The sequence below is a fragment of the Parasteatoda tepidariorum genome, chromosome 4 (genome assembly GCF_982258835.1).
Source record: "Parasteatoda tepidariorum strain Cologne lab strain chromosome 4, Ptep-v5.0, whole genome shotgun sequence".
In the NCBI taxonomy this organism is placed as follows: domain Eukaryota; kingdom Metazoa; phylum Arthropoda; class Arachnida; order Araneae; family Theridiidae; genus Parasteatoda; species Parasteatoda tepidariorum.
In genome coordinates this window covers 26,032,041-26,320,398 of record NC_141758.1, presented here as the reverse complement: position 1 = coordinate 26,320,398, position 288,358 = coordinate 26,032,041, and the positions used below count along the sequence as shown (strand labels likewise).

General features: G+C 30.7%; 11 protein-coding genes across 27 annotated transcripts; 4 read left to right on the top strand and 7 right to left on the bottom strand.

Annotated features, from left to right (window-relative positions):
- The first annotated feature begins 5,567 nt into the window (after nucleotides 1-5,567).
- Nucleotides 5,568-31,868, top strand: Herp (Homocysteine-induced endoplasmic reticulum protein). Of its 4 annotated transcripts, none has more exons than XM_071182075.2 (9): nucleotides 5,568-5,641; nucleotides 20,280-20,426; nucleotides 22,040-22,117; nucleotides 22,195-22,275; nucleotides 23,615-23,712; nucleotides 26,984-27,097; nucleotides 27,583-27,831; nucleotides 29,606-29,723; nucleotides 31,200-31,868. In XM_071182075.2, the coding sequence occupies exons 2-9, from the start codon at nucleotides 20,301-20,303 to the stop codon at nucleotides 31,356-31,358; spliced, it is 1,023 nt and encodes a 340-aa protein (XP_071038176.1). In that variant the 5' UTR covers nucleotides 5,568-5,641; nucleotides 20,280-20,300; the 3' UTR covers nucleotides 31,359-31,868. The 4 variants fall into 4 exon arrangements, with proteins under 4 accessions (XP_071038176.1, XP_042911802.1, XP_015911026.1 ...); XM_043055868.3 differs by lacking the exon at nucleotides 5,568-5,641 and adding an exon at nucleotides 15,542-15,911; XM_016055540.5 differs by lacking the exon at nucleotides 5,568-5,641 and adding an exon at nucleotides 19,299-19,549.
- Nucleotides 31,869-35,240: 3,372 nt separating this feature from the next.
- LOC107442063 (heterogeneous nuclear ribonucleoproteins A2/B1) lies at nucleotides 35,241-48,378 on the bottom strand. Its single transcript, XM_087160829.1, has 4 exons — nucleotides 48,147-48,378; nucleotides 45,857-46,075; nucleotides 40,254-40,542; nucleotides 35,241-35,559 (listed from the first exon to the last, which is right to left on the bottom strand). Exons 1-4 carry the CDS (start codon nucleotides 48,153-48,155, stop codon nucleotides 35,354-35,356), a joined length of 723 nt encoding a protein of 240 aa, XP_087016955.1. The 5' UTR covers nucleotides 48,156-48,378; the 3' UTR covers nucleotides 35,241-35,353.
- A 3,036-nt stretch (nucleotides 48,379-51,414) lies between these two features.
- On the top strand, nucleotides 51,415-52,197 carry LOC147810818 (uncharacterized). The gene has a single exon (XM_087162096.1). The coding sequence runs from the start codon at nucleotides 51,415-51,417 to the stop codon at nucleotides 52,195-52,197; it is 783 nt and encodes a 260-aa protein (XP_087018222.1).
- A 6,168-nt stretch (nucleotides 52,198-58,365) lies between these two features.
- Nucleotides 58,366-86,345, top strand: l(2)k09913 (transmembrane protein 53-like lethal (2) k09913). 2 transcript variants are annotated; one of them, XM_016061566.4, is made up of 3 exons: nucleotides 58,366-58,542; nucleotides 58,848-58,974; nucleotides 67,079-68,180. In XM_016061566.4, the coding sequence occupies exons 2-3, from the start codon at nucleotides 58,894-58,896 to the stop codon at nucleotides 67,901-67,903; spliced, it is 906 nt and encodes a 301-aa protein (XP_015917052.1). In that variant the 5' UTR covers nucleotides 58,366-58,542; nucleotides 58,848-58,893; the 3' UTR covers nucleotides 67,904-68,180. The 2 variants fall into 2 exon arrangements, with proteins under 2 accessions (XP_015917052.1, XP_015917053.2); XM_016061567.4 differs by lacking the exon at nucleotides 67,079-68,180 and adding an exon at nucleotides 83,771-86,345 and having other exon boundaries at nucleotides 58,368-58,542.
- A 14,068-nt stretch (nucleotides 86,346-100,413) lies between these two features.
- Nucleotides 100,414-129,182, bottom strand: LOC107446799 (astacin-like metalloprotease toxin 1). The gene is made up of 10 exons (XM_087160828.1): nucleotides 129,058-129,182; nucleotides 122,933-122,965; nucleotides 122,806-122,852; nucleotides 119,555-119,630; nucleotides 117,940-118,057; nucleotides 111,425-111,600; nucleotides 110,389-110,616; nucleotides 107,512-107,649; nucleotides 105,927-106,177; nucleotides 100,414-100,722 (listed from the first exon to the last, which is right to left on the bottom strand). The coding sequence occupies exons 1-10, from the start codon at nucleotides 129,104-129,106 to the stop codon at nucleotides 100,636-100,638; spliced, it is 1,203 nt and encodes a 400-aa protein (XP_087016954.1). The 5' UTR covers nucleotides 129,107-129,182; the 3' UTR covers nucleotides 100,414-100,635.
- A 6,615-nt stretch (nucleotides 129,183-135,797) lies between these two features.
- Nucleotides 135,798-156,210, bottom strand: LOC122268285 (astacin-like metalloprotease toxin 1). Its single transcript, XM_087160827.1, has 10 exons — nucleotides 156,074-156,210; nucleotides 153,454-153,483; nucleotides 153,311-153,357; nucleotides 149,856-149,931; nucleotides 146,091-146,208; nucleotides 144,403-144,578; nucleotides 139,953-140,180; nucleotides 138,323-138,460; nucleotides 136,992-137,242; nucleotides 135,798-135,932 (listed from the first exon to the last, which is right to left on the bottom strand). The coding sequence occupies exons 1-10, from the start codon at nucleotides 156,117-156,119 to the stop codon at nucleotides 135,846-135,848; spliced, it is 1,197 nt and encodes a 398-aa protein (XP_087016953.1). The 5' UTR covers nucleotides 156,120-156,210; the 3' UTR covers nucleotides 135,798-135,845.
- A 4,628-nt stretch (nucleotides 156,211-160,838) lies between these two features.
- On the bottom strand, nucleotides 160,839-170,086 carry LOC107452976 (uncharacterized). The gene is made up of 4 exons (XM_043053693.3): nucleotides 169,934-170,086; nucleotides 165,939-166,055; nucleotides 162,866-163,119; nucleotides 160,839-161,001 (listed from the first exon to the last, which is right to left on the bottom strand). Exons 1-4 carry the CDS (start codon nucleotides 169,983-169,985, stop codon nucleotides 160,903-160,905), a joined length of 522 nt encoding a protein of 173 aa, XP_042909627.1. The 5' UTR covers nucleotides 169,986-170,086; the 3' UTR covers nucleotides 160,839-160,902.
- Nucleotides 170,087-174,500: 4,414 nt separating this feature from the next.
- Nucleotides 174,501-182,644, bottom strand: LOC107452975 (uncharacterized). The gene is made up of 4 exons (XM_016069615.4): nucleotides 182,485-182,644; nucleotides 178,860-178,973; nucleotides 176,611-176,867; nucleotides 174,501-174,700 (listed from the first exon to the last, which is right to left on the bottom strand). Exons 1-4 carry the CDS (start codon nucleotides 182,534-182,536, stop codon nucleotides 174,611-174,613), a joined length of 513 nt encoding a protein of 170 aa, XP_015925101.3. The 5' UTR covers nucleotides 182,537-182,644; the 3' UTR covers nucleotides 174,501-174,610.
- Nucleotides 182,645-189,863: 7,219 nt separating this feature from the next.
- Nucleotides 189,864-219,406, top strand: LOC107452987 (uncharacterized). Of its 2 annotated transcripts, none has more exons than XM_043053699.3 (10): nucleotides 189,864-190,196; nucleotides 193,863-193,954; nucleotides 200,399-200,495; nucleotides 202,106-202,233; nucleotides 202,406-202,621; nucleotides 203,206-203,396; nucleotides 204,591-204,681; nucleotides 213,070-213,128; nucleotides 213,225-213,312; nucleotides 216,326-219,406. In XM_043053699.3, the coding sequence occupies exons 1-10, from the start codon at nucleotides 190,074-190,076 to the stop codon at nucleotides 218,049-218,051; spliced, it is 2,811 nt and encodes a 936-aa protein (XP_042909633.2). In that variant the 5' UTR covers nucleotides 189,864-190,073; the 3' UTR covers nucleotides 218,052-219,406. The 2 variants fall into 2 exon arrangements, with proteins under 2 accessions (XP_042909633.2, XP_042909632.2); XM_043053698.3 differs by having other exon boundaries at nucleotides 189,935-190,196; nucleotides 204,591-204,735.
- Nucleotides 219,407-220,834: 1,428 nt separating this feature from the next.
- On the bottom strand, nucleotides 220,835-248,315 carry LOC107452983 (uncharacterized). Of its 6 annotated transcripts, none has more exons than XR_011636959.2 (8): nucleotides 248,138-248,271; nucleotides 244,634-244,706; nucleotides 238,178-243,232; nucleotides 236,818-237,030; nucleotides 235,205-235,333; nucleotides 233,670-233,896; nucleotides 226,328-226,406; nucleotides 222,085-222,926 (listed from the first exon to the last, which is right to left on the bottom strand). XR_011636959.2 is itself a non-coding variant. In XM_087160822.1 (7 exons), exons 2-7 carry the CDS (start codon nucleotides 244,652-244,654, stop codon nucleotides 220,960-220,962), a joined length of 5,607 nt encoding a protein of 1,868 aa, XP_087016948.1. In that variant the 5' UTR covers nucleotides 244,655-244,706; nucleotides 248,138-248,271; the 3' UTR covers nucleotides 220,835-220,959. The 6 variants fall into 6 exon arrangements, 4 of the variants coding, with proteins under 4 accessions (XP_087016948.1, XP_071038173.2, XP_071038174.2 ...); XR_011636960.2 differs by having other exon boundaries at nucleotides 236,952-237,030; XM_087160822.1 differs by lacking the exons at nucleotides 222,085-222,926; nucleotides 235,205-235,333 and adding an exon at nucleotides 220,835-220,971.
- A 3,426-nt stretch (nucleotides 248,316-251,741) lies between these two features.
- LOC107452970 (non-structural maintenance of chromosomes element 3 homolog) lies at nucleotides 251,742-286,109 on the bottom strand. 7 transcript variants are annotated; one of them, XM_087160823.1, is made up of 15 exons: nucleotides 285,902-286,109; nucleotides 284,631-284,726; nucleotides 280,893-280,964; nucleotides 278,017-278,130; nucleotides 277,093-277,179; nucleotides 273,933-274,025; nucleotides 271,638-271,697; nucleotides 270,238-270,294; nucleotides 268,012-268,075; nucleotides 266,578-266,660; nucleotides 263,903-264,003; nucleotides 263,583-263,665; nucleotides 262,609-262,651; nucleotides 254,473-254,653; nucleotides 251,742-252,998 (listed from the first exon to the last, which is right to left on the bottom strand). In XM_087160823.1, exons 2-15 carry the CDS (start codon nucleotides 284,706-284,708, stop codon nucleotides 252,921-252,923), a joined length of 1,194 nt encoding a protein of 397 aa, XP_087016949.1. In that variant the 5' UTR covers nucleotides 284,709-284,726; nucleotides 285,902-286,109; the 3' UTR covers nucleotides 251,742-252,920. The 7 variants fall into 7 exon arrangements, with proteins under 7 accessions (XP_087016949.1, XP_042909629.2, XP_042909628.2 ...); XM_043053695.3 differs by having other exon boundaries at nucleotides 284,631-284,714; XM_043053694.3 differs by having other exon boundaries at nucleotides 284,631-284,714; nucleotides 285,858-286,092.
- Nucleotides 286,110-288,358: the final 2,249 nt, after the last annotated feature.

Sequence of the window (288,358 nt, the reverse complement as noted above, 5' to 3'; positions counted from 1 at the left end):
TAAGGATGCAAAAGATACCATTATAAAAAAACGTGGTAGAAAATTTACACTTAAATGTATGTCGCAAATTTATTAGTTCTGTCGGACGACGGACTGACGTTACAAATTTAAAAATGCACGCACATGCTCTTTTACGCCAGACATGATGTGTCTCTTTAAGCTTGAACACTACCAGTGAGTCAAAGCTGTTTTTCGAAGCTTTGTCGCTAAGGGTAATAAAAAAGCCATAGTTTAAGTGCCCTTTACTTAAAGCAATGCGATAATTTTAAACTATGTATACAATTTTGCTGTGAAGTACTATCTGGGCAGACAAATAACTTAAATATTTTAAAAGTTATTAAACTTTTTTGAAAATCGCACCATTGGTCACATTTTTCCACTTTGAAGAAAATTATAAAAATCACAGCCTTATTCTTGGCTTTTGCAAATTTTTATGACCCCAAGTAATGCAGCATTGGAGTAAGTTTCTAAATATTTAAAAATTAGAATGCAATCACTCTTCATTTGCAATCACTCTTGGCGTTTTGTGCCATTTTTAAAATAAGCAATGACAATGCTAGCTTTAAATTTGACTTAACAGTTGCAAACTCTAATCATTTATGAAAATAACACATTATTCGCTAAAAAAAAGCATAATTTCATGTTACGGCGAAGCCCTTGAAAAACTGCCTTAAAGGGAAAATAACTACCACTTTCTCTTATAAAAAAATCTCTTAAATAATTCTAAAAGCACAAGTGCTCTTATGAGTAGCTTACAACGTTCTTCTATATTCAATTTTTTCCCGCTCAGATAGATGAGTTAGGGAGGAATGTTTTGTAATTTGCGCTAAATGGCACTTTTAAAATTCCGCGATTTTGTTTGCTAGATGGTTTGGATAGTCTGCTTTTTATCAGCAAAAGATGAAAAACAGATTACAACTTTTATTTATCACCTTTTGCTCCATGATTTTATTTGCAAAAAATATGCACGTTATTTTCAGGAAAATGAAATGGTAGTCTATAAAATTTTTAAAGACGCCTATTTTTTTCCGGATAGTTAGGAAATTTTTTTTTCTAATTATATATATTTTGTTATATTCAATCAAATAAAAAAAATATTTATAAATAATAGCTTGTACTTGAGTATATAAATCAGACGACAGTTTTATCTAAAGAGATAGTTTTAAAAAAATAAATTAGGAAAGTACAATTTTAGTTATTAGACGCATGACACTTTTTTTTTTTTTTTTAACACGTTGAATGTCATAGGGGTTTGACCGGCACTGAGTTTGTTCGTAGCGCCACGGGGGTCACCGGTGAAGCCAAGATTATTAGAAACACATAATTCGAGTAAATTTTTAATATTTTTTATATTATTATCGTTACTAAAATGGTTTGAAGAAATTCATGCAATATAGAACACACAAAAATAGTTTTATTTATAAACACAGAGATGCCAACTTGCTTCGGACAGCGAATAAATATTTTCAAGCGGTAGTTTATTAATTGTGATTCTTGGTTCAATAAATTCACAGTAGTTTATTTTTATCCACCACTATTTCTAAACAATTCGTAGGCTTATATAATTCACCGCATATTATTTCATAAAAAAAAAACCATAATGATGCACAATACAAACTGTTTTTATACAATGCTTATTATTTTCATGATGTATGGGTTAGGGGACGCTGCGCGGCCCAGGCACCCAATTTGTTTTAAATAAAGAAAAAAAGATTTCATAAAAGAACCTAATAGTAATAACTAGCGAGTTCTGCTTAATATTTGCAAATTTAGTTTGTAGTTATTTACCATTTGGCCAGACGGGAAAACTATGTAAAATTAACGTAGAATTCAACGTGTTAATTACTTTTCGTAACCTCTTCCTGCCCTTCAAAATTGTCACAGAAGAAATTAAGCGAAAATTACTTTGCTTGTCTACTTAATTTCGATGAACCCACAAAAGATGTTTTAATGCGAAACGGTCAATGCACCTTGAGTGCTACCTTGATTTTTGTTTCTTTTGGGGAAAGGTCGCCTTTCTACCTTTCTTACTTCCGCTTACCTTAAACTGAAAGAGAAAGTCTTTTCTATTTCTTCACTCTCTCTCTTCTAATTGTGCTTCAAAAACAGCCTTGAGACATATCCAGAAATTCAACAGCAGAAATAAGTAAATATAAAGAGCTACAGCTCAAATTTACAAGCGTATTTTGGTAAATTTGTTTAAAAATAATTCAGATTAATGATGATCAACTTTAAATCCGTGGTGGCTCAAGGGAAAGAGCGCTCGCCTCCCAATGAGGTGAACCGGGTTCGAATCTCAGAGATGGCTGGAATTCCACACCCGGCTTGCAGAGACCACAGTGATGAAGCAAAATATCTTAAGTGGTAAAACGGATCTTTGGTTAGAATCTCCTTGCCGTCAGGCTAACCGTTGGAGGCTTCCGTGGTTTTCCTCTCCATGTAACAAAAATGTCTCAGCAAATGAAAGGCAAATTTCTCTCAATACTTGATCCAGACGCTCCCTTGTCTTCTGGATTGGTATCAAAATTACAAGGCTCCGGAGTTGAACATTAGTAGTCGTAAACCCAAAGTTGTGTCGGTTCCTTAACGATGGTTATAAAATAAAATAAAGTCTTCTTTACTGGTTTAGAATATTTATATTATATTTTTTCTATCAGACATATTTTATTCTATAGCCGGCATTGGACAGCCTCACTCTATTCTTAGTATACGCGTAATATTGAAATTCATAGTCTTCTAATTTTGAACCGAACCCAGAAGAAAAGGGAACTCCTGAATAAAGCACTTAGACAAACTAGCCATAGTAAAGGATTTTTTAAAGAAACTAATTTTCATTTGCATGGAGAATTTTAAGGGATTAGAAAAACACGAAAACTTTCCTACGTTAGGCCGACGGCAAGGAGATTCTGACCTATGATCCGTGTACCACCAAGGATATTTTATGTCAGCGTTGTGGTCAGTACTAGCCACGAGCAGAATTCGCATCAAACAGCCACCGTTGGGATACGAACCTGGATCACTTCATTCAGAGGTGAACGCTCAATTCCTCGAGTCATCAGACATAAGAAAAAAAATTATTTTTGTAAAATTGTTATGAACTGATGGTACATCACTCAGGAGTCGACCATTTCATCTGATCGGGGTCCGAATTATACAGCTTATTAAAAAACTATATGAAACTAATTTAAAGTGAGCTTATTTGCACATTAGCCAACGTTTATAGGAAAACGTGCTTTAGAAGGAGGTAGCAAATCGCAAATAAATAATTTAAATTGGTGAAATCTCTGAAAATTCATTTTGTTACAGTATAAAATCGTCTTTTACAACCACATGATATTAATAAATCAGATATATAAATTAAATATTGAGAAACTGCACTTTCATAGATACCAATTTTACACTCCTCAAGGAAGATCTTTCTAATTGGTAGTAAAACGAACTTTTAATTAGCTATTGATAGCAGAAATGTTTTAAATGCAGCTAATATCTTAAACTAAACTCAGCGGCGCGACAGCCCACAGAGGGCCAAGGCCTACTGTGCCCATCTCAGTTTTCATGACCATGGTCTCTGGGGTGCAGGAGCAGATGTTCCGGTCCGGTGGTCAGCCGAACGCGGAACCCCCAGTGTTTAGTTCCCAAGCACGCTTGGTACTCATTTATCGACCCACTGAAGGCATGAAAGGCTGAGTCAACCTTGCCCGGCCCGAGGATCGAACCCAGGACCAGTGGCACTTGAGCGAAGGGCGCTGCCACTCAGCCACCGGGCGTCGGCTAATATCTTATTATTAGTTAAATAACTACCGGTACTTTTAAATGCATAGGTGCCACTTTGTACGGACGATGATAAAAAAAATTTCTGTTGGAGCAACACGTATATTCTGACGAGTAAATCACTTTCATTTTTAATTTAAATTAAATTTTCTCATTTTTCTAAATTATATCTGTCCGGAGAAGAAAAATATTTTCCAATGTTAGTCTTTTATTGTATGATTCTTGGTTTAGTAAATTCGATTTATAGGATTTTCACTAACCACTACTTGAAATTAATTGAATGACTTATCTGATAAGCCAATTTGATGCAGATAAGCCTTGTGGAGCCCTTTATAAAGTTGGCAAAATTAACATAAAATCGGCACAAAATTTAGTTCAGTACCCTATCGTTTAGTAAAGTATTTTGTCGAATCCGAGGCAATTGGTATGTCTGTCCTAGACTATTAACTTTCCAGTAGATTCGTTGCAAATCGATGCTTGGTGATTGTGCGAGATCATGTCAAGAAGAGTGGTCAAACAAAGTTAAATTTTCTTATTTTAGCAACCATTTTAATTTAAGAAACAATATGTTATTGTCATGAGAAAACATATTTTCCGCAAAAATACTCGGATGTTAGTATGCATCTTGCTATCAATTCAATTGATCTGTTTCGCTACCAATTGATCAGCCATGCATAGCTGCCAACTTATACGTCTGTTGACAAATAATTTTCTTGGTGGTAGAAACACTAGGGTTTTGGCGTATTAAATCTTAAAGTTTCAAAAAAATTTTTTAACTTCCACGACGTATTAATAATTTAAAAAAATATGTATATAAAATCTATTTGTTGGCTAATTATGCTTATAGATGTCCTAATAGTTTAGTTTTTAGAAAATTCCTCCAAATTTAATTATTGTTTTGCTACAATTATTGTTTTATTAAATTTAACTATTGTTTTGCTTAGTAAAATCTTTTTCAACTACCGTAGAAGTTGGCAGATATTACTCCCACTTTAAAATTGTAGAAAACTAGAGCTGTGAAAAACTAAAGCTAAAGTACTATTAAAAACTTCACTTCTATGAGTTTTCTTGTAGTTAGTGAAGATGATTTTTAAAAAAAAATCAAAATGAATCTAAACGTTTGAATGAAAACTTTAACCCCTTGACATATCATTAAACAAACTCCAAACTGTGCTGAATTATTAATTTCTTGGTATAGAAATGATCTTTGATTGCACTGTAAACAACAACTCGCAACGGAATGTTGAATTGAAGACGTCTGCGACACGTCAATCATTGTTTTGACATTAGAAACAAATAACGTCTCCCAGACGTCTTCGTATATCAAGGGGTTGCGTTAGAGGATACAATTACAAGGTTCCCGCGAGCATGGTAAATTTTAAAAAGTGATAGCAAAAATTAAACAAATGTCAATAATTTAATTTCTGCGTAACCACCACTAAAAATTGTTTTTCAAAGAAAGTATATATGCAGGAAAATTCTAAACCACTTCAAGATAAAGGGATATGTTAAAGTAAAAAATATCTTTTAGCATTAACCTTAATTTACTACCACTACTAAAATTTTTCAAAGACCGCGGAAACCCTGAATTGTTATTTTCTGAAGCTTCCATATATTAAAAAAGGATAAGGTCATTTTATTTCATTGTCTCTCTCTTACACTTATTTTGCTTCGTTTTATTTAGCTTCCTTTTACGTCATCCTGACGCGAAATAATTTCCTTATGTGACAAATCACGAAGATTCTTAACAACAATAAAATGCGTTTCTGTTTCGTAACCATTGAAAAAAAAAAAGAGTTTTTAAAACAAATTCCGAAAACGAACTAGAATTCTTGTTTGCTCACTCTTAATTCAACCGGAAAAATAAGAGGTAATTTTAAGCTTTTTTTTCTATTTATTATATTTTATTGAAATAAAATAAAAGTAAAAAGTACTTTAGACTTGTTATTCAAAAAGGAGAAAATAATTTAATTTATGTTACACCCAAAACGTAACATTTAGGGTTCATTTTAGGTGGTGATTGAAGTTAATTGCGAAAGTGACTCGTCCAACGTATTTCGTTTCAGAAGAGTAGACAATAAAGAAATTATTTTTTTTCCTTTTTTTGAATCACGTCAAAAACGTTGTTTTTACAAACGTTTTTTTTATTTTATTATTTTCTTTCTCTTTTTTATTATAATATATCTATATGAAATTTCTTTTATTACGTATCTTTATTACCTTTTTTACTCTTAATCTGTATGAATTGCAATTTTAAAATAAAATGACTATTAACAAAAGAGCAGGGGAGGTAACTTTGTATCCTTTATATTATACACTGTCAACTTTTATACACTTTGTGTAAAAAATTTTTTTAGAGTGGTAGCAAAATACAAGCTTTCTATGCATTCTTTCATTTATAAATTGAATTTAAAACGATTTTGACCACTACCAGGTACATTCAAATTGATCACTGATTCATACAAATATACGACAATCTAATGCTTGTGTGTTCAATCTTTAACAAATTACAGAGTATATTTTTGTCTATAATTGGATACCAGCAAATGACGTAATCGTAGATTGTAAATCATGGCAGGATTCAGGAGCCAATCATGTCCGAGACAAGCGTGACGTCGCTTACAAGTATCCAATTAAATCTGATTTACATCACATGGTTAGGCATAATCACTTCACTTCTTTTCAAATTGCAAGAACATACTTATAGTTTAATTTCCATTGTATGGTCACCGGGAAAAATTATCCTCGGAAAGATTAAAAGTTGTCAGGCATGTAAAAGCATCTTTACGTACTACACCAGCACGAGCACGTCGAGGAGAAACTTAATTGTTTGCTATTTCGTTCGGTCTTTATAAATTCTCAAATAGATTGATCCGTATTCAGCTATGACTATTTGAATTCGTAACTATAGTTTGAAATAATGGTCTTTTTACAGTTATTTTTATTTTATTTTCGAACTGAGTGAGATATTTCGTGGCGCCACGCCTTATTAGATCACCAATTTAAGTATAGTCAGACATCTGCGTTCAACATAAGAAATTTACAACTTACTTAACTTTTATAAGAATTAAAAGACATTTATTCGGGAATCATTCTTTCTTTCTTTCAACTTAAGTGAAACCCATGCAAAAGGTTTAGTTTGAGCATTTTTTCTCTTTTTGAATATTTAACACGTAATTAAAACTTTTATATGTTCAGATATGTTAAAGCTCACAACTATGATCAAATAAACTCAATGTCTGAGAAAGGAAACGATATTCTTGATACGATATTTTTTTCTTGAGAAAAATAGCTCATAAATACAGATAGATGCAATGACGTGATACTCTCATACAAAATAGTTAATCAGAATAGCAAGAGGCAGAGCAGCTTTACTACATAAATCCCTATTATTTACACTTTGACATTTATAACAGCGGGGCATTGACTTAATCAGCTGATGTAGATATCCTTCCCCCATTCTTTTTCTCAATTGAAATATCGTACATCATGATGGTCAACTTCAGTACCAATTACGCACAGTAAAATGTTCATAAAATAACTTCGCTTTCTAGATTTAAATGCGTTAGTATAAATATTTAATTAACTTAAAATTCAATTCTTTTGTAAGCTAACATTTACAGCACTGCCATTTTTAAACTGATTCAAGAAACACGAAAAAGCATCAAAATAGAGGTTAATAATTATGGTTTATAAGGTGCTTATTATGGTTTATAAGATGGTTATTATGACTTATAAGATGGTTATAAGCTTCTTATCCTATTATATGGTATTTATTATTTGCCAATAGATAGTGAAATACCCAAATTTTTGTGCCACATAAGAGAAACATATATGGAGATATTTATAATGTACGATAACAACGAATTAAAATTATATGAACTTAATTAAAATATGAACTAACATTTTTTCCCTATATAAATATGAGTACAAAAATGGAACGCAATGCCTAAATTATTTACCCCACCACCACCACATTCATCGAAGACAATTTGACGGTAATTAAGGCTAAAAGCAAAACCGGACGTGGCACAAACACAATTTGAGTTCTGAAAGCTATATTCTTCTAAGGACCGTCTGTAATGCTACAGTATTCTGATTGCAAACTTATATTATATTGCATCTAAGACAAGATCAGAGATGCCAACTGCTCCGGATACGCCAAAATAATTAAAAACGGTAAATAACTACAAAATAAATCTTGCAATTATTTCACTATTTTTGCTTGCTTTTAAATGGTATAGCGTGACATAAATCTTACTTACTTACTTTATTTACAAAAATTGGGCACCTGGGCCACTTAGCGGCCCCTATCCCATACATCTAGAAATTTACAGAAAATTTATAGTAATAACATTTTGAATTTAGCAGTCGATGTGGTAGCTAATAGAAAAACAAGCACTTTGCTTGAGTAAATATAACATTTGAATATCTGATTCATCGAATCTAAGTTGATATATATAAATATAAACATAATTTGACGTATATATACATAAGTTGACATAAATAAATAATAACATAAGTTGATACATATTTCACTAATTAAATTTCTATATTTTAACTAGCACATATTTAATTGTGACATACATTGAAGTTCATTCGAATACATTGTGGTAACCATAAAAAAAATTAAGCCGTTTGCTTGTGAAATAATAAAACAATGAAATTTAATATGACAAATTGACTTAACACTAGAAATATTGATTGTAGACTTAAATTAAAAATAAAGATAAAACATGATTTGATATGTACAGTAATTGATTTTTGAAAAATGAAAGGCATAATTGATGAATATAGATAAATCATACCTTGATACATGATGAAATAACATATTTGGAGAAAATGCAGTGAATATATTTTATCAGAGAAGTATTGCTCATTAAATACAATAGAATTTTCAAAAGAATTTAACATGCAAAGTTGATATATATGTATGCATAAATTGGTTATATTATCAGAAAATAATTCTTAATGTAATTTAATTTAACTTAAGTAAAAGTCTGATGTGAAAAGTTCAGTGAATTTAACTTGAGAGTCTTGAAAATAAAAGTAGAACTCACTGGGATTGAGATGTTTCCCCGATGATCCCCCGCAGAAGACGGAGCACTTCTTCATTTTTGAGCAATTCCTGTAATTCTTTGATTAATGACACTAATCGATGAGCAAGTTTAGGCGTCGAATATGATGTTGTTCGAGGGCTCCTTCTGCTGGGACGGGTCTCGCACCCAGTATAGTTGGCTGTGTGGCTTTTGTAACAATTACAGCATTTTGGAGGTGTAGTTCTGTCTTTGTTGCATTCATGTGACCTGTGGTTTTCAGCACATTTTACACACCTTGCAGGTGCATTGCAGTGGCTTTGTGTATGTCCATAATTTTGGCAGTTGTAACATTGTATAGGTCCTCGACCTCCTCGAAATCGTTCGATTTTGATCGGGATCTGCTGTATGTTGTTGACTTCGAATATTCTTTGGTGATTCGCCGTTGATGTTAGGATTATGAGAAAAAGTGGAAGGAGCCGACAGGCCTCTCCCATTCTTTTCTTAAACTGCACAATTTTAAAGGTTTCAATACTGTTTTTCTGTAATTCTGTATTGATGGCATCTGTATCAAAGTCCACAGGCAGGCCCCGGACCAAAACCTTAATATATCTGGCTTGCAGTGTTATTTCAGGTTTGCTGGGCGGATCCCGTACTTTGTCGGTATCCTCCTTAGGTTTTGTTGTCGGCAAGATAGTGACGTCATCTGTTGAATTATGTTGGCTAGAAGAAGGACAGCTGTTTGCAGATATGAGTGTAGAATTATCTTCAATTGTTTTGATTGCATTTTGCTTTTTCTTCTTCTTTTTTCTTTTCTTTGCAGGTGGTTCTGTGCTATTGTTAATATTGATGTCCGTGTCTGTTTCTGTATTCGGTGTTGTATTCAGGTTTTCATCTTTATTTTCCATGGTTATGTCTTCAGTGCTTGAATTAATTTCAGTCATTATTGATTCGAGTTGAATGGAGTTTTTATTCATCTCCTTGTTTTCTTCCGCTTGAAAGTTTTTCCTCTTCCACCTGACGTGATAAGCTGCATTTGTCAGTTTTAGGAAGTAGGAGTATTCATAGTCTCCAGAGTAACTTGATCTTATTTGAATGAGCAGTTTGCTAAGTAATTTATCTAAACCAATCAGCTCCTCTGTATCAAACTGAGTGTAGAACTCTACGAGATCGTCAATATGTTCGTGTTCAACTGGTGGAAAGTATTTTTTTTGATATCCCACAGGTAGCAATGATTTCTTCTAATGACGTGGATTCTTTGCAATGCGACGGTGAATTACGAATGGAGAGTGAGACCTTTCCACCACGAGCTGTTTTATGATACGGCATGACTTGAAAAAATGACATAAATCTTAAAAATCGGTGAATTTTATAAGCCTACGAATTATTTAGAAATAGTGGTGGATAAAAATCTACTAAATTAAATTTTTTAAACCAAGAATCACAATTGATAAACTACCACTTTAAAATATATATTTTCTGTCCGGAGCAAGTTGGCATCTCTGCAAGATTATTGCACCAATATTATAATGAAGTAAAAAGTGCTTTTACGAAGAAAGTGTTAGTAAGCAAATATTGAAACCAGACGGATCTTTAGACCTGTTACCTAAAATTCCAGCTTTGTCACTTAGATTTATCCTTGATTCCGGAGCTTGAACTTTAAAATCTCTTAGAATTATCCTTGATTCTTGAACTTGAGCTTTAAAATCTCTTAGATTCATCCTTGATTCTTGAACTTGAGCCTTAAAATCTCTTAGATTTATCCTTGATTCTTGAACTTGAGCCTTAAAATCTCTTAGATTTATCCTTGAACTTGAGCTTTAATATCACTTAGATTTATCCTTGAATTTAATATAACATTTCTGATTTGTTTATATTATCAATACATCGGGGAAAACAGAGCTATCTTGCTTCTGCTAAATAAATCTTAACAATGAAATCCTTGTGCTACCACTTTTTTCTTTTTTGAAGAACGGAGCCATATTCTTCACCGATTCACCTTTGCGCCCTTAAAACAATCACAACGACTTCTAACCATAACGAAACTTATCAAACGAATCATAACGAAACTCTTCAATATCATCAGGACATCACAAGTCCATGATATATAACACCAGAGCCGTTTTTATGTTTACAGGGGCCCTGGGCCTGTCATTATTTGGGGGCCCTTTGTGAGTAAATTTAGAGAAAAAAAATTTATTTTGAGCAATTTTTAAAAAATTATTTTATTTTAAAAGTAAAACACATATAAAGTAATTATAAAAGCTTATATACATTATTTTTTATCGAAAATTTAACGTAACTATACTTTTCGCGCTTTTTGAGAGGAAAAGTCTTCTATCACATCATCAAAATCAATTTCCTGTGAGACATCATATTAAATGCTCATTATCATATTAAATGCTCTATCACATCATCAAAATCAATTTCCTGTAAGACATCATATTAAATGCTCATTATTGACAAATGACTCAATCTTTCTTGAGTCATAGCATTTCTTAACTCATTTTTTATTAATTTAAGTCTGGAGAATGAACATTTGCTACTACAATTAGTTATCATAAGAGACAAAAACATTCGAAATGGAAGGATGTTTGGAAATATATCTTTGAGATTGTTTTTCACTGCTTTATGCATGCCATTTATGCCTAATTGTCCTAGCCCAAATAATGCTTGAAACGCTTGAATGTTTTTTTAATTATAAATTTTACATACATGTATATGTTATTTGCAACTTTAAATAATTTTTTACCCATTTTTTCTACATTTTTTTTCTACGTGACATTTTGCTTTGCTGCTCAAAATATATAAAACTAAGAAACATGAAATTATGAAGGTGTGTAGAAAATATGCAAGGAATCAAAAAGAATACAAGAAAATACAATTTGATCATTATTTTTATACTTGTCGTTGAAAAACTGACTCAATTTTGAGTTTAGGACTACCAATGTTTAACTACGTAGCCTTGTAATTTCAAAACCAATCTAGAAGACAAGGGAACTCCTGGAATAGTACCCAGAGGTATTGAATTGTTATGAGAACTTGGTGGAGTTTGTGACCCCGACAGATTTAACATGCATCAGTCACCATTTTATAGGGATATAATTCCAAGGATATAATTCCGCCGACGGAATTCGAATTCCCATTCTCACGAACACAAGTCCATAGCCCTACTAGCCAAGCTATCACGGCCAAATTATTAGTTTATTTTATAACAGTCATTGAGCAGCCGATCCAATTTATAGTTTACGACTTCTAGTGTTCAACATCGTAGCCTTGTAATTTGAACAAAATCCAAGAGACAAGAGAAGTCCAGGATTAAGTATTGGAAGAAATTTTTGCCTTCGTAGAGGACGTTTTGATGGAACTAACCAGCATTTGAGTTGCATGGAGAGGTAAACCACGAAAGCCTCTCACGGTTAGTGTGACAGCAAGGGGACTCTAACCCGTCTACCAATGATTATAGTTCCCATCAGCAGTATGGAAAGTGTAAGCCGGATGCAGAATTCGTATTGACCCGCCACCACTGGGATTCTAGCTCAGTGCACCTCATTCGAATGCTCTATCCCTTGAGTCTATCTTCATTGAGTAATAACTCTGCGGGAGGTACCAATTTTATTGATTTGCCTAAATTTAGTCGTCCTCAAAATGTAAATGGCAATTCAATCGTAATTTTTGTAGAAAAAAAAGTGGAAATAAACCGTTTTTCCTCTTAATCTGCTATGATTAATGAGAAGCAAACACGAGGGTTAGTGGGCAAAATGAACAGGGGGCGGAGGCTTCTAGTTTTTTAAATAATTGTTAAATTATTAGTTTTAACATGCTTACTTTAAAAAAAATAAGAAAACATTTTTCAGTATTCAGAAATAATAATTTAAAACTGTCAACTAGAACCCACGATCTCACAGTTTTGTGTCAGATTTCATAATCATTAGCCCCAAATATACACATCTGCATTGCGGATATTTTTTTTATTTTTTTTAAAAATTTAATAATTAAGTCATTTGGATACGTGACATTCTTGATTTTGTTGAAAATTTCCAGATATGTTCTTTATTTTATATTAACAGCCGACTCAATTATATAGGTTCACGACTTCTTTTAGACACGTGTTTTTTTTTTTTTTTTTTTTTTTTTTAAATTTTACGAAAAAGTATTGTGAAAAATAGAATGAAAGTATGAATTTTGAGAAAAAAATTGAGTGTACAAAAGGGTGTTTCTGTAGATATCTGATATTTCCGAAGTTAGGAAAAAAGAGCCCAAAGCAATATAAAGAATCTAAAAACATTTTTCCACAGTGTAAAGTGAGAAGGCTATATTTGACAACTCAGTGGGTGGTAGCTACAAAATTGGGTATACTTTTATCAGTGGAAAAAACGTTTTATTGCTCTTTTGGTTAGCAAAGTGGAGAGTAGCAATTATTTTATATTTGTTTTATATCCATTAGATTTTGAAAAGCGTCCGACAATGTAAAAAAGGTATTATAGGTATATATTATAGGTATCATAAAGGTATTAAGGTAGAGGGCCTCAGCTCAGAATCAAACTTTAAAATTGGAGGAAAAAAGTGGAATCTGGGGATCCTTTTAAGTTATAAATAATAAATGAGTTAGAGTTTTAAAAAAAAAATAATTTAAAAAAACAATGCAATGAGATTTTAGATTTTTCGGGGGGCCCATCAGAACTCGGGGTCCTGGGTCCAGGTCCATTGGAGCCCATCCTTAAAAACGGCTTTGTATAGCACAATATATATAATCTTATATAATTGATATATTCCGATTGATAAAATATTCAGCTTAACGAAATGCAAGGGTAAGAATGAAAGATTAGAGTTACCGGTCTTTAACATTTTGTAAAAGAGACAATTCGTTTTTCCCTAGCATCATTTTAAAGCGACGTTTTTTTTTTTTTTTTTTTTTTAGTAAAGAAGAAAAAAAGTGGAAGCAGAAATGTTTAATTGTTAATATCTTAGATAGAAGGTAGTTTTATCTACCACAGTATAATAATAATATAAATATATACACTTGGGTTTGAAATCAGAACCGTAAGATGATCTAATAAGAACATTTGGTTGAACCGGGTCACAAATAGAGCGAGATTGGGAGCTATGATAAAAGTCATATGCTCCAATTCGGCGTGAGGAGGAATATTTATGTATGTGAGAATTTACAAGGGTATATTTTAATTATTTATGAGTAGTGATGATCAAATTCATTCAAAAATAACTATGTAAAATAAGATACTTTCAAAATTAAAATAAAATCTCTCGCGAAAATCATGAGATATGGTGGTTAGAGAATTGGATGCGAAAACTTATATACTAAATGCGAAAAAGAAGAGAAATGCAGTCGTCATAGAATGAGAAATGAAAAGTTAACACAGCTTCTTAACATTAATTAGACGAGCAACATGCCAACAGCTGCAGCTGGGAAACAGCTGTGCAATGTCATCTAACATTCTTTGTTATATTCTCCATGCATGTTGCTTATGTGATGCAAAAAACTCTATAACTACCCCCATTTGATTATTTTTTTAAAAGGAAAAAAAAGTACATTTGACTACTTTCAGTGGATAGAAAACACTCCATCTTTTGTAGTTAACTACAACTAGAGCAATTTTTTTTTTTTTTTTGAGTTTAGTAATTACTTAACTATTTAAAGGAGGCAAATTTATCCAGAGGATTCAGTTTGCACTCATGTTCAAAATTAACGGAAAGTTAATTCTGAAAATTAATTCTTAGTTAAAATTAATAAAAGAAAACGTTCGTAAAAAGGGTTTAGAATAATAAATGATTCCATTTATTTCTTAGAAATTTTCTCTTTCAACCTTTAATTTCTCCTGCCTCCGTTAACAGAAAATATTTATTTCAAGAAGGGCAAAAAATTTGAGATTTCGTAAGGCGTTCGTAAAGCAACAGGGTAAAGTACAATGTTGTTATTCTCACTGCGTTCCGCTGATGAACTTGCGTTAAAATTTGCACCAATCAGATTCGAAAGATTTGTTACGTTTGAACCTTGTGACGACTAAACTAACGTTAAAATAGTTGCAAGGAATCGCTACAAACTACAAATGGGGGACAAAATAATACAAACTTTCATCCATGAATTCTATGTAAACAATCTTTCCTTTAGCAGCAAATGTTTTGGAAGATTTTACATGGCAAAACTCTTGACACGCTTAGAAATGATATCTTATGCAAAATTCGAATCGACCAAAAAGAGGAGACGAAGTTAACTTTTTTCTAGCTTAAATGTCAGAAATGGAAGGGGAAAAAATGAAATAAAACAAAAATGGATAAAAACCTTTAAATTTCTACGCTTGTTTCGGTCCATGTAAATTTTGCATGGGAGTAAAGGGCACAATTTATAAAAGCATCGTGCATGATCTTCAATATTTTGCTTACAGTTTAAGCATGTCCACCAAATCTCCCAAAACATTTGCTTCTAAATGATATATTGTTTACTTAGAATAGAATTGTTCACCTTATTATTATTTTTTTTTCTTTAAGTGATAACAAAAATAAGATAAAAAATTGTATAGAATATTCTGGGAATCGAGCTCCCTCATTAAAATAATCCCATTTTATTCATTTATTTTAAATGAAAGTGGAATATTTAAATCGTTGTCTAACCAAAAGGAGGAACATCATTTGGGAACCACTGTATTAATGATAAGACACTGGGATCCGCTTCATCTGTTAAAGCTTTGTAATCTCATATTTGTTGGCTGTTATCAGTTGCTGAGTCTTCAACTATATGTGTGGGACCACTTACAAGCGGTGCTCATCCCCCCTCCCAAGGCTGACGAGGACATCCCTCAAATTTGAAAAATCTCTTTCTCTTACTTTCGCAAACAACAACAATGCATATGAAATTTTTATTTGAACAACAATTTTTTAACTACACCTGATTACTTGCATCTGATCTATCACAATTATATTCACAGTTAAAAATATTTTGAAAAACATTATTTCCAGAAGACAAAGATTGCAATGTAAAACTCACATGTGACAGTGTTGCTCTCTTTAAAAATTGTATTAATTCAACTACCAATTCGATACTGGCCATTGAGCTGAAATTTAATGCAATTAAACGATCACTCAAATGTAAGTAGGTTCTTTTTTTAAAAAATTAATTTGTATAGAAGGACTAATTTGAAGGAAGCACAAAGGAATTTTTAAAATTTTATGTATTTTTTTTAGTTATATATCTCATATATAATGTATCAATTAGCAAAGACTCCCTTAGGATATTAATTTCATGACAAGTTAACAATGTTTACAAAAATAATGGAATATTTCATTATAATATGCCATTAGTTTTTTTTTTTTTGAAAAAATAAGTTGTTTAAAAAGCATTATTTTTAAATGTTTATCATATTACATTACAATTATTGTAATTATGTAATTATTGTCTTAGAAAATTTTTGAAGTTCATATAAGAATATAAAATAGAAGTATTAAAAATATAAAATGTTCCTTTACGCTAACTTCAAATTGATTCATGTATATTAATTAATTTTAGAATAGTATTTAATTAATTCAAGTTCAATTTCACGTTGCATAGTTTTTTCTTTTGCTTTTTCTAATGCCTTATTTTTCGGGCTGTTTTGCCAGCGTTTTTTTTTCCTTTTTTTTTTTCTTTTACCTGTGAGAAAATCAATCCTCAAACACGCTTTGGAGGATTGATTTTCGGAGAATGCTTTTTACAAATTTAATTTTGCTTAATGTCTATTCCACCGAAGAATTTGTAGTAATTAATATTGTTAACAGTTGATAAAAAAAATTGATAAGCAAGAAAATTGGTAGATAAAGTGAAATGATTACAAAAAATCTATCCAAAATCTTTCTGTTTTGCTTCTAACTTTCCAGAATCTTTATCTATTTTTTCTTCCTTATTAAGATTCTTTACGTCATTAATATTAACATCATATTCCAATTTATTGTAAACTGTAATAATTACAATAAATAATTGTTCCAAATTATTTATTTATTCTGCCAAAATTGAAGAGTTTAACCAGAAAACGCAACAATCGTCTTTGTAAGGAGAATTGTAAACAATGCAGTCACAAAAAATAAAGCTTTATTGTGTAAAAATCTAGATATTTCTAAGAATTCCGACATCTTTTTCGGATATATTTTAGTTTATAACCGTCGTTGAACAGCCGACCCAATTTTTGGTTTACTAATACTACTAATGTTCAACTCCATACTCTTGTAATATTGAACCCACTTCAGAACACAAGAGAATTCCTCGATTGAGTATTGAACGAAATTTGCCTTCGTGGAGAACGTCTTGATGGAACTAGTCCACATTTGCGTTACATGGAGAGGAAAATCATGAAAACCCCCAAGGTTAGCCAGATAGCAAAGCGACTCCAACACATGATACGTCTAGTACTGAGGACATTTTCAGTTATGCAACCTTTCTTCGGACAGCACATAAATATTTTCAAGTGGTAGTTTATTAATATGCGAATCTTGGTTTAATAAATTCAATTTATTAGGTTTTCATCCACCACTATTTCTAAATAATTCAAAGTTTTATATAATTCGCCACATTTTTAGCAGTTAAGTCAAATATGTTATTTTATCATGTATCAAGGTATGATTTGTCTATATTCATCAATTATGTCTTTCATTTTTCAAAAATCAATTATTGTACATATCAAATCATGTTTTATCTTTATTTTTAATGTAAGTCTAGAATCAACATTTCGAATGTTATGTAAAAGTGCCAATTTGTCATATTGAAAATTTCATTGTTTTATTATTTCACAAGCAAACTGCTTGATTTTTTTTATGGCTACCACAATGTAAATATGTTCCTTTCAAATTATGTTTATATTTATATGTGTCAATTTAGATTTGATATTCAAATGTTATATCTACCATATTTATCTATGTCAGCCTATGTATATATATTTCAAATTATGTTTTTATTTATATGTGTAAATTTAGTTTCGATATTCAAATGTTTATTTACCCATGCAAAGTGCTTGTAATTTTGTATTAGCTACCACATCGACTGCTAAATTCAAAATGTTATTACTTTAAACTTATGTAAATTTCTAGATGTATGGGATAGGGGCCGCTGCGCGGCCCAGGTGCCCAATTTTTTATAAATAAAGTAAGTAAAGCAGTTAAGTCATGCGACATCGTTTAAATAGTAAACAAAATTAGTCAAATATTTGCAATTTTTAGTTTACCGTTTTTCAAACTATTATGGCGCGTCCGAAGTAGTTGGCATCTCTGCATTTTACGTCAGCACTGTAGTCGGTGCGTAGTTCGCAACGATCAGGTATTACTGAGATTCGAACCCGGTTCACCTCATTGGAAAGCGAACGGTCTATACCCTGAGCCTCCACAGATCTTTTCGGATACATTTTATTTTACAACCGTCGGCATTTTAAGGGAACTTGAAGGACTTTGTGACCCTGGCAGATTTAACATGGACTAATCGCTATTTGATACACGGGAATTCTTGCGCCGGCTGGATTTGAACACCCGTTATCACGAACATGAGTCCAACGCCCTACCAACCAGGCTATTCTGGCCCATTTCAGATACTTAATAAAATTTATCAAAACAATAGGCCCATCAAAAAAGATTTTAAAAAAATAAAATAATAAAAGTAATGTTTTGGTTTGCCCAGTCTACTGGTTATAAATGGCCAATAGGCTTCTCTTATGTAAATTTTGAGTTGAAGATTTAATGAAATTATGAACTTGGTTATAAAGAATAAACTCAACTAAAATAAAGGTATCCCCCACCAAATAATATTTTGAAATCTAACCAACAACAAAATTGTATAAATATTTCAAAAAAAAAAAAAAAAAAAAAAACTAACTAACTCCAAAAAAAAAAAAAAAAAAAAGCTGGAGTGACTTTAATCTTATCATAATATTGTTGTTAGCATTTTCCAAAGTGCAAAAAAAAAATAATAATAAATTGTGGATAAATATAATTAGAATTAAATCAAAACTTAATTTAAAGAGCCGGTAAAAAAAATTTAATTTCAATAACACAGATTTCCTAAACCCTTTTTAAATTTTTATCTAGCACACATAAATATTAAATTTTGCATGTTCCAATTCCTACAACTTTACACAGTGCCCTGATTTTTATGAAAATTTATTCATTGAGTGTCCGTACTAAAGAAATGAAATAATTTATTTTTTCAACGCGTTCATTTTCGAAACTCCTTTTTCTCGCTCCACTATCGTCACGCTTATTGTATTCACTCAAGAAAGAGCTGTAGTACAATTCATTTACATCCGTTTGTGACATTTCGAAATACAGTGGATATAAACAGCTGTTCCCTCTCAACGCATTCAAATAACATGAAAAAAATATAAAACATAATTTTAAAAAGATAAACATAACGATCTCACAAATCACAAAACCGAAACAAAAATGAACAAATAATAAACCGACATGTCATGTGATCGTACGAGTATTAGATTAATCGGACCAATGAGGGTACGCCAAATAGAATTTCTGATGAAACTGTCTAGAAAAAACTATCAAACGATTTCAGCGCCGCACAGTTTATTTTGCTCACGGTTCTTGTTTACTGTACCCGGATCGCGAGCTGTGTGAGATAAAGTGAAAGTACGACAAATATTCTAAAAATAACAAATTGAAATTGGTGTTTTATTTTTCAGTGCGATCTATCAAAATTTATTATAGTTGTTGAATTTATTATAGTTGTTTTATAGATTCACCTTTAATCAGCTCAAGAGGTAAGTATGAAATGTTATCATTTTGTTGGACCATGTCATAAGTGTGGTTACAGAGTTCAGGGTCAAAATACGAAAAATGGGTGTATATGTATTATACGCATTTTACATATTTATGTTATACTTATAAAATTTAAAATTACTAGCTTTTTAAAGTGTTAAAATCGAAAAGTTTAATTGCATCATTTCTATCTAACTTGGTGAATTTAAAATTTTTTAATGCAAACCATTCAAAAAGTGGATATTTTTTTTCCCTTTTAAGTGTCACAGATTTTGTACTCATAAATTAATTCCTTTAATAGTTGTATTTTATTCATGTCATTAAAAGTATTTTAATATAAATCTATTGCATATTTCCATTGCTATAATAGATAGTTTCGGTTTTGATGTGTCTTTTTAATTTTTTTTTCCTTTCATTTTCTTACTCTCAAATGGATGTTTCACGATCAAAAATATCTATTAGTGACGAATTTCTTTGTGCAGAACATTCATGATTTTCATTATAATTTGTTTATCATAACTTAATGGTATTTATTACAGGTAGTACTTATATAAATAAAGTTAAAATGTTAAATTGTATAATCGCTTAAAGCTGTTTATTTGTTGATAGGTTTAAAATTTACCTAAATAAATATGTCTGTGTAGTTAATATATGTAAGTTAATACAAGTAAGTTCATGATTGTAGGTAAAAATATTCAATTGTATTTAAAAATGTTATTTATATATTAACAGGTTAAAAATTCACCCAAAAAAATGTCTGTGCAGTTGATAATAAAGTCAGCAGCTCAGAATGTTGATGATTTTAAATTGCAATGTGAAATGACATGGACTATTGCACAAGTTAAAGATCAGATATCTACTACACATCCTACAAAACCAGTAAGTACTATATTATCAATATATTAGGATTTTGTATGTTTTTAGAACATTATTTTGAAAGATAAACAGGAATTCAAGTAAAGACTTATTGTGTTGAAATTTTAAGTCTTATTTCCTTTGGTGTGAAAAGACAAAAGCGTATACTTTGTTTTAAAATTATACTTATTATTCAAAAGGAGTTTTGTGTAATCAGGGGTCTGTCTAGGCCGAATTTAATACCGTTTAGCGGTACCTTCACAAATTCAACTTAAGAAAAAACAGTGGTTTCACAAAATACTTTTTCTTATAATTTTATTTTTGTATTCCTTAAGAAGCGATAAATCCATATTTTTGGGTTGATTTTTTAATATAGTTTTTAAATTTTCACAAATTATGTCTAAATTTTCACAAAATAGGTACCTCACAGAAAAACCTAGACAGACCCCTGGTAATGTAATGATTGCTAATTTCTGTAATTTATTGATTTAAAATGGAAGTTTTCAATTTAGAATAATAAAAACTAAATGGAATATAAATTAAGAGTTAGTTTCAATGTTAAGTTTAAAGAGAAATTAAATTGTATTTTTGTGCTTTATTCTCATTTATGCTTTTTTAAGATTGTATTTATTGTAAAGTGGCATGTATATTCCTGGTTTAGTAATAAAATATTAGGTTTATAATTTATTAAAGAGCGGTGACCATCTTTTTTTAAAGCTTAAAACTTTTTGCATATTGTTAAGGTTAGGTACAGTTTTATAAATAGTAGATATTTGTATTTACAACATTCTTTTACTTATACTTTTACATTTATTGTAACTCATGGACCCAAATGTTTTAAATAATTAAAATTTTCCATCAAATTAAAATTTATGTTTATACTTTATTGTCAAGGCAAAACAATTGTTTTTCGAGTTTTTTTTAAAAAAAAAAATGAGTGGTATTTTTCTGTTTTAAATATCGGAACTCTAAAAACTGGTGGACAGAACTATTTCATAAGTTTATTGACAATAACGAAAGTACACAAATAGAATAGCAATTATTCCTATGGTTACGGACAGAGATTCTTTTAAATTGACTAATCATGCATTATGATTTTAATTAAAGTATAGTCACAGGAATTTTGTCCTTACTTCTCAATATTAGTCTATAGATAATAAAATTATTAAACAAGAAAATTTTTTGAATATGTAATATTCACAAATTATAGGAAGCTCATTATTTATCTCATATATAGTATTTTCAGTGATACAAAAAAATTTCATTTTTGGATTGTCATTAGTTTTTATGATAAAAAAAGAATATTCCAAGATTAAAAAAAAGTTCAAAGACACCATACCTTTATAATTATTCAAGAGACATTTTGTCTTCTTTCTTAAAATTATATTACTTTGTCACTTAAATTTTATAATATGAATATTTTAGCTATTAAAAGTATTTTTATTCTCTGTCTTAAATATAAGTTTTTACATTAAACATTTTAAGTTTTATCTGATCAAGTAACATTTACATTGCAATTGTTTATAAAATTTTAATGTTAGTATTCATGTATTCATTTCCTTCATAATTTTTTTTCTTTCAGAAAATGTTATTTATTACATTTCTTTATTTTGACAAAAATAAAAATTATTTTTAAGGCTTCAAGTCATCAAAAGTTAATTTATGGAGGAAAACTATTGCCTGATCATCTTCCTTTAAAATCTATATTAAATCCGGTTAGTATTTTTATTTATTATTCTATAAAGGAGAATTCGCTCTTTATTTTGAACTACATTTACCTTTTTATTTTTAGACTCAAGATATACATATTCTTCACCTTGTTTGTCCTTGCCCAGTGAAATTAGAACCGCAAAAGTCAAGTACAAGCAATGAGGTATGCATAACTCATTTTTATTTATTTGTCATTATTTTAATACATGTTGGTTACTTTCAAAATTAACATTTAGTTGTTGAAAATGATTGAATTATGTTTATGTACCTTACATGTTCATCTTTTTCCCCCCATTCACATATCAAAGAATGTGCGAATGTGCACATTTTACAAAATATTGATTATGCATGTGCAGAAAAAAAAATCGAAACAAGAATCAAATTTGTTTATATCTTTAGTTTTTCCTTTTTAATTGACTTAGACATTTTTAGTGAAAATAGTTAGAAAATATTTTAGTTATTGAAGCTAATGCATTATATATATAATTGGATTACATTATATATGATTGGATACAAGTTAGGCATTTTTAATATTGATTATCTAATAATTTATATTTACTATACTCAAAATTCACTGGGCTGCAAAAAAATCAGCTTTCGATGAAAAAGGTCTTGTAAAATATCTAGCCAAAAATTTTTTGCTGCCGGAACATTTTGATTTTTAAGATAATGATTTGTCTTTCACATTATACTCAAGATACTTGAGTAGTGCTAAAAATATCAAATTGCATTGGAATATCACATACTTTTTAATGGTTGGTTAAGCCTAATTTTAAAGTACAGCTAAGTACTTATATTACTATAAAAAAGAAAGAAGCATATACTTTAAAAATACTTCATTTTTAGATTGTCTTTTTTTTCTTTTTTTTTTTAAATCTTATCAAATATTTTAAATCTTCTAAAAGTATATACCATTTAAATTTAGTGTTAGAATATTATTATTATTCTCTAGATTAATAAAAATGTACTATTTTATTTGACATATTTATTTTTTCCATGTTGAACCAATTGAATTTTGTTTACGTGCGCAAATTTATTTTTTACACATATTTGTGTTATTTTCGTTGATAAATGCAACTTTTTTATACATCAAAATTTTTAAACTCATAATATTTTTATTGTCAGTGATCATAATTAATGAAAAAAAAATGTAAACATTTGCGGTTTTCACAGATTTCAAATTCCTATTTGATTTTCTGATGCCCGGGAATAATGATCAGTTTATTCAAGAAGTTTTTGAGGAGGAAAAATGATGCACTTTATGTAACGGAAAATTCTGAGAAAGTTTTTTATTTTTTTATTCATCTTCCAAATTACTTCAGTATCTGAAATATCACTATAACTATAATTGCATTTTTTACTGCCCTCAATTTCAGACATATTTTATAACACATTTTATAACACAGGATAATGCTAATAATGCTGTTGTTATTTTTACTATTTTGCTTTTATAATACTTCTATTCTGATGTCATTTTTACATGAATTTTTTATTTTTTACAGAAAACTGCCTCACCTCCTTTAACAGTTCCTCCTTTAAATCAAAGTGATTTATATCCCCAAGTTAATCAGCAGTTACCAACTCCACCAGTTTTCACTGGGTCAGTTGCTTATTTAATTATAAAGCTATGTTTATTTTCAACAATGTAGATTTGACTATTCTAACATTGAAGAATTTTTTTTTTTTGTATTCAATAAATTTTTTTAATTTAAGGATTTATTTATTTTATTTTGGTTTAGCATATAATTTCAAACTGTATAGTTAATTTTAATGATTCATTATTCGGTTTAAAAGGAATAGTTATTTTCTACATTCATTGTATTCAATAAATTTTTTTTATTTAAGGATTTATTTATTTTATTTTGGTTTAGCATATAATTACAAACTGTATAGTTAATTTTAATGATTCATTATTCGGTTTAAAAAGAATAGTTATTTTCTACATGGGGCATAGTGTTTTTAAAACGTGCTTATTTCCGATTATCCTTTTTTAAAAGCTCTTAAAAGTGCTTTTTCCCCTATATCATGTTGTTTTTCGCTGCGTATTATGCAAAAATGTGGTTTTCACAATGTTCTACTCAGAGTTTTCACAATTCATTCAACCACTATCCATTTCGGCGTACTGTCGTTCCATAAGGTATGATAGCGCCAATCATGTTACATATTTGATTAAATATTTGGGAGTCCGCGTGTGCTTCTACTGAGCTGGGTTTGGTGAGATTCTTGCACTGCTGCATTTTGCAATATGTTCTCAATTTTAGGCTTCCATTTTCCACCTTCTGAAATCAAACCGAAAAATCTATCCATCTTTTTATGGTGGTTAATATAATCAGGAAAAAGAGTTCTTTGTCTGAAGCTAGTTGTTTCATCATGATCATGTAAAGTTTTTGAAAATTATTTTACATTTTGTTGATGTATATAGTGTAGGGGTACACAACCTTTTTGAGTGAAGAGGGACACTTATACAGCAGGTAGATTAACAAAGGGCTGCACGCATATTTAGTCATGTTAGTTGCAAATATGATAATTTTTATGTAAACAATTGTGTTCTAAGCACTAACTATTTTTATCAGTAAACTTAATAACATATTGGCGGAAACTAAAACCAAACGAACTAAAAAAACCTGATACTCATTTTTAAAAAACTTTTTTCCATTTTTAACACTAATTTATCAAATAATTATATATATATACATAAATGTTGAGGGAGGGGGTATAAATTCTAACCCAAAAAAGCTAACAGAATGAAAGTGCAAAAAATATACACATTTTATTGAGTAATATAAATTTGAATTAAATATATTAATTAAAGAAAATTTATATTTTTTAAACTAAAACCAAATTAAGAGATATGTTTTTATTGCGTTCAGAACTTCCTGTGGGCCGCACATCGACAGTCGGCGGGCCACAGGTTGTGCATTCCTAATATAGTAATTAAAAATATTTTTTGAGTGGTTAAAAAATATTTTAAAAGTGCTTATTTTTTATTGAGAGATTTGGCTAGGCATCCTGTTCAAGTTTGCAGTGTACAAAAACTGGTCATGTGTGAAAAGATGCTTACGAAATTTCTGGTACATACTACAAATGCTTAATGCCTGGTCGCTTCGCACATATTCCAATGATTGATCAGTTTGTTTTTCCCAACAGATAACTGGATAGGGCACTCTAATCTGGATGATTTTTCTCCTTCCCACCATGACCCCAAATTCATCACTTAGGTTCTATTTAATGAATGTCGAAGTTTCTTCACCAATGCATCACTGTTACTGTGATGGACATAAATAGAAACATGATATTTATAATTAAATGCCTGGGCAAAACTTTGAACTGGATTACTGTTAAGATGGGTGGTGCAAAAATTGAACATTTGTAGTATGTACCTGAAACTTGATAAGTGTTTTGCTTTTCTATGTATGATCCATCTTGTTATATACTTTTGTATATAATCAGCCATTTGAGACTGGATGAATCACTTAAACCTGTACAACCTACAGATTACCCTGTATTTGTATTCACAAATTCAAAACCATATTGTGTATACAGTTAATATTGTTCACAAATGTTTATCATTCTGTTACTTTTATCATTGTCTAAACGTTTTCCTAATCTTGGTCTAAATCTGTCCTGGTTTAAATTATCTTCAATTAAATTTCCTTGACGAGTTTTTTGTTGTCAAGAATATAAATGGCAGCATGTATAATGTGCAGGATTTTTCTTGTGATCATTGCATTGCTATAATGTACAATGTAAAACATGAAACACTTAAGATATTTTATGAATTTCTTAAATTTAAAAGCATTTAAAGAAAAATGTATGTAGTTTAGTTTTTATATGAAATTTCCTGTAAATCTTACTTTTTAATATATGTAGTAGTTTTTTAGAATATAAAGAAACTTGAGTTTTCCTATTTTTTAACTAATAACTACAAAAACAGGTTTATTAAACTTATAATTTTGATTGAATATTTCAAAATGCATTTAGAATATGGTATTTGAGTTTATCTTTATTTTAATAATTTGACATCAATATTTATAAAGTGCTACCGTTTCTAATTTGATTGGTGACTGAAAGTCTTAATTCAAACATACACCAGAATATCGACTTTACATCAGCAATAAGGTGGTTTGTTCTCAGTTTTTCAGAATATTATGAGCATAAATATTTAATAGGATTCATTAAAGTAAATAAATGTTAATTTGCAAAGTTTAATTGTCAATTAGAAATCTTTATAATTGTTAGCATAAATTTAATTAAAAATTAATATTAATTAAATTAGAAATGTACAAATTACAAATTGAAATCTATTCCCTTCATTGATTTCTCAATGCCAATGGGAAAAAAAACAACTTTTTTCTGAATTCTCAACTAAGCGCTTTTTATTTCTGTTGGAATTAAATACATTTTTCTTCAGATACACTTCCCTTTTCCACATTCTAAAATGAATCCCAAGTCTCTTTTCCTCAAAAGAGTGGTGAAAAATAATTAGTAATTAGAGTAAATTGAAAAAATACCTTGTATTGTAATTAGACACTTGAAAATTGACAATTTCTCAAGAAAAGAAAATTAAATATTGCTTAGTGTAATTTTTTTCTCTCCATTTCTAGGGCTATCTTTTTTTTAATGAATTTCAAAAATACGCATTCTGTTAAAATTTGCTGATTATAAGCTACTTATTCCTCTCACCAGTGATTATACAAACCATCGGGCACTGTACAAGTGTCTTTTTTTTATATATATGTTTACTAATTTTCAAGTTGTGGTATGTATTTCATATAGTGTAAAGCACATCAGTTATTATTTTTATCTAATTGTTGGAACATTTCTTTTTGTAGTTTAAAACACAATTTTCTAATAATTACATATATTTATAGTGTGCAAGGAGGAACTACCAACTTCTTAGCTCTCAATACACCTGGAGATGTTGTACATCAATATTTTGCAATGCAGCAAATGTACACTCAATTCATGGCTCAGTATTTATCACAGTAAGTTAAATTTTATTTTTACCACCATCTATTTACTTTATGCATACATTAATTAAGCAGGATTTCTGAATTTCCGTTTGGCTATTAGTCATAATGTGTTTAACTCACTTAAAAATTTGGGGCAATATTGTGTAAAGTTAAGCTGTTTTGAAAGTGACTTTTTCTTACATCAAAATGTTCCATAATATTGTTACCAGATTGGAACTTAGTTTACAGATTTTACTGGAAACTGAGACATTAAAACTATGTAAATATTTTCAAGATAATTGTAGTATATGTTTTCTTATGTATAAGACTTTACGGAAAAATGTGAAAATATGGCTTATTATATTGCCCCAAATCCTTGATTTTTTATTTTCATGTACCTTTTCATTAGCCGAGCTCATATAAATTCTACTATTTTATTTTGTTTACTTGTATATTTATTTTCATACTAGGGTTGGCTTTTTTTTAAATTAATATTTAGTATTTTTTTTTTATTATAGATATAATGGAGTTACTCCTAATGGTCAAATACCTATGACCCCACCACCAGTACAAGAGCCTGCACCAGCAGTTCCTCCTCAGAATGTGAATCGAAATGCTGAGCCAAGAGCTGCTGGAGAAAATGGATGGGACTGGATTGATCTGATTTACGTTATGAGTCGAGCAACCATGTTTTTCGCCATACTTATTTACTACTCCTCACCACCTCGTATAATTGCTGTTTTTGTCTTGATGGTGTTGTTAGTCTTGTAAGTATTCTGTTTTTTAATTCGCTTTTCAACTGTGTATCTATCAACAGATATTATCTACAAACAATTAATTCATTTTCGAAGGAATATGTTCTATATTTCATCCTGCCAAAGGCATTCTAGAGTTAAGAACATTTTTTCAAACAAACCTGTAAAAAATAAATTTCTTGGTTATATCATTTTTTATAATAGTTTGGTTTCTTATTTAAACAGCTATAGGAAATACAAAAAGAAATTTCTTAAAATTTATTTTCAAGGAATTTGTTAATTATTTTTTGAGAGCTTGTCGAGTTACAATAGGCCCAAACTAAATTATTATTTTAAAAATTGTTGTGCTATTTTTTGTGTTTTTGTTATTAAATAGTGTCTCCTCTTTTTACATGCTTTCCAATCATCAAAAGTATAAAAATAAGCAGTTTATTTGAACGTCATTAATGTGTGACAAAATATCTAACATTGCATTTATGAAATATCGAGTGAAACATTAATAGTAGGAAAGATTCTTGTGTCTGGGAACTTCTTGTAGAACATTAAATTTACTAGCAATTTTCAATTTTCAGGTAGAGGGGGCAAAATTAAAACAATTATTCTAAATTTCAAACTCCTTCTTAGATGAATTATAAATGAAAAGTCTCTTAAGTGTGAAGTAGTTAGAGAGACTTTTAGAGATTTCCAATTAATGATGAGGCTTAGACCCGCCATATGCCAGGCAACAATAACCATACTAAAGAACTTAGATTGGATAATATTGAGAAATATCTTACTGGATTGCCTAATAACAAATTCGAAAATATGACATTTTCCTATATATTGAGCGAAAAATCTTTTATACTAATACATTTTGACAGTGATTGTAGGTTCATGTTATATCAAAAACATTCAGTGCTTAATGTCTGTTCATTTTTATCACCCATCTTTGTACTTTTCGAAAATTATTCCACTTTTTTTTTTTAACACTATCACTATTTAAGCAGACTTGTTTGAAAAAAAGTTTAGTTTTTTTAGTTACAGTAAAAAAATTATATTTTTTTCTTAAAAGTAAAATTCTTAAATGTTTTATATCAATGATTTTTGGCGAGTACATTGTTAATTTAGTTGTTTTGCTTTGCCTGAAGTATATAAAATAGGATTACTGTTATTTCATTGCACTAGTACGGTGCAGATTTTAATTAAACAAATTCTGAAATACTGACAAATTTATTAAAAAATTGGTAAAATAATATTTAATTGGAAGAAAAGTTTAAAATTTTACGCAATGAGGTTGAAAAGGTGAGTCCCTAAGTAAGTGCCTCCTCTGCCATTGAAATTATCAGTCACTGTGTATTCAAGGAAAAAGAGAATAGATGTTTGTTATTTATTTGTTATTTTTAGGTTTTCAAAATAACACTTCAGGTTTTACAGTCCCTTCTTCATAACCAAATTCTGATCTTGTTATTTATTATGATTTTAATTTTTTTTTCTGTTACTTCTTGGGTATTTGTCAAATTTTAATATCAGTAATTTTATTTATTATTTGAGTTATTGGTACTATAGTTTAAACTCTGGATTTGACAGTTTTTGTGATTAATAGTTTAAAATTACTCTTCTTATCTTTGCTCTTTACGGTAACATCTCCACACACTTTTCTGTTTTTGAGCATTGTGATATTTTGAAAAATAATTATTTAATTTGTACACCAATAAATCCTGAAAAAATTTCTTACATAAAATTTGTATTGTTAAATTAGAGTTATAAGCCAGAGCATTAAACGCTGAATTTTCTATTCATTTATTAGGTTTGCCAAAGTAAATCGAGAAAGGCAACGTGACGAGGCTCAACAAGCTAATGAACGACAAAGACCCGAACTTAATACTACTCCAGAAGAGAATTCTGAAGCTAATGAAAATGCTGAAGTAAGTACTGTATGACAAAACTCTGTGAAACTAATTTTTTTCAATAACATACCTTATTTTCTAATTTATTGGGGGGAAAAATAAAGTTTTAATTTAAAAACCAGTGTTTAGCAAATCAATTAAATTCTACATGTTTTTTCCCAGTTTCCTAATGGACATTCAGCATGAAGTCTTAAGTAGGATAATTTTCTTTTTTTTTTTTTTGCCTATTTAACTAAAAATTAGTTATTTTTACTGCTGCCAATTTCGTAAGTTTTCTTTTTGTGTAATTTTATTTTAATGTAATTTTTTATTTTAATCCTGTGTGTTATTTTCTTTTACTTTTTTTTTAATGTCTGTAATTATGAAAAAATTGTTGGAAGGAAATAAGAAGTTATTTTTAAATATTTCTTCAGAATTATCAAATACAGTTATGCTACATCTTCTGTATAAATAGTCTTTTCTCCTCCAAAAGCTAGTTTCAGAAATGTTAAGGTCAATTTTTTTTAGAAGTTCAGAATTATGCGATATAATTTTCTCGGTCTTTCAATCTTATTTCATGTACTCAAACTTAATTTCATTCAAATATATATCTATAACTCGTGAACTTGTATTCTCAGTCTTTTGTTTTCAAAAATTATATTTCTAAGTATGTTTATTGATGTTCAATAGTGTATGATTCATACTTTTGAAGCTTAATCAAATACCATTTGCTTGTAATGTGTATTCATTAATGCTAGGGGTGATTATATTTTGGGTGTATCCCGGAATTCTGGGTTTTTCGTATTTTCCTTCCAGGTCTAAAGTTAGAAGCAGGGCATATGTTGTTTTTTAGAATATCACAGAATTCTGCATTTCTCAAGACCATTGCTTCTCGAACTTTTGCTAATCAAAAACTTAAAATCCAAAGAAATTTCCACGGCATTTCTCACTCTAAAATTTAAATTTTGAAACTTTTTCTAATTCTCTCTCACCAGATGCTTACATGCACATGATTCTTCTGCCAATAGGCTGAAATCTGCCAATTGATTCTTTTGGTTTGACGGAATTTTAGCCATTTTGAATATTTGAAACTGTGCCGTAATATGCTAATATCGCGATTCCTATTCAGGCAGCTTGATTATCAAACAATGATTTAATGATTTTCATATTTACCCAATTTAAGTTATACATTGCGATTTGTATTCACATGGTTTTAAAATAGTATGTCGCTATTCGTATTAACGCGATTTTTAATAATCCAACACTGCGATTTTTGAAAGAATTAAAAATTTTCTTAAATTAGTTACTATAAAGGTGTGATATTCATCTTTGGTAGGTAATTTAATTATAAATCTTATTTTAAAAGAATTATGTTAAATACGAAACATGTGTGGAATATAAATTGATATTGATTTTTTGTGCACAAAATTTTCTGTGATTTTTACTTCGTATCACAAGCACCCCTGACATGCTTTAATGTTTCTGCATATCAAGTGTTCTTACTCATTATTTTAGGCTTCTGAGGATGCACCTGCAGAAAACCAACCTGCAACTCCATCTGCACGAACCCCCATGCAAACTGCATTATCAGTTCCTTACACAATATTCTTTGTCATCTACTCATTTTTCACTTCACTGATTCCGGCGGATCCTGTGCCTGTGAACGTGAATTAATTTTAAATGACTTGTATAGTTGCTGTGTACATAATTGTAACATTGTTATCAGTTTCATTCACATCTATGAAAATGTTGTTTTTAAGTGCAAAGTAGCACAGTTTTAAGTTTTGGATTGTATAGAGAGATCTACTCTTTAAATTGTGCTGTCATCTAGTCCATTGCTCGCTGTTGCTTTTTCATTGTCATATTTAGATGCAAGCTGTGTATATCTAGGCTCTAGTGAGATATCTTATTTTATTTATTCAATTCTGATCTCTGAATGTTATATATATATTTTTTGTTATTTTATTCCTCCCCCCTGTTATATTACGTTGTATAAAAGTGCAAATTTATATACAATTTAAAATGACACGTGGCATAGAATGTCGAAAACTTATTTCTTTTGAGTTAATCGTTTGGGTGAACCTATACTTGATATTAAAAATCTGTAGTCCCATTGATTGTATATTACTCTGCACTTTGTAAATAAAATTTTAAAAATAAATTGTAATATTACTTGTTTTTAAATTAGTTGCAGCATTTTTATCTCAACACCAGTAAATAATTGTAATATACTTCTAATGCGACACACAAATTCCAATATTTAACTTTTTGTCGATTTCATTGTAAACACCAGTGACTATTTTAATTCCTTTTGTAGCTCTATTACCACAAAACTACTTTTTTTTATTAAAAAACATTTTTTGCCGCTAGTAAAATGAACCAAAATAAAAAGCTTTAACATGCTAAGCACAATATGCAAAAGGATAAAGGAGATATTTTGAATATTTTTTAAAAAAAATGAAAATTCTAAATTTTTTACTGCTGCCTATTTTGCTTCTATTTATAAATAGCATTAAAACTTTTTATTTTTATTTAATAAAGTATTTAAATTTTTTTTGTTGCTCTTATTCCATTTAAGTTTTTTTTTACTTATTAGAATTTCTATTTATCAAAGATGAAACGAGGATCAGTCAATGCTGTCACATAAGTCTAATAAATTACAGGATGTCGTCCAGGTTTACTAAATGAAAATTCAAATTTCTTAAATTGTCGTCAGCATAATGGTATTGTATATATATTAAATATGATATACAAAGTATTGGTGTAAATATTTTTATAAACATGTGATAGTTATTTTTTAATTATGCAGTTTTTGTTTTGATTATTATTCCACATCAAAGGTTTAATATTTCAAACGATGTTCATTTATTATAAAGTAATCCTATTGATATTATTAGATTTAGAATGGACATATTTAAAACTTTGTTAGTTTATCAGTCGTTTATTAATTATACTTCAAATATGTTCATACAGAATTTGGTTAAAATTATTTTAAAATGTGGTTTTATTAATAAAAAATCAATATACCAATAACAGGAAAATGTAAGATTTCATAAACAATAAAAACTCCGAGGTACAGTGCCTAATCCATGGGGCACTCTATTTTATTTATTTTCTTTCATTATAAGATTAATGTAAAACTGTGTCCAGCCAACTTATATAACTACACTAATGAGTGGATAGCTATTATTGGAAATAAACGGTTTAGACAGCTGTTGAAATATGTCTTGGGTGAAAAACAAAAAGTTTTTTTAGTAATGAAAATAATCCGTAAAAGTTAATAGCTAAAGTTTACAATGTTTAATGGCATAATGTTTGTCATGTTATGGCATAAACTGTCAATGTAATTTTTTACATCTAATAGTCTTTTTTTTTTTTAAACGGATCAGTAATCAAAACAGCATCCACTATACTGTTTTAAACTAATCAAAATCGAATCATTCTGTTAGTTTCCGAATTCTTATTTTCAAAGTATAGAATAATTTTGTCTAAGTTAGTTTAGTATTTTAATGTTAAGAGTGGACACTTATGGTATTTTTATGTGTTAACAACCGTTATCTCTGAAATTAGCTTTAAGTAAGTAATTAATGGGAAGCTGGAGGCTAAGTTCCTTGAAAAATAATAATTCTATTAAGGGAAATATTTTTTCCTTGTTTTAGAACGTTAAGTACTGTCAGCATTCTTGAGCCTATTTAGTAATTAAGAGGCAATGCACCAGTCTTAATGTAAAGTTTCTTGAAAAAGTTCTAATAATGAAAAATATTTTTCCTGTTTTAGTTTCCTATTAAAAATTCTTTAGTTTCAGCATTGTTAGATAATTTGAATAGATTGGTGGTATTGTTTTAACCAAACGAAGTTATTTACATTAACGTGATACAGGGATGCCAACTCGCCACAGATTACAGATAAATATTTTCTAGTAGTAGCTACATTTCTGGTCCAGGATTGCCTGGTTAGTGAATGGTGCACGTTAAATCTGTTGGATCACAAAGTCCTTCATGTTCTATAACGAATCATGCATCTTGGGGTACTGAATTGGATATTGATCGTTCTCTGGTTCAGTTCAAAATTACCATCTGTGGATGAATGAATTGGTACGCTCTGTAAACGGGCCGTGACGTGTGTGTGACTGAAGTAATCTTGGCTATAGATCACGCCACTGAAAAAAAAAAGAAACGCACTCTCTGCCTTAAATTCGATTGGTTTCACCTAGCAGGCTTGCTGGTATAGGCAAGTGACATTAGAAATAACTTTTCTGCTATAATGTAAATTCTTGATTTAGTAAATTCAATTTAAAGAGTTTTTACCAAACATTACTTCTAAATAATTCAGATGCCACTTTTTACGTTATTTCGAGTTGAGCATTTTAAAATTGGCAAATTTAACCTAAAATCCGTAAGTTTTTTAAATACACTGGTGTGCAAAACTTAAGCAACAAGTGGTTTTTCGGCCACAGCTCCCCTTCAAAGTATAAGATAGCCATGAAATTGCAGTATAATATGCACGTAATTCAGTAGTAAGATTATTTGTATGCAAATTTTAGAAATAAAATGTCGTACGTAAGCCTTGTGGGTTCGGCGCACAGGTCACAGCTATGATAAAAGGATAAAGAGCACCGTAATTAAAGACATTCGCTGCAAGTGATTTGTTTTGTGAAACATGTCTTCAAGAAATCATTTAGATTTAGACGACTTTACTCGAGGAAGCTTGAGGAGGGGCGTAGTGTGACCAGTGTCGCCGAAGAGTTCGGGATCAACAAAAGTGTTTTTCTCGTGCTTGGAATACCTTTAAAACTACTGGTACAGGTGTTCGGAAGGTTGGTGGTGGCCGTCCAAGGAAAACAACACCAAGAGATGACCGTTACATTGTCCTCCAGGCGAAGAGAAACTGTTTTTAGTTAGCGAGCTCCATATCTCAGCAACTGTGCACAGCCACAGGACGACAAGTATCAAGATTTACAGTGGCCAGACGCCTCCACAAAGGTGGCTTATTTGCTAGACGTCCTGAACGCTGCATACCTTTAAAAGTTAGCCATCGGCGGCACCGTTTAGAGTGGTGCAGAGAACACGAAACCTGGACGCCTCATCAATAGAGTCGCGTCCTCTTCACAGATGAGAGTCGTTTTAGTGCTAGAAGCGATTCTCAACGTGAGTTGATCTGGAGAGAGGTTGGAGCTCGATTTCATCCCAATAACATCGCGGAAAGAGATCGTTACGGTGGTCCTGGAGTTGTCGTCTGGGGTAGAATTATGTTGAACGGGCGGAGTGAGCTTCAGATCTTCGACCGAGGTTCTGGAACTGGAGACCGCTACTGCACTGAGGTAATCCTACCCCATGTGCGTCTGTTCCGAGGGGCCATTGGACCAGACTTCATTTGCGAATTAATTAAAATTAGCTATTATTTTGCTCAACTTAGGACTTGTACTCTCATTTCGTATTTAGTGCTAGGCTAAAAAATTTCTACTTAGCATTCAGTTGCAAAAAACCACAGGGATGGATTTCAGTGTCTGCAATACATTAGTCTTCGTACTGCAATTCGTCAAAAATAAGGTAAATATAAAAATTTATTTATTTATTTATTATAGCACCAAACCGCTTCATTTTAAATAAATATAACAGTTGAATACAGAATTTATATTCTTTAGAATCTTTCATCCATAGCTGAGCATTTCAAAACATTCTCTGACGTCTCCTTGTGTCTAAATGAAAAGGACATTCCAAACTATCCAAAGATGCTCGGGCAAATGCATTTAAAGCCGAGCCAAATGATCTCTGCTCAAAAGGTACACTTCTTCGTCGCATTACAGGCGGCATAGGTTTTATTTGGATGCCTTCATTCTGATGCCGCAGGAGTTCCATCTCTAGTCTGGATTTTGCTACAGGGGGAAAAACGCTGTATTTCAAAAGAAAGTTTAAACTGCATTTAGAGAAAATCTGCGAAGCTCTTTCACCAAGAAAAAAAAATCAGCCACAGTGCCTTACATGGGTGCCACTCTTCAGTCCCAGAGACTGAAATCAGTCTTGAGAAAAATCAATAGACTAATAAATTCTATCAATTAAATAAATTTTTATTTTTTTTCATTAGAAATTTTTAAATTTTTTTTTGTCGAAATAAAAAAATATTGTATCTTAATGAAAACATATGATATGGTATTGATGTCAGGACTTAAATTTATCTTCTTTTTGTCAGCTTCACTAAATCTCATTCTTTAAAGTCTTGACAAATGGGATTGACTGAAATTTATCTACTTGTATAATTAAATTTTGTACTATTAATGAATCTAAGTCTGCTCTAGTTTGCTTCCTCCACCATAACCTATCGTCATGCTGGTCAAAGTTAAATCAAGATTATTTTTTTAAAAAAGAAAGAAATTATAGTGCTAGAGCAAAAAATAAGTAATGGTGAAGTGAAAATGTTTGGTTTCAGGTTGTTCAGTAATAGTTGTTAAAATATATACAAGGTTGGCTGTTATTTTCGTTTTGTTTGTTAAAAAAAACATAAAATAAAAAATTAGAAAATATAATCAAATGATTGATTTAATATGTAGGCTAATATCAAGGAAAGCTAAATTTTGGTGTCAGTGTGCTATAAATTTCTAAAAGTTTGGTAAACAACGCTAGACAGTATTATTTGGTCAAAAAATGAGTTCAGTCTTGAAATTTTTTTAGAGTGGCACCCTTGGTGCCTTACACTTGAAGCAAAACTATAATTTTCAACTGCATATGCTATCTTGCTGTTAAGAATTATCTGGGCTTTAAAACGGACCAGTAATTAAAATATTTTAAAAGTTATTAAAACTTTTTTATAAGTCGTTTTGACGGCACTTTTACACCCTAGTGAAAACTATTGGCAATTGAAAAGGGCTACAGGTAGCGTGCTTTCACCTTTAGCGAGTGGAGAGTCATAGAAGAAGGAAGTACGTTAGTTTCTGTCGTGATTTTCAAATAGATTGAAATCTTTCAAGTTAGGAAACTATATGAAACTGAAAGCTACATTAAGAATAGTTCTAAAAGGAAGTGTCATGGAAATTTATAAAATATTTTTAACAATTTATTACAAGAAATATTAAGTTGTTGCTGTTAATTTACGTCGCACTAGAGCTGCACAATGGGCTATTGGCGACGGTCTGGGAAACATCCCGGAGGATGATCCGAAGACATGCCATCGCAATTTTGATCCTCTGCGGAGGGGATGGCACCCCCGCTTCGGTAGCCCGACGACCAGCGCGCGAAGTCGAGCACTTTACGGTAGCACAGTTTAACGAGGACCAATACTGCACACCCTCGGTCCCTACGCAGACTGATCCAAGTGGTCACCCACCCGCACACTGACCGCAGCCAGTGATGCTTGACTTCGGTGATCTGCTGGGAACCGTGTCTTAACGATCAGTCCACTGCGAGACAAAAAATATTAAGAGAAGGAAAAATATCGTAGTACATTCCTATGCAACTGAAAAGAGGAGGAGAGGGAAGGGGGAAGTGCCAAAGGCATGGAACCGGTCTTCTCCCTAGGTGGCGTATTCGAGCGCTGCGATCGCCTATCAAAATTAATGCTGTATTCCCATTTTTCGTACATTTTTATAAACCCAGATAATACAGAACTGGAATAAGTTTCTGAATATTAAAAAATTTGATCACAAACCCTTTTTATTTTCTTAAAACTGTGACTTTTCTCCATATTCACATTACGTGCCATTTTCAGAATAAACTTGGTGGGCGCTGGCTACTGATAGGCTAACCTTGACCTAACACTCATGAGTAACTGTTGCGAACTCATATCAGTTATGAAAATAGCATATTATTTTCAGCAAAGTTTTATTTCATGCGACTACAGACCCTTCGAAAAATGGTCATAATGTGTAGCATTAATTCGTTATTGAACAAATACCATGATATTGACCATTGCATTTCCAACAATTCAGTCAAAGTCATTTAGTCCAGAATTTTTGTCCAGATGTGTGGCAGTCATGGTTTGTTCAGAGTCACGAAAACACAATCGAGTGTATCAAATTGAAACGAAATAAATCGATGTAAAGGCAATGGTGACCCTTCGTACCATGAAGGCACAGTGCTCAAAATAAATAAATAAACGGACCACCCGGAATAACTTTTGATCTAATGATCGGATTTTCACTTTTTAGGACTCAATCATAATAGTTCCTGAGGTTAACCTCAAATATGCTATTTATTTCGTGCGGACATTATTTTAAGTTATGGAACCTGACACAAAAACGTACTTTCTTTAAATAAACATTCTTTTTTTTATGATGGATTCGGATTTCCGACCCCCAAAATATAAGGGGTAGCTGCAGTTTGGACCCCTTGATGTTAACTTTACTTTTTGCGTATTACGCCATATCTCGAGAAATTTTAAAGCGAAATGAAAATTTCTGCACTCAATTATAAAATTCTTTCATACAAAAATAATTCCTTTCAAAAAACAACTTTTAATGAATATTTATTATGTGTTCTTTGGGCTGCTTTTGAATAAAGCAAAACTAAACTGAATCCAGCACAATTAAAAGCATAAAAATGGACAATTAGTTTCGTCCATCTGTAGTTAAACTATGGTTTGGCAATTTTTATGTCTTTCTTTGTGCTTTATTCACGTTCAGCTTTATTCATAAAATGATAATTAACTTGTATAGGCATCCTGACAAGCTACTTGTAGTTTAACTTCTTGTTCTTCGCCTGGAAGATGTCAGAAGTGTTACTCTTTACCGTTACCCGGTTGGCAATTGTGAACCTAAGTCACGGAGTCGAGCAACATTACCCACGCCACACTGCTACTGATGCCCGTTTATGAGCGACATTCACACAACAGAGGACAACACACAGAGAGAAACATCCAAGCACCAAGCGGGATTCGAAGCAGAAACAGTTAACTTCGCAGTCAGAGTACGCTAACCTTTCGGCCTTTTGATCGACTGTAAAATTACTTGAAATTTTATATCGTGAATTAAATTATAATGTGATCGTAATCAAAAATTAAAGTTTAACTCTTTATTACGATAATATACACTGGTTATCATAAATTAAGGAAAAATCACAAAAATAGCGATAACTCTTTCAAAAGTAAGCCAAACCGTGCAAAATTTGCATATGTTGTCCACTAAGAGTAGCTGAGTAAAATTGCAATATGCAAATTAGTGGCGCTGCACTCGGCTTACGTCATCTGCCTGGAGCATAAAAGTCCAAGTTTGAGAGAAAGCACACAAATTTTACTGTGATTGCGACATTGAAAATCTGAGATAGCCAATTCGTAATAATGACCTCTAGGCATCATTTGCCTGAAGAACTACGATGGAGAGCCATCGGGAGACTAGAGGCAGGGCAGAGTCAATCAGAAGTGGCCAGATGGCTAAATGTGAGTCCATCTGTGGTTCATAGACTTTGGAGGCAATTTCAAACCACAGATTCGGCATCTAGGAGGTTCAGTCAAGGACGGCCAACTGTTACGACCAGTGCCGATGACCGATATTTGACATTAAGTGCACGCAGGAATAGAACCGCTACTCCGACACATCTTAGATCCTCTCTTGCTGCAGCCACCGGAAGGTTGGTGTCAACGTCAACTGTGCGCAGAAGGCTCCACGAAGGTGGTCTGTATGCGAGACGACCAGCCATTTGCGTGCCGCTCACATCACGCCATAGGAGAGACCGTTTGCAGTGGGCCCGACAACATGTCCACTGGACGTCAGATCAATGGAGGCCTGTTCTCTTTACGGATGAGTCCAGGTTTAGTCTAGAAAGTGACAGTAGACGTTATTTGATATGGAGAGAACCTGGGACCCGTTATCATCCATCAAACATCCGTGAAAGAGATGCATACGGAAGAGGCAGTGTCTGTGTTTGGGGAGGCATATCCTTAGGAGGGCGCACATACCTCCATGTCTTTCCAAGGGGAACCGTGAATGCTCAGGTTTATCGAGACAACATCCTTGATGCTTATGTGCGCCCATATGCCGGGGCAATTGGTGATTGCTTCCTGTTACAGGACGATAATGCAAGACCACACAGAGCTCGCATTGTTGATGATTATCTTCAACAGGAAACAATTACTCGCATGGAGTGGCCAGCTCGATCCCCGGACTTGAATCCTATCGAGCACGTTTGGGATGCTCTAGGGAGGCGTGTATCTGCCATCAATCCGCCCCCTCAGACCCTTGCCACGCTTGCAACTGCTTTACAAGAGCAATGGCTCTCACTTCCTATTGAACTGATAGACCGCATAATTGAAAGCATCACACATCGCTGTTTGTGCTGTATTGCTTCTAGAGGCAATCATATTCCATATTAAAGGTACTTTTTCTATTGCAAACCGATACTTCCAATTTGTTTATTTTATACATGTGCTAATTTCTATACTACTATTAATGTCTGATAATTTCTTTTTATGTTGTTTAATACCTTACTATGTGTTGTATATTGTGGGTAAGTTTCATAAAATTCCATGTGTAATTTCTTGAGTTATCGCGATTTTTGTGAATTTTCCTTAATTTATGATAACCAGTGTATATTTGAGAAGTACCCTACAATATTTAAATCTATTCATAATGTAATGAATTACCTTTTCTGACAGTAATATCTTGTCCAAGTATCGCATGATTTCCTTGCAAGATTACTTTGTCCACGGGATCATAGTCGTCGAATTCAACAAATCCGAATCCCCTCATCGTATTTGTGTTTCTATCGACCATAATATCTACTCTACAAACTCTTCCAAAGCTTGAAAAATAATCTCTCAAGTCGGTTTCTTGAATTTCAGATTTTAGTCCACCGACAAAGATTTTACTAACTGTTAAAAGTCCGTCAAAAGCTTGAAATAGTTCTCTTGGCACCGCTCTTTTTGTAGTTACCTGTTGTAGGAGAAGAGAAAGAAAAGAAAATGATTTTTAAGAAAGCGGGAGTAAAGATGTCAAAAAAAAGTTTAATCATTAACACAATTAAGTTTTGAAATAAGTAACTGTTCTTTAAATAAGTGCCAACTGATATTAAGTCAGAAAGATCCCTGGTCCGAATCCCAGATAAGGCATTGATGTTTCTTTCCTTCACTTCTCTGTACTCTTCTTACTGTGGGAGCAATGATGGCCCATCTAATAGGGTGCCCCTGAGAGAGTGGTAATCAAATCTGCCCTTCTGATACCCCAATGATGAAAGTCAAATTCCGAGTAGGTATTAGAAAAAGAAAAACTTCTTAAAATAAGTACTCTTTGAGGCGCACTAGTGTCATATAATCACTGTGGTGAGCGAAATTTTTGATGTAAAAAAAATTAAATTTGAAAAAGCCGATTGATTAATTTGCGCAAAATAAGTATTTATCAAAAAGACTTTTCATCGAAAATTATAAAATTTAATTTCTCGGAAACTATTCAATTTTCCAAACAAAGGAACTTCGTTAAATAAGACATAAAACTCATAATACCTTACAACTGTGAACGTGATAGATTATTTAAAGAATTTAAACAAAATATTTGCAAAGATGCATTTGTACATGTATTTGAGTATTAAAACCGTCATGACCAGGGCTAAAAAGAGAAGAGAGAAGGGCTGGTGCATTCCTCTCTTACAGCTGAAGCTACGATTTCCCTCCTCATAACGTCACGCCGCACACAGATCTCGGAGATCGCAAGCAAAGATATTATGAAAACTTTGCATTATTCTCTCTGTAAAAATAAGTTGGACTTTTTCTCGATATTAGCTTTCAAACTTTACACAATTAATACATTATTTCCGCTCAGAAACATAGTTCAAAAACTTTTCTTGGTCATAATGACTAATACATATTACCAGCATTAATTGTCCTTGGTGCTTCAATAAAAATATGTTTTTTTTTTAATGTTTATTTTTAACGAATTAATTCTATTTCTTCATTAATTTTGCTTTTCAGAAAAAAACTTATTTTATTATTTTAATTACCGTTGATTTAAAATTATTCAGTTTTATAATAACATGGGGTAGACTATATTTGAGGATGCCCCTTGATTCTCGCCAAGTTGTGATCACGGTTGATCGCCAAGCTGGGCGATGTTAAAACCCAATCGTGATTCTGATTGGTTTAGATTTTAGCGTTATTTTTAAATGTTCAATATATGTAATTTCAGAGGTCCGTTAGTTGTACGTTGGATACCGGCTGGTAAGGTTACCTTTGAATCTGGTCAATAAGATCGAAGGTATGTGGGCAGTCATAAAAAGGGATTTAAGAAAAAAATGTCACCGCTAGTTCGGTATTACAGACGCCATTTTCGATTCGAATTTCGCCATATTTATGTGGCGATGGAGGTACACAGATTCTATTCATGATAAATTTAGACAGTATCTAACTGTTATTAGGTAATTCTATGCACCTAAATTTGAGAATATTCAAGCTTAATGAGGGAGTTGTTTTTTTTTCCTTTTCTTTCTGCGCCTACTCCATTAATTTTTGCTTCGATCCAAAATCTTTTTAATTGGGCTTATAAATTTTGCTTATATTAGGTTCATTGCAAGTTTTGGCCGATGTTTTGTTGAAATTTTCCAATGTTTTATTGAAATATCACTATGTTTTGGCAGCCATTCCTGTTACCTCGGTGTTCCGCGCAAACAGGAATAGCACCAAACATAAGTCGCCAATTTCGCCAAGGGGTACCCTCAAGTTTACTTTTCCCATAACATGTTTTAAAAGCATAACTATTAGCAAAATGAGCACGTGGTTTCAAGTAAACTTAGGGAGAATAATTTGGTCACGTTGCCCGCTTATGCTGCAACGATCAAGTTAATCATTTAGATAACCTGGCATAATAACTAAAAAAATAATTAGGAATTTCGGAACGAGGAATAAACAACTTTTTTGATCAGAGCTATAAGCTAAAAAACATCACTGATGCTATCTTTAAACTATTTGACTAAACTGAATCGTTTAATATTTACTTTAAAACAATGCCTTCTGCTGAATTAATAAAATAATTATTTTATTAATTAATTTCAATAATTAATTTTATAATTATATTATTATTTTATTAATTATTTATCTTATTAATTAATTATTATTTTATTAATTGATAAAATAATAATTTATTTTTTAACTGTCTCTGTATAAAAAATGTAATTCAATGAATCGAAAATCGGTTTTTGTAATTTTTTTATGATTGTTCTCATTTAGCATAACATTGAACGTCGCATTCTTACAGCTTACGGTTTACCCGCAACCCGGTTTACAGATTACGGATCAGTTACAGATGTTAGAAGTTATGTATTTATTAGGATTTAACATTATTTATAAAGATTTTAAGTATACTTAAGACGGCCTTTTTAGACTAAAACTAGTTCAATTTTGATGTTATTTGCTTTTTTTTAATAAGTAATAATAGATAGCATAATGAGATTTAAGACTTCACGCTGCATAAGGAAAAAAATGAGACCATTCACAATGTTTAATCATAAAAACGAACACGGGATATAATAGACAAAGCGTGATTTTTCTTTTCCTGATGTAGTAAAATTAACTGTTAATTGACTTTATGGCCAAAACATAAGTATTTAACTCAATTTTTTTAATGATCAATAATAACCGCCATTCACACCCTTCAAAGGAATTAACATTCCCTTCTACAATCGGGAAAAAGCAAAACATATTACTTAATAGAACTGGAAATTGAACTTATTCTTGACTAAGAAAAAAAAATAAGTCTGACGTTTAAATAAAAAAACTGAAAAGGTTTAAAAGCTCAGCCTATCGTGTACTGCCCACTGAGAAACCTACATACTCTATGACTTATCGCATGCCCTTAAATAGGGCGGGGCGAGATACAAATAAACAATACTCTATGACTTAAGCTATATTGGCATGATATCGTCCCCAGCGTCTCTCTATTCAAGGTTGCTATGGCATGTCATAGCAACATTTAATAAAAGCAATAGTCACCACTGGTACCATAGGACATCTTCTCGTACCCTGATGAACATTAAATTGGATCCATCAGGAACCCAGACTGGTTTGGAAAGATTTGTTGTTGTATTTCATTTGCGTCGCACTAGAACTGCACAATGGGCTATTGGCGACGGTCTGGGAAGCATCCCTGAGGGTGACCCACAAACATGCCATCACAATTTTGATCCTTTGCAGAGGGGATGGCATCCCCGTTTCGGTAGCCCGACGCCCTGAACCCGAAGTCGAACACTTTACGGTAGAACAGTTTAACGAGACCCGATACCGCACACTTTCGGTCCCTACGCAGACTGATCCAAGTGGTCACCCACCCGCACACTGACCGCAGCCAGTGATGCTTGACTTCGGTGATCTCCTGGGAACCGTGTCTTAACGATCAGTCCACTGCGGGACTAAATTAATAGAGAGATGATGCTAGGAGCGAGCAATCTACTTAAATTGAAAAACTAAGCAAGTCCGGTTATCAATGTGGATTTGAGATTGATAGCACAGAAATATTGACATGTTTACAGCGGCAATCAAGCCCATTATCCTTTTACATTTGAAAATTTTGGCAGACTGACAATATATATCAAAAATATAAATATCTCTATATTGCAAAATAGTAAAAGGAGCTGTGGTGGCTCAGGAGATAGAGCATTCACCTCCCAATCAGGTGAGCTGGGTTCGAATTCCAGGGATGGCTGGTCAATACGAATTCCACACCCGGCGTGGACACGATCACAGTGCAGACGTAAAATATCCTCAGTGGTAGATGTATCATGGGTTAGAAGCCCCTTGCCGTCAGACTTATCGTGGGGGATTTTCGTGATTTTTCTCTTCACGTAAAGCAAATGGGAATTTGTTTTATTAAAAAGTTCTCCACGAACACAAATTTTTCCCATTACTTGATCGAGGCTTGTCTTCTGGATCGGGTTCAAAATCACAAGTCTATGGAGTTGAACATTAGTAGTTTTAAGCCCAAAAAATTAGGTCGGCTGCTCAACGACGGTTAAAAAAAACAGTAAGGGCCGTATTATTTTGAAAACAAACTTTTTTGTGTTTTGATGATCAATGCGAAACAATTACGGGGATTGGTAAGCGGATTGAGCAGGAGACGGGCACTCGTGGCATAATTTAAATAAAAAAAAACAACACTATATTGGAAATAATTATTCAAGATACATAAAAATACTACTTGTAATAATAACTTGTAATGTAACTTGCATAAATATGAGAGCATTACAAAATTAAGCATTTTTATTAATTTTAAATCGTTTACAATAGGCAATTTGCTGGTTCGATTTTTAAATACGTCTAATTTCAGTTGTACTGAAATTTGAAATCATGTAGTCATAAATCAGGTCAATTTAAAAGAATCAATTAATATTGCACTAGTGACGGGAGTTTTTAACTTTTAATTTTTGCACGTTTTGCTGCATGCCGGCCGAGCGGTTAGCCCGCCTGACTGCGAAGCCAATGACTGCGGGTTCGAATCCCGCTTTGGGCATGGAAGTTTCTCTCTCTTGTGTTGTCCTCTGTTGTGTGTGATGTATGAATATGGCCCACCCTAGTTGTTGTTAATTTATGTCGCGCTAGAGCTGCACAATGGGCTATTGGCGACGGTCTGGGAAACATCCCGGAGGATGATCCGAAGACATACCATCACAATTTTGATCCTCTACAGAAGGGATGGCACCCCCGCTTCTATAGCCCGACGACTTGCACGCGAAGTCGAGCACCTCGTTAAACGGTAGAACAGTTTAACGAGGACCAATACCGTACACCCTCGGTCCCTACGCAGACTGATCCAAGTGGTCACCCACCCGCACACTGACAGCAGCCAGTGATGCTTGACTTCGGTGATCTGCTGGGAACCGTATCTTAACGAGGTCAGATTTGCAAGTGGCCGTTTTAAGTACCTTACTTTTGAGAGAGGGAGAAAGATCTTCCCTTCTTGCGAAAAATGCTGGGTTCGACCAGCTTCGCCGGAACCATAGATATAAAGACCCCTATATTAGTCCCTGGCCGGAACATATTCCAGTTTGCCTTGGACTTTCTAAGGTGGATCTTACCCCTTTTTTTTCTAAGATCCCCTTTTTGTTGAGGATTTTCTTGCGGTCAGCGACCTACTGGAGCTTATCGGACTTATGTCAGATTAAGAGGATAAGCAACAAAAGCAACAGCAAATCATTTAATAAGTTGGCTCAGAATCAAATCCCTGCCACTTCGTAAATTAATAACTGTAGGAAAAAAAAACTACTTGCCTCACAACTATTTATGATGTGCGGACGACTATTTTGTACTGCATCTACAGAAGTTGCTTCTTTGAAAGTGATGAATGCAAAACCCCTAGATGTTCCCGTGTCCCTGTTTCGATGAATTGTACAACCACTGATGACGCCATATTTTTCGAAATACTCTCTTAGATCATTCTCTGCTACTTCGGGATCAATGCCACCAATAAAAAGTTTCCGATATCTTACCTGGAATTTATAAAAAAAAAAATAATAATAATAACACCAAACTTTATTATAGAACTTTTGCAATGAAAAGAATGACGACTTAGGAATATTTCTCATTTGTTGATTTCTCTGTCACATGGGCTTTTCGGTCCATGTGATTGCTAACTTTTCAGATTCTCTGGTCTAATAATGAATAAATCTCAGTTTTATAATAATATTTCGTGTATTATTATTAAATGTCATGAAATCAATTATAAAAATAATAAAAAATTCCTATTTAAAATTTTTATTTTTTTAATTCGAAATTTGAAAACAACTTACGCAATGGATGGCTGACTGAATATGTAAACAATAACAAGGTTCCTAAAACCGGAAGAAATTTAGCAAACTTTCGGTGTATCCTTCCGCTTATGTTGTGCTTACGAGGCGCTGCGTGAACAGGCTTAATATTCAAGGAAGTTTTATTATAGTGATTTGTGTTCAAATGTACTCGTAATTTTACCATTCATAAGAGTTTTCTGTAATTAATGAATTCTAACAGGTCTTGAGTCCAAAAGAAACTCAACAAAATTAATATTACAGCAAAAATAAAGTATAAGGTTTGCCATGTTTTTTAAATTTAAAACGTAAATATCTATTCTCTTGTGGTTGCAGCAGACAAACCTCAATTTCGTCATTGAACATTTCGTGTGCTACTATGTAAGTTTTAATACCAACGTCTTTAAAGTTTTATATCTTAACAATTAAATATTTGTTTCACATTAATTGTTTAATACATGGGTGCACATTAAAGGTATTGTAGCCCGAATTTTTTAATATGCAATTAAATATTTTTAAAAATATACTTCTTATTTTAATTTGTAATTCAATACTTTTGTTTTGTACAACTTGGTAAAAATCTGACAGTAATATTTAATTTTTCTTCAAACATAAAAGAGTCCTACGTAAAATTTTGATAAAATTGCGGCCCGCCATTTGATTTGCGCTTTTAATTGTGGCCTCCGGCCTCATGTGAGTTGGAAACCTCTGATCTAGACGTAGCAATAGCTGTATTCCTAGACAATTGTCTAGGCTTATTTCTACGCTTATATGCCCTTTGTCCTTTTCTTGCTTTATTACAAGAAAAATTACGTAACCAGATGAGCTGATTGCATCACATACAAAAGTTTTCAAAAAGTCAAAGTACTTTTTGGATATTGTATAGTTCCATATATGAATGACGAAACAGCAACATGCATTATTTTCCTACCAAAAATCTAAATATGTCTCCGATAAGCGAAACACTTTAAGCTGCTTCAAGCGTTCGCCTTCCAATGAGGCGAACCGGGTTCAAATCCCTGTCGATACGAATTCCGCATCCGGTTTGCACTTACCACACTGCTGACGTGAAGTATCGTCAGTGGTAGACGGATCATGGGTTAGAGTCCCCTTGCCGTTAGGCTAACCGTGGGAGATTATCGTGGTCTTCCTCTTCATGTAAGGCAAATGTGCGTTAGCTCCATCAAAAAGTCCTCCACGCATAAAAAAAAAGTCTCCCAATACTCGATCCAGGAGTTCCCTTGTCTTCTGGATTGGCTTCAAAATTACAAGGCTACGGAGTTGAACATTAGTAATCGTAAACGCATAAAATTGGGTCTGCTGTTCAATGACGGTTATATATGTATAAAAAAAGGTACCAGTAAATCTACTGCTTGTTGCGTGTTCCTTCGGTAATAGTTAATGAATAATAATAATAAGTATATAACTTCATACATCATGATATCTTTTTCTGTATTTGTTTTCAGTTAAAAAAAAAGTCTTTTCAATAAAAAAGAAACACATATAAGTTATAAACTATGCATAAGAAATAAGAATGGATGTAAGAAAAAAATCAAAATTTAGCAACTGGTAATTTTCAGTAATATCTAAAATTACGTACCCGTTTCGGCATGCGTAATGATAGGTAACAAAGTATTTAATGATAGAAGCTGAGAAAGTAATAAAATTCTACTTATTTAAAATTAGGAAATTTAAAACTCTATTTAGTACCAACAATATGTATTACTTTTAAAAGAATATTAAGATTGAACAACCAACTAGAAAGTTACTTTACCTGAATCATAATTGTTTACGAAATCGTTTTATAAAGAATATGATGATAATCTCACTAAACTGAAATATTAATACAGCACTTATTCTTTAGCCAGCATGCACCAAACATATATGAGATAAAATTTGAATAAAACCTGTCAAATAATGTTTAAATGGTTTTTCAATTAATAATCTTAAAATCTTTAAAGGCAATATTAACGGTACTTTTAAAACTTCTCGAGAAAGCGAACACTGTTTGTTTTTTTCGATCTTCAAGAAAAAGAAAATCATGCTCATGTTAACTTTCAAATATTTTTCGCGTAAGCCTAAATTTTTTAAATAATAAAATTTTCGTTTGCCATTTTACTAGCTTTATCTGAGCATTTTTTCTGTTTTTCCACAACGCATTAATAGCTAGGAAATTACAATGGTTTACATAACGTGGGCAAGACAACATATGTGCTGGTTCCTTTCTTATAAGACTTAAAGCTCATTACAATTCATATTTTTTTTCAAAACTTCATATTTATTCTTGTACAATTATTTAATAACTGTACTTTATGAGCTTATAGAAGAAATAAGTATTACGGAATGAGTATTTAAGGAATGAAGAAAAACACTGATTATCGTAGCATTTTGATATTTGTATTCAATTAAAACCTTTCCAATTAAAATTTTATTAGTTAAAATCAGAAGCAAATTTGAACTAATAAAAAAAGAGCAGTTCTAATCTTTGCGTGAAAAATTTCATTACGCTTATCTAATCTGACGCGGCGAGAAATGTTTAAAATAAACTTGAAATCTCGCCAAATTTTACTATAGGGAAAAGCTGCATTTTTCTTTAAAATGTCACTAAAATTAGAACCAAATAAATAATGCGATATTTTAAAAATTATACGCCAATGATGCGGTTATTTTTTAAAAAATGTGCATTTAATTTTAAAATAGATAACTTCCAAAAAGTATGATCACATTAAGTTAGTTCTATTCACTAATTCTCTTAAATTTAGTCGTGCTCGACTTCGCGCGCAGGTCGTCGGGCTACCAAAGCGGGGGTACCATCCCCTCCGCAGAGGATCAAAATTGTGATGGCATGTCTTCGGATCATCCTCCGGGATGTTTCCCAGACCGTCGCCAATAGCCCATTGTGCAGCTCTAGTGCGACGTAAATTAACAACAACAATAACAACAACTTAAATTTAGTCTAGATAATTGACCAAACCCCGGTGGCTGAGCGGTAGCGCTTCGCGCTGTTGTGCCGTAGGTCCCTGGTTCGATCCTCGGGCCGGGCAAGGTTGACTCGGCCTTTCATCCCTTCTGTGGGTCGATAAATGAGTACCAAGCATGCTTGAGAACTAAACATTGAGGGTTCCGCGTTCGGCTGACCACCTGACTGGAACATCTGCTCCTGCACCCCAGAGTCCAAGGTCAAGAAAACTGAGATGGGCACAGTAGGGCTTGGCCCTCTAGGGCTGTCGTGCCACCGAGTTTAGTTTAGTATTATTTGGTTAATTATAAATGACCAAATAATAATTTTAAAAAAAAATAAGATTAGGTATTTGTTCATTAAATGAAACAGTTAATTAATAAATATCATCATATAAGCGCATTTCACTGATTCAACTCAAACTGTCAATAGTTCTTTTTTTGTTTTTATTATTAACCAAAGAGGAATACATGATTTTTAAAAAATGTAAATGCTAATTGCGACTCATTTATGCTTTAAAAGCGTATTTTGATTTCAAGAAGCTTGTGATTGAGACGATTTCTATTCTTCATTGGCTGAGTAGTTCGGAACCTGAAAAATTTTAGAAATCATCTTAAACGTTCGATTTCCTTAAAGATGTTTCTTGAAAAATTCTAACTCTAGGGCATCATCATTTTTGCTATCGAAATGAGCTACAGATAGGGTAGAGCGGATCTCTGTCTCTATGGTAACACTTCTCACAGTGACTCAAGAATCTTAAGAGTGGGAGGAAAGCCTCTTTCCACAAATCTGAGTCTCACAAAATGGCAATCAAGAATTTGAACTTGCAATTTTAATTTCATGATTCTAATTGTCTTAAAATTAAAATAATTTTAATAAAATAAATTGTTTACCTGTAAATTATTTATCTCGCATTTAAGGGCATATTTTTAAATTCTGCTTCACGGTTTTTTTTTCTTCTTTCATTCTGTTCGCTTGAAAAGAAGAACTTTCCCCATCCGTCAGCATTAGGGACGCATATTTTCTGTGCGAAGGGATGAGTAAGGGATTATTTGGTAGCAGTTTCCACCTAGAAAATGATAAAGCTCGCTTAAAATAGGTTTCTTTTTTGGAATTCAGGCACATAGAAATTATCTATTTTTTAAAAATGTATATATAATGATACAAATATTGAATGAAAAAGTATAATCTTAGAAGGGTCTGTGTCCTTTTATTTATAAAATGCGAGGGGGCAAGAGCCCCTTTGGTTTCGTGGCCTCTGAATTCGTCTATTTTTAATATTAGTGTGTGTATAGTTTGGAGAAGTAAGGTTAGCTTCGTTTCAAACAGATAAAAAAAATTTAAGTTAGGAAATTATATAGCAATTAAAACTGCATTAAATATAAATCTCAAAAAAATAATCTGAGAATTTTGAGCTGAGAAGGAGAGGGAAAGAGGGGAGGGTCAAAACAAAAAACGGCTCTTCTCCCCAGATGGTAGATTTGAGAGTTGAGATCGCGAATTTATTTCTACACATGAATTGTTTCATAATTTTTTTCTTCTTTCTTTCTTTTTTTTCTTTTTTTTGCTCATGGAGATTGGAGGAAGTTACTAGTAGCATGGGAATGTTTATTATTTTACAATACCAACAAAAAACTTAAAATTGGAAAGTTTAAATGTTGACATCTCCAAGAGAACTGCGGCGACTGAACTTAACTTAATCGTAACCGCAACAATTACGATCAGTAACTGTCTCTGTCATTCCGCGCGAAGAAAAAGCCTAACCGCCATTGTAGACGTACTGCTCTAACTTTCATGTTTTCCCTTGTGTTCGTTATAATTAAATATTAAAATAATTACTAATTAAAATGTAAACTACGTCTATTCATCTCCTGGACACAACCAGCCACCACAGTGGTGACAGCCGGACGTTCATATATTAAGGAGATTATGTTTCAAATGGAATAACTAATTTCGCTTTGGATATCGGAAGTTTCACAAAAACGGTACTGTGGCTTTTCAATTTTTGTTTCTTAATTTCTGTCGGAATGCATACTGTATATTAATTTAATTTCATTACATATATATATTATTACATTTCAATATGCAAACAAATAACGCTGAAAATACTCACGTGGATAAGATTGCACTTAAATTACCCCCCTTTTGGCGTACAAATATTAAACTTTGGTTTTTACAAGTTGAAAGTGCATTTACTTTATCTAACATAACCAAAGATGAAACTAAATACGCAAGTCTTATTGCACATATCGATGCAGAAACGCTATCTCATGTATCAGACTTGTTATTTTCACCCCCTGCTACTAATAAATATGATGCTTTAAAAGAACGTCTCATCACCGAATTTTCGGATTCTGAAAATAAACGCATTCGAAAACTACTTTCAGAACTTCAATTAGGTGACCAAAAACCCTCTCTTCTCCTACGACAAATGCGAGAAGTTGCTACCGATTCAGTAACTGAGGATTTTCTTAAAACAATATGGCTACAACGTTTGCCCCCCAATGTGCAATCTATTTTATCAATTTTAACTGATCAAACGTTGGTCAAATTGGCTTTACTAGCTGATAAAATACTTGAAACTTCCCCCACCCAGCAAATAAATTCCATTAAACAAAATGAAACTGAAACCGATCTAAAAAGTAATTCATTTGTTGCTCTTCAAAATCAAATATCAGAGCTCAGCTTACAAGTAGCGAAAATGTCTGTGCAGCAATACCGGCGCCGATCAGATTCTCGTGGCCGTACAAACTCAAGGACAAGAAATAAATCAGAGGAACGTTCTCTTTGTTTTTATCATTTTCGTTTTGGAAAAGATGCTTTAAAATGTAAACAACCTTGTTCTTTTAATTCGGGAAACGAATAAGTGCCACGCCATCTATTTTGCCTGCAGATTCCGTGGCTAATAAATTAGGCAACAGATTATTCATTTACGATAAAAATACAAACTTAAATTTTCTTATTGATTCGGGAAGCGCATGTTGCGTTCTGCCTATTTCTAACAGTAAAAATAAATATACGCCAAGCAGCATAATGCTATATGCCGCGAATAATTCACCCATTAGAACTTACGGAACAAAACATTTAAAATTATCATTTAACCTCCGTCGTTCATTTGGCTGGGATTTCATTCTCGCGGACGTCACCTCGCCAATAATTGGCGCTGATTTTTTAACGCATTATGCATTACTTGTTGATCTGAAGAATAAACGTCTCATTGATTCAAACACTTCTTTAAAGTCGAGCGGCTATTTTGCTAATTCTTCTCAGTGCTCAGTTAAAACTATATCTAATAATATGCCTTTTCAAAATTTATTACAAGAATTCTCGGATATTACTAACCCCTCTCAAGAAAGAAAATCTATTAAACATTCTACCGTTCATCACATTGAAACAACAGGTTCGCCTGTACATTGTAAGCCACGTCGCTTACATCCGCAAGTTTTCGAAGCAGTTAAGCGCGAATTTTCAACAATGTGTGAAAAAGGTATATGTCGTCCTTCAAAAAGTCCCTGGTCTTCTCCGTTACACGTTGTTATTAAAAATTCGAATATAAGACCAGTAGGAGATTATCGACTCCTAAATTCAAAAACCGTCCCGGATAGATATGGCATTCCATATTTACATGATTTCGCACATGCTCTCTATGGAAAATCAATATTTTCTAAATTAGATATCGTCAGAGCATACTATCATATCCCAGTTAATGAGGCTGATATTCCTAAAACCGCGATAGCCACCCCTTTCGGCTTATTCGAGTTTCCTTTTCTAAATTTCGGACTCTGTAATGCTGCCCAGACATTTCAACGTTTTATGGATGAAATATTTCGAGATCTACCTTTCTGCTATTGGTACTTAGATGATATTTTAGTCTTTAGCAATTCAGAACAAGAGCATATTCAACATCTTACTGAAGTTTTTAAAAGACTCCGAAATTACGGTCTGACATTAAATGTATCAAAATGCATACTTGGGGTACCTGAAATTTCTTTTCTAGGGCATTCAGTAAACGATAAAGGTATCACTCCTCTTACTGAACGCATCGAAGTAATCGACCGGTTTCTAAAGCCAAATACGATCAAAGAGCTTAAGCGATTTTTAGGCTTATTAAATTTTTATCGTAGGCATCTACCTAACGCGGCAGCAATTCAAAAACCTTTACATGATCTGTTAAAAGGTAGCCCAGCTCGAAACAAAATCATCGATTGGAACTCAACCACTACCGAAGCTTTCGATAACTGTAAGGCGTTACTTCGAAATTCAATGCTTCTTGCCCACCCTTCCCCAGATGCTAACCTCGTCTTGCACGTCGATGCTTCAGATTTCGCCGTTGGTGGGGCATTACACCAACTGATAGGTAGCGAATTGCAACCTCTCGGATTTTTCTCCAAAAAACTTACTCCTAGGGAAACGCGTTACAGCGCTTATGATCGGGAATTGCTCGCGGTATATTTGTCGATTAAACATTTTAGACATATGCTCGAAGCACGTTTATTCACAATATACACTGATCATAAACCTTTAACGTATGCCTTCCGACAGAAATGGGACAAATATTCGCCACGTCAACACCGTCACCTTGATTTCATCAGTCAGTTCAGCACCGACATACGTTATATTAAGGGCGCAGATAACATATCTGCTGATATGTTATCTCGAGTTGAAACAATTCGTACACCTACTGCAGTGGACTATGACGAAATAGCCGATTCGCAACGTGATGATCCTGAACTGAAATTAATTTTGAGTACAAACTCGTCACTTGAATTACAAGAAGTTGTAATTCCTGGCTCCTCCAAGACACTTTTTTGTGACACAAAATCTCAAATCACTCGTCCATATATTCCACAATCGCATCGTCGTACAATTTTCAATACTTTTCACAAATTGTCACACCCTGGAACTCGAGCTACATCAAAACTGATCCGTTCCAAATTTGTGTGGCCTTCCATCAACAAAGACTGTGTGAAGTGGACTCGAGAATGTCTTGCCTGTCAGCGATCTAAAATCAACAAACATACTCGAAGTCGGGTTGAATCAATACCCATACCTTCAAAAAGATTTGATCATGTACACTTGGATCTCATCGGACCGCTTCCGCAATCTAGAGGATTCCAATATTGCCTCACGTGCATAGACCGTTATACACGTTGGCCAGAAGTTATCCCAGTCACTGACATGTCAGCAACAACTATAGCATCAGCGTTTTTCACAGGCTGGATTGCCCGTTTTGGCATACCAGCCTTCATAACGACTGATAGAGGAACAAATTTTGAATCATCATTGTTCTACAGCCTGACGAAATTGCTTGGAATTGAGCGTTGCCGAACAACAAGTTTTCACCCGCAAAGCAATGGCCTGATAGAAAATTTTCATCGGCCACTCAAAGCCGCTTTGAAGTGCCATGCAACAACAGATTGGACAGATATTCTACCAGTGGTTCTCCTCGGTTTGCGATCCACAGTTAAGGAAAGCATCCAAGCAACCCCAGCTGAACTAGTTTATGGTGAGACATTACGCTTACCAGGTGATTTCTTGATTCCCACTACAAACGATGATCCTCCACAAGAATTTGTCTGTAAATTAAGACGTCTATTTCAAGACTTAAGACCTCGACCGACGTCACACCATGAAAATCGTCGAATTTTCATACATCCCGAACTTAGAAATTGTTCACACGTATTCGTACGTAGGGACTCTGTTCGAAAACCTCTACAACCTCCGTATGACGGACCATTTAGAGTCATACGAAAAAGTGAAAAACATTTCACCATCATGATACGTGAAAAAGAACAGACAATTTCTATTGACCGTCTCCAACCAGCATTTGGACTATTTCAATCCGAACCAAACACGATCCAAACTTTTCCCTCAAAAGAACCGAGTCTACCAAAAGATTCTCCGGACAAACCTGCACAACGGACTAGATCAGGCCGCAGAGTTACCTTCCCCGATCGTTACGTATCAGTACCCTGATACTGGCGGGGGAGTGTGCGGCGACTGAACTTAACTTAATCGTAACCGCAACAATTACGATCAGTAACTGTCTCTGTCATTCCGCGCGAAGAAAAAGCCTAACCGCCATTGTAGACGTACTGCTCTAACTTTCATGTTTTCCCTTGTGTTCGTTATAATTAAATATTAAAATAATTACTAATTAAAATGTAAACTACGTCTATTCATCTCCTGGACACAACCAACCACCACAGAACTTTAAAAAAAGTACAGCAGTTTTCAAAAGATGTTCCCAAAATAAACTACCGTCTTCTTTTTCATAACACGCGTTTCCCTGCAATAATAATTCTCCATGACTGATCGTAAGACACTATTCGCGATCGCAACGCTCGAGTACGCCCTCTATCGGGAGCCTGTAAATATCAGACATTAATTTATCACGTTTTCATTTAGTTCCATCAAAATCATCGGCCATGACGGACGCCATTTTTTTAGCAGCAAATAAAAATCAAAATTTCCCTAAGGAACAGCTGAAGAACTTGGAAAAACTAACCAGAACATGCCAAACATTGAAGCAGAACACGCCAAGCATTTGAAGAACAATTTCTCAATTATTTTTACCTTTCTATTACCAACAACATAACTTACAATTTCATGATCACTTGCTGTTACAGATGTGTATATTACGGTAAAATAATATTTTCTGTCTTCAATTCATTACAAATTAAAATGAAGTCAACATTGCTTTCGTCATTCCAATAAAGAAATGTGAATTCAGAACGTCAAGAACTGCAATAGTTATAAAATTCTTCAATGTCGTTAGAGAACAGTATATATTTCTGTATCTATATAATTCGGAAAACAACAATAAAGAATCAACCAAATTATTTGAAATAGTGTCATTTGTGCTGATGATTAATAATTTTTTATCGTTTTCTTGGTAAGTATTTCTTCGTTTTGAAAGAATAGATAATTTCAACTAGAATTCAGCTGTTCTGTTTCTAAGCTACGTATTCAAATTCATACCGAGATCTTACAATTATAAAATTTTGATGTGTGGTATGTTATCTAAAAGTAATAAAGGGATAATCTCTGTACATATTATTTGAAAATAAAACTTTCAAGCGAAGAACATTTCATTTGGAACTCTACGGATTTATTAAGAAGGTAAGTGTTATGATTTTTATAATAAAAAATTAGCTTGTAAAACTTTTTGTTCTTATTTGATGATAGTTCTCTACAGAATGGTTTCTTACGTCTGATTAAGAACTATAAGAATAATAAGAAAAGAAACTACATGAAAATTTTTATTTCAATGTAAAGAATTCTTAAAATCATTTTTTATCCTAAGAATTCTTTATTTTCCGTTATATAGTTTATAATTTTTTGATAAAAATTGTTGTCAAAATACTTTTTTTGAAAGCATAAATGGTATAACATTATGTGTTTATGTATACTTCTTGCATATTCTAATGTTTCAAGTAATAGGATTCAGAAAAGTATGAATAAAAATTCGGTATTTATGTATTAACGCCACAGCAGCTACAGATTTGGCTGTTTTTAAGTGCCGCCAATCTACACCTAAAATTTTTGTGACAAATCATAAAACGAAACACTTTATTCAAAATCAAAGTAGTTTATCGGATTTCGGTGGACAATGGGCAAAATATTTCGCTCCAGAAAAAATAAAATTGCATCTTGTTCTATTTTTGGCAAATCCCAAAGACGCATTTTCGTAGCACTAAAAAATGGTAACAAAAATCGGAGAACAAATCATTTTGGAATTCTTCTGATTTATAAAGCAGGTAAGTGTTAATTTTTATGAAATAAAAAATTTTACTTTTAAGTAGTTTTTTTCTTGATGATAGTTTTCTATAGAATGGTTTTCTACGTCCGATTATGAATCAGAAAAGAAAAAACAAGAAAGTTGTTTATTTTAATATAAGGAATTTTTAGAATTTTTTTTTTTGTTTTATATCGTAAGCATTCTTTACTTTACGTTTTTCAGTTTCTAAATAATGATTTTTATTAAAACTTAAAATTTTTTGATAAAATTACTTGTCAAAAAACTTTATTTACAAAATTAAATTACATAAAATTATGAAGCTTATGTATACTTTTTGCTTATTTTAATGTTTGAAGTAATATGATTCTTAAAACTATGGAATGTAAAGTTTAAATAGGCCTTTCAGGTTATATCATTAAATTTATTTCTCAGGTATTAGGTTTAAGATACATATTTTTTTCTGTTTATTTACAAATATTTTTCAGATGTGTTTTGGATGTTTCTTCTTTAAAAAAAAAAGAGATACCATCTTGTTTTCGGTTGTATAAGAAAGGATATCAAACATTTTTCTTTTTTAAATTTAATAAGCCACATTAAAGAACGAACGTTGCAATGCTACACGCTACATTAAAGACGTCTCCAGAGTAACTGAATGACGGTTCATATAGAAATCGCAGGTATGCGTCTCATACAACAACGCCCCTTATAGTTCGTTGCGATCGCGATCATTGAAGTCAAGCATAACTGGCAGTGGTCAGGGCTCTGCTCTGATCAGACTGCGAACTGTGAAGGAACAAGGATGTGCTGTTTCGGTCCTTGTTAAACTGTTCTACAGTAAAGCCTTCAACTTCACGTGCTGATGGTTGAGCTTATAAATTGAGAAGAGCCTTTCCCTGCATCAAATTATTCTCAGGAATGTTCCACAGGTCGTCACCAGCAATCATTGTGCAACTCTAGTGCGACGCACAAACTACTACCGACGCATTATTGGTAGTGATAGTGGGAATACAGGAAACTGTTTAAAGGTGAACTACAATCCTCCTCTTTAAAATAAGTTTAAGTGCTAAACACTAGTACATATCTAGTCCATCTTTCTGGCTTAATTTTTTTCTGTGAGAACCAAAACTCGTAGTTACGCATTGGGAACTTGTCACGTTGTCAATTGGATACAGTGAGAACAGCCTCTTAGGTAGAACACGAGTTTACAGCGCTACCTGAGAAAAACGTTTTGAAATAAATTTATATAATATCTTCAATAAAGCATTGAGTTTCTTAACGCTCTATCTCTTTGCACCATACATAAAAATTGATAAAAAGCGAATCCATTTTTGTTTATCTACCGGTTGTCGATGCTTCAACATCAGTGTTGTTGAATGAGGCATTGACACCATAATATAGCACTAGATAATTTCATTAATGTATTAATTAACTAGTCATAAAAGAAAACTTAAGATTTATATGCTTCATTAAGTGAGTATAAATACGTTACTAATTAAGTTACACGAATAAAATTTGTCAGCGATTCCATTGTGCACAAATAGCATTTATTAAAAATAACTATTGTTCAATGATTTTTTATCATCTTGATAATTTCAATGTCTTAGAGCATGATTATTTTTTACTGCTTGTTGAGAAATTAAAACTGCATGCATTAAAATATATATATGGGTGTGTTATATTTATTTTTTATTATTTTTATTTGGATGATTTCTGTACTGTATTTTGTTAATTATTATTTAGTTTTCAATCCCTTTTAAAAATATTTTTGATTGCAGAGTGGTTTTATTTGCATATTGATTTCCCACCTACAATCAGAGAGACATGTCGCATTTTCTTAGACAATTCCACATTATTTCGTCTTTAAAGACAAATTCTGAACGAGAACTTCTGCCCTTTTATAAGGTAACAATTTATTATTTTTCACTTTGTAGAGTTTGAAATATTTGTAAACATTTTTTTTAAAATTGTTACGAATTGTTTTACATTTCATTAAAAAGGTAAAGTTTTTATTTCAGAGATACTGAAGAAAATTAAATTTCATTATGCACTTGCGGCGTAACTACCACTACAAATATTAAATACCAATTCACTAGTATATAAGACATGTTAACTTGATTCGATGTTGAGGTACCTTTTGATAGATGAAGGTTGACATAGTCGACAATTAAGCGCTCTTCAAATGATTACAATGGGCCATATTGTTGATTTAATTTATTCTTGTTATGCCACAATTTTTCCCAATTACCTCCGGGCTGTTGCCAAAATAGTACTATGTTTTTAAATAAATGCCAAGGAGGGGCTTCACTGGGCCTCTCGGCCAGATACTCTCTGTCCACCTCCGGCTGTGCGGGAGACTGTCAAGTTGAAAATTGTTCCCACATACCCATAGTTTTTTTTTTTTGGGGGGGGGGTGGTCGGGGACCTAATTAACCTTATTCTTGTTCATGTGGTTTGAATTGATCTACTTTTGTCATATTTTTTTCATCCATTCTCTGTTGATTACTAATTTAATTTATTATCATTAATGCAATATTAATTTAAATCAATTATCTGAATTCTGTTTTAAATCTCTCACAATTGACCGTTAATTCAATTTATGTGAAGTTAAAACACTATTGGAATTTTTTTTATCGGTTCAACAATTGTCAATATTCTATTTTTTTTATTATTATTGCCGGATGATCTTAGATCTGCTAACCACTATATAGTTTAAAATAAAAATCATAAAGACACTTGTATTTTATTTCTTACGTATTTATGTTTTATTGTTTGTATTTAATTTGGTTGCATGAGAGAAAAATGTGTAATTTAATTTCTTTTATTGCAATATGTGTTTTAATTTGATTTGTTAATGTGTGGTGTCAACATATTTTGTTTATTTTAATAGCGATTTAGTAAAACTGCACTTTTAAGTTGCATATGTTTCATGATACCAATGGTGACAATATAGTTGTATTCAATGATTTTTAATAAGGTCTGATTATGATAAAAAGTGGCAAAGTAGTCATATTCAGTTTTTTGTCCCCCTTATCAGAAAATCCATTTTATGCCAAATTTTTTTTTAGCTTAGTTTTGAATTGAAATGAATATTGACTCAAATTAAATTTTTAAAATTTTTATTGTTTTTTTTAATTATTTATTTTTACAGTATTATTTTTTAAACTTGACAGTATCTTATTATTGTTATATTTTGTCTATAATGTAATTAAAAAACATGTAACTCTTTAAAATGTCCTTATTAAGGGCCTTATTAAACAACACTTAAACTTAATAGTATGCCTGATCATAATTGGACTCTGATATTTTGCTAATTTTTATTGTATATGTAGTAAATACGCTGTATATTTTCACATATTAAATTATAAAATGTACTTTTAAGAAACTAGCTATGTGTGACTGTATGTAATGAAATTTGTACTAAAATAATATCAGAAACTTGAAAAGAACTTAGGTTGATTTAAAGACCATTCATAAAAATTAAAATTTAAAGAAAAGAGACTGACTCAAAAAATTTGAATCAGTACTTAAATGAATATTAATTAAAGCTATCTTCGAATATGCTCTGTGACTCAGAGCATATTTCCCCCCATAAATACACAGAGAATTATTTTTCAAGCCAAGATAAACTTTTAGGATACAAAAAATATGATGAAAATAAATATTAATTAGTGCTTAAGGTCATTTTATGGCCAATCATCATTCTGAAATTTATCTCCCACATTTAAAAAAAAAAATGAATGTTCATGCTCCTTAATTACAGCACATCCTTGAATTTTTTTCCACTGTATTTTTATGCTAATTTTTGTTGGCAACAAAATGACTTATTTTTATGTTGCCATTTCTTTGTAATAAACAATTTCAACACATGATCACTGATTTCAGTTTGTGTATTTTAATTTATTATGTTGTAAAATGTAAATATTTATTTTTCAATATAATTTTATATACATCATATAAATTTATATATATTTTGAAAGAATTTACATATTTAAAAAAAAAAAAAATTGTTAAAGCATTTAAACTTTTAATGCATGCTTTAATTAAATAAAATACAGAAATAAAAAATATAAAAAATTCTATTTTGGTCTACACAGGGGTGTGTGTGATAGTCCTGGGTAAATTCTATGAAAATATGTTCCTGAAGGGGTTCTGTAATCACTGAAAGGGGTAACTTTAATCACTGGTAGAGCCAAAAAAAAACAAAAAAACAAATTTATTCAAAAGAAAGTTATTGCAACATCTATAAAAATTAAAGTCCATGCCTTTAAATTCATTTAAATGTTGTTAAATTTTATTCTATTGTAAAAAAATATGTATAATATTTTTCTAAAAAATATTAAATTTTGTTAAATATAAGGATTATTTTAATTTTTACAACCTAAAATTTCACTGTTAAATTTTTTTGAAAATCTTATTTTTTAATTTTTTATTATGAAATATTTTAAGTTAGCCAAATATTTATTTTTTAAATATTTTAATTTCACAATAAGATAATAAATATATAAATTTGGTGTTAGTTATCAACTGCATGCCTTCCTGGGCAAGAAGTTTAAGAGGCCGTTAGTTGCCCTCTCCAAAATGCCCTGGGTATCCTGTATTTATCACTATTGCTTTGAGTTAATTAGATGAGTAAAATTTGTAATTCCTTATTTTTTTGAAATTTAAAGATAATAGTCTACTGAACCTGATTTAGGTAGCAACTATTAAACATAGAGTTGTTGCCAAATCAGATGGGAACTCGGTATTTTAGACTATTAGAAGATATTAAGTTATCAAAACTGTTACATTAGAATTAAATTTAAAAAAAATATGTGGAACTAATTTAATCAAATTGATTGTAAAAGAGAATTTTTTTTTTGTTCTTCTCTGTTTTGTACATGTGTCAGCTCAGAGAAGTTTAATTTCTATGTTTTTGGTGAGGTACCAACTTCTTTGCATATGTTTTGTTAATTCATGGTTTTTGTTTCAATTCTTGTGTGATGCTCTTTATTTTATGAATGATCTTAAAATTGAAAATATTTTTTTGAAAGTTTCTTTGAGTTAAAGTTTTGTTGTACTACTGCATCTGTAGTGAGTCACCAACAAAAAAAGATAAAAAAAAACTACAAATGATTGCCTTACGAACATAAATGGCAAAAATATGTTAAAAAATCTGAAAATTTATGGTACAATAGTTAAGTATTTTTCCTTGGTAAGAATATGAAACTAAAAACAGGGCGATGGCCTGCCAACGTTTCAGAAACTGTCGTAATTTGTTATAAATTCTTTTTTCTTTTCTTTTCTTTTTTTCATTGGCAATTACATAATTTTTTTTTGTTCAGTAAGTTTTAAAATAGTTACTAAAGATTTTTATTGTGATGAATGGATTAGTGAAAAAGGATACAGAATAGTGAAATCGTTAATTGTAGTTTCCCCAGTTCCTATTTTGGTGTACATTGGCATTTTTTAATTTTTCAAAACTCTGTAGAATATTTTGAATTTTAATAGAGAGCGCAAACATTTTATGTATGAATTGCTAAAAATTTGAAGATTTAAGAAAAAAAATACAGTATTACATGTAAAATTCATGATGGGCATAATGCTGAAAACCCTGTGGCAGATTTTTTTCGGGCTTTCTGTGACATACCTCTATAATACTAATATCTTTCTGCAAAGTACTTTTAAAAATAACAAATATACATGTTACTAATTTAAAGTAACAAAAGCGTCAACTACAAAGAAAAAAAAACCTTTTTAATTGAATATGTAATATTTTTTTTTCTTATGTTATGTCGATATTCCCTCATTTTGTTGGAGGAAAAGACACTAATTATTCTTTTTTCATCTTTTGTAAATCATTATCACATTCAAAAGAATTGGAAAATCTTTATCAATAACTACCGAAAAAAAAAAAAAAGATTGACTGCAAAATCGTGCAAATTGTACTCTTCAAAAAGGGGGTTGCTAAATGCATGTTTTCATTTTGTGATTCAGTTGTAATAAATAATACAGTATTAAAAATATTTGATTTTAAGCTATGTGGAAATCAATAGTAAAAAAATAGAACGAAAAATTCTGCCGAAAAGAAAACCAAAACTTTTTACTTCATTACTCTTTATTTTTCATTATTCTCAAATGAGAACAGAGAAATCAGAAGCATTTTTTCCCCCCACTCCGATTAGCGAGAAAAGCATCTCTTTAATATAATTCTGAAGAAAAGAAAAAATCTTTTGAAAATTTCTGCAGAAAATGAAACTAAAGTTTTTTACTTCCCAAAGAAAAAATCTTTCTGCAAGAAATCTGTGTCATTCTGCTACAATGTCGCCGTGTCACCAGGATTCTGCCACAGGGTCTAAAAATAATCTAGAAATGTATTAAATAATAATTATTTGATCTAAAAGTTATTAAGCTACTAATTAGAAATGTATTAAAATTTGTTAAACTTTTTGTTTAATAAAAAATGGCTGTGTTAACTTTTTGTTTTAATGAAAAAGGCTGTAAGTTTTAGATAAATAGTTAATTTTCTTTTTGGGGTTAAAATCTATTCAAAAAGTACTTACATTAGGTATCTGTTACCACAGTTAATTAAACATCACCAGCATTTATATTAGCTTGGTAGTTTTATATGGCCTCCCAAAATGGAGTAGCATTGATAATTAATATAAAATTGATTGCTAATATATATTAATATATATATTATAATTAATATATATATATATCACTGGTTCAAAATTAAAACGACACTTTTGCAAACATAATACGTTGCAGAAGTGTCGTTTTAGTTTTGAACCAACTATATATATATATATATATATATATATATATATATATATATATATATATATATATATATATTAAAAATGATAATTACTATAAAAAAAAGGATTAAAACTAGGTATTTTATCATAATCATGAACAATATATCCCCATAGTAGAAAATGAGTTACAATCTAAAATTTGTGTTAAACTTTACATTGGACTTGGTTCATATTTTATATTAATTTTTACTAACCATCTTCTTTTGGGATCTGAATTTATTATTAAATTGTTAGGTTACTTAATTTTGTTGTACGTTCATCCTAGTAGTAGAAACCTCTGTATTGATCTGCAATACTGTGATTTATCCTGAGATCCTAAGATTTATCCTGAGAGCGCATGATTAGATATAATTACTAATTTTTGTCAGCTAGGCAAATATGAACTTGAAACACCCGCTGCCATGTCACATTAATTCTGCTACTTGGCTTTTATATAACTTTCCTAATGTATAATATTTATTTAGAAAGCTTTCATGTTCCATAGTTACGACTTTATAGCAGGAGTTTTACTAAAAAAATTAATAGGATATGAGTGATGAAAACATAGGAAAAACAAAAACTCCATTGAATCAGTCCAACTAAATTACAGATTTAGGGATATTTTGATTATTTTATGTTAATTTATTTATCTAAATAAGATTTATTTAATTTACAAAGCTTTTAACTTCAAATAAAATAATAAAAACTCTTGTTAAAAGAACTTAAGAGTTTGTTAGATTGTTAAGTTTTGTGAAAAAAATCGATAATATAGTAATAAAAAAAATCTGCCACTATTATAATAGTATGTAGAGGAAATTTTCATAGAGTTTTTGAAATTTATTTTAACCGGGACAATTAGTTCTATTGAATTTTCAGTTATGATTGCTTAAATGATACTTATAAATAGGGTTCACACCAACAATGGAAATTTAGTGGTAAAAAAAATTGCAATGTAATGGAAAAATTGCAATTACTATGGATTATAACCACCTTGGTTTTCATTTAGTGTTTCAAAAAATTGATATAGTAGGCAAACTTAAGAGAAAAAAAGTCAAACTTTCCTTTTATGTTAAGGTTGATTCATGTTATGGTACAGGTGAAAAGTTATTAATTACCATGTAACCCCTATTTGCCACTCTAAAACTAGTTAGGTTTATTATCCCATAATAATTGAAGATTAGAATTTATTAAAATTAAGTGAAAAGAAACAGTTAAAATAATATTACTAAGTAGATTCAACTTAAAAATTAAAATGCTGAGACCAAATTAATGAGTAAATGATGAAAACAGAGAAAGTTAAAAACTATTAAAATATTAAAAATTATTTAAAAATTCTAATTAAAATAAGTTTTAAAAGAGCAAAAAATTATGTTTTATTGATGAACAATTACATGAAGAAATACCAGATTTTATGGTGCCACATGAGAAAAATATGTATATAGGTTATAATTGTTATCCTCACATTTATCAATAAGCAACATAATAAAAGCTTAAAAAATAAAAGTTGAAAAAGCATAAAGCATGATAAAAGCTTCCAGTTTAAAAATCGTAAAACTAAAACCTAACCTACGCGTAAAATAAAATTAGTAAGAATTTGTTTTTTAAATGCATGGATTTCAATTCCAAAAAAACAAAAAACAAAAAAAAAAAAAACTATTTTTTGTTACTATTTTGTAAAGCTTCCAATCATATTTTAATGTGACAATATTGTTGCCCACCCATGCGTATGATTTTAGTAACATTTGTGGAACATTTGGCAACAATTGTTGCTATGCTGGTGTGAACCCTACTTTTAAACTTTTGAGTAACTCTAGATAGTGTAGATAGACGGGCAATTGGCTTATTCAGATCTTTTTGGGTTTCTACAGTATCTATGACATTTTATTTGTGGCATCTCTACACCATAGTGTCTATAATATATATTTTTAATAACATTAAAGTAGGGGTGCACAACCTTTTTGAGTGAAGGGCCACCTGCACAACAGATTGACCAACGAAGGGCCGCATGCCAAAGTATTTAAACAGACATATTGGCAGCAATTGTAGGTAGTAATTGTTGCATAAACATCATTGTTCTAGGCGCTAAATTCTTTGCCTGGAATTAATATCTTTGCATAAAATTCAGTACTTTATACTTTGCATAAATTGTTTAAAGTTAGAAACTTTAAAACTGATTACTAATGATAAAAAAACAGAATCAATTTATCAGAAAAATTTAGATAAATTGAAATAATTAGAAAAACTATGGAAAAATTCATGTCTTTTTTATCATATTACATAGTACAAAAGTCCGTTTAAACATAAATTTTAACATTAAATTTTTTTTTCCATAGAATTAAATTTAAGAAAAAAATATTCTAGTTATTAGAATAAATGTAAGTTGAATACTTTGATTTAAAGAAAGTTCATAGGGTTAAAAATTATTAAAATTAAAACAAAATTCTTTCAGTGGAAAATAAGATTTAGCATTTAGTAGGCAATATACTTAAACTTTAAAAACATTTATTTTAAATTAATTATAAGAGGCAGGAGCTGAGGGAGGGAAGAAAAAGAAAGAAAACATTAATTTTAAAGGAACAATTTTCCTTAATAATAAAAAACTATTAAGATACTTGTTTACAACTTTTTATGACGAATAATTTTTTAACATGACATTTACTATTTACAATTAATACAGATATATATTAATAATTAATAAAATTACATTACTTCACGATACTTATCTTGATTACATTTTCTTACAGTTAAAATTTAATAATATGCAAATCATTTCCCAGCATATAATCATAAATGATATAAAATGGTCCAAGTAGGTAAAAAACTCATTGGATTTACGATGACGCCGACACATACGAAGAGGGTCAAAAGTGATTACTGAAATTCGTATATCGTAATAATGATGTATTAAAAATATGTGGATTTTCAAAACTATGCTTAAATCAGTAGCCTTAGTCATCGAAAAACTGCATTGTTTGAGATTGGTGTGTCAAAAACTTAAATTCGTAAATTTCAGATTTCCGAATTTTTGTATTTATTTCTCAAAGTTTTTAAAATTTTTTCTATTTTGTTTAAATTGCGGCCGCGGGCCGCAGGTTGTGCACTCCTACATTAAAGTGTGTATTATGTATAAGCTACATATTTTACTGTAAAATTGTGAGCTGCCTGTAGAAATTGAATGCTTGAAGATAGTATGCTAGACATAAAGTTAGTAAATATGGTTCAATTTTTAGGTTATAGCCCCTGTACTTGCCAGATATCCTCCCATTAGAAAAATGCAGACTCAAAGTATAAGTAATCACATGAAGCTAAAAACGACCGATTCGAAAGATGGTGAGAAGAAGAGAAAGCTGGCTGTGATTTTGTCCTGGATGCTTGCCAAAGAGAGTCACGTTGACAAGTTTCGAGCCATCTATCTCTCTAGAGGCTTTGATGTTTTAACTGTCGATATGGTCCCCAAAGATTTACTGTTCCCAACTTCGGGCTCACAAGTTGTTGCGACCAACTTGCTGGATTACATGGTGAAAAACGAGCACTATGATAAAATCCTTATCCATGCATTTTCAGTGGGTGGTTATTTGATGGGGGAAATGTTCGTGAAGATGCGTGATAATGCTGATAAATACATGGGCATTACCAATAGAATACATGGAGTTGTTCTAGATAGCGCTGTTGATTTTGAGGGTATCCCTACTGGTTTTCCCAGAGCTGTCTCCAGCAATCCCATCACTATTAAAATGCTTGAGTGGTACACTAATGCCCATTTGGCCTTAATGTACCAAATTGCAACAAAGCATTACCTTAAGTCATCAAAAAACTTCCATAACACCCCTCTGCGGTGTCCTACTTTGTGCTTTGTTTCTGAGGCTGATAAAGTGGGAACACCAAACTCTAATAAAATGGTGCTCGAAAATTGGGAAATCCGGGGTGTAGATTGTAAGTTGAAGTCATTTAAAGATTCTAAACATGTTAGTCATCTTTATAAGTATGAGAATGAGTATATGAAAGAGATCGATGATTTCTTGAAAAAGGTAGATTTGATTCCTAGTAAATTGTGAGAGGATTCTGTATTGGTATGATATCTCAATTGTCTTATTGCTTGACTGTGATATCTTTGAGATTTATATTGATTGGTATTTACTAGGTCAGCTTTATTCTAAACTTTATAAATATTGCTTCTAAATTATTGCCATTATGTTCATCTCTATTCTTTGTTTTTCATTTTGTGCATTAAATGTGTAATTTGGCTGTTTTCTTGTTGTGATATATTGGTTTAATCATGGCAGTGGAGGACAATGGGTATATGTCTCTTTCAATAATAGAAATCTCTTTCAATCTCTTTCAAAAAAAGAAAAAACATTAATCTTCTGACGTTTAGCAAATTTAAGAGTGATGCTTAGCAAATTTTGTTGTGAGTGAAATTTAAAAAACTTGTGTGATCGTGTATTTTAATTTCATGCTAGCACCTGTGAGGCCTATTGGTTGAACGTTTATCTTTTGCTAACTAGAAACAATTATTTAATTTAATATTTTAAAGTGAATATTTTTTAGTCAATAGTGTATTTTTCTTCAAGGAAAAAAATTCTTATTGTTGTATTGGACAAATTAAAATTTAATGCAATTTTTTTATTATTATTCTTTTTTTATTAACCTTTTGAAGGTAAAACCAATTATTACTAAGTTATTATTACTATACTACAATTATTACTAATTATTAAGTATTATTAATACAAATTTTATTAGAGCTTTAATTGGTAAATTTAAAAAAAAAAAATCCAATTTGAAAAATTCAATCCCATACAAAAATCTGATTTAAAAGGAAAACAAATGATATTTTTGTTATTTTCTTTAAAAAATGTAATTTTTAAAATTTTTTTTTTATAAAAAGCCAACCCTGGTTTTTATATTGAATTTAATAAGTGCAGTTTTTCATTCTGTTTTGTTCAAAAATGAAAATTAAAAATGGACATTTGTGAATCTTTTTTTGAAAAATTGTTATTTTGTACTAAAATAATAAATTATTTTGTAATAAAACAAAATTATATATAAAAAAACAAACTATTTACAGTAATGGTTTATAAGTTTATGAAAAATTTGAATGCTAATTTTAATGTATTTTTGAAATGTGGATCTGGAGTTTTCTGATACTTTTTTGGTGGAAAACAGCTTAAAGATTTTGTTTTAAAAATGGATAGGAATAGACTTTTATGTATTGGTTATATATCCTTATGAAGGGAAGATTGAAAATTTATTAACACCTGAACGAATACCAATGATAAATGTTTTTGTTTTAGTATTTATGATTTCCTCTCAAATTGTTTGTAGAAATCACCATATACATATCCCCATAAGCAGAATATTTTCAAATGTTCTGCAACAGGACTCATTAATTTATACAAATGTTCTGCAAGCATTTCACTGCGAAAAAAAGTCAACTTTAAGTTAAAATACTATATTTTCACTTATTAAAATACAGGATCATACACAGATACACTACATTATTTTTTAAACCAAGGCAAACATTCTAGATTTGTTACTTTTTCAATCACTTTTGAAGTACAAATTTTACGACGATGATGAATTATTAATAAAATACCTATGATATGAAGGTCCGAACATTAAAATAAGGGCTGCCTAAAAAATCTTTCGAAGGGACAAGTGCCCAAATGGTGCACCATTTGCAAACACAAACATTCGCTGGCTGTTGGGAATGGGAAATATAAAAGTCAATATAAAACTGAAATGGGAATGGAAAATATAAAAGTCATAAACTTTATGAAATTGGAAATCTCGGAATTTAAATCTTTTACGGCTTGATTTAGAAGCTTTCTTGATAAAATAGGTGATCGATTTCTCCTGCTGTCTGCTAAACACTGATACACCCATTTTATAAAAATGTTATAGCCAAAAGCTTGTTCTTTAATTTCCTCCTCAGAATGGCAAAGGTATGGGAGAGGGAGAATACTGATAAATGTTCCTCTTTTAAAGCAACATCACTCCAGGGAAACAGCACGTGGTCAAAGCTAAAGAGAATTCTATTCAAGATACAAATTGTTCTGCAGGATTTCGTTTGTTCTGCGACGTACATCACAGTTTTAGGCACTTTCTGCTTCTGGGTACATATCATTACACAACTCTTTTTAAATCTATGATTACTTCATAATGGAGAAATTTAATAGTTTTGTTTATATTTTAACTAGAAAATAAACTTTTTCTGATTTTATTTAATCTGAGTTTTAAAAAAATTATAAAAAGGCTTAAAATATGATTTTCTAGTAAATTCATATAGGTTTTTATGCATGCAAACATTTCAATCCTATTATCACTGCCACTGTATTAAAACATAGTAATAAGCTGTTTATTTTATAATTTTTCAGAACCTTCTTGTTTTCTGTTGTTAAAACAACAACATTTATTACTTTTGCTTATTTATTTAGTATAAATTTCACATTCATGTCTTTAAAATTTTTATTATCTGTCTATTTTTAAAAGACTAATTATTCTAGTGCATAATAAATATATTAATATTTGTTCAACATCATGCTTTATTTTAAATTAGAATGAGATTAGAAAAATGTATTTTGTGTTATAATTAATAAAGAAATGAAATGTTATGTTGTGATATCTTTATAAATTTCTATAAATTGTTAATAATAGATTGCACACATTTTATACTCTGTGTATATTATTTTAACTGATATCTGTTTTGTATTATTTTAGAATTATTTAGTTTCCAGCAGAGCTATGAAAAAATGTATTCTAAAAATATGTATATTGCCTTTCGATTGATTGGCTCTGTCTATATAGTAAAGTCATTAAATTATCACATTTTTATCTGTCTGCTTACAAAGTAATAACTTTTGAATTCTTCTTCTTATTGACTTTAGTGATGTCAGTTTCTTATTTTTGTCGGAAATAAAACTTAAGAAAAGTTTTATTTTTCTCCTTTCTATTTTTGTAAAAACTTTCGTTTAAGCTTTTTTTCTCTCATCATTTTTTGCACGTTCTTTCAGGAAGTATACAGTTAGTCTGTAACAATTTTCAATATACAAGGCTGTAATTTACCTGTAAAAAGGAGGGGAAAAAACGGCAATAAAATCTTTTATATATAGCTTGTTTTCTGAATGTGTAAAGAATTCAAGTTTACCGCTACTTATTTGCATTTATAATATACATACACAACTCATTTTAAACAGTAAAAATTAAATAGTTGATAGTAGTTTATAATTAACAATGGAAGTTTTGTCATTTTGGCTTTTATATTTTTTAAATCACGCCATTAAATGATTTTACATGTAAATATATATTTTATATGTCATAATAAATAAAATAGTTTTCCTGTTATCTTCTGCCTTTCAGGTAAGTAACAGGCCAGAATTAGGACTGGACGATGTAAGAAATTTTATAACTAGATATATCGTTTGTTAGACATCGCGATGTGATATACGTTAGTTTGTTTCTTTTGAATCAAAACCATAGAATGAGAAATAAATCTGTAACAAAAGAAAATATTTAAGTATAAAAAATGCGTTTATAACTTTTTTAATCTTTTTACTTAAAAAATAAAGATGGATTGACTTAAAACCGAATTCTAAAAATTAAAGCAAGCGTAAGCTTTGTTTTAAATTTTTAAAAAATGAAAATTACTAAAAATTTGATGGTTTAAAGATAATAATTTTTGAGTACAAGCTTGAGACATCATTACTAAAATCAGTGTTGCTTTGTTGGTTGGAATAAAGTTTACCAAAACTTAATAACAGATCAGATTGTGACCTCCTGATCTTTTATTTATCTGTTTAAATTATTTATATTTAGTGATGAAAAAAAAATTCTTTTGATTCTATTTTATTAAAATATTTATGCATTATCTCTGCTACCACACGTAAAGTTATTTTCAGAAACTACGGAAATTCCATAGTAATCCTTGATAAATTCGAAATAACCGTTTAATATGTTACGTACAGCCAATGATGACGACCACCACAGATTTTCATCTGTGGAACTTACTTCTATTTTTTTACTGCCAATAGTCACAGTCGCCTTAGGGCCCATTTTCGATGAAGAAGTGAGGTGCCCGCATTCGCGGGCAGGTACTTCAGAAAATCTCATATCCAAGTCCAAATCTTTTACGTGCTTATTTTACCTTATCTATTCAAAGCAAATTTGTAATCGAGGAATGATGTTTTTATCTCGAAAAGTATAGCAAACAATTCAGAGATGTTATCGGTTTGTCGAATAATTGTATATTTCTGATTGTTTTTTCAAAGATCTTTCCTTTAAAAGAAGTTATTCTTATGTTTGAAGAACTCTGCTATTTTAATCAGTTTTAGTAATAGCTGTAAAGTTGTTCTTGGGTGTTTGAGGAAATTTGCCTTTTTTTATTTTATTTTTCGTCCTCAATTACTAATTTTTAGTACCGATTTGAACAGTTCTCATTAATGGCGTTTCTTCCATCCCGAAAGCCCTCGAAGATTTGCACTTGTACCTTCTTTCACTGAGATGTTCGAGATTCGCCATGACAATATAAATTAAAGTTAAATAAGATTAAAATAAAATCTTTCCCTAAGAAATCTGATTTATTTTCTCCATAGATGCCTCCTAGAATCTTCATCTACCGAGTTCTTCAATTATTGTTTAGAAAAGGTACATCGCTTCACAGTATGAAGCTTGATGTTGACTTCATTGCTAAATATAATTCAAAATTTAGTTGTCGAACGTAGCACTTTCATCACAACTCTTTTGGCACGGTTTTGTTTGATTTTTGTCTTCAAGCCCCAATTATAAAAGTGCAAATTTTAATTGCCATTTTTGTTTTTCTTTTTTTTTAATAACCTATTTTAGAAAATATGCATGTCGAAAAATTATAGATATCGCTCACAAATCTATGAATTTAACATTGGATTGGTAAAAACATCGTCTTGAAATGGTGAAAGTTGAACCACGTTGTCATTAAAAAAGAAACTCAACTTCACTGATTTACTCTGTTATTTCTTAAATGGATGAATAAAAATAAATAAATAAAAATGCAAAACTGATGGCTCCTTTTTAAATAGTCGTTCTCGTTGAAAATAATATTCTTTAAAGATAGATTTCATGCACAATTAGGAAATTTTTATATTATCCTTTGTATTTTTATAAGATTAACCACATTTTCACTTTAAAAACTTATTTCTGAAAAGGAAAAAAAAAATTGCTTGAATGCAAAATGGCTTGAAAAAAAAGGGCAATGGCTAGAAAATAAATATCTACAGCATATAGTTCAATTTTTTTATTTTGTTATTCAATGCAATACTTCATTACAACTCGAAAATTGGAATTTTTTTTTATAAAATTATGTATTTAAGAGACTATAAGTTAAAAGAAAACTTACAATATTTCTTTTAAACCATCACTTTTATTATATAATTTTTTTAGAAATTTGCCATTAATTTCAAAGTATAGGCGATCGCAACGCTCGATTACGCCATCTGGGGAGAAAATCGGTTCCATGCCTTTGGCACTTCCCTCTCTTCTTTTCAGTCCACGATATTTTTCCTTCTCTTTATATTTTTCGTATTTAATTGTTAAAAATATTTTTAAAATTTCCACGACTCTTTCTCTCAGAACTACGTTTAATGTAGTTTTCAATTCCATATAGTTTCTTAAATTAAAAGATTTCAATTTATTTGAAAATCAAGACAGAAACTAACGTACTTCCTTCTATGACCCGTCCACACGCTAATGGTGGAAGAACGCGAAATGTTGGCATAGGTAGAGAGTGCTTCCCTACGCCACCTGTAGCCCATTTCAATCGCCATTACAGAAAAGAAAAAAAAAAAACGAAGATTCGATAGTATACATATTTATGCGTGTGAAAACAAATAGTAATGTACATTTTTCTTTAGAGTAAAAACTTTCACATGGGCTTTTCTGCACCAAATTATAAGTGTTTTTTAATTTTATTTTTAACAACGTCTCATTTTAACCCCATGACTTATTATTTTAAAACTCTAAACTGTGCGGAATTATTAATTTCTTGATATAGAAATGATCTTTGATTGCACTGTAAACAGCAACTCGCAACGGAATGTTGACAGACACGCTAAAATAATTATAAAAAAAAAACGCTAAATAACTACAAACTAAATTTTGCAAATATTTGACTATTTTTGCTTACTTTTTAAAAGGTATAGCATGACATAACTACTATAAAGTGGTGAATTATATAAGCCTACTAAATTGAATTTATTAAACCACCAAGAATCACAACTGATAAACTACCACTTTAGAATATTTATTTGCTGTCCGGAGCAAGTTGGTATCTCTGTGTTGAAGACGTCTAAGACACGTCAATTATTGTTTTGACATAAGAAACAAATGACGTCTTCGTATGTCAAGTGGTTAATTACTCGGATCTCTACAACGCTAATGAATTGTTTTCCCTCTCTTAAAAGTTCTTCATGCCCAGGCATGAGGATTGTCTAGGTCTTAGAATATATGTCCTTTTAAGCTCATTGTCTCGTGAGCGCAAAAAAGTTTTATTATAAAAAGAATTCTTTTGAATGAATCTTCTGAAAAATCACCAGTTTGCCGTAAATATCACCACATTGTTTTAACGTGCATCTGTCTTAAAGTATACTCATTTTACTCTATTTGCAACCACCCCTTCGATAGAGCGGTCAAGCGGCCTCATGTATCCCAGGGCTAAAGAGAATAGAAGGGCTAGTTCACTCCGCTCTTAGAGCTGAAGCTACGATTTCCCTCCTCATGACGTCACTGTGTCCACAGATCTCGGAGATCGCAAGCAAAGATATGATAACTTTGCATCTTTCTCTTTGCAAAAATAAGTTATACTTTTCCTGGTTATTAGCCTTCAAACTTTACTTAATTAGCACATTATTTCCGTTCATAAACGTAGTTTAAAAAAAACTTTCTTGGTTATTATATTAAAAAATATACCATTTTAAACTTATAAAAATGTTTTGCTAGTTGGTGAAAATGACACGATAAATACTTTATTTTAAAAAGTTCAGTTTTAACTTTAACTATTAAGAAAAATGAAGGCATATATCGACACTTTTTTTATCTACATATTCTTTTATAACGATAAGTAAGTTAAATTTAGAATCCCTGAATTTAAAATATGTCGTTAATAGCAATTTGTTCATACTTAATCATTAGGAAACATCAACCTTAAACGCTAATTACTGAAACAAAATAATAATTTAGGTTCATAATGACATTAGAAATTTTGAAATTGTTTATAGACATTTAAATTTACGATGATATAATTTATAAATATTTAAATTGAAGAGAATATAATTTTTAAAAAAAATCATAAATATTTAGAATAACTACATTAAAAAATATGTTATGAAATTAGGAGAATTTCAACAATATACTATATATTTTATTTATACTTTTTATTTACATTTTAATTTTCTTTGACTTTATCCATTTTTTAATTCTTTTCACCTGCCTTTCTTTTTGAAGTAACGAGGTGGTTTCTATTTAGATAATGAATTTTTATAAAAGTTCTTAACGACAGAATAAACTTATTGCTGTTTTATATTAACTGTGTCATTTCGGAATCCATTCTTTACATAGTTGTTCATTTACTTTAGGGAACACCTTTTTCCCTTTTTTCCTTTTGTTTTTGTATCAGAATTTTTGCAAGTTGCAATCGCGCAAACTGGCATTTCGATAATAGTTTTAAATTCTTGTAAATTCACTGCAAAAACTGAGGAAAGTCATTATAGAAAATAACAAATGTCTTAGAATATCTCGCAAAAAGAAATGATCCAATATTAGTTAGAGCTAGTAAGGCCAAACGCTCCGTTCTTGAAGTAAAAGTGCGAGCTTTGCGCCAAAGTGACGTCACTCGAGTGACGTCGGAGGATCGGCGCGGCTAGAGATACTTCAAAGGAGTGAACCAGCCCTTCTATTCTCTTTAGCCCTGCATGTATCCACATAATTTTGTTCATAGTTCAGTACAGTTCAGCTGAGTTCTTTGATGTGGGCAGAATTATACAAATTAAGTTCAACTTAAATTGTTATTAGGCTACCGCTTAAAATATTCTGGGGACTTACGGGTAGCCAGCAATGCTGTTTTATCCATTCAGCTCTTTATATTTGTTTAAATTATCCATTTGAAGATTCTGATGAATTTCTTTTAATTCTGATTTATAAAAGTATTACTATACAATCTTTAACATAGGGAAATAAAAACTAGTTTTCTGGAGAGCAATGTAATTTAATTTAAGAATTATTGAGGAAAATTGATTCTACCAGTCAGAAGATATTTCTGTCTCTATTGCCCGTCAAGGATTTATTTCCTGGTACATTACAAAGTAATTAGATGCAATTAAACTCTGTACGGTTTTGTTTAAATGTTTGTGTTTTCATTAACATAAAAGGTTAACTATGTTTTTCTTGATTGCGGATGAATCGATTCATTTTTTATAACCCATTTTTAACGGCTGCGTGAATATTTTTATTTGACTTGTTTTTTTCTATTGTTTTAATGCAATATTATTTTTTTTTGAGTGACTCTTCGGGACTTAATTTTATTACATACTAAATTAATATTAGGTTTCGAACTACATTATGATGAAAAATATTTGGTTTGTAAATGTGACTTGGAAAGTGATCAAGTCTAATGCTGCATTACCGAAAGATTTCGTAAGTAGTATTTTTATTATTTGTCAACCACACATTTATTAAATACAGGCTAGTAAGAAAGTTATCAAATACAGATTAGTTTGAAAGTTATCAAATAAAGGCTAGTCAAAAGTTGTCCCAATTTCAGAGGTCAAAGCGAAACAGATTATAGACCTCCAAATGTTTACGAAATATGGACTAAAGTTTAAGAAATGTTTCTAAAAGAGCTTCTGCGCTTCTAATAGATAAATAATAACTTAGTTAAAATCTTTAATCAAATATGCAAAAATTGTAATTAAAACAAGAAATATTTTTTTTTTCTGTTTTAGTTATTGTCTAGATCATTATTTTTTGCCAACCTTTTTCGTGTCATGCTCCACCTAAGCCTTTCTAAAATTCTTATGCCCCCCTATGTAACATATACATAATTTTTATTATTAAAAAAATACAATTGTTCACTTAAGAAACTTAAATGATTGGTTTTAGGAATAATTCACTACGAAATTGTTAACGAAACACAGTAAGTAAATTTTTAAAACATATAATGAAGAACTAAAATTCGAAATAATTTTAATGAAGATTTTTCTATAATAATTTTATAATTTATTGTGGTCCTTGCGCTTGATGCTTGCTGCACAGAGATTTTATGTTAGGTTCCAATTTGGTTAGCTTCAGTCTCAAGTCTCCCCGTTTCTTTTTTACCAGTAAATCATTTACAGCACTAAATCCATCTTCAGCTAAATATGAAGATGGAAACTGTAACAATAGTTTTCTTGCACATTTGATTGAATTTGGGTATTTGATTTCTGTTTCCCCACAAAGCCAAGCCATCACTCCTTTTATATTGAATAAAGTTTTAACTGACTCATCATTTTGCATTTCTGCGAGTTCTTGATACTGCATATTTTATATATCAGACAAATCCACTAACATTGACTGCATCATCCGTGTTGGAAAATCAATTTGTTTTGAATCAGAAAATCTTTCTTGTAAATCAGCCGATGGAATTTTCTGATGATCGATTCTAACAGTACAGCGGTATCATTTACTTCATATTTTTGAGCCAATGAAACTGTTCAAAGTTTTTGTTGTTAATATATTTCTGGCATAACTCAATAAGGGTTATAAAACGAAATATCTTCGCTTTTGCATCAACAAGAGTTTCATTTGTTCCTTGAAGTTGCTTATTTAATATATTTAGCTTTTCGAAGATATTGGCTAAAGAACGCACAATTGCTGTACCATCGACTGTTAACAGATACTCCATTTCAGGTAAGACGCTTAAAAAATCGCTAAGTCACATAATATTTATTGGCCACAATTATTTAAGAATTTGCTTTTTTCTTTCAATTTTGGCACCGAAGTCGAGCATTGCAATTAAATGGCCTGGAGCAAAAGGGTTAAACTCGTGAATTGCCCCCCTTAACAATCAAATTGCCCCGCGTTGGGAAGCACTGGTCTAGATCATCCATAACCTGTCTACACAATTAAAAAAAAAAAAACTGCATCATTGCCTTATAATTTTTAAAATATTCCGAATAATTCATATGGTTCTAATTTTAATGACATTTTAAAGAAAAATGTAGCTGCTCCTTAGAATTAAATTTGGCGAGATTTCAAGTGTATCATAAACATTTCTCGCCTCTTCATATTAAATAAACATAGTGAAGGTATTTAGGCGAAGATTAGAACTGCTCTTTTTTTCAATTAGTTCAAATTTGCTTCCAATTTTAACTAATAGCTTTTTAATTGGAAAGGTGTTAATGGAATACGAATTACTAAATACTCATTCCGCATTTCTTATTCTTTCTATAAGCTCATAAAGTACAATTAAATAATTTTACTGGTATAAATATAAAGTTTCGAAAAACAGTACATATAAACATACATATACACATTTTCTTACTCATACACATGCACAACCACATACACATCCACATTCAGATACAATTACAGATGTACATACGCATATTCTCATGAACACACGTACTGTTATGTATTTCATGCCTCCCGCGTTTTTCGCTTCTCAAATTTCTGTTTTTTAATTATTATTCAACAACAACTACAAAATCGTGGTTTTTAAAAATATTATAATTTTTTTTTTAACAGATGCATTAATTATTGAACCATAAAATTATTTTCCTACTAACAATTCAAGAGATTGGAATGAAGAAAGAAGAATTCGTTGAGGGAAATTGAATTCCATATCGTAATGAGATGGATTCGGATTTATATTATTGACTTACTGTCACGAGAAAAACTTCCGCAAGGAGAGCTATCCGGAAATGCGAAAAACTCGTAGTAAAACCATTTCATTTTTAGCATGTCTTTGAAAGCCTCAAAACATCAGTAGCTGCCATAACTTATTACAGTAATCGCATACAGGACGCCCAGCGGATGACTTACTGATTTCCAACTTAAAAATTTCGAAAGCATAGGGTATATCTATTGTAAATGCTGTGAAAATTTTAGACAGACAGTATGGAATTTAGTTGCAAATGTTACCAACAGAGGGCGCTCGATTATTTACAGAGTTATTGAATAAAGTACAAATGCCACGAGACTAAGCAAATTTGCGATATTCCAGAATCAGAGACATGCGTTGTTTAATAAAATACCTGGTTTAACCCTTTCGCTCGGAGCGTAACTAAGCCCTATGTGAACTAGTTCCGTATTTAGCCGGCATCCACGGGATGCCTTGTGTATACGAGCGCCGTAATTAGCTGGTTTATTAACCGCCCAGTCTGCCTTAAACTGTCATTGGCTAATATCACTAGAAGTACGTTATGAATGCGCTTAATAAGTTTTATAAGTCAAAATAACTTACTTCCGTGTGTTATATTTAGGAATGACTTATTTTCTAGCTATAAAAGTAAATGTAATACGAAATCTTAACACGCAATGTGCACATTTCGCTGCGTGGTGAACCATTCAGCGAATGCAGTAAACCTTCTAATCCATTATGACAACCTCCTTTTACGTTTTATCATTAGAACTAATCATTCATGTCATCGATTGCTTACAGCACCATCTGTTAGTAATGTTTATAACTTAATTCCAAAATTTATGTATAAAATTTTTGCAGCACTTACATTAAATATATCTCTTGTATCATTCATCCACCACCCTTTGTTTCTGAGGTTTTTAATTTTGAAATTGCTGAATTGTCACACTCCTCACCATGTTTTCGAGAGTAGTATTATGACTGATTCGAGACGTGGGGATAAAGTCTTGGAGCCTAATGTTCGTTCTCTCAGGGGTAAAGTTGGCCACATACAACACACCTCTCCAACAATGTTTTGAAAAGTGAAAACATTCACCGGAATGAAAGATCATCCAACATGTTTGCACATGAAAGATCTTGTGGAGCATCGTTTATAAACTGTAAAGTAAACCATTCCTGTAACTGCCCGTTTGTGGGGCAGGGGATTCAAGGAGATAAAGCCTCCACCATTTCGTGACCAACGGCATGATGATGGCAATGTGATAAGCACTGCGTATAAGCCGCCTTTATTTCCTTACTTCACAGACAAGCTGGCACTCATCAATCTGAAGCTGGGTGGGCTTCGAGCCGCCACGGGGGGGATCTAACCCTAGATCTTCACAATGAGAGTTCAGGGCCTAAACCATTGAACCATCACAGCTTTTGAGAAACTCTAGGGAAAGCCATTGGAGCTCGCAATCCTCCAATGCGTGGGGAAAATGGGGAAATTTTGCTGTCTTTTAATTATTACTTCACTGTCAATGAAAAAAAAAAGTCTCCGGCAAAAAAGCGTATAAATTAAGAGCATAACAGCTGTGCCAAGGCTTTTAAACAAGTTGCGGCGACCGGCTATTTTAATTAATCGCTCAGTTGTTATGTGCAAAAATGAAATCATCTCTTAAAGCGCCCGGACATTGATGTCCAATTACTACATTTTTAAAATTTATATTTTAAAATCGTATTTATTCAAATAGTTCCTTGACCTCACACTGTTTTCTGGAGTAACTTGAGAGTCTACTTCTATCTTCGTATCGAAGTTATTTTAACATCGGGTGTGAGGTGATAATGAATAAGTTTCATAGTACCTTCTGTAGAAATATACACCTCTAATCCGATACAACGGTAGTAAACACCTTGCTGATTTTTTTTTTTAAATGCACGTCAACTATTTCCATCTCAGACTTCATTGCAGCTACTACCTAGCTTGGATGAGACTTCTACTTATTCATATTCAAGTGTAGATATTTGTTGGAATACGTAATGGCATCCAATTACATACCTGCCAACTTTTTATTCCTTCAATTATGATTTTTTCCAGCGGTGTTAAAACGGAATTAAATTTTCAACTTTAAGCAACGTAATACGTTGTAATTGAAAAAACTTAAGCTGGTATAGTTAAGAGTAACGCATAATAATATATATGTGTAAGTTTTTTAAAAATAGTGGTGATCAAAATCATTTAAAAATTAAATTTATAAAAGAAAAAATGGCATATATTTACTACCAATTTAAATGTAAAAATAAAATTTTACGCCAAATGCGTAAAAGTTGGCAGGTATGCAATTAAACTTTATTCTTGGGGGATAAAGATCTATACTATAACATACCTGCCAACTCTCCCGGATTTTGCGGGAGATTTTATTTTCATATTTAAAGTGGTAGTAAATATATACTATTTTTTCTTTTATAAATTTAATTTTTATATGATTTTGATCACCACTATTCTTACAAAAATTAAGCTTATATATTAATATGCGTTACTATCATGGTTGTCAACTTAATTTTTTTCAAATACAACGTATTTGTTTGCTTAAAATTTAAGTTTTAATTCCATTTTAATACCACTGGGAAAAATGATAATGGAAGGGATTAAAAGTTGGCAGGTCTGCTATAATAATCTTGTATGAAGTAAAATGTCTCTTGAATTTCAGTGTAATGGAAAATAATTGGTAATTAAATGATGATTTAAATTTAAGTCATCACTACCACTTCTCACTTCGAAGAGCTGCTTTTAAACTTAATCGAAAAGTTGGTGGTGGGGAAGTAAAAAATTAATTTTTTTAAGAAGTTACAAGAATGGTGTGTTTTCTTCAAGAATATTTTCATTTTCATATAATTTATTGAAATTAGCCGTGAATCATTTTATTGTAGAATTGTTTATTAATTATCTAAAAATGATGATGGAAGAAATCAATTTTTAGGTCTGTATAAATGTTTATATTTCTAATGTATTTAGGTGAGCTTGTAACTTTTCAAAGTGTTTAATTTTGTGTGTTAGTGTTTTTGTTAAATTGTCCTTCGAGGAACGGCGTATTTATTTATTCACAGAATGTGAACTGCATAGATTTTAAAATTTTAAAACTATTGTTGTAGCTCAAACTGGAAATCATTACCATCAAATTCCATACCACTTTTTTACATTGTTGCAAAGTGTTAAGTTTGCCCAACAATTAATGGATTTATAAATTATTCAATGATTACGCAAATATCGCCAAAATAATCGATAAAATTCTATTTGTTTTACTTATCAAATGTTCGTAATTTCTTCCATTATTCATTAAAGGTCAACGTTCTCAGAAACTTATGTCAAAGAGGTAAAGACTGATAACTCATTTATTTCATTCTTGAAATTTATCTCGGAGAGAAAAATACTTTCGCTATCATCATATTTTATTAATAATGTAAAATCTTTTATTTTCAACTGAAATTAGGTTATTGGGATATTTCAAGATTTAAGTGATAGCCACAATAGTAGAAAATGTCAAATTAGTTCAAGCTTGAAGCTTATATCTTTACAAAATATTGTGTTTTCGTAGCAGTAGTTCTGTTAATTCAATCTATTTATGATATTTTTAGAATAATGAGCTCATTAGCAATTCGCTTTTGTAAGCATAACATCATTAGTTGGATGGACTTAAAGTTGGAATGATGACATTTGGTTATCCAGAAATTTATTATAGTTTCAACTGAGTTAGACACTCGTAAATTCAAACGTTCTTTGTTACTCTTATCCGTCCTATATCTACCAATATTTCGAATAAATAATAGGAAATCATTTATCGATTTACATATGGTCAACCATCTATAAGTCCAAGCATCGTTCGGTTATTATTGTAAACAACTTATTTTTTGTTTATAATTTTAATTCATAATATACTTACTTGATTACAAAATTTCATTCTCTTGAAAAATAAATAGATTGGAAATAACATTCTAAATTTTGCAAACGCTCAAGAATTGGCACCCAATTTCAAGACTTGTCAGGCGTGAATGAGACCCTGATTTACCCTTCTGCCACAGTGGTTTTTCTTGCTCTGTTTTTTTTCTTTTTATTCTTTCCCGGCTACTGAGTTTTTCCTAGTTTTGTTTCTCAGCTTTATTTTCCATTTTTCGTTAACAACTTTACGTTTTACACTTGATATCACTTTTGTTTCTTCGCATTTCCATCTAGCAAGTCTTGAAAAGGGGAGCCTATTTATGAGCGCTTGAATTACGTCGTCTGTTATTTCCTTGTTGTTGTTGTTAATTTACGTCGCACTAGGGCTGCACAATGGGCTATTGGCGACGGTCTGGGAAACATCCCGGAGGATGATCCGAAGACATGCCATCACAATTTTGATCCTCTGCGGAGGGGATGGCACCCCCACTTCGGTAGCTCGACGACCTGCGCGCGAAGTCGAGCACTTTACGGAAGCACAGTTCAACGAGAACCACTACCGCACACCCTCGGTCCCTACGCAGACTGATCCAAGTGGTCACCCACCCGCACACTGACAGTAGCCAGTGATGCTTAACTTCAGTGATCTGCTGGGAACCGTGTCTTAACGATCAGTCCACTGCGGGACCTGTTATTTCCTGTCTGTTTATTTTTTATGCAAATGAAGTTTTTTTAATCAAGTAATATCTATAGTGTAGCTTTCTGGAGAACTCCTCCAGACAACCGTCTCGTGTCGTGGCGGTTACTATGGCAACGAGGAATGGTAACTTCGAATAGGGGTGTAGGGTGAATAGCTTTGTCTTAATCTTAGCGTAGGTCGTCGTGAGTAAACCAATCGACACCATCTTTCCTCCATTTCACCTTCATTAGAAATGTGCTCATTACCATAGCAGCAGACAGCTCCAGACTTTTCCGGAGGAGCTCTCCTCAAAGCCGCACTATAACCGCTTCAGTTTCTTGAGATTACTCATTTTTAGTTACGTTGGATTTGTCATCCAAATTAAAAACACCGTTCAAATACTCTTTTAAAAGTTCCTATTATCTTTTTAGAATATTAATCTCCTATTCATCTTCCAATTTTTTTAGGTTATAGCCCCGGTTTTGTCCAAGCATCCAGCTGTCCGGAAAATGCACACCCAAAGCATAACCAACAACATCAAGTTGAAAACGGTCGATCTAAGTGAGGGTCAAAAGAAGAAAAAGCTAGTGGTCATTTTTACCTGGATCCTTGCTCAAGACCGACACGTCGACAAGCTTCGCAATGTCTACATTTCAAGGGGCTTTGATGTTCTGACTATGGAAACTCTACCGAAAGATTTTTTGTTTCCAACAACCGGCACTCAAGTTAATACCACCAAATTGTTGGATTACATAGCGGACAGCGATCAGTATGATAAGATCCTTGTACATGCTTTCTCAGTTGGTGGATATTTAATGGGGGAAATGTTCGGTAAAATGAGGGATAACGCTGAGAAATACTTGGAAGTGACCAAAAAGATCAGTGGAGTCGTTCTCGATAGTGCTGTAGATTTTGAGGGTACTTCTGATGGTATAGCCAGGGCTGTTTCTCGTAACCCCCTAACTTGTAAAGTTCTGGAGTGGTATATTAATGCTCATTTGGCTTTGATGTATAACGTCGCCACCAAACATTACATTAAATCGTCCAAGAATTTTCACAACACTCCACTAAGTTGTCCAGCTTTGTGCTTCGTCTCTGAAGCTGATAAGATCGGTACTCTGAAGTCCAATAAAATGGTCGTCGAAACCTGGGCCAACAAGGGAGTCGATTGCAAGCTCAAGTCTTTTAAGGACTCTAAACATGTCGGTCATTTTTTTAAGTACGAAAACGAGTATGTTCGGGAATTGGATGAGTTCTTACAGAAATGTGATTTGATTCCTAAAAGAGATTAGAACCGTTTTATGATGATATCTCAAATATCTGTGATATTTTTGAGATAGTAATGGTATTTTTTTGAAGCTTTTGTGAGCTTTTTAAAGTTAACGTAAATTACTTAAAAAGGTTTATAAAACGTGTTTTATGCTCCCTTTTTAGTTCTTATGTTATTACGTTACAACTTATTGTTTTATTATATCTACGCTATCTCTCTTTCTTTTTTATTTTGATGTCCTTTCCCCTTTCTCCCTTTATTTTTTATTTTTTTTTCATCGTTGAAAATATATTTTATAATTTAAATAATTATAGATGATCAAAATCAAATGTCAGTGCCAGTTTTTCACGTATTTTAAAATTTAGTTTTCGTGTTAACTTTTTTACGAAATATCTACATATGAAACTTTTAAACAATTTCAGACGCTTTTTAATGAACTTACGCTTATGCATACTAAGATTTAAAAAAATGTGTTTTCTCTTTTTTTTTAATCTTGTTTATTTATTCCTAAAAGAAATACCTTACTACTTTCTTTACCCTCTTAAATTATGGAAATTTTTAAATCATAATATGATACGATATTTAAGGCTTTCCACAAAAATTATTTTTGTTTTTAAGTAATTCCCACAATGGCCAGTCTGAAATCTAGTTTATAGTGCAATTGTCGCTGTTTTGAAATTTCCATTTAGGAGAATATTATTTTAGAAGTTTTCTAAGATAAGGACAGAAACTCCAAGCTAAATTTCACATTGTTACTTAATCCTACGCTTAGTTTATTTAAATGACCGTGTATAATAATGACAGAAACTCCAGGCTAAACTTCACAGTGTAACTTAATCCTACACTTAGTTTATTTAAATAACAGTGCATAATAATGATTGAAACTCCTGGCTAAATTTCACAGTGTAACTTAATCCTACACTTAGTTTATTTAAATAACCGTGTATAATAATGATTGAAACTCCAGGCTAAATTTCACAGTGTAACTTAAACCTACACTTAGTTTATTTAGATAACAGTGTATAATAATGACAGAAACTCCAGGCTAAATTTCACAGTGTAACTAATCCTACCCTTAGTTTATTTGGATAACTGTGTATAATAATGACAGAAACTCCAGGCTAAATTTCACAGTGTAACTAATCCTACACTTAGTATATTTAAATAACCGTGTACAAGTTTCTCTAATTAACGAAAACACACTATATGTAAAATTTAAACGTATTGACAAACACAAACCTGAACAACCTAGCTTAAGTGTCAAAAATATGTTATCTTTATAAATAAATATCTATGACTGCTGTAATTTTTTCTTTCAAAATTTTAATTGTAAATTTTAGTTTCAATTTCATACTAAATTTTTATTTCTTTCTTTTTTAACAGTAAAAGTGTTTTACTCATCAAAAACAACACATTTTAAATTGTTAAATTTTCTTTAAAAATTTTTAATCTCAAATTTCGCAATTTTTACATTGCAAATTTTTGATTTTTGCTTCTCTTTTTCCTTTTTTCATTTTATTGTGTCGAAAATCGTACTTAAAAATCTCAGAAGAGTTTGTTCTAAATGCAATAGCAATTGCTTTCTCATAGAGAATACATTCTACATATGTAGCTTTTTTTTTAAAAAAATTTATTTATCGATCTTGAATTTGTTCTTGTTTGTCACAACTCTTAACTTTATAAGCACTTTTTGTTTTAAGTTATGTGTATCATTATTATAGATGCTTAGCTTAAATTTTATTTATAACAATGAATTAAATTACTGCATCAAATTTGTTTGTATGTTGTCTTATTTTTTTTAACACAAAATCCACTTTGATATCTATGTCCATTTTCATCAATTAAACTTGATATTCCTCTATACATTATAGAAAGTGTCGTAATACATTTACTTTAGAATTTTTTATAACCGTCGTTGAACAGTCGACACAACTTTGAGTTTTCGACTACTAATGATCAACTCCGTAGCCTTGTAATTTTGAACCCAATCCAGAAGACAAGGGAGCGACACTGAGACCATTTGAAATATTTATTGGTCAAAGATATTACGCGTGCTGTGGCATGTAATATCTTTGACCAATGACCGAAGATGTTCAAAGCTTTCGTGGATTGGCGGACTCGCTCTAACACTTCTGAATTTTGTTGGATATCCGCAGCAGCACAGACGATTCTTGCTAACAGATTTATTTCGGAATTCACTGTTGCGTCCATAGCACTTTTCAGTGCCCTACCAAGGAAAGGAATCCATGCTGTTTAAATCAGGAGAGCGTGGTGGCTAGAGAAGTGGTCCACCCATCTTGTGAACACCACCACCTAGACCATGACCTAGACGAATACGGTTCTGACCATGGGCTGTTATGCAAATCTGAATTTTTGTGGTGTCCCCTACCTCCCCTAAAGTTTAACCCAAGAATCCTTGCATTTGGATAGGACGTGACTTTTATAAAATTAATGTCGTCTAAGATAAATAATTTATTATTTTTTCTTTCAAAGGCGAATAAACTACCATTTTTTTGTGGCAACATGCTTTAAAAAATAGAATAATATTGTCTGTAAGTAAAGGGTTAACCTTTTCGGTGACAGTGCGATAAAAATTATCCTAGTTATTTTAGGCAGTTAGTTTAGTTTCAAAAACCAGAAAAATTAGAATCAATCTGGAAAAAAAGGGATATCTTTTGTTTGTGACCATCCTGTACACATTCAGTTCATGTGTTCAGATTAAACAATCTTTCTTTCTGATAGACGTTCTATATCTGATTAATCCATTTGTGCCCAGCATCCTTCTAAAGAGACAATAGATTTATGCAATTTTATGAATAGTTAAATTCTCAAACAATTTTATAATATACAGGGTTATTCATAATTCCCTCCGCCTGTAAACGCCATTTTTCTTTACTACAACTGGCTTCAGTGGTACATGTTACTGCCATCTACCGGTAACTGCTTAAATTAAAACTTGAATACTTTCGGAATAATTTCATATGTTCATTTTTGCCGTATTCGTCTTCGTTTTTTTACTATAACGCTTCGAAACCCCGGAGGGAATTATGAATAACCCTGTATTTTTAAAGTATGTTCTACCACGTTTTTCGCAAATGAACTTTTTACAATTTTAGTGTTCGATTAATAACAGATTACAACCATACCTTCCAACATTAACCCCTTGGGGACGGGTGATTCAGAAAAGCATTCGTACAAAATCAGAATGAAGTTGTAATTAAATAAAAAACGGTAACTTAAATCTAGTCGTTGCTAATCTGACAGACTTACTTTGCTTTTACTTTAATTATTGTTAGTGTAATCATATATATAATCAATGTTAGTTCAAAGTATAACTAAATAGTTTTATTTTGAACAAAGTAATGGTGAATTAAATAAATCAAACAATTATAACTCCGCCCACAAATAAACTGCTAAAGAAATACTTTGATTACCAGTTTTATCTTTTTATCCTGATTGATATGGTTTCATGCTGGCACGTATTTGTGACAGTCGGCGCGAAAGGGTTAAAGCTAATTCTAAAATACATATTTTTCAGTGGTAGTGAAGTAGAGCAAAAAATTTTCAAACAAATATTCTATAAGACGCTTAACAGAACTCTTATAAACATACCTGCCAACTTGTAATGTCTCCGAAGATGAATTACCCCAGTGGTGGATAGATTAAAAGTAAATTACATTTATAGACGAACATATACGTTGCATTTGGCGTAAACTTTAACCCACCAATAATATTATACATTTATATATATATATGTAGAATTTATTTAAATATAATGGTGGTCAAGTTTTGAATTAAATTAATAAATGCAAAACATAAATAGCAAACATACATCTTGCTACCACTATAAATGTAAAAATAAAATATTACGCAAAATGCGTAAAAGTTGACAGGTATGTTAGAATAATATGTCTATTTGAGTTTTATAAGTTTGATTTAAATAATTTATGTGTATAATTTTTTTAAATTCTAATTTATTAAATATTTACATTATTTCCTACCACAAAAGAAAAATATTTTCTCAAATCACGAAAATCCCTTTGTAGTTAGAGGGTTTGTTTACAGCATTTCATATTTAAAAATTAATAATTAGGTGTAATTGTACACATGGATGCCACAGGCGACTAAAAATGTAAAAAGTATATTTGACAATTCTTCCGGATTTTCCCGAAGATTTTATTTTCATATCTAAAGTGGTAACAATACTCAGGTTATTCCAATTAACTTTCTGAATTATAATGATAATTATAAATGAGTTTGACCACCACTACATATAAATAATTACAATAAGTATATCAAAGCATAATAATCCTTGCGCAAGCGAATTTCAACAGGATCAAAATAATAAATATATTTTTGAGTCAGATTGTTTTTCGTTCATTGTTTTACAACCACTCTGAAAATCCATCCTCGGAAAGAGTGAAAGTTGGCAGGTATGAAAAAGTGCTAGAAACTCGATTCCCTTTTTTTTATTCACTATCTTTTTAATTATGCAATCGTAACTACCACTAAGAATTACATTTCAAATTATTGATATTTAAAACAAAATTATTTATACTGCAGTAGTTCCCAACTTTGGTTTTAATCAAGGATGATTTTCGCCTAAAGGTAGAAAATTGATTTACAATATTAAGAAGAAATTTACTCCATATTTTGTGAATAATGTAATGATTGAGACTGTCATACATTTTTTTATATAGCTTTTTGAATTTATTTTAATGTTGTCAAAATAGTTTAAATTAAATTTATAAATAATAAAAAAGCATGCATTTTAATACCACGTTAAACACAAAAATTAAATTTTGCTCATAATGCCTTAAAGTTGCCAGCTATGCTAGCAGAAATTTTCAAGAGTAAACTGAAATTAATATGCTATAAAAAGTTGATAGTTTTAATTTCTTTTAATATAGTGTTGAATTTTATTAGTTAGCACTTTTTGCATTTTAAGTCGCCCGTGGAGACCTAGTATACAGTTATACAAAAGCGTGTTTTTCAAATAGAGGGGCCACCTCTATCTAGGAAAGAAAAAGAAATTACAAATATTGTATTTCACCCGATTATTAGAAATTTTATCAGCTTTGATTATCAAGCAGCTGAAGCCTTCTCAACCTTTGTGTTTTGAACCCATGTAAAGTAGTTCACGAAAAATCTGACACCCAGATTAGACATTATAGATTAGAGATAGCAAAATCCACAGATAACAAAAATTGTAATACTCACTTTTATGGTGGTAGAAAGCATGCGCGAAGCGTGCTGTAAATTATTTGTATTCACATGTTGCCCTTAAGTGATCAGTAAGTTTTAACCAGGTGGTTCATTTGACCTTTATCAGAATTCGATGATTGTCAAGGATATTTGATCAAACATATTTTTAAGATATAATTTCTTTAACGAATCCGATATTGGGAAATAGGAACTAGTTTATAAAACGAAGTGGGAATTAGTAGAACCACTAAGAGAGATGTTTGTTTCTGGGAATTCCACCCGCGACTAAAAATGTTAGAAATGGTGACTAATAAAAAGCAAAACTCTATTAAAATTAGTAACGTTTCCCATCATATTTCTTTCAGTTTACTTTTGAAAGTGAATGCAAAGAATAATTTCGCTTTAAATATGGGTAGTTTACAATGTAAGTCATGGTGGTTGTCACGATTAAATAACTAAGCAGCTTGAATTAATAAAAAGGAGTTGAGTTTCTACCACTTTTTTCCATTTTAGTCGTCCGCAGCATCCCATTATCTCCTACACCAGAGAGCCTCCACACGGTTTTTTATAAGTAATCTGCGCAGACTATTGAAAAAGTGAACCAGTTGTGCGCATGAATCCAAATTCTATTTTAAAAGTACTTGACTTGACTGACTTGATATGTTGTTTTGCGAAGGGCATCTGACTTCGTCATCTATTTAATTTGCCCTAGGGCGACTAAGACTTTTGGCGTTAGGCATAAGGAGGTGATTGGGTAATTGGTGGCTTATAGATCGACTAGAGGACTAGTGTAATCTGGTAAAATTGAGTGAAATTTATCATTTATATTTGATAATTGAATCTGTAGTGGTTGACAAGTAAATAAGACAAACCAATCACATTAAAAAAATTAAACAAATTTTGGACATATATATGATACCACTATCTTATTTTTACGAGGTTCTGTATTAAATGCTTCGTTCGTTCACTTGTTTACTTGCATAGTGGTCTAATCGGACTACCTATAAAAAACCGTGAGGAGGCTTTCAGTTATAGTAGGCGTTGGTCATTCCCGCGTTTGAAAATATATATAGACCTTTGAACAGTTCTCATGATTACATTTGCTTCACACCAACTTATCGTTTTTCACGAATCTCATTCCCAATTAATACTAAATATTACTATCAATCAACCCCTACTGCATTTATCTTTGATGAAGGAGCGGATAACCAGGATTAGGGACTCGGAATCAACAGTCGCAGTCACTCGGAAAAGTTAGTCTAGAAGAAGCTATAAGCAATTTGCTCATTGTATTTTCCTCCAATGTAAAATAAGTAGGATATTTTTTTTATCTCACTGCTCTTGAAAATGTTTAAATGCAATAATGTCCAGTACTATAACGTTGTTTAATTAATTAATTAACCGTAACTAAATGAAAGTACAGATTAATAAATTAGTGAAGATTAAATCTTAACTTAATGAAGATTTATACAAGGGACAAGCAGAGGAGTAGGGTTGTTTACTTTACTTTACTTTATTTAAAAACAGCTGGGCACCTGGGCCGCGCAGCGGCCCCTATCCCATTCATCATGAAACTACAAAAATGAGTTAAAAACATTTTGAATATAAGCAGTCGTTGTGGTAGCTTTACAATAATATTACCATGATTAGAGAAAATACAAACTTGAACAGAGATATTTACAGTAATTGCCATGAAAAAATGTACAGAAAATATAACCTTGATTAGAAAACATTACAACTTGAACAGAGATATTTACATTAATTGCCATAAATATGTACAGAAAATTGAATATGAGCATGAATAAATGATGATTATATATATACAAAAGTCGTGATTCATAGGCGTGAAGGTTTTACATAAATTTTGTCAAGCCTTAGTGGCGCCATCTAGTATGATCAACTTCAATTTGAAAGGGCAGTATGCAGTATTTATTTTAATAATCTGTATGGAAAATTAGAGTTCTGAATAATAATAAGAGTTCAAATAGAAGTTCAAATCAAGTAAAAAAAGACGTTACTGTGCAAGAGTGGCTTCCCCCATAATCCTCTGAAGCAGTTGAAGCACTTCTTGATTTTTTAAAAGTTCTTGCAATTCTTTAATTATTGTAACCAACCTTTGAGCAAGTCCTGTTGTTGGTGGTGGTATGACACGTGTTCCCCTCCTGCGGGGACGGGCTCTGCACCCCGTGTAGTTGGCTGTATGAGAGTCTCCGCAGTTACTGCACTTAGGTGGTGTATTTTCATCTTTTTGGCACTCGTATGATCGGTGTTTGGTGGCGCACTTAACACATCTTGATGGTGAATTACATGAACTTTGACTGTGTCCAAATTCTTGGCAGTTGTAACACTGGATTGGATTTTGCCCGCCTCGGAACCTTTCAATACTGACCGGGATACTTTGTATATTGGTGATAGAGAAAATTTGTCGATTAACATCTGTTTCTGTGAGAATTGTGAGAAAAAGTGGGAGGAGCCTGTAGGTCTCGCCCACTTTTTTCTTAAACTGAATTATCTTTTGCGTTATGATGTCTGACTTCGCCAGTTCCTGGGAGATATGATCAGTATAGAATCCAACTGGAAGACCACGAATAAGAACTTTTATATGCTTAATTGGTTGAACTTTTGCTGGAGTTGTGGGTGGATCTACAGTTGAACTGGACTCCTCCTTGGGTGGAGCTAAGTCAGTATCAGATATAGATTCAGATGGTTGTAAGGAGGTGGCGGTATCTATCGGGGAAAAATGTTTACTATTTGTGGTCATGATTAGATTTGCTTCAGCTTTTTTGACATTATTTTTCTTTTTATTCTTTTTCAAAGGGGGTTCTGCAATATTTTCGGTTGAGCTTTCTGAATCTCTGGTTGACTCATTCCCCGTCTGCTCCAAAAGTTGGCCGCCTTCATAAGTTTCCATATCAATGACATCAATTGGTGTTGTCGGTATTTCGGGACTATTTGGCACAGGCATGAGAGACTGCTCCAAATGATTTAGTTTCTCAAGTAGTTCTTTATTTTTCCTTTCATGTTCTTTAATTCTCCTTCCCATGTCTGCTAACTTTTCAGCCATTTTGGTTTCAAAATCCGAGAATTCCTCATCCGTCGTTGAACCACGTGCACGTCTTTCGGTCAGCCGCTTTCCGCCACGTCCGTGTTGGTGATACGTAGCCATTGTTGCGTGATTGCGAATATTAACTTCAGCAGTGATGTTAACGTAAATTGAAAGCTACTATATCGGGCAGAATCATTTAACTTAACTTGCATCTACTCATACTCTTAAGTTAATTCAGAATTAGAAAAACATACATGATTGCAAGAGTATGAAATAGGTATTACTCACTCAAAAGACACCAATGATAATCCGAAAGTCGCAGTTTTTCAAACCAACATCTGGATCAAGAAAACGCCGTTCGGGGGTATAATAAATCAATCACCTGAAGAGCCTAGTCCATGGGTCACTCGAATGGTTCCAAATGTTCAAATTCTCGACGTCCAATCTGTCAGCGCACCTAAGAAAACCAGTAGGGTTGTTTGTTGACACAATTTGTGACATGTCTCTTTCTCAAAATGTTCAAGACTGGTAATTCAAATCTTGAATTCTTAGCCATTTTCAATTGGAGAAACTCATGCCTCTTTCACAAAATGTTTAAAACTGGTAATTCAAATCTTCCATTCTTAGCCTTTTCAATTGGAGAGGCAAAATATTCCTATCAACCAGAATATCAATTCATCGAATAAACTACATTGATATGGATGGGATAAAGACCTTTCTGTGGTTACAGGTTCCCATATTCATTTTTAAACTAGAATTACTAGAACTGTTCTAAAATCAAGCAATCGTTATGCTTTAACCTAATTGGTTGTTAATTGAATAAAGTATCCATATAATTTATATGCTAACTTGCTTCTTCCCGCTGCTGTAAAGTAAAAGTCTGGTTAAAGGTTAAATGCTTGGTTTATTTTCGTCTATAAGATCAAAATAAATCTGTGGTACTTGCCACCATGAGACGCCAGTTTTGCTTCCAAGCTTACTATTACTTTGTGGCTGTGGTAGCCCAGTGGTTAGAGAATCGGAATCCAGTCCGTAGGGTTCGGAGTTCGATCCTCGACGCCGCTAAGATCTACCGAGTACATGCGATATACTTGCTGGGAAAATCAGTGGAATCGAAAGTTCTGTGGTCGGTAGCTGAGTAGTACCATGGGTGTAGGGATCTCTGCCTAAATTGAGGAAGTGGCCTCACAAATTGTGATGACATCCTTAGAGCTGTTTCCCAGACCGTCGCCTATAGTCCTTTGTGCAGCTCTAGTGCGACGTAAAAAGAGTAAATTTCTACCTACTATTATTTTTTTATTACTACTATTATTTTTGCTTTGTCACATATAGGTTCGGAATTTGGAATTCGAGTATAGCAAATGTAAGCTCGCTTTAGAACGATTAAGAATAAAATGTTTGAATTTCGAATTGGATGATTTTGACAATTTAGAATGCGAATTTGGTTCTTAGTACTAGCTAATGGATTTTATTTAGTTAAAAATAAAGTTCTAAACAAGAACTCTGTGTTACCTTTTTTTTCGTACATTCGCTTACAAAATGATTTTTTAGAGCATTTTTGAAGGATTTGAAGATATTTTTCTTTGTTAATTTGTTGTAGTAATCAGCCTAAATTGAAAAAAATAAAAAACTCATAATTTTGAGATAAGATAAAGTTAAACCAAACTTTAAATATTATATGTTTTGACTGCTATCCAAAATAAATTTAGAATAACTTCATGCTTCTAGTGAGGGCCACAACTATGGAACTGCTATTTAGTTTTCTGTTTTCGAATTACGTATAAAATATATTACCAAAATTTTTGCTTTAGAAAAAAACGAAATAATTTTTTCACTAATAGTGAGTGATTAAAAATTTGAATTCTAATTCACGACCGCAGCTTTCTTTAAATAGTTAAAAAGTGATTGCCAATTTATGTATAAAAAAATACAAAATATGTAAGTTTAAGGATTTACTTTATTTCAAACTGATCAGCATTTTCAATTTTCTTTAAAAAAATTAAGCGAAAATTCTTTTCAGAATATTTTTTAAGGACATCATCGTAATCAGTCATCAAATATGTAGTCTTTGAACTGAGATAGGGTGATTGTACTTTGATATTTTATTTGTAACAGATAGCTAAATAAAGGATGAAGGTCAAAGTATAATTTCTAATTTTATCAGAGTAAAGTAAAAATAGGTATATTTGGTTTATTATTTGATAAACTTGTCTATATTTAAAAATTGACCTTTAGTCTACGATTAAACTTAGACTGACCATTTGTCTGCTTATCGCATATCTGCCAACATTTGAGTAGTGAGACTGTTGATGTCTTAGTAGTGAAATAACAATTGTAGTGATAACTTTAAACAGAAATTTTATAAATTTCATCAGCAATTAAATCTGAACAAAATCTTTTTACTTATAACTATTTAAAATATTTAGATAAAATGGTGATCAATATCATTTTAATTTAGTCAAGAACTTAAATTATAAACTATATATATATATATATATATATATATATATATATATATATATATATATATATATATATATATATATATATATATATATATATATATATATATATATATATATATATATATATATATATATATATATATATATACAATAGAGTCCCGATTATCCGAGTTAATGGGGACCGTAACAAACTCGGATAACTGAAAAACTCGGTTAAAGCGAAGAGTATAAAAACGGAGGAAAGAAAAAGAGAAGGTATTAATGTAATATATTTAAGAAATGCGAAATGTATACGAGTATACCACATACAATTCATATTATAATTAAAAAGCTTACTTAAAAACATAAAAATTATATTTTACGAGAATTAAATAGGTTTTACTTAAAAAAAGTCCTGAATCGTTTTTCGTTCTACGTAACTCTGGCGCTTTTCTGTAGTAATGTTTCGCCTTTTTTAGGGATAACAGGAAGGCTGGTGTCGCCTCTTTTTGTTGTTCTATATATTCAATAGTACATTCGATAGTTTTTAGTTCATCTGTATGTATGTTCATCTGTATGTATGTTCATCTGTATGTATGTATGTATGTATTTTGTATGTTGATTTTAATAATCACTGTCTTCATCATCTTCGCTAGATTCATTATCATTATTGACGATATTAACGATAATTGCATCAGACCAAGTTGTTGGATTTTGTTTTTCTGAGTGTTTGTAAAATAAAATTCAGATTTATTTTTCAGCGGTTTTTTTAAAAATAAACTAGAACAAAAAAATCCTTGAAACATTTGATAGCTCGGTTAAAGCGGAAACTCGGATAACCGGGGCTCGGATAATCGGGACTCTACTGTATATATATATATATATATCATAAGGATTTAAGAATTTCCTCAAAACTCATGTCTAGAAATGTCATCATACGCCGCTAGGGGCGTTTCCCCCATTATTAACTGTTTCTTCGTGTGTCTATGAATAGGTACTTTAATTTATCTAAACAATTGATCTAAATTAGTTAAAAAGTATATTGATCGTTTTATCGATTATATTTCTCTTCCTGGCAAAGCGTATGAAACAAAATGATGCGTCAAAAACAAGATAAAATGGTAATACTAATTCGGAACATAATATTACACCAAAAACAGGATGTAAAAAATTACACACCGTGTAATATTGTTTGATATGAGATGAGCCACCATCTCCTACACACCAGAGAGCCTTCACACGGTTTTCACAAGTAGCTTGTGCAGTGAATCAGTTTTGTGCATGTAGCGGAATTCTATTAAAATTATTTATCATTCCTGAAAGAAATTCATCTGACTTTATAATTTATATATAAGTAAATGATGGATAATATGTAGTGATTAAGAAGAAAGTAAGACAATCCAATCATATTCATCAGTTAAACAGATTTTAAGACATATATTAACTACCACTGTCTCGTTTTTACTAGATATTCTATTATGTGGTTATGGGGTTAACTGATTTAACTGCAGACAGGTTTGATCGGACTACCATTCCGAAAACATATGGAGGCTTTCAGTTATTAGGAGGCGATGGATGAATCCCGTTATTTCACCATTACATCAAAAACAGGTAACGGGTTAACAGGGTGGGTAGCCAAATTATTCAGCAATAAATAAGCACCTTTTAAGCACTTTTCAAGCACTCAAAAAATATTTTTAAGCACTTTAAAGAAATATAATTAGGCAGGGTAAGAAAGTTTTTGACAATAAACGGTTTTATCTTATTTTAACCGTCATGTCAAAAAAAAAAACTTTTGGCATGGTTTTTGACATTTGTCAAAAATCATGACGCTTTGAGTAGAGGAGAAGGTGTAAAAATGGGCACAGGTGTAAATATGGGCACCCCTCCCTAGTAGCTATGGAAGGTACTGAAGACTGGCGGCAAGGACTGTATATGGCGCCAGTTGCTAATATAAGATTGTACAGAGCAGTTGAAACCATTTTTTCAAGTAGTGTGGATGCAGCGTGAGTTATTGTGCAAATTGGTGTTTATTCTGGACTGCAAACTTTTGAGAGGTATGTGAAATCGTTTTCTTTTCATGTACTTATGTTCAGTTAAAAATAATTTGACAGTGATATCCGGAAAGCGGAGATCTTAAGCTATTTTTTGAAGCACACCTTTAGTCACGCACGCTTTTAGGTTACTTGTGATAGTGGCCATCCTTCTTAGGTGGGGTTGGTGTAAATATGGGCCCCCATTTAAAGGGTGCCCATAATTACACCAACTTTTTTTAGTGGAGTTTAGCACATCAGGCTCTAGTTATGCCAATTGATAAGGCAGCTGAAATACCTCAATGTTCCCCGGGAACTTCATGTGCAATTTCTCCGTTCAACATATCTCCTGTTCCCAACATTAAGAAGATAACCACTACTCGTGGACGCAAAGCAGCAAGGTCCAGCCTCATCACCGGTTTACCATACTAGGATCAGTTGACCAAGACGCTTGACAAGTGCTCTCAAGAAGACGTCCTTGAGTTTTCCCGGGGTAAGAGACCGGCCAGAGGGCAGGGTGGGAAGACGAAAGGCCTTCAAAATAAGAAAATTCGGCCCACGCAACGATACGATTCATCATCGGACTCATCAGACTCGATGACCCTCCTCTTATCTACAGCGATGATGATACGAATCTAATAAATGTCAACGGTGGGGATAAACCAGACTCAAGCGATGCAACTTGCAGCTTTTGTGATGGAAAGTTCTCTGAAGACACTCGAGGAGAGGTGTGGGTAAGATGCGTTATGTGCCAAATGTGGGCACTGTGCCGGGGGTGAAAGAGTCAGTTATGTTTGCGATTTCTGTAAATAATTTTTTTCCCTGTAATAAATAAATTCTCTAACATTTTGTATTGCTTTATCCTGTTTTTTAACTAATTTTGGTGGCTTTTTTGAAGAGGGCCCATATTTACACCCCATTTTTTCTGGTGCTTTTTTAAAAGATTTTTGAAAATCGTCGCTTTTGAAATGAAATAATTGATGTTAATCACTGTTTTGCCTTCTCGCATTTAGGAAACTTGTTATAGTTGTTAATGAAAGATAAAAATCTAGAAATTTTCAAATTGAAAGTAACTTTATCCAAAAAACAAAAGAGGGTGCCCATATTTACACCTTTTCCTCTAATTTAAAACGAATGGCGTTTTCATACGCTACGGACTGACAATACGCCGAAATAAATTGGGGTTAAATTACTTGTGAAAACGTTGAATAGAGCAATGTGAACTGTGTCTTTTTGCATAATTCGAAGCGAAAATCAACATAGTAAAGGAAAAATCTCATTTTGAAAAAGGAAAAATTAGGCGCTTTTTAAAATCACCCAATGAAAAAAGCACCTTTAACCCTTTCGCGCCGACTGTCACAAATACGTGACAGCATAAATCCGTATCAATCAGGGTAAAAAGATAAAACTGGTAACCAAAATAGTTCTTTAACAGTTTATTTGTAGGCGGAGTTATAATTTTTTGATTTATTTAATGCACCATTACTTTGTTCAAAATAAAACTATTTAGTTATATTTTGAATTAACATTGATTATATATATGATTAAACTAATAATAATTAAAGTAAAAGCAAAGTAAGTATGTAAAATTAGAAACGACTACAATTTAAGTTACCGTTTTTTATTTAAATACAACTTGATTCTGATTTTGTGCGAATGCTTTTCTGAATCACCCGTCCCCAAGGGGTTAAGGGCTTTTAAAAAACGAAAATCGAAAATAAGCACCTTTAAGCAGTTTTTAAAAACGCTACGCGCCCAGAGTCGTTAAAATATACTACTAGTTACTAGTGTGACGCTTATCGTCACTCAAATTTAAAATCAAGAGAAAGGGCTAAGATTAGATTTGTAGAACATTTCAGAGCCTTCGATTAAATAAAACTACTGTGGGAAATCTCCATCGGCAAATAGTAAGTTAAATACGGTATTTGCCGATGGAGATTTCCCACAGTAGTTTTATTTAATCGAAGGCTCTGAAATGTTCTACAAATCTAATCTTAGCCCTTTCTCTTGATTTTAAATTTGAGTGACGATAAGCGTCACACTAGCCTAATTAAAAACAATTTTTCATTTTTATAATATAAAGAGAGTTACAAATAAAAGGTGCTAATGATAGCTGCCTTGAGTCAGAATAAAATTTAGTGAATTAATTTCTCTTTTAATAAGACCCGATTGAGGGTTAAATTACAATACCATATTCAAAACAGTCAAATAAACATAATTAAGATGGTAATCAAACTGTTAACTATAAGAAAACTGTTTATTAACTGCTTTAACTTAATTCGGTTAAACAACCAGAATTTTATTGCTTCCACCTAATGAAGCCACTTCGTTCCTTTTCAACTGGGTGCAAATTATAGCCGAAAGGGTAATCTGTCGGTGCAAATTATAGCCGAGAGGGTAATCTGTCGGTGCAAATTATAGCCGAGAGGGTAATCTGTCGGTGCAAATTATAGCCGAGAGGGTAATCTGTCGGTGCAAATTATAGCCGAGAGGGTAATCTGTCGGTGCAAATTATAGCCGAGAGGGTAATCTGTCAGTCTCCGGACCGACAGAACTGGAGTTCGAGGAGGAGCGTTGACGCATCAATATTTCCTCCATTCCCTTCAATACATGTTACCAGTGTTCTACATTCCCCAATGTCCATTACTTAACTCAGAGGTTAGCTCCTATGTCCATTTAAATTTATGAAACATAATTGTTTTTTCTTTCAATATAATCTTAACCAGACTAACCCACATTAGATTTTAGCATGCTAACATGATTGTTTATTTTAAATTAAGCTATGGTAATAAATCGGCTATAACAAAAATTGAATACCACTTTTTTTCCTTCCTATCTTGATTATAAACCCTATAAAAATGTCACTTGCCTGGTTCTTCCATTAAGCTCTTCAATTATAAAACGAGAATAAAAATGAGAAGGGATGTTTTATCAATATTACAAACAAAATGCCATTTAATAAGCGATAAATAAATAACACACTAGTAAATAAAATTTTAAATATTATTAATTAATTTTCTACCACTGAAAATCCAACATTTCTGGATCGTTTTTGGTAATTCAGGATCCTTTCATATAATTTTTTTAGCCAATAAGAATGCACCGACTATCATTTAAGAGACGGTTTAAGAAAGTTATATTTTTATGTAATAAAGAGACATTATAATAAATTACATAGATATAGAGTACATATAGATTAGATATAGATTACAGTTGGTACTAATGAGTAGTATTTCCTTTTTCCACTTGTCAGTTTCAACTACTAGATTACAAGGACTTTATATTCAATTAAATACAAGACTCATTGAATTTATTATGTTTACACGGTGTTCGTTCAGCATTCCTTCCATTGATATCGAATATTATCCAAAGCGATTATTCCTTCTCCGTTAGATTTTCTTGTTTTGGCGTCCAGTGTAAACTGTTAAAAAAAAATTATTAAACGAAACAAAACTGATACGAAACAAAAACAAGAAAGTTTTATTCGGGAAGGAAACAGAATTGTAAAGATATGAATTTAGTTGCTAGGACTTTGTGCGAAAAAAACTGTTCATGTATAAATTACTTTTAATGTACAAAGTGCACAATAAAAAACTGACCACTCTGAACAACTTATGATCTAATGATCGAACTTTCACGTTTTAGGACACTAATTCTTAAAGATTCAAGGGGACGACCTCAAATAAATGGAATAGATAGATGACCTCAAGGGGATGCTAATTAATTACTGCAGACGATATTTTAAATTACGAAATCAGACGCAACCTACTTCTTCTGAATAAATATACCTATTTTTCGTCAGATTGAGAGATCTGATCCCCAAAATATTGGGGGCTAAAATATATATAACTCTTAGCTTTCTAAAAATAATTTACTTTTGTTTGTTTCTAGTTATTAACAAAGTTATAGCAGTTTTTGTGCAAGGTGATAACATTGGATACACGAATGATTTTAAGTCTTTAAATGCGTTTTGCTCAAAATCAGGGTTTCTCACGTTTTACACCACCTCAAACATGTAGTTTTTAAAATAATTATCCACAATTTTAAATGAGTGTTTATGATTAAAGCACACATGTTTTGAAATACGGACTAAGAGAAAAAAGTAGAATTTCATTTTTTATGCATATTTTTTCGCTAAGATAAGTGAGGAAATGTTTAAAAATTTGCTTTTTTAACTACATTGATCCCTAACTCAATAGTATATGCACTTTTAAGATAATAGTTCAAAACTTAGTAGATAGCCTTATAAATGAAATCCTTAAAGGTTTTTTTGTTTCGGGCAATAGAAATTTTTTACAGTGTTTAGCGAATGCAAAAAAAAAAAGTCTTATTTTAACCTAAAAATAGCCATATAAAAAGAAAATAATAATAATGGTTATTGTTTTACCAGTTTTATAAGTTTTTACACAAAAATGAAACAAACTAATGTTTTAGAATTTTATATTAATATTTAAAAAAAAAAGGCTGTCGAAACTGGTCGGATATCTTAAGCGATTGCAATTTTGTTTCGGATAACAATAAATTCGCCTAAACAACGTTTCCATAAACCTTCAAAAATGTGTTTCAACATCTATGTAATGATTGTAAATATCTATTAAATATGAACCTGAAATATCTGTTTGAAACAAAGAAATAAAAATAAATTAATCAAAGTTTCTTTGTATATGAACAAACATCATACGAATTAATGAATGTTATATTGCGTAATAACTTCAACGGTTTCAATATTTGTTGTCTGAGTTTTATGGATAGTATTATGTGTATTATGTGCTCAAGATGACATTACGAACAGTCTAGCGCTTTTATTTTCTACTTTATATTTGATTGCTGAATTGAGTGTTAAAAAATAGTCTTGGAAAAAGTCGATGAAATAATTACCATTCGACGCCAGAAAAATGCAGAAAGAATTAGATTAAAAATTTAAAATAAGTAAACGGGAATTGTTTCTGAATATAAGGATTAAATTTTGTTGAATTTTAAAAAAAGAAATATTCAATTTATATTTCTAGAATTAATCATATATTATTTTTAAAGTACAATAGAATACTATGAATTCGAATTGTTTGTAATACTATGTATTCTCCTAGGATAAAAAAATCTAAAACGTGGCAGTAAATTTAAGAAAAGGTTATACTGTCATAATGTTTAAAAATGTAACAGTTTGTGCAAACTTTGCTTCGCTAGTTTTTACACTTCTTTCAGAACCATTGAAATTAAAATTTTGTTAATTTAAATTTGAGAAATTAATATTTTATGAATTAAGCATATGGCGTATTTAAATTGAATTTGAAAAATAAAAAAAATAATTTTTCTTTTACAATGCAGACTAGTTATACCAAGGAATTAAATGAAATAGAAATCATAAAAATATTCATAAATCATAAGTACATTGGAACAGTTATTGTCAGTTTTCACAATAAAAACTAATAAATTAAAAGAAAAAATAACTAACACCTTTAATTTAAATTTAATACTTCGTAATATTTAAATATTACCTTACTGTGTTTGATATATTACAATATCAATAAAATTATCTATGCGGTATTATTTGCGTCGATACTTATGAGATGTCGGCTTTCATTATTATTACATTCATAAAAGTACCTGATCTTACGTAATTCGGGCAAGGGGATTTCAAATCTGAAAAATCAAATTTGATCATTCAAATCTTATCTTGCCCAGAATGCTATAGATTTGTTTTTAAAAATGATATTTTTAGTTTTGCTTATTTTTTCTTTATAAGGAACTCACAGGTTTACAAACATACTCATATACTTGTCTACTCCCTTGAAAATTTAAGACAAGAAATATATGACTTATAACTTGTCGCATCATAAACTGAAATATATTATCGTTTTCTTCCTACCACGCCCTATGCATCAGAGAAGTGAAGACCCATACTAGTCACTGGAAGGAATTTAAAAAAATCCTGACAATAAATGTATTATTAAATTGCATAAAAGCTGAAAAACTGCACAATTTTTGAGAAGAAAAACATTTTTATTTATTTAAGATTTAACATTATTATAATTTTTTTCATTTTTATTGAATTTTTAGACGTCAACTTAAATTGGGGAATAAATTTTTAGTCGCATTTGTACGAGCATTTGATATTACCTGATTAGGGAGTGGGGATTTCAAATAAGTAATTATTAGTTCTGTTCTGAAAGCTACTGATTTTTTTTCTTTTTCAAAATGATATTTTCAGTTTTTTTTCTGAATGTATACAAGTTTGTAAAGAAAATATAGGTTTTATTCAAGTGAATTTAAAATTTTTTTATTTAAGAATATGTTATTGAAGAGCACAAAAAACTGTAGGTTGTAGAAAGAAACCGATTACAGGTTTGAAATCCGCGATGCGAAAATATCCAAGATCAGTTCAAAAATCTCATGCAACAGAAAATTTAAAAAAAAATTGTTTCCTTGAGTAATCAATTACTTATTACAATATACAATTGACGAATTTTTGTCATTTGGTGATTAGTTGGTTAAGGTCAAATTTTCCTTATACGGACGGATAAGGGATAAGTTTTGAAAACATCAGTTGAATTGTTTCTAAGAATTGTTTAAATGAGTTTTTAAATGGACATTTATAATGAAACAAACATATTACTTATGAAAGCATTTAGAAATTCACTATATTTTTTTCAATATCACGCACACTAACTAATTTATCCTACAGGCGTTAAAATAATATGCTAAAAAGAATATTTTAAAAATTATATTAGATTTGAAAGTAAATTTGTAATGTAAAATAAATAGTTTCAGTACTGCAATATAAAAAATACAAAAATAAAAAAGTCAAAATCTTTTAATAATATTTTAGTCACAAGTGATAGAAGTAGAAAAATTCAGTTTTTTTTTACCCAACCTTCCCTCCTCGCCCATTTATCTATAATCTATAACAGCGGCTCTCAAATGGTGTATCGTGGAACCCTAGGGTTCCGTGAAAGAGTTAAAGAGGTTCCGCGACTTTTTATAATCAGTTTCGGTTTTTGAAACTTCCGATTATATTTAGATCCTTATAATTCCGAATTAATTTAATCTTTCGGTTGCCTTTATGAAATTATTTCAAGTAAAATGTCAATGAAATAGAAATGACATTTTTTAAAAGAAAATGTAATATTTTTATTAACAATATATCGAACAAATTATGAAAAAAAACAAGCATTTATAAAAAAAATGCATCCGTATTTTCTATTGAGTTTTTCAAATTGAAATAAATAGCTAAATTCTCATATAAAGAAATATGCTTCCCTAATAGCCATTTCCAAACGTTTAAATCGGTTCTATTAAGTTTTCATTTCGAAGATAACACCATAATTATTCATTTTCAGCTTATGTGTATTCTACAAAAAAATTTATAACTGAAGCACAAGGTTTGTTAATTTAGCTGTCGGACATGAAAACCTAATTTAAGATTATTAATTAACCTTCTCTCTTTCAATAGTCAATTATTTTACACGAGCGCAAATGAGGAAATTAACAGATTCACGTGCCGTTCTCGTTGTTGGCGACTTGGTGATTAAAAAGAGTGTTACAAATAATTGATGGCGAAAATATCCTGAACTACTGGCAAAGAAACAAAATCCTTTTGAGAAATCCTTACGTAACACGTGACTATCACGTGTTTTACTAGTTACACAGCGTTACAATTCAAACAGCTTTTCTTCCTGTCTCGGTATCTTTCTTCTCTTTTTTTTATTTCAGTTTCAGACAATAACGTACTTTATATTTACTTTCCCTTCCCGCGATCGCTTTTAATTCTGTGATTTATCTTCAAAAAGTTCAGATATTTAAAATTCGATTTTCTCAGAAACTATTCAATCGATTTTGCTCAAATTTTGTATTTTGCCATGAGAAATTATGTTTTTTAAAATGATGCGAAAAATATATACCTTACAATTTAAAAATTGTTTAATCATTATTAAATAAAAAAAATAATAATTATTTAATAAAGGTAATATTTTGCATGGATTTATCTTTGGAAAAACGAATTTTATAATTGCGTGCAAAAATTCTTTGACCTGCTTATAAAATTTTCGAGATATAGCGAAATACGCAAAACGTTAAATTAACATTCAAGAGTCAGAACTTTGAACTGCTATCCTGCCCAAACTATTGAGATCATATTTCTCAGATTGTGACTAAACCTTATATTGTGGGAGTCAGAAATCCATATAGGACGAAAAAAAAGTATGTTTATTCAGAGAAAGTACGTTTTTGAGCCTGATTACGCAATTTAAAATATCGTCTGTACTAATTAATTAGCATGTTTGTGATTACCCCTTCGTATCATTAAGAATGAGTCCTTGGACGTGAAGATCCGTTCATTAGATCAAAAGTTATTCTGGGAGGACCGTTTTTTTTCCTTCTTTTTTTTTGCTCCGCACAAGTACATTTTCGTCTCCTTAAGTTCTTTATTGACTTTTCAATAAAGAATTCATTTTTGGTAATATTTTTTATTTCCATTTTTCGTTTCTTAAAATAGATGTTCCAAAATCGGGAAAACTGCTTCGGAAAGGATTTTAAATCTTAGTAAAAATTGGTGATGAATTTGGACGTGTTCAACAATCACGAGAGAAAGAAAAAACGAATAAACCAGGAGTTAGGTTAAGAACTTACCTTCACATCTCCTTCCAAATCGACAGGTACTTGCACACTCTGCCACTCCTCTTTTTTATCTATGTGCTTCATTATTAATTTAGAAGAGTGGGTAAAGTGCACTGAAATATCTAGGGAAACGGCACCCCCACCGTTAAAGAAGGTGTCGAAATTAAAACAGGCCTTCTTGCGTCCATAGGCGCCGAAAAAAGGTGTTATTAAACGGATTTTTCGATAGGACGCATCTGCAGCATTGACGAAAATATAGCTACCTTGAAAGAAAAGAATATATATAATTAGAAATGGTAAAAATATCAAAAATTAAAAACAAATAAGAATAACACAAATACCATATTAATAATTCATAATGATGTGTGAAAAGGCTTAATAGTCTAGGACGTTTTATTATCGTGATTTGTATTTAAATTTACGTGTAAATTTATCATACATAAGAGTTTTCTGCTATTAAATTCTAACTGGCAGTGAGCATTAAAAAATTTAAGAAAATTAATATTACAACATAAACAAGACGGAAGGTTTGCCATGTTTTCAGTATTATCCCTTATTTGGCTGTATTTGTGTAAAATATCATCGTTTGTTATTTTTTGGGGTAGCATGTTGGTGGACATAGAATGCTTGCGGCTTCTTTCGAAATTTATTTGTTGTTCATTTCGTTGAAATTAAAATTGAAGACATTGTAAACACTACAAGTATAATAATTTTGGATGATGAACTTTTTCAAGCTTAGGTCTAAAAATCAATCTAAAAGTAGTAACCCTGAAGCCATACAATGAATTTTGACTCCTAGCGCCATCTGTGCTTAGCTTTACACGGTCAACCATCCATGTTTGTTTGTTCGAACTTTCTGATAATGGATGGTGTTTTCAATATAAATGTAAACAATAACAATCTCGAGCTCAATACCTGCTCTAGTTCCGGTTAGAAAGTTTGAAACTAGTACTTACTACAGCTTATTCTGTGAGGCGATATTTTCAAACGGATAATTTTGTTTTCAATAAAAGAAGAAAATTAGATAATTTCTGAGCTCAAATCTGCCGTATTTCATAAGATATTAATGTTATTAAGTAATTCTGATGAGTTTGAGGTGAAAATTTGTTTTAGTTATTTATTGATATATTGCTAAAAAAGGTGACATGGTTGCTAGATTTTGAATAACTCGCTTTTTTTTTGGCAGTCCTGATTTGGCCTCTTTTCATTTGTTTATTACTGTTTGTTCTTGTTGCAAGCTGTGCACCATCATACGTTAGTGTTAGCACCTTTAGCATTATCAACACAAGTATTGTTAATATTGTAAACACAAGTAATAAGTAATCAAATACCACGTTTGCAAGAGTCTCAAAACACAATGATCACGTTGTGAGCCAAATGGTTTTAAAATACACTGGTAACGGTAACCCGGAAGTATAGGCGGTATGGAGCTTGCAGCGTTCCCTAGTGTAGAGAACACCATCCATTCTTCCCCCCCTTTTTTCCCCCATCTCTATACGGGCCATCAGGACACATTCAATTGACTGGTATACGAAAGCATTAGAAATAGCTTAGGAATATTTTACGCTCTAACAATAAATGATATAATCAGGCTTACCGTCCCGGCCTCCTAATGTTCCATTTTCAATTTTCCATTGAGTCTTATAATTGTTGTCGGCATTCTCCATACCACACATATCAGCTTCAAAATCACAAGTGAAATCGGGCACTTCAGGGGGTGGTGGTCTTTTTTCACCTGCCAAATAATAATAAAATATGTTAACTGCTAAAGTAATAAAATGTTCACATTCTTTACTACAGCTACTTAAGTCAGTGCTATTAGTAAATTTGTAGTCAGTAAATAATAAAAAAACTAGTGGGCTGCGCCCCCTTCTCGCTAACGCTTGCCAACCCCCATAAATTGCTACGCAATCTTACATGGCTTGCTTCGCAAACCAAGCTCGCTTCGCTACTAACTTAGTTACATTGCAAATGCACAAAATTCTAAGAATTCAAAACAATCATTCAAAGCCATATCAAAACTTTTTTTTAAAAAAAATTACATCTTTTTAGTAAATACTAAGTCATTAAAATAAATTTGAATTCAAATAAATGATATGTAATTCGTTAAACGTATTAGAAATGTGCTATAGTATAATTCGTGACATAAATCAAAAATCGTCAAATAAATTCGTAATATATAAATTCGTGAAAAAAGCGCTTTCGACAAAATACTAAAATAGAGATCTATCGACAAAGACTACTCACTTCTGCCTAGCTTATGCTCTCTCTGGTTATTTCCGTTTCCGTTTTTAAAAGGTCTATATGTTGAGCCACCTCATCTAGATTTGGCATGTGACTTTTTAGCGGCAATCATTGGTCGATTCGCCGTATAAGAGAAATAGAAACGTAAACAAAGCAAAGCAAACGTTGCCCCCGGCGGAAAAAAAATACAGCCAAAATTTGGGAGCCACGTAAGAGAATTATATATATTAGATACTATTAAGTATTTTTTTTAATAATTTTAATATGCATTAACATTTATAATAAATGTTTTTGAATTTATTGAGGTCTTATATATCATAAGGTTTAGTGAAAGAGTTTATTTTATAATGATAAAAAAAATTTTTTTTTTTTTTTAATTCTTCATTTGGCTAGCCAAATGATGTCTATAAACATGAACCTGCATCAATAAAAGCGATAGGCATAGCAACGTTTGTGATTTTTAAAGTGAATGAATGGTTATTTTTTTTTAAAAAAAAGACTTTACTAAAAAATATTAGTAAGTGAATTACGAAGGATTGGGTAATTAATATCAGCAATATTTCAATTATACCAGCGGCTCCCAATTTTTTTCGGCTATGGAAAACTAAATAAACAACTTATTTTTAACAGTATCCCGACTTTAAAAATAAAGACTACTATTTGAAAATGTTTAATGTAAATAATAAAATTTTTTTCATTGTTTTATCATTAATATTTTTGATATTTATTTATATTGATTTTGCTAGGCTTGAGCAGCATCATCTGTAGTTCTGAATTAGTTTTGGTGTTCGCAAATTATAGTTTATCAATAAAATATTTTGTTTTAATGGCAGGCACTGAACTCATCGTTCTTCGCTATGGAAGGTGCCGGAAGTGTTGCTTATTTTGCGTTGCCTGGTGAACACCTTGTGACCAGAGTCATGGAGGTGCGGAATATTAATCACGCCACACGGCCACAAATAGTCATTCATAGGGTGGGCCACATTCACATATCACACACAACAGAGGACAACGCATATAGAAAAACAACCATGCCCTGAGCGGGATTCGAATTCGCAGTCACTGGCTTTGCAATCACGCACGTTAACCGCTCGGCCACTTTACGAGCTAAAATCCAAATGGGAAAGAACTCTTCTAAATCTTGAGAATGGATATAAAGAAAATTTAATAAGAAAAATTTATTGAAAAGAAATTTTTGAGCTAAAAAGTTCGATGGAAAATACCAATGCAATTTTTTTTTACAAATATCCCCTCATAATTTATTCAATGTTTTGCTACTAAAGTAAGTATAGATGCTTAAATTTTTCTATTTATTCCACTGGCAATTTACTTAAATAATTTCATAAAGATAACAGAAAAATAAAAAAAAAAGAATTGATTATTAAATAATCTTATAATAATTGAATATAAATCTCAAAAATCATAACTAGTTTCAAAGAGTCATAACTTTTGGAATCCCTGCAACCCTCCCACGGAAGCCTGGGGTTCCGTATAACACATTTTGGGAACCGCTTATTTAGTTAGTGTTCTTTCTTTGTTTGGTCCAGTATAGAGAAACATCGAAATCAGTGAGTTCAGTGAAAAGAGTGTGTTTTAGTTTTTACAAAGCGCATTTTTGGATTTTAAAATAAAATATGAAAAGTTATGAATTAATTGGTAATGGGCTATCTGCAAGTGACGTAGTGTGGGTAAATCGATCCTGAGTGGTTGTCGGAACGTGCCATTTGTTTACGTTTTCAATTGCTCTTTCCATTCTATTTTGAATAAGCCTAGCCCGTCAAGTATTAGTTCTCTTCAATGACACATTCTATATTCTTACACAAAGATTTCAATTCTTTCGATATAAACAAACTAATACATCAAAGTTGCCAGGTAATCAAAACAAAAATATAGTATGGTTACAATAAAATACATAAACAAATAATAAAAAGTTAAGTAAAATAAGTAGACGAGAAAGAATTATCTATCAACAAATTCGATGTGCTATACAGAACTGTATTCAATTAACTTCACGTTAATTAACATTCTAACTTATGTGGAGAAACTTAGCTCAACTCAAACGCGCCATTTTCTTTATAAACGACCAGGTCACATGAGTGGGTGTCGTGATCTTCTTGAATATGATTTATGCAACAAGTCACTACTTTTTTACCTTCTTTAAAGCAGCTATTGCATAATAAAACTTAGGGCAGGAAAAGGTTAGCAATTTTTGTAAAAGAAATTTACATACCATTGCATTCATACATTTTGTTGATTCGCCTGACATCACTATCACTCAGTCCAGGTTTGTTATTGATAAGTCCAATGGTGACATTTTCTTCTCTGGGTTTCATAGTCATTGAATTGCGATCCTTTGCGAATGCATATTCACCATATAGCATGATAGACTTATAGTCGAATTTCTCGCCTAATAAATTGTTTTCCCAAGGTTTCAACTTCAAGAAGTTACGTTCTGAGCCTAAAAATAAATTCTTTGTTAATTTTATTTTATTTACAAAGAACAAGAAACTACACTCTGAGCTGAAATAAATTCATCTTTAAATTTATTTACATTTATAGCAAACAAACGATTTATTTACATGGAACAAGAAACTATATTCTGAGCCAAAATAAAATCGTCTTTAAATTTACATATATATATAGTGAACAAACTAACATATAAAAATAAGTATTAAGCCAAAGTAGCCCTAAAAATAAGTATTTTGTTAAATTTATTTTATTTACGAAGATCTAGAAACCACATTCTGAGCTATAATAAATAATTTTTAATTATCTGTGTATATAACGAGCAAACGAATGAAAAATTAATTCTGAGCCTAAAAATAAATTCTTAGTTAAATTTGTTTTTATCTATAAAGAACGAAAAACTACACTCTGAGTCAAAATAAATTCGTCGATTTTAAAATTTCATTCCAATTTTTGAAATTTCATTCTGAGTCAGAAAATTTAATACTTTTTTTTACAAGAAGTAAGAAACATGTCCCTAACCTGAGAAAACGCAAACTTAGATAAAAATTAATGCAAGACTTGCTGAGAAGTAAATTTCTTTTTTTAGAAGTCAAATCTTTTTAGAATTCTGATACGCATTTAAAATTTTATAATATTTATCAGTAGGTCTTAATTAATGGCTAAACTTGAATAGTGTCTCAGTATAGTAATTTTATAGGATGTATTGCAATTACACTTGTTCAATGAAATAATAAAATAACAGTCTGAATGCATTGAAATTTTTTATTCCAAAACTTTCAACAAAAAGATGTTCTTACCTGTCTTAATGTTCCCCCACAATATTTCTAAATATTCGTCTCTGTCTGACCTGCTGTGCTCATGCCAAAGTCCAATAGCATGTCCGATTTCGTGAACAGCAGACACTTTGTCGTGGCATCCTTCACTCAAAGATATTTCTTGCTCACCTCCTTTGCGACCGACAGATGACCAGCAGCTATTTTTTTTTATAAAAAATAAAATAAAAATGATGTCTACAAACATTTGAAAACAGATCAAAACTCCAATAATATTTGAGATTTCAATGAAATATTTTTTTCATTTGTAGAGTATTTAAAGCAAGTGGAAATTATATAAAACTTTTAACAGAACTTATGAGCATAAATATTAGGCTATTTGACCTTTGATAAGTAATTTTTATTATTCTAATTTATCAAAATATGATAAATCGTCTCATCTGCTCCTTCAAGAAATATTTTCTAAAACTACAGAAATTCCGTTGTAGTTTGAGGATATGAGTGCGTGCTAAGTGAAGGATATTCTTACATTAATGAAATAGCACTCTCTAACCCTTTATGATTCTAACCCAAGCTGTTTTATGTTCCTAAAAATTGCATGATTGATTCATTATATGATATATATATATATATATATATATATATATATATATAAAACATGAATTTTTAAATATTTATTATAACACAGTAGTTCGAAATATCTTGGTCCGAGCCATGATGGCTTAGAAAGGACAGTGTTCCCCTAAGCCCAACCTTTTTATCACCGCGGGCCTGTCAACGTTTGATAATTTTACCGCTGCTAGCTGGGGGGGGGGGGGCGTTGATTATTTAAATTTTAGATTACTTTGATTTATTAACCGTCGGAGGTTCTCGGGGTTTTCTTCTTCATGTAAAGCAAATGAGGTAAATTTCTCCCAATACTTGATTCAGGAGTTTCCTTGTCTTCTAGATTTCGTTCAAAATTACAAGGCTGCGGAGTTGAACATTATCAGTTGTGAACCCAAAAAATTGGATAGGCTATTTAACGACGGTTATAAAATAAAGTAAAATATCTTGGTTCTCTTAAATAATTTATTTATTAATAATATAGGTTTTCTTTAATTTTAACCTTTTGTGAGTACAAAAACTGTAATTTAAACAGAATGTGTTTATTTTGTTACAACAGCTCATATGCTTTTGACTAAACACAAAAAAATTGTTTCGAGGCTGCGTGTATACTTTTGTTTAATATAAAATAACAGGAAAAAGACGTCGAATATGTAGGAGTCACTTTTATCAAATAGAAACAAATCACATGAAAATAGATTCAAAAGAAATAAGTAACAATGGGAAAACTACAAATTTATTAAAATCTATTTTCCCTATAAAAGTAACACTAACAAAAATGGTAACAAAACTCATATCGTTCAATTCATATTGAAAATATATTTTTGTTTTTATGTAATATCTAATTTAATCATAATTTTTTCTTAAATTTTCTTTTGCAGTTGCAATTTTTATATACTTTTCTAAATTAGTTTCATTATACAGTTTTTTGAGAAGTAAATGTAAATCCGAAACCATGCAAGCTTATTCAAACGTAATGCGGATTAATGTTGTTAAAATTAAAGTAAAATCAAAAATAATTTTGTTACAGAAAACGTACCCTTATTGATGCAACCACTCTGCGTAATTTTTTCTTGATTTTTAAATATCCCTAAATATGTCACTTATTCAGCGAAGCCAACTTGCTCTGTTTGGTTAAAATATATTTTCTAGTGGGAGCGAAGCTTATATTATTTTTTAATTTAGTAAATTTTATTTCAACCTATTTTTCCTTCGCCACGTATCAAATTCAAAGCCTCACATGGAATGCAACTTAGTTACAGTTACCTCGTGAAAAGACTTTTTAAGAGTTAGCTCAGTTGTTAATTATTTATTTTTAGTTTGTTATGAATTTAAATATGAAATATTATATATGAATGATATTATGTAGGAAAACTTTGGCAGAAAGCGGAGCAGTTGGCAACTCTGCTTACTCGCTTCAAACATTCAACCAGGGTTGAAAGGTAACCAGACTTGTTAATAGCATGTCAGCGTAATAAGCGCCATTTTTAAGGGTCCAATCAAATCCAATGCTCCTGCAACGTCATATACTAGTTGATTCTTTTTTTAAGAACGAACGTTATATTTGTTTATCGATATATTTCTCCAAATGCCAACCGGACTGTGTAGGGGTTAGGGAACTGTCCTTGCATCGGAAAGATTCTGGGTTCGAATCCCGGGAAAGGCATGGATGTACTTTCATTCTCTCTACTATCTGTTCTTACTGTGAGAGAAACATTGGCCCACTTAATATGGTGCCCTGAAAGAGTGGCCTACGAATCTGCCTCGTAAATTCCTGAATTGACGAAATGTTAACACATGTGGGCAATAGAAATTAAAAAAAAAAAAAAAAAAAACATATCGACAAGTCTAGGATTACAGTAAGACTATGAAATTAAATCTTCTTTTAAAAATTCTGTGATGGATATCTTATTAGATCTATCAGGGAGCTCTACCGGAGAAAGTACGTATTTTCATTTGAATAAACGTAAAAGATTTTTTAATTACTTATTTTTTTGTAAGTGAAAATGGTAAGGTGTTTACACTTTATTTACACTCAAAGGGAATCTCACGCTAATTTTACATGGTTCTCCCGTCCGGCCAAACGGTAAATAACTACAAACTAAATTTGAAAATATTAGACAAATTTTGCTAGTTTTTAAAAGGTTTTACTTACATATGTGAAAAAAATGGTGAATTATATAAGCTTTACGAAATGTTTAGAAATAGTGGTGGATGAAAATCTACTAAATTGAATTTATCACAATTAATAAACTACCACTTGAAAATGTTTATCCGCTGCCCGGAGCAAGTTGACATATCTTTATATATATATTTCGTCTGTTCGTGTGTATGTCACTGAACTCCTCCTAAACGGCTGGACTGATTTAAATGAAATTTTCTGTGTACCTTCAGAAGGATTCGAGAATGGTTTAGATTCACAATAGAACATTCTGCCACAAACCGTTCCAGCGGTATCAGCGAAAATCGAAATGGAATTTTCTGATTGGTTAAAATTTAGCCATTGTTTTAAATTTTGCTGTACACGAATCAGTTTTCAAATATCTTGAAGATAACAACAGTGATATTTTCTATCTTATAGCTCTATTCTTTTTGAAAAGTAAATTACATATACTTTAATATTTAATCATAATTCGGTTCTTTATTTCAGGTGAGCACAAGCACGTAAAATCAACGAGAATAAGTTTCGTAATTATTGGTCGTATCACGGATTTAGTATTGTGAAAACTGTTTAATAAAAATCAAGGCAAAAGCAAATTTTATTCATCTTGCACGCTTTTAATAATTATTTATATTTAGTATGCAATTTTAGCTCAATTTAGTATGCAATTTTTCATTGCTGACAGTTGTCATTTGAAAACTATTAGATTGTTTATTATTACAAAGTTTGCGAATTCACATTCATTTATTTATTTCATTTAAAAAATAGGAGTAGACTATATTTGAGGGTGCCCCTTGATTCTCACCAAGTTGTGATAGCGGTTGATCTCCAAGCTGGCCGATGTTGAATCCCAATCGTGATTCTGATTCGTTTAAATTTCAGCGTTATTTTTAAATGTTCAACGGTATATGTAATTTCAGAAGTCCGTTAGTTCTATGTTGGATACCGGCTGGTTAGGTTACTTTTGCTTCTGATCAATAGGATCGAAGGTATGTGGGCAGTCATAAAAAAGGACTTTAGAAAAAAATGTCACCGCCATTCCGATACCACAGACGCCATTTTCAATTCGTATTTCGCCGAATTTATGTGGCGATGGAAGAACACAGATTCTATTCATGATAAATTTAGACAGTATCTAACTGCTATTAGAGAATTCTGTGCACCTAAAACTGAGGAAATTCAAGCTTAATGAATAAGTGAGATGTTTTTTTTTTCCTTTTCTTTCTGTGCTTACTCCATTAATTTTTATTTCGATTCAAAATGCATTTTATTGGGTTTATTAATTTTGCTTACATTGGGTTCATTGCAATTTTATAAAGTTTTGGCCGATGTCTCGCTGAAATTTTCCAATGTATTATTAAAATATCATTATGTTTTGGCAGCCATTCCTGTTACCGCGGTGTTCCGCGCAAACAGTTATGGTGATAAACATAAGTTACCAATTTCGTCAAGGGGCACCCACAAGTATATTTTTACCAAAAATAGATTTTTGTTTTAAATTTTATCATTATTATATTTCTTATTTAATTTATTTCATTTTTATTGCTTTTTTATTATTTAAAATAAATACGTGAATTTTCGAATTAGCAAATTTGCGACCACTGTCAACTTCTACATTTCTTTTTGTTTGAAAGAGAATATTTGCAAAAATATGCCGCCTAAACGAATCGCTCTTAGTCGATCAACATCTCAAGCACGCAAGAAGAGAACTAACCGTGTTTCAGAAAAATCGGAGCAACGGAAAGAAAGACTTGAAACTAATCGAGAACACATTGCTTTAGCCCGTTCCTTAGAAACGTCTGAGAAACAGGAAAGAAGACTGTTAACAAATCAACTACGCACTACTCAAGCCTGTTCCTTGGAAACATCAGAGCAACGGGAAAGAAGACTGTTAACAAATCAACTACGCACTTATCAAGCCCGTTCGCCGGAAACATCAGAGCAACGGGATACAAGAATAAAAATCAATCAAGAACGCACTTCGCTATTCAGACGCTGCCAATACTCTGATTTGAATCTCAGTGCATTTCACTATGATCCGACAACCAACTATAGTCTTTCACCCAAACGTCATTATCGGAAAAATGGATCACTTATGTATGTTTTGTAGTGCTCTCAAATTTAAGAATGAAACAGCTGGAATTTGCTGTTCTGGAGGCAAAGTGTAATTACCAGATTTAACGTCGCCAGCCGAGCCATTATCAACGTTGTTATCGGGTCAAGCAAATCAATAGAAACTTTTCTTGGCGAATATAGGTCAGTACATTCGTGTTTCCAAATGACTTCATTCGGTGCTGCTACAAGTATCGGTGCGCATATGGACAGCTAGAGTTATTTATTACATTCAGAAGCAATCCTACTTGAGCTAAAATTAAAGAGCTTTAGTAACTTAGGCAAACATCATCGGATCTTCATGATGCATTATCACACGTGAGTTAAAACAAATATTAAGCTCTAAACTTGGTTTTATTGCAAAAAGTCATGTTTTTAGAGAGACACGGTGTTTAATGCATTCTATTGAACGGCAGAAAAAGAGAATTGCCACATGATTTGGCTTATTGAAAAACTCACACCACGACAAATTGGTCAGCTCATATCAGCAGAAATATTCATGACGCCATTGATCCAGAATTATTTCAGATCATCATCCAAAATATGTTTCATGGTCGGTGTGCATCACCATACATGTCTGTTTGAAAATGCACTAACGATATCCTAGAGAATTAACTGTTGAGACTATCACTGGTTTTTTCACCATTAAATAAAATTCTCTATTTAAATCATAATCACAAATCTCATTTACACACTTAAATACAAAATTTAAATTCAAACTGAAAGCGTTGCAACGCACGCAGGGTACAGCTAGTCTGTGTATATAAATAAAACTATTATTGTGCGTTCCATATTACATTAACCGGTTAACGCCCAGCGTCATATATTTAGGACAGTTCCTTTTTTCAAAAACATTAATTGTGGTGGGAAACTTTTTCCAGCATTTTCATTTATCTGGGTGAATTAAAAGATTCTCAGATGCCACAATGATTTAGTTATTTCTGATTAGATCTAGAATTATAAAGAGCAAGTACTTTTAGATCTATCAAAGACTTTTTGAATGCCCTAACAGTAGAAAAAACAATTAATTTCGAAAATATATTATACCACTTTTTCAATAAAACCACTTTTTGTATCATTTCAATATATAAATTCGGGACAAAACGGGTTAACTTTTTCAAACCATTTTAGTAACGATAATAATATTTAAAAAAATTAAAAATTTACTCGAATTATGTGTTTCTAATAATCTTGGCTTCGCCGGTGACCCCCGTGGAGCTACGAACAAACTCAGTGCCGGGTCACCGGTGACCCCGATGGCATTCAACGTGTTAAAGAGACACAGCGTATGTGACACAAAAGGGCACGGGCATACATATTCAAACTTGTAAAGAAAGTGTCTGACAAAACTAAGCGGCACATCTGTTTTTTTTTTTTTTTTAAATATAAAGACAGCTTTTGCACTAATCTAATTTCGTATAATATTTCGTGTGCGTATACTGGACGATTTGTCTACTCTCGTCATTATCTTATCTGCTTGCTTCATATCGGATCCAATGAACCAATGAGAGCTTACAGAGGCTGAGTAAACAGAATAATTCTAAATCAAAATCTTATAGGGCTTGTTCTTCCGCGGACAGAATTTTCTGGTAGACCTAATATTTATTTCATATAATACTGATAATCGAAGTTGGAAAGACAATTTTGGGACCATATTTACCCAGAAACGATTGTAAACAAGATGTAGTCATTCGTAGTTGGTGTTCGTTCTTTAAACTTGAGGCACGTTTTGGATTCATACTCATCAAAGGCTTCTTGAAGAATATCCTTCACGTTTCCTTGAAATAGAGAAAATTCGAGTAAAAATTCAACTTTCTATTCAATAAAATATCAAAAAAGTAATTTCTATATTTATAGAAAAATTTTGCTTTTTTGTACAAATGAATTTATAATTTTTTAAAATAAAGATAATGTCGATAAATTAAAAACAATTCATAATCACGCAAAGAAGAAATTTCATTAAAATTATTTACAGCAGGGATTAATAGCCGTGTTCGTTCGTTGTTTTAAAACTGGACATCTGAGGCCTAAATGGCCCTTATCCCATTCATCATGAAATATCCCAAAGGGACATACATAGGAAAGTTGTATTGGTGGTTTGGAAAAGAACCTGAAATGCGACAAAATAATGAAAGGCATCATGAAATTAATAGCCGTGGAGCCTGCAAGCTTATATTATATATGTTTAAATTATTAAAATTTAATGGTAGTTAAAATAATTTTAAATCGTATTTATTTAATGAAGAATAAAATGTTATACCATGAATTTTTCCACAGCTTTAAATCTAAAAATAAAATCCTCCGGGAAAACTAGAAGAGTTGGCAAGTAAGAAATTAGAAAAAATTAACGAATCTGTGGTTATTATTTGTACCACGCATAATTTCTAGGGCGGCAAACAAAGATGTTCACGCGGTTAAAGCGTGGAAAAATTATAAAAAGTATATATATATATATATATATATATATATATATATATATATATATATATATATATATATATATATATATATATATATATATATATATATATATATATATATATATATATATATATATATATATATATATATATATATATATATATATTTATATATATATATATATATATATATACATATATATACATATATACGCCAAATTCTTAAAATGTGCTGCTAAGTATTAGAAATGATACAATAAAAATTATAATGCTTTTTTCATTATGAGTAAAGTTTAAATTAAAGAAAAGTGTATGGTATATATATATATATATATATATATATATATATATATATACCATACACTTTTCTTTAATTTAAACTTTACTCATAATGAAAAAAGCATTATAATTTTTATTGTATCATTTCTAATACTTAGCAGCACATTTTAAGAATTTGGCGTCACACAAAAGTCCCGGGCACAGTGGTTGAGAATCACTGATCTAGGTGTTTTACGAAACGAGATTTAGAAATTTAAACATAAGCTTGGAGACTTTTCTTCGATCAAAACTTTACGTGGTGGACATTTTTGTTTTGATGCATGAATCAAGCACTTTTTGTGCACACAGAACCACGCAATTTTATTTAAAAGGTACAAGAAACATTTAATATTGTTGGACAATATAATCTAACACATCGTTAAAAAAAGTTTTTTGTTGACTAAAGTTCTATTTACGAAATTTGGAAAAAAGGATTTAATTACATTAAATTATTGAAATTTAATTTTCCTAAACAAAGAATAAGAGCTACTTATGAATCAATTAAGTTTTCCCTTCTATGTATAATTAATTACTTACGCAATCTCCAGTTAATTTCGTAATAAACGACACCATCAGGCCATAGTTCTGCTACGTCAACAACAGCATTACGATCCTGCAATATATATAATTTAAACACACAATTTCGTTTTTTTAAAAATTTAATTAAATTATTATTTTCAAGTTTAAAATTTGTAGTATTTTTTTTGTTATATAACAGTTATCTATAGTTAGGATTTACTAAAAACAAAACAGATACTTAAAAAAAAAATCTACCTCGTGTTATGCTTTTTTTGTCAAGTCAAATATCAATAATAACGCACTTGTTTTTCAAAGTGTAATACTTATGAATTTTTGTAAGGTATAATGCAGAGATGCCAACTGCTCCGGACAAGCCAAAACAATTAAAAAAACGGTAAATATCTTCAAAGTAAATTTCGCAAATATTTGACTATTTTTGCTTGCCTTTTAAAAGGTATAGTATGACATAAGAAGTACAAAGTGGTGAATTATATAATGCTACGAATTATTTAGAAATAGTGGTGGATAAAATTCTACTAAATTGAATTTATTAAACCAAGAATCACAATTGACAAACTATCACTTTAAAATATATATTTGCTGTCCGGAGCAAGTTGGCATCTCTGTATAATGTAGTATTTTGAATTCTGTTAATTAGTAATTACTAATATATTTATTAAGAAAAAAAGTTTATTAGTAAGTATATTATTATATTATATTTGTTACATCACCACATCACTCCTTAAAAAACTCAAAACATGCCAGAACAAAATCCTCAGGAAAATAACAAAAGCAAGATGGTTTATCAGAAATAAAAACATACATCGCGACCTCAACATAGATTCTTTAGATCATCACATAGCAAAGTTAAATTTCAGATTTTTTGAAAAAACCATTAATTGTGACACCGCAGGATTCAACGAAATTTTTACTTTTGAAAACTTAAGAGAAGACATAAACCTCAGACCGACGGCAGCTCATTTTTGTAGTGACGTAATTTTATCTAAAATTCAAAATATTTAATTTCCTTTTACTTCAATTGCAATCCAATTACCAGAAAGAACCACCCCAAAGATCAAAATTCAAGACGAATGCGAAAAAGGCCGCTAACGGCCCCAGGTGCCCAGATAAATGTTGATGATGATGATGATTATATTTGTTAGAAAAAACAGATATCCATTTCTGGATAGGTACTCTGAAAAACTTGATTAGTTAAAGATAATAAAGTAACAAAACTGTCTCGCAAACCATAAAATTAAAAATAATAAGTTAAATTTTAAATAAATAATTATTTAACTGCTTTTACATATGTTAAGTACGATGATCACGGGGTTTTAAAGCATAACAAAAGCTTTCATCAAAGTTTTTTTTTGGTTAAAGGCGTGTACTTGGGTCTATTTCCCATTAGCCTCAGAAATGCCAGAATTGCTACTCTCTTATCATTACCCAGTGGGCACCTATGGCTAAGCCACGGCGGTGGAACAGAGTCGCCCACGCTTTCATCAAAGTATATTTAATAACAAAAAACAAGGAATGATGTTCATCGCAGAGTGAAATGAAACTGGATACAAATAATCCTTTTTCATTAGTACAAAGAGAGCGCCATCTGTTGGAGTTTAGAAATAACCATATTAACATTGAGAAATATTATTAACAACTACACGAATAAGAATAATAAACAGATAACAAAATGAGTCTCGCGGTACCAAACTGATTCATAAATAGAATATACTAGGTAAATATTCTATCATAGAATTGAAATGAAAATACTAGTTAGTTTTTATTAAAAAAATGACATTAGATTTGGAAATTTTCCGAATCACATTGATGGATTTGAACAACAATGGAAAAAGGGAGATATAACTATTATTATTTGACTGAATAAAATGAATTTATTATACCTCGACGACAAACCTGTTTCAATAATTTGTCATTTTTCTTTTATATGGCGTTTTAGCGGAAGAATTGAACAGAAATAATTTCAACATTTTTCCTTGTTCAGCAACAAAAGCGCCTATAAAAAGCATGCCATATCAATGGGATCAGTTTTATGGTTTCAATATTACTTTATTGTTATTTAAAAATTTGCTTAAATATATTTTCTAAAGATGACCTTTGCTATATTGCTCTACGTTTTTATTCTGAAATAAGACGCTTAAACAATAGATTTTCCATTAGACTTCATAGAATAGAACATTTTTATCTTTATTATTCACAGCACTCTTCTAAAAAAATTATTTTGCTTTATTAATATTATTTTTAAACAGTACCATAGATTATATGTATATTTAGGAGAAAGTATTTGATTAACATATCACAAAATATTTCTTCATGAATATTTCAATTGTGATAAATGCTAATTTATGAAACTAAAATTATAATAAAATTCATTTCTAATTATGAATGCATAATAGTTACTTCTAAACAGAAAGAACCCACCTACAAAACTTTGTTTTATTTCATAAAAGTAAAATTCTATAGTAAGCACTTGCAAAGCTCGGAATTTCTGACTCAAAATCGGTTGTGAAACAACCGTAATGTTATGAAATTTCGCCAACACACTTTCTTTAAAATTTCACCATTTAAAACAACGCGCTTACTATGTCTTTCATATCGTCGGTAAGCTTTTTATTTTGTAAGCAGCTCGGCGGAATGCGTGTTTAAGAAAATAAATACAGTTGGAAACGCGTGTTCAGGAAAATGGATACTGCTTAAAATGCGTGTATAAAAAATGGACTCCGCTAAAACTGCGTCTAAGAAAACTGACACAGCATTTCATTTCGTGTTTCAGACTTAAATTATTAAAATTGTTCGTTTCTTAATGAATAAACTAATGGATTCAAATAAGTTAAAGTGATGGCGTTCATTTGCCTAAATAACTTTGCACATTTTTTGAGTTTGTTGAAAAGATATTAGAAGTCAACAGTGGTATTAAATTGACGTTGCACGAATTTAGATTTTTAAAAACCACTTTATCGATTAGTTATCTGAACGCGAAGAAATACCTAAAATGTTACATCGTAATGTACTCAGACGCTTGGATCCCGATGTCATTGACTTTGTTACGTAAAGAATATGCTTAGTGTTTAAGATTAAGTCCTAAAACGTGAAAATACGATCATTAGATCAAAATTTATTCAGGGTGATCCGTTTTTTTAGAACTGCACTTCAGTGATGTTTAACGTATTAAGTACGCAATGAACCTATACCGCCGCTGAATTCTTTGCTTTATTCTAAACTTATAGATCGTGTAGACAAGATAAACATACCGTTAATGCGTAAGGGTCAATGCCAGCAATATCTCCCTCAAACAAACCTGAAATATATATAAGTCACACATTCAATGTATTTGTTTATTTTTTATTAAAAAAGTACAATAATTAGAATTATTATTACCTTCATTTTCCATTTGATTGTTTGCAAACACTTCTATAAAAAATAATAAAACACAATTACTTTTGAGTAAAGTAAATTAAATCAAAATGTTTTATAGAAATGGTTTCAGTGAATCAAGCTGGTAAGGGACATTTTCAGAGTGACTATGATCAAGATATGAAAAAGAAAAAAAGTGGTATATGTACAGTATTATTATAGATTTTCTCGAAGGTGGATCAAATAATACTTTACCTTATTTTATTTACCATTACCCAATTCATACCTGCCAACTTGTACGATCGTTGAAAAGGATTTTACGAAGTGATAGAAAAACAACAATCAAGTTTGGAAGAATTTTCTATAAATAAAACTGTTAAGACATGTATAAGCATTAATAACCAGCAAATAAATTTTATTTACATATTTTAAATTATTGATTCGTGGGGGTAGTTTAAATTTTTTTTTGAAACTTTAAACTTCAAGATTTAATAGGGCCAAAACCCTAATGTTTCAACCACTAAAAAAATTATTTCTCAACAACCATACAACTTGGAAGCTATGCTGTTTCGTAATAAACCATAATGTTGCTTAACTCAAAATGTTTTTTACTCATTGTTTTTAAATAATTAAATTTACTGCCGTAATAACTTGTACTGCCGTTGAGAAATAATTCTTTTAGTGGGTGCAACGTTAGCGTTTTGACGTATTAAATCTTGAAGTATAAAGTTTAAAAATATTTTTAAACTACCACGAATTATTTAAAAAAATATGTAAATAAGAACTATTAGTTGGCTATATATGCTTATAAGGATGAGGACATGGCTGAAGTTATGCCAGTCGACTCTGGCGAATAGATCGAGTGGGTGCGAGTCAATTTGATGCTCTGACGTGATGTGGAAGAACAATTTATGCTTTTAGGAGGTCGTAGAGCTTTCGGATTTTCATTGGTGTCTTTTGAGTGAGTAATACCTATTTCATACTCTTGCAAATCATGTATATTTTCTAATTCTGAATTAACTTAAGAGTATGAGTAGATGCAAGTTAAGTTAAACGATTCTGCCCGATATAGTAGCTTTCAATTTACGTTAACATCACTGCTGAAATTAATATTTGCAATCACGCAACAATGGCTACGTATCACCACCACGGACGTGGCGGAAAGCGGTTGACCGAAAGACCTGCACGTGGCTCAACGTCAGATGAGGAATGCTCGGATTTTGAAACCAAAATGGCTAAAGAGTTAGCAGACATGGAAAGAAGAATTAAAGAAGATGAAAGGAAAAATAAAGAACTACTTGAGAAACTAAATCAATTGGAGCAGTTTCTCATGCCTGTGCCAAATAGGCTCGAAATACCGACAACACCAATTGATGTCATTGATATGAAAACTTATGAAGGAGGCCAACTTTTGAAACAGACGGGGAATGAGTCAACCACAGATTCAGAAAGCTCAACCAAAAATATTGCAGAACCCCCTTTAAAGAAGAAGAAAAAGAAAAAAAATGTCAAAAAAGCTGAAGCAAATCTAATCATGACCACGAAAAGTAAACTTTTTTCACCGATAGATACCGCCACCTCCTTACAACCATCTGAATCTATATCTGATACTGACGTAGCCCCACCCAAGGAGGATTCCAGTTCAACTGTAGATCCACCCACAACTCCAGCAAAAGTTCAACCAATTAAGCATATAAAAGTTCTTATTCGTGGTCTTCCAGTCGGATTCTGTACTGATCATATCTCCCAGCAACTGGCGAAGTCAGACATCATAACGCAAAAGATAGTTCAGTTTAAGAGAAAAGTGGGCGGGACCTACAGGCTCCTCCCACTTTTTCTTACAATTCTCACAGAAACAGATGTTAATCGACAAATTTTCTCTATCACCAATATACAAAGTATCCCGGTCAGTATTGAAAGGTTCCGAGGCGGGCAAAATCCAATCCAGTGTTACAACTGCCAAGAATTTGGCCACAGTCAAAGATCATGTAATTCACCATCAAGATGTGTAAAGTGCGCCTCCAAACACCGATCATACGAGTGCCAAAAAGATAAAAATACACAACCTAAGTGCAGCAACTGCGGAGACTCTCATACAGCCAACTACACGGGGTGCAGAGCCCGTCCCCGCAGGAGGGGAACACGTGCCATACCACCAACAATAACAGGACTTGCTCAAAGGCTGGTTACAATAATTAAAGAATTGCAAGAACTTTTAAAAAATCAAGAAGTGCTTCAACTGTTTCAAAGGATTATGGGGGAAGCCACTCTTGCACAGTAACATCTTTTTTTTACTTGATTTGAACTTTTATTTGAACTCTTATTATTATTCAGAACTCTAATTTCCCACACAGATTATAAATAAATACTGCATACTGCCCTTTCAAATTAAAGTTGAGCATACTAGATGGCGCCACTAAGGCTTGTCGAAAATTTATGTTAAATCTTCACGTTCTTGAATCACGACTTTTGTATATACATAATCATCATTTATTAATGCTCATATTCAATTTTCTGTACATATTTATGGCAATTAATGTAAATATCTTTGTTCAAGTTGTAATTTTTTCAAATCAACGTTATATTTTCTGTACATATTTTCATGGCAATTACTGTAAATATATCTGTTCAAGTTTGTATTTTCTCTAATCATCTATCATGGTAATATTATTGTAAAGCTACCACAACGACTGCTTATATTCAAAATGTTTTTACCTCATTGTTGTAATTTCATGATGAATGGGATAGGGGCCGCGCAGCGGCCCAGGTGCCCAGTTGTTTTTAAATAAAGTAAGTAAGTAATATATGCTTATAAATGCCTTAATAGTTTTGTTTTTAAAAATTCTTCCAAACTAAATTGATGCTTTACTATCATTTTGTTAAATCCTTTTCAACGACCTGGCAAGTTGGCAGGTATGCTCTTATCACTAATTCTAACTTTACCCAAGAATAAACAACGATTTCATAACATTTCATTCGAGAAATGTACTCGTATATTAAAAAAGAAGACATTATTGTTTATCATATAATAAATCCAGACATGCCAACTGCTCCGTTTTGTGCAATAGTTTTAATAAAGTGGTAGCGAATTATGTTGTAAAATTCGTTAAATAAGGATAGTTAGGCTTACTTTTTAAAAGAGTAACCAGTATATCCATACCAGCCAACTTTTAATCTTTTCGAGGATGATTTTCCCCAGTGGTAGTAAAATAGAACTTGTATTACAATTTTAGGCAGAAACAAATGCTGTATTTTGAAAAAGATTATGCGAACTACCACGTCAATATTACATATTAATATACATGCCTAATTTTTTGAAAAATAGCGGTGGTCAAAATGATAATAAATTACGTCTATAAATGCAAGGAATATTTAAAAAGCATACATTTTACTACCACTTTAAATATAGAAATAAAATTTTACGCCAAATGCGTGAAAGTTGGCAGGTATGTATATCCATTGTTTAACGATGCATTTTTATATGATACTTAAAATTTTTGATATTTAGTGATGAAAAAATTACTTAAAATGAAAAATACGAAGCTAAAAATCTAATATATATAATTCTCTTACGTGGCTCCCAAATTTTGGCTGTATTTCTTTTCCGCCGGTGGCAATGTTTGCTTTGTTTTGTTCACGTTACTATTTCTCTTACACGGCGACAAAAAAAGCCTCATTACAACTCCCCGAATGACAATGCTAGAAAATCGACCAATGATTGCAGCTAAAAATGTCACATGCGAAATCTAGCTGAGGTGGCTCAACATATAGCGCTTTTAAAAACGGAAACTGCAATAACCAGAGAGCATCAGCTGCGGCAATCTCATACTATTAAGCTAGGCAGAAGTGAGTAGTCTTAGTCGATAGATCTCTATTTTAGTATTTTGTCGAAAGCGCTTTTTTTCACGAATTTATATATTACGAATTTATTTGACGATTTTTGATTTATATCACGAATTATACTATAGCACATTTCTGATAGGTTTAATGAATTACATGTCATTTATTTGATTTCAAATTTATTTTAATGACTTAGTATTTACTAAAAATATGTAATTTTTTTTTAAAAAAAAGTTTTTATTTGGATTTGAATGATTGTTTTGAATTCTTAGAATTTTGTGCATTTGCAATGTACCTAAGTTAGTAGCGTGCGAAGCGAGCTTGGTTTGCGAAGCAAACCATATAAGATTGCGTAGCGATTTTCGAGGGTTGGCGAGCGCTAGCGAGCAGGGGGTGCAGCCCACTAGTAACTTAAATTTCGCCACCACTAGAAAATACTATTTCACAAAGCGGAGCAAGTTGGCATCTCTGTAAATCATTACCCATTACTAGGATATTTTGATCTGAAATTGCTGAACTGTAATGTTTTAAAACTCAATTATCTATCAACACTTGAAAATATCAAAAAATGCTGCGTTTAGACGTAAGTAGTCCGGTCTGGTTTAATGAACTGCAGGGCTGCAATATTGGATGTTAGTGCTCTTTACAATATTTATAGTGGTAGCGAAATTGAAATTAAGTAGTTGTTTTTAAAATTTTGTTATACAGCAAGCCGTTTAGTTCTTTTATAAAAACGCTTGAAATTAAATGCTTTTATTTAAATGTTTTGGAAGTCAAAGTAATTTCAAATCAAATTACTAATTCAAATATTTTTTAAAAATCTCCAACAAAAGCCAAATAAGTTCAGAGGTCTGATAATTTTTCAATGTTTTATAATATATTATTCAAGAGCTTTCTAATTAAGTACAAGCTTTTGGTTATTCAATTGGGTTGATTTGGGTTGATTCCCGTAATGCTACGAACAAACTCAGTGCCGGTCACCGGTGACCCTCCATAGCATTCAACCTGTTAAACAACAGGGTCGCTTTAAGTAAAAATGTATAGTCTAAAGTCGCACTCGCTAATGTGCAGCCAAATTAAAATTTCATTTTAAATTTGCTGTTTCAATAAGAGATAAAGACTTCATAATTTTAACTCAAAAATTGGTTTGAAACTAACCAAATTTTCTAGATGTTATAAGAAACTAAATTATGTGGTATTAGTCTAATTTATTTAATTCATATCATAAATTGTTTACTTTTTTGCACTGTATAACTAAATAAACGTAATGTAATTTCAAATTTGTGTTACTCTGTAACTAATCTTCCTCACTCATAAAGAACAAAACACGCGCTTAATTTTTAAATATTACTTAGTTTTGATAAACAAACTAGGGCAGCCTGAGAGAATCCTTGAATGTTTTTAAAATGTAGACAAGCGACAAAATTTAACCTTTACAATCTTATAATATATAAATGTGTAATGGTAATCCATTTATTTCGCAAACATGGCCAAAGTTGGTAGTACGACGAATATTGAGGTATCTAAACCTTTTTAAAACATTTGCTTTTTAATTTCGTAAATAATTATACCGATATTTTCGCAAAGAATTATAGTTTTTTGTTTATAAGAATCTATGTGGCTTTAGTAAACTAATGGCTTTATTTGTTTTAGAAAATGCTATTAGGTAGAACGCAGGCGAAAAATAAATAAATAAGTAAGACAATGAGCAAGTTCTCTGACACGGAGCTAATTTGAACACATTCCAAATCATTAAAATGGTTTAAGCAGTTGCCATTCTCAAAGAGTTTAAAAATTTCAATGAAATGTAATATTAGAGAGAAGAGGGGAGATATTTCGTTCATGTCTTTTTTTAAGAACAAGTGTGTTAAATCAGTTATTTTGTAAATAAACTCTTCAGCCTGATGCAAAGAATTTTCAAAGTTGTTTCCATTGCTTTCTTTTATTAAAACTTTCTTGAATCGAAATCTTATCTTAAATATGCTTTGGGAAAAAAGAGAATCAGTTTGATGCAGTTTAGAGAGACCGGCCAAATCATGTCCAGTAAGAATGCTCCTTTAATTTCTGAAAATCGTGAATTTATTTTTTAAGATTTTAATGGCTTTTATTGTTTGTTGTTTTTCTGATAAAATCATTCAAAATGTTGATAAAAAATAATTGTTTAACATAGAATTATAACATCATATGGAATGAATTGGATTGTTCGAAAAATCAGCCGTTGAACTTCTCTTTACATTGTAAGTTGAAGGCATTGTGTCGCAGAACTTATTATTTATTTTTATTGAAAAAATATTACTGCAGTAACTTACCATGGTTAAACTGTAGTACAAACAAGGTTATGATCCAAAAGAAAGCCATGTCGACCTGTAGCTTCTTCTGGATTTTAAAAATGTTGAGTGCCAGTGGATGTTAGGGAAAGATGTGAATAAATCAAAGCTATCAATGTAAAGATAAGCTAATTTTAAGCAAGATTAACCGTGAGAAATGTGACACTTGTGGGCATTAATCAACTGTTTTCTTTCAAATGATACTTTAGAATGTGTGAAAGAAATATGGAAAATCTGAAACAAGTTTGAAAAAATAAATAAATCTCACATTAAAAATAAAGAAGCAGAAACTACCTAAAAAGAAAAAAACAAAACAAAACAACTTGCCCGTTTACCAGGGAAAAAAACCAATTCGTTTTTTAGCTTAAAATTTTAAGTTAAAGCTACGAAAAATGTATTTTATGTAGGTAAATTGGGGCAGATATGACAATTTCGTTTTGTGAAAAATTTTTTCTAGTGGTAGCAAACTTTTAACTTTAACCTTCAATTACTACGAAATAAGCATATTTCCTGATAAAAAAATTTCTAGTAATAACAAAGGCATACCTGCCAACTTTTAATCCCTTCCATTATTATTTTTCCCAGTGGTATTAAAATGGAATTAAAACTTCAATTTTAAGCAAACAAATACGTTGTATTTGAGAAAACTTAAGTTAACAACCAAGATAGTAACGCATATTCATATAAGTGCTTAATTTTTGTAAGAATAGTGGTGATCAATATCATTTAAAAATTAAGATTATAAACGAAAAAATAGTATATAATTACTACCACTTTAAATATGAACATAAAATCTTCCCGAAAGTCCGGAAGAGTTGACAGGTATGCAAAGGTGATGTATAAATATTTTAAAAATTTCAAATTATAAGAATTTTGTTCACTACCACGTAAAAATAATTTTAAAAAATATATAAAAGATCTGGTAAAGAAACGGGCTAGCTTGAAAGTCTTGTTAAAAAATTTTTGAATTTAAAAATATAATTTGAAAAATTTCAGTTCGCTATCACTAATTAATCTGTTTCCCACGAAACTTTAATGTTGAAAGCTTGTTGAAAGGTATGATTTTATCTTTTACTAAGCATTTTGAAGTATTCGCAAAATTAAAAAACCATTTGCTTGATGTGAAAACATTCTTTTTTTTTCAAATTAAAAGAATTTTCACATAATTCTCGTAACACGTATGTCACGCCAAATTAAAATTGGTTTTAATGATTATTTTCCTTTTTTTCCCCTCAGTTTTTTAAAGGCAGTTATTTCTAGGCTTTTCCACGTGATTATGAAAACAGAGATGCCAACTGTTCCACTTTCTGCAAAGGTTTTACCAAATTGGTAGCGAATAAAATAGTAAATCTTGTAGAATGAGTATAATTACTGCCCCTCTAGTCACCATGTCTCGTGTCACCAGGAGATAACTGAAGTATTGCAAAATTGGAAAATACTTGCATTTGATATGATACTTTGAATTTTCGATACGTTGTTGTGAAAAAATTACTTAAAATGAAAAATGCTAAACAGAACGTAACATAAATTCCAATACCACTAAGAAATAATAGTTTACACAGCGGAGCAAGTTGGCACCTCTGTGAAAATCGCATGTTTTTACAAACAGTGCTGACGTGAAATATCCTCAGTGGTAGACGGATCATGGACTAGAGTTTCCTTGCCGTCAGTCTGACAGTGGGAGATTCTCGTGGTCTTCTTCTCCATGTAACGCAAATGCGGGTTAGTTCAATCAAAATGTCCTCCACGAAGACTAATTTCTCCCAATACTAGATCCAGGAGTTACGTTGTCTTCGGAATTGGGTTAAAATTCTTAGGGTACTGAGTCGAACTTTAGATGCTGGATCGGCTGTTCAATGATTGTTTAAAATAAAAAAATATTTTTACCAAGAGATTATTATGACACGCGAGTTTAAATCGCACATTTAAATAATCACTCTTTTATGCGCTTTGTTTGTGCCGATTTCATCGCATGAATCCAAGTTATTTTTCGCCCATTTTTTAGGCTGTTATTGCTCCACATTCTCACGTGGTTTTAAAAACTCAGACTTGTGTAATAACATGCGAATGTTAAATAACGCATTTAAATAATTACTTATTGACGCGTTTTATTTGTGTTAATTTAATTGTAAACTTAAACGCGTTTTTAAATTTTTTGTTACTGGAATTACTGCGATGGTTTTCACGTGATTTTGAGAAAAGGAAAAAATATCTAAAAAATAAATTTTTTTTTTATTTGATTGTCTTTTCAACTACATATAAATAATAAATTGTTAACTGCTTAACTGTTAGAAATTACGTAACTCTTCCGGTTTACTGAACTACTAGTTACATAATCTTAATAATTATGTAACAAATATATTATTAGTTATTAACTAATGTATATATGATATTAGTTTAGATGCAAATCATTATGTTATTAATTTAATTTAATTAATAACATTATTTTTTACTAGTATAAGCAATTATTGACAAAATAAATGAATGAACAAATGAAATGAAGATTTCTTTATGACTTGATTGTCATATCAAACACCAATGAAAGAGGATTTGCCAAACGTTTAAACTTTTTGGGTCGGGTGAGTCATAAATGTATTCGTACGGAATCAGAATCAGGAGAGTAAAAAATAAAAAGCGGTAGCTTACGTTTGGGAATGGCTAATTTGTCAGACTTATTTTTGCTTTAAATCTAACACATTCAATCCTTGTGTGTTAAAAGCGATACTATACAATTTTTAATTCGAACTAAGTAGTGGTGAATTAAATAAAGTTAACTATTATTGACACCCTGAGAATGTATATATGACACGCCCGTCTCGAAGAGGTTAACAACTGAAAATGACGCATCTCTTCCTGTTTACCAAACTGCCAGCGCATAATTTGGCCGTGAAATGAAATAAAGAAAAGATAGAATCTCATCATCAGCTCACACGATTATATCCGCAAAAAGGAATACTTTCCAAAATCGTATCAACATAGCTAAAGCAAAATATATTGATACAATGGAGTGAAGAGATCTCAAAAACAATTGAAACAAAAATAGAATACATTAATTTAGAAATATATGCGAAATGAAACATATCAAGCAAAAAAAAAAAACTGAAAATACAGAACAAAACACAATAGGAAAAACACAACATACAAACAAACAAAACAAAATACAACTGAAATCTATAATCTATCATCATACTATTGATATATTTCGCATCGGCTATATTAATACAATATTGGAAAGCACTCCTTTTTGCTGATATAATCATGTAAGCTGTTGAAGAGATAATATCTCTTCATTATTTTGTTTTCCGGTTTTTGTAATGAAATTTTTTTAAAACTTTTTCGTCTTCTCTTTTCATTAATATTTATTACTGTATACTCTGTATTTTTAACTTTATTTATGAGTTCTTATATACTTGCAGCTATGCGCAGTAAATAAAACTTATTAATTTTCGTCGCTTTTCTCTTTTTTCTTTTTATCCGTTTTGTCTTTATTGTGCTATCTATCTATGAGTGTGTAACGTCTAAAACAATAGCTTAAAAAATTATATTTTAAATCGTAGATTAGCCCTTCTTAACAGTTGAGAACATTCAATAATATCTTTCACATAATAAAAGTTTCATTTCGCGTATAAATTATCATTAATTAGTTAGAAATGCAATCTTTATTAATGAAATGAATCCATACTGCGCAGCAAAATGTCTTCATGAAACCGAAATATCATTCAATTTAATAAGCATTTAGAGATTTCAATGCATCTTTACTCGGTCTATGATTAATTCTTACGGCGTCAACCCTGAGAAAGAAGTCTGAATATTATATATCAGATGACATGAAAGAGATAATAACTATATGCTACATGTGAAAAAAAGCGCGCACTTATATTTTGAAAATGAATCTGCAAAAGTCTCCAGGAGCTTCAGCTCCATGTACATTTTGTCAATAATTGAATTCCTTTAATCCCTTTTCTTAATTAATGGTTAATAAAAATTATAGCGGAATCATCATCACATATAAAGACTTACGAAGTCATGGTGTGACGATATGGGTGCTCGAAAACTGAACTGGCTTTCTCAGAGTCCTGAACTGAAACTTCTAAAATACCTTCGAGAGTATCAGCTCTGATGGTCGCCTTGAAGCCAATTCCTGCTGACACCAATTAAAAACTGTTTGAAAGTTCGCCAAACGTGAGCATCGGTACAATAAGGGGACCAGCATCGTGTACTTAAAGCTCAGGGCATTCCGAATCCGTTCCATTGTATGTCCGGATATTTTTTGCCAGATTGTGTATAATACAGTCCAAATTTAATTTTATCGGATAATGTCCCACTTGGCTCCACCTCTTCGGACGCAGAGTTCATTTCTGCGAGGGGGAGTAAGAGGAAAAAACATTTCCCCGCTTGAAATCGAGATAACCTCTAATGCGCGCAAAGCCTCCACACGTTTTTTTATAGGTAGTCCGATCAGACCACTATAAAGGCAAACCAGTTTACGAAAGAGCCCTTTAATAGAAAATCTAGTAGAAATAAGAAAGTGGTAGCAAATATATGTCTAAAAATTTGTTTAATTTTTGAATATGATTAGTTTGTTTTATTTACTTGTCTACCACTACATATTCAATTCTCAAATATATATGACAAATTCCTCTCAGTCACTTTTAAAATAGAATTTGGTTTCGTGTGCACAACTGGTTCACTTTTTAAATAGTCTGCGCGGACTACTTATAAAAGACCGTGTGGAGGCTTCTTGATGTAGGAGGTGATGGCCTTGTTTACATCCTTCTCCCCAAAATAGCGAAATAGTATCATCCGATACCACGTGATGAAGGCGGAGCCAAGTGCCAACTCCTGGTGAACGAACTATATATCTGCCGTTTTATCAACTTTCCGAAAATAGTTTATAAAATAATAATATTAAAAGCTGAAAGAATTTTTAAGAAAACGTCCTGCTCCGCTAACACTTAGCCGCAGAAGTTGTAAAACGCAAGAAGCGGTGATTAATAAAATTCAAAATTTTATTAAAAGAGTTTAAAATTAGAAATTTCCTATAGCTTATTTTTTTTCTTCCAGTTTACAATTTGAAATAAGATCAAAGAGTATTTAGCCTTTATCACTAGAAAGACTGAAAATTAGTATGTATCTATATTGCCCAAAAGCAGTCAAAATGACTGGATTGTGAATGCGTAAAGAAATTTGTTTATCATTAATTTTTAATATTTTTTATATTATTTACTGTCATATAACAAGTTATTAGTTAATATTAACAATAAAAAAAATATATGTTGTACAAAAAGTCGCAAAATTCAAAGAAATCTTGTCTTTATATATATCATTGCTTTTCTAATTGAAATTAAAAAGTAGTCAAAATGACTTCCTTAGGCAATCTATAGCTAAATATGAATAATGTGAAATGTATGGTTTTCAATAATTAACGAAATAATAAATAAATAAAAGTGAATGAGTTTCTACTACTTTTTCTTTACATTTAGTTGCCTGTGGCATACCTGTGATAGAAATATAATGTGTTTAACTAAAATTTGTTTAACTAAATTTTATCATATATTTATATTATTTTTGTAGAATTCACTTTTAATTGCCGTATAGCTATAGGGTCATCGACACATTAGGTTAGAGGAAAAAATGGCTACTAATTCATTGGAGTCTAAAGGCCCCTGACTTTAAATTTTCAGGTCTAGTCTTCCTCCTCGAAGGTCGAAGCTATTGAAACAGCCACTGAAACAAAGTGAGAACACTGAATTGGTAGCGAGAAGCTGAAAGATGTAGACATTTGATGACTTCCTGAACTTTAAATAAGAATGTATCTGTTTTAAATTTTATCTTTGCATTTAATGTATTTCTTTAAATGCTAAATAAATTTTAGTTTTTCTTAAATGCTACCTTTTGTTGGTCAGAATGTTTAGTACTTGTTTGCTGCAACTGAAAGGCCAAACCACTCGGATCCCATCCACTACCTGAGAATTAGCATTTGGATCTCAAGATGAAGCACAATCCTGTTATGAAATTATACTGGAAGATAATGGAAAGAAATATCCACTTGGTTTATCCCTTTAATGGGCCATTTATTTCTAGTAAGTATTTTTGGAATTGAAATTGATGTAAGAAAAAAAAAACTTAATTGGCTCATAAAAAATTTATCTGAATTTTAATGCCATTTTTTGGTCGTAAGTATATTTACCATGACCTATTAGGAACTTATTGACTTTTATTTTTGTTATTTATAAAATAAATTTTATAAATGCTACAAACTTCAAAAGGAATCATGTATTTTATAACTTTTATACGTTTTCTTAAACTAACAAATGGTTACCAAATTTATTCAAAGGCACTTCAAGAAAGCTGAAATTATTAACAAATGGAAACCTAAATTAAAAGTTTTAAAAAAGATTACGATTAGGTTGGCGAGCGTAAGCGAGCAGGGGGCGGAGCCTCCTAGTTATTATATAATTTATTATAATAAACTGACTGAAATGAGCAAAGATATCTCAATAACTTATTTTTTTTAATTTATTACTCTGCTTCCAGTTGGCCACCACTCTTAAATTTTTTTGGCTCACGTTCCATCCCTAGAATATTTCATAATTTGGAAATATTCCATAACATTTATCTCGATAAAACGTCAATAATGATAATAAAAAAAATAAATTTCTTAGTTTAATGCTAATGAATTGTTAGAATAGTTTTCAGCGAATAAATATAACCACAATATATTTCTTAGATTTTATTTTCGGACATTTTATTTTAAAACGTTCTTTTTCTTAACATTCTCTCAGCTGATATACGATGTTATCTAAGGCGATGATTCCTTCTCCATCAGATTTTCGAGTTTTGGCATCTAAGGAAAACTAGAAAAACAAAAGAAAAATTACACAAATAATTAGGAATGATCATTCTAGATATCACTCGTTGTAGTTGTTGTTGTTGTTTCTAATGCGACTTGCCAATATCAGCAAGCCTTCTTGGTGAAACAAAGCGAATTTAAAGCAGAGGGTGTGCTTCTTGTTTTTCACTGACGCCATTTAAGGCCAAGAATACGACATCAGCAACACATACGTCACAAACCGTTTATGGGATGGACCCATTCATACATCCATTCATTCATCCTCAGATCGTAATTTTGAGCTGAACCAGAGAACGATCAATATTCAATTCAGTACCCTCTGAGGTATGATTTGTTATGGGAACATGACAGATTTAACACCGGTCCCCACTTACTACACGGGGAGACTTCGGTCGGCGGAGATCAAACTCACAAACTGTTGGACATGAACCCAATGCCTTACCAACTAGCAAAAATTTAAAATAATAAGTTTTAGGATTTTAACCCTTTGACGAAGAATTTATGTTATTTTTTCCCACTTTTTCCATTAATTTTTGCTAAAATAAGCGAAAATATTTAAATAAAGCTCATATTGGCTCATTCAAATGGGTCATCTCGTGGATTCAGGCTTATTATGGAGCTTTTACACTCAAGTCATTGTGTGTATGCCGACTGAATACAGGCTTTTACACACAGGTAATTACGTGTATGCCATCTAAATACAGCGCTCGTACACACAGGTCATTACGTGGATGCCATCTAAATACGGTGCTCGTACACACAGGTCATTACGTGGATGTCATCTAAATACAGCGCTCGTACACACAGGTCATTGCGTGGATGCCGGCTAAATACGGTGCTCGTTCACACAGGTTACTGCGTAGATAGCGGCTAATTAAGTTGACTAGATTTAACTTACAGATGTATTTACATTAAGTTATAAATGCATTTTGGTGGAGAGAAATTAGAAAAAGCTCCTTTTTTAATCACTTTTTCTCTTCCATTTTTTAAATTTTCCTCGGTTGTGGCCCCCCTGTCTATGAGTAGTAAAATGCTTACATTCTGTATACGAATAATGACTTACTTTCACATCTCCTTCTAGAGCTACGTTGATTTGTACACTTTGCCACTCGTCCTTTTTATCCACGTGCTTCACAACAAGGTTAGAAGTATTGATGTTGTGCACTGATACATCCAAGGAAACAACACCACCTCCATTGAAGTAGACATCAAACTTGAAACAACCTTTCTTCCGACCAAAGGCACCAAAAAATGGTGTGATTAAGCGTACTTTTCGGTAAGAGGCTTCAGAAGCCTTCACGTAAACGTAGCTACCTGCAAATAAAATTAACTGAATTTCTGTTTACTCTTAATGGTAATCATTTGAAGAGTATTTTTCAAACATTTTTGGCCAAGGAATTTAAAAAAAACAATAGTTAAAGGGACTTAAACTCGAAGCAAAACTTTAATTTCAAACTACTATGACTATCTTGATGTAAAGACTTATATAAGCTTTAAAAAAAAGGCGTAGTTTATATGCCTTACACTTAAAAAAAAGCTGTGCTTTGATTTTAAACTATATATATTATCTTAATGTGAAGAATTTTCTGAGTTTTGAAACAGAGAAAAAACTTAACTATTTTGTTGTTGTTGTCATGAGACCTTAAGGCAAAGGGTGTGATTGTTCTTGTTTTCTAGTGGCACAATCTTAGGCCCAGAATTTTACTTCCGCCACACCCATACGTCACACGCGTTTATAGAACGGACCCTTTCATGCAACCATTCATTCTTCCACAGATCGTAATTTCGACCTGAACCAGAGAGCAAACAATTTCCTACAGATGTATAATTTATTATGAGAACATGGAGAACTTTGTGACAATACAGATTTACTGTTCACCAGTCACCATTTACTACACGGAGAGTCTTCGGTCAGCTGGATTCAAACTTCCGTTCTCACGAACGTGAGTCCAGCATCCTACCAACCAGGCTATCCTGGCCCTATTTAAATATTTTAAAAGTTAATAAACTTTTTTAAAACTTGCTAATTTGGGGACATTTTTCCACCTAGATGAAAATTATCAAAATCACTGCCTTATTCTCATTTTTTGCGTATTTTTATGAGCCCAGGTAATGCTGCATTGGAGTACTTTTTTAAATATTAAAAAAATTTGACTACAAACGCTTATCATTTTCACTCTCGTTTCAAAAGAATCTTTTACATTAAAGTAAAAAATCGTTTACTTTCGAAGACAGAACTTTTCCGGTAGATCTAATATGTTTTCGTATAGTGCGAAGTAGCTTGCTTTTTAGAAAATTCTTTCTATTTTTATTATTGTTTTAAAAGCCCTTTAAAAATATTTCCTAATATAGTACAAGCTATGTAAGCATTTTATGTCTATTGGCGAGTTTTACCGTCTCGGCCTCCTAATGTTCCTTTCTCTATTCTCCATTCTGCCTTTCCATTGTTTTCAGCATTAACCATGTCACACATGTCAGTTTCAAAATCACATTTGAAATCGGGCACTTCAGGGGGTGGTGGTCGTTTTTCTCCTAAAAGGAAAAAAAAATTTAAATGCACTTATGAATGAAATTTTAATTTTTTTCTCACAATTATTTACAAGATAACACCAGACATGTTTATTAGTTTACAGCTCTATTTATTCAAAAAAGAGTTTCACTGGGATTTTATTTCCTAATTCGTTATTATTTTTTTTTGTTTGATATTTTTTCTTCAAGTAAAACCAAAGGGAGTGGGGCACATGGGATCGGTGCCACTGAATTAGTATTGCGTTCATTTTCCTCATAGTTACTCTTATGAAAACGTATTTCTACAAACCTAAATAACTTAAAGATAATAAAAAAAGTGCCATATACTGAAATGTCGATGCATGGGAATAACTACTTGATTGTGGTAAATCTTGACTTTCAATTGTGTGGCGACAATTAAAGAGATTATATTCGGTGTTAAACAAACCAATCTTTCGAGTTATTTTTTTAAATTAGTTCAAGTACAGCTATTCTCTCGTTTGATTTAAAGTTCTTAAAGACTATTTTGCTTATTCTATATATGTAATAAAATAAAGAATTTGTGTATTTATTCGTGTTCGTGTGTCTGTATACCGGATTGCAGGTTTACTTCAAGCTCTAAAAATACGACATTCAACACCAAGGGAAATGAGTACAATTGTAAACAAATTACGAAGGCCGATTTTTGATTTTTTTAAAAATTATATTTTTAATACAGAGACATTTAGAAAATGGAATTTTCCCATTGGTTAGCCGAATCCATTGTTTTAAAATAAATTATAGGCGATTCAGTATCGTCAAATATTTTAAAGATAACAACAGTGATATTTGCCAGATTATAGATCTAATCAAAAAGGATGTTTATTGTATGTTTTGTAACACTTAATAATTTTTTATTCGTTATGCTAGGTTATTTGAGCGATCAACATGATCGTGGTAAAATGGGCGAATAACGTCACCAAAATAACATTTATAAGTTTAGCTGAAACCATGTGTTTATTTTGTTTATAGGGTGTTTATTTTGTTTATAGGTATTCTTTGAGAACGTGTTACTACAAAACTGAATAATTTAAAATCAGCGGTAATTGAAATTAAGAAAAAAAATAAGTTGTGTACTAAAACACAATTAATTAATAGAAAAATGATACTAATTCGCTTAAGAGAGCGTAAAATATCGACAAACGATTATTGTAGTCAATGATGCTTAATTGAGCCGTGGTGGTTCAGGAGTTAGAGCGAAACCAAGCGATGATTGGTCGATTCGAATTCCACACCCGGCTTGCACTGACCACAGTGCTGACGTGAAATATCCTCAATGGTAGACAGATCAGGGGTTAGAGCTCCTTTGCTGTCATTCTAACCGTGAGAAATTTCAGTGGTTTCCTTCTCCATATAACACAAACGTGGGTTAGTTTCATAGAAAGGTTTTCCGAGAAGGCATATTTGTGTACTTTCTAGTCAGAAGTAGTTTATCGGAAGTTTACATTTATATTGGAAACACCATCCATATACATACCGTTGCACTCATACAATCGGTTGATTCGTCTAACATCGCTGTCACTGAGTCCAGGTTTGTTATTGATAAGTCCAATGACGGCACCTTCTTCTCGTGGCCTCATTGTCATTGATTTTCGGTCTTTGGCAAATGCGTATTCTCCGTACAACATGATGGACTTGTAATCAAGCTTCTCTCCCAACAGATTATTCTCCCAGGGTTTCAATTTCAAAAAGTTGTGCTCGGAACCTTTGAAAAAAAATGAAAGTTTCAACAATTTCTGATACTATAAGTACATTAAATAAATAAGTCTAGCAAGTCTTGAAAATGGGTGCCCATTTTTGAAGCACTTGAAATATATCAGTTCTTATTTCCTATTTGTGTATTTGTGAAGTGAATGAAGATTTTAATCAGGTACTATCGGTACCTATTATTTCTTATTATTTCATTTCCTTTTTTTATGATAATCAATAATATATTCTTCGTCTTGAGTTTTCTAACGTTTTCAGAAATATTTTCAACTGTTTTATTTTACCTCTGTATGAGTGAGAATATTTTTAATTTAAAATTCTTTTTCTGAATCATTTTGTTTTTAGGATTTAACAGCTTTTTTTGTACTATTTCAAATTGCAGTTAAAATTTTGTTCCACTTTTTATAGTTACTATCGAGACACGATTCTTTTAATAAATAAGTGCGAAAAATAAAGTCAATCAAGTGACGTCATCAAATCAGGTTCGGCACACACGCGTGACGTCGCTTACATGTATCCAATTAAATCTGATTTAACTCACATAGTTCGACATAATCACTTCACTTCTCGATTTGAAAGTACTTAGTTGCTTATAAATAACTGGGAATAGCTTTTTTTTCTTTTGTGAAATAATTTTACTGATGAATCAACGCGAAAAAGCCTATTTAACGCGTATAATTTCACAAAAAATTATTAAATTTCGATTTTACGAGTTATATTTCAGAAATGTTGATCTGAAGGTAGTGGATTCTGAAAGCAAATGTGACTGAACTACCACAACTAAACGGGAATCGGAAACTCAGATTGTGATACAGTGTGTCACACTGTATGGGCGTATCGTGAACACGTTCCCGCAATGACGGCTATAGCCTCCACACTGTTTTTATAAGTAGTCCAATCGAATTATTATGAATGTACGCCAGTTTACAAAAGAGATACTGATTACAAAATCCAGTAAAATTGAGAAAATGGTAGCAAATATATCTCTAAAAATTTCTTTAATTTATGAATATGATTGGTTTGTCTTATTTACTTGTCTACCACCACAAATTCAATTCTCAAATATATATGAGGAATTTATCTCAAGTACTTTTAATCATTTACTTTTACTCAATTAATTTTCTTAGATGAAGGTGTAGATAGCCCTACGGGCAAGGAACATCGTGACACATAATTTATATCGGTACTTTAAAAATTGAATTTGGGTTCATGCGCACTACTGGTTCACTTTTTAAATAGTCTGCGCAGACTACTTATAAGAAACTGTGTGGAGGCTATCTGATGTAGGCAGATGAGGGCTATAGCCGTACTCGGAGTGTATACCGTCTCAAACAGAAACTTCTATAAGTGAATCTGTTAGTTTAAACTTTTTTTGAACCAATTCCTATTCCTCAAAATCATATTCTAAAGAGAATTGGTTCTAACAAATTATTCAGCTCTAAAATCTACACTGGTTATCATAAATTAAGGAAAAATCACAAAAATAGCGATAACTCTTTCAAAAGTAAGCCAAACCGTGCAAAATTTGCATATGTTGTCCACTAAGAGTAGCTGAGTAAAATTGCAATATGCAAATTAGTGGCGCTGCACTCGGCTTACGTCATCTGCCTGGAGCATAAAAGTCCAAGTTTGAGAGAAAGCACACAAATTTTACTGTGATTGCGACATTGAAAATCTGAGATAGCCAATTCGTAATAATGACCTCTAGGCATCATTTGCCTGAAGAACTACGATGGAGAGCCATCGGGAGACTAGAGGCAGGGCAGAGTCAATCAGAAGTGGCCAGATGGCTAAATGTGAGTCCATCTGTGGTTCATAGACTTTGGAGGCAATTTCAAACCACAGATTCGGCATCTAGGAGGTTCAGTCAAGGACGGCCAACTGTTACGACCAGTGCCGATGACCGATATTTGACATTAAGTGCACGCAGGAATAGAACCGCTACTCCGACACATCTTAGATCCTCTCTTGCTGCAGCCACCGGAAGGTTGGTGTCAACGTCAACTGTGCGCAGAAGGCTCCACGAAGGTGGTCTGTATGCGAGACGACCAGCCATTTGCGTGCCGCTCACATCACGCCATAGGAGAGACCGTTTGCAGTGGGCCCGACAACATGTCCACTGGACGTCAGATCAATGGAGGCCTGTTCTCTTTACGGATGAGTCCAGGTTTAGTCTAGAAAGTGACAGTAGACGTTATTTGATATGGAGAGAACCTGGGACCCGTTATCATCCATCAAACATCCGTGAAAGAGATGCATACGGAAGAGGCAGTGTCTGTGTTTGGGGAGGCATATCCTTAGGAGGGCGCACATACCTCCATGTCTTTCCAAGGGGAACCGTGAATGCTCAGGTTTATCGAGACAACATCCTTGATGCTTATGTGCGCCCATATGCCGGGGCAATTGGTGATTGCTTCCTGTTACAGGACGATAATGCAAGACCACACAGAGCTCGCATTGTTGATGATTATCTTCAACAGGAAACAATTACTCGCATGGAGTGGCCAGCTCGATCCCCGGACTTGAATCCTATCGAGCACGTTTGGGATGCTCTAGGGAGGCGTGTATCTGCCATCAATCCGCCCCCTCAGACCCTTGCCACGCTTGCAACTGCTTTACAAGAGCAATGGCTCTCACTTCCTATTGAACTGATAGACCGCATAATTGAAAGCATCACACATCGCTGTTTGTGCTGTATTGCTTCTAGAGGCAATCATATTCCATATTAAAGGTACTTTTTCTATTGCAAACCGATACTTCCAATTTGTTTATTTTATACATGTGCTAATTTCTATACTACTATTAATGTCTGATAATTTCTTTTTATGTTGTTTAATACCTTACTATGTGTTGTATATTGTGGGTAAGTTTCATAAAATTCCATGTGTAATTTCTTGAGTTATCGCGATTTTTGTGAATTTTCCTTAATTTATGATAACCAGTGTATGAAAAATCATCGAATTTGGAATAAAGGCTAGGAACAGTTTTGCGATCAGTAAACACCCTGATCCTGCGCATTTTAATTAATAAAAATAGAACATCATTAGTACGATGTGCAGAAATGCGAAAAAAAAAATTTGATATTTTAGATAACATGTCATTTTTAGAGAAGAGAAGAAATGCTGTGTGGAGCAAATGACAGTTACAGCCGTCGATGACAAAATGTGATAGTTTGCACTTCCAAACATACGACTAGAGCTCAATTTCATATGACAGTTACAAATAATTGCATAGAAAAATTGTCTCTGAGCACAATCGTCAAATTAAAAATGAACGGCAACGTGTAAGAAGTTTTTGTTTTTTGTGAAATGCTTTTTCATAATGTAGTGATCTAGATCAGAAGTTTTTAAAATAATTAGAATTTTCATAGATCTATTATCAGAACTTACCAGTTTAAATTACTAAGGATACACGAAAATTACTAAGGATTTTACTTACATGAAGTGGAAATTTATTAAAATATTCATTAATGGTCTTTACTACCAGCAGGAAAAATTAACATTCGGTAGTTATTGGTGGGTACGCTTATAGCTCACATTGTATTTGCATAGCGTTTATATTAAATATTATTATATTATATTAATATTAATAATATATTATTGTATTGTTTATATTAGATTATATATATTAATAATGTGCTTGAATTAATGTTCTCTTTTCACACGCTGATTCAGAACAACATTTATGAATCGTATCGCTTTGGCAACTTTCTTGGTCAGCTCGCCAAGTTAGTCGCCAAATCATTAAATAGTGATTAAACAGCACTTTCTGAGCCTACTTTTATGCCATTGCGACAATTTTAGAAAGCATAAAAATAAGGTAATTTAGACAAATAATTATCGCAGTTGAATTTCGGACTCACAGGAAGCCAATAATAGGAAAGCTCTCTAAGTGGCGCAGATAATATTTTCACACATAAGTTTCTTTCCATTTCACTTATCTTTTAATGAGCCCTATATGCCCTTTCAAAGTTTGGAATCGCTATACTGAATCATATTATACATTATTCTTGATTTGGTTTAAAATAAAGTCAGTATACTTTAATGCCCAATGACGTGCCCTATATGTCTCTTCTATATATTTCATCTCTACTAAATCATACTGTAATATTATTCCTGATTTAGTTTTTAATAGAGTAAGTACTGTTCCCAATATTTTTGGAAGCAGTAATTAATTTTAATTAAGTATACTGGATGCATATATATATATATCGATCGTACCTGGTTTAATATTTCCCCACAAAATTTCCAAGTAATCATCTCTGTCAGATCTGCTGTGTTCATGCCAAAGTCCGATGGCATGTCCAAGTTCATGGACAGCAGATACTTTGTCATGGCATCCTTCGCTCAAAGATAACTCCTGTTCTCCTCCTTTACGTCCGACAGATGACCAACAACTGTTTATAGGAAGAGAAAAATTAATGCAATTCCAACTATTGCTGGATCTTTGTCAGAGTTATTTTCAGTTACGCTAGATTTCATTTTAGTAATCAATGCACTAGCACAATACAAATTAATTATTTTTTTTTATATTTAGGTAATTAAAATATTGTGAAATATAGAAATTCAATAGGTAATAATTTAACAGAGTAATTACAGCATTTTCTGAACTGTTATCTGTGTTCTGAATTGTACAAATTTTGTTTTTGTTTTTTAAAGTTGGTTTGCGATGATAGTAAACATCACAATTTGGTACTTGAAATTCAAGAAGAAGATCACTAATACCCTCACATGTGATCTATAACATCAGCTCCAGCTGATCGTTTATAAAGGAAATGGTGTATTAAATTTGAGCTAAGTTTTCAGAGTAACTTAGAATGTTAACTAACGTAGAGTTAATAAAATACATCACCGTATCACACATCGAATATGTTGAAATCTAATTATTTCTCATCTACGTTTTTTTACTTAACTTAGATTTATTATATGTTTATGTATTTTATCGTGACCGGCATATATTTTCGTTTTGTGTACCTGCAAACTCGATGCATAATTAGTTTGTTCATGTTCTACAAGGCTTCATGCCTGTCTTTGGGTTAAGCAAGAAATATATAGTGAAAGAATTAAAATCTTTGTGAAAGAATCTTTGTATAAGAATATAGAATGTGTCACTTAAGAGAACTGATACTTGATGGGCTTGTCTTACTCGAAATAAAATCGAACGAATAAACTAACGTAAAGAAATTTCACGTTTCAATAATCAATCAAGATCATAGCCACATTACGTCACTCATCCCATTCAAGAGAAGTATTAATCATCTTAATTAATTTTAAAGCATATTTGTGTATAAAATATATTATTAATATGTAAACTTAAAAGCTTTGTGTGAATGATTCTATTTTCAAGTGGTAAGGAATTGATAATCAAATTACAATGATACGCAAGAATATATATATTTTTTTATTTTGCCAAAGTTCAAACATGGCATTGCACATTTGATTTATTAATTTTTTTATCTGTAGATTATTTTAAATTCATAAATGCTGGCATTTAATAAAAAAGCCTGAATTTAGCTAGCATTTAAATTATTAAAATAAAATAGATTCTAGGAAAATAAACTCCGGAAGGAATTTCAAAAAATTTATCTAGCAACATTTAAAAAAAGCAATAGTGTTCATTGAATTATAATTATATTTATTAATTTTTAATAAACAAATTAAATAAAACATACTAGCAGCTTCAATAATACTTGTAATACAGCATTCCATTTATTATTTCTGACTTTACCAATTCAAATAGTCGCAAGATACGTAATTTTTAAATAAAAAAAATGTGCTGACTCTAGGGGAGAAATTTTAAAGCAATGTAGAATTTTTTTTTTGAAATTCAGAAATTTTTGATTGTTTACTACGTTGCAGAAGGGTAAAAGTATTGCTAAAAATATCTGTGATTAAAAATATTTGTTTACCCAGTGACAATCGTCATTTTGATGTAATCTTTGGTTGTTGCTGTTCTTTTTTTAAATCTGAGGCAAGTCTTGGATTCGTACTCATCAATAGCTTCCTGTATTATGTCCTTTACGTCTCCTAAAATTAAAAAAAAAAATTTAAAAATTTAAAACTCCATCTGTACTCCACGTGTTCAAGTAACTCTGACTCCATAATGAACACAATATTAAGAAATATTTTATCACAGAACACAAACCAAGTGTATTCACGAAGAGGATAAGTTGCTGAGCTAAGAGTACGAGATGCATATCACAAACACATAGATTCGGATAGTGCTGACATCTAGTTTAAAAAAAAACTATTTTTACGTTAAAAACAGTTTGACGCAGCCATCTAGTGTGTAAAATATCTAAATTAAAAAAATTCAGGGTACAAGAGATTGATATATTTAAACTTGTATGGTGCACTGTTTTTGAATTCACCAGCCTGAAAATATCACGGGCACGAGAAATAGAAAACAAAAGCTCACCTCGTGTACATTAGCAATTAATTACAAAAGCGTACCTTACAATTTTCACTCTTTCTGAGATTTGACCCCGCAGTGGACTGATTGTTAAGACACGGTTCCCAGTAGAACACAGTAGCCAAGCATCAATGGCTGCGGTCAGTAAGCGAGTGGGTGATCACTTTGATCAGCCTGCTTAGGGACCGAGTGTGCGCGGTATCGATCCTCGTTTTACTGTTCTACGGCAAATTGCTCGAATTTACGCACAGTTCGTCAGGCTACCAAAGCAGGGGAGGATGGCTCCCCTTGTATATCAAAGCAGGGGAGCCATCCTCCCCTGCTTTGGTAGCCTGACGACGTAGCCTGTGCTACGTAATTAAAGTACCTACCTTCCAACCGAGAATGGATTTTCCAAGTGGTAGTTAAAACAATTTCAAAAAACAATCTTACTCAAAAATATTTATGTATTTTGACTAAGTTGAACTTCTCTATTGTAAAGACTTATGCTTTATATGTGTGTTGTAATTATTTACGTGTAGTAGTTTTTCAAACTCATTTATAACTCCACTTGTTTAATGGAATAACACGAGTTTCGCTACCATTTTATGAAAATAAAATTTTCATATTCCCGAATAATGAAAATAAAATTTTCATATTCCCGAATAATTTGTAGTTATGAGAGAGCATTTTTAAATAGCACAAATATATTATTTGAATGCGTAACTGCCGTCTTCTTATACTTTCTGGTTAAAATTCTTTGAAAGGGAAGCCGTATAACAAGTGAATTTTTAAATATAAGTGTGTCCCGCAGTGGACTGATCGTTAAGACACGGTTCCCAGCAGATCACCGAAGTCAAGCATCACTGTCAGTGTGCGGGTGGGTGACCATCATATATGGCAGTACTTTTACTTTCGTTACTTGTACCGCCGGTACAAGTAAAAAGTACGTACTTTTACTTGTACTTCGTTACTTTTTAAATTTAGTACTTTTACTTGTACTTTCGTTACTTTTTTAGGGAAAAAGTACAAGTATTTGTAACGGAAATGTCGAATGAAATCGTTACTTTTTTCTAAAACTCGGTAAGCTTTTTGAAAAATAAAAATAAAAAAATGCTTTGGAAATGCAATTATATTGAAAAATGAATAAAAATTTTAATTAGCAAGTTATTTTCATTCATTTTCGAGTTTTATGCATTTTTTTAATAAATTTTAAATACAAAATTTTGGATTTTGTTATTACGTTTTTCAATTTTCTGTTTGAACTCACTAATAATACAATTTTTGTCTTAATACATTTTTTACTAAATACATTTTTACCTAGTACATTTTTTACTAAAATTATGTTTATGCCCGACCTTGTCAAACAGTGTTCAGTCAAATCTCTAAGAACTTCAGAACTATTTGTGCTATCGAAAACTATTATAATTACTATTTTAACTCTTGAAAACTCGAAGGTATTAATTTAGCCGCTGATACTAAAAATTCGTTAACAAATTTTAATTATTCCGTTAGGCAGAAATGTTCGGAAAATGATTTTCTCGCATGACTTCAGGATTAGCCATTGTTACAAATAAAATTGTAGACTGTTCTGTTTCAACTTATACTGCACATTCAATTATTTTTTACTAGCTCAAAGATCACAAAGCTTTCTGAAATCCCATGTTTGCTTTGTTTATGTTTGTGCTTTTAAAACGCGTTTCTATAAAGTAAAACAATTTTAAATCAATGGTAATTTAAATAAATAAAAATAAACTAAAAATTAAAATAAATAGATAAAATTTCTTTTTCGTGCAAATCCATAAAAAGTTTGATATTAAAATTATATTATACGATTATATTATAAAACTATATTATAATATTCTTCCGAATTTAAAAATAAATAAATGTCTATAACTTTCAAAATTAAAAATAATTAAATAAATAACAACAATTTTGCGAAAACATTAGAGAACATAAGAATATTATTCAATAAAATTTTAGGTTCGATTTCCTATAAATGTACTTTTAAATCGTTACTTTTTTTGTTTAGTACTTGTACTTTTACTTGTACTTTTTACTCGTTACTTTTTAAAATAAGAACTTTTTACTTTTTACTCGTTACTTTTTTTAAAAATACTTGTACTTTTACTCGTTACTTTTTAAAAGTAACGTTACCATATATGGTGACCATTCGGATCAGTCTGCTTAGGAACCGAGGGTGTGCGGTATTGGTCCTCGTTAAACTGTTCTACCGTAAAGTGCTCGACTTCGTGTGCAGGATGTCTTCGGATCATCCTCAGGGATGTTTCCCAGACCGTCGCCAATAGCCCATTGGGCAGCTCTAGTGCGACGTAAATGAACTACAACAACAAATATAAGTGTGAATTATTTAGCTATGTATTGATACTCAATATTTTTAAGAGAGATTCTCCAGAGATTTTTATATTCATTCTAATTATTTATATGTAGTTGAGGACATAATCACACATAAATCAAATTTGTTAAATGAAGATAAGAAATATTAACACACATTTATTACGACTTAAGAAATAAATATTAAAAAAGAAAGATCTTCGGGGAAAATCAGGCGATTGGGTAGCTTGGTAAAAAAAATTGTGATCAAAACCGGAAAACATTTGCGAATTGGAATTTATTGTTCAAAATACCACTTTAGCGTTTAGGGATCAAACAGCATTAAGAATATTGCCTTTAAAAACTTGCAGTGTGAAAATATTGTCATTTTTTCATTTCCGTTATCACTTTTTAAAATTTGTATTAGTTTGCCTCGTGTGAATTTATTGTTCAAAATGCCACTTCAGCGTTTAGAGATTAAACAGCCTTAAGAATATTGCCATTAAAATCTTGCCATATAAGAGTATTGTCGTTTCATTTCCGTTATCACTAGATAAAATTTTTATTTGTTTGCTTACTCTGAGAATCCTATATATGTTCTAAAGCAGATGTTTTCTACATATTATTGACCATTTTATTAGCGGTCAATTTTTATTAGTAAATTTTTACAGCAAAATCAAGAGAAATTTTTTTAATTTTAACAATATAATAGTTAACATAATTAACAGTTAATTATAACTGATAATTTTTTAAACAAAATTATTACTTGAATGATCCAATTCTATCAAAATGAGAAAGTATTTAAAAAATTAAAAATTTATAGGCCAATATTACAATTGGAAAAGGCATATCATCTCTTATCCCGATATTGGTGTATGATCTATTAATATATTATCTGTAAATTGTTACACACGATCTTTGAAATTAATGGATCAATTAGATAAATTACTTAATTTCCAATCAATTTCATAATAAACAACACCATCTGGCCATAACTCTGCTGGATCAACAACAGCATTCCGATCCTGAAATAAAAACCAAATTTGAATAAAAGTAAATAAAAAAAATTCCCATTAAATATTTAGTTGCATTTGATTATTTTATTAATATAAAAATAAAAAATTTTGCTGTTTTCTATTGTTTGAATCGAATTGTATTTAAGCAAAATTAGAATAACTAAACTGCGTGTGAGCTTCTTTGAAAAAATTGGCCGGTGCTAATCGCATATTTGGTGCGGTTTGTCTCGTTCAAGCTACCCGCACAGCACATCGTCATGCAGGTGCACTATCTTCTGAAAAGCGTAACTAATTGTAGATGCTGCTGCCATCTATACTTAAAAATATGACATTTTTATAAGGCAACGCAAAAGGGTTAGTAGACAGGTATACCGAGCATATGTTTCAAAAGTTCAATTACGACAACTTTTTTCTATTAAATAATATTTAATATTGAATTTAAAACTTCATAAAATTGACTTATTTGTAGCTCAAAAACATGCACATTAAACAACCACACCAGGCCTGAACAAAAACCATAGCTTCCATCTTTTTTTGAATCAATAAGGCTCACTTTTGATCAACAGTGTTTTCATTGTCAAGGTGGTCCAAGGTTTCGACGTTCCGGCAAGGTTTACGGCATTATCGAGGTGATCCAAGAGGAAGACCCTTCAATTACCATAATGGGACTTGAAGGAATCACCTTGAATTGGGACATTTAAATGCGATCCACAACTTCTCGTGGTTCAACCAGTTAACAATCATGTCTAGTACATGGGGAAAGTACGTGGATGGATCTAAAGGTCTGGTTTCTTAGGACAAGCGCCTTATCTGGGCGTCAGCGGGACGTCAACGTCACGCTGACGCCAACAAAATACTGGTTTGTTAGCTCAAGGCCTGGTTTCTTAGAACTAGCGCCTTATCTGGGCGTCAGCGGAAAGTTGACGTAGATCTGACGCCAAAAAAATACTTTTTTGTTAGCTCAGCGTGAGCAGTCGGTCCAACGCAGACATTATCTCTCATTGCGCATGCGTTAATAACGTAAACAAATATTTATTTTGAATTTGCATTGATTTTGTTATTGTCGATCAGTGTTTTAGAGAACAAATAATGACTTTGTCCAAGAACACATTATAGCTGAGCTAAATGAAGAGTGCTATGTTTAATGAAGAAGCTATGTTTAATGTCAAAATCAAAATCTTGTCTGATTTCAATGTGCAACAGGATGTTGTCCGCCATTGCTTCTGTGGTTAACGTCACGTTGTAATCCAACTGCAGTTGAGTTGGACGGTAATTGTAGTTCAAGATGAGCGTTCGATGACGTATACTATCAAACTCATAAATGGACCAATCAGAGGTTAGCGCTGATTTCCAGCGGACGGCGTCCTGTCCTAAGAAACCAGGCCTTTAAGAGTCGTTAAAATATACTACTAGTTACTAGTGTGACGCTTATCGTCACTCAAATTTAAAATCAAGAGAAAGGGCTAAGATTAGATTTCTAGAACATTTCAGAGCCTTCGATTAAATAAAACTACTGTGGGAAATCTCCATCGGCAAATAGTAAGTTAAATACGGTATTTGCCGATGGAGATTTCCCACAGTAGTTTTATTTAATCGAAGGCTCTGAAATGTTCTACAAATCTAATCTTAGCCCTTTCTCTTGATTTTAAATTTGAGTGACGATAAGCGTCACACTAGCCTAATTAAAAACAATTTTTCATTTTTATAATATAAAGAGAGTTACAAATAAAAGGTGCTAATGATAGCTGCCTTGAGTCAGAATAAAATTTAGTGAATTAATTTCTCTTTTAATAAGACCCGATTGAGGGTTAAATTACAATTCATTTAATTGTTATTTACCATATTCAAAACAGTCAAATAAACATAATTAAGATGGTAATCAAACTGTTAACTATAAGAAAACTGTTTATTAACTGCTTTAACTTAATTCGGTTAAACAACCAGAATTTTATTGCTTCAACGAAGTCCACCTAATGAAGCCACTTCGTTCCTTTTCAACTGGGTGCAAATTAACAAGAAACCAGGCCTTAACTCCAACCTGGAGTTGGTGAGGGTGTCTGGTTAAAGACATTTGGAGGCTGGTAAGTTTTAGAGATATTTTTGAGTATCTGGTTATAGGTTTGAATCTCCCTTGACAAAATTGCAATCTGTAAGAGCCCCACCGGAAGACAAAGACCATAGTTTCCTTCCTTCTTTTTTTAGCTCAAGTCCCCTTTTGATCAACAATGTTGTCATCATCGAGGTGGTTCATGATTGTCAAAAAGATCTACTTATAAGCAAGGGGAAGACCCTTCAATTACCATAATTGGACTTAAAAAAATCAACTTAAAGTGGTTCCTTGAAGTGCAATTGTTCCCTCTTTGTACCGTCGACCAATGCCCAGAAATGGTGCGAATAGCCTGAAGAGGAAAACTACTGCGAATTTTAAGTATTTATTGGAAAGTTTTTATCTGTTATAGGCAACAGTAGTCTAATTTTCTTATCGATTTTATTTTTAATCTGCTTTAATTTTAATTTATTCAGACTTCCTGTATAATTCTAGCGAAATACCATGCTTTAACATATGGTAACAGATATAAGTGTTTCACAGCTACCACTGCTTGTATTTGACAAAGAATGTTTTTCCTAGAATCGTCCACATAAGTTTACAATTTAAAAGATTTTTCCAAGTCTTATGTATTTCATCAGATTGGGAGACTTAAATTAAAATAAAAATATCTGAAAGAATTAATTAATAAAATGAATGCCCTGTAATTTTTTGAATGTTAACGCTCATTTTAACTATTTATTTGTTTCAACATCGAATTATCTTTTCATGAGATTGTTTCGTTTTATACTCGATACCAATTTCAAAATATCAAGAAATTTTTTTTTTTAAAAAAGCCTATTAGCCGGTAAATGATAATATATTTTAACGTTTATTTATGTTTTTAACTTGTTTTATGTTTTTTAATGTTTTCAACTTGTTTTATGCTTTAATGTAATATGCTGTAGATAACTCTACAATACATAACTACAACTCTGGAAAGTTTTGATTATGGTGATAAGTTTATAGGTTTCAGCGTGAAAATTAATCAAAAATAGTAATCTGTAGGCCTCTTTTTTTTCACGCCATCAATGCCATCTAAGTTAATCATTCATTATTTGCGTTCATTAATATACGCTTAAAATTATCAAAATACTTAAAATATTGTTTTAATAAATGTGTGTATTTTGTGTTTAACTGGACAAGATGTGATTACTTTTCCGATTGACGAATACTTCGCCTTATTTCACTTTAATTGTCTTGAAGAAAAATATATGAGAGCAGACAAACTCTGATGGTTCTTGTGGCAAACAGGCAGAATTTATAAATAAAAATGAAAAATTTAAAAAAGAGACTACTTACCGTTAATGCATAAGGGTCGATACCAGCAATATCACCTTCAAATAAACCTGTAAAATAATGAAAATTTAGAATTCTCTGACTTGAAAGTATTTAAGAATTATTGAATGAAAATATAAATTTAGAACGGGGAAAGTAGTATTTACCTTCGTTTTCCATAGGATTGGCCCAAGCATCTGAAAATAATAAATTTAAATTGAATCAATTCAAATAATAATAAAATGAGCATTCTAATATCATTCATACAATAATGTAAAAGTGTTTTTTGTTTTTTTAATAAATTAATCAGGCAATCCGTTGAAAGTTAAGTAAGTACCTTAGAAATGAAACATAATAGTAATTATAATAATAATTATCGTTAAACGATTATCATAATAATTATCGTTTATTTAAGCTATATCTTTTTTTACTCTCCTCTAATGTTTTCGATAAACAAAAAGAAAAATAACTTTGCGATATATTTTTATAGTTTTAATAGCTTGCTTTGAATTGATTTTGATTCATAAAACACCCCTTCTCAGACAAAAGAGAGGCAAAGAAGAATTAATACAAAATGATTCGTTAAATTGGGCAAAGATTTTTAATACTTGATAATAAGATATTTAATGAAATTATCAGGTCTTTTTCAATTGAAATCGTCAGATCTTTTGGAACTGCAATAATGCATGAAAGGGGCCGGGATTGCCTGGTTGGTAGGGTATTGGGCCCATGTCCAAGAGGTCGTGGGTTCGATCGCTGCCGGCCGAAGTGCAACAAATGGTGACTGATGTACGTTAAATCTGTTGAGTTACAAAGTCCTTCATGTTCACATAACGAATCATATCTCTGGGGGTACTGATCCAGGAGTTTCCTTGTCTTCTAGATTGATTCAAAATTACAAGGCTACGAAGTTAAACATTAGTAGTCGCAAACCCTAAATTGGGTCGGCTGTTCAGCGACACTTATAAAAATAAAATAATGCATTAAAGAAATCGAGTGTACTATCGGAAATATTAAAGCTATTTAACCTTTTCAGAGTAGTTGCAATGTTAAATTAAATAGTACAAAAAGTTAAAAAGAAAGAAAAGCATTTTTTTATTTTTCGATTTCGTGACATCTCCTAAATCCCTTCATGTAGATATTTTGAAAATTTCCCAGTATCCGGGCCAATACCCGGTAAAATAATGATTTTTCAGGATGTTATACTAGTAATTGTATGTTGGATTAAAATTGAAAAGCGCTTTTTTTATTACTAAAAACTGCCTATTAGGAATTATGAAATGTGATACAAAATTAAAATTATACAGCACAGAAATAATTAAAAAATTGAACAAACTTCAAAAAATAAAAAGTAAAAATTTAACTAATTGTAGTTTCTTTTTTATACAATATAAAGTAGATGCAAATTTTATTCAAATAAGTTTTAACAAAAGTAACGTATTGTTAATTAATTGGGAAGTAGTTTTCTTTGACAATTTTAAAACGTTGAACTTTTTCTTTAAAAATTCAACAACCTTCAGAAAACTGAAGGCTGTGATCCTAGCTATTTAGTGAATTTTAATTGCGTTTTACGGGTATTTTTGTAACACATATGTAAAAAGAAATAAATGAATAAACCATCTTATAATCATGTGCTGTTATTTGAAAGTAATTATAATAATTGGTAGCTCATGTAATTTTTAATCAAATAGATATCTGTAGGTATTACTTTATTTTCAGCTTTGAAAATGCACTAAATAATTTAATTTTAGTTCGATATTCAAGCTGTACTCCGTTGCAAGTTAAGAAAAGACTGCATACTATTCCGTTTAATTTAGCTATCAAATTATATAATTATGCTTTCAAAACCATATAAAAGCTTCTAAAAGTTAAACTTGTCGGACAGAAATTTTAATCATGCTATTTTTTTATAAGCAATAAGAAGGCCGTGCTATGTCGTTTCAAGAGTTGGCAATTTTGATATTCGTTCGTGCTTGGCATACATTTGGCGTACCTTTAGATGCAAACAGGTAATCTTCATAAGAATAATGGTTTTTTTTCTTAACTTGCAACAGAGTATAGCGTACTCCATTAGCAAATAAAATAGGACGAATTTCTTTTTTAAAAAAGCAAAATGGTGGTATATAAAGTGTTTCATTTTAAACCTTATTTTGCAGAAACGAGATTGAACTGCTTACAATAATATTAATAACAGAAATATTTAGAAATCTAAATATTAATGATAAAAATATTTTGCTATAGTCAAAGCACGGTTTTGTTTCTATCAAATCTAAAATGAAAGATAGAAGCTATCACTTGATATGAAAAAAAAGTATTAACACTTTTTTTCACGTATGAACACTCTTTGTGGCTGGGTATTAGCACATAAGCAAAAATTAAATTCAAGGTTGCTTCGGGTTTCGAACCTGCAACAGAGCGCTCGACGGGGGAGACGCTTGACCAGATATGATGTTCTTTGATTCTAATATGAATGTTTTTACTGTTTATATATTGTAGATTAAACTATCGTGTTACTTTAAATTGAATATTAATAATGTATCACATCAGCTACCACTTTTTACTTTTTTGAAAAAAAGAACAACTTTTTAATAACACGGTTACTGCGGACGAGTTAATGGGCTAACTGCTTGGCATAGATATAAGATGAAACAAAATTAAAACATTGTACATCGAAAAATTAAGTATGAAAACTGAAACAAAAGTTTAAATTTATTTTAACCTTTATTAAAGTGATTAATTTTTACATACACGCTATATCAATAATTTTAAAATAACAAAAGAACTTACTTTGATATAAAATACCAACAAACATAAAGGCCCAACAGTATGCCATTATGAATTACTTTTCCCCCAGCCTTTTTCCGAACGATGAATCCTTCACTGGTGTTAGTGAAGGAAGATAATATACATCAATCTCATATTTATGTACGAGCATTTAAGAGATAATTATTTTGATAGCTATGCAATTCATGAGAAAAATCACACATGTCAGAAATCACAACTATGGACTCTTCTGTCATATGCTGTACAATTGTCAGCTTAACGCTTTTGGGGCACGTTCAAATATTACGTAAACATCAAATAAAGTGTGTCGGTGATTTGCTTATCCTTGCTGACAAGAGGGGTTGAAGGTCTTGTAAAATACATTAAAACCCTCTGATTTTCCAGTTTTTATGTACACAAAAAAAGGAAAAAATATTTTTGGTTAAATTTCAAGTTTGAAATATAGGTTAAAAAAAGTAAGAAAACAAAAAATCCTAACCGTCTACTGAAAAGTTTCTTCTTATTTATTTTTAAAAAATAATTAAAACTTAAATTTTGTTTTCTGCAAAGTTAAATCCTTTAATCAAATTAAATTACTGCATAAAAAGTTAAAATTAAACAAATAAACAGGAGAGGTGCTGTCACAATGCATTTACGTAAGCATGAGACAGGAGTTCGTGATTTGCTTATTTTTGTTGACAAGAGAATTTACAAAATTGGCAAATGCAAGCGTAATATTTTATTGATTTTTACGTAATAAAAGTAATATTTCAACGGCCCCTGTCTGTGTTACAGATATTAATTTTGTTCTTTCGGCTTGTTTTAACTAAGACAAGAGACAATAAATTATTAAGAGAAAATTAATGAAGAAGAAAAATTGGACAGCAAAATTATCAGTTTTGTTAACCCATTCCATTCTGATGTTGAGTAAACGCAACACTCTGCATTAGTGATAAAAGTACCTTTACGAAATATAAAAAGCGTTTGAGCATGTGTTCTTAACTAAATCAACAACTTGCAATGTTAATCAATACTTTTCTTAGTTCAAATTAAAATATAGTTATACTAGTAGACTCGATCTCCTACTCGCTAATGCTCGCCAAACCTCAAAGAGAAAATCTTAATTTCATATGATTCGCTTTGCGAATCAAGCTCGTCTAGCTCTTTAATAAATTAATCCTGTTTTTAATGCGTCGCAATATTTGATAACAGAAATCATTGCAGAAACTGCATTAAAGCACAAATAATTGAAGAGTAAAGAGATTTACCCTCTAAAAAGTGAGCATCACAAAAACTACGTATTTCTGCCATGAAATCTCTCTTTTCATTTTTTTTGGTTTTTTTTTTTTTTTTGGAATTTTCAGTTGTTAACAATTTTCGACAAAATATTTTAGCTACTCAATATATAGAATGTAAATTCACAATTGTTTTGAATGCAATTTTTATTTGTTATTATTGCCTTTGTTTGTTAGAATAGCACAAAACTTTTTTCGAGTAAGGGGCTAAATTTTGCAATCACATCATTGTTTTAAGTCAAAAATACAATAGTATTGTGACTTTTCACGAGTATTACTACATTAAAACTGTTCATGGTTACACTTTTTTGAAGAAACAATTTTTTTTAAATATATAACCGTCGTTGAACAGCCTTACCAAATTTTATGCTTTTGCGACTACTAATGTTCAGCTCCGTAGCCTTGTAATTTTGAACCCAATCCAGAAGACAAGGGAACTCCTGGATCGAGTATTGTGAGAAATTTGCCTTCGTGGAGGACTTTTGATGGAACTAACCCGCAGATGCGTTACATGGAGAAAAAGATCACGAGAACCTCCCCCGGTTAGCCTGACGGCAAGAGGACTCTAACCCATGATCCGTTTATCACGGAGAATATTTCACGTCAGCACTGTGGTCGATGCAAGCCGGATGCGGAATTCGTATCGACTGGGATTCGAACCCGGTTCACCTCATTGGAAGGCGAACGCTCTATCCCCTGAGCCATCGCGGCTCAAACCAAAATTTTATTGTAATCGCGAACCAGATAACCAATTGAACCACAATATTAGGACTAGTTGACAGCTATAAATATATAATTTAATAAGTTACCGCCATTTTCAATAATATTTCTTCTATTTAATAAATGAGAAAATATTCTAATACAGATGAGTGACAAAATAATACGAACACTTTAATGCTAACTCTATGTAAACAATTTTTCTTTCAGCTGCAAATGTTCTGCAAGATTTAACATGGCAAAACTTTTAGCACAATTTGAATGATCATGCTTGAAGTATGTAGAAATAGTGTAAATAGTGTCCTTTTTACCCCTCCAAAATTTTGATGGGCCAAAATAAGCGTAGGTAGTTTAAGTGTTTTTCCTTTTTTAATGCCACAATAATTCTAAACTCATACTTATATAAACATCACAATCCTACAGAATGATTTTTAAAATTAGTCGCATTGAAACTTATAAGAAGTTATTTGTGATGCAATAATAGGCATTACATGTTTCCTAGATTTTAAAATTTCTTTAATTTCATAATGTTTTTTCATTATTCTAAATCTAATTTCAATAAATTAGAATAATTTTTCAATTTTTATTGCATTTTATAAAGAGCAAATATAAATATTTAATTCTCTTCTTAACAATCAATAAAACTGTTAACTATTTAATTCAATAGACACGTATAACTCATTATTTACCTGTCGCAACTCAATCAAACATCAAAGTTTTAACTCTTTATTCCTAAAGTAACTTTATTTTTATACAAAACATTTTCAGTTACAGGGGCATATCCATTCTCACGATCTCTTTGATCATTAAGCTATAGCCAAATTATTAAAAATTTATTCTTGATTACGCGAGGTTGACTTTGTTTTTTGCTATGCTATATCTTGATAAATCGTCAATTATGAATCTCTTCCCATGCTCCTAACCATCCGTTGGGAATAATTATTTTTAAATCCACATTTATTTTCAAATTCTTGGCGTTATGACGGGAGGCAGTGGGATTTCAACCCCCCCAGTTCAACAGTCACTAATTTACAAAAAAAATTTCTATCATATTCAAAGATGAATTTTCTATCATAGGCGTATGATCCTAACTATTTTCTTTTGTTTAATGTTATAATCGTTATTGTTACCTAAATAAAGCAATTATTTTGATACGTCAGTGGACTAACGATTCATCACAAGCGCTGTGTACAATATGTATTTACTATAATTTTCAGTCATAAAAACTTATCCATCATAAAAAAATGGAATAATTTCATTAGAGTTATTAACTACCTCCTCATTTTGGTCAATCCAAATTTAGCTCGGGTATTAATAAATACTAGTGGGCTGCGCCCTCTGCTCGCAAACGCTCGCCAACCCCCGAAAATTGCTACGCAATCTTATATGGTTTGCTTCGCAATCCAAGCTCGCTTCGCTCGCTACTAACTTAGGTACATTGCAAATCCGCAAAATTCTAAGAATTCAAAACAATCATTCAAATCCATATAGCAACTTCTTTTTGTAAAAAAAAAAATTACATCTTTTTAGTAAATACTAAGTCATTAAATACATTTGAATTCAAATAAGGGACATGCAATTCGTTAAACCTATTAGAAATGTGCTATAGTATAAAATCTTAAGATAAAATTTCTAAAACTGATATAGCTTTAAAAAGGTTAAAATTTTGGCTATAATTAAGTCTGTTAAAAATTGAAATAAGTGAATTGCAATGGAAAAACCTGCCTAAACAAATAAATTCTAGTGAAACAAATAAATTTGTAATATAAATCAAAAATCGTCAAATAAATTCGTAATACATAAATTCGGAATAGATCGTGAAAAAAAGCGCTTTCGACAAAATACTAAAATGGAGATCTATCGACAAAGACTACTCACTTCTGCCTAGCTTATGCTCTCTCTGGTTATTTCAGTTTCCGTTTTTAAAAGCGCTATATGTTGAGCCATCTCAGCTAGATTTGGCATGTGGCATTTTTAGCGGCAATCATTGGTCGATTTTCTAGCGTTGCCATTCGGGGAGTTGAAAAATGAGGATTTTTTTTGTCGCCGTGTAAGAGAAATATTTATATAGATTGTTGGAATTTTTTTTATATAAATTTGCAAAGATAATCAAATTATAATAAATCAGATTTGTAAACCTGATTAAAATTTAAATCATATATAAATCATTTAAATCAATCTGGGATGCTGAGAATGGGTGATATGTCGGCATTTTGCGCGAAGCGCCACAGACCGATTCATTCAAAGCTTTCATGTCATATATTGAGAAGTCATGAATTTTTAAAAGATTAAGTTGCAATCAGAAGAAAAAGTGGATGAGATCTTCATTGTCAAGTAAGGAAATCATAGCACAGGCTGTGTATCAAGCATAAAACAATTTGCACTTTGGGATAAACATATGACCATAATAATTGAAAGAGTTAGTATAGTAATATTAAAATCACATCGTTAAGAAAGAAAACGATAACATGGTGAACTGATACGGAATTTCCGTACTATCCAAAAATAATTTTTCTACCGGTAGCGAATAATATTTTAATTATTTAGAATTAAAAGAATTTACTAATAGAAAGAATTGTAGAAATTTATGAAAGGCTAGTTGGATAAATGGTCACTTTCTTAAATACTGTAAAAATTTTATTTGTTTTAAATATTTCTGATACAGCTAACTACCAAAAGAAAAAAAAATATATAATTCCTTTCTATTTATAACACGATATGTCCTATTGTTAAGAAAGATGAATAAAAAGATATTACATACTAAACAGACATTTGGTTCATAAGTAATTTATTTGATACAGTTTGCTGTATATGCACACCAAATATGAATTGAGTATACACCTATTCGACTTCACACCTTCTAGAGAACTTAACTTCATACCAATTTACTGCTACAGCGTATTCACCAACAGACGGATCCACGGTGGCAGAGAAAAAGAACTGAAAATATATTTGGAAAGACGTTTATTTAACAGTCTTTAAAACAAAGCTGAATAGATTTGCCAACTTTTGCTTAATCATTTTAATTATGATTTCAATGATTTTGGCCATCACTATAAGCAAGCATTATAAATATATAAATTTTTTATTTTATAACATATATATATATATATATATATATATATATATATATATATATATATATATATAAATGCCAACTTTTGATTCCTTCCATCATGATTTTTCCCAGTGATGAAGTTTTTATTTAGAAAATCTTCAGCTGATAAACATTAACTAACTAACTAATCAATTTTTTCAGAGTACCTATCCATGTATGGATATCTGCTCTTTCATCTAAATTGAATAATATGTGGTGGAAGGGAAGGGAGGTGCTGCGTTAACATTAAGTTAAATCTCAGAATGAACAATAATTGATAAAATCAGGTCTGAGTCATACATAAAAATAAATCGCAAGTTGATACATAATAAAGGGAACAAATTGAAGATAAAGAAAGAATATTTACACTATTTACAAATATTGATAAACATTATGGTAACACACATTATTATGTATGCTTAACTTTTTTAAAAATAGTGGTGATCAAAATCATTTTAAAAATAAGTTTGTAAAAATAAAAAAGATGTATATTTACTACCACTTTAAATATAAAAATAAAGTTTTACTATAAATTCGTTGAAGTTTGTAAATTTATAAACATAGCCGCCATCTTCAGAAATGCAAACTTGCTCCGGACAGCAAATATATATTTTAAAGTGGTAGTTTATCAATTGTCTTTCTCAGTTTAATAAATTCAATTTAGTGGAATTTTATCCACCACTATTTCTAAATAATTCGTAGGCTTATATAATTCACCACTTTTTAAGCTTACCTTTACCTGCTATACCTTTTAAAAAGCAGGCAAAAATAGTCAAATATTTGCAAAATTTTCTTAGAAATTGGTTACCGTTTCTTTAATTATTTTGGCGTCTCCGGAGCAGTTGGCATCTTTAATGCATTTTGTGTAATATTTTATTTTTACACTTAAAGTGGTAGTAAAATGTATGCTAGCTATTTATTCTTTGCACTTATAAATTTAATTCAAAATTACTTTGACCACCACTACATTTAATTAAATTTTGCATATATATAAATGTATAATACTCTCTTTAATGTTAGATTAAGCTTACGCCAATTGCAAAATAAATTTTCGTTTATAAATGCAATATACTTTTAATCCTACTTCAGCTGGGGTAAATTATCTGCTGAGAGATTACAAGTTGGCAGGTATGTATATATATATGTTACGTTTAAAGTAATAAATCCGGTTATTATTAATAATTACCATTGAAGTTTGGTCAGTGTGATTAAACGGTTAATATGTATTGAAACATTGGAGTGCCTCTCTTTGTATATTTGATACGGTTAAAGTGATAAATCCGGTCATTATTAATACTAATCGGTCAAAATTAATAATAACCGCTTTTTTTGGTCTAAGTGAGAAATAAAAAGGGGATATTTTCGTATCGTAATCAGTGGTAAATAATCTTCAAGTCTTGGCAACTGAACGAGAAACAAAAAAAAAAAAAACATGATAGAAACCGAGTGCAGATTTGAAAACAACGATGAGAGGGTACCAAAGATCTGTTTAAAAAAATCTGTGCAACAAAGAAAAAAAATTAAAAATTAAAATCCCTTCCTATTGTTATTCGAGGTGTTTTAAAAAAAAAACCTGTATGAGCATAAAATTTCAATTGACACTTGCCTTTTTCAAAAACAACGTCCATAAAATCAGGGTTCATTGATTAGCACGGAAAAACGTTTATTTAATACCGAACAGATGCAAAGATCATATTAATATCATACCCTTAATGATTGGTCTGTATCAATATCGATAACTGCCCTTTGCCATGCGTTTGATTTACGACTGGAAGCGTAAACTGTGTTAATTCCACGATCCGTTTCTTGCTGAATATCGAACGACTTAGCACCATCGCCAGAGAAGAAAAATTCAACTGTGACACAAGCTATCTTTTCGTCCTCATAAATTGAAAAATAAGGTGTGATCATTCGACCCAAATGAGCGTTGGTCATGTTGGTTTCTAAAATCATCATAGTTGCTACAGGAAAAACAAATTTGCACTGAGTAATGCGAATGCTTTAGAGATATGTTACTGAAAAACATAAAAATGAATGTATATGGAATGTAGAATAGCATGTACATAGAACAGTATGTATATAGAATAGTATGTATGTAGAATAGTATGTATATAGAACAGTATGTATATAAAATAGTGAGTACAGTCAAACCACGCTATAGTGAACCATCAAGGGACCGAAATTTTGGTTCGCTATAACCGAGCTGCGCTACATCCTTTCCGCAAGTAATTTTAACTAGTGGTTTTAAACCATTAGTTAAAAGCCCCTTGCAGGCCTTGGTTGCCTCAACAGCTGACAAACTCCAGCTCCCCTATCCATGGCAACTCCCTTCCAATTTCTAATCTGTAAGGTTTTCAAATCATTTTCGATGTCGTTGAACCATTTAGTAGGGGGTCTGCCTCTGGGACGTGACCCCTCGAAGTTCTTAAAGGTGACTATTCTCATGGCGCTATTTTCAGGGCTTCTCCATAGATGACCCAGCCATCTCAGCCTTTTATTACACATTATTTAAATAAAAGATCAATAAAATGAAATGAAATGATTGAAAAATAATTCGTATTAACAAAAAATGTGTTAACTTTTATGTTTTATTACTCTTCGTCTTGTGTGCAAAAAAAAAAATTAATAATCTTTAGCCGATGAGCAATCCTCAACATCACATATGGAAACACTTCCCGACTTACTGATAATTTTTCCTAAATTTATGTTATTCCGCTTTTTAAACATGTCTAACTAGCCATTCAAGCGCATAAAAGTAGCCTCAACAAAGCACTTAGCAAATTCATCAGCTTGAAGCATTTGTTCAAATACTGGAAGATTGTACTTCTTTGAATGCTGAACCAATTCAATAATGCTATTCAATAATGAAAAAAACACGAAAAAATGCTTATTGCTAGATTCCATATGCCATGGATGATTTTAAAAATCGGTATATGTAGTTATTTTGAAGTAGAAATTTCAAAATTACTACAAAAAAATAAAGAAAATAAATCAGTTGAAGACTGAAAAAAGTTCATAATATCCAACTTCCTCTCTTTTTTTTGTTCACTATATCTACAAAAAATAACATTATACGCGTGTAGCAAGGGGCGGGCGTGTACATTTTTTTCACGATATCCGGGAGTCCACTATAAACCGTGTTGACTATAGTGGGGTCTGACTGTATATAGAATTGCCTCGATAAAAAGCCAGTTTAAGTTTAACACCATACCCGAAGTCTTCCCACACGATTAAAGAGCCTCAACATTGTTGTCCATTGGAGAAAATTTCCTTTTTTTTTCATAACGAGCTGTTTTATTTCCTATATCATAAAAAAAATTGAGATGCTAAGGAAGAAGCTGTAGCTTAAGTTGAAAGCTATCCTCAAGCAAAGGAGAACAGAAAAAAAAGAATATTTATGATTCAGATAGTTTTGTGTGCAATTGGTAAGCCATGAGAGAAAAAGAAGGTTTTCGTCGCCTTTATACGATAAGGTGGAGGCTCGTTAATTGTGTGTGAGGGCTACAGCAATAGTAGAAAACTTGCTTTTTTTCCTCCTCCCTTTTAGTTTTTTTTTTGTCAATCAGTAGCCTCTAGGTGGCATAAGGCCACCTAGAGGCTACTGATTGACAAAAAAAAAATTTAAAAACCCATTTATTGACGTTTGTAGGAAAACCAGATCTTCCAACTTGATTTTGCCAAAACCAGTTCTTCCAACAGGATAAAAAAATACTCAAATAAAATTATTATAAATAATAAAATCACTTAACCCTTTATTTACCAAATTATTAAAAATGTGCGTAATATTTTTTTGTTTCATTAAATAATGTCTATGCCTATGTTCACTAAATAATGTATATGCACTTTGACAAATATATATTTTTTCTTCACATTATTATTTTCCGATTTTTCATAAAATTTTCAGTTTGGAACTTACATTATAAAACTTTGATTAAAGTAAAACACTGAATACTTTGTTTGATAACTAGTTCAAAACGCTAATGAATAAATTAAAAAAAGACATGAAAGACTTGCAATGACAATTTAAACAGTTCAATGTTTCCTCCTATGAGGCGACAACGAAATAGAATCTCGTTCTTTTAAAAAAGACACATTAAAGTATATAGGAAAAAATATTTATAAATAAATAGAAAAAGAATAAGGGAGATTTCTGTATCATGATCTGTGGCATAACAATCGCCAAGTCTTGGCAACTTCCGGGCAGCAGACCATGAAAAACCTAAAATAAAAGAAAAAAAAGAAAGAAAGAAAGAAAATATCACAGAAAGGGACCAATTCGAGAGGCATAACTCGTATCCAACCCCAGGCATACATGCCTTTTTAAAAACAAAAATTTGCAAATTTTAAATCTATTTGGCACCTTGGCGATTGTAGTTGGCGCGACAGATCAAGACATAGAAATATCCCCAGAGAATAAGTATGTATCCTAATAGTAATGTATCCTAATTGGGTTAGAAATTTTAATCCTATGAGAACTAAATTTAATGGTCTAATATAAAGAGTGTATTTAAACTTACGACTACCCTACAACTTTTTGAATCAAATTGTTTCAGAATGAAAAGCATGCATAAACACTAAAGTTAGATCATTTAATTTTACAGAACAAATTTTTTAAATTTAAATTTTTTGAGAGCAGTTTTTATTAAAAAATTTATTCGGGAAAATCAAAATTGTTTAATAAAAACTGCTCTCAAAAAATTTAAATTACTTATAGAAACTTTTGGAACATTCGAAAGCTAACATTATAGGAAAAAAGCTATGTGGAAAGCAGTACTAGTACCTCTTTTTCCTCCTAATTCCGATGTTTTTCTCACCCACTGCGCACTAAGATTTTCTTGATTTGTCATTTCGCATGGACCTAACTCGAAAAAGCAACTTCTCGTCCTGATAATTGCATCTACAAAATGTAAGTCATGATTAAAACATGAAGTTATATAGTTTAAGCTTTTGCTTAAGCTGTATCATCAATATTTCGTTTATTTAATTTATTTAAATAACAATAAATCAAATATTTAGGTGTTATAAAAGTAACTTGATGGCATCCACTTGATTTAAACCAAATAAAAGGAAACTAATTTTTTGAGTCGTAATTTTACTTAAAACAGTCAATTATCTTCCTCTAAGTGGGCGTTTTAAAATTACTTCACTATTCAATGGCTGCCAAAGTCTGCTTAACCATCACCTCCTACATCAGAAAGCCTCTACACGGTTTCTTATAAGTAATCTGCGCAGATTAAATAAAAAGCGAACCACTTGTGATGCAAGAACCCAAATTCTATTTTAAAAGTATTTGAGAGAAATTTATCATAGATATTTGAGAATTGAATCTGTAGTGGTTGTCAAGTAAATAAAACAAACCAATTATATTCATAAATTAAACGTATTTTTAGACATATATTTTCCACCACTTTCTAATTTTTAATAGATTTCATATTAAATGGTACTTTCACTAATTGGTTTACCTTCATAGTGGTCTGATCAAACTACTTACAAAAAACCGTGTGGAGGCTTAACTCTTATTTAAAAGCACAGTATTATTACGTTATTCTCCAGCCTGTGCTTCTGTCTAAAACTTTTTCTTGGTTTTTGATTAAAAAAAAATAATAAATAATATCCAGATCATTTATTACTCGGCGAATAGAATTTAAGGAGGAAAACTATTGGGCTTCTCATCCATAAGGGAGCTTAGAGCTATTCGAAATTATAAAAAATGTATGGAGACATGAACAATCTCCCTGACATGAATATGAGGAAACTGAAATGGTTGAGTCACATTCGAGAGTTTGCTAACTATGAGAACTGCGGAAAAAACTTCGATTCAATTACTATATAAGCCTTGTAGAACACTGATCTCCTACCTTTGGGCCGTGGACAGATACTGCTCCGTGGATGAAATAACACTGGGCCGTCGAAGGAGTATTAAATTATTTCCATTTTATTTACTCTGGTGTATTTTTAACGGGTTTGTACAACTTTCTAAAGACTTGAAATTTACCAGGAGCTGACAAACGTCACCTAAAGCGGTACCAATACCGTACATGTAATTGTATTTAATCTTAAAGAGATGCTTAGACACAACTAAATTTAATTTATTAAATCAAAACAATCTAAAATATAAACAACGTCCCTAACTCTTTCAACGGACAGTGGAAAAATCATTAAACGTTGACCGGTCCGCTGTGATAAAGAGGTTGGTGTGATACTGGGTGTGATGGTTGGAAGCAGGGCAGAAAGTCTAGAGAGAAAACGGAAACTGGTAAGAAATGAATTTAATTTTTAGTTTTTTTTCCCGGAATAATAAAATATTCATTACACCGGCCGAACTTTGTAGGGATCAGGGAACTGGCCTTGCCTCAGAAATTTTCTGGGTTCGACTTTCGGGCAAGACATGGATGTTCTTTCATTCTCTGTACTATCTGTCTTTACTGTGGGAGCAACCATTAGCCCACGTAATATGGTGCCCCTGAAAGAGTGACCAAGAAACCTGCCCTTCAAATGCCTGTATTGACGAAAAATTAATCCCCAATTGGGCATTGGAAAAAAAATATCCATTACTACCAAATTTTTTTAACAGATACAATACATTTATTGAATTGTTTCTTACCCGAGAAAAATAATCAACAATGAATTGTTTATTGTTAAGAGTAGATTTACTCCTCTTCCGAAAATTATTTATAATTGAAATCGTTCTACTACCAGTTTTTTTTTCTCTTTAGCTTCTAGCTTTCAGGTCTGGCTGGAAGATGAGAAAGAAAATTTAAAAAAGATTAAACAAAAAAAAAAAGAAAGTGGGACTCTAATGCCCAGATCCGTGAAGAATATTTGTTTATCTTGCAGTAGCCTAAAGCTCTCGAACGACCGTTTGACCAATGCATACTGCCATTCAATTGCATAGCTGGCAAATCGTGTGGCAGTTGAGAAAAATTTTCTTAGAGGTATCAACTTTATATAGTGTTTTAACGTATTAAATCTTCAATTTAAAGTTTCAAAAAAAATTTCATCCTACCGTGACAAGTCTATAAATAAAAAATATGTAAATATTGATATATTTTTCAACTCATTTATAGCATTCGATTTCTTAGAGATCATTTCCCGCTTAGTTAAATGTCTCTATTGTTTTATTGCCGATGAAGGAGAGCAAAACCTGTATCAGTCAGTCATTTTATTTAACTCTTAATTGATGAAGTAGCTTAAGTTCTAGTAAATATTTCCTACTTTAATTATTGTTTTAGTACCACTTTGTAAAATCTTTTTCAGCCACCGTATAAGTTGGCAGTTATACAACAGAAGCCAACTGCATACCTGCCAACTTTTAATCCTTTCGAGGATACTTTTCCCCAGTGCCTGCCAACTTTTACGCATTTGGTGTAAAATTTTATTTCTATATTTAAAGTGGTAGTAAAATGTATGTTTTCTAAATATTCCTTGAAATTAAAAAACTTAATTTATAATCTTTTTGATCCACCACTATTTTTAAAAAAATAAAACATATATATTAAAATGTAATGCTATTGTAGATATCCCCACAAGCATGATATAAATACAGTGAATGTTTCTGTCTAAAATTGTAATTGAAATTCCATTTAACTACCACTGGGAAAAATCATCCTTGAAAGGATTAAAAATTGGCAGGTAGGCCAGTGGTAGTAAAATAGAATTTAAATTACAATTTTAGGCAGTAACGTACGCTGTATTTTGAAAACGCTTACATAGAGTGTATTAACAGTAATGCATATTGATATATATGCTTAATTTTTTTAAAAATAGTGGTGGTCAAAAAAGATTACAAATTAAGTTTATAAATGCAAGGAATACATAGAAAGCATACATTTTACTACCACTTTAAATATAGAAATAAAATTTTACGCCAAATGCGTAAAGGTTGGGAGGTATGCAACTGCTCCGCTTTCTGTAAACGCTTTAATAAATTGGTCGCGAATCAAATAGTATAACTTGTAGAATGAGGAGAATTATATCAGATGACAGCTTTGTATTTTACATGTATCAAAAAATATTACCAAATAAAGTCAATATCCACTATCAGATTATTTGTGAAAATTAAATAAGCTGGATTAAAAACATATTTGGAATTTTTCCTCTCCGTCTTCGACAGTACAAAAAATAGACATGAAAGTTTAAATCTGCAGTTGGTAGTCAGTAGACGGCAGACTCTTAATAACTTAGTAGCCACTTTTTCCTCAAACCTAATGAGTCGATGACCGATATAGATAGGTCGTTTTAATTTAAAGCCACTTTTTGCAAACTTTTTTGTTACGCTTGGATTAAATTATACCTAAAAAAATCTTATTAAATTATCTACGACTATTAAAAGTTAATTCAGCAATATAAATAATATAAATATGTGACAAAATTTAGTTAAACATACTGCCTTTAAAGAATTTTAAAAATTTTGGGGGTAGGCAAAATATATTTAAAGTATATATTACAACTTTGAAACGTTTGAATTGTTAAGGAACTTTCTTTCCACATGAATCTTTCCACCACAAATTCATAGATTCTGATGGATCAAAATTTTGAATGGAGATATCGGGCATTTTAATGAAAATTTTGTTTTCCAGAGTCTTTCTACAGTGATGTATTTTTATCATTAAATAATCTTCACAAAAAAATGGGAAAAAGTAGCTTATTTAAGTCGCCACTTAACTTTATTAACTCGCCATATGGCGAGTGCTTATTTTCATGTCTACTGAAAACTGTTTGTCGCGTCTCTCATGCTAAAAACCGCAAAAAATAAATATTTTTTATTTTTCTTACCGGCCCATTGTGACGCCAGAAATATAATTGCAATTCCAACTACTGTCTTCATTTTGCGTGAATGAAAAATCGAGTAAGTTCAGCCTTAAAATTTAATGTCGTCTAATTGTTTTTATTAATCATTCCGTTACTTAGTATCGAGTCACAAAGATAGGGGTGAGAACTTACACATATGTTAATTTATTTAATCTGATTGTTATGTAATCCAGATTTGATTGTGAATGTAATAGAGGGCATAAGTTAGGTGATAGAAAAATATGAATAATTTTTATAAAAATTTTGCAAATTATATTATTTTCTAATTTGAAAACTTTATTGCATAGGATTAATGCACTATGATTCACAAACTATTTTATACTATTTTAATAAATCTATCATAAATTGGTAATTGATAAAATGTTAGGAAAAAAAATAGTGCGGAATAAATTATAATTTCATCTCAATGCGAAAATCGGTTTGTTTCTTCATAAATTATAAAAATGTAATTCATATTAGGTAGGTTATTAATATCTTGTCTACTGAAAAAATTTAATGTAGCTAAAATGTTTCAACAAACACATATATGTATATATATATATATATATTTTATTTTTTAGACAACTATAATTTTCATATAAATCACAAAACATTTTTATTGCACAGATTGGTTAATAATAAGAGTTACATCAAATTTGTATTGCCTTGAAGATATTAGTCCATATAACAGGCTTCATAACTACACATTTTTGCACATTTTAAAGATCTTTTGGAGCCGGGGAGGCCTGGTTGTTAGGCATTGGGCCCATATCGTGTGTTCGATCCCCGCCATCCGAAGACTCTATGTGTAATAAATGGTGACTGGTGCACGCTAAATCTGTCGGGTTACAAAGTTCTCAGAGTTCCCATAAAAAATCAACACCTCTGGGGGTTCTGAATTAGAGATTGATCGTTCTCTGGTTTAGGTCAAAATTACGATATGTGGGTGAATAAATGGATGAATGAATGAGTCGACCCTCTAAATCGGGCTGTGACGTGTGTGTGGCTGAAGTCGCGTTCTTAGTCATTGATGGCGTCACTGAAAAATAAGAAAAGCAAAATCAACTGTAAACTCGCTTGGTTTCACAAAGCGGCTTCTTGCTGTTGGCAAATGTCATTTGAAACAATAATAAAGATTTTTCTTTTCTTTTTTTCAGTGTGTAAAAAGTACAAAAGTACACTTACTGAAAAAAAGTGGCAGAATATTTATATTAAAATTAAATAGAAAACTATTTATCTTCTACCACTTTAACTTTAAAAAGTCCATAAGACATGTCTTCGCGTCCTAATATAAATATTTAAAGTCTTAAACTACTGCGGCATACAGAATTGTCTAGTTTTGTTACCAGTTCTTACTTTTGAAAACCATATTTGAAATGGTCGCTGAGCGCAAAGTCATAATTTCTTTGAACTGGGGTTAACTAACCAGTGAAAGAACGCTTAGACTTAACTTGTCTAAAAAAATATAACAATTTCAAAATTGGCAATTTTAGTTAAATGAGAGAGTTAACATATTTGTTAGTAAATACAAATTATGTAAAAAAAATTGTAGGGAACTTACATAATAATGTTTTAAGCTTTTGGTGGTTCAAATAATAACTAATAAGATAACCGAGTGAAGGAACAGTTAGTACCAGTGAATAAACACTAAATTTTTAAATTTCCAGTTTATGAACACTTAATTTGTGAATATTTGATGCTATTTAGGATTTCATAGGTTACACAAATAACTAAAAACAAGACGTTTCTTGGAATTATAACGTATAACCACATTTAACATGAAAAATCTTAAATTTTTTCAGTCATAAAACGGAAAGTAGTGGGGTTGAATACAGAATAAAAAAATGTCTTTCATTGTCTTTCTAACTGTTTCATAGTCGATTCTAAATCATGAATGTTTATCATTGTGTAATCCAAAGATGTTTTTATTATTATTATTATTTTATCACTTTTTGTTTACTCTTTTTGCCCTTATTTTTTATGCTTTTTTCTTTTTTATCTTTCTAACTATTTTTTTCTCTTCGCCATACTTTCTTGCTTTAACTTTTTTTTAGCTCCTTCAATTTCTTTACTTGGCCAATATAAATGGCTCTTCTAAATTTCTCGAAATTTTCCGGTAACATCTAATATATTAATTCTCTTACGTGGCTCCCAAATTTTGGCTGTAATTCTTTTCCGCCGGTGGCAACGTTTGCTTTGTTTTGTTTATGTTACTACTTCTATTACACGGCGAATCGACCAATGATTGCTGCTAAAAATGTCACATGCCAAATCTAGTTGAGGTGGCTCAACATATAGCGCTTTTAAGAACGGAAACTGAAATAACCAGAGAGCATCAGCTGCGGCAATCTCATACTATTAAGCTAGGCAGAAGTGAGTAGTCTTTGTCGATAGATCTCTATTTTAGTATTTTGTCGAAAGCGCTTTTTTTCATGAATTTATATATTACGAATTTATTTGACGATTTTTGATTTATATCACGAATTATACTATAGCACATTTCTAATAGGTTTAACTAATTACATTTCGCTTATTTGAATTCAAATTTATTTTAATGACTTAGTATTTACTAAAAAGATGTAATTTTTGTTTTAAAAAAAAGTTTTTATATGGATTTGAATTCTTAGAATTTTGTGCATTTGCAACGTACCTAAGTTAGTAGCGAGCGAAGCGAGCTTGGTTTACAAAGCAAATCATATAAGATTGCGTTGCAATTTTCGGGGGTTGGCGAGCGTTAACGAGCAGTTGGCGCAGCCCACTAGTTTCCAGAATTCCACTCTGGCTAATATACGGGAGAAAGGAGTTTCGATGTTTGTGTAAAATCCATCTCTCATTCACTAATATCAATACCTACCATTTTCTGACTGATTAAATATATAATCAATTGTTTTTTTTCCCCAACTAACAAGAGGTCTTATCTCAAAATCAGTTTTCAAGATACATTCATTAACAATGTTAATTGTTTCAGCTTCTGTGCCGAAGTTTGACTGAACCAAATGTTCTTTTTGCGATAGATTCTTCCATTTGGAGAAAACCACAGGCCATTGAATTAGATTCTTCTGTCAATGTTTCCTTAAAAATTTGCAACATATCTTGAGAGGTTTCATTCTCAAGCTTCTGGAGAAAAAGTGCATCGTTACTCTAGAAGTATGTTTTTTGTTGATAAGCTTTCTTGCTCAGTAACTCTTTAGGACTGTTTTGCATGCATTTGTTAAAGTTAACCTTTTCAACATCATATGGAAAAATATCACATTTCTTAAAAGTATTTTAAATTTTAACTTCATCAATTGATGCCTCAAAAGCTTATTTCAAAATGGATGTAAAATTCCCTCCACATATTGTTTTACAACTCTTTTGTATTCAAGCTCTAACGGAAGATTTCCAAGGAGCTTTTCAAAGCTCAAAATACGCCTACATCACAAGGCTGGAGTGCATTAGTAGTATTAGATAAAAAAAACTAAACCAGATAATTCGTTTTGATGATCAAAACTTGCTCAGTTTCAAATTGATACGAGATTTAAGCCCATCTAAACGAAGCAAAATAAGGAATTTAATAGCATTTTCAATTAGCCATGGGTAGAAGCAGTTTGCAATACATTCGTATAATGTTGCTGCCGTCATCCATTCTGATTCACTTTTTCCAATCATATATATAGCAGGAACTGATTTTGCATGACTTCAAAGAATTCTTCTCTATAGAAAAACTTCCATTGGAGCTACTTTTTGTTCCACTAGCTAAAATGTTGCCCAAAACTAAGTTGGAGGGTATGGAAAATACAATAGATGTTTTCCAAAATATTTCCCCCAATTTAGCCAGATTTAATATATTAATTAATAATTATTTAATAATTATAATTTAGACAGAAATTTTAAAACTTTTATAAGAACTTAATATAACCATTATCATCATCATCATCGAAGTATATCTGGGCGCCTGGGGCCGTTAGCGGCCTTTTTCCATTTAATGTAACCATTCGCCTATTTGATCTTTTATACATACGCTTAAATTATTTATATGTGGTAGTGGAAATTTTTCTAAATTATATTTAATTAAATTATTAGGACGTTACCTTTGCGACCACAGGCAAAATTATTTTCCGAAACTGCAAAAATTACACAGTAATTGGATGGTATGCAATTACCGTAAACATTTTTTTACAAATTCTATAACATGTGAAGTTGGACTAAGTTCCCTGTCTAATAGAGCTATAGCATCATCAGGGATGAAAGCTAGTCAGAAAAGAGAAAAACAGCACGAAGATACATCGAGGGTAACAGCGGGATTCGAACCCGCTGCTGAATCTGACCACTTATGCAATTGTTTAAATTATGTGATCTTTGTTTAAATTTTATATACCAATACGTAATGCTTTTGTGATACGCCACTTTATTTTAGTTTTGTCAAGTTGAGCTTATAAAAAGTTTGCAATATTAACCCAAAATCTGCCGATTTTAGTTTCTAGTTCTCTACCGTCGTCGAATCGGAAGCAGTTGACATCTGTATTGTTCAAGATGCTCCAGTAATATTAATACAATAATTTACTAACCAAACTGAAGTTTTCATAAATAGTTTATTTATTATAATTGGTGATTTATAAAAATATATTATCAAATGTGAAAATAAATTTAAAACTGAAGATAGTTTAATTAACTTCGATTCTTTTACGGGCATTTAGTTAACAAAAGTTCCACATATCTTATTGCAACAGTGTATTCTCCAAGTGATGGATCCACAATTGCAGAGAAAAAGAACTGAAAATAAATAATTTAAAATTACAATAAATTTAAAATAGTTAAGTAATATTAAAATACATACTATTTTTCAATAAACACAAAAACTTTAAAAACCTTTGCATAAACTGAACATTTTTTACAATTTTTCAGGTTGAAAATTTATAAAATTTTTAAACTTTTAGGTACATTTTACCTGATTTAGCAGTATGCATCATCTGTGAACTTTAAAATTAAGTATTAGGTTATAAGTGAAGTGTTTTTTAAGCAAATGAGACTTTTCGGGGGAAAATCTCATTTTAGTGTTATTCAACAATACAGCGCAAATTATGCCAAGGCTTTAAATTTCCAGATTTAAGAGCAGTGGTTTCTAATTTGTTTAGGCTATAGAGTAGTAGTAGTACTACTATTTTATTCACGTCGCTCTTGAGTCATACAATGAGCTAATGTCGATTGTCTGGAAAGCACCCCTGAGAATACCGTGTACAAAAAAGATGGCTCTTCCACTTTTGCAGCCCGACGACTTAAGCGCGAATGATTAAACAGTTTGAAGAGCTTCGATACCACGCACACTCGGTCCCTTCGCAGATTGATCAAAATGTTCATCCATCCTCTCACTCATCGCTGCCAATGATGCTTGACTTCGGTGCTTTACCGGGAGCCGTTCTGTGGGTCTTTTCGCTATGTAGCCCTAAATGATCGATCGTCTCTTAGTGGAATCTCTAGACTTTATAAATAAGAATCGTAAAAAATATTGAATATATATTAATCCACGAAAAACTATACAAAACTTTATGTAGACCATACCACTTCCGTTGACTTCTTAGGTAGTTAATTTAACACTTATAAATTATTTAAAGCAAACAAAAACTAAGATTTATTGATATTATAAGCCTACCCGTAACTTGGTACATTCACGTATATTTCTTATCGATGATCTTCAAATTTTTGTACATATTACAAACCAAACAAACGCAACCGTTGTTGCCATTCCTAACTTAGAAATATATGATCTCACATAATTATTTTGAAATATTCAATGTGAAAAATCATATCTTTTTCATCATATCGTTTTAGCAATACTCATCCCAAAATTGGGTTTCATGACACAAGAATTTTTGTCTTCTTGTTTTCGAAGATGGATCATTACATTTTCTTAATCACCAGAAGGATTTGAAAAATTATTGCTCACGTAGAAATTTGATAAATAACAGATGAATATTATTTAAAAGTAAGAGGATGCTAAATTAAGAGAACTTTAAACTGCTTTGATGAGTAGTTTCCCCTCATTTGAATATTTTTGGCTAACTTCTATGAGTTCCGCCTACTAAGCATGAACTTTCCGGGCAACTGAATAGCATACGGAAAAAAAAAATGCCACGTAACGTTTCTTAAGTAACCCTTATCAACAATATATAGCTTATATATATTTTTTGAAATTATTTTATTGGTAGAATGAATATAATATGAGGGATGATGCAGAAAAATATTTAATTTTTAAGTAGAAAAAATGTAATTACACTTAAACACGTTATGTAAAATACTGTTTTGAATTTTATGTCACTAAAGCTTGTCTACTTAAATGAACAGTATTGTTCAATACTATAAAGTTCAGAATAGTTTTTAGCTGAGGTGACTGACAGCATACATACTATTTAAAGAGCTTTGATAGCTGTATACGACATGTACGGTAAGAAAGCATTGATGGCTGAAATCAGGTATGCAACGGGAATCATTAATTAGCTTTGATGTACTACGGTACTACGATTAACAGCACAACGATATCCATATTAAACCTTAAAAAGTATTTTTCCGAAAACAATACTAAAAATAGTTTGGTGTAAAAATTGTGAACTTTTAAAAAAAAATGTGGCGAATCACTATATTGCCCCATACCCTTCAATTTTTGTAGAAATTTTGTATTTCCTTACCCTTAAGGATTCATCAATGTCAACATCTATAGTAGATTTTTGCCACGTGTTATATGTCTGGTGAGGCCCTTTCACGTAAATAGGATGAATTCCAAACTCTGTTTCCTGTTGAATATTGAAGGATTTTGCACCATCACCGGAAAAGTAATATTCAACTTTGAGGCAGCCTGGAATTTTTTCTTCGAGTTCAAAGTAGGGTGTGATCATTCGGCCCATTTGTGTGTTAGTCTCGTTTGTCTCTAATGTCATCATAAATGCTGTAAGAAAAATAAATTCATAAATAAATAAATACTAAGAGGCGCTCACACGTTGCTTGCACAATATTGGTCCTATATAGGACCAATATTGAAAAATCTAGGCATCTGAATATTGGTCCCTCGGTGTATGTTCATATAGGATCCATATTGATCCAATTTTGAACCCAATTGGGGCCAATATAAAATTGTTGCTGGGGTTATTTCAGATTGCTTCGTAATCGCGATGTTCAAGCCTACGATCGATATCACCTGACTAGTATAATTCGATCAATTTCCGTAAAATTGTGGTTATGAATGGCAACCGATTTTTCGCACTATTCTTATAGGCGATTATTATTAATATTCGATTCAATAGAAAAGTATTCCTATTGGTTGAAACTGTAGACTTGTAATATAAATAGACTACTCACCATGCATTACATGCGGAAACCAGCAACCCCATCTTCGTTGACTATTTCACGATTTTCGAATCAAAACTTTTTCCAATCAAAGCGTTTCAAGACCCGCTTTCCTGATTGGCGATTTTTTTTCTAAGAGCGGGTGTGATTCATGACTTCGTTGCAGTCTGATGGAGAAAAGGGGAGGGGTTCGTTCGTTTTAGAAGAGAAACAATTTGATTTGTATTTCTCTTCAAGAAAAAAAAAGGACTTGATTTTTGAATTTTATTTTTTTCAGTCGTATATTATGTAAGTCGATATTTTTTCACCCTTCTAGTTGTTATTACTTTTTATTTTTCATATTCGATGGCACAATAACAATATTAAGGTTTTATAAATAACTATATAAAACTTAGTATTTTTTCGTTCACAACAATAAAGTGTATTCAGAGATTTGAAAGATATGTAACATAACTGATTCATAAATTAAGTTCTGAAAATTAAAATATTCCTAAACAATAATTTACTAATTGAGGAAGCATAATCGATATATTCTACTTCAATTAAAATGCTAAGCTTTAAATAGAAATGTGAAGCTCTTCTTAGTTTTGTTCATACAGACAAGTATTCAACACATGCATATTGTTTCAAAATTAAAATAACTCAAAAACTTATTAATAATTTTAAAACAAGTTATCGTAGCTATATTTCAAGTAGGTGGAGACAAATTACTTTATAAATAAATCCATATGAAAAATCTCCCATTTATGTTTATACGAAAGAAATTTCATACCTTTAAAAAATATTTGTCTTTGAAATCATATTTTTACGTAACCCGCTCATAATGTGTTTCTTTTCCTTTAAAAAAAGGGGAAAAACGAATTATTAGGAAAGTATGATTTTTTGAAAACGCAACTACAGTCTAATAAACTGTTGATTTGAACAAATTTAAAAATTTAAACTGTTGAAAAAATGTTTAAAAAAAACAGCGCTTTTAATTAACGTCTATTTAGTGTATTTTTCCCTATTTTTCTGACTCCGCTATGTTCTGGCGAACTCTGTTAGGCAGCAGAAATAAATTGAAGTTATGCAAGTCTCAAAATAAGAAAAAAATGACTTGTGTACTTGAAAGTGTAGCTAACTCCATTTTTTAATCGAGTAAGTTAGTTGAGACACGTTTTTAGACATGTGGAATTAGTTAGGTGATTTTTAAAAAATAAATAAACAAAAGGAATTAGTAGGCACTTATTTTTTTGAAGAAAAAAAATAAGTGGAGTTAGAAGATTTGGTAAAGAGGTCATAGCAAACACATGGTAGAGAGTAATAAGTTATAAAAAACATGGTGCGTAGTTAATTTTGAAAAAAAAAGTGAAGTTAATTAGTTGAAACTTGTCTTTAAAAAGAAATAGATTAATCAAAGATAATTGTCTGAAAAAAATATGAGTAGCTGGAGGAAATTTATTTATTTATTAAATAAGTGAAGGTTTGAATCTATCCTTTATTCAATATATAAAAGAATCTTTGTCGCATAAAAGCAAAATAAATATTAATTTTTTTAAAAGACTTGTAGAAAACTTCCTATTGACAAACTGAGACAAAAGTAAAATAAAGCAACCTTTTTTCCCTCCTAATGTCAATTCTTTTCTATCCCATTGAGCATTGTGATTTTCTTCATTTGTGAATCCACATGTATCACTCTCAAAGTTGCAAGTCATTGACTGCTGTGCATCTACAAAATAAATCAAGCAATCAACAATTAAAAAACTTGTCCTATCAAAAAGTATTTTAAATCACTACATTTTAAAAACATTTAAATGAAACGTCATGACAATTTATGCATTAAGAAAAAACATTTGAATTTTCTAATGTTGTTGTTGTCGTCTGCCATTAAGGCTGAGGGGGTGCGATTGTTCTTTTTTCTTCCAGTGATGCCCTCTATGGCCAAGAATTTCACTTCTGCAGCACCCATACGTCATACCCATTTATAGGGTGATATATTTATAGGACCTCATTCCTACATCCATTCATTGATTATCAGATCGTAATTTTGACCTGATCCAGAAAATGATCAATCTCCTATTCAGTACCCATAAAGGTATAATTTGTAATGGGAACATGGATGACTTTGTTACCCGGCAGATTTAAAGTGCACCAGTCACCATCACTGGGATTCAAACCCGGTTCACCTTCTTGGAAGGCGAACGCTCTATCCCCTGAGCCTTTACGGCTCAGTATCAATATTAAAAGAATTTGAGATTGTTGAGAATTCTTATGTTTCCCTTTGTCAAAATTAAAAATCTTTTACTTATCGCTTTTGTTTTTCTTTGCTTTTAATTTTTTAATCAGCATTATTAGATTGTGTATAGAAACATGACAGATAAAATTTTAATTATTTTACTAATCATTAAGTAAATGTGCCTGATTTCCACGAACTTTAGGTATGTAGCCCGACCTCCCCCATTAGCTTGATACTTATTGATATTTTCAGCAAAACGCGGGCCACATAATTAAATGTAATTAGCAGTAACATGTTAAAAAGAATATTAGCGTTTAAATGCATTTTTATATGCAGTAATGTCAAAACGCTTTATTTTGTAATCTTAAGTAAATAAAGTGGTTTTTTTTGGACTAATTAAACTCAGTAGTCAATCCAGTCACTGCAAAAAATTAACCAGCGTGGTATAGAAACGTTATGTTAAAAATTAAAATTATTGTTGTATTATTGTTGTATTGTTAGTATTAACTCTACTGTAATTTTTATAAAATTGCAATATATAAGTAATTTTTATAAAATTGCAATATATAAGTAATTTTTATAAAATTGCAATATATAAGTAATTTTTATAAAATTGCAATGACTTTAAAATTTAGTAAACTGTAGAAGAAGAAAGGATATGGAAAAGGTAAAATACTGTTACCGGATAAGTAATTGATTTTCAATGCTAAATCAATTAGTTTTTTTAAAGCACTTAAATAAGCTAGAAACTTTGAAACATCAGTATTAAAGTTCTGAATCAAATCGTTTTTTTTTAATACACTATTTTTTATTTTACTGCAGGAGGTGAATCATATCGTATTTTCGCTTAAAGTTTAACTTTCTAAACTTGAAATTTCATACGTAACCCAAAAGACAGGATAACTCCTGGATCAAACATTAAGCGAATCTTTCTATCACGGAGAACTTATTGATGGAACTATCCTACAGTGTTACATGAAGAGAGAAACCACGAATACTTGCCTCGGTTAGCCCAACAGTAATGAACCCTAAGACCCTCTGCGTTTGTGTGTTTTATTTGAATTATCGTCTGCACTAATTAATTAGCATATTTAAGATCATCCTTTTTAAACCAGTACGAATGAGTCCTAGAACGTGAAAATCCGATCATTAGATCAAAAGTTAGTAAAGGTGGTACGTTTTTTATTTTGTGCACTGTTTATAGTAAATAAATGCGTTTTTATACTTTAACTATTATATAATGAAATTAACACTAGAAAGACTGAATATGGCTGTATACTTCGGAAGTCTGAAGGGACCAGTGTGGCTCTAACCAGATTTTTTGCTTGTAGATCAATTCATGGCTGAAAGCCCATATATTGCAAGACGGAAAAGTGCAAAAACTGGTACGAAAAACACTTCAATTTAGCATTTTTTCGAGAAAAATTAAATTTCTGTAACTACCTATTTTATAATTTTAGTTTATATGTGAAACTTCTTAATTTCCAAAGATAAAGTAGATATTGTTGAATAGTTTAAAAAAGAATAAGTTAACTCCTCCCGAAAATTAGTTATAACTGAAATGGTTTTACTACCAGTCATTCCTCTTTTCCGTCTCGCTTTCACCCCTGGATCAACTAGACATCCAAAACTAGCTGCTTTATAACTTTGAAACAAATTTACTAGGCCAATAAATAAATGATAAATCAAAACTTTTGCACTACTTAAAAGATCGCCCACAAAAAGCACAACTTTACAGTGTAGATTTATTGGAAAACTTCCTCCAGTGGTGGCAAAGTTTATAACTTTATGTATCGTTCTTACTTTAGTAAATTTGATTTAGAGTTATTTTCCGCACCTCTTCGTGTGAATGATTCACAAGTTCACATAAAATGCCACTTAGCTTTAGCTTTTAATTTTCTACCATTTTATAAAATATGTTGTAAAAAGTGTAAAAGTTGACATCACATCATGTGTATGTACAGAGCGCAAAAAAAGAAGAAAGAAACGAGTCATCATAAATAACTTTTAATCTAATAATCGGATCCTCACGTTCTGCAACTCTATCCTAATGGTGCGAGAGGATGATCTTAAATATGCTAATTAGATGGTGCAGACAATATTTTAAGTTAAGAAATGACACAAGAACGCACTTTTTCTGAATAAACATGCCTTTTTTTCGACGGATTCGGATTTCTGACCTCCAAAATAAAAGGAACAGCTGCAGTCTGGACCCCTTAACACGTTGAATGCCACGCTAATTTTACATGGCTTACCAGTCTGGTCACACGGTAAATAACTACAAGCTAAATTTGCAAATTTTAGACAGAGCTTGCCAGTTTCGTAAAAACGTTTAGCATAACTCATCTGAAATGAGTGGTGAATTATATAAGCCTACGAATTGTTTAGAAATAGTGGTTGATAAAAATCTACTAAATTGAATTTATTAAACCAAGAATCACAATTTATAAACTACTACTTGAAAATATTTATTCGCTGTCCGGAGCAAGTTGGTATCTCTGTGCATATAAATAAATCTATTTTTGTGTGTTCTACATTGCATTAATTTCTTCAAACCATTTTAGTAACGATAATAATGTAAAAAGCATTAAAAATTTACTCGAATTCTGTGTTTCTCATAATCTTGGCTTCACCGGTGACCCCGTGGCGCTACGAACAAACTCAGTATCGGTCACCGGTGACCCCCATGGCATTCAACATGTTAATGTTCGTTTTTAATAACAGCTGACAAAATTTTAAATTTTAAGCATCATCTTAAAGAATTCAATTTAAAACGGCAAAATACAAAATTTGTTTGAAATCGGTCGAATAGTTCCTGAGAAATCAATTTTTTTTTTAAAATACGACCTTTTCAAAATTTGTAACTGAAAATTTTTTAAACTTTGTAACTTAAAATATCATCTGCGCTAATTCATTTGCATATTTGTGGTCCCTCCCTCGAACCTTTTATTCTACGCACTCTACAAGAAAAAATAAATGGAGTAAAAATTATTTCAAATCTTACCTGCCCGTTGCAAAGCCAGAGCGATTATTCCAAAAATAACAGCAGCATTCATTTTGAGAGCGGAGAAGAAAACAAATCCAGTTAATTAGCCTTTAAAATTCTGAGTGTTCTAACTTTAAGAAATCGCAGCATCTCTTAATATCGAGTTAAAGATAAGGATGAGAACCGCACAAGTGTATTGATTTTATTTTAATCTACTTCTCAGGTGGGAATATTTTAAGACAATTCAAAATAAAATATCTCCTAAAACAAATTAACTGAAATATTTCTAGAGGAGTTATGTAAAAGCTGCTATTTCCAGTTTTTTAGTAGCCTTTTAAGTTATATAAATATATAAATATATTTTTCCAATAATCTGTCCAGTTCCAGAGCACTATATATATATATATATATATATATATATATATATATATATATATATATATATATATATATATATATATATATATATATATATATATATATATATATATATATATATATATATATATATATATATATATATATATATATATATATATATATATATATATATATATATATATATATATATATATATAATAAATAATAAATAAATAAATACAAGAAAACACTAAGAAAATTAAGAAAAACAATAAGTAACATTTATTGCGCTTAAGCTGCAAGTAAACAGCACTCATTAGATAAGTTCAAAATGAAGAATAAAACAAAGAAAAATTATAGACATAATAGACTATATAGACATATAGACTTTGGCTTTATTGATACAATATCAGAAAGCACTCTGTTTTGCGGATATAATCGTGTGGGCTGAAGAAAAGATTATATCTTTTTTTTTCCGGTTTTTTAATTAACATTTCACTTTTTTTTTTTTTTTTTTTTTTTTTTTTTTTTTTTTTTTAAATAAAATATTGTTTGTTGTTTTTTTTTTTTTTTTACTTATTATTTCCCACCCCCTTTTTTTCATATGTCTATAATTTTTCTTTGTTTTATTCTTCATTTTGAACTTATATATATATATATATATATATATATATATATATATATATATCTTTTTTTTAAATAAAAGATAATTTTCTAAAATCATTAAAATTGTAAATAAATATCACTAAATGAATACTTGATACCTAATTAGTATTTATGACCGACTACAAAAAATTCTAATAACACTAATAGTGTTTTATTTTATTATTATGAATTGTTAAATATTGTTTATTATTATGAATTGTTAAATATCAACCTTATAAATTATAAACTTTTTTAAATTTCTCATCATTACCTTTCACAAATCCATTTTCGGGCCAATCCTTGGTAACTAACAAATCAAACGCGCTTTAATACTGCAGTAAGAATGCGCTATAAAACTAAACTCCTTAATTTACGCTTTTACCGCAATCTCATCGCTTTTACCCCAATTTATTATGAAAATATTTTAAATCATTCTTGAAAATTTTTCCGTTCATGCATCATCATTTTATGATGTATATCATCATTAGCTTTGTGTTTTGTTCTGTTTTTTCTTTACATTTTATTTTCTGCTTTTTGCATGATATTTATTACTTAATGTGTATTTATTACTAATGTGTGTTGCTTCAAAAGAAAATTTTTTATGAGTTCTCCTCACACTATTGATATATTTTTCTTTAGATATATTGATTCAATATTATAAAGCACTCCTTTTTGTGGAAATAATCGTGTGAGCTGATGAAGGGATTATATCTTTCTTAATCCTGATTTTTATCAAATTTTTTCTTCTTAAATAATTTTCTTCTTCTCTTTCTTCATTTTTCTTTCATTTTGCCATGTTTTCCCTATATTTTGAGCATTTTTAAGCAAAATCGGTCTAAAAGTTCCTGAGAAATCTAATTTTGAGTATCTGACTTTTTTGAAATTTAATTTCTCAGAAACCATTCAGGTGATTTTGCTCAAATTTTTAATCTTGTCATGTAACATGCTGTGAAAATTTTCAAATTTTAGAATAATTTTGTAATTCACCAATGAAATTTTAATTTAAATATTTTTCAGTAGTCTTGGATAGATTTAGCTACCACTCATTTATTTTTTCTTGGTTTAGCCTAGAGTTGTCACTGGCAAAATGCAAAAAGTAGTAATTAAAAAAAGGCAAAATTATATTAAAATTAGAGACTTTTTCCAGATTTTTTTTTTCAGTTTGCTATTGAAAGAAATGTTTTTGATTTAAATATGAATAATTTGAAATGTAAATTATAGTGCAAGTAGCGATTGAATAATTAACGATAAAATAAAACAAACATGCATAGAATTTATACCACTTTTTACATTTAAGCCGTGTTGAGCCTTTTAAAAAATTGGCAAAAGATATTGTAAACAGAATTGTTTTAATTGTTCAAAATAAATCCTAAAAATAAAACACTATTAGTGTTATTAGAGTTTTTTGTAGTCGGTCATAAATACTAATTAGGTATTAAGTATTCATTTAGTGATATTTATTTTTACAGTAATAATCACATTATTTAGATGAATAGTAGGCAAAAGCTGATATTTGTAGTGAGTGCTTATTTCCATTTTCGGAAAGATTTTTTATAAAGAAATAGCCTAATATGTCGTAAAATTAGTAGTAAAGTAAGATTAGTTGACAAAAAATAATATAATAAATTTAATAAAACAATTGCTAAAACCACTGTTTTAAATGCCAAAATATAACTAAATTGGAGCATTTTTAATTTTTGCAATTGAAAGTTCAATTTTGAGTATAAATATAAGATAGTTTGTATAGTTTTTGAAGCTCGAAATATGTCACAAGCAAATGTCATCTTTTTTTTTTTAAAAAAAAATCATATTTCTATCAACAGCAAAAAAGGTTGATATCCTCTTTTTAGTTAGAATTTGAATATCTATTTGAATTAAAGTCCAATTATTTGAATTTAAAAATTTATCATGCTTTAGAACTAAGGTTTTGTATTATTACAGCATTAATTCTAAGCTTAGCTATTCGCAACTCTATTCAGTTTTAAAATTAGCTTTATACCTTTATTTATACAGTTTATCAAATTTTTAGAAAGTTTTGAGAAATGCACAGATTATATCTTTCATTGAATATAATTAGGAACTGGAGTTTTGTTGATGAAATATTTAAATTATGTACGGACACATGTATACATATTTATTTGAAAAAATAAATTATTTAAACTAAAACTTAAAATATAATTTTAATCAATACAAAATATCATTTCTACTGAATTTTAATGGCTTTTAAATCTATTAAATATTTCTTTCACATTTATTTTTATATTCTTCAATATATTAATAACACTTTTTTTTAAATTAATCAATTAGAAACTAAAAATTCAGAACAAAAAGCTTTTATTTAATTTGATATTTAAAATAAATTATTAAAATAAACATTTAAAATAAAATACAACTAAACGGAAAAATGCTGCAGTTGAACAATAATAAAATTTGAGGATTTCTACGAATGTACTATTTAATAATGCTGATCATGATGATGATACCATTAATGATGATGTCCGTGGTGATGATCTTCATGATGGTGGTGTCCATGATGATGACCATGATGCTCATGATGGTGATGACCATGATGATGATGATGTCCATGATGCTCATGATGGTGATGTCCATGGTGATGGTGGTGTCCATGGTGCTCATGATGGTGGTGTCCATGATGTTCATGATGGTGATGCCCATGATGATGTCCGTGATGGTGGTGTTTACCACCTGGTTTGCAGCTTACTTCTAACATGATAACGATGAAGCAAGCAAGAAAAAGAGCTATGGTAGAGGAATGCATAATTACTCTTAAAATATTCTTAAAATTAAGACACAGATGATAGAAACAAATGTCTTCAATGAATGTGAAGTGACTGATGAAGCAGCTTGTTTTATATATAAAATTTTTGGAAATATTTTGAAACTTTTCTAGGCCGTGATAAAGTCATCAGACACCAAAACAGATTTTCAACACAATTCTTTTTTTAAATATCGTCAGAAGGATTCTAAAATGTGCAAGACTTGGTGGTATTCAAACAAATATTTTTTTAAAAAAAAATTTACATCTGAATGAATTAGCATATGTCTTTTTTATTTTAATCGTCTAACATTAGTTTCTTCCAACTCTTCGCTCATAAAAAAATCAACAATAGCTGACCGTAAGAATGGCTCAAGGTTTGTCCAGTCAAGCATGAGGCGATTCGCGAGATGCCTCTTGATTCGATCAAGTGGAGTATTTTCAATTGATAAAATAAAAAACAGATCAAAAAGGGTTTTTTTTTCTTCATAGCATTAAACAAAAATTGTAACATTACTAAATTTAGAACTTTTTGAAAATCTAATGCTCTCTTCATACTTGTTTCTTTAAAAATTATAAATGGTGTATTACATTAATTGTTTCATGAGAACTGTAAATATATATTTTATAAAATTCTGTTCTTAAATATCGTTTTACAAAATATTTGGAAAAAAAAAACATCTCAATTTATGGCATTCTATGTTGCTGATGTCATACAAAGAATCGTTTTAAGAAGATGAGACAATCTAAGAGGAAAAATGCACCAAAACGTGCAAAAACTAAAAGTTAAAAACTTTTGCACTGGTGCAATATTAGTTCATTCTTTAATTGGCCTGATTTATGACTACATGATTTTGAATTTCAATAAAATTGAAATTCGTCGTATTTGAAAATCGAACCAGCAAATTGTCAACGGCAAACGGTTTATAATAAATAAAAATAGTTAATTTTTTAATGCTTCCGTATTTATGCAAGTCACATTACAGGTTCATTATTACAAGTAGTATTTTTATTTATCTTGAATAATTATTTCCAATATAGTATTTTTTTTTAAAATTATACCAGGAGTGCCCGTCCCCTGCTCAATCCGCTCACCAATCCCCGTAACTGCTTCGCATTGATCCTCAAAACACAAAAAAAAATGTTTTCAAAATAATACTGTTTTTATTATAACCGTCGTTGAGCAGCCGACCTAATTTTTAGGGTTTAAAACTACAAATGTTCAACTCCATAGCCTTGTGTAATTTTGAACCCAATCCAGAAGACAAGCCTGGATTAAGAATTGGGAGAAATTTGCCTCCATGGAGGACTTTTTGATTTAACAAACCCGCCTTTGCGTTACATTAAGAGGAAAGCCACTAAAACCTCGCACGGTTAGTTTGAGGGCAAGGGGCTTATAACCCATGATCCATCTACGATTGAGGATATTTTACTTCTGCACTGTGATAGGTCAGAGCGGGGTGTGGAAATCGTATCGACCAGCCATCCCTGAGATTCGAACTCGGTTCACCTCATTGGGAGATGAATGCTCTATCCCCTGAGCCACCAAAGCTCCTTTTACTATTTTGTAATATTTATATTTTTGATATATATTGTCAGTGTGCCAAAGTTTTTAAATGTAAGGGGATAATGGGGTTGATTCCCAAGCTAACCATGTCAATATTTTTGTGCTATCATTTTCAAATCCTTCTCATTGCTAGCCGAACTTGCTTAGTTATATCAATTTAAGCAGATGCTCGCTGCTAGCTTCACCCCTCTAATAATTTATTATTTAGATGGTATTCAAGTTCAACGAGTTGTCTATGCACACAAAATATTTACCAAGACCCTTTATTGAACTGGCAACTGTACAACCAGAAATATCTTTCAAATTCAATCGAATTAGCCTTATTTTGTTGTTAGTGTCGACCTAGACCTACGCTAGTTGGCTATTAAACAATTCCTCCTTGATGATCTTCCTTAATGATGATCCGAAGACAATACTGGCGCATACGCTCATTATAGGAGATGTTCACAGCTTAGCTCCATATTAAGGCTACAGCAAATTCGAACAATATTATGGTTCAACGTTCCAGAACTTTAAACAATATGAAGTTTTCAGTTCGTGAAAAATTCTTGATCATAGCCAAAAGCAAAGTGATGTTTATTTAGCGCAAGTTAGCAACCGGATCAAATAAAATTAAGCAATTATGTGATTTAGATTAGCTGTAAGATTTAGCAGTGACTTCGAAGCACACACCTTCGACTTACTCCTTATGTAACTCAGCCTTCGGTCAGCAGAGGGATGTAGAGCATCGAAGTATTGTCGTCGAGGTAGTGGGTTCGTATCCCATCGTATAGCATTTTTGTGTTTTCCTTCTCTAGATGGTGCTATCTGTACTTCAATTTGTCCCGCAGTGGACTGATCGTTAAGACACGGTTCCCAGCAGATCACCGAAGTCAAGCATCACTGGCAGCGGTCAGTGTGTGGTTGGGTGACCACTAGGCTCAGTCTGCGCAGGGACCGAGGGTCCTCGTTAAACTGTTCTACCGTTAAGTGCTCGACTTCACGTGCAGGTCGTCGGGCAACCGAAGCGAGGTGCCATCCCTTCTGTAGAGGATCAAAATTGTGATGGCATGTCTTCGGTTTATCCTCAGGGATGTTTCCCAGACCGCCGTCAATAGCCCACTGTGCAGCTCTAGTGCGACGTAAATTAAATACTATTACGTATGCATGAGTAGTAATTGTAGTACTTTATTTACGTTGCTTTAGAGCACAATGGGGACATGTGTGTAACAATAATAATATGAATAAGTAAATAAACCTTCGGCTAACATAAATGTATAGAATATTATGAATAGAATAAATGTATCGAAAATATCATGTAAAACTTTTCTCTTTCTAATTTTCGTCCCGCAGTGGACTGATTGTTAAGACACGGTTCCCAGCAGATCACCGAAGTCAAGCATCACTGGCAGCGGTCAGTGTGCTGGTGGGTGATCACTTGGATCAGCCTGAGTAGAGACCGAGGGTGTGTTGTATTGGTCCTCGTTAAACTTTTCTACCGTAAAGTGCTCGACTTCGCGTGCAGGTCGTCGGGCTACCGATGCGGGGGTGCCTTCCCCTCCGCAGAGGATCAAAATTGTGATGGCATGTGTTCGGATCATCCTCAGGGATGTTTCCCAGACCGTCGCTAATAACCCATTGTGCAACTCTAGTGCGACGTAAATGAACAACAACAACAACATCTTTCTAATTTTCTGAGTCCCGTAGTGGACTGACTGAAAAGACTCGATTCACAGTAGAACACTGAAGTCGTGCATCACTGGCTGCGGTCAGTGAGCGGGTGGGTGACCACTTCGATTAGCTTGCGTATGGACCGAGATATCGGTTCTCGTTAGACTGTTCTCCGTAAAGGACTCGAATACGCTCATGAGTCGGCGGGCTACCAAAAAAGGGGAGCCATCCTCTCTCAAATGATAAAAATTGTGTTGGCATGTTACGGATCATTTTCAGGGAAGTTCCCCAGAAATAAATTTCCTATAACCCGATTTGAAACTCTAGTGCGACGTTAATAATGTATTTTAACTACTGCTAATTTTCAACTGGGCAGAAATGAGTGACCAGAAATGCGCTACAACTCGGGTTTATTTTCGTAAGTTTTATTTTTTTTAAGCAACGGTTTTGTGCATTTTCTATCTGTACATATCTAGGGCATAGAAAAAAAGTAACTATGCGTGCACAATTTTAATCGTAGTACAATATGTAGCAATGCGTAATATAATTTTAATCATAGTTTTAAACTAGTTATTTTATCGTTAGAGTTTTATAAATTTGTTTTGAACAATGGCGACTTTTAATAGTTTTAGCCAAGAAAAAAACTTGTATCACACGATTTATACAGAATTGAAGGCTTTGGGTGTGAAAGTGCCTAAACCGAAGAAAATAAAATGGAATGCTTCTAAAGTAGTAAGTACGAGTTTGCATTCTTGAATATGCTTTAGAAAATATACCAAAAAAATAATAGTACTAAATAAATAAAAAATAGCAAGTATTGCAAATTTAATTTTATTTTGCTTTATAATGAGCATCATAATAATTAAATTACTTCTTCATAGTGTAAAAGTTGTTAAAGATTTTTAATAGTTCCATAGCTTAAACAGAAGTTGAAATTTCTTATTGTAGACTTGGACATTTGATTATCTATGTTATTTATTTATAAGTTATTTCAAACTTTTTTGCAGTTCTGTTTAGATTATATTTTTATAAAGTATAATGAAGGTATGAATACTATTGTAATTAATGCAATTATTTTGAAAATTTGGTATGTGAATATAATGTACTCAAAATTCCAGTTTCCTCTTATCCCTCGGCTTGACTTATAATCTTCTTATAATCATTGTATACTTTTTAAATACTTTTATACAATATTTTGTACTTTAAAATAATTAGGAACTTAGCAATAATTTATATTGTCTTGCTTCCTGCTCAATAATTTATACATTAAGTTTATGATTTCTATTGAATGTTTTTTAATAAGACAATTACAATTTTAACAGTTTAGGAAAATATATATTGAAAAAAACCAAATCAAATTGGGCTATAAACTATGTCTGATGCTAAAAAAGCGAAAAGAGAATTAAGTTTAAGAAATAAGTATTTTAATGTAATCAAAATTGTTACATTCTAGAGAGTAAACACTTTCATTAAATAAACATGGACGATTCTACACTAAGTTATTCTAGCGTTATTTCTTCTTTTTTGTTCTGTTTTTGTATTAAATATGATTTGTGTCATCGTTTTGTTTCATTACAATATCTTTGGCGCAGAATAGTCGCATCTGGCACATGAGCAAATGTTTGTTCATTCAGTAAATGTTAAATAGTTATTCGCTTCTTATGTTCGGATCAATTAGTGATTGAAGAGCCGTAGTGGCTCAGGGGTTAGAGCATTCGCCTCCCAATGATTTGACCAGGGTTCGAATCCCAACGATGGCTGATCGATACGAATCCGGCATCCAGCTTGCACCGACCACAGTGCTGACGCAAAATATCCTCAGTTGTAGACGGATCATGGGTTAGAGCCCCCTTGCCGTCAGACTACCTGTGGGAGGTTTCCGTGGTTTTCCTCACCATGTAACGCAAATGCGCGTTAGTTCAATCAAAAAGTCCTCCACAAAGGCAAATTTCTCCCAGTACTTGATCCAGGAGTTCCCTTGTCTTCTAGATTGTGCTCAAAATTACAAGGCTATGGAGTTGAACATAGGTAGTTACAAATACAAAATTGCGTCGGTTGCTCAACGATGGTTATAAAATTTTTAATTGAAGGTATTAAAGGAAAATGCTGTTAAGCATCATTTTGGAAATACTCAATTTTCTGAAACTGAAAGTGTAGAATTTTATGTTTTTGAAATTTGATGCGGTTATACAGCGCCAAAATCGAGATAAAAATATCTTTCAATATGATGTATTCCGTTATTGATTTATCCTACTTAAAACAGTATCAAAATAAAGCAGAGTTTTCAAAAGAAAATATGTTTTGTATGGAGTTAGCTATCCCCATGCAATACATTGCTGTTTTTCTACTATTTTAATTGACTAAAATATTATTTGGCAGGCTTATTTACTAGTCTATTATGTTAAACTACATTTCAAAGAATTAAGGTTAGTCTGTAGAGCATATATCAATAATACTAAAATTCTTTTAGATGTACCTTTTCTAAGAAACTACTTATGATATCGCTTTGAAATCTTTTGTGGATATTTGAGATAATATCAGCTGTGTGCTGTGATAATGTTTTAGCGTTAAATAGAATACTTTTTGAGTTATGATAGATTTTTGCTCAAAAATAAACCTTTTTAAAAAATTAAAAGTTTTCAGTTCATAATCTTTGAAAAAATTTCGTCAAAGATATGTAAGAACAGCTATGCAGTGTAAACATGCATATGTAACTATTCTGTGAAAAAAAACCGATGCAAGATCTTGTTGTGATGCTAAAAAATACATAATAAAATATCAATTTTCGCATTATTGGTATTAGGCCTACCGACTCCTCTTTATATAAGAATTACATAGAAAAGGACGATGAGTGATATTTCTTTGCAGTATATGCCATATAGATTTCCATTATTGTGAAATTTTGAAAAAGAAAAACGTGAATGCTTGTTCAACAACATGTATTTTTTTTAAACTTTTCAAACTGAAACCCATCGAAATGTTAAATAATACATCATGGTTTGCATAATGAAATGTGAAGCATTATCCGCATTTTAAGAACGTATTGATTTGATAAATTTTAATTTTAAACAAAAAATTTCTTAGCAGAGCACTTTTCGCATATGCTAACATAATACCTTCAACTTTTATTCTAATTTCCTAAAAATTTGAGAAATTTTATATTGCTTAGCACCACGCGCAAAATAAAAAACCGTCTGTACGGAAAATTTTGATCTAGTGATCGAGTCTTTACATTCTAGGACTCAAATCTTAATGGTATGAGAAGGTGACTTCAAATGCTAATTAGTACAGACAATATTTTAAGTTAAGAAATCAGACAAAAGAAAAAAGGAATTTTCTGAATATACTTATTTTCCCCCCGACTGAATCTGATTTGTGACCTCCAGAATATAAGGAATAGCCGCAATCTGGGAAATATGGTCCCAAAAGTTTGGGCTGGAGAGCGGTCAAAGGTTTAGACACCTTAATGTTATTTTTACTTTTTGCGTATTTCACCATATATCTAGAACTTTTTAAGCGAATTGAAATTTTTTAAAAGACAGTAATGAAATTCGTTAATCCAAAGATAATATCATGCAAAATATAACTTTTAGTAAATATTTATTATTTTTTATTACATTATTTAATAATATTAAAAAAATTCCTTTGAAAAGTACGCATTTTTTTACATTATTTAAAAGAATGCAATTTTAAATGGCAAAATACAAAGTTTGAGTGAAATTGGTCGAATCGTTCCTTAGGTAATCTAGTTTTAAAAACAAGTATTTTTCAAATTTGATTTCTCAAGAACTATTCGACCGATTTCACTAAAAAAGTTTATTTGCCTTTTAAAATTGCATTCTTTAAAATGATGTAAAAATTTTATATTTTAGAGATGAAAATTTTTCGACTTCTATTAAATAAAAAGTAATTATTTTCTAAAAGTTATATTTTGTTTGGAATTATCTTTGGATTAACAAGTTTTATAATTGTGTGCAATATTTTTCAATTGGTTTAAAAAGCTCTAGAGATAAGGTGAAATAAGCAAAAAATAAAATTAACATGAAGGGGTCCTACCTTTGGACCGCTCTCTTAAACTATTAGGATCATATTTCCCAGATTGTGACTATCCCCTATATAGGGTCAGAAATTCGAATCCCTTGGACAAAAAGATACGTTTAATCAGAAAAAGTACGTATTTGTATCTGATTTCGTAGCATTAGATATCGTCGGCACTCATTAATTATCATATTTGAATTCACTGTTTCGAACCTTGAAAAGTGAGACCTAGAACGGGAAGATCATGTCATTTGATCAAAAGTAATTCAAAGCGGTCCTTTTATTTGATTTTTTTATTTATTTATTTTTGCTCACTGTGCAACTGTTTTTGATTTTGTATAAAGTTTTTGATCCTTGAAGGATGCCTGTGTATCAGAGAAAAGTTGTAAAATTTTCAGCGTGAGCTTAAGAGAACAAGAATGGATATCCAATGGAGAATATCCTGTTCCAAAGTGAGTAAAATCTTTAACTGTCATATATTTTTTTTAAAAATTTTCTGTTAATTATTGTCCCGCAGTAGACTGATAGTTAAGACACGATTCCCAGCAGATCACCGAAGTCAAGCATCACTGGCTGCGGTCAGTGTGCGGGTGGGTGACCACTTGGATCAGTCTGCGTAGGGACCGAGGGTGTGCGGTATTGGTCCTCGTTAAACTGTGCTACCGTAAAGTGCTCGACTTCGCGCGCAGGTCGTCGGGCTACCGAAGCGGGGGTGTCATTCCCTCCGCAGAGGATCAAAAATGTGATGGCATGGATCAAAAATGGGTGTGCGGTATTGGTCCTCGTAAAACTGTTCTACTGTAAAGTGCTCGACTTCGCGTGTAGGTCGTCATCCTCAGGGATGTTTCCCAGACCGTCGGCAATAACCCATTGTGCAGCTCTAGTGTGACGTAAATTAACTACAACAACAAATCTATTAATTATTTTTCTGAAATTTTCAACTTTTCACCGATGCCCGGTGGCTGAGTGGTAGCGCTTCTCGCTCCCGTGCCACAGGTCCTGGGTTCGATTCTCGGGCTGGAAAGGTTGATTCAGCCTTTCATCCCTTCAGTGGGTCGATAAATGAGTACCAAGCATTCTTGGGAACCAAACACTGGGGGTTTCTCGTTCGGCTGACCACCTAACAGTAACATCTGCTCTTGCACCCCAGAGCCCAAGGTCAAGAAAACTGAGATGGGCACAGTAGGCCTTGGCCCTCTACGGGCTGTCTCGCTACTGATTTCAGTTTTAGTTTAGTTTAGGTAACTTTTCACCGGCAACCTTTGATTTTTCATATTACCGATCATTTTTCTGATCGAGAAGAAAGATTTTGTAAAGGATTTTCTGCCTTGTTTCAAACGCAAATATGAAAGAAAAAATAAAAATATACTTAAGGTCTGGTTTCTTAGGACAAGCGCCTTATCTGAGCGTCAGCGGGACGTCAACGTCCCGCTGACGCCAACAAAATATTGGTTTGTTAGCTCAAGTCCTGGTTTCTTAGAACTAGTGCCTTATTTGGGCGTCAGCGGAAAGTTGACTTAGAGCTGATGCCAAAAAAATACTTTTTTGTTAGCTCAGCTTGAGCAGTCGGTCCAACGCAGACATTATCTCTCATTGCGCATGCGTTAATAACGTAAGCAAATATTTATTTTGAATTTGTATTGATTTTTTTATTGTCGACTAGTATTTTAGAGAACAAATAATGACTTTGTCCAAGAAAAAACACATTATAGCTGAGTTAAATGAAGAATGCTATGTTTAATGAAGAAGCTATATTTAATGTCAAAATCAAAATCTTGGCTGATTTCAATGTGCTGTTGGATGTTGTCCGCCATTGCTTCTGTGGTTAACGTCACGTTGTAATCCAACTGCAGTTGTGTTGGACGGCAGTTGTAGTTCAAGATGAGCGTTCAATGACGTATACTATCAAACTCACAAATGGGCCAATCAGAGGTTAACGCTGATTTCCAGCTGACGGCGTCCTGTCCTAAGAAACCAGGCCTTTAAATAACGATTTTTAATACATTTTAACAAATTCTTTCTCCAATTCACTCTAAATTTTTAGAAACCGTATAATATTTTCATAAAGCGTGTTCACATTACCATGCATGATCCCAAAATATGGAATGTGATTAACTTTGAACAGGGTTTTAAGTAATAGTCCGTCTTGATATATATTAATCAATCAACACTACATAAACCATTAAAAAAAAATCAAAAATTAGGAACTACGAGAAACGTTTTAGTGTAATTTGATTTATTCAAAGATTAGATTGCTGTTGATTAGATTAGATTAATCAGAAGATTGCTGTTGAAGTTTTCTAAAACACGACTGAGTGTTCCTGATTAAAGGGGAGATGTTTAGTTTATGAGTTAAAAGAAATAGCTGAGATGTATCAAACCTTTTCTAAAACATTACTAAATTATCTATTTAAGAAATAAAGGCAATAATTGCTTCGCAATATGGCAGAAAATAGTTTTTCTTTTAAAGTTAAAATTATTCACTTAGCATAGAATTAAATTCATAGAACTATGACAAAAACGTGGAACTAAAATGAATTCCGTTTGCTCACGATCCCGCAGTTGACTGATCGCAAAGACCCTTTAGAACACCGAAGTCAAGCATCAGTGGTTGCTGTCAGTAAACGGGTGGGAGATCAGTCTGCGTAGGGACCGAGGGTCCTCATTGTACTGTTTTGCCATAAAGTGCTCGATTTCACGAGAGGGTCGTAGGGCTACCAAAGCAGGGGAGCCAACTACTCTGTAGACGATCAAAGTTGCGATGGCATGTCTTCGGATCATCCTCAGCGATGCTTCTCAGACCGTCTCCAATAGCCCAATGTGCAGCTCTAGTGCGATGAAAATAAAGTGCCTACAAACCTGTTTACTTACGCTTGGGCCTCTACTTCCCACGTCCAAATATTATTATCTATCAGTATTATAAATATTTAGATCTATTGGTGAACAGAAGTAATTTTTCTAAACAATCATTTTTTAAAATAACATTTGTATTATTATAATATTATATTGTTCAAAGAAATTTGATGAGTTTACAACCGTAATTTAATATTTTCGCTTACCAAGTGGAAGGAAACATTAAATACTATTTTTGAACTATTTTCCCAAATCCCATGACGTCGGTGAACTTTTTATTTTGGACTCAGCTGAAACAACGTGTTTAAGAATAAGAACATAGGTTTCAAATGAGTGCTTAAGAAAACAAACGACTTGAATTGCAAAGAAAACACAGGCAAAGCAAATTTTACTCCTTCTTCAATGTTCAAACCAATTTTTACAAATAAATGAACTACCTACTTGATTTTCGTTACTTTTTTAAACAAACCTTAATCAAAGCCAAAAAACAAGTTAATAAAGCTGAAATAAAAGTACAGAGCTAGATTTAATTTTTGGTTCTATAAACAAGAACCCTGCCTCAGTGTTTAAACACAAAATCATGCTAAGAATGTAAGGAGGCAAACAAGTACAAAGTGGTTTAACCAATAGCAGCAGAGAAACAAGATTAAACAGTATAGTAATTAAGGGAAATTAGAAACAAATGTGAGGGGATTTGGCCAGAATCCCGGGTTGTAACTGATTAAATTAGAACAAACTGCGATATATTTGGAAACGGTGAGATACTAGAGAGATTCTAATCTAAATAATTAGAATTTTTTAAAACATGGAATGACACCCAAAAATCAAGTTCAGTAGATGAAGAGCTGTGTTGAATAATTTTAGCAGAAAACTCAAACCTGTGATTAGAATTCCAACTATATAAAGCAATGGAAGATCGGTTAATGACCTAATTTTAGAAAATGTGAGTTAGGCAGCTATCTTTGGATTCTGGGGATAAAATGAAAGCTAATGAAGGGGAAGTCAAACCGCAAATCCTTTCCGATAAACAGTTGTGAGAAATTTATCACAATTATCAATAATAAGTCCCGCAGTGGACTGATTGCTAAGACACGGTTCCCAGCAGATCACCGAAGTCAAGCATCACTGGCTACGGTCAGTGTGCGGGTGGGTGACCACTTGGATCAGTCTGCGTAGGGACCGAGGGTGTGCGGTATTTGTCCTCGTTAAACTGTGCTACCGTAAAGTGCTCGACTTCGCGCGCAGGTCGTCGGGCTACCGAAGCGGGGGTGCCATCAGGGCTAAAGAGAATACAAGGGCTAGTTCACTCCGCTCTTAGAGCTGAAGCTACGATTTCCCTCCTCATGACGTCACTGTGTCCACAGATCTCGGAGATCGCGAGCAAAGATATGATAACTTTGCATCTTTCTCTTTGTAAAAATAAGTTAGACTTTTTCTGGTTATTAGCCTTCAAACTTTACGTAATTAACACATTATTTCCGTTCATAAACATAGTTCGAAAAAAACTTTCTTGGTTATTATATTAAAAAAATACCATTTTAAACTTATAAAAATGTTTTGCTAGTTGGTGAAAATGACACGATAAATACTTTATTTTAAAAAGTTCAGTTTTAACTTTAATTATTAAGAAAAATGAAGGCATATATCGACACTTTTTTTATCTACATATTCTTTTATAAAGATAAGTTGAGTTAAATTTAGAATCCCTGATTTTAAAATATGTCGCTAATAGCAATTTGTTCGTACTTCATCATTAGGAAACATCAACCTTAAACGCTAATTACTGAAACAAAATAATAATTTAGGTTCATAATGACGTTAGAAATTTTACAATTGCTTATAGACATTTAAATTTACGATGATATAATTTATAGATATTTAAATTGAAGAGAATATAATTTTTAAAAAAAATCATAAATATTTAGAATAACTACATTAAAAAATATGTTATGAAATTAGGAGAATTTCAACTATATACTATATATTTTATTTATACTTTTTACTTACATTTTAGTTTTCTTTGACTTTATCTATTTTTTAATTCTTTTCACCTGCCTTTCTTTATGAAGTAACGAGGCGGTTTCTATTTAGATAATGAATTTTTATAAAAGTTCTTTACGACAGAATAAACGTATTGCTGTTTTATATTAACTGTGTCATTTCGGAATCCATTCTTTACATAGTTGTTCATTCACTTTAGGGAACACGCGAAAAATTATCCTTTTTCCTTCTGTTTTTATATCAGAATTTTTGCAAGTTGCAATCGCGCAAACTGGCATTTCGATAATAGTTTTAAATTCTTGTAAATTCACTGCAAAAACTGAGGAAAGTCATTATAGAAAATAACAAATGTCTTAGAATATCTCGCAAAAAGAAATGATCCAATATTAGTTAGAGCTAGTAAGGCCAAACGCTCCGTTCTTGAAGTAAAAGTGCGAGCTTTGCGCCAAAGTGACGTCACTAGAGTGACGTTGGAGGATCGGCGCGGCAAGAGATACTTCAAAGGAGTGAACCAGCCCTTCTATTCTCTTTAGCCCTGGGGTGCCATCCCCTCCGCAGAGGATCAAAAATGTGATGGCATGTCTTCGGATCATCCTCCGGGATGTTTCCCAGACCGTCGCCAATAGCCCATTGTGCAGCTCTAGTGCGACGTAAATTAAAAAAATACAACAACAACAACAATCAATAATAAAAATATATTATTTTCCTGTTCAAATGGGAATTGTATTCAAGGATCTCCAGAATTCATAATATTGATAAGATCAATGTCAGTATTGTCTATCAATATTAAACAACCTTCGATGTATCATTTATAAAAAGTAAATTTTAGTAAATCAAAGAGATTATTTGCAAAGTAGTGAATATACATGTCACTAAAGAATGGGTGACAACTGAGTTTTAGATGGGTTTTAACTAAGCGATAAAATCGTTAAAATTTCATTCGATAAAATTGACCCTTAAAAGTGAAGGTTCAACAATTAGTTTGCCAATTTCAACTTGGCTAAAGTGGAACTCTTTAACCCCTGTTTAAGACAATTAAATGCCTCTTAACGGAAACGTAAGCGAATAAAGATTTTACATCAAGATACCTTTTTTTCATCAGGTTTGAACGTTTGAAGGTAATTGACAAATCATATGAGTTTATGCAACGGTTTCTGACAGCAAATGAATTCATATTAGAAAGTAGGTTCAAAATTTAAACATAATGCTTAACTAATTTATAAGAAGTTGTACCAAAGCTAGAAACAATAGGTCTAAAAGAAGTACAATAATATATGGCATTAATGTCAATAATTAAATTTAAAAAAATATATATATATAAATTGTAAAAGACTTTTCTTTGTGAAAGAAATATGATGTAGACATTTAAACGCTGTCTTTGTGAAACACTTTGTAAACAAATGTATGTACTGCATTTACAAATGAAATTTTTTCAAGATATGAATGTTAAGAGAATCGAATTATAAATATTAAGAGATTCAAATAATTAAATATTCCAATTTTTTTCATTTACACTTATGTTTCAAAGATGCAAGAAAATTTCGAAGGGCTATTGGTGAATGCTCTTAATTATAGTAAAAATAATAAGAGTCCGTCCAACGACAGTTATGAATAACAGATGGAATTGTCGTTAAAGTGAGTTTGTCGTTATAGGGAAATACATAAATTTTATGTTAAAAATTCAATAAAAAAGGACTAAAAATAAATAGATTTATCCCCTTTCTTAAAATTTTGAACAGTTATTTTACCAATAACAGTAGAATTTTTCTTTTGTAAGGATTAACATAATTTGACTGATGGTCGTTCTCTCATGTTTACAAACATAAACATAAAAGGTTTAGATTGTAAGAAGGAAATACGGTGAAATGCTGCTCGTTTTTTGATGTTTTAATATACATATCAGATATAATTAAAAAAATTCGCTTTTGCTATTTTTCGTATAATTTTGCGCATTTAAACAGCAGAAAAGATGTGTTTCTTTCAAAAAAGAAAATTGTAAATGTGCACTATTGGTTCTTTCTCTAGTTATTTTTACATTTCAGATTCGTTGCTTTAACTACAGAATATCTACAAAAATTCACGAAGAGTGAAGGACTTTTTCGCAAAGGAGGAAATGTCGTCAGACAGAGGAAATTAAAGGTGAAGAGCATCCTTATTTTTAAAAAAAAATTATTTCATATTTATTAAAGTTTTATGATGAAGCTATTCAACAGGATATAAACCTTGCATGCCGAAGTAACGGTAGAGGGTCCGTAAAAAAAGTTTTACCAACACCCCTGCAAAATAAATGTAATATAATTTTAATTAAATTTTAAAATGTAGATAATTCTTTTTTTTACATGTAAAAAATTAATTCATGTAATATTAAATCGTACTTAATACATAAGTTAAAAGTAAAGTACTAAGCTAATAAAACAATTGGAATTTCAATATTTTAGTTTATTTATGATAATTGATACATCCTTAAAGAGCAAACTGCAGTTTTCAAAAATTTCCCAATTTATGAAAATAACTTCTTTTTTTTCTCTCTTTGAGGAAGAAACAGGCATTGGAATCAGTCTAGAAACCCCGAACACTAGTCTCTAAATTAGAATACAGTCAATTACAGCTAGAGATGGTTAATATATTTTCTGGAGCAGGTATTTTGTACCTGTTATTGAATCATACCTGTTATGAAAATAACAGTTTACTTCCAAAGACCTGTTCCAAAATAGCTCTTGCGTCGTTGAACTCTGTATTTGCTCTAATTTTTATTTTATTTAACATTATTATTTGCATTAATTGAAGCCTTATTTAATTAAAAAAATATATCCTTTTTTAAATTGATACAGTGTCACGATATATAGACGACTACATAATCTAGTGCAAAAATGCCACGACCGAAGATTCTTGCTACCCTGTAAACTTGACTTGCTTCTTTTAGGATAGAAAGTACTGATAGAATTTGTAATCTCTTCTAAACATGCAAATTCGATATATTTATATTCTAAATAATAAATATATCAAATTTGAATGCTTAAATGCTAATTTTAAATTTATTAATTCACCAAAATTTTTAAGAATTGTAAAATGTTTAAGAAAATAATTTTGTTTGGCACTTATTTTTCAGACTAGTTATCGATGCATAATGGAGCAAAGAAAAGGAAATTTTTAATAAATGAATTTTGCACGAATAAACACCTAAAAAGTATAATTTTTAAGTAAAGTATGAAATATGGAAATTATTATATATTTTCCCTTTGCCTTTCTATAGGATACCAGCAGGCTTTCCCTAAGTCATTCTATAGAAGGCCTAGACATTGAATGGTAACATGTGAAATATTTCGCACTTCATACATTGCCGATTAAGTTAGGCCTTCTATTCAATGACTATTAGACATTGCATGAAATGCCGAATTTTATACATTGACGATCACATAGGCAATTCATTCATGTGCTCCCTGTCAGCGTTTTTGCTCTAATTGACTGCAATAGTTCAAGAAATGGATTTCTTCCATGTGGGTGTGTACAATACGCATCTTCACTAGATCAGAACACACACATTGAGATCAGGGGATCAGGTTGGCCATGAAATGTCACTGTGAAATAACTGGCCTTTTGAACATTGGTGTATGATTGCTCAGTGGTAACGTGGAACAAACAATTATCGGCACTACAGTGTTGCCAATTCCAACTCTCAATATTACTTCAACACCCTGATTAAACGCAATGTTTTGTGTTATTTTACTTACTTTTATTTACTTTTTCAGGCAACAATAGAAAATGGTGGTGACATTCAGGACTCAGAACCCAATGATGTTGCGGCCCTTTTGAAGCTGTGGTTACGGGAATTGCCAGAGCCCTTGATTCCAACCCATTTGCAAGAGTTGTTCATCAGGTGAGTAAAAATTAAATCTTTAAACTCTTAATCCATAATTTTAGAGTCGCCATCTATTGATCCATAAAGTAACTACACTGTTAAATGAGGTAAATCGCTAGTATGCTAGTGCTCATTCTAACAAACTATTACTGTTATAATAACACAAAAACTGTGATGTTTCTTCTTACAGGTGCCGTAGTTTGGAGGAGGTAAAAGATCGTGAGACCGCTTATCTATTTGCTTTTCTTCTTTTACCAATCGACCACCAAAATACATTGAAACATCTTTTACGTTTCTTTGCCAATATGGCCGTAGATAGTGATAAGAATAAGATGGGAACTTACAACTTGGCTCTCATATTGGCTCCAAATATATTCGCAATGAAAGAGACAGCTGACAAAGTCAGGTAATAATTTGCATCTAAAATTTTTTGCTCAATATTTCTTTTCCTTAAATTTGTGTAGCCACAATTTCAAATACAGTAAAATATTTTCTAAATTTTACTTACTTATTATTCTTTGTGACCAATGGCACATAAAGTCCTTAAATTTTTTTTGCCAGCTCAATCGATCAGTTGCTTACGATCTCACCTTAGACCAACTCATCCATTCCACCTGCTTTTTCTTTCACTTGTCTGTTCCATTTTAGCGTACGTAGGTCTGACTCTTTCTTGTTTGCCTTGTGATGCCCAAGTTAAGGCTACTGATGGGTATTCTTCTGGAAGACAAATCTCAAAGTAGACCCTAATGTAGGTTTAGAATACGGTTTAAAATCAGACCTCTCTTGTTATTTCTGGTAACAACAATTAATTTTTTCCACTGGACTGCATTCCATGTATTTGTTTTCGTTATCAAATAGAAAAACTTAGATTGCATGATTTTGAGCTCTTTACCTCCTTTGAACTTTCTGAAAATATTGTTCAGAACTATTCTGTGCACATCGATTCCATCATCTCATTTTTCAAACCATTTTCATACTTTATCTTTACAGAAATGATATGATTTTCCAACATACGGAGATCATACAAATGCTGATTGAAAATTCCGATAAAATTGGTATGATGCCACCATCATCACTTCTATACCAGACATCCTTACTAGGATCGGAGTTAACTACATCCACTGATATAATTGATGCTGGACCAGGTAGATACAAGAAAAGAATGAGCGGAACAGTTCAAGGTATCTTTAATTTAAATAACTATCTTTTGGCAATCAAGAATGCTTTTGAGTAATCATCATGCAGTGCAAGCGACGTCCCGCGTGGGTGTCGAACCTAATTGGCTGCTGAATCGTGACAAAAACAAATGCCACAATTCGCCAGTCAATCTAATTCGACACATATGATTAGATTGACTTGCTTTGATTGACCAGATTGGGCTTGCGAGGTACCCAAGTTAGAAATTTATTATCAATTTATTCTTAGTGCAAGTTTTGATGGCTTTCAAGATGTTAAAACTTTTCTCAACTCATTTTTTTTTCTTTCAATTTCTCTGACGTTTATTATTACTCACTTGAAATCCAAATTGTAATTGTTGACCTGCTGCACCATACAACACTGAAAAGTACAACACGTAAATATCATATTTCAACTGCATACTATAATTATCCAAACTACTGAATTTCGAAAGCTTTGAACTGACAAGCGAACTTCCAAGATTAATTTCGTATACTGAATCAATATATCTTTGGGCACATACCTCTACTTTTATGAACATAATAAAATCTAGCCTTCGTATAAGATTTCTTGATATGCTGGTTACTGGGCCACAAGGTTGACAAGTGTGAAACATTATAAATAATATTTGCCTAATGATATTTTCTTTTCTTTTTTTCAAAAAAATAAATTGTAGGGTTAAAATTTAAATTTCAAGGCATTTTTAAATCTTAAAGTAAAAACCTTTGCCTTTCCTTGTTCAATGATTTAACTAAAGAAATGTTGCCGGGATAGCCTGGTCGGTAGGGCGCTAGGCCCATGTTCGAGAGTTCGTGGATTCGAACCCCGCCGGCCGAAGACTCCCTGTGTAGTTGGTGACTGATGCACGTTAAAATTCTGTCGAGTCGCGAAGTCCTCAATGTCCCCATAACAAATCAAAACCTCTGGGGGTACTGGATTGAAGATCGATCGTTCTCTGATCCAGGTCAAGAATTACGATTTGTGGATGTATGAATGGGTCCGCCCAATAAACTGGTGTGACGTGTGTGGGGCTGAAAACAAATTCTTGGCCATAGATGGCGCCACTGTAAAACAAGAAACGTACCCTCTGCCTTAAATTTGCTCTGTTTCACCAAGCAGGCTTGCTAGTGTGGCAAGTGGCATTAGAAACAACAACAAACTGTTTTTGCTGCAAAATAACGGTTTTTTGTCTCTTTCAGATCTTATGAGTGGATTCAGGAGACTAGTGGGACAAAATGTATCCTTCAAGTCCACCAGCGTTTCTGACTTGGCAGAAACTTCTTTTCCAAGGTCTGCATCCAAACGTAAAGCTGAACCAGAACATACAACAGCTAAAAGGCAAAAGTATGCCAGTGTGCATTATTGTTCTCTCTTTACGATTTACTTTTACGATAACAGTGTGCATTACTGTCTCCTTTACGATAGAAGTGCATTGTTCAACATTGTTCAACATCGGTAGATATCATATGATAATTGATATTCATTGTATATTCTTTCATCACAGAGTGGATATTCACCGAAAATAATATTTTAATTCAATCTTCCATTTCGATCTTAATAATTCAGCTATTGAAGTTAAGTATGTTAATTCAATTCGGTGTAATACTTGTACGCTAGCTATCGAGACATTTTTTTTCTTCTTTTTTGTTTCTCTCCTTATTTAATTCTAGATTGCCCAAGGAAGTCATTTTGACTGCTTTTTAATTTCAATTAGAAAATCAATGATGTATATAATGACACGATTTCTTAGAACTTTGTGACTTTTATAATTATTTTTATCGTTGATATTTACTAATAACTTGCTATATAACTGAAAAGAATATCAAAAATATTAAAAATTAATTTTAAACAAATTTCTTTATACATTAGTTATTCTTTCACAAAGCAGTCATTTTGACAGCTTTTGGGCAATATATGTCTTTCAGTCTTTCTAGTGTTGAAGTTCCATTTTGATAATGTTGTAGGCTAGTTTTATTGCTAACCTGTCGACGCACTGCAGTCTGAATCGAAAAAACCGCTAGCCAAAAATCTAAGCGTTTTGATAAACCGTATGTTATGTAATTCGTAGAGTTATTGAAGATCAATGATTACGAACATGAAGTCAGATTCTCTCTGTGGTTAATCTAATGTGGCGAAGAAGATTATATTAACGATATCTGTTAATTATTATTATCAATAACATAATAACAATAACCTACAATCGTTACACTTAGATGAATGAATATCTATTTATTTTTGGGATTCATGATAGCTAATATGTCAGTTAATAAAAACTTGAAAGCGGACTTAATATTTTTATTGATCAAAATGAATTTTAATTAAAATAAACTTAAAATTCATCAGTTTAAACTGTGAAGCAATCGGGGTTGGAAATTAAATATTATTTTAAAGAAAATGGATATATACTCTATATATTTCGAAATATCGTGCATGAAATTAAAAATTTGCTCATATCGCATAATATATGGTAAACTTATGGTATGGTAGCGCATAATATATGGCAATTTTATAGCCGTCAAAGGTGACCAACATTTTTGAATTTAATGAAGTTTCTAAGAAAATCAATAATTGAAATACATGCTTTTTAAAAGTCTATATGAGCAAGTAAAATGCAATTTTTATTTATTCTATTCTATTCTACATTATTAAAGTATAGAATAAGCGAGTTCAGGTAAACGATAAAATTACTAACGCTAAAAAAAATTTTTCAAAATATCAAAATGCAAGCAAATTATTACGAGACAACTTCCCTTTTGCGTAATCCTGGTGAATCCAATCATCACCTCCTACATCAGAAAACCTCCACACAGTTTTTTATAAGTAGTCCGCGCAGACCATTCAAAAATTGAACCGGTTGTGCGCATGGAACCCATATTCTCTTCTAAAGTTGACTGAGAGAAATTTATAATATACACTTGAGAATTGAATCTGTAATGGTTGACAAGTAAATAAAACAAACCAATCATATTCATAAATTAAACAAATTTTTAGACATATATTTGCTACCACTTTCTTATTTTTACTAGATTTTGTATCAAGTGGCTCTTTCGTAAACTGGTTTACCTTCATAATGGTCTGATCGGACTACCTATAAAAAACCGTGTGGAGGCTTTCAGTTGTAGGAGGAGTTAATCCAACTAACCAACAAAATGAAATACAAGTTTAGGAATGAATGCAGGAATAAATTCCTGTATGATTGTAATAATTGATAATTTGCGACCCTTACGTTAAATTTCGTTGTTACGACCAATAGATATAGGTTGATTTGTTTTTTTTCTTCTTTTTTTTTTGTTTATTAGAAAATTACATTCAGAGTAAAGGAGTTTGCTCTTTCCAATAAGTATATTCAAAATAACTACGTTCACAACTAGTTGCACGAAATCAGCTATGCGAAGATAGCCCCCGAAAATGAGGAAAATCAAAAATTCAAACTGCAGTCGTTTGACCATTTTTTGACCACAAATGACCACCCTTTAAATTTTTTTGACCACCCTTATTTTGGACATAATCCTGAAAATTAAATTCGGGGGCTAACTTCGCATTTTCACGCCAAATGAATAAAAATCAAATTTTTATATTGTATTCGTTTGACCACTTTTTGACCACAAATGACCACCCTTTAATTTTTTTTGACCACCCTTATTTTGGACATAATCTTAAAAATTAAATTCGGGGGCTAACTTCGCATTTTTTCAAAAAATAGATAAAAATCCAATTTTTATATTGTTTTTGTTTGACCACTTTTTGACCACAAATGACCACCCTTTAATTTTTTTTGATCACCCTTATTTTGGACACAATCCCAAAAATTAAATTCGGAGGCTAACTTCGCATTTTTTCAAAAAATAGATAAAAATCCAATTTTTATATTGTTTTTGTTTGACCACTTTTTGACCACAAATGACCACCCTTTAATTTTTTTTGACCACCCTTATTTTGGACACAATCCCAAAAATTAAATTCGGGGGCTAACTTCGCATTTTTTCGAAAAATATATAAAAATCCAATTTTTATATTGTACTCGTTTGACCACAAATGACCACCCTTTAATTTTTTTTGACCACTTTTATTTTGGACATATTCCTAAAGATAAAACTGGCGTGAGTTAGTCCTCAAAATTCAGGAAAATAACAAATTTCAACTGCACTCGTTCAACTCGTTCAACTGCACAACATTTTTGACTACAAATGACGACCTTGAAGTTTTTCCGACAATTCTTATTTCAGTCTTTCTTTTAGCGATATCAATATGATATATTTTAATTATAGTTGACATCTAAACGTAGTAATGATCAAAAACTTTTTCTTGCAATATAAAAATTTTAAAAATAAATTCCAAAATGACTATGTACTTCAAATGCAATGATTATAATCCATAAAAACGAGGAATGCTAAAAAAATATGTATAAGTTTTGTTCACATTAATCGTATCTTTATTTTCTGCAATGTTATTTTAAAATTGTTTTACAAGTAGAAAAATAAAAGTTTAATAAGATGTAGTAAATCTAAAACATTTCTAAAACAATTATTAAGTAGTTATACTGTTTAAAAAATTTTTTCTCAATAATGATATATAAAATTTAACATATTTCCTCTATAAAAGAGTAGAAATAGTTTCATAGCAATGAAGTTATTTTAGAAACCAACCATAACACCTTTTTCTCCAGTAGTGTATTAGCTCTCATCAATATTATATATATAGATAGATAGTAAATAGTTATTCTTCTTTAGCCATGGTACATAAAATTAGTTATATATTAAATTAGCATACAATAACAAATATTATTTAGCTTTACTATCTAAGAATTCTTCATTAGCATTTAGGCATTTTATTTTAAAAAACATTGATTTTTGTAAAATATAGAAATAATTATATACAAAATAGAAACACATATCTTATCATTATATTAAATTACATTCTCAAACTGACATAACTTTAATTTATGCAAAAACAATGGAGAAAACAATTTCAAACAAACTGCACAAAACTTACCAATACTATTTACAATCGGGTCTTAATCATTATTAGAATTTTAGCAATTACAAATAGAAAGGTATTTTTTTCACAATGTTGTAACCAAATAAATGTGTTAAATAATTACTCTAATACAAGTAAGAACATATGTAAAGTATGTACAAATGAAATGAGATAAAGACAGATTGTTAAAAGCACTAAAAAAAACATGAAATAGAAGTAAATCCAATCGTGTATTAACACATTTTTCAAAAGGTATTCTTTCACGAATCATTTCGTTACTATTTTAACAATTGAACAATTCGAAGTCTCGTAGACCCATTGAAATTTAAGTTTCAGAAAAGACAAATATTTTAATATTTATAATTTAATATCAAAACTTTCTTTTTCGTATTTTACAATTTAAATAATTTTCAATTGTTAAGAAAGCGAACACCTTGAAATCTTTTGATCTTATGATCAAATTGAAAATCCGATCAAATGATCATTAGCTATTAAGAAAATATGTTTTCTTTCTGTGTACTACATTAAACAACTACTTATGAAAAATTCGAACAGTATTTAAAAAGATTAATTCGATTAATCTTCATAATTTGTATAGACCAAAATATGTGGATTAATTTTTTTATTTAATGAATCATTTAAAAGTTTACGTTCACCTAGCATATCATCTCGTATTTCCCAGGATATTCTCGTATTGTTTTTCTCGTATTGTTTTTCTTTAAAGTTATGTTTTTTTTCTTTTGAAGCAGTATTAAAAAAAGTAGCAGACTTTTCAGAAAACTTTGCAAGTAACAAGATTGTATTTTAAATTTTAAAAAAATTGTGAAATTTAGTAACTTTAGTATAACTTAACAGCATAACTTAAAAGCAACTTAAACGCCAACAGGATGTTTATATTAAAAGCTTGAAAATAATTAATGCTTACAAAAACAAAAATTTTTTATCCGAGACCGAAACATTACCTTTGGAATTTTATTTTTCAGACAATGTCATAATTAGACGATCAAAATCATTAAACATTGTAGAAAAAGGCTTGGCCAAGATAGACTATAGGCAAATTATGTCCTTTGAATTAAACATTCGAATTCAGTTACAATTTTCTCATTTTAGAAGGATAATTTTATGCTGCGCTTTAGTATAACTTCATTAACAACTATATATTTTTTTATGATTACGACTGAAAAAAGAGTGGTAAAAAAAACTAAAAAGTGGTAACTTGGGGTCAAAAAATGGTCAAACAAATGCTGTTGAAACTTTTTATTTTAACCATTTTCAGGGTCCAACTTAACTCCACCCTAAAACTTTATTTTTATAATTACGGCTAAAATAAGAATAGTAAGAAAAAGAATAAAAGGTTGTTATTTGTAGTCACAATTGGTCAAACGAATGCACTTGAATTTTTTTAATTTTTCTCATTTTCAAATGGTTCATTTGTGGCCAAACGAATGTTGTTAAGAAAGTAATTTTTCTTATTTTCGGGGGCTAAATTCATGCTTCTCCCAAGTCTTATTTTTAGGATTACGGCATAAATAAGGGTGGTCAACCAGAACTAAAAGGTGGTCATTTGTGGGGAAACGAATACAGTATAAAAATTAGATTTTTAATTATTTTTCGTAAAAATGCAAAGTTAGCTCCCGAATTTAATTTTTGGGATTATGTCCAAAATAAGGGTGGTCGAAAAAAATTAAGGGGTGGTCATTTGTGGTCAAAAAGTGGTCAAACGAATACAATATAAAAATTTGATTTTTATTCATTTGGAGTGAAAATGCGAAGTTAGCCCCCGAATTTAATTTTCAGGATTATATCCAAAATAAGGGTGGTCAAAAAAACTTAAAAGGTGGTCATTTGTGGTCAAAAAGTGGTCAAACGAAAACAATATAAAAATTGGATTTTTATTTACTTTTTGAAAAAATGCGAAGTTAGCTCCCGAATTTAATTTTTAGGATTATGTCCAAAATAAGGGTGGTCAAAAAAAAATAAAGGGTGGTCATTTGTGGTCAAAAAGTGGTCAAACGAATACAATATAAAAATTGGAATTTTATTTATTTTTCGAAAAAATGCGAAGTTAGCCTCCGAATTTAATTTTTGGGATTGTGTCCAAAATAAGGGTGGTCAAAAAAAATTAAAGGGTGGTCATTTGTGGTCAAAAAGTGGTCAAACGAATACAATATAAAAATTGGAATTTTATTTATTTTTCGAAAAAATGCGAAGTTAGCTCCCTAATTTAATTTTTTAGGATTATGTCCAAAATAAGGGTGGTCAAAAAAAATTAAAGGGTGGTCATTTGTGGTCAAAAAGTGGTCAAACGAATACAATATAAAAATTTGATTTTTATTCATTTGGCGTGAAAATGCGAAGTTAGCCCCCTAATTTAATTTTTAGGATCATGTCCAAAATAAGGGTGGTCAAAAAAATTTAAAGGGTGGTCATTTGTGGTCAAACGAATACAATATAAAAATTTGATTTTTATTCATTTGGCGTGAAAATGCGAAGTTAGCCCCCGAATTTAATTTTCAGGATTATGTCCAAAATAAGGGTGGTCAAAAAAATTTAAAGGGTGGTCATTTGTGGTCAAAAAATGGTCAAACGAATGCAGTTTGAATTTTTGAATTTCCTCATTTTCGGGGGCTATCTTCGCATAGCTCACGAAATCAACTAAACGGATCATTATGTAATAAAAAAGACTCGATTAGTTGATTTCGTGGAAAAAGTAGACGTGGTCAATTTTTTCAAGCATTTGTATTCCACTGATATTGTTAATGTATACTTGGAAGATTGAGTTAAGTTATTATTTTGACTTCAGGCTCTATTTGTAGTTAAAAATACCAAAAGTATATATAGAAACGAGACTAAGATATAGATTTTACGTTTTGACTTTTCGCATTTAGAGAACTAAAAATCCTGCAATGATTTGTATTTCGTTTCGTATACGAAAGGAGAAAAAAAAACGTTGATTTAAAAAAATGTTGAACAGTGATATTCGGGGCACAAACTTATTGCTTGTTGATAGAAAGCAAATAAAACTGTTTATAGTAAACCACTTTTAAATAATGAATTTTAATTATGAATAAATTCTTTAAGTTTAAAAGTATCAATGAACTTAAATTTAAAAACACTTTTAAAATGCAACAAATACTGGATTGAGAACTTGATATGCATGCTGACATATTTTAAGTAATTTAATTTTTCTCTCTAATTATTATTAATTATACCTTTTGTTATTATTCAATGAAAATATTATAACAGTGTTAAAGGCAATTTCATTTTTAGGTATAAAATTGCCTTTAACCTTACCTTGTTTAAAAACTTTGTTTACTGTTCACAATTATGCTTTTTTCTAAGGTAAATTTTTTCAAACCGTAATTTTATGTATACAAATATTTTGATAAAACCGCTACTCATAGATGCTAGAGCGGATTGCGAGAGAGAGAGAGACTAGTCATCAACAAAGTAACGCAATTGCAGATAGCCGTGCTGACACAGGAACTTATTGATCTATTCTGAACTAACTATTTAAACTTAATTACTTTAAACTTTAATTCCATTTTCAAATTTGTTAATTTAAAAATTCAATACTAACATAAGGATTAAAGAACTTTTGTTTCGAAAGAATTTTGATGATTTGTGTATTAACTTTTAATTATTGTTTAATTATCTAATTTTATTTTATAACCGTTGTTGAACAGCGGACCCAAATTTTTGGGTTTAAGTCTACTAATGTTCAACTCGTTTGCCTTCGTGGAGGACTTTTTGATGCAACTAACCCACATTTGCGCTACATGGAGAGGAAGACCTCGAGAACTTTCCACGGTTAGCCTGACGGCAAGGGGACTCAAACTCATGATCCGTCTACCAATGAGGATATTTCACGTCAGCACTGAGGTCGGTGAAAGTCGGGTGCGGATTCGTTTCTACCAGCCATCACTGGGGATTCGAACCCGGTTCATCTCGTTGGAAGGCGAACGCTCTATCCTCTGAGCAATCGTGGATCTTAATTAGTTTATTTTATATAACCATCTTTGAACAGCCGACCCAATTTTACGGATTTACCACTACTAATGTTCAACTCCGTAGCCTTGTAATTTTGAACCCAATCCAGGAGACAAGGGAACTCCTCTGGATCAGGTATTGGGAGAAATTGGCCTTCATGGGAACTTTTTGATGGAGCTAATCCGCATTTGCGTTACATGGAGAGGAAGACTACGAGAACCCCCACGGTTAGCCTGATGGCAAGGGGATTCTAACCCATGATCCGTCTACCACTGAGGGTATTTCTCGTCAGCACTATGGTCAGTGCAAGCGGGATGCAGAATTCGTATCAGGTGGGATTCGAACCCGGTTCGCCACATTGGAAAGCGAGCTCTATCCCCTGTGTTATTACGGCTCTTAATTAGTTAATTGGAAAATTTCGAAGCACCTGTTTGAAACATCGAATTTTAACTGGAGGGAATGGTAAAACCTCCTTAATGAGAGGGAACTTTGAGGCGCAATAACTAAGATCAGTGAGGTTGCAGACACGAAAGTGACATATTTTATTCATTCTTTATTTATTAAATAATTGTTTTGTTTGATTTCATCGATGATTGATTTTCTGAATATTTGATTAATCCACTGAGGCTCGATGTTGATTTTTGCAGCCTACTAATTATATTGAATTTGAACACAGTACAAGTATAGTGTTGTATTTTTGTTTTTGATTAGGCAATCTATATCTTTGGATGATCTAGATAGCCCTACATATGTGACTCCTGAGAAGAAAGGTAATTGTATTATTTTTATTAGATCAAGTTTATTTTTTGGTGTCTATCATAGAGAAACATATTTTTCTCCTGACTCTTCATTTTCCATAACTACAGGTCGAACAATCCCGGAGAAAAGCAGTAGCAGGCATACTCGAAGGAAGTCATTTGGCGCTCTTTTTCTGAGAAAGAGAGAAAAGAAGAGGTAGTTATTAATTTTAAAAAAAAAATAATAGTTCCCAATAAGTTCACATACTGTTAAAAACAAAAAATTCTGAGGTGCGGTTAAATGTATTTTGGTTTTCATTTCAGCAAAAGAGACACGTTAAAGTATAAATTCAGTAAAGCACACGCATTATAAAGATTCTTTTCTCGGATTCTTGGTGGTCCCATCAAATCATTTTGATGTTTATGGTTAATTTTCCATCATGCGTTCATCATGCGTTTTAAATACGCCACAAACTTCCATCATGATGGAATTTGCTTCTTTAATGCTGTGGTGGTTAACCATCAAGAGAAGTTAGATTCTTAAGGACCAACAATCTATGATAATCCGTGATAGTCCATGATGTCTCCAACTATACATTTCCATGATGGTTAAATGGAAATTCTTGTTGGTTCTCAGAAATATAACATCAAAACAATTTGGGTTTTTTTATGTTGGCCTATCAGAAATCAGTCCAAATTCTTACTTTAGAGTGATGGTTGTTCATGAGAGTTCCAACATTTGATTTCTAAGAAACTATAATTGAAATTTCTGATGGTTTAACATGGACAATCAATCAAAACTAGTTGCTATTCTTATGTTGGACCATCATAAATTAGTCCAAATTTCTACATTGGGCTGATAGTTACCATAACAAAAATACAATGGTTCATGATGGAATTATTGATGGTTGATGGATGGATTGATGGACCAAGATTATGATGGTCCATTAATGGAAAACCATCAGATTTTGACTAGGGTAATGGAATCAGTACTCTCAGCATTTACAGAAATTTTTTCCCATTCTCACTTTTGCATGCTCCAAAATTAGTTTAAATTTAAGCATTTAGCATCATTCCTTTTTAATAGCATGCAGGGTGTTCGGTATTGATCACCCTTAATACATTGCTCGGTATATTGTATAAACCTAAGGAATCCAAATTAGGAGCCGCAAAAAATTTAGTGTAATTACCATTGCTAAAAACTAATGAATTAGAAGATCATGGCTAATGAATTAGAAGATCATCTAAACACCACTGAGATTGCTCGATGAAATAAATCTTAGAGGTAAACTTTTTTTTCTGAAACAGCACTAAGATATCTAATTGAAAAATAAGAATATTTAAAGGAAAGCTCTCAATTAGATTAATTAAAGAAACGGGTAGTACAACTTTATCGAATCACATTTGCTCCATGGAGAAGTTTTGCAAGGAATCGTAAGCTTCGTTTATCCACCAATAAAACAAATGTAAGAATTATTTATTATTTTATTTAATAACAGTCGGAGAGATTTTGAATTTTTAGAAACACAATTTTATGCATTCTGAGAAATCGAATTTTAAACATACCTCTCTTTGAAAACTATACTTCTCTGAAACTTTTCGACCGATTTCACCCTAATTTTGTTTTCTTGCCATTTTTTTATGGTTCGAAACAATTATGAATACGCAGTCATTTTTTGGAGGACAAGGTTATTAATATTTTAAAATTGATGGGAAGTTCAAATTTTAAAAATCTTAATTCTTTCTCACGTATTGTGATTTTGTGGGTTACTCGCGTAGCTTTTAGACTAATCATGTTGTTGTTGTTGCACGCCCCCATTGGCCAGCAGTGCTAGACCAGGTCCATGACGTTATACACCCTCAAAAAATCCAACACCGTCCTTGGATCATCTGCTAAATTCTGCCTGGTGAGCCCCAGGCACGCGAGGATGGGGTGAAGCGAAGCCTGCTCTGAATTAACTGTTGTTACAAATTTCAAAGTTCTTGGATCCTTCCGAAAATTTCATTGATTTAAGGAGACTAATCATTGTTTATGTCGATCAGTTTATCGGGAAAAAATGCCAAAAGAATATCAAATTTGACTTCAGCTCCTCATTTTGGAAAAAATTTGTCAGTTACTTCATTTTTCTTAAAAACAAGACATAATTTATCAAAACAAAATTAGCCCAATCTGTAGCAAAAAGTACAAATTATTTCGGAGTTAAGGATTGTAAGCTGTGCAAAATTAGAAAGTATATTTTAATAAGTTTCTTCTAGAGTATATGAATTCTAAATTTTCCAAGAATTTCACATTAGATTATTCCTATTTTAAACCTTAGATTTGTATACATATCGGTTGAACACTAGTCCTATGGCAGGGCTCCCATGGGTCAGGGAAAACATGGAATTGTCGGGTTATTTAATTTTGTCTCTAAAAACAGGGAATAGTCAGGGATATTGCAATTTTTTTTACAAAAAATCCTAGTAAACTCCTACATCATACCAGGAAAATAACCAGTCTCAGAATTGTCAGTAACAGTAATCAGTTATTGAGATTAGAGTAAAATAATTCTGAAATTCTGACATCTATAAAAATTGTTTGTTGTTAAAACTTTACATTTAATTATACTTTTTTGCTCACAAAATTTAATATTTGACATTACAAGTAAAAAATCAGTTTCCTGATTAAGAATTGCATAGTATAGATAAAATATGATTTTCATTAAAATAATCCTGATATACTAGGAAAAGACAGGGAATTTTTTTTTCTGAAATTGAGTTGGAACCTTGTATGATATCACGGTGCTAAAGGGAACAATAGGTTTATCATTTTTTTTTCTTTTGTCAAGATAGTTCACAGTAACATTTGATCAAGCTATCTAATTTGATGCTATTTAAATATAGCTCAGTATGGCCGCTTTCCTGTTATTAAATTCACTTCTGTAAAGACCACTAATACCTATCCAATCACCGGCAGTTAAGACATATAATACAAATTTTTAATGTAAATGCCAGGTTAACTGTATCCTTCGAAAATAAAGTATCATTTGAAAACTATTCGAGTTTTGAAAATGTTCTTGAAAATTTAGATACTCAGTTGAACCAAAAAAAAAAAGAAATAATAGACAAAGCAATACTGTAGTACGTGATATTTTATTCTTTAAAAATCCAATAACAAGCTATTAAAAATATATATCTTGAAACTAAATACGTTATAACTGAATAATCTGAAATCATTCTTTTTTTTTCAGTAAAAAATCTGGCTCTCAAAATCTGCAAATGACGGTAGTCGATATACCGTTTGACTCAATTGCTTCAGGACAAGAAGGAACCAATTCAGCTCAAGTCGGAAGCAAGTGTCAATTGAATCTTAATTTTACTCATTCATTTCCAATTGAGGAAAAAGAATCGTCAATAGCTACAGCTGAAGAGAAACAACACACTGCCCCGAGGTCTGTTGCTCCTACTCGATCTGATAGCATTACTGTAGTTAAGAAGAGTGAAACTGCGAAGTGGTATGTTGAACAAGCAGCTGAAAGCATAAGGACATCAAGTTCAAAGGAATCTGCATCTCATGAAAAAGCTTCAAATATCGAAATAATTTCTAGTCATAAATCTGGGCTGTCCAGACAAGAAGCTTTTAGCATTAAACCTCCAAAAACTAGGCTCCAAAATGTAATTTCAGATGAAATATCTGAAAAAGATTCGAAACCTGACAACTTAAATGAGAATGTGAAGACGGATAGTTCAACTAAAATCCAAAAGAGCCCTTGCTTACATTCACACTCATCTTGCAATTTGAAATGTTGCAAGAATAAATCTGTATGTGAAAAGAAGACGAATCAAAGTAAAATAAAAGCAGAATCCATCAAAAAACGTCGTGCGCAGTCGATGAAAATTCCTCGCCAAAACGATTGTTCCGATTGCGAGCAATCTCCAATGAGAGTGAATTCGTACCAGAATCTACCAAGAAATCTTTCCCCGTCTGCTAGTCCCCGAGAAGGTGTTTCAGCTGCAAACGTGACTCAGAGCTTAGATCTGTCTTTGAGTTTACTCCTGCAAAATTTCTGCTTGTCGCCCCCAATCGACGCACCTGAATTTCGTCTCAGCATTGATATTTCTTCTGATAAGAAGAACTCCGAGTTAAAAGTTAATATATCGCAGAAAGAAACTCCAGTGGAAAACCAACGGAAAAAGTCAAACGGATCGAGCGAAAATGAAGCAACCGATTCGAAGCCTCGGAAACGACTATCCAGCAATTCAGACAGTCGCATTCCCAGGCTGAAGAAAATTCCGAATCCCAACAGACCAAGCTCCTTTCACGGAAATCTTGCAACATCAAAACGCAAGGATGACAAGTTTGACTTAATTGGGAAATCATTTGGAAGGCATTCTACGAAGATACCTTTACTTCAAAAGGAAGGCAAGCCACTATCTACTCCGAAAGGAGGGCAAGACAAAGATCAACAGAGTCCGAATGACAGTTGTTTCAAGACACCCGATACCTCTTTTTACCACGATACGTCCACGTCTTGGGTAAACGGAAGCCATTACCTGAGTGCTTTGACTTCGCCTGATGATAGCATAGCTAATAAAAGAGAAAGTATTTTAAAAATCCTGAAATATAATCCCGGTCATGTGCTTTCCAAAGTTAACATGTTTGATAGCAAAGGGTCTAGTGGTTCAGAGAGCGATTGCAAACTTGTCAGAACATCATCGGAAAAGTACTCATCTGTCAGTCGTTGCACTCGCCCCAAATTAATAGTATCAAACAGTTATAATGCTGTAAGTAGGAGTGATAGTGTCAGATATAGGCAAACTCCGCATAAACAAGAGCGACCAGTCCCACGTAGAGTTTCATTCAAAGCTCTTGAATCGCCATTGTCCAAAAGTACTTTACCTAAATGTACAAAGGCTGCTCGCAATGGAATCGGCAGTGATTCGTCTGAACGACCTAAATCAGTGATTAAAAAGTAATATCGATGTAGTTTCCTATCAATTGATAGCAAATAAGATAATATATTTCATACAAAAGCCATAAATTGTTTACTGTTTCTTCGTTTACCTGTGGCCATCCTTAAAGAATTCCCATGTTTTTAGATATTTTTGTGTTGTAAACGTTTTTGTTTCATTGTTTTGTGTTCATAAAGTAAATCTTTCTTAAGTATATTTTACCTACTTTAAAGATCTCGAATAGTTTATTTTGATAAGATGATTACCAACTCATTAAATTGAATTTATTTTAGATTTTTTAAAAGCTTCAATTGTTATAGATAAAAATATATCTTTTATTAAAAAAAAACTTTGATATTTTTAATAACAGAATAATATGAAGTGATTTTTCCGGCACTTTAAAAAAAAAAAAAAAAAACTAATGGAATATTCAGTTATAAAATGCAAAAAGGAAAATTGAAGGAAATGTGTGTGCATTTTCTTGAAGTGTTGGTGTTTTTAGTAAAACAATTTCTCAGTATTAAACTTTAAAAAAGTTTTGAAATTCAATTTTTCTTCTTTTAACTGGTTTAAATACGTGTTGATACATGACAATAGAATTTTTTAAAAAACTTTTTGAATTTTAATAGTTTTATAATTTTAAAAATAGCTTTGCAATAGCAAATCGAAACGTTGTAAGCATTGTAGCCTTAAGTAGACGATTATTCGTTCATAAAAATTAAAAAATAATTTTTTATTCAAATTCTTTTTTCTAACTATTAATGTTCAAACGTATGTTAATGCTTGAAAATATATATATATATATTTTTAAAAAGAAGTTTTGAGTTTAAATATTAATTTATAACAGTTTTTTAACCGCGAAGAGTATATGAACTTTATTGCAACAAAATAAAAATTGTAAATGTTTTTTGAATTCTGTTTTTTTTTAGAATACTTTTTATTTTCAATTCGTACTATTTTCTATGTTTGAAATACAAATTATAATTTCACCAACAGTTTTTAGTAAAAAAAATTTTTGTTTCTGATATTAGCAATAGTATACTAAGTCACATTGTTGCACGCTATTACTAATGTTATAGGTATATTAAGTTCTTGCTATTTCTTCAATATTTTTAAAAAAACTTTCTATCAATTCGATGAATACTAGTTTTGTTCTTTTTATGTGATTTCTCAATCTCTTAAATTTGAAACCTAGTTTGTTTGAAAAAAGTAATAAACTTTCAAAGTGTAATGTATTTTAAACATCTTAATTTATTAACTAACTATGCAAAGTATATTAAATTTTCCCATTTTATTCATTCTTTACTTTTTAATCTACTTTTGTATGCTCAATGTAAAAACATTGTTTACATTTTTTAAATAAATATTTTTATGCATAATTTTTAGTTTTTTTTTTTGCTTTTAGAACTCTTTTTTGTGGGTGTGAGGGCTGGCCTGTGATGGGTACTTTACCTCTAGAAACTACGCAATTTCTGTACTTTTAAAAAGCAATTTTTCTAGTGAGGTTAAATTTTCGAAGGTTAAATTCTGATTTGTTGAATTAATATTTCAACAAATCAGAATCTTAAAAAATAGTACATTGGATTTCCACTTGTTTTCAATTTGATTCACCTCCACTCAAAACTACAATATATTCTCCAGATTTCAAATGTTGTAGGGTATTTGGGTGCATTAGATGGGAGAAGACTAAGCAGATCTGAACGCAAGGCGGAAAAAAGAAAAGACTGGTAGAGAAGTAGTTTCCTTTATAGTTGATTTTTGTGAGTTGAGTAATGTAAGCTGTTTATTTTGAACTATAAAACTATTCATCACTTTTTTTCTAAGTAATTAAGTCTTATGTGTGTTTGATTGCTAAAAAAAAAAAAGCTTCGTAGCCATAGACACTTTAATTTTCCCTATATATATATAATTTATTTTTTGAAAATGGGAAAAAATTTTGAGTTTCACATTTAAGTTTCTGACGCATTAAATCTACAATGTAGTTTTTTAATTGCTTTTTTCGGTAGCTATCGCTACGAATTTCCAGTTTTAAAAATGTCAATGTTTTTAATACAACAAAATTGTGATGCAATAATTTTGAATGTTAGACAAATCCAAGTGACTTTTTGATCATGTTTCTTAAAATACGACATAATGACTCGAGACTTTAGAATCGTGCAAATAGTAATCACTTTTGACATGCTTTATTTATGTACACACACATATATACTCACATTTATTCTAGACAAAAAAAAGCCAGTGCATTTTTTTATCTTTTTTAAATTATGCATTAAGTAATTGAGACTTTTCAACACTGAAAGTAATCTTTTAAAAACTAAATGTGAAAACTTGTTTAATGATTTTTGGTTTATTAGAACATAATATAAAAATTTAGTAATCATGTAACTGTTGTATCGGTAAACTAAACTAGTGGTTAGTACAATTTAATTTAATGTCTAAAAATAGAAATTTAGATTATTGAATAATAAAAAAAAATTGCGTTGTGTTAATTTTAAAATTGAGATACAACATATGGAAAAGTTATTAGGAATTATTACTAAACATGTACCATGTGGTACCAACGATAGCCCTAACAAAATCTTGAAACATCGTGGCTAAAAAGGATGAACTATAGTAAAAACAGTAATAATAAGATAAAGCCAAATAATTGAGATTAAGATGGATTTACATTTTAAACATAATTAAATTTATTTCTTCTAGAGTAAAATAATATGGGAACATTTTGGATCAGGCAGCTTTAACATTTCAGGTATAACACACATAATCATTAAAATTAATCAATCATTTAAAATAAAATTGGGCTTAGATAAAAATAAAATATATTCTAATTAAAAAAAGGAAAAAATTAGGTTTTTTTAAAATAAACTTATCGATTCATCGACGCGCTTCGGATCCATCCCCGGGGAGGCCTAAGCCAAAAAAAATGGCTAAATCAGTCAGCAACCTACAATTGAAAAAAAAATCATTAGAATGAATAAAATGGCGATCCACAGTGTCGACGCTAAAACTTAGCTCCTCCTTCTGCTTTTTCATTGGTTCCTTCCTCCACGACGTATCTAGGTACGTGAGATCGGTAAACCGTGGTGGTGCCATCTATCGAATTAAGCTAACTAGTAACGGTTGTTAAGTGAATAATTGTTTAAAAAAAACTGACTTAATTATATTAAAATTATAAAATATATTAGAAAAAAAAAATATAACTCTAAATGCCCATAGATAAAAAGAAAAAAAAGAGCCCAACATAATAATTATATAAACAATTAGCTAAAAGCTATCACAACTACCTTCAATCCAACATAACAATTACATGTTAAGTTTTTTATTCCTCTGAATAATCTAAAAAATGATAAAGTATGCCACAAAACGCCTCTAGACTATTTAATCAAAATATTCACTTTATTAGAGATGTTTTATAGGCATTAACTTTTCTTTTCAAAAATTAAACTAGTTTATTTAAAAAAAAAAAGAATACATATAAAACTTCACACGTCATTTCATAAAAATAAAAATGCTTATTTAATGTGTAAAAAAATTTTTTTATCGAACTATTTATCATAAATTTGATGCTTAATAAGCAAAAATAGAGATTTACCTTTCAAAAAAATAATAAATTGGAGGAATAGAAATAAAAGCTACAGAATCTATGTATTTTGCTCAATATTATGGAAAATTATGTTTATCCTAAATTAATTTAAATTAAAAAAAATTTGATTCTCTAATTGCCATGTCTTGACACCTTCTGTATGTTAACTTCCAGATTTCCTTTATGCAAATACTTTTTTTAAATAGCAATTGACATAGAAATCAAATTTTTAAGTAACTAGCAAATTTTTCGAGCTTGAACATAATACAGAAAAAGTGACCTAAAAATATGGATACTGCCAGTTCTTTTAATGCTGTAGAAAAACTTTACTATCATTGTCCAGAAGAAAACCATTAAGTAGCAGAACAAGAATAAAAGCTTCCATGTTATTTACTTTTAGCTATTGTTTTTTTACTTTACCTTCCAAATTTACACTAATTAAATTATTTAAAGAATAAAACTGATATAAAGACATTTTTGATGAGTAAAAATACTTTATTTTGAAAAAACAAACATTATACAAAAACATAAGGAAATATTATTGTTATTCATATACATTTTTTAATTTAAGTTTTTTCTTAAAACTAAAACAAAGTTTTTAATTGGATATATAAAATTATATGATCAAATAATTTTTTTAAAATCTATTTTATAATGTTTTTTCTTTAACAAAAATAATTTTAATTCCTTTAAAACTGAAAATAAAATCTAGTATTTACACTTTACAGAAAATAGCTAAAAATATTTTAATAATCTGTAATTTTAATGTGAAAAAATAGCAAAATAATAAGCCCAATAGTACATATATACATACAAAAAGGTGGTACCATTCTAAAGATAAATAATTTAAACAAATAATGATTATTGTTCACTATTATGTCAGAAGCAATTTGTTTGGGAGAAAAAATTTAAATGCAATATAAGTCGTAAAAATCACAAGTGAAATAAAAAGAAACGCTTAACAACCAATCAAACTTGTAAAAAAAAAACTAAGTAGATCACAATTTAATAACTTAGGTATATCACAGAAAACAATATCTTTTATGATATTTTGTTAAAAATTATTCTTAGACAGAAAATTATAATTTGCAACATAGTTATCCTAAATGTTAGGAGGCACCTTAACTAGTCTGGTTTTTCGGACAGAAAGGTAAATGATCATACACAAGAGCACCAGACTTAAATATTTCCAAACATAACCAACATAAGTGGCTTTTACAATTGAAACATTTCATGTGATTACAACCTTCAGTTTTCTCAATGATCATTTTACAGTTGGGACACTGTTTACATGATTTATTATTTTTCATCCATACCTGTTTAGAAAAAAAAATACATATTAGTGTAACTAGAATTAAGAAAACTTTATGAAAGAAATTCTCATATTTAATTACTTAAAATTAAACCAAATAGTAAAGGTTACAGTCATATTTCAAGGAGAGTGAATGGAATATTTTTATTTATCTCATCATAGAAATATTGCAAAAGAGTCATATCTTTTAATTAAGAGAACTTCATGTAAGAAATTATCTTATATTTAATTACTTAACATTAAACCAAATAGTAAAGGTTACATTCATATTTCAAGGAGAGTGAATGGAATATTTTTATTTATCTCATCATAGAAATATTGCAAGAGAGTCGCATCTTTTGGTTCTATTTGTAAACACTGCAATAAGAATTTATAATGAAAGTAAAGATTTGAGAAATTATCAGCAATAAAAGTCTTATTCTACGAATTTTTATTAATAATAATAATTTATTTTATTACAATATATTCATAATTACATTATTTAACTAGGAAGACATATTTTCAGCTCCATTTTGAAAAACAGGGGAAAAGGGGAAAACTTTTTCATTAATTTTAATAAAGATTTGAAATGATTTTATTTATAAGTATACATTAATAAAAGTCTTACTTTTATTGTATATTAAAAAGATTTTGTTGACTGTTCCCTATTCTTAAAAACATTCAACTCAAAAATAAAACATTATGACTTAATAAAAAACATAAAAAATTATTAATTAAAGCATTTTAAATTTATAAAAAAGTAAGGAGAGATATCCCCAACAAAGTGTGAAATGCAAATGCTTTGAAAAACATGTCTGCATCCAGACGTTCAAAAATATCAATGATTTCTAAATACTTAAAAGTTTCTATTTCCCAGAATCGTGCTAAGCACCACTTATATTTACTATCTCTAGATTTCTAAGAGATGCGTCAATTTCATTGTAAGAAAAACTGATATTATGAAGCCAGGAAAACTTATCCTCAATTTTATCCGTTTATAAGAATGGTAAAAGCTTATATTTGAATTAATATTTGGAGAAGTGTCTTATTGAAATGTAACACTAGCAAAGAACCAAGAAACCAATAGCCATATATATAGCATACCTGCCAACTTTTAATCCTTTCCATTATAATTTTTCCCAGTGGTATTAAAATGGAATTAAAACTTCAATTTTAAGCAAACAAATACGTTGTATTTGAGAAAACTTAAGTTGACAACCATGATAGTAACGCATATTGATATATGTGCTTAATTTTTGTGAGAATATTGGTGATCAAAATCATTTAAAAGTTAAATTTATAAAAGAAAAAATAGTATATATTTACTACTACTTTATATATGAAAATAAAATCTTCCGGAAAATCCGGAAGAGTTGGCAGGTATGATATAGCCGATAAGCGGCTATATAAACGAAAAGCCAATAGTTTAGAAACCAATTGTTGATTATGAATTCAGGAAGAGTAATGAAAAATTTCTATCATGCAACACTTTATTACAAATTAAAAAATTTGATTTTGGAAGCCACCAATCTATTGTACTTTAATTTACTAAAAAAGAAAAGGATAATCATTTTGTGTCAGAAATCATCAGTACTGGCAAAAATTGGAGGTATTAAAGCAAATATTTGATGCAAATAAATAAAAACAAATTCTTTAATATACAGGGTATCTGCTACATTTTAGATTTTCAAATTCATGACTTTCCATGACTAATTCCAACAACTTTTCATGACTTAACGAAGTTACTATTTTCTCCGACAAAGACAGAATACTAAATTTAAAAAGCATTATAATAACATTCATTGAAATGATAGGTATAATCAATACTGTAATACTCTGCATCTTCATATTTATTGATTTTAATTTTAAAAAACAGAGAAAAGAAAGAGTTGACTTTCCATGACTAATTCCAACAACTTTTCATGACTTAACGAAGTTACTATTTTCTCCGACAAAAACATAATAATAAATTTAAAAAGCATTATAATAACATTCATTGAAATGATAGGTATAACCAATACTGTAATACTCTGCATCTTCATATTTATTGATTTTAAATTTAAAAAACAGAGTAAAGAAAGAGTTGAAGCAATAAAATAGCTGAGCAAATAATTTTTTCTTCTTTTTTTGTGCAGAATTATATTCTAAAGATACTTTTCTTGTTCATCAGAAAGGAAAAAAAATACTCCTGATTTTTCTGTTCTCATTTCGGAATTAAAAAATTTTGCCAATGACTGGCTTGCTTCAGCTAGAATTTTAAATTTATAAAATAAAAAAATTAATAACAATAATAATTCTTTCCATGATTTTTTTTTAAAAAAAATAGTTAAAATCACGACATTTCATGACAAATTTTGTTCAATACCAAAAGTCATGACTTTCCAGGCGCGCAGATACCCTGAATATAATAATATGCCATGTCTTTTATTTATAGATTTTAGTTCAAAATGGCTCTTAACGAAGTCCATAACTAAAATGTTATCTAGACAATCAAGTTATTGTTTATAATGTATTTTAAAAGCAGAATTAAAAAAAAATTTCACATTAATAGTACTAATATTTCAGGAGTTACGAATGTTTTATGAATAAAAGGTGCAGTTTTATGCTCGTTTATACTAGTTTAGACTAATACTGATTTATATGACTGTAATTGCCATCTATACAACTGATGCATAGAGTCTCATGTATTTTGTTTTTATGCTGAATCTAATAAAATTCAAGTTAAGTCAATAGGAATAATTGTTTACAAAAATTTTATGGTTAAAGATATTGATCTAACTTTTATGTTTAGAGATTAAAATATTGATTTATATTAATCCAAGAATAAAAACTACTAGAGCTTTAAATTTTTTTTGAGGGGGAAAACAAAAAATACACAAGAAAAAATGCCTTACATGTCAATGAATCAATTGTCAGGTGTGTAAATAGGTATAAAACTGTATTTTAATACATAAAATCTTCTTCGATAACTTTTAAGTTGTCAGCTTCAGTGTCTCTGTTTTTTGTCTTATCCGATTTTAAGCACAAAAATACATAGGGAATACTACCTTCACATGCCTGGATAACAATGTCAGACATGCAAATGGGTATAAATAGAAAACTCTTAATTTTTATATACAACAAATGGTTCCCAAAAGATGTTCCATGAAAGCCTAGAGTACTGTGAAAGAGTTACAGAGGTAAACCAGGAATTTTCATATTTATATACATCAATAATCTATAATTTATGAACTTATCTATGTAAAATGCCAATAAAGAAAAGGTAGTAAAATATAAAGAATTTTTTTTTTCAATAACGATCTATTGAATAAATTATAAAAAAGATAAGCATTTATAAAAAATTCCATAAATATTTTTGATTGAGATGGAAATCAAAGTATTATCAGTGAAAGGATATTAAGATAAAATTAATTGCAAATAACTTACTTTTAAGGAATAGTCTTCATCCTCTTTTGAATTCTGGAAAATATCACAGTCCATGCCCTTATGGGAGAATGTTTGACAACTGTAAATAGACATGCATATAAATGTATTGAATTGTTATATTAGTAAAATAATCATAACAGAAATCACTAATGTTTAAAAATCGCAAATATATACAGTGAGTTCATGATCATGCTTATAAAAAATTCATTAGTTCATATACAATAGAAGCACATTTTTTATTTTGACCAAAATAATTTTGAAATGTTTTTTCTGAAACCTGAAAAAAAATATTGAAAATTATTTTTTATTAATACAGTAAAACCGGGATTTAATGACACTCGTGCTTTTGAAGTTTCTTCAGCTAGGTTAACTTGTGTCATGCTTTTCTTTCCAGATAGGAAAAGAAGAATGTAGTGTATGAATAATAGTAAGTATTATACTTTTACACCTACAGCAGAGATGCCAACTGCTCCAAACACGCCAAAATAATTTTAAAAAACGGCAAATAACTACAAAGTAAATTTTGCAAATATTTTACTATTTTTGCTTGCTTTTTAAAAGGTATAGCATGGCTTAAGTACTATAAAGTGGCGAATTATATAAGCCTATGAATTATTTAGAAATAGTGGTGAATAAACGTCTACAAAATTGAATTTATTAAACCAAGAATCACAATTTATAAACTACCACTTTAAAATATATATTTGCTGTCCGGAGCAAGTTGGCATCTCTGCTACAGTAAATGATTGGTGATGCAGGGTTGCCAGAGAAAAAAATGAACAAAATAATAGCTTTTAGTAGCCTAAAGCATGAAAATAGTTGCCGAAAACTATGAAAATAGTTGCATACTGTAAAAAAGTTCTGATACTTAGTGCATCCTCTAACACTATTTCCCTAAATACTGATGTAACAAATTTTAGTGCAGGAATAATAGTAAGTAATACCCTTTTATGCAGACCGATGGCGGTCGGTGATGCGTAATTACGTTGATAAGAAATGGCTTCCAGAGGTTGTGTAAGTTCTGATTGATAGCAGTCAATCATTCGGTCACATTCCTAATTTGCTTGATGCATTATTTGTAATAAAAGTGTTGTTATAAAATATGTTGAATGGATTACACAAATAACTAACACAAACCTGCATTCCCCATAAAATAAGCAAAACATACACAAGTCTTTTCTCACATTTTGTCACACGTGTACAAAAAAAGAATTGCATTTAAAGGCATTAGAAAAAATGTTCAAACAAATTTAAAGAACATGGATTAAAATTAAATTTATCTAACCGCAAATTTTTCTGAAATGAAATGATTTCTTAGAGCACAAAATTGACGCGAATGGATTGCACAAAATCAATAAGAAAATTTCACCTACGTTCAAGGCAATCTTACCAATTTGATATTGCACATCGGAACACTCAGCATATCGGAACACTCAGCATCATGGAAATACAACAGGGTTCCTACACTATTTTGAGAAAACAATATCCTGACTTCTGCAGGTTTTTCCTGACCTTTTACTACTTAGTCATAAGTATCATAGATTGAATAGGATAAATACTTATATTTTAAAGGGGAATTGCGTAATAGCACTTTATATCCCAAATTATATTCTCAGAAAACTTGTGAAACATATTTTTAATTATCATGATTAGATTAAACTTTTAGTGTGTTTTTGTAGTTAGATACGAAAACTATTTAAATAAAAAGATCAAGAAAATCTGTTGGATTATGGAAATATTATTTTATTTAATGTTAAGTGGAACCAAATGCATGAGTGTCGTCAGGATATAAAGGATTAATCAAATCTGCGAGACATGTATCAGTATCCTCAAATAATATTTACTCTTAAAACATACTAGAATAGGGGTGCACAACCTGCGGCCCGCGGGCCAAATGCGGCCCGCGAAAGCTTCTAAACACATTTAAAAAAATTTAAAAAATGGCAATTTTTAATCGCACTTTTAAGTCATCACGTTTTGACACAATCAATTTTAACAGATTCTTTAGTAAATGTACGTTTAACGCTGTTTCTTTAAGCCGATTTTATAGTAAATATAAATGATTTTTTTTAAACAGTCATTTCCGCTTTTCTACGTGATTTCGAAAATCCCGAATTTTTATTACGACGCGAGTTTCAGATCGCGAATTATTTGTGACGATTTCATCTTAAATCTAAGTGATTTTTTATCTTTTCTTTGCAATTCTTTCTCTATTTTTCAACAATTTTTTTCGGCAGTTATTGCTATGCGTTCCCACGTATTATAAAAAATTCCAATTATTCTATTACGACATGCAAATTTTAAATCATGCATTTGACACGCTTTATTCGTGCTGAGTTCAGCATAAATATATATTTTCCCACTTATTTCTATGCTTTTTCACATGATTTTGACTATCCCGTTATTTAACTATGATGTTATTACGACACGTGATTGTTAATCGCGCAATTAAATAATCACTTTTTGATACAGTATTTCGGTACAGTTTTATCGTAAATCCTAGTTATTTTTCCTTCGTTTTTATTTCCGCAACGAATATGATTTGGTCGAATGTAATCATGAATTTTGATTTGGTCAAAAACCAAATATTCGGCAAAAAAAAGAAGAAAAAATCAACTGAGTGCAGTACAATTGGGGTCAAACAGCAAAATCTTTTACTGCTACTAAACACTGAAACTAAAATTATAATGCTCAGAATAATATTTCCTGGAAAAACGTATTCATAAATTAACTCTAAAAAGAACGTTTTTGCCAATCAAGCGAAACAGAGAACATAAAAACCAATCTTAATTTTTGAAAAATTTTTTTAAAGCTGAACATCTTAGTTTTTCAATTACCAGAAAAAGCCAAGAAAAATGAATTAAGTCATCAGAAATGCTATTAAAAATTACTGCGTTATAGTGAAAGCGTATAGAAAAAGTTTTTTTTTATTTAAAGAAAATAAAAAGATAGAAAAAACGTTCTTAATTTTTAAAATGAAAAACTTATGCTGAGAATCTCAATTTAAATTTTTCTCATTGCCATAATTTTGGAAGAAAAAAAATTGCTATAAAATAAACTTTATTAGTAACTTTATTTTTAAAAAAAAATGCTGAGTCATAATAAAAATGCCTAAAAAAAGAAAAACAGAAGAAACAAATTTTTCTTAGTTCCTGAAACAAAACTTTAATACTGAGAATAACACTTTTCTATGTTACTGGTTATTTATATTACAGTACAGGGAAAGAGTGATAATAAATTAATACTATGAGACGTTCTGTTATAATAAAACGCTGGGTTATAATAAAAGCAGCAAAAAATGAAAAAAAACCCTTCTCAATTCTCAAAGTATCGAAAAAATTGTCTGATTATAATTTTTTTTAAAAAAAGTAATATTTATAAAAATTCAAAAATAAAAAATACATTTCTAAAAAATATTCTGCCGAATATTTGACTGATCATTCAACCAACTGAATTTTTCACAGAACGGCCAAATACTCGTTACATCCCTCCCTAATTTAAATGCAATGTTATTTCAACTTGAAAAATTCATAAAATGGCGGAAAACGTGAATTTTTAAACTGCTCACTGTTTGTAGTTTAGATTTAAATTTTTTGTTGCTTAAGTGATCTTTTTCGATAAAAAAAAGGAAAATGTTTACGATATAAAAAATCTAATAATTAATAAAATAAAATGACAAAGTACATTACAAAATAAGCATTGAATATTATTTTGAACTATCACAGTTTTGCTTTTATTTTAGGCTTTTGTTTAAAACCTATAAATTTTCTTCAATTAAAATATTTAATTTGGATTTATAATACTTAAATATGACTAAACTTTTTCCTATTTTCATTCTGTGGGCATTGCAGTTTTTTATTTATTTATTAGAATTTAATTCTAAAATCAGGGATGAGAGTAGTCAGAAAGTAAAAAAGAGGAAATCCAAAATATATATATATATATATATATATATATATATATATATATATATATATATATATATATATATATATATATATATATATATATATATATATATATATTATATATATATAAACAAAAATGTGACAAAAAAGTGCGATTTTTAAACTTGTGAACCATGTGAATATAAATCCCGATATGAGACTCTTAAATCACGTAAATATGAAACTCTACATCGAAATTAAAAAATGCGATATTGCAACCACAAAAACGAATCACGATATTGGATTTTAAGCTCGCGTGAATACGAATTGCTACATAGGGCTTTAAGAGCTCGTAAATACAAATTGCGATATTGGTTTTTTAAATCTCGTAAGTAAGAATCGCAATGTACAATACTTAAATATTTAAATCGCCTGAATAAGAATCGCAACGTTCAACTTTTAAATCAGGTAAATACGAAAATCGAGATTTGATAATAAAATCGCGATTTTAAAAATGCATAAATACAAAACACGATATTGGATTTTTAAATGTCGTAAATAAGAATCATATTATACGATATTTAAATAGCGTAAATAAGAATCGCAATGAGCAACTTTTAAATCAGGTAAATACGAAAATCGATGATTGATATTAAAATCGCGTGAATAAAAATCGAGATATTTGCAGAGTCTGGACTTGTGATTTCTAAAAGGCTTGTTTGTATTGTTTTTGTTTAGACATAATAAATAAAAATTCACAAGATTAATTGAATGAGCAAATAAATATTTTCACCGCAAATCCACCTCTATTTTTTCCCTCTTTTTTTGTTAGTTTTCAAGCCAGAATACAAGAAGCAGCGAGGTCTGAATTACGAAAATACGAGCTATCCTGCCGACGGATAAAAAATACGGAAAATCTTATTTTCTGTGCGTGAAATCGGAGAAAATAGCTAAGATAAGTAAAAATGCGGAAGGGTTAGCAGCTAGGGCGTAGATTGAATTTTCTGTTTATATTTGAAAATCTTAAATAAATATAATTATTTTATTTCAATGACTGAATTTTAAAAAAAAACGGGATATTTATTAAAAAAAACGAAACTTTTAGAGAATCGGAGTTTTTGATAAAAAGGCTGAAATTCGAGAGACAAAAAAAATCTCATCCCTGTATGAAGGTAAACCAGTTTTATCCCAAGGAAATGATTTTTAGAGAAACTTCAGAGGGAGGAAAAGGGACTTCAATAATTCCCCTCCGCGGAAAATTAAATTCCTCATAAAATATTTTAACTTGTGCAAAAAAAAATTTCAGCGGAAATTAGCGGGAAAAATGGAAAAATCTGAAAAAAAGCGGAAATCCGCGAATCCGCGGAAGAATCTCATCCCTGTAAAATGAATTTTCGTATTGCATGATATGATAAAAAAAAAAAAAAACATTTCTTTTCTTCAATGTTTATTTATTTTGATAAATCTATTGTTCATATAATAAAAATAGCAAGTTTTTTTTTGTAAAAAAAAAGTATAAGTTTTTTTTAATTTTCGAATGAATTCGAATAAAGGAACACTACTAAGATATTGATATCACTACGTTTATTGATAAAAAAAATGGAACGCTTATGTTTAAATAAACATTACTACATTTGTCATTAACATGTCTAAATACATGTGCGGCCCTTCGTTAGCCAACCAGCTGTGCAAGTGGCCCTTCACTCAAAAAGGTTGTGCACCCCTATACTAGAACATTTGTTGCATTAAAATATTAATTTTTAAAAATCACAATTTCACTTAAAACTGACTTTTCTTTTAAAAGATAATATTGAAATATAAAGGGGAAAAAAGTCAAAAAAAGTTAATTTTATACAAATAAAAATTCAGATAGAAAAATTATGCAACTTGTGAGAAAAATAAAATTAAAAAATATCTTCTTTTTTTTTTCAGTATTTTTAAATTTATTTCTGTAATACTGTAAGCTTCCGGAGAAACTCAGGGGCTCCTATGTTATATAATATTTCTCAACATATTTTGTTGTTTGACAATTTCTGAATCAAGAACATCCAGTTCTGTTGCAGCAGTTTTTGTCAATTTAGATTTTCTTAATTTCAAATCATCCATCTTTTCTTTTAATCGTTTTCTAGAAATTTCAGCTTTTTTATTCTTTCGTTTTTCTTTCTTTCTTTCTTTTTTTTTTTTGGCTTCTAATGCATGTCTCCATCTTGCTCTAGATCCTTTTACAGCATCTAGCATTTTTTTCATTAATGTCTATGTTTTTTATTCTATTTATAAATGAAACATAATCATACACACGCCTTTGTAAAATAATAGTCTTTTTTTAGGTTTTCAACCAATAAGCTTTTATTGATTGAAAACCCCCCTTCGACTGTTGCTTTATCATGAGAGAGGATAAGAACAATTTTTATTACCTCCCACAAATTTTCACATTTTTTTTCTCCGTGCAAATATTTCGACATTCTTTTGCTGTGGATTAAAATCTAAGAAACTCTTTTGCTCTTCTTTTTTTTCTGGCAGCATCACAAAACAGTAAAAATTCCTTTTTTGATTTTTCAGCTGTTGTTTCAGCTACTATTGTTTGTAAACCAGCTATTCACACAAAGAGCAATAATAAACCTAGCAACCCTATCAAAAATTCCCTATCATTGGATACACAGGAGGAAAATTACTAACAGGATAGGTTCTACCAGGGAAAGAGGAATGTTATTATGAAGAAATTACATATTTTGAATTGCAGAATTTTTCCTTGAAACTTTATTTTTGCCTGTCAGTCTTTGAATGAACTATAGTTTTTTTTATTTTCCTAACTTTATGAATACGTAAGAAAAAATCCTGACTTCTCAGCTTAATTTTAGAATAGCCTGACTTTTGCAGGTTTTCCTGACCGTGTAGGAACCCTGCTTTAGTCAATGCTTTGTATGCTATTTTATTTTTAAAAATAAATAAATAAATAATTTAAAAAATGGCAAAATATGAAAAATAAAATTAGAAACTTAGGCTTTCTATCATAGTTTTCAAAAGATTTCGCCTAATTCCTTAGAGAAAACTGAAATTCACATTAATTTTGAATGCTGAATTTTCATATTGGTATAAAGATAATTAACTTAAAACACATGAATGAATTGGTCCTTAAATATATTTTATTTTATAACCGTCGTTGAACAGCCGACCCAATTTCATGGGTTTACGACTACTTACGTTCAACTCCGTAGCCTTGTAGTTTTGAACCAATCCAGAAGACAAGGAAACTCCTGGATCAGTACCCCCAGAGGTTTGATTTGTTGTGGGAACATGGAGGACTTTGAGACTCGACAGATTTAACGTGCATCAGTCACCATTTACTACACGGGGAGTCTTCGGCCGGCGAGGATCGAACCCACGACCTCTTGGATATGGGCCCAGCGCCCTACCGACCAGGCTATCCCGGTCCTTAAATATAATAAAAAACTTACTATGCACAGATGTCATTTAAACAAGCAGGGCAATGGTAAATAATATCACTTTTCTTGGAAACTCGATAGACAGCACGGCAGCCTGGGGTGTGACAATAGCTGATCTGACCAGCATGAGTACTGACATGATGTTGAAGAGCTGCATTTTGAAATTCTCGTCTAAGCTTTTCATTCTCAAGAGACAAAATTTTATTGATGTCAATAAGGAAAAATGGTTGCCCACAATTCTGTAAAGAAAAATATACAATTAATATGAAATTTTAATTAGTAGCAGCTATAAATCCTTCAAAAAGTATAAAAAAAATTCTTTATTAATATAATTAGAATAAAAAATTTTCCTTATAAAACATCTTCAAAGAAAATAGATTTTAACATTTGGTTTACAGGAAGAAAAATTAAAACATCTAACTAAGTATCTATTTATAAAGTGAGGGATGACATATATTCCATTCGGTCTTCGTGCTGACATTTTTAGGCCTTATTTTTAACCTATGCAATGTCACAGTTATATTTAAAAATTCATGCAATTTAATCATGTAGAGATCGACATTGTTTGCAAATTGATGATTCATTTGAGAAATTCTCATACAAATATGATTGATTTGTTATCCAAATATGATTGCAGTATAATTTGTCGTTTTGCATATTATAGTAGCACATTTTATTAAAATAATAATCCTTTTTTAGCAAGCATCAAGTTAATCAATTAGAGTGATTCTTAGCAAAAATAAAATTTTTGAGACTCCCTATCCAACTTTCAGTAACATTTTCACTACCAAATATACCAATTGTTTTTTATACATACAATACTAATTACAATTAACTGAGTAAAATGTATACTAGTTTTTTTTTTAAAAAAAAGGATATGTTTCTCATTATTTTTTAATTAATTTATTCATTCAATCATTTTCGTTTTATTTTCTGAATTATTCACATTCTTTTATAGGCTGGCTTTCAGGAATTTTATAAGACTTTATATTTATCGGCATTCATCTTAAGGAAATATGATTAAATTTCAGCTTTAAAGATTCATATATAAAACTTATTGCATTATACAGTTTTAAAGTGAGCATAATTTATTTTAATAAATAAAATAATTCAAGATCTTTTTTCGTAAAATCAACAAAAACAAATGAGCAATTTAAAATGCACCCTACATGATAGGCATCAAATCCTATTTAAAAACATAATTTTTCTAAATTTTTTCGTAAAATCAACAAAAACAAATGAGCAATTAAAAATGCACCCTACATGATGGGCATCAAATCCTATTTAAAAACATAATTTTTCTAAATGCGCCCATTTTTAACACAGTTGCATTCTAAGATAATTAGAAAAAGTTGCATGTCTCCTGTATGTTTAAGTTACGCTATCTTTTAAATATCAATTACTGATGAACTCAAAAGTTTTTGATACTTCAAATGGGACTTAAATATATGCAAATCCATTATCGGACAAAGTTATTTTAGGTTCTAAAAGCAATTTTTTTTTTAACTCTAATGTGGAAGGAAAAAAAAAACTTGATCAATATGTACGTGTTAGGTATGACTATGCTTGAAGAGATTTTATCAAAGGTTTTAAAAGACAACAGTGGTCATCCATGTCCTGTAGCACTGAAAGCCTGGACTGGATATCAATACATGAATATCTTGGCATAAGATTGCCTGAAATAGAAAAAAATAAAGTATTAAAAGCGTAATATTATCAAGTTTTTGACCTTTTTGTATGAATATTCAATTAACACTTCAAAAATACTTAAGAGTTTCTTTATACAACTCAGCAGCAATGACATCTTAGATGTGATATTTTAAATTTTACAAAAATCAAAGATTTTTAGATGTCCTGCTTGAATAATAAATTGCCAGGCACTTGTTAAATAATGGACAAAATTCATTACTTAAAATTAATATCAATAGATGGTGCTGTGCTAATGACTTTTTTCCTCATATTTTGTTACATTTATATTCCTTATTGTGCTGTTTTTATTTAATAAATATGTTTGTTTCTCCATAGTCATATTTATTTTTGGCATCCAAATATCTTACTAGTACAATTTAATAGCAATAAAACTTACTGGAAATTTACCTTTTCTTTAATTAGATTAATTATAAGAGTAAATGCCAGGAACAGCTTCATAGTTTTTTTGTTTGGCTTACTTGGAAAGAGATTACGTATCCAAATGATATGAATGAGTACTTTGAATTAATTGATCAGCATCAATTACAAAATAATTTACTAAAAACTGACAGAATTTCAACTTATAACAGTCTCAACTTGTTAAATGTAATTTGTTTAAAAATATATAAGCATACACCCAATCTTTTGATGTTCAAATATCCATCTTAAGACAAAATCCACCAACGATCACAATGGTTTGTCTCACTCTGTTATAGGTATCATACTATCTCTTTTTCCTTGGCTAGTGTAAAATTATTGTCGAAAAAGAATAAAAACTGATAATTCTGAGTTTTTTCTCCACTACACAAATTACCCTTGAATAATGCATTTCTACTCAACTCTTTACAAATCCAAATGAATTTTTTTTTTATTCTTGAAGATGCTCTTTTCCCTTATGATGAAACTCAACCATCAAAAATGTGTGGATAAAGAAAGGAAAGTTTAATGTACCTTTTGTAATTTTGATTTTATTTTCACAAATAATCTAAATACAGATTTTTATTACTATAGTTGGTAAAATCCTTCCAAAGTACAGTCAAATACAAGATCATCTCCCAGAAAGGTGATATTTTATAATCATAACATGACCTATTATAAATTCAATACAATCATTCATTTAAAAAAAAATAATAATAATTACTAGTAATTAAAAAATTGTAATAGCTTTTTTTTTTTTTAAAATTTGTTAAATAAAATTTGGAAGAAAGAAAACATACTGAATTGAGTTGTTTATAAATTGCATAATTACATAATTTAAAATATTTCAGGAAATTCCTATAAGTTATCGTGTATCTAATAAAACAAGACCGTAGGATTAATGGTTAAAACACATTTTCAGAAAGATAACTGTCAAATTATAAAAACTGTTTAAAACTGTCCAAACTCATACTAGTCTAAGAAAAACAATTTGTCTGAATTTTGAAATTACATGAATCTTACAAATTTGTGAAAAATCAGAAACAGAATATACCTCTTGAGCACAAGTAACAGGAATAATCTTGCTTTTTAGTTGTAAAATTAGACAGGATTTGCAGAAGGAATGACCACAGTTTTCAAGTCTATAATAATCAATGTTTACAGGATCTAGACATATAGCACACATACCACATCCAACATCATCATCTGCTTTCTTTGGATTCCTTGTATAAAGCTTGGCACAAATATCTTCTAAATGCTCTTCAACCTTAAAATTTGATATTAAAAAATTAAGATAGATAATTATATAAGAGATAGCTGTTTATGTTTATCGAAGTTGCATTTTAAAATTCTAGTTCAAATATATTTTAAATAAAATATACAAGATTTTTAATACAAATATGTGATCAATGATTTCTTAAAACTTCTGAACCTTGGATTTCCAGAAACTTCTGGATCGTGGTTAGCCAAAAATCCGGAAAGCCAGATTTTTTCCGCAACACAATCATCTCTATATTATTTTCCAAACAGAATTAAAATGGTAATTTTTGGTAAGCTTTTGCAATTAAATAACTGAGTTTGATTGAAAGGAGAGGCATAACAAACTTTAATACTGTACTGACTGACTACAAATTTCAAAGAACAAGGTAGTAAGAAGAACGGCGAGTATGAAATCAAAAATTTGAAAAACCACTGAAAGAGGGAGAAAGACTAAATTGATTCAAAATGGTGTTTTTTCTTTCTTTGAGATTTTATTTCTTTTCAAGTTTTATTTTGTACATTTAAAATAATTTAAAGACAAAATTTACATATTAATTTTGGGTGTATTACGTTTTCTTTCCCCCTCATTGTGCAAATGTTTTTTGATTGAATATTAAATATGCTTGTAGTATATATTATATAAGACAAATCAAAATTAAATTTTTATGACTGTATGGAGTGACTTTAGTCACCTCATGTTATGGAGAGCAAAATACTCTCGTAAGTTTAGTTATATAAATTTTCTTCTTTAATAAAAATTCTTGTAAGTTCAAAGATGACTTTTTTATTATGCATGCTTAGCATTTTCCACTATGCACTCAACTATTCCAGCAAATACTTTTAAAAAAGTTCATTTGGGTTTTATTCAAAAAAAGGAAGTGATTGCAAGAAAACATAATTTTTTTCTATGTTATATATAAAGCACAAAAAAATTAAATCAACAAAAATTTAATAATTAAAAAACTAACTCAAAATTTAAAATAACTAAACCTTGTAAAAATTGCCTATTTTTACATTAAATTCTTTTTTTGTGTGTGTGTTTGGAACCACTAGTAACAAAATTTTTCTAAAACAATGTAAAATATATATGTAACATCTAAAATAATACCATACAGATACGTGAGAAACAAGTGAGGATAAAAAAAATAACTTACTTTATTAATGTTGCGAAATTCACCTTCAACTGTAAGATTACCAAATTTCATATCAATGTTCGCTGTTTTTAAATCAAATTTCGTGATTAGGCCATACAAATCAAATCCATATCTAGAATAAAGTTTTTTCAAAAAGCCTGGCGGTATCTGCGAGCTTTTCAGATCAAAGATCTTTGTCTTGAGTAACTTTGCTGTTTCAATGAACGAATGAATTTCTGCTTCAGCCTTATAACGCATTTCACTTTGACCATATATAAAAACAATTTTGCTATCAGAATCACATTCGATGAGAGTTTTTGTCCGAGCTTGGATTTCATCTAATTTTTTCTTACCACTATCAGTGAAGAGATAAAAATATTTTTTGTTACGGCTGCATTCTACTTTACGGGCACACACCAGACTTAAAATCTTGTTATTTATGGTTTTAAGTTTTTCAATACTTCCGCAAGAAAATTCAATAGCAACTTTATCTTCAAGAGAGTCAGACAACTTTGTTACATTAACCTTTCCTTCCTGTTTTGTGATAACACTTTGTATATCCCTCCGCAGAAAATTATATACATGCTCCTTGCATTCAACCTGTGACTGCAATATCTCCAAAATATCAACTTGAATGTTGTTAAGCTTGAGCCTACCTTTCAATTGCTGAAATGCAGTTCTTCCATCCTCATAGCACTCAAAATAAGCAAATGCTTCATAATTTTTGGAAGTAGATGTTGGGTACACAACGTTAACAGCAACTTTGTTCGGAGGAGTGAACCTACTCAGGCTCTGATGCAGCTGCTCTTTAATTTTAACAATATCATTTTCTGAAACAGCTAAAGAGTCCCGTCGATATATTTCAACACCTTTTACAAGTTCCCTTAAGAAATCGGGAAGTGCTTCAGATATTTTTTCTTGAAGCAATCTTTCGTTTGCTGATTGAGGTATATTTTTCAAGTTAAGACAGAGATCATTTTGAGAGGGTGTCACATTGATATGATTGCTATCAACATACAAAGATTTGGTAGATAATTTTCCAGAAACCAACACACGATCCTCAGCAGAGGAGAAAAATATGGAACCAGTACCTTTCGCAAGCAAACGAGGCCATTTAAACTTGAGTTTATATAAAGGCTTAGAAGATTTATTGACTTTTGGAACAATATTTTGAACCCTAACACCTTTGACATTTTTTTTATTTAAACATTTGAGAGCATTTTGGGCATCAGAAACAGTTAAATAAGTCACATTAATACTATGTTTATATTTTAAGTTTTTTTTCTCAAGAGTCTGTATTGGACCAAATTGCCTCAAAATAGATTCTAACTCACTTATCGATCTTTGGTCGATGGGCTCAATCGTGATCTCACGAAATTCTCCAGGCATTACTATATCATGAATCAATCCACCTGTCGATAAACAATAGTAATAAAATCCTTCATCCATCTTGATGACATCAGTCTCTTTTACCATTTTCTCCCTTTCCTCATTCACTATATCTTGAATAAAATTAGACACTATTTGATGAAATTTTTCCATAACGTGAACAATAATCAATCCTTTGTCTCTACAAATGTCAATTCTAAGATTTCTAATTTCAGTTAATTTTTTTAACAGATACTCAATATTATTAATTACAGAGCCTCCTTCACCTAAAATGCAATGAGACAGAATTTTTTCTCCAAAAGGTCCCAAAGTTATGGGTGGAATTTGTAGCTGTTTTAGATTTTCAACAGTATAATTACCTTTCAAAAATGCCTCGTTAACTGTTTCTTCTTTTAAGGGTGTTACATCAAGGATATAATTCTTTGAAGTTTCCATAAAAACTGTATATACAAGGAATTTAGGAGGTACTGTTCTGAGGTATTTCAATGACGAGGATGGATGAATAAATAACGATTCATTGAAGTTGGGAGACCGATACCCAAAGGAAGCATGCCCTGAATATATACATAAATTTTCAATAAAACTGCTAAAAAGAATTGTTTCAAAATTATTTTTAAAAGATAAGCTATTATATTGACTGGATACTTTAATACCGAGGTCTTGTCGCAGAGTGAATAAAATTTCTTTGACCGTCTTGCGAGCAGAGCTTAATGCTTTGAAGCTTACACAGTTTGAAACACACCAGTTAAATCGATCTGTTTGGGACACTTCCAGCCATCTTTTATAAATTTCTAAAAAAGTACATAGATCACCACTTTCTTGGCAAAAGTTTCTTTTCTTTCGATCAGATGTTTCTTTGTTGTCATTAAATCTCAAAAATATCCTTCCTGCTTCAGAAACTAGAGCCGCAATTATAGCAGCCTCATGACCCATGCCAAATTTTACACCTAATAGAATAAATTTAGCAAGTCTAGGTTCTATAGAAAGCTGAACAACTTGTTTTCCTAATTCTGTTAATTCATTCTTTTCAATCAATTCCAAAACCTCTAATGAATTGATTGATCTTGTTATGGCTTCTTTTGATGGAGATTCCACAAAATCGAAACTACTGGGTTTAATACCAAATTCATAAACTTTCAATAATGCATTAAGTAAATCTGTTTTCAGCAACTCTGGGAGAGCTCGTTCAGGCATATTTTCAAAATCTTTTTTTGAGTATAAACGATAACAGACTCCGGGTTGAGTGCGTCCAGCTCTACCTTTTCGCTGTTCAGCAGAGCTTTTATTAATTAAAGTTGGCATCAAGCAACTTTTATTTTTTTCTGGGTAAAAGATCATCTCTTTAGCCATTCCACTATCAATTACGTATTTAATTCCAGGAATAGTTAATGAAGTCTCAGCAGCGTTGGTAGCAAAAATTATTCTACGTCTATCATTAGTACTAGTTTCAAAAACAAGCATTTGATCTTTTATATCAGACTTGCCATGTAAACTCATTAGCTCTAGCATATTTTTATCAGGACACATTTCTTCAAACAATAAAATAGCTTCATCAGTTTCTGCTGGTGATGACAAAAATACAAGAATATCCCCTTTCGATTCTCTTTGGTGCACCCTAACAGCTGTTTTGACACATTCCTTTACATACATATTTTCTTTATTTACATTATGTTCTGACCAAATTATTTCAACAGGGTAAGCACGTCCAGGCACATTTATAACTGCACCATCTGGAAGATTTAAATACTTAACAAATACGGATGGATTTATAGTCGCTGATGTTATAATGATTCTCAAATCTTGCCTATACCCTAAACACTGCTTCAACAAACCAAGCAATAAATCCGTATAAAGAGTTCGCTCATGGGCTTCATCGATAATGACACACGATACTCTTTTCAGATTTCTATTTCGCAAACACTTTCTCAATAAAGCGTAATCAGTCATATAAATAATCTTAGTTGATTCGTCAAACTTCTTTTCAATTCCAACATCATATCCCACTTCTTTTCCTACTGAAGATCCTACCTGAGTACATACAAATTTAGCAATGCTGACTGCAGCTATTTTTCGTGGTTGAGTGCAAATAATAGAACCATTATCGGCAAATGAAGTTTGCAGGAGGTATTGAGTCAACTGAGTGCTTTTTCCTGACCCAGTTTCGGCAACAATAACAGATACAGGATAGTTTTTAATGGCATTGAGAATGATGTCTTTTTGAGAATATATTGGTAAGCCTCTTTCAAAAGAATTACACTCTCTACTAAAATTTAACTTAAGTTTTTTCAATTCAGTAGATCCTGACTCTGACACAGAACACTGACTTGCCAAGTCTTTAGCTTTTCTAACATAATTTTTAAAAACTGTCTCCATAGCTCTGAGAGTATCAAAAGCATCTTTTAAACTTAAATATTCCTCGTTGGGGGTGTTACCAGACTTCTGAAATTTTAACGAATTTAATTCATCTATAATTGTATCCATTTTAGCTTTATGAGTAGAAATATATTTACAGGCGAATTCATCAAAATACTTATCACATTGCTCAATTAAGACATTCTCACACAAACAAGGTCTCATCAGATGTTTCTTCACTGAACTCAGTGAGTTAATATGAAGTTTAGAAATATCCTTGTTCCTATGTTTTAATTTATAGAGTTGCCAATGAGCTTTTGAAGCATCTTCATTAGTATCAAACTGAAGAATAAAAGATTCAGCAAAATCACAACACCTAAAGACATCAAAGTTTATGGACCTTAAATGATTACTGAAAAATAACTTCCACACATCTAATTTTTTAGAATTCTCAGATACTGTGATATGTAAGAAAAATCCTATATCTTTAACTTGTGGCATTTTTGAGGCATCAATTCTTTTTTCTTCTCTAGAATTAATTCTATCAATTTCCCCGCCATACTGAGAACAGTTAGCAAGTTGTGAGCGGATATATCTCTTCTTTTGTGGAGTATGGCTCATTGAAAATTGCTCTTTTTTGCCATACATACTATTAAAATTTTTGTTGCTTAATGTAGATACAGAAGTATTTGATGAATTGCTTGAAAATTCTTTATTCATAACATTATTTGAGTCTAAGTTCACTAGGGTTTCATTTAAGCTTTCTTGAATGTAAGATTTATTGCCTTTATCATATTGTCTTAGTTTATTTTGGGGTTTACCTGGAGGAGCATTACAATCAAACACTAAATCAGACTCAGTATTTAAATTTTCTGTTGATTTAGTTAGTAAACAAACATTATCATGATCAGTCTCATGACTAAATAAATCTGGGGGAGGTAGTATATTAGGATCATTAGCCTTAGACTTCTTTAGTAAATATAATTCATATGTTCTTAATTTCTCATAAGCAGAAGCAACCTTCTTTTTGTGTCTTGGTGGCAAATCTTCAATTTCATCGGTATTAAAAAGACCAACACCTATTTTGTGGTCTCTTTGTGACACATAGCTTTCCATATCATGATATTTAAGACCTTGGCGAAATTTCTCAGTATCAGTGTCTTTTTCACAGGCTGCATAGGTTTTATTTGGTTCTGGCAAGAATGATGATACTGCAAGATGGATATGATCACTACTGGCTTCATCCTCTGTTTTAACAGCATCACTTAATGAAACAGGAAAATTTAACTCATCTCTATCCGGTAGAGCTTCCATTTCTTTAAGATTCTGCTTTGTCTAACGAAAAAAACATAGTCATGGTTAATATCCAGAAATTAGAATCCTTAAACTAATTGTAACAAACAAGAGAATCAAGACTAAAATCTTCCTAGGATAGTAAAGAAACTAGAAGTAATACAAGTGGTCTAACAATCAAGTAACTAATCTAAATACTTTTGTAAAGAAAAAATTTATATTATAAATTTCGAACAGGGGTCAATCTAAGAGTTATTGCCAAGGTCTTGTTTTCATTACCCTAGGTAAATTATTTTTGTCAAAAAGTTCAATTTGAAACAGAAGATTGTGAATTTTTCTAATATTTCCATAAAATATTAGATACGTCATAAAAAAAACTACACTAAAAATTAATTGTCATATTAAAACAAACACTTTTAAAATAATCATAAAACAAAGTAAAACCTTTTTTTCTTAATTAAAAATTATATGTATACCTATACAGAATGCTTCCAGGAGATCTAGCCAAAATCACATAGAAGTTCATGAGATCACAAACAGAGAGGGTGTGCTAATCCATGTAGCAAGCATCGATGCAATCGAGACAAAAGCTCTTACAGGGTATGCCAGATTTGAACAAAATATAAGCACTATTTAAGTACTTTTTAAGCACTCAAAAAATATTTTTAATCTTTTTCCAAAAACAAAATCATAATAAGGATGTGTGCAGTAATAAAAAAAAATTTCTATCGCATAAAGTTCCTAATTTATGAACACAAAATCAATAAAATTCTAAAATATTTTCACAAACTTTACATAATCATGATAAAATATCTAGTTTCTGATAAATATTGCAGAGAGAATTTGGAAAATCATGCATTTTTTGTAATTTAAAACGACAATAAACACAGCAGATAAAAAAAATCCCTTTTTAAAAGATGGAAAATAAAGCACTTTTTACAAACCCTGAATAAAAAAAGCGTCTTTAAGAACTTTAAAACCTGCAAATCAAAAATAAGTATCTTTAAGCGCTTTTTAAAAACGCTATGCACCTTATTTTAGCACCATCTATAGTATTACTGATATATATGCAACTAACGCCGAAATCTCTGCTTCGACCTTTCACTTTGGTGAAATTGTTTGAAACACCCAGAATATAGTAAAATAATGATGCACTATAATAATTAGTCAAATAATGAAGATAGCAGATTCAAAAAAGTGAGACTGCTTGCTTTATGAAATTAATTTCATAAATCTAATTTTTAGCAAAATGTATGAAGCAATAATGGGTCATAGTGAATTCTTTTAACAGTTTATTATTATTATTTTATTTACGTAAAAGTTGTCAAAATAATCATTAAATTCTTGGGTAATTTAAAGTTCAATTTTGATGTGTTATAAATTTGTCGTTTTAGCAAGCTTCTCTACCAACTTTTTATTTTATTTAATAATGACCAAACTTACAGCGATTTCACAAAGATACATAAAACTCGACTTGAACTTTGTTTCAGACTCTATCCAGAATTTATTATGGGGGCTGCAACAAAAAGAGCAAATAATGACTCATTGCTATCTAGAAAAGCAACATTATGATTCTAGTGCAAAAGTGATGATGCAACAAAAAGGGCAAATATTTATTCTTTGCTATCTAGAAAAGTAACATAATGTTCCTAGTGCAAAAGTGATGATTCAAAAAGTGATTAAAAATTCACATTCTGTTCAGAAGCACCCGCAGGCTGCACTACACCAGTCGGCGGGCTGCAGGTTGTGCACCAATACGTTTATTATAAATATTGGAATATTAAAAAATTATTAAAAATCAGTAGCAATAACTGCCAAAAAAAATAGTTGATATTTGAGCACATGAATTTAATTCTAAAATGCACAGTTCGAAATTTTCATGCTTAAAGACTGACAGCCTTTAAACATGAAAATTTCGAACTGTGCAACTCTGCAAATTTAGAACTGTGTGTTCGAAATTTCGAACTATTTTTTACAGCCTTAGGCTGTAAAAAATAGTAGGATAAAAACCCACATGGAACTATTTGTAGTAACAATTCCTGAAAGTGAGATTGACAAGACTTAAATGATTATAAATAATAAACATAGGCGGAATATGAGAATACTTCATATGGACCATATATAAATAAAAGTCAAGTGTATTGTAAATCCTGATGATATTTTGATTTTTTTTTTGGCAATTATTCTATAGATTTCCTCATGAGTTTTAAAATGTCATGATTTAAATGTCTAAAATGTTATTATTATCCATAAATTCTGAATTAAACCTTAGAATTATTACATATCAAGTACATAAAATGATGCTACTTATACATGAAATTTGCAAGATTCAATAACTTTGAAGAAAAAAGCGAATGATAAGAATATGTAGATTACTTTTTTGTGAGGATACGAAGCAACCTGACCTTTTTTTTTTCCTAGGGACTCAGAACTCTGTTATTTATAGTATTAAAATAAATTTCACTTGAATAACCAATTTCTTCAAGTGTAAAGTAAAACAAATATTTCCCTAATTTAAATTTATTAACACAGCACAACATTTCAAAGAATTTCTATTTTTCAAATTCTGTTAGAAATTTGTTTTTTCTTTTCTGTATTGTGATTAGTAGCAGAATCTATTCAACTTGTAGGCATCAACCCGCAGAAAAACAAGAAAAAAAAATTTCAGATGGGGACCAACTCAAAAGGTTTAACTCATAGCAATTCCCTAGAAGAGGATATTTCTGTATCATGATCTGTGGCAGAATGTCACCAAGTCATGGCAAATTCCGAGCAGTGGCCTAGGAGAAACTAAAAAAAAAAAACATCACAGAAAGGGACCAAGTCAAAGGGTATAACCCCTAGCCCACGAACGGAAAGACATCGACATGCTTTTTTTTCGTCAAATTTTACCACTTCAAAATCAATTTGGCGCAATAATTCAAGCCACAGAATTATCTCCATCTGTTGATTTAAAAGAACATCATAAATGTTTAGTTTAAACTGATTTTCAATTGATTTAAATCAACAGATTTCACAAAACAAATTCCAGTTAATTTAAGTTTGTATATAAAAGTGATTAGAGACTCTCTACTGGTGTAGATCACTGCTTGTTTCAACTATTATTAATTACTTCAAAAAATTCCACATCTGATTCTCGAAACTCAAAGTTCTTAAATTATGACAAATTGTTTTATCCTGTCCTTCATTTTTAATTCTCATAAACAAAAATATGTTTATCAATAAACAAAACATAACTTTGGTAGTACAAATTAATTAGTCAATGAAATTAGCATTATCAAATTTGAGAAGCATACAATAAACAGGGTTTGTGATTTTTTTTATTATTTTTTAAAAAAGTAAAAAAAAAATCAGATTTTTTTTTATTGAGCTACACTGTAAGAACTTTGATTTATAATTAAAAAAACTTTATAAATGTTGAATTAAAATTAAATTAATATTAAAACTATATTATAACAATATTTCAGAAGATCTAACTACTTAAAACAATTTTTCATTATAGTACATAGCTTTAAATGCATAGCAACTATTTTGAAACAAATGCATTATTGAAATTTAAAGACTAGATGAAATAGAGAATTCGAAGAATACTTTAACTATTAAAACAAAGTTTCAATTAGCAAACCATAATTTTAATTTAAAATTGTGATTTCCTTTTTTTTCTTCTCTTGATTTTTAAAATGACAAAATAAATGCAACAGGTTGCGATTGCGTTTATAAATGTAGTCAATCATCAAAAAATAAATATTTAATCTATTTATTTTTATAGTAAAATATTCATTTTTTAATCCTATATCAAAACAGGTAAGTTAAGCGGAAATTTTTTTTTAAGAATCTATGTACTCATTGGAATTTTTTTCACAAAATTTCTTTATAGAAAATCTGATCATGTCAAAGATAATGTAAACATGCACCCTGTAACCAGTTAACAACCCTACTGCTTTAAATGGACTTTGAAGGGGGGAAATGACGCTATATCATGACAAAAATATCTGAATTCGTCAGCATTTTTTTTTTTTTAATTTTTGGCATGGTTTTTTTCCTTGCATTTTTTTTTTTTTAATTTTGGGTTATTTCTTTTTAATATAAACTCAGCTTTAGAAATATAAATTTTCAACCAACAAAATATTATGTAGATTTTAATTCCATGCTTTTTCAATCAAAAGATAAAATTTCAATTATTTTCTTTTTTTTTTGGTGAAAAAAATTCATGTTTATTAATTATTTTCTACAGATATGCAAGTTCATATTAAAACAACATTGAATGTTTACTTTAATCTGTACTTTCAATTTCAATAACCAAAAGATTTTTGTAAATGTAATTTCAAAAGAGCTGGAATTCATCACACCAAGAAAGAAAGTAATTTCATTAGCTAAAATAAATTAATGCAGCATTTCATTTAAAATAAAATTTTAAAACTAAGAAAAAAAATAACAAAAGTATCAATAATTTAAAACACTTTTTTTCAACTTATCAAATCAATATATATATAAAAATCAGTTGATTTTAATGATTTTTTTAAAAAGATCATTTGATTTAAATCAACAAGCCCTGACAATAAATAGGGAGAAAATTTAAAAATGATAAAACGGTTTTCTAGAAAGAAAAAAAAAAACACCTTGAATTACCATAAAATGATAATTCATGTTTTTTTTTTTTCTAGAAGAACAGACTACATTGAACCAAAATAGGCAGGTTGTAACATAAACAGACCTCTAATAAAAACAAATCTCAAGTAACATTGATTTTATAGTAATAATAGGACAAAGCAAAGCTTTAAAATTTAACTTAAAAGAAGCACTTAAACTTAAAAACTTAACTTAAAAGAAGAGAAGCACTTGAAATACATAAAACAGTAAAACAAAATGATAAGGAAAAGTAATAGCACGTTTTGATTTTCATTGGTGTAATATCAGAAGTCAAAAATCAAACAAATTATAACTTACCAGACAAAATATATATATCAGAAGGTTTCACGTTTATGAGAAAAGTTTTTAAACTGGTACTTCAAATTAATCATAAATAAAAATGTTTCGATATCGTAAAAAGTTTTCGTAAAATTAACAATGTTTTGATTTCCATAATTCACAGAAGGAGGCCCAGCTTAAATTTCCCTCGCAATGTGATTGTAGGCTTATAAGCCTTCAAAATAGGCTTATAAGCCTTCGTCAAGTAGAAGAGGACAGATAGGAGAAACAGCACCAAGTAGTACCGCTCTCTCGCAATGTGATTCGTCAGAATTTAATGGATAATGTTTGTATAACTACTGCTAGATGGCAACCTAAACAGCTTTTTGATGCTTAAGTTCTCACAGTCTCCTATTTCACCTCTCTGAATCCATGAAAGCTACAAGCACAGTAAAAGAGCTAAAGCTCCGAAACGGACTGACAACATGGTCAACAGTCTACTCAAAATTTTGATAGACCAAAATAATTTATATATATATACAAAGAGCTCGCCGCACTTAACTATGCTCAATAATTTATATATTTATGCTGTTTACTAAAACATCGTCATTTCCAACTGAGTTAAATGAAGGCTTTTCTGATTATACTTGGAATGAACTTCATATTTCAAAAAGTCTTGCAGTAAGTGAAAAACATATCCGTAGAAAAGCTTTGAAAAAGTACATTCTTTTTCAACTGCAGTCTTATTTATGTAGTGCGTGTAGCAAAACATTCTCTTGTTCATATTGGTAATAAGCATAATTCAAGCATTATGTGTGAAAAACTTCCTCCAAGTAATAATAGTTTAAAGAAATACTATGTTTTTCGTAGTGGAAAAAAACTTTATTCATGCAGTTTGTGTGATAAAACATTCTCATTAGAACGTCATTTAAATGCACATTATACTGTTCATACTGGAAAGAAGCCATATTCATGCAATAAGTGTGACAGAACATTCTCTTTGGAACATGATTTAAATGCTCATTCTATCATACATACTGGAGCAAAGCCATATTCATGCAATGTGTGCGATAAAAATTTCTCTCTGAAACGTGGTTTAACTGCACACAGTGTAGTTCATAGGGATGTAAAACTTCATTCATGCAGTGAATGTAATAAAACCTTTAAAAAGAAAAAAGATTTAAATGAACACTTCCTTTTTCATAGTGGTAAAAAACAGCTTTCATGCAGTGTATGTGATAAAACATTCGCACGGAAATCATATCTAAATATACACACTCTTTCCCACAGTAAAGGTAAACCATATGCGTGCAGTGTATGTGATAAAACATTCTTTTCAAAACACTACTTAAAGCAACATTATATTGTTCACACTGGAGTTAAGCCGCACTCATGTTGTATATGTGGTAAAGCATTCACATGGAAATCTGATTTAAATAGGCATTATCTTGTTCATACTGGAGAAAAACCTTATTCATGCAGTGTGTGTAATAAAACTTATTCACTGAAATCTAGTTTAAATGTACACTCTCGTATTCATGGTGAAGAGAAACTTTATTCATGCAGTGTGTGTAATAAAACTTTTTCACTGAAATCTAGTTTAAATATACACTCTCGTATTCACAGTGAAGAGAAACCTTATTCATGCAGCGTCTGTAATAAAACATTTTCATTTAAATCTAATTTATGTAAACAATCTCTTGTTCACAGTGAGAAAAAAACCTCATTCATGCAGTGTGTGTAGTGAAACATTTTTACGGAAATCTCATTTAAATAAACACTCTTGTTCACAGTTAAGAAAAAACTTATTCGTGCAATGTGAAGATACTTTATCTGTTAAAGATAATTTATAATCTCTTTACTGGAAAGAAACCTCATTCATAAAGTGTGATGAAGCATTCTCACAGATAACTGTAATGAAAAGAATATCATTGTTCATATTTAAAAGATATCATTGATATTTATATTTGAAAATTTGTGCAATGTAATAAATCTTTTGCAAATGGCTCTACAAATTAATATAAACACTATTATATTTAAACTTCAACGAGACATTATTTATGCACTGAGTTATAAAAATTCACAGGTAAAACCATCTTGATGAAATATTTTCGTTCTAGCGAGCACCCATATTCATATGATCTATGAAACAAAACAATCACTTGAAAAAGAAGTTTTAAATATGTAAATATTTTCTTCTTCATTCTTAATGCAGGATTTTAATGCATTATGTGTGAAAAATCTTTACAGTTATTTTACATAGCACTGTATTTTAATTAAAACTTTCTCATAGAAATCTGGTTTTCCTAAACAATATCTTGGTTATGTGGATAAAAACAATATCTTCCTAGAAAGCTCATCCATGCTTCTGAATGGCTTTGTTATTTACGGGCTGTTTTTTAACATTTTTGAAGCAGCTTGGTTTTTGAGATTTACCTATGACAGTTATTTTTCGTTTTTTTTTTTTTCTTTTTTTCTGAGCCATATATGTTTGCAGCACACAACTGTTATTCTCACTTTTAATCGCTTCAAACATCTGATTAGGAAAGGATATTCTATCTTCACAGGGTTCCCACTCTTTTAACAAACCAAAAATTAATGCTTTTAAGGACTTTTTTTTTTTTTTTAAATTAAGTACTTTTTTTTTTGAAAAATTAAGGACTTGATTGTTTATAATCGAATATACTTATGCCACCAGGGACAGTGCTAATTATTTACCTTTCTAAAAATATCAATAAATAAGAGGAATAATAAAAAGCAGTTTAATTATAATGTAAGCACTGATATTATTGTATTAATTAACAGGGTAACAAAGATAATTTTTACTTTACCATTATTTAAAAAAATTTATAATAGAATTTTTGTATAACTTGGTAGGGTATATCTTGATTAAGAGTTTGCTATGAAGACATCTGGAAATAATGGAAATTATAATTTATTAATTTTTCTTTTATTTTAAAAGAAATCAAGGTAAAATTTTTCAATAAAATTAACTTATATTTTCATTATTTAGACATTTAAATTGGTGAAAAATTGCTATGCTGTTGCTCAACCTCCTTATGTTGCAACTGGTAAATTAAATGTTACCTTGAACATAATATTCGAATTAAAATTAAATAATAATTGAAAATTTTAATTATTTTTATGATTCATAATCTAAAATCATTTAAAAAATAAAAAAACTTTTTTTTTCTCCTTTAAACCTCATTTTGCATATTTATTTCAGTTGTTGATTGCATTAAAATAGTTTTGATTATGTATAATCTATATTAAAAAAAAAAAAAAACTATGATAATGTAATGATATTATTTAAAAGCACAGAATTACTTATTACTACTTATAAAATGAATTAATATTCATATTATTAACCATCATATAATTTACATAAAACATGTCATGGATTCTGTAAATGCTTATAATATTTTATTTGCTTTATCTTTCTAAATTAGATGCTCATCATTTTTGCAATTAAACCGACATTTTGCCATAGTGAAAAGCACAAAGCGAATTTTTTTCTGCCAGGTTACATTACAGAATTATATATGTATAGATCTACATTTTTATATCCTCAAAATTGTTTGAGTTTTAATTTTTCAGTTAAGTATGCCTTTCTGCTATGTGGCAATATATGAGAAAATAACTGTTTGAAATGCTTTAATTTTTATTACAAAATAATGCATACAACAATCACAAGCAAATTGTGATAAATTCTTTTAAAAAACACCTTCATATGTTACAGACATGTTAGGGACAATTCCCAATAAACATGTACAGAAAAAAAAAAAAAAAAAACGAATATCCCTAAATAACTTTTGATCTAAAGATTGGACTTTCAGTTATTGGGACTGAAACTCAATGGTTTACAGGTTGACCTTAAACTGCTTATTAAATTGTGCAGGCGATGTTTTAAATTTCAAAATCAGACACGAAAGTGTACTTTTTTTTTCTCAATGGATTTTCATTAATAACCTCAAAATAAAGGGGATAGCCACCATATGGGGGGAATATGGCCCCAATAGTTTGTACACAAATTTACCCAAAACTTATTGTTAATTTTGTATGTTAATAATACTTTTTTGCATATTTTGCCATATCCCATGAACTTTTTAAGCAAAGTGAAACACTTGCACAAAATTATAAAATGTGTTTAATCAAAGATAATTTCATACAAAAAATTATTTTCAAGTATTTTTTCCACATGTTTTTATATAATAATAGTCTAAAAGAGTTTGAATCTAAGGCATGAATTTTTTTACATTTTAAAGAACATAAGTTTAAATGGCATAATATAAAATTTATTTTTTGCAATGAATTATTTTTGAATTAACAAACTTTAGAATTGCGTGCAAAAATGTTACAATTTACTTAGCATTTTCACAATATGCCTAACTTCGCAAAAAGTTTAATCAACATTAAGGTGTACAAACTTTGGACTGCTCTTCAAACCATACTATTGGGAGTACAATTCGCAGATTGTGGTTATTCCCCATGCATTATTACACTTTTCTGTTTGATTTAGTTACTTAAATTATTGTCAGCAAAAATTAACTAGCATATTTGAGGTCACCCTGTTAGCCATTAATTTTGAGTTTCAGTACATGAAAATCCAACTGTTATATCCAAAATTATGCAGAGTAATGTGTTTAGTTATCATAATTTTTTTTTTTTTTTTGCTAACTGTACAAGGCACAATTTAGATCACAACAAAGCAATTATCACATGATCATGTGAATAAATTAATAATTTTTTCTTTTTTTTCTGCTATGAAATTTGTACAGCATGACATATGAACTCATATATACACGCGATAAATATTTTTTGATTATGCTGGGCCTTGCTCTCTGGACGTTGCATCACTATATTGTAAAATCCAATCCTCAGGTTGCACGTCACCAATAATCTAAAAATAAAAATGTATAACTATTATTTTGTGTTTTAAAAAAATGATAACATTTGAATAGACATACATAGCTATTGAATCAGAGGAGAATTATGTTTGAAATTCTTTGGAATACACTTAATTCTTGTAACAATTTTGTACAAAAGAAATAAATCATTAAAACAACAGTTCCCAATTTTTTTTCCAGCCACCCTAAATGACTGAATATTTTTTGGCCGGAACCCGACTTTTAAAAAAATTAGACTTGCAAGTGTGTAAATATGCTAACCAGAAAAAAATACAAATTTATTTAATAACATCTAATACGAAGAATAAAATTTTTCGTTGCTTAATCAAGTTAAGCAGTTGAATTCTCAAGCGTGCAGCCGCTTTCAGTTTAGTAGTTTTTGGCGTTTACATAAAACAAATTGAAACTTTATTAGAACTATTTATAAAAAACAATTATATTTTTTTTTCACTTTATAAATTATTTTTTTTGAAGACAAAAATATTTTGAAGAAATGTAATGGAATTTACAGACCAAATAATGCATTCAGCAAAAATTCAAAATTTTGTGCGGAAACACTACTCAATGCAAAGAATCTGGCAATCCTGAAGATATGTGTGTTTTCATTGTTTTTCTGTATTAGAAAAAAATTAATAATATAATTTGGGACATAAAAAATTTCATACCCAAACAGAGTTTTGGCTACAGAGTAAAACAAAAATAGGCAATTTGCAAAAATTTAAAACATTTAGAAATATAAGAAAAAATTAATAGAAAATTCAAGCAAATATAATAAAATATATTTAACTTTTCACATAAATATCAGGGTGCATAGCTAAATCTTTCAACAAAAAATAAGCATACTTTTTAAGTACTCTATACATTAATAAAATGCAAAATAATTTTCAGACTTTACGATCATGATAAAATAATTAGTTTCTAACAAAGATCTCTTTTCTTGATTATATTAGCCATTATAAAATGATCCAGAGATTTTTTGGTTCAATATCAGAGGGTGGAAAATGAAATTCAGAATATATTGCAAAATGCAGCAGAGATGCACATGCAAGTGCATTAATCTCACCGAACCCAACTTAGTATATGCACATGTAGACACGTAAGTATGTGATCCAACATGTAAAATGATTGGTGCTTTCATACGCTATGGACATGGATCGACGGTACACCGAAATAGTTTGTAGCTTAATGAATTGTGAAAATGCTGAATAGAACAATGTGAAAAGCATGCTTTTACATAATACAAGGAAGAAATCAACATTCCCTTTTCGAAAAGGGAAAATTAAGCACTTTTTAAAAACACCCACGTAAAAAGCACTTTTAAGGGCATTTAAAAACGAAAATCTAAAATAAGCACCTTTAAACACTTTTTAAAAACGCTACCCATCATGTATATTTATAAAATGATCAAAGTGAATACTCTAATGTAAAAATAAAAAATTTTAGGAAGATTAAAGAGAATCTTTTTACCAGGCAAGCGAATTTAAGCAAATCTTTTTTATCCACTTCCTGATACGCTCTTTCTCCCCAACAGAATTCATATTGAGGTGGATCTTTGTTAATACATTTATGTTCCAAATAATTTTGTTTCACAAGCTCTTTCGTCAAATAACCACGCACATCACCAAACACAGGATGTAGTAATCTAGCACTGCTCAGAGATAAAAATAAAAAAAATTAGGTACAATTTAAAAAATAAATACAATTATAATCAAAATGATATAAAGTATACAGAAACACATATCTGCATTTATACAGGTTTTAGAAATTAATTAAAAAACTATACAAAAAAAATTTAATCTAAGAATTAATATGCTTTAGTGTTCTTAACATTTGCGTGATATTTCGTTCCTTATGCACCTGCATGGAATAATATAGGGGGGGGGAACAGTTTCTTTTGCAGAAAAGAATCAAGTTAAAATTCAGGAAAACTGCAACTAATGCTCAAAAATCTAGAAACATATGATTTTTGAAAATATAAAAGACCTAATACAGTGTGATATAAAAAAATTCAGCCATATATTGATGAAGCAGGAGTACATTTAAAAAAAAATAACTTTACAATTCAAAATTCAACAGAGATTTTCTTTGATTGTAAGTACAGACCAGTCTCATTTAAGTGAGTTCATGTCAACAGCTGAAAATTAAAATTCAGCTATGTGCTGTTTTTATTATAACAGGGTTGCCACAGAAAAAAATTAACAATATAATTGCTTTTTAGCAGCCTAAAACATGAAAATAGTTGCCGAAAACTATGAAAATAGTTGCCTATTTTCAAATACAGACAACAAAATATGAGTAAAATTTCAAAAATGGTGTAATGTGTGGCACAAATAATTAGTCCAGGTTGGAAACTATTATTTATTCAAACTCTTCGTTTCCACAACACAAACAAATACACACACACACATATTCAACACATGAAATAATATATAAAAATCTCGAGCGAGAGAACGTTCAAAAGTCCGTGTTCTCATTTCAACTTCTTCGAACCAACTCCACATCTCCTCTCCCAAAAATGGCCCCCACTCGCCAAGATAAGCGCGCTTAATTCCATAAGTGTTATAATTTATTTCTGTCTCTGTTTATTAAAATGAAGAGTTAATAATCTTACGGAATTGAAATCTTACAAACTCCTCCAACCACCAGACTTTGCCTTTCCCGATACATAGGGGAAAGCAAAGGAAGAAAAACTTTCCCTTTGGTGAAGTAAGGTAGGGAGTTCTCTCATCATCACCAGGCCATAAGATAAAATTTTACCATCTAAGAAACGTTTAGTTCTTCATATACATATGTAGATATAAGTTCAGGAGTTTGTAGAATATAGAAGGATATAAATATAATATGCATATGAAATCTTGCTAACCAAAAATTTTCAACATTTATGTATATGCACTTACTACATAAAACAATTTAGTTTAATACAGAAATCTATGCAAAACAATTTATTATAAATACAAAACATGTTAATATGAATATTAAACAATATAAAACACAATTTAGAATGAATGTAAACAAATAAGAAAAAATAATATTCCTTATCAATCCTTGTATAAAGGATTTCTACTTAAACAGTCAACGTTAGAGTTATTCTTTCCTTTTTTATGCTCTATCTTTTTTATGCTCTCTAATTATACGATTGCAATGCCAAAGACCAGCGAAGAAGTCGCGGATTTTGTCCGGCATTCTTTTTCAGCCAAACAAGAGGATTGTGATCTGTTTGGATACAAAATTCTGTTTGCCCATCAATATATCCCTTCAGCTTTTTAACACCGTATAAGATTGCAGCGCATTCCTTTTCGGTTGTGGAATATTTTTGCTCAGCTGATGTGAATTTTTTGCTTAAGTACAAAATCGGATGTTCATTTCCCTCATCATCTTTTTGAGCTAAGATAATCCCATATCCTAAATCTGACGAATCTGTTTGCAAAATAAATGGTTTTGAAAAATCTGGCGCATGTAAAATAGGCTTATTCGCAAGTTTGTCCTTTAAAGAATTAAATGCTTGAGTGCATTCCTCATTCCACACAACTTTCCCTTTTTTATTTTTACCCTTTAACAATTCCGTGAGTGGCGCAGTTATCACCGAAAACATAGGAATGTATTGACGGTAATACCCAGCCAAACCTAAGAAAGCCCTAATTTCTGTTTTACAAGTGGGTATAGGAAAATTTTGAATAGTTTTCACAGAGGGAGAGCGTTTTCCCTTACCAACAACATGCCCAAGATATTTTACTTCCTCTTGCACAAATTTACACTTAGTTGGCTTTATAGTCAAGTTAGCACTCTTTATTCGCTCTAAAACCTCTTGTAAATGTTGCAAGTGCTCTTCCCAAGTTTGCGAAAATATCGCAATGTCATCAAGATAAGGAATTGCGAAATCCTCACACCCTTTTAAAATTTCACTAATCATCTTACTAAAGTGATATGGGGCATTTTTGAGCCAGAACGGCATACGCAAAGGTCTATAAGTTCCAAACATTGTGGCAAAAGCGGCTTTTTTCTGAGCACTACTGCTCAACGGAATTTGCCAATATCCTTTGGTTAAATCAATTAAACTGATATATTTGGCAGCTGCTACAGTTTCTACTCGCTGTTCAATTTTCGGAATAGGATAAAATTTAGTTAGCGTTATTTCATTCAATTTACGATAATCTATACAGGGCCTAGGTTCCTTACCCGGAGTTTCAACTAAGATCATTGGGGATATATAATCAGAATCGCCTGTTTCTATAATATACTTTAACATTTTCTCAATTTCCGCTTTAAGCAATTCATTTTGACGATGTGTCACTCTATAGGGTTTTTGTTGAATTCTTTTATCACTAGTTAGTTCAATATCGTGCTCAACTAACTGCGTTTTCCCAGGAATATTGGAAAACATTTTACGATACCTAAATAACAATTTTTTTAATGGGTTGATTTGTTCCTCATTTAGCCTTGCATTTAAATTATTTGATTCAACTATTTCGTTAAAATCATACACATTAGGATCGGATAACATGTAAGGGAAGTCTGCATCAATTTCAGACTCAAAGGACTCATTCTTCGTAAGATCTTCTATATTAACTAGTTCAGGTCTTTTACAATAAGACTTTAGCATGTTAATGTGATAAACTTTATTTTGTTCCTGTTTACCCTCAAAACTAACTACATAATTCGTCTCAGATAACTTTTTTTCAATTCGACCTGGTCCTTTCCATTGAGGAGCTAATTTATGAGGTCGGTTTATGGTAAAGACAAGCACTGAGTCACCCTCGTGAAATTCCCTTTTAACAGCATAACGATCGTACCAATATTTCCTTTTGTCCCTAGTTTCTTCCATTTTTTCTTTAGCTAAATCCTGGCTTCGTTTTAAGCGATTTATTAACTCAAAAACGCATTGTACTACCGTATTCTCCTCGTCGGAAGGATCTAACCATTTTTCGTACAATAATGCGTTGGGAGTCCTAAGATTATTTCCATGCACAAGCTCAGAAGGACTGAACCCGGTACTATCATGCGTTACAGTTCTTAATGCAAAAAGAGCAAGAGGTATTTGACTTTCCCAGTCAGGAGCAGCTTCAATGCATAAAACTTTCAGAATTCGTTTTATAGAACGATGGAAGCGCTCGATTGGATTACTCTGTGGATGGTAAACAGAACTCCTAACAATCTTCACCCCAAACCTCTCAAGGAATTCTACCGTTAAAGCACTCGTAAAATACTTGCCCTGGTCGGTTTGAATTACTTTAGGGAAACCCATCCGACTAAATATCAACGAAAGAGCGTTAACAACTGATTTGGAAGTTAAATTTTGTACTGGGATAGCATCAGGGTATTTCGAGGATAAACACATTGCTGTAATAAGATACTTATTGCCCTGTGTAGACGTTGGCAGTGGTCCACATGCGTCCACATTAATTTTACAAAAAACTTCCGATATTATAGGTACAGTTATTAACGGCGCTTTCTTTAGGTCGAATGGTTTACCCACACGCTGACAAGCATCACACGATTTAACATATTCTTCGATATCTTTATAACAGTTTGGCCAGTAAAAATGCCTCCCCAAATTTCCCTTCGTTTTATTGATCCCTAAATGACAAGATGTGTCTTCGTGACTTATCCTTTCAACTTGCTCCCTAAGTGTTTCAGGAACAACGATCTGATTTTTTTCAAACCCCAATTTATCTATTTTTTTTCTCAGTAAAACCCCATTAATTATTTTAAAATCAGTTTGATTATCCTCATTTTCAGCTAACTCAAATAATGGTACTAACTCTTTGCTTTTTTTCTGTTCTTCAATAAAAGTACTAGAGTCTATTTTAATAACATCTAGAGTCGAGTCATTTTTATCTAACTGAGGTAAAACGTCCATATCTTGTGAATCACTCCCTTTCTCACTCTCTTCAAGTTCAACGTTTTCCTCTTCGACGTCTAACTCCTTGTCGACTAAATTTTCCTGATTTTTAATCTGTTGATTTTGAGACCTTGTAATAACGGCATTTACAGTTTCAATTTTTGAACCACCATTTCCCCCAGATTGTTCAAAAAGAGACGCAGTTTCGTTTCCTAAAAGATAACGTCCCTGATCTAAGTCATTTCCGACAACTACAGCTTTAGTTGTTATCATGCCTAAATTACATTCTACATCAATTTTAGCGACAGGTAAACATGTCATATGGTTATCAAAAATATGTTTAACCCAAACGTGTTCTCCTGTCATTCTATCCCTACTGACATATTTCTGACAAACAACATCAACAGTTGCTCCTGTATCCCTGAGAATGGGCATCTTGAATCCATTTATTTTACCCTCAAAAGTGTACGGATCTAATAAGCTTTTATCCGATCTTGTTTCGATCCTATTTGCCTCAGATTTCGGAATTCTAAGGTTAGGACATTGTGGCCGGAGATGTTCCATAGAACCACATTCATAACATCTTAACTTCCTTTTTTGGTCAAAAGAAATATCTGGTTTACTTGCAGAACTACGCGTTTCATTATTTTTCCTCCAAGAGAAATTTTTATCTTTGTATTTATAATACCCGAAATTATTATTTCTATTGGACTTATACATAGTTTTGTTTCTAGGGTCGCCAGGTTTAGATTTCCCATTAATGGTTTTCCTAGCATCCTCAAATTCCTCAATCTTTGTTACAAATTCTTTAGGCGACTTTATAGAGGCCCATTCTTCAAGAAAATGCTCTTTAAATTCAATCGGAACCCTTCTTTTAATCTGATCTACTAACATTAAGTCTTTGAGCTCTTGAAAAGTTTCAATTTTAAGGCCTGCAAGCCACCCATCCTGATAAGTGCTTAATTCGTGATAGAAATCATACCACGTTGAATCGGGATTCTTTTGTGATTTTACTAACAATTGCCTAAATTTTTCGGCACTTAATTTAAATCTTGTTAGTAACAAAGATTTAACATTTGGATACTCACGAGTTAATTCCTCTGACTCTCGAGCAATTAAATTATTTATTTCTGTCGGTAGTGTACCGATAAGATATGACACCCACCTGTCTGCAGGAATTTTTAACACCTTAACCTGTCTCTCAAACAGTCCGAGAAATAAACTTATATCATCTGTTTTTATGTTAAATTTTGGCATAAGCTTTTGAAAATTTTGACTAAAAGTAGAATCTACAACTGATGTAGAAACATTGGTATCCTGTTTTGTTTTAAGACATTCGAGTTCAAACCGTTTTATTTCTAATTCGAATTCTCTGTCCTTCTCCTGTTTCACTAATTCGAATTCCCGATCTTTTTCCTGTTTCTTTAATTCAAATTCCCGATCTCTCTCTTCCTTGTCTAACCTTTCTTTTTCAATCCTAGTATTTATCGTACTTTCACATAAATTTTTAACAAATTCTTCCTCATAGTTTTCACTACTAACTATCTTTTGTTTTAAACCAATTATTTTAAGGTCCTCCGAAACCTCTACTCCCAATTCTTCCGCGATCACAAACAGATCACACTTTTTAGCCTTACTTAAAAAAGACATTTTACAAATGTATAAGTAGATCTTACTATAACAAAAATAAATCAAGTAAATAATTCAAAAAGTAAGACTTAAAAATTCTAATAACTACCACTATAATTGGTTTACAAAAATAAGAGGAAATAGATCATTTATCTCTCCACTTGAACGTAAGAGAGAAAGAAAAAAATATCACAACTTAATATTAAATTCTATAAAAAGAAATTAATGCTCTTCTCCTTTACAACTATAAAAATGAATTCAATTCTACTACATAAATAACTCACTTCGCCAATCGGCTACTCTTAACATAAACAGTCTCCTTTCCCCCCCCCCCCCCTCTCAACTGAATAGAGGAAAAGAAAAAACAAAAACGAATTCTCATATATTTCTGCTGGCGCCAAAAAGGCTGACGCATCAAAGAGTCTATATTTCGTTTTCTTAATTCTAAAATGAGTTTCGCTTAAGAACAATTAAAAGCACTCAAACTGAATTATACAGCTTTACATAACTATTTATATATATCTCTGCTGCACAAATGTGAGCCTACTATCAATAAAATAAATCTACACTAGATGAAAACCAGATTTCGTTAAAATATTTCATCTAAATCAATGTCAAACGAATAGGTTTAGAACTGACGTTCTTAACCATTTTCTTCCTACATATAAACAATTCAAATCCACATCCCCTTCATATCAATGAAAATCACTATTTTTAGTAAAATACAATATCAGAACAAATACCATATAAAAACAAAAATTCTCAAGTTGAGAATACCAAGATATTATTAATTCTTATGATAAGAATAACTTAAACTTAATCAATATCCATGTAATATCAACATTCACAATACACATGTATTCATAATACATTCCCTTTTTTGTAACACGGGCGTGTTAAATTTTTTTTCCAGGTTGGAAAATTTATTCGAAAATATTTCAATATTTATGAAAAATAAACATTCACAATACATTCCCTTCTCTGCAACACTGGTGTGTTAATTTTTTTTTTCCAGGTTGGAAAAATGATTCGAAAATATTTCAATATTCATGAAAAATAAACATTCACAATACATTCCCTTCTCTGCAACACTGGTGTGTTAATTTTTTTTCCAGGTTGGAAAAATTATTCGAAAATATTATGGCCTGGGATGTGAAACAATTGAGAACACATACCTTCTTTCTCCCGATCTCGGTGGAACCTCCAATAAATATACTTGTCTGTAATGTGTGGCACAAATAATTAGTGCAGGTTGGAAACTATTATTTATTCAAACTCTTCGTTTCCACAACACAAACAAATACACACACACACATATTCAACACATGAAATAATATATAAAAATCTCGAGCGAGAGAACGTTCAAAAGTCCGTGTTCTCATTTCAACTTCTTCGAACCAACTCCACATCTCCTCTCCCAAAAATGGCCCCCACTCGCCAAGATAGGCGCGCTTAATTCCATAAGTGTTATAATTTATTTCTGTCTCTGTTTATTAAAATGAAGAGTTAATAATCTTACGGAATTGAAATCTTACTTCATTTTTATTATACCATCAAAAATTTTTGGTGGCAAATTTTTATATAAACATTAGTGTTCTAGCACTATATTCAAAAAAATTTGTATTTTTGCAGAAAATTAAATACTTTTTAATTATTAGAAATCATTGAAAAAAATATTTGTTCATTAAAACAAAGACAAATTTTTCTAAAATATTTTCAGTTTAAACAATTCAAATTTTTTTTTATTTTTTAAGAAAAAAAAATTCTTTGTGTTCAGAAGCTATCACAGTCCGCTGGTTGTCAACCCAATTTATGCTAAAAAAACATAACTAGGAGCACAGAAAAGTCTCCCAATAGTCTCCATTTCCTGAAAATAGTAGCTTTTTTAACATTTTCAGGCAAAAAAAGTTGTCATAGTCATCTCAGGTCGAAAATAGTAGTAAATAGTTGCATTTTAGTTGTCTGTGGCAACCTTGCTATAAGTACTAACGAAGAGAAGATTTAATGGCAGTGTTTTGCAAAGTTTAAAAAACAAAATAAAGCATTTAAAGGCAGCTAAGAATTCAGGTAAGGCAACAATAATAAAAATTAATAAGTTTTCAAAGCATAAGCAGTCAAAAATAAAGAATTCATACTTGAGATCAATATGAAGTGGTTTTAAGGCATTAGTCAGTTCATCTAGAAAGGAGAGAAAAACAAAATCATTTTTTTTAATAAAACATATTCACACAACATAACTAATACTAATTTTCTGAACAATGCAAAATATACAATAAAAATTGCAGCTGATAACATAAGAATTAATACAACAATATTTTAAGAGCATTAATCATATTCTGTTTCATGAACTTACGTATATTATTCATTTCCACAAAGATAGAAAAATGACAGAATATTACTTATTAGGATTCAGGGTGTCTGCAGGTCACGAAAGTTACAAATTTGAAAAAGGATTACAAAAGTCACAGATCGTGTTAAAAACATCCACATTTGAAAAGCAATGTGAATATGGCCAAAGCAATGATAACTGCAGAGAAACCATCAGAAATCGCCTTGAATACATGATGGAAATTCACATTTATAAAAAAATATTTTTAAAAAATAAAGAAAAAGAAACAACATGTGAAAATAGCTATAAAAGAAATACCGACACTTAACCAGCAAAAAAACCATTAGTAAATTACATATATTTGCGATATAGTCATCGCGAATTAATCGTGTCTAAAAGAGATAACTCAAATGCAAAATTTTTGTGTCATAATAACGTCCAAAATTAAAAACCATACAGAAATGGCCAAAGAAAGATTGAAAAATTATGTGCATTTGAGACAGAATTACATGTCAAAAAGTAATAAGTTTCTTCATTTAATTAAAATTGATAGAAAATAAGGAAAATAGGTAGTGCTTGTCTGTAATGCATTAGAGGTTAAAATTAGCAAAAAAAAAAACTCTAGCAAAGTACACTTAAAACAAGGTTTATCTCAATTAATATTTTTGTTATGAACAGGCAAAAAGACAAAATAAAATTTCATTCTATTAAATGCAAAATAACTGGAAAACATCACTTTAAAACAAGCATTTAATCAAAAAAATTATTTATTCAAGTTACCATCTGTAATCGATCCTTCATTCATAAAAATGACGGTCAGAAGATAGAAGAGCAAACCACGTTTTTGAAGTTCTGAAGAAGAACTGAAACAAAAGATAAATGTAATAAATATATATTTGAAAATAGTATAATAATTCATTTTTAATACAACTTTTTGTAGTAAATGTTATCGAAAGTATTGAAAAATTCTATTTTTAAAAGTTAACAATAGACTCTTCAAAATTTAGCTTCAATCCAATAATGATAAATAAATAATTTTACACAAATAAATATATTTTCTTATTTTATTACAAAATAATTGTATTAATGATTATACTTACAGGTCAATAAATTTTTGGATACCAAGGTCGGGCTTTAGAACATTTATCAACATGAATTCACCTTTTCGTTTTTCACATTTAACTAATTCCATTCCATAAGTCTGAAAGAAAAAAATGGTAATTACACTACTGTTTAAATTTCAGAGAATTTTCGTAGTTTGTAGATTATGTCTAGAATCATTGGAATAAATTTAATTAAATTTGGTATGATAGATTGATAAAATATAAACAAGATAATAGTCAGCGTTCTCCCCGCGTTTTTAGAAGGCCGGCTGGCTACTTACCCTTTGATCCCAATAAATGAGCCCTCTTTGCCAATATAAACTGCCTATTTATTTATATTCCATTTTAATAAAAATTAATTCGCTGTTTAAATAATAACTACACACTGGTAAAATTACCTGTGTTAATAGATTTAATTCAGATTACTATTACAAATATTTACTTTGTTATGATTATTCTCAACTAGTTGAATTTTATAAGTTTCTTTTTTTGGGGGAGTGGATACTAATAAATTTTCAAAGTGATTTTTAAATTTTAATATTTTTTTAAATAAATATCTTTTTTAAAGAAAAATGAAACTTTAAATTTTCATTTTCTCATAATTTTCAGTTAAAATTAGAGAAAAAAGTTTTCAAGTTGTTTATCAATTAATAATTTTTTTTATTTTTAGTTTACTTTTTTGAGAAAAAAATTTTTTGCTGTCATTGTTTTTTAAAATGTTTTTAATTATTTGCCTGAAAACTGCAAATTCTTCTCTTATATTGACAATGAGAGAGAATTACTTTTGAAATATGCATATAAAATAGTATAAGAGAGTAATTTAAAAATTATTCATGATAAAGCTTAGATATTACATAATATTAGATATTACATTTTGATAAATTCTTACAGTGTTAAATGAGTGTGCCTTCAAAACTCAAAGTGCCCTTTTTTGAGAGCAAGAGCCTTGCCCCTTTTTTATACCTAGAGTGAACTTTGTAATGGTTATAATAGACATGCATAATCATGCATCACGAGTTAAAAGGCATGAAATAGTTTTTAGAGAAGCAAGTAAAAAAAAGGGTTGATAAAGGATATCACCCCTTCCATTTCATTTTTAAAGATACAGGATTGCCAACCCTTAAACAACAGCAAGAGGAGTATTTACAAAAATTAAGAGGAACACTTTGGGGAGCACACTTAAGCTTAAGCAAAATATTTAAACAGCAAAATAAAACAAAATTTAAGAATAAAAGTTAAATATTTTCAATACATTTATTTGATAAAAACCTTTACATCAGAAGCCTATTTGAACTGAACAGAAAATATTAAAAACTATGCCCTGAGGCAGAATCGTAGCGACACAGAGACATTGTTGCAGAACATTAAAGAGTTCTTGCAGAAACATTTTTTATTTGGGAAGTGAAAAATTTTGGTTTTTTTTTTATCTGCAGAATTTTATGAAATATATTTTTCTGCACAAATTTTTCCCCGTTTCTGTAGAATTATTTTCAAAAAATGCCTTTCTTGCATATGAGGTGGAAAAAATGCTTGTGATTTTTTCTCTACTTTCTTTTGAGAATAAAAGAAAAAAATCCGCAATGACTGGCTTTAGTTAGAATTTCAGTTTGATATTATAAAAAGTATCTCTTAATAGCAAAAATTTAAATAGAACCAGAGAATATTGCCAATAATATTAGAATATGTATTCATTCATATGTAGATTAAAAAAATTCTTACATTTATAATTAAAAAAAAAATATATATACTGTTCTATTCTCTACATGAAGGGTTTTTTTGTAAACAGAAAACACTTTTTTATTTTAAATTACTAACATAGATATTTGCTACTATTGAAAATGTCTACTATTGAGAATTATCGTAGAAAGCTCGAAAAAATTCTGCCACAGAGCAACTATGATAGATAAAATGAAAAACTATCATAAGAAAACTAGGGTTATTATATTTAAAATATTAAATAAAAATCAAGTTACAAACAGTAGATAAAATTTTTATAACAACCTTTTTATATTCACATATTGTATTCAAAACTAAACCATTAGTATTTTAAGGATTATTTAGCACCATTTTATTAAATACCGTGGACACTCGATTTTACATTGCCCTTTCGTACGTTATCATGTTCCCTGCATCATTTTCTGTTGATCCATGGAAATGGCCAGTAGCATTAACGTCAAATTTTCTTGGATTTTACGTACTCCTTTTTAGAAAATTCCTGCTTTGTATGCTTAAAAAAATTACTGAACAATTCTATTGAAAGATTTTTATTTATTTATTGCAAATTTTTATGCATTTTGAATAGGTTATGATAGAAAGTTCATGACAATGTGGTTAGATTTCATCATCCTAGGAAAAATAAAAACAAATATAAATGACAATGAAAGTTGGAAAATTGCTGATTTGCAAAAAAAAAAGTTTAGGCTTGGTGCACGAAAGAGAGAGAGAACTTGAAAAGAATTTACAATGTGGAAAAGGTGGCTGAGTTTGAAAACACCATTTGGCCTTGTAATAAGCTGTAAAGCTCAGGCAGAGAAACCTGTCTTTGAAGATTATAACATGGATATGTATAACAACTTGTTATTCTAGGTATATTTATTAAAAAATAACAGCTTTCTGCTAAAATAAAAGGGTCAGCACAACACAATTGTTGAGCTTAAAATTATATTTAATACCTTTTTGAGAACAACACTAGCTTCATGGATTACCTCTTTATAAGAGTTACGTCCAGATCCTGCAAATACATGCTTTTGTAAATCTAGAAAGGAAAAAAAAAATTTATAAAAAATATTTCTTTTTACAAAACATGCTTTTAATTGCTAGTTGAAAGAATAATTATTTCAAGACTGAGAGAACTGAGTTTCAACTCAATTTCAGGAAAAAAATTCCTTGTCTTTTCCAGGTATATCAGGAAAATTTGAAAATTTAGACCATATTTTATCGATACCATGCAATTTTTCACCAGAAAACTTTTTTTTTTTTTATTAGTAATGTTAATATTAGATTTTGTGAGGAGAAAAAAACATCATTCAGTAAGGTTAGAAGGTTCACTAAAATGTGAAATTTTTACAATAAATAATTTTAATAGATTTTAGAATTATTTAACTCTAATCTCAATAACTGATAACAGTTACTGACAATTATGAGAATGGTTATTTTCCAGGTATGATATAAGATTTTTCTAGGTTTTTTTTTTTAATAAAAAAAATGCAATTTTCCCCAACTATTCACTGCTTTTTAGAATCAAAATAAAATTCCTTGACAATTCCAGGTTTTCCCAGGCCCATGGCCTAAACTATATTGCTCAAAGTCATTATTTTTTTAAATCAGAATTTAAAAGTGTTGTCCTTGATTTCATGTTTACTTTTTTACACTCTACTTTCTTTTACCTGAATGTTGATGGGTATGATGAGGCTGCATTCATATGACTTTTATTGAGGTATTTTTTAATGAGATATAATGTGGTTCCAGAATTTGAATGAACATATTACTAATTTTCATTCTGATCATAAAAAATTTTTTTTTATTAAAAATTTTTTGTATAATCTACTCATATACCAACAAATTGAGGGATAACTTTACGAACATTTCAAGTAAGGGAGTAACTGTGTCAGAAATAACAATGATTTTTTTTTTACTCAATGATTAGTTTATAATAATTTCATGATAATTTTAGGCGTTTAGGTTAGAAATATTAACTATTTTTGACATATTACTGATTTTAATTAATAATTACTAATTCATTTCATCAAATATTTGGCTGGTAAATGTCAAAAAAAAAAAGAAAAAAGATATTTATAAAAAAAATCAGATAAAAATTAAATCTACATTTTCTTTCTTTTCCAAGTTTGGACTGATGTGCAGGCATTGTTAAAGAAAATTATAGGATAATTTTTATTATTTTTTTTCTGTTCTCTAAACTGCAAGAAATTTAACCATCCTCTTTCCTTAAAAAAAATAATAATACAGTTAAAATTACTAAGCATAGAGTAAGTTTAAGTAAGAATAATTAACATGGAATAAAAAGTAACTTTGTTCGGACTGGACAAAAAATTTGACTGTAACATTAAAGAAACAATAAAATTAATAATAGAGAGGTAACTACTGACCAGTTTGCTTTATCGCATATTTATTTTGATCAGCAACCAAGAGGTAATAAACACATTTATTTACCTAAAAATAAATAAATGAAATATAATCATTTTCCTCCCTTTTTAATTAATGAATCAACTGTTTAAACAAAATTCAAATTAAGAAAAGATTGAAACGATAAAATCTATAAAATGCGTACAAACTTATACACATCAGAAAAGTAAGTAGTTTAATTTCTAACAGAAAATAAATTGGTAACTAATCTAATTAACTAAGGCTAATTCAGGCTAAGGTAACTACATATAATTTTCCGAAGTTCAAATTCACAATACATAAGATGCATCTAAAATAATTAATGATAACATAGTTTATATTCATCTGACTTAACTTTTTTAAAAGTATGAAAAACTAAAACAATTTTATAATTTATGAAAGGAATTTGCAAAAGTCAGACCATGACATGTTTATAATAAATCCATATGCCAATATATGGTATAAAAATAATTGTAAAATGTATGGTTAAAACAAAACCTTGTGAACTACTGAAAGTGTAACATACCAACAAATTTATAAAAATGCTCACATAATTACATTTTCATAATTATTTAGCCGAGTTAGTCGTAGATCTCATCTGATTGTGTATAGTTAAGGAACTGCTTTTTAAAACACAAATTTATTTCAAAATTTCATGAAAATACACAAAACAAATTTTTTCGAAAAGTACTTAATATGTGTTAAACTCTCTCTCTCAGTGGCGCGACAGCCCTAAGAGGGCCAAGGCCTACTGTGCCCATCTCAGTTTAATATGTGTTAAATCTAAGAATTAATTAAAAAGTCAGAGAAATTCTAAATGTTATCACTTCTGAAAAAAAAAATACTTAATAGGCAAAATACATAAATATATTATATTTAATGTTGTTTTTAAATGAAAAAAGATGTTTGAAAGAAAATGAAGCATCAGAAATATAATAGGGTTAATAGTTAAATAATTCAGTGGTATATAGGAATATAAGATGTGCATATGTAACCGATAAACAAATTCAACTGAGAACATTTAAAATAAATGTAAAGTTGTGCTGTGCTTAGATAGATGCAGGCAAAACAGAAGAATGCAATATAATTTCTAATGGTGGAAAGTGATTGTATCATTCCATTACATTCACTTCGAAACATCTGGGTACACAAACTGCTACAATGTTACAAGTATTTGGATTAAATCTAATCACTTCACCAATCAGCAGAGATCACAATGCTTGCTTACCCCAATTCACAGTAGATCTGATGTATCAGGGGTCTGTCCAGATATTTTGTGAAGGGTCCGTTTTTGTAAAATTGTGAAAAAAATTACTCGTAACTTGTGAATATAAAATAAACGTTAAGTCACATTATTTCAACCAGGGTCTGCTTTTGTAAATTTGTGCAAATAGGGTCCGTTATTGCAAAAAAAAAATCAAGGAGTTTTTAAATTGTAAAGACATACAATTATGCTCAACACTGTAAAATTATAATTAAAAAAATTAAATTTTAAAAAGTAGCTACTAAATAAGCAATGCAACATATAAATATTTGGTATTTAGCCTATACTGCTGAACACAGAATATTAATTTCGAATGAATAAAGGAAGAAGCGTCTGCCGAAGACAAAATTTAGTTAATTTACATCTGTCTTTCTCCCCCCGCCCCCATTCCAGGGAAGGGTTTATTCGATTAACAAAACAATAATGAAGATAAACAAATTTGTGAAGGGTCTGATTAAAAGAAAAATCATTTTGTGAAGGGTCCGTTTTTAAGTTGAAATATTTTGTGAAGGATCTGTTTTTATGAAAAGATATTTTGTGAAGGGTCCGTTAACGGACCCAAATTTCTTCTAAACAAACCCCTGTGCATGCTCTTCATAAAAACTTTCATACTGTTTGTTCACAATTGATTGTCCTAAACAGTGTTCATCATATCTCCACATTATGCTCACTTTTTGCCACTAAAAATTTTATGACTGAGTGTTGCTCTGTTCTGGGTGCATCCATTTTAGCTATACTTTACATTCACTTTAAATGCTCTAAACTCGTTATTCAGTTATATCGAATCTACACTGCACTCTTCCTCCCTTGAATGTGTCCAACTGTTGCTAAATATTTCTGCTGTTCTTGCAACCCTTTTAATCACAAGAAAAGCTTCATATTTTACTATAAATATGAATAAAAATCATGTTAAAATTAGATAATAAAAAAAAATCCAAATACTCACCAAACTACACATATCTCTAGACTGCAATGATTTGTTAGAAGAAACTGATTTATTAAGCTGAAAGAAGAAACAAATAAAAGCATTGAATATAAATGTATTAAAAAAAGGTAAAAACAGAAATGTGCATTTTTGAAAAATAATAAAGCTAAAAAAATATGCAAAATAATATATTTGTAAATATTTATATTGAATACTTAACGTGTATATAATCGCAGCTTAAAAATTTTAGAATTAATAAGTGGGTTAACATAATAAAACCCTTCAATAAATTCAGTCTCATTTTGATAATGTTGTATATCAAATAGGTTCCTTGTAAAAATGCAACTTTTTTTAAAAGCAGAGCATGATACTTAGATAAAATCTGTTTGTAAAGCAGTTATTTTTTTGACAATTGAAATGTTTAATCACTCAAAAAATAACTTAACATTAACACACAAAAATGATTTATATTTAAAAGGCTTATTTCTTCTCAATTGTGCCAGAAGAAGGATTAACAGGGCAAAAGTTTGCATCAATACAATTTAACACAACAATATGAAATGAATTATTCATGGAGTTTTTCAACAACTTTATTAATTTTTTTAATTGTTATAAATTAGAAGAATTGGCAATAATTTCTGGTCGAAGGTATTGACATTATTATTTTACAGTATGACATAAAAACTGTTAATAATCCCTATGTGCGATTAATTTATCAAATGCAGTCTCATGATAAGAAATGAAATAAGAAAATATTACAGACTAAGTTTAAAATAATGGGTTGTTGTTCAGTCTGACTCTATTAAAACATAATTCTGAACACACACACAAAAAAAAACTCTTGAAAGTATGAGACTGGCGTCATATAGCGTCGATTTTTGCATAATTAGGTCTAAAATAAATAAACTGTTAAATAACAAACTGTTTTACCAAATGAAACAGTAATGTGTAAGAAGTAAATTAAAATATCAGCTGAATTGGCATTTTACAAGAAATTTATTATTTTTAAGCTTTTTTTTTTTCAGATTTAAAATTTGTGATAATTATTTATTATTATAATAATGCAAAATATCTGTAAAATATCTTGATTTAACAAATTAAAATAAATTATTTGATCATTATTTTGCATTAGATATTACGCGAGGCTTAATATTGCTTTAAATTAATCAACTTTATTGTCAAAAATTATCAATATAACAGGACTTTTATGTATGACAATCTAAATTTAATTCCCAACAATTCAATGGCTGAATACTGAATAACAAATATTCAGTCCACAGCTTTCATTAATTCATAGTTAGATACAAGTCCATTCACAATGTATAACTTTAATGTTTTGTTTTAAAATTATAACAATAATAATAAACAAAGAAGTAACAAAAAGAACAATAAACAAAGAAAGTTTTGAGACTTCAACTTACTGAACTAGACACATTTCTAGACTTTAAAGTTGTTCTGCTAGAAGGACTTGGTGAAAAATCCTGCAATAAATGTATTAAAAGTTACAATTTATATATTCTAACACACAATCAGGGTATAGATTTTGGGTGGAAGAAATTAGATAAAATGGAAGAAACTAAAAATGACCAATACATTTGCATAGCAACAATTGTTATAAGAATCGCTTAAATTTAAACAAATTTAACCAGCTAATACAGTAACAAAAGGTTAGGTATTTCAAATTAATTATTATAATTTAAAAAAAAAAAATACTTTCATATTATTTATTTCAGTTTAATACAAAATTTCAAAATCTTTATTTCATTATTTAAGACACAGTTAATATACTCATGCTTAACGGTGTTTAATTTTAAGATTAGTATACTATTTTTAACAGTAAATTGAATAGATAATTCATAGTTAGTAGTCCATATGTATGTGTGATTTAATATATTAATAAAACTTGATTATTATGTTTAACAGTTTTTCGTTAGATTTAAAAAATTACGTTTTTTTTTTAATACTTTTTTCCATTAAATATAAAAAGACACTAAATTGATGTGATTTTTAAAAAAAATTTAATAAAATTTTTTTTGAACTGTTGCTTTTAGTTTCCACATATTTAGAATTGATATATTAAAGAATTTGGAAATTAGTACTCTTACATAAACCAGACTGCAATTTTAATATGTTTAAAATTCCAGTATATTGTTAAACAAATTTTGTGATTTGAAAGAAAGACGCTTTAAAATTCTGTGTTGTGAAATGTGTTCAAAATATATATATTGTTATCATCAAGTTCAAGGTGTCAGAAATGGAACTGTCACATGACCAGATTAGAACCATCATTTACTTCCAGTTATGTTGCATAAAGTCAGCTATACAGCCAGAGCTATACAGCAGTACAGCCAGAGCCGTTCTTAAGGGTCCGTTCACTGGGAGAGGTTTTGTTGGTCTCTCCTAAACATTTTCTTATGTTTTTTTTTTTGTTTCTGTTTGCAAATAATTCAATAATATTAAAATTAGTTTTCTTAAAAATAAAGAGAGAGAGGTTTTTTTGTTTTTGATTCTTAGTTTTTTTAAAAATAAAGTTGTTGTTTTTTTTAAAATTTAACTAAGTCATAACTAAGTCATAACTGAGAACATTTAACTAAGAAAGCATAGTCTTTAATGCACTTTAACTGCAACATGAGGTTATACATCTTTTTCAGAGATCGTCAATAAGAGCTCTCTAAATACACACAAATGTCTTGAACATATTTTAATCTATAGTTCGTCTACATTAAGAACCCCTCCCACACACATACACAAAGTCTGAGGCGGTCTGTTGTTATGGAAATAAGAATAGTGCATTTCAGGCAGGGTAGCTTCTCTTCCCTCTAGGGGTATCATAATAGACCAAAGAAAAAGACTTTCTCTTGCGGACCCGAGCCAAACCTTGTCCTAACCAGTGACGCCACACCACTACTTGAAATAGTTATACCTCATTACCATGTTTCCCGGCTCGTACCCCCCAAAAACATCACTGGTACCAGAGCACCCGTCTAGGAGGTGCACTCAACATTCGGTGCAACCGCAAGGACCAGATGGCACTTACCAGGCTTATCAACGGCCACCTTGAGTCCCTTTCTTTCGAGGGTAGTATTAAAATCTACCCAAACTGCCACAGGTGCCACAACATGCAGGCTTCTCCCCAACATATCCTGGACTGTCTTGGTCTGGACAAAAGGAACATTCCTAATAACCCACTTTTGGTGGCCGACTTTCTCCGGGTCATGAATTTCATGGACATTGTTTAGCCCTGCTAATTTTGGGGATAAGGAAGAAGAAGATACCTCATTACCATCACTCCAGGTAAATGGCTAGGGGCTACTTCAAACATAGTACGTTTTTTTTTTTTTTTTTTTTGGTATTTCCTTATTTGACCTTTTCCACATTTGGTGCAGAGGTTTTGACGGTCGTTGGGAGAGGTTTTAGTGGTCTTTCCTAAAGGTTTTCCTCAACACTAAGTCCATGACAAAAATTATGTGCCACTTAAAAGTGATCGTAAATAGAGGAAGTGGCTACATAGAGGTGGTCTTTACTGGAGGTTTCACTATAATTAAATTATTGATGAATTTAGAAACATTTCATCAAATTTCGTACATGAAATAAAAATTTAAATTATATAAAAAAGGAAAACATGCAGTTTAATGAAAGCATCTTTAAAATAAATACGAAATTAGTATATCCTTTTATTTTGATAATTTTTTTTTAATATTTATATAATGGCGAACCTCCTCAGAATCTGAATGATTTTTTTTTCTTGTTATTTTCCTCCTTTTTGAAGGGTTATTCTTTTCTTGAGTTGCTTTGATTCGACCAGGTGCCTTTAACAAAAAAGATTTATTTTTATATAAAGAAAAAATAATATTTTAAAAATACACAATATTTACACACACATTTCATTATCAAATATATATATATATATATATATATATATATATATATATATATATCACGCTACAGATAAATCTAAGGACACTAATACTGAGCAATATATTTTTTACAAAACATTCACGATAGTTTTTCAAAAGAAAATGTTAATCAATACTTGGAAAACTCAAGGTTATTTTATACAATCAAAGAAAATTAAATACAAAAACCAAATAGCACAACAAACTACAAATTTATCTGAACTGCAATAATTTTCATTTGTGATTAAAATTAAATGAACTTGACTGTAAAAAAAAAAAAATTTTATTTTTGAGTAAGATATGTAGTTGAGTACACATTCTTAAAATCTAAATTCTTACAGGGTGGCTACTCAAACCAGATTTCAAATTTCCCTGATTCTTCCAGGTTTTCCAGATAAAAATCTTAAAATGTCCAGGTTTTTGCTTCTTTTTTCTTATAAAGTATAGGATGTGTACAAGAAAAGTGTCTATATTATAAAATATTTTATTCAAAATAGTATTTTTTTAACATATCATCTTGAAAAAAAAAGATTATTTATTTATTTTTTAATGTTTTGGCAGAAAATTTTGAATCAAAAATCATATATTGGCCAACAAAAGAGTAAAATTAAATATTAATATATAGTTGGTTCTTAAAAAAAAAAACCCTTTTTTAAAAATTAAAATATGTTATAAGAGGTTAAAATGAAATAGAAAGAATTAGCATTAATGCAACAATTGTAACGATTTGTCGACAAACATTGCTGCTAGCGATTGTAAAAAAATGTGTGATTGGTTGGTTTGCTCAGAAAAAATAATTCACAGATTTCTTTGAAAGGGAGTAGAAAAGCTTTCAGAAAAAGAGTGCGATATAAAATCTATTATCATAAAATTATAACCAACAAATTTTTGGAGAATTTTATAAAGTTAAGAAATACAAAAACATTTTGTCAAAATAGAGAAAAACAATTACCACCAAAGCATCGGAACAAACTTAAGCCATAAATGGATTCAGCCCAAGGACAGAATTTAAAAACAGAAGCTAATATCCTAATCCCTTTCTCCACCTCCACCAGAATCTTTCCTAAATTCCCATAGCAGTCAAAAGTTAATTAGTAAAGTTAATTTAAATTAGTGAAATTAAAAAAAATCATCAAAGAAAAATTGCCAGCTTTCTTTAAAATTCCCTGATTTTTTCAGGTTTTTATCCACATTTCCCTGATATTTCCAGGTTTTTTCTAGTATAAAAAAATTCCCTGATAATTCCAGGTTTTCAAGGTGGGTGGCCACCCTGTTTTTAATAGTAGAAAATACCAATTCCATACAAGATGTATTTTAAATAACATACAATAAAATTTACAACAAAAAAATGATAAGAAATTTAAAAATTAGGTAGGTAGATACTTTATTTATGTCACACTAGAGCTGCACAATGCGCTACTGGTGACAGTCTGCAAAACATCCCTGAGGATGTTCTGAAGACATGCCATTGCAATTTTGATCCTCTGTAGCAGGGATGCTTTTAAAATTAGAAATTTTTAAATTATTAAAAAAAAAATGTTATCACTACAATTTCAACGGAAATTCTGTTTTTTTTTTGTATTTTAACTGATTATAATAAATAAAATATTTTTATCAGCTTTATATTTGAGGTTTGTTTATATGTAATACTTAGTTTTAGTTACATTCAAGAATAAGTAATAAGACTAGTAAAAAATCTATATTTAGATTAGAAGTGCACAATCTGCAGCTCGCCGACTGTTGATGTGCAGCCAGCGAAAGCTTCTGAAACTAACAGTCAAAAGTATAGACCAGGATTATTGCATAAAACAGGTAGGATGGATGTTAGTTTCTAGGAATTTACAAGTGGTTATGCTGTGACCTTAGACCATCTAGCCCTCTCATTGTGGTCAGAAAGAATTTTAAAAAAAACTTTTCCTGAGGGAACAGTAACAAACTATGCAGAAAAAGATATAATAAATTTTCTTACTAACTATTCATTTATATATTTTTTTCTTAAAACCGAATATTCATATTAATAAATTAATATCAATTGTTATTTTTTCAACCAAAAGAGAAGCTAGTTGAGAAGGTGCACAGGGATGCATCTCTGACAATCCATCTCAATCAATATTTCCTAAGTTAATACAGTAGAGCGCTGATTATCCGAACGTCCAATTATCCGAACTATGTCCGAATTCGTTATTTTTCCCCTTCAAGCTTAGAATACTTTTTAACTTATCAACAATTTTTCTAAATTTGGAAGAATAAATAATATCCACTACATTTGATGACCATATTAAATTTGCATCCTTTTTTAGCAGTTTTCTTACAGTAGCCATACATACATTATTGTTATACAGTTAAACCTACGTATCTCTTTAGTCCTCTTCAACAGAAAATTATCTTCCAAGAATGCGAAAAGTGAGAAGGGTAGTTAGCGCATAAATAATAATCATTTAAACTAGATTTTTAACAACTTTCCAATTATCCGAACCACGTTCGGTCCCGAGCAGTTTGGATAATCGGTGCTCTACTGTATTCATATCAATAAATTATATCAATTGCTTTTTCTTTCAACCAAAAGAGGGCGCAGTTGAGAAGGTGCAGAGGGATGCATCTCTGTGAGCCAATCCATCCCAGTTAATATTTCTTAAATTAATGAGACATAATTGACTATGCAGTGCTATATCTTAAGAACTCTATGCTATAACTCTGGGAAGACTGATTATACAGTGTGATGAATAAATATATCATGAATGTAAAATTTGGGAAAGAAAAAACTGAGAAAGTTCATTGTGAAAGATCATGGTAATGGAACCTACATTTAATAAAAGAAAGCAACAAAACTAAAACAAAGGAGGGTGTTTAATTCTGCAAAATCCGTTGTGGTTTAGTTTCTGAATACAGAATTTAATGAAAAAAGAATCATAAATTAACAAACTACTCAGTTGAAAATTTTTGTAGCTTCTCTCTGACAGAATAAGTAAAAAAACCTTACTTCATCAGAATCTGAAGTAGTATCTGATTCAGAAGTTGAGTTTCGATGCCTTCCATTAGACAATCTTAATGTTGACTGATCATTAATCTATATTTAAAGAATAAATATATAATTAAAATAAAGATTTAACATTAATTAACAATAAAAACAAAGAGAAAATATTCTTTACATTTATTATAGCAAAAATTTACAATTACTTGGCAAACAGAAACTTACATATCAACATTATAAATACTAAGGGTTCTCACTTTTCATGTTGAACTTAAAAATAAGCACTTTGTAACATTTTATAATAAGAACTTAAACACAAATTTCTGTTAACACATGTGCGTTATATTTTGTTTTAAAACATATGTTTTAAAAATAATTTAATACATAATCTTTAACTAAGTACCTTACTTTGTTGACACTAAATAATTACTATTTTGAATTTAAAACAATATTTCAATTCAAAAAGAAAACATTATTCAAGTAGATTTTTATAATTTATACAAAAAAATTTCACATAAAAATGTTTAATTAAATTGATGACTTGTAATCAACGATATAGTTTTTGGTTAAAATAGAACTAGCTTTTATAGCCTTTTTATCTTCCGGCATTTGAACCTTGTTCTCAGATTTGAGTTGACGTTCGTTAGCTTTTCTGAGAGAAGATTAAGTTTTAGAATAACTTGTTGGAGATAATTGATTATCATGAAAATTCAAACAAATCGTCATTTTCATTGCCCAACCATAAGACCGTATTTTTTACTATGAAAACATAATAATTACGGATAAATTGTAATAGTTGGCAGCTTTGAATAAGATTGCTTAATTATTAAATGCAATGCATTAAACATTTTCATAACAAATTGTAAAATATCTTTTTCATTAACATCTTCAAAAATAATAATTATTAAAATGGATATCTTATTCAACTATTACATTTGAGTCTGCAGCAGCTCTTGAAGTGCTTGGCCGTGAGGATAACCCAGACGGACCTGGGGTGCTCTGGATTGTAGAATTCTGAGTCTTACTTCTAAGTCGTTGAGTGGGCTCCTAAAATAAATAAAAATTTATAATTAAGCATCTCTAAACAAAATACAGTCGAACCTGTTTATCTCGAATCTCATAGGAAAAGCGAAAAATTCGAGATAAAGAGGTTTCGAGTTATACAGGTACTATAAAAAAATTAAATTTAATTTAACAATTCTATTAAAAGTGCTTTGTTTTTAGTAGAAAAATATAGATATTTCTTTAAATTAATTATACCACATAACAGTTTTTTAACATACATTTAACACTGAAAATAATTTTACAAGATTTTTGACTCATAACCTTATTTCTTACTATTATTCTTTTGAGGTTAGAAAGATTGCAAATTCCTCATAGATCGTTTTCTATAGTTCACTTTAAAACACTTAATTATCCTTTGATCCATTGGTTGCAATTTTGAGGTCAAAATGAATTTCTATTTTTAGCTTTCGTATCTATGTTGAAAAGCTAACCCCTGGTGGTCACTACTCATTAACCCCTCACTTATTGCCAGAATCATTGAATTCCTTTCTAGTTAAGGAAGTGCAGGGATAGTGATGGAAATTCAAAGAAACACCCCCAACCTGTTCATCCCTAATTCCTGAGGATTTACGAAATTCATCTCTGTCTACGAGTTCTACTGATAAGGAAAGTTTTGACATTTGTGCTTTATTATTAAAAATTCGTGAAACGGAGGTTTTGAAAAAAAAAATTCGACATAAACATAGAAAATACATTGATGTTAGACAGTAAATGTAAGGAATTTTAAAAATTTCGAGATATAGAGGTTTTCGAGATAAAGAGGTTCGAGATAAACAGGTTCAACTGTATTTAAATAAACAAAGCAATTTGAATATTAAAAATTAAATAAGTCAGTGTTAATAACCTGCCCTGGGAGTAAAACTTTAAATTAACTTGAACCAAATGAGATTTACACAGCAGGTTTCACTTAGATTTTAGGAAATAAATTCCATCTCTCAAATGCAACATTTTCAATATAAACAATAACACAACACATCAGTTAAAAACACACAATAATAACATTGTGGAGAAAATTAATGAATAAAACCTTAAAGAATGAAAAAATTAAAGTTACAAAATCATTATTATCCCTTTAAGAATTTCTACAACCATACAAACAAATATAGTATCTGTTTTTTTCCCCCTAAAATTTCAGAAGATTTTTTATGTTTTTAATATTTCATAGAAAAAGAAAAACAAAAAAAAAAAGCTTGAAAATATTATATTCAGTTTTTTTCTTCCTTCCAGTTTTAGGCAACTCTCAATTTTCCTCGAGATTTCCTTGATTTTTTTTTCTTTTTAAGTGAATTTCAAATTTTTTTAGATTTCCAGATTTTTCCTGTAGTATATAAATCCTGCTTATTATTTAAATCAAGTGATCAAGATGAACAAAAAGCATATAAGTCAGTTAAAAACTATGAGCAGTCTAATAATTTTCAAATTAGTCATTAAATTGAGAAAAATTCAAAACATCAATCAGTTCTAATAATTTTTGGGAAAATAAATCTTGGTGTTATTCACATTTACTCCAATTCTTAAAAATTTTTGAAATTGTGAATTTTAAAAATTCAAAACTAACTATTATGGTTGTAACATATTGTGCTACATTCACAACACATAGTTTTTTCTTTTTTTTTTCTTTAATTATGACAGTTGCTACAAATTGGAGTAAGTAAATAATATCTAAGACTTCTTTTCACAAAAATTATTAGATTTGCTTAAATTTTTTCTTTAAGTGATTACATATGACATTCCTTAATGGTGTAAAGAAAGTTACAAAATGGATTGGCCAATTAATATTCAAATTGTAAAATAAATTTTTAAAAAAATTAATACATAAGCAATGAAGGGATTTTATACTTTTCTCGAAATATAATTTCATTGAATAGGATCTAATTACCGCAAAGGTTTTAGTTTAAATATAGTATGAGCTGGATTTCGGCATGCCATTAGAAAATGGGTTCTTTTCTAGGAAATGAAAGAAATATTGGCCAGATGCTTGATTATTTGGGTAGGCTTAATGAAACAATAAAAAAAGCCTAAATTTTCAAAAGCGTTTACATAAATAGTAAATATGCTTAAGAAGGAAACCTTTTTACAGTGACCAAGAATCAATTTATATGAGGGGGGAAAAATTAGTAAATGTATCTAAGTAAATATAAACTAAGTAAATGTAAAACTTAGTAAATGTAAAATAAACTTAGTATGATAGTTATGTAGAATCCTGCGATCCCTTTCAGGCAATACTATAAAATGGCACTAAACATGATTTTTCGCCAACAATGTAAAACTTAAACTATTTATCAAATATGTCGCGATTTTATTGAGGTTCTTAATTGAAATAACCTCCTTTTGATATTGTTTAAATATCATGAGACACTTAAGAACAAATTATACCAAACTGACAACAAATCATTACATATTGTAACGAATGCACATTTAATGTGAATTAAAACAAATAAAACGTAATTTTACAAAAAAGTTTAAACTAATTTTCTAAGCATATGTAATTTAAAAAAATTGTGTCACAGTTTATTATCACAACATTTTTATTTACAAGGAGGTTTCCATTTTTTGGTTTTGAAGAAAATGACTGAAATGATTTTACACAGGTATTATTTATACAATCTTGTACTCTTTATAAATTAGTACATTCAATAAAATCAAATAACTATTAAATTTAAAGTAAAAGTATCATACAATAACAATGTCAATGAAATACTTTACACTACAATAACTTTAAACAATTTAAAGTTAAAACTCACATCAGAATCAGAGGATTCTCCTTGTGTTGGGGAGCTGTTGGTTACTTGAGTAGATGCTCTTTGCCTCAAAGTCTAAAATTAAATGAAAAGGCAATTTAATATATGCAGCCCACACTATCTCAATTTCATATTAAATATTAATACAGTCAAACCCCGCTATAGTGAACCTGGGATATAGTGAACAGTCGGATGTAGTGAACTTTTTTAGCGGTCCCATCCGTATTCCTATTTAAATAATGTTATTTTTAACGCTTATAGTGAACAGCTTAGAACTTGGAAACTCAGTTATAGTGGACTCAAATTTCATTTCTTTAAATATCTTTTTCAGTCTTCCATCTTTAAACTTGCAGGTGTTGGGACTGAAAATGAATGCATTCCTATAAAATGTGTCATATTACTCTCCTTTATGCTTATCACTTTTAACTATACTGTAATAAATGTCAAACAGATCATTTATCTTATATTCCCCTCTCCCTGACAAGCCTCACTTTGTCTCTTTTCCCCAAACTTGCCCTACAACTAGTTAACTTGGCCACCTGCTGAATTTTTGGAATTTTCTTATCTGTTCAAACCATATTCTTTACAAATCACCCCTTGACAATCAAGAAGGGGAACAATTTAACTCATTTTACAGCTGCTCTCTTCATATTCTTACATTATCTATGTGAGACAAGATTTTTATTTCAAAAGCAGTGAAAATGGCAAATTTTCTAAAGAGAAAAGCGTTTTCGATAGAGGACAAAGTTAAAATTGTAAAGCGTATTGAAGATGGAACCAATCAATTGACACAGAGTAAGGAATTTTCCTTGTCAAAATCTACAGTTTCAAACATTTGGAAAAATCGAAGTGCAATTCTTGCGGCATACGACAAAAACATGGCTTCGTTGAAAAAACTGCGTGGAGCTGAAAGAGAAAACGTAGAAGATGCTTTGTTAAGATGGTTCGAAATCTTGTTCAAAATGTAAAAATCTTGCATTCTTTGCACATTGTAGATAAGAAAATTGATGAACTCTATTTAAAATCAAATTGTGTTCAATCAAAAATCACAATTTTTTTTCATAAAAAGTGAAAATAAAACTAATATTTAGCGACGTAATTACTTTTTCCATCAATTTTTGCTTTATTATCTGTTAATTAGTTAATAATTTTTTAAATAACTTATGTATAATTGCAAAGCCAATTTTCAATCATTCAACTGCTTTATGCAAAAAATATTCCTCAAAAAATTTGGATATAGTGAACCATCGGTTATAGTGGACACATTTCTGAGTCTGCAGACGGTTCACTATAGCGGGGTTCGACTGTAAATGTTTTGCAAAATAACTCTTCTAAAAAGTAATGAATATAAATAAAACAACATAAATGGGATAAATGGAAATTAAATTTTAAAAAAAAAAATATCCGTAAAAATATGCATTTTGTGAAAGGAAAAAAAAAATATTATACTTTTCTAAGGAGCGGTAGTTTTTTAATAGTAAATTAATGAAATCATTGGTACGTGCTTACAGAGGTAAAATTTAAATCATAAAACATGTTGCAAAGGGTTTGTTTTTACAATAAAATAGGAGGGAAGCAGGGGCGGATCCAGAAATATTTCCTGGGGGGGTCATAGACTCAGATTCCCCCTTATGCCCTCTTAAATAATTTTTTAAATATTTTATTTCTTTTGTAAACTGTTAAAAAAATTATCACTTTTAATTTTTTCTCAATTTTGGGGAGAGTCATGACACCTATGACTCCCCCCCACTGGAGGGAAGGGAAGTTAACACAAATTTTTCCTTTACAGGCATTTCATTTATATTTTTATTTACTTTATTACAAGACTTTATCCAATTGATTTAACTAATGAAATAATTTTATTTAAAACTCATTGGTGACAATCTGCTGCTTGTTTACATTTTCATTTTAAAACAAGAAATTGATTTTGCATTCTTTTCTTGTTTAAGTAACTGCAGGGATGGGTAGCAAATTGATTTGCTTCATGCAAATAAAAAAAAAGTTTTTTTTGTTGCAAATTTTAGTCTATCTATTTTTACATTTTGATTTAAATTGTCAATCCCAATCTAAATCCCAATTTTACTTAATCAGAACTCCCTAAGATTTCTTTATGTTTAGAATCCTGTGACGATAGAAATTGATACGTAACAGCAAAGGCATCAACTGAATGCAGAAAACAGTGCTTTCCTTTAAGACAAAAAATTAATTGTTGTCCGTTCAATTCTTGATGACTGAAAGTCAAGTGCAATGGACATAATCAAGGTGAAAGTACAGCTGTGAGAAGCAGAGAACTCTTCACATTACCCCTTGCCTTAATGATAAAGGGATATAAATGGCAAATTTCAACATATTTTTTTTAAAAATTAAGTAATGAATAATAAAGAAACATTTTGATGATGTTAAAAATTGCTGACAGTGAGGTAAAATAAGGATGTTTTGATAGTAGTACTAAAAAGTTTTCTGTGACAAATTTGAAACAAACAGCAATTACACTTTTGTTAATGCATACCTGACCATTACAAATAATATTTTCCTCGTGACAAATAATCCTTTTTTATCATGACATGTAGCAAAAGGTTATTTGCCTTAAACCTTATTTTTTTAAATCAATGCTCATGATTTTTTTAAAAATTATTTGATCATCCTTACAGAAATTTTGCACACTTCCTCAATCTAGAATTGACTAGCAACTGAATGAAGAATTTCCTCTACTTTGGTCTAAACTTATTTTACAAAACAATATATTTCGTACTGAAGTTCAATTTTAAAGGGTAACTTGAGGCTGACACAGATTCAAATACACAAGTACCAGCTTGTCTGGGAAGTAAAGGCACTCAGTGCATAATCATGACCATAATGCTATTGTCATACAATTAATCGCAAAATTCTGGAGCCTCCACCTTCTTGACTTGGTCAACAATAATCTATTCTAAAATGATTTACTTAGCACATAGATACTAACATTCTAAATTCAGAGAGTTTTAAGACAAAAAAGTATATTAAGAATTCATTTAATCATACAAATTATTTGAAACATTTCATACTTAAAACATGCAGAAAAATAAAATGAAACATAACTACAGTCGAATTCTTTTATAACGAGCACAAAGGGACCGTAACATGTACTCGTTAAATCCGGGTGCTCGTAATAAACAGGTCCTTAAGGCAGGCGTGCAACCAGAAGAGGGTGGTGGGGGCTTAGGAGGTTAAATTATTGAGTTTACTTAAAATTGAATTAATACTTATTTACTTTAATTACATTAATTAATTTAATTAAACACTTTTCTTAATTTAATGACAACTAACTCCCCGCGCATTTCTTATCATTTTGAAAAAAAGATAAGACAGAAAGACTAGAAAGATGAGAAAAAAGATCGCAAGACAGAAAAATATTGCTCGCTAAAACCGGGTCTTGCTCGTTAAAAGCGACTTCTGTTCCATAGACTTAACATTGATCCAACCGAATATTCTCGTTTCCCTCGGTAAATCAAAGTTCTCGTTAAATCCGAGCTCATTATAAACGAGTTCGACTGTATATAATATTAATATAAGAATTATTATATGTAGGAGTATTTTTAAATGCAAAAAGTCTTAGAGAATAAATATTTAAGAATATAAATTTTAAAAACAGAAAAAAATGTTGATTACGTGTAAACATATTTTGTAAAAGCTGAAAGCGAAAATTCATTTAAACTAAAATTAAACTTTTAATTCAGTAATACCTAAATATATTTCACTTACTCTATTAGTGGAATTCAGTTGAGGTGTTGATGTAGCTCGAGGGCCAGTGGATTTACGAGCTTTATTTCTCAAAGACATTTATTTCTCTTATTATTTCTGTAAGAAATTAGAAGTAAAAAAAAAAAACATACAACATTTTGATATGAAATAACTTATATAATAAAAAAAAATTATAAAAATGCAATTTTTAACTAAAAATTAAAAAATATATTGAAAACTTATTTATATTATGAAAAAAATTTTTAATTTTTAACTAAGATTAACTTTTACTACCATTATTAATTAAAATAAAAAAAAAATGCTGGGACGAAAATCTAAATCCTTTGATTCTTCAAGACGTTTCTTTTAAGATCTCTTATTAAGAAAATCAGGTCAACTACCAAGGCTCAATTTATTTATTTTTCTAAAAATCAGTTGATTTTAAGGGTTATTTGAAGGTGCCCCTTGATTCTCGCCAAGTTGTGATCGTGGTTGATCACCAAGATGGGCGATGTTGAAACCCTATCGTGATTTTGATTGGTTCAGATTTTAGCGTTATTTTTAAATGTTCAATGGTATACGTAATTTCAGAGGTACGGTAGTTCCACATTGGGTACCGACTGGTAAGGTTACTTTTGCTACTGGTCCTAAAAATGACTTCAGTAAATAAGATAAATCTTAAGTTTATGTACGATTTGAATAACGATGGAAAAAAAGCAGTGATTGACTTGCTTACTCCATTAATTTTTGCTTCGATTCAAAATGCATTTTAATGGGTTAATTAATTTTGCTTACGTTGAGTTCATTGCAATTTTATAAAGTTTTGGCCAATGTTTTGTTGAAATTTTCCGATGTTTTATTGAAATATGATTATTTTCTGGCTGCCATTCCTGTTACCACTGTGTTCCGAGCAAGCAGAAATGGCGCCAAACATAAGTCGCCAATTTCAGTATATTTTTACCGATTTTAATTATAATCATGATTAATCACATAAAAAACTCCCAAAAATATTTTATTACAGAAAACTGATATACAAAATTCTTTGCAATTTGTTGCTTATTATACAAAAATCTCGAATTTTAATTTTTTAAAGTTGATTTTAGTCCTGTTGGTCAGGGCACGGAGAGAATATTGCATGGAGATTCACGAATTAATAAAACTGCCTTTAATCAAAATACATGCAACATAGATTGACAACATGACAAACTCATCTCGATCGAAGAAATAACAGTAATAATAAAAACATACTATCTTAGAAAAGGTAACCAACAAGCACATTAAAAATCTCATACCAAAAAGATAAAACTAATCATACAGATACACCATCAATAAGATAAATCAGAAAAAATTATTATCAATTCTATTCGTTCTTATTCTTAGTGTAAAACATTGTTCAGATATTTCAATATTATCTCTCTATCACAGTTCGCGCTTATTATTTCCTTCAGTTTCACTTCTAAAAAAAATTTTTACCTTGAACTTTACAAGCTGCTTATTTCTGTTACATCAAGGTTTACTGTATTATTTTTAAAAAAAAAAACTAAATGGCCAAGCATAGATGGCGTTAGAAGTTGGAATTCACCGAGATACTTCCGGGCTACTACTTCGGCGTTCTTTCCTTTCGTTTGTCGACTAAACGATTACAAACGAATTCGGAACAAACATGCTATGTTGTTACTCAATTAATAACAGACAGTGATGTTTTACACAAATATAACCAAATTAGAGATAACACTCAAATCATGAAAATCCTCATGCTTTATTTTTGTTCTGATATTAATTTTCGTAAATTGGTTTAAGGCTCGCGACCTTTTAGAATTTACATTTAGAAAAATTTTAAGAATGGTGAAATTAAGCGTAAATTCAAACTCAAATCTCAATAATAAAACCACTTAGAATATCAATACTGTTTAAGCGACACTTTATAGAAAAGCCATAAGAGGAGGGATGTACCGGAAAATTTAAAAGTTTCGTCCGGGTCTTAGAATCTTGTTACTGTTTGCATTCAGTTCTCCGTCGACTTCTTCCGCGCAACTCTAACGTTCGACTAAGACATCTAGCTCTAAGTACAAGAACTATTCTTGAGATAAATATTAATTTTAAAATAATAAAAAGTTCTTGTAATAAAATTCTGTAAGGTACGAAGTTTTAATTTTTAAATTAATTTAATCTAAATCAATAATACACTCAGTTATAAGATCAGCGGGGTCTGCATGTTAAAAATACATAAGAATGTACAAAAAATATCAAACGAAATGGAATGAAAAGTTGATCTGACTGCGCCAGATGGTAATTATTCAAATTATGTGTGATGATAATTTTTTTTGAGTCAATCAAGACACTGTATGTTTACTGCAGAGTTCATGTTCATGTTCAAAATATGTTCACTGTAAGTTCAAATCAAAATGTTCTGATTATAAAACATCGCATTTTATAAGAACTATGTAGTCAAGAAATGTTTTTGAATAATTAAATTAGTAATTTTCAATGTTTAAATCTTTTTTCTGCTTTTTTTCTTTCTTTCATTCTCATGATAAGTTTTTTTCCCCCAAACCCTTAAAGTAGAGGACATATGGATTTAGATTTGCATAGCAACCTATGGTCAAAAGTGCTATATTATGGCATGTACGCAATATGGATTGAGCGTATTTAACCAATTTTCCGACCACCGCGTTCTCCTGATTTAATCTGCATGAATTTCTTTCCGTAGGGTGCACTGAAAAGTGCCATGGATACAACACCTGTGGATTTCGAAATGAAAATTCAGGAATCGTGTGTACTTCTGCGGATATTCAATAAAATCCTGACGTATGTGAGCGAGTCGCCTATCCACTGCCTGATGTCGTAACGCAGGCATCCCGAGCAATAGTGGAAACATTGAATAGCTTTTGTGACATTTTCTCATATCTACTATGGCACATGTTATTATGAAGAACCAATAAATATTTCAGATGATTCGTCTTGAGTCTCTTTGCTTCTCGCACCTAACACTTTCACGTGACATTTCCGACTATAGTCGGAAATGTCACGTGATGCCATGTAGTTCTGAATCCTTGTGATGGCCTTACCTCCTCTTGAAGTTTGCTCCAATAATATTGAGATATTCTGTATATTCCCCCGAAAAACATTTTTCTCTGTAATGCAATATTGTAATCACTCTTGTATAGTATATACAAAAGTGACTTGTTTAGTTCTACTATATGCAGATGATACGAATCGAGCGAATGATGATACGAATGGAGAACGTTGATTAGCTTCCCCCACCCTCAAGTGATTATTTTTAGATCTATAAATAAGTAAGGTAGCAAAATGTATGCCTAGTGAAATTCTTAATTTTGTATATTTGATTTCAAAGTACCACTAAACCACTTACTACTAAACATAACAGTTCGAACTTTAAAAACTCATAAAAAAAAATTTCTTAATTTTGTCCTAATTAACCAAAATCCTACAAGAATTCGTTTATAATTCTTTTCCTGTTCATAAAATATTTTGCAGAAAACGGAGTAGTTGGCACATCTGCTAGCTATGACTTCAGTTTTTCTTTCGTTGAGTCATACATATGATGAGTTTAGTGAATGAAGCGAGTAAATGATAATTTCGGGGATGTTTGTTGATCAGGGAAAATAGTGATCAAAGTTAGAATTGTGAATAAAGTGTGATCGCATCAATATGAGTATACAGGGTTCGTACACTCCTGGAAAAAAATACTACATTTATACTACTACCGTTTTTTAAATTTTTTCAGG

Coding starts and splice junctions, on each gene's coding strand:
- Herp (XM_043055868.3), top strand. CDS start 15,888: ATGCAATTAAACGATCACTCAAAT. Junction 22,118..22,194: donor TAAAATCTATATTAAATCCG/GTTAGTATTTTT, acceptor TTTTATTTTTAG/ACTCAAGATATACATATTCT. Junction 23,713..26,983: donor ACTCCACCAGTTTTCACTGG/GTCAGTTGCTTA, acceptor ATATATTTATAG/TGTGCAAGGAGGAACTACCA.
- LOC107442063 (XM_087160829.1), bottom strand. Junction 40,543..45,856: donor ACATCATAAATAGTTGTGAG/GCAAGTAGTTTT, acceptor CTCCTACAACAG/GTAACTACAAAAAGAGCGGT. Junction 35,560..40,253: donor AGATATTACTGTCAGAAAAG/GTAATTCATTAC, acceptor TTCCCCCTGTAG/CAAAATCCAGACTAGAGATG.
- LOC147810818 (XM_087162096.1), top strand. CDS start 51,415: ATGCAAACAAATAACGCTGAAAATACTCACGTGGATAAGATTGCACTT.
- LOC107446799 (XM_087160828.1), bottom strand. CDS start 129,106: ATGGCTTTCTTTTGGATCATAACCTTGTTTGTACTACAGTTTAACCAT. Junction 110,617..111,424: donor GTGGGGGAACATTAAGACAG/GTAAGAACATCT, acceptor ATTTATTTTTAG/GCTCAGAACGTAACTTCTTG. Junction 107,650..110,388: donor CAAAATGTATGAATGCAATG/GTATGTAAATTT, acceptor ATTATTTGGCAG/GTGAAAAAAGACCACCACCC.
- LOC122268285 (XM_087160827.1), bottom strand. CDS start 156,119: ATGGCATACTGTTGGGCCTTTATGTTTGTTGGTATTTTATATCAAA. Junction 153,484..156,073: donor TGTTGGTATTTTATATCAAA/GTAAGTTCTTTT, acceptor TATTATTTTCAG/ATGCTTGGGCCAATCCTATG. Junction 144,579..146,090: donor AAAATGACGATTGTCACTGG/GTAAACAAATAT, acceptor TCCTATAAACAG/TTGTTGGTCATCTGTCGGAC.
- LOC107452976 (XM_043053693.3), bottom strand. CDS start 169,985: ATGAAGACAGTAGTTGGAATTGCAATTATATTTCTGGCGTCACAATGG. Junction 166,056..169,933: donor TCTGGCGTCACAATGGGCCG/GTAAGAAAAATA, acceptor TACATTTTGTAG/ATGCAATTATCAGGACGAGA. Junction 163,120..165,938: donor GGAATTAGGAGGAAAAAGAG/GTACTAGTACTG, acceptor TTTTTCCTGTAG/CAACTATGATGATTTTAGAA.
- LOC107452975 (XM_016069615.4), bottom strand. CDS start 182,536: ATGAATGCTGCTGTTATTTTTGGAATAATCGCTCTGGCTTTGCAACGG. Junction 178,974..182,484: donor TCTGGCTTTGCAACGGGCAG/GTAAGATTTGAA, acceptor TTTATTTTGTAG/ATGCACAGCAGTCAATGACT. Junction 176,868..178,859: donor GACATTAGGAGGGAAAAAAG/GTTGCTTTATTT, acceptor TTTTTCTTACAG/CATTTATGATGACATTAGAG.
- LOC107452987 (XM_043053698.3), top strand. CDS start 190,074: ATGGCGACTTTTAATAGTTTTAGCCAAGAAAAAAACTTGTATCACACG. Junction 193,955..200,398: donor GGAGAATATCCTGTTCCAAA/GTGAGTAAAATC, acceptor TTTACATTTCAG/ATTCGTTGCTTTAACTACAG. Junction 202,234..202,405: donor TTGCAAGAGTTGTTCATCAG/GTGAGTAAAAAT, acceptor TTCTTCTTACAG/GTGCCGTAGTTTGGAGGAGG.
- LOC107452983 (XM_071182072.2), bottom strand. CDS start 244,654: ATGTATCTTTGTGAAATCGCT. Junction 243,233..244,633: donor TGTATCTTTGTGAAATCGCT/GTAAGTTTGGTC, acceptor TTTTTTCGTTAG/ACAAAGCAGAATCTTAAAGA. Junction 237,031..238,177: donor AATTTCGCAACATTAATAAA/GTAAGTTATTTT, acceptor TCAAATTTTAAG/GTTGAAGAGCATTTAGAAGA.
- LOC107452970 (XM_087160823.1), bottom strand. CDS start 284,708: ATGTCTTTGAGAAATAAAGCTCGTAAATCCACTGGCCCTCGAGCTACA. Junction 274,026..277,092: donor CTACTTCAGATTCTGATGAA/GTAAGGTTTTTT, acceptor TTTTTGTTAAAG/GCACCTGGTCGAATCAAAGC. Junction 266,661..268,011: donor ATATGCGATAAAGCAAACTG/GTCAGTAGTTAC, acceptor TTTCCTTTCTAG/ATTTACAAAAGCATGTATTT.